General features: G+C 40.2%; 9 protein-coding genes across 18 annotated transcripts; 5 read left to right on the top strand and 4 right to left on the bottom strand.

Moving 5' to 3' along the window:
• The first annotated feature begins 4,508 nt into the window (after positions 1-4,508).
• chchd10 (coiled-coil-helix-coiled-coil-helix domain containing 10) lies at positions 4,509-7,128 on the top strand. Its single transcript, XM_088935302.1, has 4 exons — positions 4,509-4,666; positions 5,385-5,610; positions 6,054-6,201; positions 6,894-7,128. Exons 1-4 carry the CDS (start codon positions 4,626-4,628, stop codon positions 6,911-6,913), a joined length of 435 nt encoding a protein of 144 aa, XP_088791428.1. The 5' UTR covers positions 4,509-4,625; the 3' UTR covers positions 6,914-7,128.
• Positions 7,129-8,727: 1,599 nt separating this feature from the next.
• ddt (D-dopachrome tautomerase) lies at positions 8,728-10,787 on the top strand. Its single transcript, XM_088935303.1, has 3 exons — positions 8,728-8,951; positions 9,865-10,040; positions 10,523-10,787. Exons 1-3 carry the CDS (start codon positions 8,844-8,846, stop codon positions 10,593-10,595), a joined length of 357 nt encoding a protein of 118 aa, XP_088791429.1. The 5' UTR covers positions 8,728-8,843; the 3' UTR covers positions 10,596-10,787.
• A 3,707-nt stretch (positions 10,788-14,494) lies between these two features.
• cabin1 (calcineurin binding protein 1) lies at positions 14,495-126,061 on the top strand. The gene is made up of 40 exons (XM_088935792.1): positions 14,495-14,524; positions 15,187-15,234; positions 15,888-15,980; positions 16,876-16,989; positions 17,583-17,717; positions 18,473-18,653; positions 20,557-20,686; positions 21,234-21,383; positions 21,874-22,148; positions 22,508-22,676; positions 23,092-23,228; positions 23,643-23,860; positions 24,887-24,968; positions 25,300-25,487; positions 25,934-26,083; positions 26,922-27,116; positions 27,805-28,041; positions 28,360-28,513; positions 29,086-29,201; positions 30,435-30,596; positions 33,998-34,204; positions 36,491-36,636; positions 37,375-37,636; positions 39,771-39,941; positions 43,348-43,437; positions 44,078-44,229; positions 45,795-46,003; positions 59,508-59,573; positions 63,267-63,446; positions 63,689-64,092; positions 74,392-74,499; positions 76,319-76,432; positions 97,232-97,395; positions 97,794-97,890; positions 98,303-99,007; positions 105,705-105,779; positions 116,129-116,420; positions 121,927-122,103; positions 122,712-122,932; positions 123,669-126,061. The coding sequence occupies exons 2-40, from the start codon at positions 15,232-15,234 to the stop codon at positions 123,822-123,824; spliced, it is 6,885 nt and encodes a 2,294-aa protein (XP_088791918.1). The 5' UTR covers positions 14,495-14,524; positions 15,187-15,231; the 3' UTR covers positions 123,825-126,061.
• A 13,279-nt stretch (positions 126,062-139,340) lies between these two features.
• tbx16 (T-box transcription factor 16) lies at positions 139,341-144,223 on the top strand. 2 transcript variants are annotated; one of them, XM_088935939.1, is made up of 8 exons: positions 139,341-139,486; positions 140,266-140,368; positions 141,447-141,611; positions 141,972-142,118; positions 142,467-142,537; positions 142,831-142,919; positions 143,223-143,442; positions 143,764-144,223. In XM_088935939.1, the coding sequence occupies exons 1-8, from the start codon at positions 139,410-139,412 to the stop codon at positions 144,221-144,223; spliced, it is 1,332 nt and encodes a 443-aa protein (XP_088792065.1). In that variant the 5' UTR covers positions 139,341-139,409. The 2 variants fall into 2 exon arrangements, with proteins under 2 accessions (XP_088792065.1, XP_088792064.1); XM_088935938.1 differs by having other exon boundaries at positions 143,220-143,442.
• Positions 144,224-159,205: 14,982 nt separating this feature from the next.
• Positions 159,206-167,759, bottom strand: crkl (CRK like proto-oncogene, adaptor protein). Its single transcript, XM_088935645.1, has 3 exons — positions 166,479-167,759; positions 164,856-165,318; positions 159,206-161,575 (listed from the first exon to the last, which is right to left on the bottom strand). Exons 1-3 carry the CDS (start codon positions 166,787-166,789, stop codon positions 161,441-161,443), a joined length of 909 nt encoding a protein of 302 aa, XP_088791771.1. The 5' UTR covers positions 166,790-167,759; the 3' UTR covers positions 159,206-161,440.
• Positions 167,760-172,602: 4,843 nt separating this feature from the next.
• On the bottom strand, positions 172,603-185,995 carry klhl22 (kelch-like family member 22). Its single transcript, XM_088935733.1, has 8 exons — positions 185,784-185,995; positions 184,735-185,018; positions 183,472-183,637; positions 181,410-181,721; positions 180,636-181,042; positions 178,653-178,845; positions 175,707-175,940; positions 172,603-174,763 (listed from the first exon to the last, which is right to left on the bottom strand). The coding sequence occupies exons 2-8, from the start codon at positions 184,953-184,955 to the stop codon at positions 174,401-174,403; spliced, it is 1,896 nt and encodes a 631-aa protein (XP_088791859.1). The 5' UTR covers positions 184,956-185,018; positions 185,784-185,995; the 3' UTR covers positions 172,603-174,400.
• A 1,197-nt stretch (positions 185,996-187,192) lies between these two features.
• On the top strand, positions 187,193-205,614 carry med15 (mediator complex subunit 15). Of its 8 annotated transcripts, none has more exons than XM_088935283.1 (19): positions 187,193-187,549; positions 188,365-188,452; positions 189,537-189,588; positions 190,622-190,642; positions 191,274-191,432; positions 192,175-192,374; positions 193,106-193,171; positions 193,850-194,179; positions 194,801-194,995; positions 197,971-198,084; positions 198,910-199,034; positions 200,008-200,135; positions 201,086-201,220; positions 201,324-201,387; positions 201,605-201,671; positions 201,758-201,918; positions 202,438-202,604; positions 202,758-202,856; positions 203,372-205,614. In XM_088935283.1, exons 1-19 carry the CDS (start codon positions 187,482-187,484, stop codon positions 203,506-203,508), a joined length of 2,376 nt encoding a protein of 791 aa, XP_088791409.1. In that variant the 5' UTR covers positions 187,193-187,481; the 3' UTR covers positions 203,509-205,614. The 8 variants fall into 8 exon arrangements, with proteins under 8 accessions (XP_088791409.1, XP_088791407.1, XP_088791408.1 ...); XM_088935281.1 differs by having other exon boundaries at positions 194,798-194,995; XM_088935282.1 differs by having other exon boundaries at positions 193,847-194,179.
• On the bottom strand, positions 204,753-210,140 carry ccdc74a (coiled-coil domain containing 74A). The gene is made up of 8 exons (XM_088935290.1): positions 208,959-210,140; positions 208,070-208,114; positions 207,719-207,778; positions 207,315-207,444; positions 206,467-206,671; positions 205,957-206,060; positions 205,788-205,847; positions 204,753-204,905 (listed from the first exon to the last, which is right to left on the bottom strand). The coding sequence occupies exons 1-8, from the start codon at positions 209,224-209,226 to the stop codon at positions 204,770-204,772; spliced, it is 1,008 nt and encodes a 335-aa protein (XP_088791416.1). The 5' UTR covers positions 209,227-210,140; the 3' UTR covers positions 204,753-204,769.
• Positions 210,141-210,826: 686 nt separating this feature from the next.
• On the bottom strand, positions 210,827-226,326 carry smpd4 (sphingomyelin phosphodiesterase 4). 2 transcript variants are annotated; one of them, XM_088935897.1, is made up of 20 exons: positions 226,251-226,326; positions 225,455-225,521; positions 224,905-224,991; positions 224,131-224,267; positions 222,877-222,952; positions 222,207-222,315; positions 221,665-221,717; positions 220,846-220,997; positions 220,015-220,147; positions 219,518-219,589; positions 217,790-217,879; positions 215,939-216,087; positions 215,427-215,517; positions 215,186-215,286; positions 214,272-214,435; positions 213,171-213,376; positions 212,528-212,761; positions 212,051-212,182; positions 211,624-211,752; positions 210,827-211,266 (listed from the first exon to the last, which is right to left on the bottom strand). In XM_088935897.1, exons 2-20 carry the CDS (start codon positions 225,491-225,493, stop codon positions 210,943-210,945), a joined length of 2,478 nt encoding a protein of 825 aa, XP_088792023.1. In that variant the 5' UTR covers positions 225,494-225,521; positions 226,251-226,326; the 3' UTR covers positions 210,827-210,942. The 2 variants fall into 2 exon arrangements, with proteins under 2 accessions (XP_088792023.1, XP_088792024.1); XM_088935898.1 differs by lacking the exon at positions 217,790-217,879.
• Positions 226,327-243,793: the final 17,467 nt, after the last annotated feature.

Below are 243,793 nucleotides of genomic sequence, written 5' to 3'. Positions count from 1 at the left end.
CTCTGGGCAACAGAGCTGCTGTCTCTCAGTTCAAGGCAGACCAGTTCATGACAGAGAAGTCAGACTCACTCTCCATTGCTCACCAGAGCGAGACCAGGAGAATGCATGCAAGGGCCTTCAGTAGAATTAAAATTACTCTGGGTGAGGGCTCCTGTGTGGGGAACTCAGGATGCATATTTTGCACGCTTGGACTTTCATATAAACAGGACAATGTGGGAGAATGTTAAATGGATTATTTATCGAACATCTACAGATCACAGCACCCTCTTTTTGGGAAATGCAAGCTTATTACAAGCTCTGATTGTAATTTATTAAGACTCACGGGGATAACGTCATATCAAGGGCAGGCAGACAGTGCTTTTTTTTTTCCAACAGATGTAAATGTTCCTTTATTTCAGGAACATGCTTTCCTGTCATATTCTCTGTTTGCAGGCAAGTACAAAAGTAGCTGTACAGTTAAAGTTCAAGAAGACTAATTAATCTCATGTGAAGTACTTTTGTTAGAGATTGTGAGCATCATTCAGTTAGGAAGAGAATGTTTTAAGTCATTCCTCTTTATTTTCAGTGGTCTGTCTAATGTAGGAGTTTCGGGGTAATAGTTAACATTATAAATTAATAATTATTTTAAGTAATAAAGTAGTTATAAATGACAACTAACTGATTGAAGAATTCCTTCTGGGTTATTAACAGTATTTTAGTGTTTTTTTCATGCTTTACAGGGTATATTATATTAAATATGAACCCCTAAACTTATACTAAACTGTATATTTCAAGTGGAAGAACACTGACAATGAATAATGAACTTCTCTATGTGGAACATTTTCTTTATTGCAGCTCTGCAAGTCTCTGTGGTAGCCTCTAACTGATATAAAGGTGAGACAGTATAACAAAACAAACAGATGTCAAAGAAATATCACAAACAAGGCTGAACATGAAACAAAAAATAGAATGCAATATGTATTCATGGGTATTACAGTGGTTTAGCAGTTAGTGTCTCTGCCTCATAACATTTGGGTCCTGGGTTTGATTCCACCTTAAGATACCTTCTCTGTGGAGTCTGCATGTTTTCCTCTTGTTCGCATGTTCCTCCTGTTTCCAGGTTGCCATTGACCCTGGCCAGGAATATGCGATGTTTTGGTAATTGATCGGTGGGACTTTCATAACCTTTTGAAGCAAAACATGTTTTTATGTGTGTTTTGGATTTTTATGGTCTTGTCATCTCTGTCCCCAGAAACAAAACAGTGTGTGGGAGAAGGTTGAAAACCATTAACAACGAGGGCAATACCGCAAGAGAGCATGGTGCCCTTTTGTGCACAGCACCTCCTTTTAAAACTCCCAGCCTGCCTTCCTGAGAGTGGTTTACCTCAAATTGCATTCACAGACTGTGAGACAAGGAGGCAGAGTTTAGGCAGCTCTGCTGGCTCACTGCTCGCTTTGTGAGAAGTCCTTCAGGAATGCAGAGTGGTCACAGAAAGGGTTTGTGTGGTGTGTGAATGTGTGTCAGGGGGGTATCTCTCACCCTGGCCTCCTCCCCTGTCTTGCCCCTCAGAAGAATGGTTTAAGCCCTATTATTAATTAGTGTACCCACATGCATCATTGATGATTGACAGGAAATCCAAGTTGGCACACTGGAGCCCCTCAGTCTTGAATGGGGTATAGAACACATTTGGGAGTATTTTTAAACCTATTAAAGTCATTTTTGATTCAACAGAAGTATGTAAAAAAATGGCAGCAATTGTAAAAATGTAGGGCATCACATTTTCCTTTCCGGATTTACGTTGTACAGAATATGCTGTTTAGCGTCGGTACAGAGCGTTCTACAAGCACACCCAACAAACAAAGGTGATCTTTCAGCAGGCGCTTTTGAAGAACGGAAAACCTCCAAAGCAATTTGACCGCAAATGGAACAACAGAAAAAAGTTGCATCTTGCTTTTCCTGCCTATGGGCTATGTCTCTGGTTCCTTTGTCTGTTATCTGCAATAATTGCAGAGGCAGCAGAGGAGAGATTAGTGTGGTGGTCGCAGGTATTCCTGGAGACTTCCTGTGGAAGAGTCTGTGTTTTGGAACTACCTGCCTTTGGGCAAAGAGCAGAACAATGCGAGGCTGGAAAAAACAACAACAGAAACCTGATGAATTGGGTTTTCCATTATTCCTTAGAATAAAAGACGAGTATCTGAGGAAATCCCAGAGGCACTTTATAATTAATCTCCATATCGTGTTTCTGAGTAATGTTGGTTGTTGCAGTTGTTTTGGATTTACAAAAAATCTACAAAAATGGGTCCAAATCCCATCCAATATCATAATTTACCAGGTAAAGACTGACAAAGGCTGTTGAATCAAACTAAAATTAACAATGTTTTTGTAAGATTAGGAATCCATTGTGGAATCATGGCTGATTCTGTGTCAAATGGAGGAATGGAGTTTCCAAGGAAATCTGGTTATCTTATAAATCTTATTAAATCTGATATTATCTTACATAATAGCTTAAAATGTTTTGTAAAATATGTCACAAGTGAACTGATTTTATTAACAATAATAATAATAATAACTGAAGTAAAATGTTAAAGAAAGTATACACTTGGTATGTATGTTAAGCAAACTATGTGAAATAAAAAAACTGACTAGATTAAAAACACAAACACGTTGATTGATGGAAACTCCCAAGTTTTGGACACTTTGCTAAATAAGAAAATTCAAAACGCTTCAACAAGCGAATATAATGTCATGAGTTAGAAAAAAAAAGTTCAGTGATTTTGGATGTTGAAAGGGTCTCTGAGAATCAGCTTTACAATACAAACATGGTTATATCTGTTTCACAGTTTTTGTATCCACTTCTCTTGTTCTCTTGAAGTGCACGGCACTCTCTTATCCCCAATTAAATCACCTCTCTGGAGATCCCAGAGTGATGACCCTCCATGTCACACACATGTCAACAGTGAGATTTCATCCCAGGGATCATTGAACTGATTGTTTGGCCTGTTGCTGGCAATTCATTTTTATGTAGTCCTCATAAAACAGAGAAAGGATTGTTAGATTTATTTGCTTTGAGATGCAAGCAACCCCTTCTTTGTCTTGAGTGGACAGTACTGATGCTAGAGTTACAGTGCCACGATGTTTTCAATTGACCCTTAAACACTTAATTGGATCAACTATTCATGTTCATTTTGAACCATTTAAAAGTCCACATAAGGTTCTGGTGACTTAAAAGACCTGTCAGCTCCGTTAGGTTGTGACCCTGCAGAAGCAGAGATTTGCTGACAAACATGCCAGTGAAATGTCCTGGCTGAGAAAGTCAAATCAACAGCTGTTAGTCGGCCTCAACTCCAGAAATAGTTGTGTTTTTTTTTTGTCTATTATGTTTTTCCTTTTCAAGTAAACACTGCACATCTGCCAATCTAAAAAAAAAAAAAACATTTATTCACTATGACCTTCTTTTTATTTTTGACAGATAAGGAAGAAACTGTTTTGGCTTGGTTTCGTTTTTCAGGTCCACAGACATATCATGTCAGAGACAGGAGCACATCACAGGAGTTTCCTCACAAACGATGAATCATTCCATAGCTTGAACAGACCTATTTTGCGACAAGCGGTTAACTCTTTAAATCTTCTCAGGATTTCTTTGTTTGTTATCCTTTGCGTGTTTTCCAAAATTCTCTTTAGTTCCTACGGTGCTTTCCTTGTCTGTGGAAAGTTCGCAAAACATCTGGGGCGCTAAGTTTTTTATCACTACTTTTAGCTTCAGGTTTGCTGGATGAAAAATAAGCAGTTCCTGCGACTTTGGTGGTTTCTGAGCGCCACCATGTGGCGAAATAACATCAAGAGCTGAACACTACTTGAATTTAATTTCACCCCTATCTCCAGAACAAAATTGTAAAACCGTCAGTATGTATGTTAGGTGATGTTTACTGCCATGTTTGCAAAAAACAACAAAAGAAGGAAGAAAACGAAAAATTCTGTACAACTTCAGATATCAAAATTCCATTTTTAAATTGCTTTCATGTTCATTATACTTAAAATTTATGACACTGATTCTGATTAAAAATAATAGAAGACATGAGCTCTCTTGCACATTTGAAATTAAAATATAATTGTCCGCAAGCGTAATCTGCATATTTTTGCGTAACGCTTTAATTGCTATCCATGAATATCAGGGTTACTGGATTTGGTTTAAGCCGGACGCAGCCATGTGATTTTATTCTCGTTTCGCTAATCGTGTCATATGTCAGTCTTATCTCATTCATTTGGCAAGTGTTCAGGTTGGCCAAGCATTCTAGAAACTTCTGGAAAGGTTTGCAACAATCCCACAATAAAACCACATTTGCACACCCAGACCAAACTTGACTGATAAGCGGAGTCAGGTTCTGACTCAATAAAGGCCGACACGACTCGAATAATTGCAACAACAACAAAAAAAATCAAAATCAAAACCAGAAGGAGCATGCGAGGACTGTACTTCACAGCTGGGCTCATTTCGCGCCTGCGCAACAGAAGCGCCGACTTCACAAGGTCACGCACACACGTGTGGGCGCAGAAAGCCATTTAAACCAAGTGCATGTACAGCGCGGTGTGCTACTGACTCGGCTGCAGCTTTTACAGTGACGATCTGTAAAACAAACAGCTAAAAATGGCCAGAGGAAGCCGTAGCAGACCCTCGCCTGTAGCTAGGTAAAGTATTTTTTTGTAATTGCTACGTGCAAAATAGTTTAATATTGATAGAACAACACACGTACTGACTGTGACGCAGAACATACTGTAGATGTCAAACGAGGGGTAACATCCAGTATTAAGGGGAGTATTATTTGTCGATTAGTGCACCTTAAAGGTACTAATGTCTATAATGTCTTCTGGGTTCACCGAAAATTTGTGTATCTCCCATCTCCTTTTCACTAAACGTTATAACTAAACGAAGGTCACTGTGTGGATCATGACAAATTTACGCGTTACTTGCAGCTCCTGAGTCCTGTAACTTTCAGTCAAGGGCGTCCTGAGTTCAGTACTGTATGTTGCGTAACACAATTCCAATAAAGAACTGGGATATGTCTTGTTTTCATGATTTTGAACGTCTAGCCTACTTTTTCAAGATTGGGCCCCTCTAGATTTATTTACACCTGATGTTTCGCAACGCGGAAATTCGACGCAAACTGTGTTTGAACAGGTTATACCCGGCGTTTCAAGGAAGGGTATGTCAAATTCAGATCATCACCTCTTTATGCATGGGTGCACCTGCGTTTAATTGTTTTCGTGTGTAACACACGCATAAAGTTCTTGCTTATTTTCTGTTTTACTGCAGTTTGGTATTATGTTTAGCCAGGCTGTCGGGTTTGGCGGAGTTTTCCCGGTGTAGATAACCTGCCCTGTGCTGGGGCTGTTGGGTCTTTTGCAGCCACCCCGCTCCCTCTCATGCCTCGCCACCTATGGCGGCACCACCTGCAGCCCTGGCTACTGCCCCAGCCCAGCCGAAGCAGCCCGGTCTCATGGCGCAGATGGCCACGACCGCAGCCGGGGTGGCGGTGGGGTCGGCGGTGGGACACGTTGTCGGCAGTGCCCTGACTGGAGCGTTCAGCGGCAGCGGCGGCCCGGAGCCGGCGAAACCCGCCAGCGCCCATCAGGTGAGACAACCTGTCCGTCCCAGGTGGGGCAGCGGAACTGCGCAGAGCACATCCGTGTGCAGGCTAAAGGGGACAAACCACGCTGTTTCTGGGCAGAACTACTAATTGGCTTCCATGAAATTTACTGCACATGTCAAGAGGATGTCATGTTTTCAGACTCTATGTTTAGCCCATTTAAGAAGGCAGCACTGTAGCGTTCCGTTTGTTAGACAAAATAAGGTGAGGGTTTCTCCAGAGTCGCAGTATGGATGCTTATGTCTGGATTAGTCTGGATTCTAAACTCCTTCGTTTTATCCTATGTTAAGCGTTTCTGTGCTTTTACATTGATTTTGAATACCCTTGCTTGCGGACATACGTTAGTCTTTGATCTCCTTGAAGCTGGCCAGGAGCCCCCCAGATGGGTCGGAGGCTGGTAACCGTGTGGTTTCCTTGTCTCCCCCCAGGAGCCCCCGAGAAGCTCCTCCTCCTTGCAGCAGCCGGGCCCCTGCCACTTCGAGGTGAAGCAGTTCCTGGAGTGCGCCACCACACAGTCCGACCTCACGCTCTGCGAGGGCTTCAGCGAGGCCCTCAAGCAGTGCAAGTTTTCACACGGTGAGCGTCTCAGAAACTGAGTTCAACAGCCTCCTCGCCTATGACCGACCTGCGCCCCCTTCTTAACACAACAAGCCTGTGTTATCTTGGAGTTTAATGACATACTCGGCTTTTAAGAGTGGTGACATCTCCCCTCTTAACATGGGATTAGTATGAAATTGTGGTGTGTATGTGATGCAGAAGTAAATATTGGATTTTTTAATTTTTATTTTACATTAGATAACATTTCACAGCTGTGCCCCTGTTTTTTAGTCCTTTTTACTTTCAGTGAATGTAAAAAAAATGAGAGGAGTTGGCTCAGCTAGCTCCTTGGTTTTCTGGAGGGTGATCCAAGGATCTTATCTAGCCCCCATCTTAAAAAAAGGCCAGGTTATTGGCTTCAGTGGTGTGTCTGGGTAACTTGTTCCAGACACTCACAACTCTTTGTGTGAAGAAGACACTTTTTCTCAGTGTTACATATGCTTACTGGTTGGTTCTACTGGTTTTGCTGTTGAGGCAGACGTAGTCCACAGTTTTAGTTTTGTCAGTGGCTTTGAAGATTTCAGAATTCTTCATTGAAGTTTTCTTGTAATCTTCAGTGTTCTTTAACAATAACACCCTTGTTTGTGGAAGAAAGATTTGTGCAACTTGCTATTTATTGACAGCATAATTATGTTATAATGTAAATAATCATGGTCTTATTCTCATTGTAGGTGTATCATCACTGGTTTGACTGCAGGATTTTTGAAGCCATTCCTTGCAGAATTAAAATAAATGATAACATGTTCAGTCAATACTTCTGTGGTTGTACCTGACTCGCCATCAACACTATTTGTCACTAAAGGGGGGGATTATCTCATTACTGTAACAACCCCTTTCTTTGTTTTTCTTGTGCAAAATGTAAATTATCAGGATTTACGGTAAAATAAATAATTTTAACTTTTAAAATGTTTTGGAAACATGTCCATATCTTTTGCTGCCAGCGGTCAAATGTAATATTCTGAAATATTTGTTTTGAAAAAAGTAACTGTTGAAAGGCTTGAGTCTTTAAAGCAGAAACAAACAATGTATATAAGCCAAGATATTACTGTAAAACAGATCTAGCCCTAATTTGATGACAACAGAGAAACAACACATGATGTGACTCACTGTTAGCCAGTTTAATGGGTTATATCCTACACCTTGTTAAACACAACCCTAGGAATGTGTTGCGCGACCACAAGAAGTTGTTTTGGTAATCGCCACGCTTAAATTAATTGGGATGCAACACTGCCATACATTAAATGTGAACATTGTGTGATTAATAAGGAACCTGTTTTTCAAGTGCAGTATTTGGTTATTTTAATAGAGTTCTATATTGGATTGAATACCATGCATTTCCACTGTGATGACAGTACCGATCAATGTGTAAAAAAACACCCCTATCCTTTAAGTCATGCATATCTGGATCAGCGGGTTTCTTCTTTAAAGATCTACGTAATTTATACAGAACTTTCCAGAAGTTCCAGAAGGTTTGCAAGGCATTTTTCATAGACGAGAGGATGTGACCAACTTCACCCAGCTCTTGGGAGCAGCCCTCACCTGGGTGACACAAGGGGGGCAGCCAGTGCCACAGTCTACACTACACAGCAGATCAGGTGGGGAAGGGAACATTAACTCACAAATTGAAATGGGGGGGAATTGAGGAAAGCCCCATTGTGAAAACATAAAATGAAATGTGTGCAGGACAACTGGGTAAAAACCCCCAATGAATACTGCCATTTTTATAACCAAGCAGTCAGAATGTTGTTTTCTCAAACCTCAAAATGATTTGATTTTCTTGACAGATGTGTGATGATGATCACACGAATGCAGCAGGTTATTTCCCCAGCAAATATTCCTTAGTGCACTTTTCAAAACCATTAATCATCGGACGTCCAGTTTATGTTGAGATTTAATTAGCACGATTTTCTCACCATTCAGGAAAGAGTTTGGAGGAAAAAAGCACGGAGGAAAAAAAAAGATAAAAGCATAGTTTAGAAACAAAACATCGCACTTCCAACGCCCCTCATAAATTTTAGATAACCAAAAGGAAAAATGTCTTATTAATGTAAAAACGTGTATTTATAGCATGCAATTTCTGAGTAGAGCTCCAGCGACTGAAGCAAGCATGTCATGATTCGTGAGAGAAATCATGGAGTGTCAGGATTCCATAAAAGCACATCGCAGAATTTTGTCTATGCACACAAAAGGAAGATTTTTTTTTTCCCCAGTCCAGACAACCTTTTGTTATAAATGAGCTTCTGATAAAGAAAAGGTTACGTCCTGTGCACACACATTGTTCCTGAATAGACGATTAATTCTATCTCAGTGTGAACGGTGAACTTGTGTCATTGCCTTACTGTAGACAATTTTGTGAATACCATTAAACAGGTTCATCGCATTTGTTTTCTAGATTTTGTGATGCGGCGGCAGACATATTTAACCCAGACATATTTGCTTTCAAAACTGAAGGAGTTTTCCTTGCTCTCTGCGCCTTTAAGAACGCCACGGAACAGGCGTTGCGGACCCAGCCAATGAGCAGTGAAGTTGCACCGCTTTCCGGCTTGAGGTGTCCTTGTGTAGTCCCTTAGGTACTGTAACTTCTTTCGTCTGATTGATAACAAAGTTTGTGGAGAGACGCCATGCCGTTCATCGATCTGGAGAGCAACCTGCCTTCGAGCAAATTTCCCGACGAGTTTCTGAAAAAGATGTGCTCCAGCACGGCGGCGGTACTAGGGAAGCCGGAGGACGTGAGTGTGAGACTGAACTGCTTTCACGGCATATTGGATGCAGTTGAAGCAGTTCTGATTGTGCGTGAAGCGTCCTCGAACTTGGACGATACATTGTTTCAGATTGGGCACTTCCAAATCGAGTAGTTTGTATGCAAAATAAAGTTCATTTTAAAAGGAAGGAAATTGCATAGTGTTGATGATGGAAAGCTACGTTTTCCTACGTTTTCACTCATGTATCTGGCTGGCGCTTTAATCGAAACCGGTTTAGGTTTGCATGCATCCATTCATTCATACAGCTGGGAGATTTCGGGTGAAGTACCTTTGCTCAAGGGAAACACAGCAGTGACCCACCAGAGATTTGAACCCACAACCTTCCAATTAAGAGTCCAGAATCCTAACCACGGATTCACATTTTTTTTAATTAACAAGTAATAGGTTTATTCCATGCTGGAAAAAAAAGAAGAAAGAGAACACAACGTTTCGGCCGTGGAGCCTTCTTCAGGTGTCACACCTGAAGAAGGCTCCACGGCCGAAACGTTGTGTTCTCTTTCTTCTTTTTTTTCAGCATGGAATAAACCTATAACTCGTTCCTTTGCAGCCTACGCATGCTGACGCAGCTACCCACCTGAACTACTACTTTTTTTTTAATTATGCCACTGCCAGATTATCAGTGAATGTGTATTTGATGAATTGCACATACCCCCTAAAGTTTCTGTATGGCGAAATATTTTTTCATGATGTAGGGTCTGTTTTTTTTTTAATTGAAAAACAAAATTATGAAAATAAAAGCTGTGTTTTGTGACTTCAGTAATGCCTGGGGATGGTTATTATTTGGGTTTCGTAGAGGATTAATAGCAGCTGCTGACTAGCCAGGCTGGTGAGAACAGGTGTGTGTGCTTGACTCCTGCTGTTCTCGGCTTCTCCTCCACAGAGGATGAACTTGACTGTGAGGGCAGGTCTGTCCATGCTCATGGCTGGCTCCTCAGCTCCTTGTGTGCAGGTCACTGTCTCTGCCATTGGGGTGGTGGACAGTGCGGAGAAGAACAAGCAGCACAGCGCCAAGATCTTCCAGTTCCTCACCCAGGAGCTGGGGCTCAGCGAAGACAGGTCAGTGCACTGAAGAGCATCCTCAAGTACCCTCCAGCCCCTCCGCTGTCCGAGAGTGGCACTGGAGGCTGCGTGTCTTAGATAGATGCTGCACATTACACATATTACCACACAGTTATGGGGAAAAAATAAAACCACCACAGAGTTTTACACAATTTCACACAAAATTCGGCCAGCCATTTACTAACCACTTCTTCCAGTTCAGGGTCATAGGGGAGTCGGAGCCTGTCCTAGCAGGCTTAAGGTGGAGACGGAAAATTCAGATACTTTTTATTATTAAGAGCCTTGCTGTTAAATTAAAGAGCACCTTAGGAGTTTCTTTTACACAAAGGAAGGTATCATCCTCAGTTTAGAGACCTAATGTTAACGTATTTTAAGAATTTTGTAACAAAGTTGTCGAGTTTGGGGACACAATGATTGGGATTGGGCTGTGTGAATGGCTTACAGATGGGGCTCAAGATTTCTCATTTTCCTCCTAATAGGATTGTCCTCCGGTTCTGTCCTCTCGAACCCTGGCAAGTTGGGAAGAAAGGGACTGTGATGACTTTCCTATGAAGAACGAGGATACAAATGCCACACTATTGCTGCAGTGCACCGCCAGGAAAGAGAGTGGATTGTATCTTATACTTGACAGTTGTGTGCAGAATGAAGCACATTTTTCTGTTTAATAAATTCCTAGTGCTCCTTATATGTAACAGATATCAATTTGTGACACACTCAGAAATAAAAAAATATTATAAGAAGGAATGTTGTCTAGTCAAGGGATCCCTTTTCCAGATGTATTTCTTTATAAGGACGAACAACATGAAAGGATTGTTATAAATTCTTACTTATGGCTATGAGGCATTAAAAACAGAACAGAAGGTCAATATATCAGCAGCTTTTAGAGCACATTTGTCTGACTGGGTGTAAAAAAATCCCCTGTGAGATCTGGTGTGATGTATTGTCTGGTTCTGTTAGAATAGGAGGTTAAAAAGAGTGACCTGAGGATATTCATTAGTTTAGTTAGATGCTGGTGCCTGGAATTGAATAAATAATTGTAGGTATTGACTAATTGGAAAAAGAGATTCTGTATTTAAGTGAGCTGAGTTCCTGACATGGTGTTAATATTCGTTCTCTGTTGCCCTGAGTTTTCTCTTTCTTCCTTCATTGGTCTGCTCTACTGAACTGTCTAACTGTGAGTGTCTTCTGGTAACCCTGCATAATGCCTCACTCCCATTGAGGTATTACCACCTGAACCTGGTACTCCGAAAATCTTTAACATGGAATGTGTCTGCTTATAGCACATTGCTGATATTCTGATTGATTACTCTTATTTTTTAATTGCCACATTTGAAATTGAAGTCTTTATCTGTATATTTCAAGGTATAATCATCATGAAGAGAGACCTTAACGTGACTGTGTACGTTCACTTGTTCTATGATGTCCTCTTGTTCTCCGTTAGTGAAAATAAGCTCCGTGAAGTTGCCCCCCTCCCCCCCCCCCTACAGACAGCACAAACGATGAAACCCACCTCATTCGTTAGAGCTACGTTTGTGCCGTTGAAAGTAGCGTTTGTGCTGCTTTTGTTTCCGAGATATAGCGCCTTGTTTGATTTTGATCAGTTGACCCCAGACTATGCAGCCTTTACATGAATAAACAGTCTTACATTTAACCATGTTCTCGAAAATGTATTGCTCGTGTACTTTTAGGTATTGGTTTCAAGATCGAGATAATTTAACAATTAAAAACAGAATTGAAAGTACGAGCATAATAATATAACGATCATAGACTTTACATTTCTATTTATTTTTGAAGTACAAAGCAGAAGGGGTTTCCCCTACCTTAAATATACGATTAAAATTGTTCAAATACCATGTATTCATTACGGAAAGCAGCGGAGACAGTTATACTGCAAATAAATGTATTTATTTCGAAGGGTACGGGACATCGTGAATCAATAAAGACGTCAATAAAAACAACCCGATGTAGTTATTTTGCAAATAAGTAAAGCATTTTAAAAATAGATTCTCATTGACAGTGAACAAGCCGATCCACCTGGCGCTGCTGGCTTGAACAGCTCTCAGAGCCGTGATTGGCTAAACCCCCGAACAGCTCGGGCCGCGATTGGGTGAAGAGTGAGAATCGACACTCTGATTGGGTGAAGAGTGAGAATCGACACTCTGATTGGGTAAAGCGCCACAGCGGAAGTTCTGTGTGAACCGTGTGTGCTGTATGAGCACGCTGGATACACAGTAACAGTAACACATCCATTGGTTTCCAATTACTGATCAATCTAAGAGAAGTCGCACTGAGGTCAAAACAGAATAGCAGACAAAGAATGTCATGGCATCCACAACGCGTTCACGACTCCGATAGCATGTCACGATAGGAGTGCGCGCATTACGATCACATGGCGATACCCATTGCGACTGGCGCGACATTAAGTCCATATGTTGCGATATGACATACCCCGACAAAATGCCCCCGCCCCCGTGTCGCGACATGGAGCCCGCATATTGCGACATAGCATACCCCCAACAAAACGCCCACCCCCATGTCGCGACATGAAGCCCCGTATATCGCGATATGACACGTCCCGAAAAAATGCCCCGCCCCCATGTCGCGACATGAAAGACCCTATATCGCGATATGACAAAAACTGCCATGCCCATGTCGCGACATGAATTCCGTATATCGCGATATGACATACCCCCAAAAATGCCCCGCCCCCATGTCGCGACATGAAAGACCCTATATCGCGATATGACCAAAACTGCCACGCCCATGTCGCGACATGAATTTCGTATATCGCGATATGACATACCCCGAAAAATGCCCCGCCCCCATGTCGCGACATGAAAGACCCAATATCACGATATGACAAAACTGCCACGCTCATGTCGCGACATGAAGCCTGTATATCGCGATATGACATACCTCGACAAAATGTCCCGCCCCCATATCGCGACTTGGAGTCCATATATTGCGACACAAAGTCCATATATCGGGACACGTCCTATCTGGGTATATCATGTCCTGATATGAGACCTTTGTTGCGATAGCGGTGCCAGGGTGGAATGGAAGCAAGGCGCCAGTCGTGATGTACACTGCCGCGATATACATGCCTTATACATGGGGTCCCTATCGTGGCATGCTGCGGAGGTCTTGTCGCTATGGTATCCCAGAGTTACGCGTTTGGAAACAACATGTTACGGTAGGGAAAGAAAAAAAAAACGTGCCTGATAATAAAAACCGTTGATCTTACAATCACGGTGATTTTACATACATTACAACCACAGGTTTATATCATAGATGGTTAACTTGTTGGCATGCGTCATGTCTAAGTATTATTCACATCTAAGGAGGCTCATATGTTTATGGATATTGATTATCTTTAAAATGTTAAGGGTACGAGCTAAACTTTAACAGAGCGCTTGAACTCGGCAGACGGGGTCACTGGAGGTCAAAGTCGCCGTGCATGGTAATATGATCACAGGGAAAACAAGGGGCTATATGTCGGGAAGAAAAGCAGCACAAACGCTACTTTCAACAGCACAAACCGGCACAAACGTAGCACTAATGAATGAGGTGGGTTTCATCGTTTGTGCTGTCTGTAGGCGGGCCAACTTCACGGAGCTGTGAAAATGCTAACAAAAAATGTCACTTGTACCAAGAATGTCCTGGAAATGTGAGGATTTAGTTTTAAAGTGGGTCTCATCAGCATTAATGAGGCACCCAAGACCTGCCTTGGCTGAGGCACAAATAGTTAAAACCTATACATCTGATTAACAATGGGCGCTTTAATGATAATTAATTTAATGCATTGGTTTAATTTACATCTTCAGCTGTAATTACTTCTGTATGTAAACAAAACATTCACGTTATTTGCCACGGTGTCCATGAATAAACTTGAAAATTATCTTGTCATTGTCATTTTTTCCTTTGGAAATATGAACATTCCTTTTGTAGAACAAAAAAATAAATTGGTTTTATATAAAACATTTTTGTAACTTTCACCTTTTTATGTGAAATTTAATCGAAGTTTATTGCTTTATAATTCATACTATCCCCTTCATAGCTGCATGCAGAATAATATTGTCTTCCAATTGGAGTAAAATAAGACACTTTTACCCTTAAAAATACCGTTGACAGCAGAAATCGAATTACAGTATTATAAGGATAATATTTCAATTTGAGTCTTCTTCATGATACTATCATTGATTGTGTTAATCTTGTGTTGTCTTGGGCCAGGTTTAAATAGCAATTACTTGGCAATAGCAAAAGATGTTTAATCCGTTCTCTCATCAAACATTTTCCGATGTATATGGACAATAGTCCACAGAAGTTACTTTCCACAGAACCCAGTCGTGCTGTGCCTGGTTACCAGTATATGAGTTTGTGATTGGCTGAATTTCACCGGCCAGACTGAACCAGTAGGATAGGCTGTTGCTGGCAGATGCTTCACAACAGTCAAGCAAAGTGCAGTTTGCAAAGCAGCGCAGGTAAAGAATTAAAATACGTTTAACGCTATTTCATGCATCGTTATGCGCATCTCTGTGTTTTAATATTTTATATTTATTAAGTCAGCAGTTAGGTTTGTTTCTTTTATTTAAAACGAATATAACCTTGATTATTTGTAGTGTTGCAGAACACGCTTGTGTCAATAGGGAGCTGATTGAGTTATTGTATAGCTGCGATACGGTGAAGGAAACGCACCAATTGATTCCTGATTAGAGCTATAAAACTGAAAATGGTAGCGTTAAATGTTATAAATATATGAAATATACTGAAATATATCGGTACTAAAATGTGGTTTTAGTTTTACTCGGCAAACTTACATTTCAAACGTTTACCTTAGCATGTGGGATATTGGTGTGCAGTCATATATCAATTTAATGGTGCTGCGTGTAATTGAAAGTCATATTTTTTAATAACGTCTTAATAGTATTAATTAATACAGTCCAATATATATTTTCTTCCTGAACCCCCTTTCTTAGAATGATCCAGAGAAACATCAGAGAGCTTAAAATACTTTAACGCTTTGTTAGTATGTAACGATTGTGTTGATAAACAAATGCCTGCAGTTTGTATCAAAGAATAAAACAAAAACATCGCGATAGTTCGGTCATAAAGCATTTCATTGAAAAAGACTTATTTATTGCAGGTCTTCTCAACATGAAGTAAGAAGAATCTGGTGCTGAAGAAAACAATGGTACATTTTATATTCTCTCAAAGAGCAACGTGTGAAGAAAACCATATTGATTTCTTTTAATTTTTGTATTTTTATTAAGTTAATCAGTTAAATAATTACACAGACTGGCCTGCTGTTCTTCTGGGTTTAATACAAATTGTAATTGTTTTGATGTGCATCCCAAACTTCAAACATAGCAGTGATTTTGAATGAATAAAAAAAACGTTATTTTATGACTCAACAAAGGAGTCATTCTTTAGGGTCTAAAGTATTGCATTGCATATTCAGTTTAATGGCACTTTGTAATATAATTATAGTAATATAGGATTATATCGAGCATGATTATACATTCAAAGTTTCACTAATTTTTTGAAAACCTTTTCCAGCCTAAGGCACATGTTTTAACGGCATTCACTAAGCAGTGATATGGTCCTGGCCACAGCAGTTGCCAGCTGGCCTGGAAAAGCCGATATGTTTTGTCGGTTAATTATTTCCAGGTGGGACTGGTTCAGAGTTGGGCAGCGCACCGGTTGATGTCCGATGGCGTGCTCGTTGGGAAACGCTTCCCGACGTGACACCGTGGCCTCCCAGCCGGGCTTTCCCCGGAATTGAAATAGGTGTGGTCTAGGCTCATCGTTACCTCCTGCAGGCTTGACCCTGGCTTTTATTCCCAGATCCGAATCGCTGCACTGAATGCGGCCTCAGCGACTGGGGACGAACATGATGACCTGCAGAAAACCAGGAAGACGCAGACCAAGGAGGCCCAGGTGAGCTCCCTCTGGCTTAAACCCCACGTTACCTGCTCTCTTGGGCCGTACTGTTCATAGGGTTCAGGTATTTTATATCTAAAAAATACATTTTATTATGCAAAGGAACAAGTAATAGGTTTATTCCCTGCTGAAAAGAGAAGAAAGAAAACGCAACGTTTCGGCCCTGGAGCCTTCTTCAGGTGTGAGAAAGACAGGGCAGTAAGCAAAGGTGATGTAGCAGGAGAACAAGAGCTGGGAGAGAGGAGGGGCGGGAGCAGGGGACAGACAGAGTGGCCACTCCGGTAGTGTGGAGTCAGGATAGCTGAAGAGAGGTGTGAAATGAAACCTACAATGAACAGAGAGAATTTAGAAGAAAATTAGTTAAGACAAGGGGAAAGGTGTGATCCAAGCTGCAGGATCATTTTATTTTCTGTAGTCTTTCTGATGTGGGAGTTGGGAAAAACATTTTTCAGAACACAGATGGAGGGATTATATTTTATTATATAAATCAGTATGGAATGGTATGGAATATGTATGTGTGATGAGCGCATCTTCCTCTGCTCCTGCTGGGCTTTGATCCCGTTTGCCCCTGGGCTGCGTTCCGTCCAGTGACTCTTCCTAGACAGCAGATAACTCTGCCGCGCATGCCAACAGACCAGTCCTGCACTAAAGCTGAGTTTTACACTGCACTACACTTTCAGAAGAGGGTCGCGTCACTTCTGTAACAGGCTCAGGGCATTGCTCTTCAAGCAGATGTGACTGAGGTGCTGTTCTGTGACTTGTGCCCAGTTTACTCTTTAATGGGGGAAGCAGTAGTTTGGTAGGTGTTTGTGTATTTTGTGGTAGCCAGAAAGCTGAAGGTCTGAACAGTGTACAGACTGTTGCACAGTTTGAGTGCTCTTTCTCTGAGTAGGAGGCAGAGGCATTTGCTCTGTACCACAAAGCTCTGGACCTCCAGAAACATGACCGGTTTGAGGAGTCTGCAAAGGCCTATCACGAGCTCCTGGAGACCCCGCTGCTTAAAGAGGTGAGACAGTAATGTACACAATGGTGAATTGTCCCATCATCATACAACTTACAAAATACATCTTTGGTGTTGTGTGACTAGTGTTTACATAATTACAGATCAGGTCATTTTTCTTAGGATACAGGATAAATAGCAGATATTTCTAGGATCTTTAGGGTGATTGTTGGAAAGTAAACTTGGGATTCCTGTAGAAGTGGTGAGTAATGTTTTTGTTTGGGTTGATGTGTTTTGTGTTATATTTATTTTGAATATCTTGTTTATGTGTGCTGTTTCTATGTTTTATTTTTGTCTCTCTGTGGGTTGAACATAACTGCTTGGAGGCAAAACAGATTTCTGAGAAATCAGATAAAAATATTATTGTATCATATCGTCAGTAAAAATGTTGCCATCTTGCATTGGGGAAGTTGGTGAATATTTTCAAATGGATGCATTTTCATTTTTTCATCTGTCCATCTTTTTGTCGGCCTATCTATTGGTAAATAAGCAAAATGTAAATACACTAAAGAACCGTCGGAAATCTTTCTAAAAACCCGCTTTTCACAAAAGTATGCTTTCAAGTTCCATGACCTGGGCTCTCTCCCGGGATTTTCCAGGCGGTGCCTTCAGACGTTGAGAAGATGGGGCTCAAACACCCGGGGCTGATGCTGAAATACTCCACTTACAAGAACCTGGCCAGCCTGGCTGCACTGCGGGATGACCTGGAGACAGCCATGGACTTCTACCTGGAGGTAGATCAGATAAGATCACTTTATTAGCCACATGCAATTTCTTGCATTAGGAATTGGTCCTTTTTCGTACCCCAGCTTGCTCTCCCTGAGATACACAGGCACGCAGACGGGGAGAGAGAAGCTTGGGGTCAGAGGGCAGGGTCAGCCATTTATGCAGCACCCCTGGCGCAGCTGGGGTTAAGGGCCTTGCTCAGGGGCCCAGTGGAGTAGGATTCCTCTGCCGGCCGCGGGATTTGAACCGGCAACCTTCCAGCCACAAGCGCAGATCCTTAGCCACAGTACTACCGCTCCAAGTTAATACAGCTACTACAACTGAGAATAAATTTCCAGCTTCTGTAGTGGAATAACCCCTTTTAGTTTGTATAGGTCACATCATTGTTCTTTAGATAAGCTTCCTGAAGCTCTTATTGTTTAATGCAGTTAAATGGCAGCTGTAAATGGAGTAGGGGGATTGTTTTTTTTCAGTTTGTTTAGTACATGCTCATTTATTAGTGGACTTACTAACTAATTTCTGTTGAATATAGTGCTACAAACACATATCCCTAAACTGTGGCAGGCTGCAGTGCAAGTGTGTGGCCGAAGTAGACCTGAGATTATTAGGCTTTAGTCTAATAATAGAATAATAAGATTTTATCATTTGTGTTTAGTTTGGCAGGAAGGGGAACAGAAATAATTCTGAGAAAGAGTAGCATATTTTTATTTTGCATCTTTGTGCTATTTTGCCGGAGCTACAAGTTGTACGTGTCGTGCTGTAGGCCGTCCTCCTGGATGCCACCGATGTGAACATGTGGTACAAGATTGGCCAGGTGGCGCTGAGGCTGGTGAAGATCCCTCTGGCCAGACACGCCTTTGAGGAGGGACTGCGCTGCAACTCCGACCACTGGCCCTGCCTGGACAACCTCATCACTGTGCTCTACACACTCAGCGACTACAGCTGTGAGTACCCCCACCTGCAAGGTGGAGAGCTGTGGGCCAGTTAGAGGTGGATATAAGTGCTTTGTAAAATCTTTAAAAAGTTCTTAAAGAATAGAATAGTAACATGTGCCTCAGATTTTCTTTAGTAATAGGCCAACAGTGTTTTGTTGTAAAACTGCCTGCAGTTATGGAAGACACAAGATGGTGCATTAAACAGACATGGTATTGAGAAAGGGTTTGTAATGGGAAGAAAGGTACCCTTACATTCCAATGTATAGTTGATCAGAAGAATGTGGTGCTTGCCAGCGATGCTGAAAAAATTAACTGGCATTTTGAACCTTGGGCGACACAGTGGTGTAGTGGTTAGCACTGATTGGGGTGCCTCACAGAGCAGGGGCCCTGAGTACAATTCTGGCCCTGGAAATAGATCTGCATGGAATTTGTACGTTTTTCCTGTTTTTGTGTGGGTTTCCTGTAGGTGCTCCAGTTTCCTCCCACAGTCCAAAGACATACAAGTAGGTTAACTGGCTTCTGTGAAAATTGACCCTGGTGTGAGTGTGTGTGTGTGTTTGTATCTGTGTGAGCCCTACGACGGACTGGTGTCCCATCCGGGGTGTATCCTGCCTTGCGCCTGTCGCTTACCAGGATAAATTCCAGCTGCTCTGTGACTTTGTATTGGATAAAGTGGTTAGAAAACAAATGGATTTTAAACCTTTGCTTGGCCAGTGAAGATATGTTCGTATCTGAGTATTTTTTTCCTTTTTCCAAAATAAGACGGTCAAATGTAAAATGTTTCTTTTGGCTTAGTTTTAATGAAGCCATTTGTGGATTGAAAGAAGTTTTTGCAGTCTGCAAGGTTGCTGTCACCAAGTCTTTAACTCCACTAGGAGTTCAGGAGGGGGGGAAACTGTCTCTGATCAATTATACATCACACAGCCACAGGGCAGCCTTTTATCAGCTCTTAGCCACAGGATTTTCCCTCTAGACTTCGAAAAGCCAGACTGAAGACGTACAAATGATGACTGATCATTTTTATGTGCCTTGAAATTCATTGCTAAAATTACTTAAACGTATCAAATAAAGGCGAACCTTCCTGAAAGGTAAGCAACAGGATTGGTGCTCTATTTGTGTAAACCCTGTCGATAAATGCAGAGGGAACTCGAAATCATGCCGAGAGGTGAATTATCAGTAACGGCCAGATTAGTTCAATTTGGGTAGGTACTGTCTGTGTTTACATCATGATCTGTTGGTCATGTAGCCATTACATGTCAAATAATTCACAGGTGACACAAATGTTTGTGACAAATATGGTGTATTGCCTCGGAAGGTTTGATTTGCTGTAATGATGCATTAAAATACATCAGTGTATCTGTGATAGTGATGATGTTACTCTGCATCTTCAGAGGTGATTACTGAAGTTCTTGTTTCTGTTTATGTAAATTATGTAGGTGTTTTACGTTTGGAATGCTATTGAACAGAAATAATTTTCTGAACTTGAGCCTGCTTGTAACGTATAATGCTTAAGCTGTTCTAAAGGTATAATTGTAAATAAGAATTCTAAACTATTATAATTCATTTTTTTAGTACTCAGTTGATTAGCTTTGTTTTGTGATTCACTTTGGATCAACATTATTCTATCAGTTTTGTGGTTGAAAGCATGTGTTGGCTTCCTAAGTCTTATAAAATTTGTATTTTAAATGGCTCTTGAAGTTTGAAATTCATTCTGGGACTGTGTCATTTTGTCAAATGTATGATTGCTGAATCTTTTTACTGAGATGTTAATGGAGAAATATCTGTTGCTAATAGGATGTAATCAATGTGGTATAATGTTTTTGAGGTGAATTCTTTGTAAAGCACTTTAGATTAGAAATCTACAGTGTGTTTTAAGCAAGAATTCTTAACATCGCATTCTTGTCCTGGGCAGGCTGCCTGTATTTCATCTGCAAGGCCCTGGAAAAAGACTGTTGCTACACCAAAGGCCTGGTTCTGAAGGAGAGGATCTTTGAGGAGCAGCCCTGTCTAAGAAAGGACTCTTTTCGCATGTTCTGGAAATGGTGTGTGAGTCGTCTCGGAAGTTGTCCTCACAGAATGAAGACAGTGGAGATTTAGCTCTGCACTCTTGAGTTCTTTTTCCTTGACTCCGCTGTCCTTTCTGTCTGCGCAGTCACGTTGCTTTCTCCTAATGATTATTTAGAGTTACCAAAAATGCGGTTTTAATGCCTCTCTTCTCGCAGCATCTCTGCTCAACACTTCAGTCTGAATGAAATTGAGATTTTAGTAAAGTACGATGAAGCTTGACGAATGCAAATCAAACCTGGGCTGGGGTTTCGTTCTCAGATAGATTTTCTAATTTGTGTTTTGTTCGGCCTGCGAAAGAAAAATAGTGATGCTGTCTAAGAGTGGTGTATTTTTTGTTTGTTGAAAGCGCACAGTGACTTTTCACTGTTGCCCAAGTTAAAGGCGTTGGAACCGGATGTCAGACTCGCGGCGCACGCTTGCTTTAGCTGTGCGGCGTATTTTCTGGCCGCCTGTTTGCGGGACGAGCTGCCCCGCTCCTCGCAGCGGCCCGCGCTGTACTGAGTGTCCCTGTCTCCGCCACAGCGACATGTCCATCCACGAGGCCGAGGTGGACGAGGCCGAGGCTCGGGCCATCGTGGAGGAAGGCCTGGAGCTGCGCAGGCGACGGCAGGCCCTGTGTGCCCAGAATCCGCAGCCCGACCTCCAGCTTGTACAGCCCATTTCCAACTTCACGTACGGGTCTCATTAACTGTTCTTGTGGGCGCTTGAGTAGGTTCAGGGCTGAAGAGTGCAATCAGTGAGGCGGAACGAGGTAAAAAGGTCTGCTGTCAGACCTTGGGTTGGTAAGCATATCCATATCTTGTGTGTGCTACTGCCCCAGTATAGCACACTACTACAACAGCATTGCCCAACGTAGCATTCTTCATATGGAACGAGTGAGGAAGCATGTAACCTCATCTACTTCCTTGTCTGTTCAGCTGAAGTATTAACAGTGAGGGTTTGATTTTGAAATATGAAGAGTACACCCCAGAGATTTTTAAGATTTCCTCTCTGAAGCGAAGGATTTTGCTTGCTAAATTTACAGTGGCAGTTGTTTTATTTTTAAGAACCGAGGTTGTAAGCTTCAGCAGCCTTGAAACTCCGTTTCTGTGTTCTGTGTTCCCACGCGGTGCTGCGTGGGAAGAGATGTGACTGTCCGCTAACCCCCGCGCTCGCCCCCCAGGTGGAAGGGCCTCGGGGACAGCCTGCTGGCCATGTACAGGCACCAGACCACCTGCGAGCCCCCCCGGCCCAGCCTGGGCAGGCGGATCGACCTGTCCGAGTACAAGGAGCTCCAGGCCTTTTCCCAGGCCTTCGCCCCTGTCAGCGTGATCCAGACCGTCCCGGTCAGCGCCGGGGCCCCCCCCGCCGCTGCGGAGCTCGCCCCACTCTCGCAGCCCACGACCCTGGCCCAGATCGCGCAGAACCAGAACGTGGTGGAGGTCACCACTTCCGTAGGTCGGTAACGGCGGGCACGCCTCTTCATTACAGGACGGGGGGGTAATTAATTCTGCTTTATATAATTGTGCTTTTTTGCTTTGTATTGTAGGATAAGCCATCTCCATTGAGTAAAACTTAAACATAAAACTTTCTCAAAAAGTAGGGTAGATTCTGGAGCAGCGGGCTGTGGGGGGGACAGGTGTTTATTTTGTTTTGTTATGTACACAGAGGGGAATATAAATGCTGTAGAGTTTGTTGACTGGTGTCAGACAGCTGCGGCGGATTCTTTGTCGGAGTGGGAGAAGTGAAACGGGCCTGTGTTGGCAGCGACTCGGGAGTGACGAGCTGACAGGGCTCTCGCTTTCCTGTTCCTGCAGCGGCAGACGCCTGCCTCTCTGACAAGGCGAAGAAAGCCAAGAGGAAGCGCGTGACGGAGGAGAGCGGCGAGACTGCCAAGCGGCGTTCAGCTCGTGTCAGAAACACAAAGTGCAAGAAAGAGGAGAAGATTGACTTTCAGGAGCTGCTGTTCAAGTTTCTGCCCTCCAGGTATGCAGGGGAGAAAATAGATTTTAGGGAAAAAAAATGAGAGAATCTAGAAACCCTGGGCTTTCTTTTGGAAAACAAAAATCCCATCGTGATAAGTTTTTGCCTGTTTTTTTTCCTTACTAAAGGACAACGAAAAGAAGTCACGAAATGTCTCCTCAATCCTTCTGGGCTAACATCTCTTAAATTATTTTTGTCATCTGGAGCTTCCTTATCATTTCTGAACAAAAAGAAGCATGGTAGACAGTCCTTTATGAATATGCTGCCCAGGGTCTGGTATTATTTTCCAGCAATGCTAATTCTATAATTATGCTTTGAGAAAATAGTCACATTTAATTTGTTTCCTGCCCTGACATCTGTGAACTGGGAGGGTTCACACAGTGACGTGACGGTTTTGTTTCTGCCTGGATTGATGCAGATTAAAGAAGCTGGACCCTGAGGATGATGAAGAGAGCCTGAGTAACTATGAGATCCAATCAGAGGTCAAGCAAGACAGTCAGCTGCTCACTGGTTCCCATTCTATGTCATTTGACACCACAACATTTAGGGAATCAGGTAACAATCCATTCATTTGCAGGGAAGATATTGTTAGGGATGTCCATTCATCCACTTTCTTACTTTCGTTTAATTCAGGGTCACCAAGGGGCCGGAGCCTGAATATCAGTATTCAGGCTGAATTGAATACCTGGGTGAGCAGCGGGCACACGGCAGGGTGTTAGCGGTGTATCATTTGATTCTAAGTCTGTTTCTACCTCTTGCTCAGACGTTTATTTTAGAGGCATCAACCCATAAACCTTTGTGTAGAAGCAGTTCTGTATTACAAAGTTTTTTTTTAAATCAAGAATTTGCATAGCTAATTCCACGACCCAACCAGAAAAGGCAACGTTTAGTGTGTGCTGCTTTTGGAGAAACGAAATCAAACACACCCGGCCCTGGGAAGTGACTGAGTTTGCCGTCACTCTCGTCCAGAGAGGCAGGAGGTACATGCCTTCCTGCTGAGCAACATGGCCAACGGCGGGATCCTTGAGCTGCTGATGCGCTACCTGAAGGCCGTCGGGAAGAAGTTCCTGGAGGAGTGGCCGCCCACGCTGGCGTCCGTGGTGCTGGAGATCTACCAGAGCTGGAGGAAGCACAGCAGCGACCTGCCCAGCCCTCTGCTCCGAGACTGCAGCAACCAGCACATCAAGGTACCGCCCTGGTCGCAGATGTTTAGGACAGAAAACGATGATTCAAAAATGGATACCTTTTGGATTTAAGATTACAGTCCTTTTGGATAAAGCTTTCAATCTTTCTGATTTTTTTTGTTCCCGTCTGTCCTGTTTGCCCCAGATGTTGTAAAATGATATTTTGTTTCTTGTCGGGGAGGCATCCAAAAGTTATATGGTCAGGTAAACAATAAGATCAATATTGTAGACGGGAAGAGTATGTGAGATTGAGAGTTCAGTCAAGAGGGATAGTTCATATTTTGTGAAGATTGGAAGGAACCTTAACCAGGTCATGAGCATTTCAGCCTAATCATGTTGTACAGGAGGAGAAATCCTGGTGTGGGAATTCATTGATTTTCCTGTTCAAGATTAATCTGTTCAGACAGTACCTCGGAATGCTCAGACGAATCCTCGGCTCTTTGTGACATCCGGCAGTAACTTATCATGACGTATTCTACTAACATTTTTAATTCTAATGCAGGAAATCCTTGGCTTAATGGACTTTCCTTTAACAGACTTTGGATTTAACTGACAAAATCTGCTGAAGGAGAATTTTGTCAGTAAAATCAGGCTTTCCTTACAATAACGGCGCAATGCACAAGTAATGAAACGAGGTAAAAATAAATATTGAGCAGGTTTAAAATGAATATTGCATTAATTTAAAATTTGGGTAATATCAATGGTGACCTACAAGGATTTATCATTTGCTTACCGGGGGTGTTATTCGTGTTTCATGTGCTTTAGCAAATTTCTTACAGTATTATTTATGACACATGAAATAAAAAGCTTGTATATTTATGATAAAAAAAGGCACATGAACAATTTTCATTGACTAGTTTGAAAGCAATCATTAGAAAAATATGTGCAAAGATCAAGAAAGCATACAGTGTATATATATATTTCTCAAGTCTGGGAAATGAATGACAACATGAAGCTCACATGGGCCTGGAACAGCCGTCTGTGTTAATATCTCTCTGTATCTCAGCTGCTTCCCTCTCCCCTGTGTAGGAAATGATGGTGATGAGCCTCTCCTGCATGGAGCTGCAGCTGGAGCAGTGGTCACTGACCAAGGGCAAGGGCAACAGCACGGGTGAGCCATGAGCAGGATTGTGATCACTTCACTTGGCACTGAAATATTTAAGTCCCTGCTCTCAAACTGTTCTTTATCCTCAAGTAAGATTAATCTGAACGGCATGTGGTTTGTGTGATGATACTTGTCTGCAGGTTCTTGGTAACAGGAGTATGTTTTTGGCTTTGTAATAAAGAGCAATGGATTTGTATTACCTGTGACTGTAACCATTTTGTCATGAAGATTCTGCTCAGTGGCCCTGATCTTCCACACACAGATTAGATCCGTCTCCGCAGTATCCGGCAGACACTAGAATTCACCACAGATCCATTTGCATTGCCTGTTGTTGCAGTCTCTCCGAGGAAGTGCCAGTCAGGTCCCGGGGCAGATCAGTCCGGCACTGATTTTCCAGGCCAGTATTTCCAGGGGGACCTGCTGCAGCTGGCGTTTGCCGCCTCGCAGAAGGATCTGTTTGAGGAGGGCTGGCTTGCGTTCGTGGTACGAGTGTATTGGCTGAAGGCTCGCTTCCTGGCTCTGCAGGTGAGCCAGTAGAACATTTTCTTTTCCAGTTTCACTCTTGTGTTTTAAAACATTGGCATAAAAATGTATGCTACTGGAAATCATTATTGTCACAATAATAGTGTATTTGTAGAAATGAAATGATACCTAATACAGTATTATACTGTACACACTGCAAAGTCTTGGGTTGTCAGGCAAGTACCAAACCTATATGTAAGTGTAAGCAGTGATGCCACTGTATACTGTAGTTCCGCAGTAAATACCTGTTGCACATTATGGCTCCAGGAAGATTTACACGAAAAGAGTATAGAGATCAAATTTCCAGCTAATGAAGGCTACTCCCAACTTAATGTTTTACCCAATGCTGTATGTAAGACTGTGTAAGACGGTGAATTTGGTTGGGCCATAATCATGACAAGAAACATCTCGACCATGGTCCACCTGAAAACGTTTGCATCTGATTGCAGGGAGATATGGAGCAGGCTTTGGAGAGTTATGACATTTGCACTGGGATGCTTCAGAGTCAAGCAGCTGCACAGTCTGGGAGTGAAGAAGGGGAGAAGTACACAGTCCACCTGCCCAACCTGAGAGTTGATTCCACCATCTCTGTGGAGGAGGTCAGGCATCTGGTGGTGCCAGCAGTCACCCTGTCAGACTGCTGAGACAGTCGTCGTGAGAGTGTCCAGTTATATAGGTTTTGAGTTGTAATGCTAAATGGAAGTCTCATTTAAGGTCTGTTTGCATCTTCTCTGAGAGCCATGACCAGACTGTCATTGCTCTGATTGATGAGCTGCAGTCTTGTCTCCTAGTCTTCAGAACAACATGTTTTCACTTTCAAAGTGGTAGGAAGATGCTGAAGTGTTTACTGCAAAGCAGGATAGGCTCATAGCAATAGCTTGCATGTCTCTTATCATCTGCAATCAAAGAGTGCTGTTCTCTATGAACCAGCGTAATGTGGAAGCACTTAATACAGCCTGTACACTTCAGAGGCTCAATTTACAAGATGGTCAGTATTAATTATGATTTGGGGAAGTACTGTACTTACTGTAAATGTATGTATATTTTATTGAAATGTATACATGCAAATGTATGCATATCGATCATAAACTGATCCAGCCTTTCTGATATACTGTATTGATATTATTGCAAAAGTCTATACGCAGCCCAATAAGATGGACAGAATTTTTCTTTTGATCCGTCAATCTTTGCTTCTTTTTTTTGGGGGGGGCATTTGCTTGAAAGCCATAAAAACAGTTTTTTTCTGAAACAAAATGAAGGCCGAGTTGCTGTGGAAACAGGCTGTCTCATGCTGGAGTGGTACAGTACTGCTGCTGACACCAAGCAATGTTCAGCAGCGTGCAGGGAAAGCAGATGACAAGTTCGAAGCGGCTGCTTTCGTGCTGTGTGCGGCAGAGAACTGATGTGTCGAATTTCTTTCTGTGCCATCCCTGGAAGATTGACAAGAAGCTGAAGTCTCTGGAGCGCTGCCAGTCCCTGGAGGAGATCCAGCGGCTGTTTGAGGCAGGGGACTACGAGGCAGTCGTTCGGCTGCTGCGGCCCACCCTCAGCAATGGGGTTTCAGGCAGGGTCAAATCCCTGGAGTTCGTCGGCTCCATCCCTGAACGGCCCGCACAGCTGCTGCTGCTACAGGTACTCCTACTTGGGGCCCTGGGGCAATTCTTTTATATTTTCATTGTGTCTAATGTCAAACTCGGTGGGAGTGTCAGTATTTGTGGTCACTAGGCCTCAATTTAGCATCTGAAAAATTACCGTTGTTATTTTGCATCAGTGTGTATTCTTAATTTGAATACACAGATTTCCTTTCCAAAGATTTAAGCTTAAGTTGTTTAAACAGTTAAAGAATTGTGGCGTATCATGATTATCCCTTCATGATACCTACTTTGGGGCAGCCCTGTGGTTAGCACTGATGCTTCACAGAGCTGGGGCCTGTGGTACAATTCCAGACCTGGGGCGCTATCTGTGTGGAGTTTGTTCTTTCCATGATCATGTGGGTTTCCTCCAGGTGCTCTGGTTCTCTCCCACAATCTAAAATGGTACATAATTGGCTTTGGAGAAAATTTGCCCTGGTAGGAGTGTGTGGGTGTTTACCTCTGTGTATGCCCTGGGATGGACTGGCATCCTGTCCAGCCTCGTGCTTATTGCTTGCTGGGACAGGCTCCGGCTCCTCTGCGTCCCTGAATAGGAAAAAGTGGTTAGAAAATGAATAGATGGATTCCCAGTATGGTGCTGAACCACAGAAGGAATCGCTCCATCATGCCAATGGAGTGATTTCCCTTTTTCTTTCCCTCTCTTCCCCTCCTGCTCACGCTGCGTGCAGAACTCCCTGCTGCAGCAGCAGGATTTCCGGCAGTGTCTGGAGTGCTCCGAGGTGGCGCTTAATGAGGCCTTCCAGCAGCTGAGCAATGTCTCCATCCCCTCGGCCAAAGAGGAGTGGGCCACCACAGTGACGCAGCTGCTGGGGGGAATCGACCTATGCCTGTCCCGGGCCCCTGACATCCTGCAGACCGCCGCTCGCTCCGCCAGCATGGCCCGGCTCAGCAGCAACCTCATCCAGGTGCAGCCCGGTTATTCCGAGAGGGTTGTAGTGGTAGAGGGAAATCTTGCTCTTCCAGTTCTTTAAAAAATTTTTGGAATAACATAAAATGTGGAGGTTTAGTGACCGATATGCGAGAGATGACCAAACCCATTTGGGTTGTAGCAGTTACTGGAACAGAATTGAAAGTTCTAACAACTGAACTGTTTCCACAATCTGAGATTGGCTTTGTGGTGTCATTTTTTCAGTTTTAATATAAGGTCAGTACAGCGTTGTAACAAGACAATGCAAGCATTATTCAGCCAGTTAGCCTTCAGTTCTTTTCATTTCCTGCTCTAGCTGATAGACTGCAGCATGGCAGTCTCTGAGGACCTCAAGGAACCCTACATGTCATCGGTGCTGCCCTGGATCATACTGCACCGCATCATCAAACACGAGGAGGTCACCTTCGACTGCCTGCGCAAACAGCATCTGCAGGCTGAGGAGGAGGAGGGTGAGTCCTTGTCAGCATGGAGCCCTGGGTCTTCCCTGTTTTGGCACCCCGCGACTGGTGGGCCCTTTGTGCTAGATTGAAATGGATTCGCCTTCATCATTTAGTTTAATTTTTCAGATTCAGTTAAAATGTATCTATTTTAGGTTTTTCTCCATTTAGTTTTTGAATGGGAGAAGTGCTGTTTTTTTTACAGTTTTACAATGCACATTCATAGAATCTGCGTTTTGTTACTGTTCTTACAGAATTCACTCCCCTTAACATTGGGCATTGTACTCTGCGAAATCTAAATTAGGATGGCAGTATGTACCCGTGATTCTTTTATTTGGCTATTCTTCGAATTGAATGCATTCATCTTTGGGGAACGTGGTGACATGAAGAATGAAAGAGCTTCATTGAATGGGAACCTGGTTCAAGCCAGAAAGGAAATGATTAGTTTCTGTCTCGTTATAACCTATTGTACCTTAACAGTTGTTGGGTTTTTGGAGCTATTTGCCAGCCTATTTTATATAGATGGTGGCAGAGCAGCTTTCAGGCAGAATGAAGCCTTCAGCAGTCCCTGCGTTTCTCTTCAGATGACCCCGACACCCCCATGTTGCCATCTTCCCTGATGCTGCTCAACACTGCCCATGAGTATCTTGGCCGAAGGTCTTGGTGCTGCAACTCAGACGGTGCTCTTCTGAAGTTCTATGTAAGGGGCTTTTTTACAGAATTGCTGCAATACAAAAGTAGCTAATGCTCCTAATGTTGGTGGCTAATGTTTGGTTAGCCACCAGTCGAGACGTGAAAAACATGAGCGTCTATGGACCTTGCGACTGCACGCAGCTGGGGGAGAATGAGGACTTGCAGGCAGACTCCTCCAATACACCCAGCTGCAAGCCAACTGTCTTTTAACATGTCACAGGCAGCACAACCCATACTGCTGATTAAGTGCCAATTTGAAGTGGCATCCCTCAACCATAGCACATTTTTAAGGGTAAAATCATCATTTATTTTTCACAGTTTTTGGAATTGCCAGTTAGTCATCAACTTGCCTTGCATGAATATTGTAAACTTAAACCAAATCAGTTTTCACCCTCTAAGTAAAGTTGTTGCATGTGCAAACAATATCCTAATACCCTGTATTAGAATTCTTTTCCTTCTTAGTAGATGTTTTCTTCACTTTTTAGAACTTGTTTTTATTACTATGATAAAGGAAGCAGTGCTGTCCTGCAATAAAGTTTGCAGCACAGTCATAACAGACAAGAAAGTAAAATTGAATGTACTCACTCTCTTCCCACTCAACCAATCCACTCTCCCGCAATTTCTCTTTCTTCTTTAATTTCTTTTGTTTTCATAACTGGCTCACATAACTCACATTACTCTCATAAATGGTCTACACACAACGTACCTTTGATGTTTTTCTGATTGAAGCTGAATTACTAAAGCATGATCCACGATGCACTTCTGCATAAACATGTAACCAAGCAGAACAACCAGACATGTTAACTAAGCTGTGCCTTTACTTCAGAGAATTATGCAGGTCGGGTGAAGCACAGCAGATCCTTGAGATGAAGATGTGCAAGTGGGAGCCTGCAAGTGCAAACAAAACAGTCACTTGTAATTTTGTGCGGATAGGCAAAATTGCAAATATAAAACTCGAAAAAAGAGACTAGACTAACAGTCTTTACAGACAGAAGATTTTTTATGGTTATAAGGTATTCGACCTTCTGAGCAAGTCCAGTTGAGGAAAGGACAAGACATCTGTTTTACGATCTCGGTGACATGGCACAATTCTGTCTCGCGAGGTTTTGGTAATATTCCTCAGTCCTTTAGCTTGGCAAGGTTGGTTTTTTCGAGTTTGGTCTTCTGTTCCAGTTTGTGACTGAAGTTCTGAGCCTCTGCTGGTTCACTGGTTTTTAGACTGTGTGTGTGTGTGTGGCAGGTTCTAGTGTTACAGAAGGAGCTGACAGCCCCCAGCTCTGAGGACGCCCATCCTTACAAAGAGGAGTTGGAGACGGCCCTTGAACAGTGCTTCTACTGCCTTTACACCTACCCCAGCAAGAAGAGCAAGGCTCGGTACCTGGAGGAGCACTCTGCCCAGCAGGTGAGTCACAGTCACTTTGTGACGGTTTTGCCGACAAATACTACTTACTTGTTAACTCTGCAGATCATGTTGGAACATTTCTGTGGTGAAATGTCTGCTGTATAACCAGTTCTTATTCGCTTGTACATCGCATTGCATTAGTCATTACAGTGACTAGCGAGCAGGAAGGGCCACTTCATGTCACAATTCTTGCGAACCTTTGCTCTCACCTGTGTCGCAGCCAGAAATTTATGACAACATGACGCACGTACAGTACTTTCACAAAGTTAATGATTTTGTGCTTAAATTCAGAATGTATCAAATTATGCAATACCATCCATAAATTAATTTTATAACAAGACTATGTAACCCGTCTGAGAAATTGAGACTGCAGTTTTACTTAAAAGATATTTATACAGGAAAACAAAAGTATAGAAATCATGTGGTTGATTTACTAGTTTACCAGATTTTCAGATTTGATCAGATTTTCAGATATAAGCGTGTCATGAACAAACTATTTGTCATATTCATGTTATTTTAAATTATTTAATTTAATTAAAAAATGTACTGGTATAACATGTATGCATTATGATTTCAATTGGAAAAAAAATAACCCGAAGGCACCAAATTAGGAAATCTCCATTTTTTAGCTTTTAAATACCCCTTTACAATGTTAAATGTAAGTCATAGCCTTTTGTTTGGCTGTGTTCAGGCTTGTGATTGTAGTGAGATAGCAGTCCATTAGGGGGCAGGCAGCCTTGGATGTGCGTCTGTATGAACTGTGCATTTTACATCAGGCAGACCGTCAAGCATGAATGCTCTGTTTTAAAGAGGCCCAGTTATAAATCTATGAGGAAACAAGAGATGGCCTACTGTTAAATTAATACCAGCCCGCCAAGTCATGGTCTGCTAGTTAAAAACAGGCACTGAATTTATTATTGTTCCTTTAGGGACATTAGTTGTCAAAGTTACAGCCATGTTTGTGCTGATATCACACTTTAGGCAAAGCGTATTACTTATTATATACTTATAACTAGTTTACATGGACAGCTAAAAGAAAATGGATTGGCGTACCGACCTTTTAACGTCTGTTTTAATTCAAGCTCGGGGGCAAACCTTTTTATTGTTTTTATCAGTGTTGAATAATATATGAATTTGCGTTTGTTTGAAATTGTTTGACTTCATCTATCACGACTAGGCTCTTGAAAGATAACCTGTCATGTTGCAGTGTTGACTGTACTGACAGTCTTTAAAGGAGAACTTGTCAGGTGCATTGACTCTCCTTTTACTTTTGTTTTGCTACTAGTAACAAAAGTTAATACTAGTATGTGGAGAGCAGATTTCACAAACTTTGAGTCTTACCATTTTCAAATATTCTGGGAGGATGACTACATCAGTTTTAAATGTGTAGACCTGTGCTGCAGCCACATACTGGTTTATTTAATTTATACTGTATTAAAGATCACATTTTTGTGTGGCCTGAAAAGGTTTTCCCCAACATTTCATTTTGAATGCTAGCTCATTTGCATATGAGTATACAAAACCTATACAACCTTCTCTTAGTGCCGTGAGGTGGGGGGGTGTCCTTGTGTGTGTTCAAAGGAGGAGCTGCCAGCTCTTTACATAAACTCTCTCCTGAAAAGCTGGCAGAAGCAGGGAAATAATAAAATCTAGCAGGGATAAGATTTTGCTTGTGTGAGTCAGAGTCTTGGAGTCTGGTATATTTACAGTTCTATCACGGTTGTTATTGTACATGATTTGGCAGCAGATTCTGGCATTAGCAACACAATCCTGTTCATTTTAAGGGGGGGATTAATTTCTGGATTAATAAATTGCCCTGTCTTCAATTATTGAATGCTTGGTAGCTTGATATATGTTTTGCATTACCTGCTTACCCAGCTGGGTGTTGCTCATGTAGATATTTTATTCTTATTATTAAATCTTCAGAAATTGATTAATATAGCCCCTTGATTTTTACAGGAGAAATAGGAGCTTACCTCAAATTACATTTTGTTGATCGATGGCCAGGGAACACATTTTCACAAGTCAAAGTTACATATGCAAATTGTGAATTTCCTTATTGAAGTTTTAATCAGAATTTGTTGTATTAAGGACAATAGTATGTACTGTCAAAAACCTATTTTTTCAGGATTTCAGAATTACTCAGAATCTTGAAAGCAACTATGTTGAAGTATTTGTTTACTTGAATTCTATTTTGTCTGCTGCATGTGATTTAATCTGATGAAATCCGGGGAGTTTTCTTTTTTCCCTCTACTCCAGCATATGATTGTTAAAACCACTAGGGATATGATTAGCAGTGAAAATATGAAATCTCCCATAAGGATTGAAAGTGAATTCACAAGCAAAGAGAATGAAAGATTTGAGGAAATATTGACTGATCTGAGCATCTAAGGAACGTCTCTGCATGTAGACTGCCATTCACTTGAAGAACATATTGACTGCTTTCTGCGGCATGTGAAGTATTCCCATGCAAATGGTGCACAGAACTGAAAAAATTGACAAAGGCCATCTGCACAAATATCTTCACAGTGCTGTTGGGCAGAAGGGAACCTTTTTGCAGTGTCTAGTGGTCTATAGTCCAGCTTGTATTGAGAGGCGTTCTTTGTCAGGAGATGAGAAAGTGAAGCACCTGGGTGTATTTTGTATATCTTATCTCAAGGCTCAAGGCAACCTGGGCTGCTCATTCAGTTTGTTTTTCCACTGAGCACTAGAAGTCTTGAGGTGCATACTTAGAGAGATATTTAACCAGTCTTAATTTGGCTTTAATAAGAAGGTAGATGTACCGCATACTCTTAAGTATTTTTTTAAAGTAAATTATGCTACATAATTTGTCTCTTCCCATCTACATTTTTATTGAAGTTCGTTTTATTTTGCATTGTGTTTTTAGCTGTTTTAATTGTGTTTTTACCTGCTGCTGTGGTATTTGCTTGTACATGACTAAATTACATGAGTCATTTTAGAGACTAGTGAGCAGGAAGGGCCACAACGCATCCCAATTTGTGGGAACTTGAATGCAAGTTTGCAACAACATGGCGACTTCCAGTACTTTCACAAAGTTGACGAGTTTGTGCTTAATTTGAAATTTTTCTTTTTTTTTATAACATCAGTGAACTTAATTCATTACCGAGATTTAACAACCGCTCTAAGAAATTGGGACGGCAGTTTTCCTTTAATCCTCTGTCAAGGGTCTGGATATGTTCTGGATTCGTTTAAATAAATACACGTTGACAGACTTGGTGTTTAAACGGTATTAAAATACTTTGCTGTAGTTTCTGAAACTAGGCAAGAGTCCTGTGCTGTGGTACTCGTCTTTGCTTCCCCGGCGACTTTAAGGAAAGAGAACCTGGGATCTGGGGGGGCGGTTTGGCTGTTTACTCTGTTGCCATGTTGCTGTGCTGCAGGTGGAGCTGCTGTGGACCGACGCTCTCTTCATGTTCGAATACTTCAAGCCCAAGACTTTGCCCGAGTTCGACAGCTACAAGACCAGCACCGTGTCAGCCGATCTGGCCAACCTCCTGAAGCGGATCTCCTGCATCGTCCCTCGCAGTGACAAGCCCACTCTGACTGTGGAGGAGGTTTCGGCCTACATTGAGGGGGTTTCTCACAAGGTATGTGCCCCAGAACACATGGGTGTGTCCTAACTGGTGCAAAACCATTTAAGTGTGTTATAGCATTCTACTGCCACTGCCAGCACTCAGTCCAGTTTATTGGCAAGGTTTTAAGAAATAATATAATTTTTGGAGTTGGGGACTGATTAGTTTTTGTAGCTTGATGGACCCCCGATACTTTTTTTGTTCAGTTTGAGTCTTGGTACATGTGAGTGAAAAGCAGTGTAAACGTTAAAGTAAAGTATTTTAATGACATTTAAAGCAATTAGATGTATGTGGAATTGCACAAAAAAATCCTCTGGGGGAAAAAAAAATATCTGAAGGTTATACATTTATAAAAGTCCATTCGTGTATATTTACAGGATTGTAATTGTAATATACAGTAAACATAACTGTACATTTTAATGTTGGAAAATTAAGATTTGTCTGAAGTCCATTGGCAATCTTTCTGATGATGACATTCTGGAAATATCCTCTTTTTTGTATGTTTCCCACAGAGCATTTTCCAATTATCTGCCTGAAAGAATTATTGTTTCTTAGAAGGGATTTTGAAGGTACCAAATCACTCCTCGGAGCCTCACTTGGTGAGGTAGTGAGGTAGTACTTTTACTGGTGAGGTAGTAAATTTATGGGGGGAAAAAACAAAACCGTAATAAAAAATCAAAATGCTACTGTAAGCATAAGCAAAAAGTTAAGGCTCCCTGTGCAGCTTGACTGCATTTCATTATAGTCCTCTTTAGCAATAAACTGCACACCGAAAGACTGCAGTAAAATGTTTATTAACAGATATAACTGTAAATTTCTTGAATAATCAAGACTTTACTGTCTTGTGAATGAATCATAGCATGATATCTGTCCTAATCCAATATCTGTCACACTGTACGTTTCTTATGCACCGTAAGTTGTGTAATAATATTACACGCATCTGTTTGTCCCGGCTGTCTTCTGTATATTTTTATTTCTTCTTCTCACTGTGAGCATATGTGGCTGTCAGGCTCTCCTGGATTTTACACCGGTTCGTCCCTGTTTGTATATCTGTCTTTATAAATATTGATGGGGAAAAAAAAATGTTAGTAAAAACATAACAAGCTGTGCTGTTTGAGCTGGCAGCCACCCTCCAGTCAGTAATAATGGGAGGACTGTGCCTGGCATGTCTGAGTAAGTGTTCGCACCGCGGGGCCGTGGTCTCAGTGTGCGCTGAGCAAATAGAGGAGACCGTTGCTGCTGCCGGACCCCCTCGATGTCAGGACAGGGTCTCCAATGACTAAATCCCGAGCAGCAGAGGGGGGAAAGCACATTCAAGTTGGAAGCGCTTGTGTTGATTTTTTCATCTTACTGTTTTTACTCCCAGTCGCTGCTGGAAACGGATTGTGGCAAGCAGCTGTTTATATGCGCTTGTTTATGCGGGGGCCGCTCCAAAGATAACATGCCGAGCAAACTATGAGCATAACATACTGTAGCAGTTTTCTTTTTTCTTGCACTCTCCCTTTCCATTTCCACTGTTTTTCTCCATCCAGTTCTCCTGGCAGCTGCATTTTATATAGCTGTCGGCCATGGAGAAATTTGAGTCATTAATGTGTTTAGTCTTAAAAAGGTATCGGAGCAATACTGTTTTTTTTAATGCTAAAAGGTGGTATTTTAACTGCATCCTCCCTCTTTTATTTTCTCTTTTTGCTTTCCCTTTTTAAAGTGTATCTCCTCTTCTACTAAAAGCAGTTTCCCTTTGTTTTTCTGGCATGTTGCCTCTGTGTACAGTGCTGGCACATTCGGTGTAGTGCCACGAAAAGTCTCTCCGAGAGACAATAAATTGATGCAAGCTAAAAAATCTCATTAATCTCAAAATGTCGTTGGACAGAAACAAGGCTGTGGCTGCATCATGACAGGGAGTGTCTGTTTATCCATAAGTCAGGATGGTAAGAAAATGGAGCAGATTGAGTAATCACTGACCCATTTCAGTTAACCAGAAGAAATATGATGTGTATTTTGGTGGTCATGACTGTTTATATCAAGGATCTCTAACTGGAGAACCCCAACCAGGTCACTGTTAAATAGCCAGTTTCATATGGGACAGTTACATTGAGATCTGTTAGAAAGGTGATTTGGTAAAATAAGCAATTTAGGAATCATTAGGGACTCAAATCTCAGTACTCCTCTGCCCTCAAGAAACAGAGTTCTCCTAAATGAACAGAGTTCTCTGCCTGACTCATCAGTAGCTTTCCTTAGAGCCCAACAAAGTAACGCTCGCTTAACATCCCCCCCCCCACCCACCTCTGCCTTCTCGTCTAGGTGCCTTGTCTTCCTGAAGGGGCAGGTCCAGTGCCTCCTGTGGTGAATGAGCTGTATTACCTTCTTGCCGATTATCACTTCAAAAACAAAGAGCAGTCCAAGGCCATTAAATTCTACATGCATGATATCTGCCTGCATCCTGACAGGTCAGTCAGCTCTGGAGGCAGTATGCCATCCATCACGCTTGCCCACTATGTGACACGTGATGTTTGTTTTACAGATTTCCCACTTTGAAACGTTTTTCAGGCATAAGAGGGAGTTTCCGTTTGTATCTTTTGATTAGCATGACAATTTCAGCCATGTCGTTATTGTGTCAGATGATGAACCTGAAAAGTTATTTCAGATTTTATGTCCTGAACTTTCCTGAATGTGTTTCTACCGCAAAAAAATAAAGTACAAATCGGTGTCTGTGCTTATTTTTATTTTGAATACAAGTAAACTACTTGGAAAATAATTAAGGAAATATCATGCGCTTAATATACTGAATGCACTCAGTCTGTGTTATGACTGCGATTTGATTGTTTAGGATTTTTCTTCTCTTGCAGTATATGGTTAGAATTAAGTAGGTGACTTCAACGTAATGTATAAACTGGTAGATATCCACATTGTCCTTTTTAAATTGGCATGCTAGCCTTTTTCGAAATAATTAAAAGCTTGTAGTAAGCTCTCAAATCCTAGAGAAAATGTGGGTAATGTTTATCAGTTAGAATAAACATGCAGAAAAATCAGCCGGTTCAAAAGGTGAATCGTGAGTCCTGTTTTAGCTTGTTTTATTGACAGCAGACAGTGTATTTCCTGCTGGCCTGTGGGTTTTTGGCGTCGTTGGGCAGGAGGCTCTCGATGGGGCCCGACGTCATGGGCTGGTGCGCTTGTCTGCTTGGCAGGTTTGACTCCTGGGCTGGCATGGCTCTGGCCAGGGCCAGCCGGATCCAGGACAAGCTGAACTCCAACGAGCTGAAGAGCGACGGCCCCATCTGGAAGCACTCGATGTCGGTGCTCAACTGCTTCAAGCGCGCTCTGGAGATCGACTGCTCCAACCTGTCCCTGTGGATCGAGTACGGCACCATGTCCTACGCCCTGCACTCCTTCGCTTCGCGCCAGCTCAAGCAGTGGAGGGCGGAGCTGCCGCCAGAGGTGGTCAAGCAGGTGAGGCCCGCCGTGTGGAGAAGGAGAAAATTGAGATAGGATGAGCTCACTTTATTAGCCATATACAATTTCCTGCATTGGGAATTTGTGTTTTCGCATACCCCAGCTTGCTCTCCATGAGACACACAGACACACAGACAGGGAGAGAAGCTTGGGCTCAGAGCGCAGGCTCAGCCATTCATACGGCGCCCCTGGAGCAGTTGGGGTTAAGGGCCTTGCTCAGGGGCCCAGCGGAGTAGGATCCCTCTGCCGGCCGCAGGATTCGAACCGGCAACCTTCCAGCCACAGGCGCAGATCCTTAGCCACAGTACACGGTACATCCTTCACACACACTCCTAGAGATTCAAGATGAGCTGCCCAGTAGAGAAATCAGTACCAATGGCAAACATCAATCAGGTGCACACTCCCTCTACTGTAAAACAATTTATTAACACTTGTCAGTGTTTTGGCAAACACAAGCCTTTATCAATGCAAACATTTTTGTCTGGATGGCGATCTGATACACACTGGAATTCCCACATCGTTGGCATTTCACGTACAAAAGGAAGCTGACCTTTTCTTTAAAAAGACAGTCATGAGGTTAAAAAGGTCCATCTGGCCATAAATGCAATAGCAGTTAAGACCCATGTACAACATATGATATAGACATGTCAATATATTTTCAGAATTACAACTGTTAACAGAAATAGTTTCTTTTTCTAATTTATAATGTAAAACCTTTTAATATTCAGATCTGTTTTATTATAAATCAACTTTTTTTATAAAAAAGGTTTAAGATCTAATTCTGTGTTCAACCAATTAGGTGTTAAAGTATTAAACAGAACAGAGATTGGTTAGCAGGTTTCCAGAATAAGATTCTTTTGACAGAATAATAAATTGTATTTTTTTTTACCAAATGGGATTTTTCTGACTTATAAGGTTTTTGTATTTTTGTTGATGTCAGCCTTGCTCTTGTTAACATTACATTTTAATCTGGGGGCTTGGTGTTGTCTTTATCAGAGAACACCCTGTTTATTTAGCATTTTTCAGTGTACTTCTTAGTCAGAACAGCAAAGCATGTTCATTGAAAGAGTCTGTTCCCTCCAAAGCACAAACAATCACACTAAAAGAAGTCTCAGTGCTTTTTGAAAAGGAAACTTTTCAGTCAGGTGCAGAAAGTGATGCTGATTAGTGTCTGAGAGGTGAGTCAGCTACAGCGGCTGCCTCTGCCCTACGGATGACAGCTGTGAGGTGCTTTTCTTCGTACAGTGATTCCTGTTACTGTCCCTAGGAGGCAAGAGCCTAGACTTTCACTGTTGCATCTAGTTGTCAGATCACTTCTTATACCATATGTGTCAGCTACTTTTAACCTGCATTAAAAGGTTTGAAATGTGTGGCACCCACTCAGCGTGTCAGTGGGATGAATAAGCTAAAGGCAACATTAAGTGATTTTTGTAGCAGCCTGGGCAGGTCAGGTGAAGTCCCTCAAAAGCGTGGCTTTGTCTCATGTTTTCAGTAACACACTCCTCCCGGAACGGATGCTGTACTTTTGCTTGATAAAACTCAATTGGTCTGGCAATCTTAAGTTTTTTTGGCCCATCTAAGTCTCCCTGTGTACAACAGATATATACTATATCCTGTATTTCGAGAGAGAGTGGCCGTTCTTTTGGTGTGGTCTGAGGTTCGTTTTCAAAGCCTGAGGCAGGATCAGTTTGAAAGAAATGGACTCTATTGAGCGTAAACAGAAATGTGGCTGGTGTGAAGCATATCAGTGGATTGTGAAACTGATTACATTTATATGATAATATATATATAGTTTAGAACGTAGAGATTTAGTGAAGCTACAGAAGCTGTACTGTTCCTCTGACCTACAGTGGTTGCTGAGAGCTGGTTTGCATACAGTCCCAGTGCAACTATCCTATGACCCAGGTGCTGGGTCTGGGTGCACATACAGCCCAAGAACAGCTACAGTGTTCCCGTGAACCAGATTCTCAGAGCTGACGTACATACAGTCCCAGAGCTGCTCTAGTGTGACTAAGGTGCTGAGTGCTGGAATACATACAGTTCCAGAGCATCTAAACCCTGACCCAGTGCTGATGCATACAGCCCCAGAGCAGGTATAGTGTTCCTCTGACCTCTCCTCTGTGTGTTTCAGATGGAGGAGCGCAGAGACTCCATGCTAGAGACGGCCTCCCAGTGTTTCCAGGGAGCCACCCGCTGTGAGGGGGACGGGGACGAGGAGGAGTGGCTCATTCACTACATGCTGGGCAAGATCGCGGAGAAACGCAAGCAGCATCCCCAGGACTACCTGCTGCTCTACAAACAGGTCTGGGACGAAAGGCCCTTTGGGCCCATACGCAAGGAGAGGCAAATCAAGTACAGCAGCAGTCTGTCATGCTGTTTTCTTTTCTTTGGTGTTGATATGTTTCTTGTTTGTTCAGCATACGAAGATTCCCCCCCCCCCCCATCCATCCATCCATTTTCTATCGCTTCTTCCAATTCAGGGATGTGGGAAAGTATCCCAGCAAGCAGTGGGATAGCCTAGAAGGGAAGTCAGTCCTTTACAGAGCAGACAGAAACACACACTCACACCAGGGCCGGCTTTTCCAGAAGTAAGGGAACTTACCTGTATGTCTTTGGACTATGGGAGGAAACTGGAGCACTTCGGGGGAAAATAATTGGAGCACTGGTAGAACATTGTCTCCACGTAGACGGCACCCCAGGTCCGGATTTGAACCGGGGGCCCCAGTACTGCACGGCTAACCACTGTGCCTCCCCGTATGAAAATTATAATTAAAATTTAAAAATTATAAATGATAAAATTTTAAAATTAAATTTTAAAACTACTTCTGCCAGAAGAAAACAGTTGCTTCAGTAGCAAACTATTGTTGTCATCTGTTGTATGAGTTTCTGTGCAGTTTTTCCACTATCAGGCGTCGAAGAAGTGTGACATTTTAATTTGCCTCCCAGTCGTGCTCTTTCTGAGGGAGGTTTGAGGTGTCTTTTCAGAACCTGCATCACCTGGAGATGCCGAGCAGCAGGGCATATCCATGCCTACACTTAAGAAAAAGCATTCACTGTATGTGCAGGAATAATAGAGAATGGAAAACGGAAAATGCCACAACTTGATCAGATGATGTATGTAGAGACCTGAAAATGACACTGAACTGAATGTATAGTTAAATGTATTTTTGTTTGTATGTTTGTTTTTCTCACACCAGAAGTATGACAGCACTTGACTATGCTAACTGTAGATAAAATTCCTTCATTTCGAGTGAGGCTGAAGAGTAATCCAGTCTGAAAGCTTCTGAAGTCTGCGCGATATTCTGATGAATGCTCGTTTTCGTAGTGTTGTCGCCAAGAGCGTGTGAAAGGTGTCAGTTTGCATCATTTGCAATTCTAAGCAAGGGACTTGCTGGGAAGGTTCTGTAGTGGTAGTGATTATTCTTTGCAAGCCGACATGTACTATTTAGTGCAATTCTATTGCTGGGGGGAAAAAAAGACTCCAGATTCCAGAGCATTTTAATGCTTATCTATGTCTGTGTACAGTAGAAATGAATTTAATGTTATTTTTTTACTGGTTGTACTCCTGGGTTGCTTTCACAGAGAATTCCAAAATTCAGTTCCTGTTCCTGCTGGAATTCTGCACATTTTCATTTTTGCTTTAAATTAGACCTAGATTAATAATAGGTGAGAGCGATATGTATGGCTTATATATGATATACTGTATGAACATATACAGTATATCATTTCTGTATTGCGTTCTTGATACTTTCCATGTATGCAGAATTAATTGATGGACCTAAGCAAACATTTGCACTAAAGGTGTCCTATATTAAATTGATCAGTATTATAATGAATCTGTGAGAAAAATATGATCTGATAAGGTCAATACATAGGAACATAAAAGCTAATATAATAAAGGCTTATTAATACCTCCCATTTTTTACTGATTTTACAACAATTTCAAACAACAGGTTTGAGAATCTCCTTCCTGATCCGGGTTTAAAAAAACAATGCCAAATTCTGGCAAGTGTAAATGTATCTGCCTGGGGAACTACATTCAGCAACATCATAATGCGCAAGTCTGCATTCTCTAAGTGCCAGTCCGAAAGTTTCAAACGGGCACTCACTAAATGACAGTGCACTCCCCGAGCAGAAGTCAAGCTTTCTCTGTCTGCAGACAACGCACAGTAGCTGCATGTTTGTTTGGCTCTCCAGATTGAGGCAAAAGTGTATTGTGAATGATGTCGACAATAAAAGGCACATGGGTCCGTTATAATAAGTTCATATTAATCCTTTCGCTGTAGTTTACTAGCATGTCCTCTGAAATGGTCTCTGAATTTGTAATTGCTGTGAGGGAAATTTGGAAGGCAGGAGAGAGCAATTCCGTCTCATGACGGTACCAGAGAGAGTGGCCGTACCCCTGGCTCAGCTCAGCCTGTGAGGCAGCACACTGACATCCTCTCTAGTCTGTTCCGGCTGTGCGTTGTCAGGCTCTGAGGCAGACAGGCATGGAGCCACTGATGTGTTTGTGGCTTGGGCCCACGCATATTGCCTTGTGCTCAACATGTTTTCTGCCCACTCTTCCCACAAGTTCCTGCTGCTTCAGCACGGCCGCGGCTTGCCTGCAGTGTTAAGGTGGGAGCGCGGTGGGTCTGACCAGGTGCCGGCAGAGAGTCACACTCCCAGCACGCTGCTTCTGGAGGCACTCCAGAAAACGCAGACGTCAAAGTGCAACGCAAGCCTTGCTTTTCTCAGCTCTGAGGACGTTGAACAAGAGAAGCCATTTTGTGGAGGGAGTGGATGTTTTACCGTCTTGCTCCCATTTGTAACGAGGGAAATTTCAGTTTATGGGTTGTCCTAATCCTGCAGACAATTCACAGAAGAAAGATGACTAAACCTCTAATTAAGAAGTGCTAAATATCGAACTGTAATGGTGAAATAATGTTTCTTAATTGTTTATTCAGATTGGCTTTAAAAACTTGCTCTTTTATTTACAAGAAATGCAATAATTGAAGCTTAATTACAGGATAACTTTCAGTAATATATTTATTGACTGAAAGTTTTTTTCCTATTTTAAGGCTATTTTATGTTTAAAAAAAACACTTAAAATTAGTGGATAAAAAACCACTTTATTCTGTATAAGTATTTGCGTGTGTCAGGGTCAGAATCAGCCCAGTCTGTAAAGAATAGCCCCATGTTGCTTTGTGTTCAAGCTGGTTTTATGTGGTTTTACATTAAAACAAGGTATTTTGTATTCAATCAGGTGTCTATAGCAATCTCCCTATATGTAACGAGAGCATACAGAACTGCATATATGTAGGATGTCGACTGCTCTTAAAAATAAAAGCAAAAAAAACAACAGCAAGTCTTTTCAGTCTCCTGCTGCTCCGCTCGTGTTACACAGCAAGAGAGACCTCTTCTTTCTGGTTTGATCAGTTTCACAAGTCTTCTCTTCGGCTGCCCTCTTCGACCCAGCAGGACAGCCTCTCCTCCATGTAAAACTGTGCTATTTAAAATCTTCCAGCCGCTCATTGCTTTTTAACCCTTTAAGGTTTTCTTCATTAAAACCTGTGTGCCGTACCAAAAACAAATAAAAAAAAATATTAGGGATCAAACTCAAGCTGTTAGGACAATCTCATTGACTGGTCTGCCATCAAAAGGGTCAGAAGGAGGCAGAACTGGATCCTGAGTCCTGTTGGCTTCATTACCTTTGTCATGTCTTTCAGGCAGCTCATTACTTGCATGAAGAGGCAGCCCGATACCCCCGGAAAATCCACTACCATAACCCCCCTGAGCTGGCCATGGAAGCCCTGGAGGTGGGTCGGGTGTAGGGAAAGGGCCCTGCAGAATTCATGGTGAAAAGAGTGTTTCACAAGAATTGTCCCCTGTGCCCGATGAAGACATTTGCTGGAATTCTATCGAAGGAAATGGGTCCTGTGGAACAGCTCTGTAGAGAATCCATGGAACAACACATCAGAGACCGATATATTAAAAAAAAAATTCCACAGAATGAAAGTCTGGACAAAAAAAAACAAACATTTTAGCAACGGAATGAAGATGGATTGACTTTAATAAAAGCACTGTCTTTTACCAAATTAGTTCATAAGACTAAAGCTGAGCTTTGAGCTGGGGATTAATTATGCCAGCTGTCCAGTAATATCATCTTAGATATTAATAAAAAAAAGAACACGTTAGTGGTTTTTATTCATCCTTTGTGAAGGAGCTGAGTGGGAAGAAGCTTAAGCATATGTTTGTTTGTTTTTGACTGATCGTTAAGACCGGTGAAGAAGGCGGATTGTATCTGGCAAGTGGAGGCGCAGTTGATGTTCTGGGTCCTGCAGGGAGGCCGGGGGGGGGGGTGGTGGCTGCAGGATACCTTTGAGGGCTTTAGTGCAGCAGAACCCAGGGGAGGGCTTCTCCTTTGAGCGATGTGTCATATAGGCCTTTCCCATTCAGTTGTATTTCAGGCTCTGCGCCTCCATATTAAAGCTCCTGGAGGCTGGGGAGCAGGAGCTGGACCACGAGATGCTCTTCAATATCCTGAAGGAGGCGGCTGATGGCCCTTTCGCCAGAGGAGAAGAGAAGAGCATGCCTAAAGCCAGTGAGAAGTAGGCATCTCTAAAACTGTTTGTTTTTGTAAAAGCCAAAACTAATTTTCCTTTTTATAGACGATTAGCGTACTTTTCTGAAGGTGCATAATTGAAAAACACTTTTTAATTTTTTTTTCCCCCACACGGAGAAGCACTGTATACAGTGGGCGTTCCTTAATGCTAACTGCAGCATATCATCTCTCCTTGCAATGCCATTTCTAGACTTGCGGGTTTGGCTTCCCCAGATAAATTGTAGGTGTCCTGCAAAGGGCTTTAGTTTTCCCATTTCGTGATATACAGGCTGTTCCTGTCACAACACAAAAGCGCTATCAAGGTGAAACACAATCATTATTTTGTCTGTGTTGCTGACGGTAATGAGAAAGCACAGTATGATTGCATTTTTCCTAAAATCTGAGACCTACAACTTGAAACGCATGTTGGTTTTTTTTACCCTGTGACATATTTTGCTCTGTGTTATGACACAGTATTTGTTTGCTTCCTGGGGGAAAGTGGCTAAGCTATAGCAGTGGAATATAATCTTTCCCATAGGAAAGATCTTGTCCACATTCTATATGTATCTGAAACTAGTGCACAGTGCAGGAAAAAGTTACTTTAATTTGTCACCCACACTTTGGAGGTGGGTGACATCTTGTTCCTTGTGGTGCTTCTCCCATGTACGTATAGCATGTTTAGTGTAGGATATAGTAAATACCCTTTCAATGTAACAGTCAAAACATACGTAGAAATTGTGTTTTTCTCAAGCATATAAGTTTTAATGTTTGGGGGGAAAAAAAAGGAAATATTGAAATAGTGTCCCTAAAATATGGATTGCACCAATGCGCTGTGCAACTTTCCTGGAGCAATTAGAAGAAAACGATGTGATGGTATAAATTGGTATAACCCTCGGATGGCGGAGATGCACTGACGTTACTTGCTTTTGTAAGTTTCGCAAGCTGTCAAGCGACCGAATGAAAAATGTGTTTGTGAACAGGCATCCAAACATAAAAATACATATTCTGATTTGTACTGATTGAATTGTTGTAATTGTAAGGTTTTATGAGGCTTCACCCTTTTAGCACATTGAAACTGATGGCAACAAAAAGCAAAAAATGCATGTACACAGAGCAGCTATTAATAGACTCGGTGGTGCTGAGCGGGCTGTCCATTTACAAACAAAAAATTTTATGTAAACTGCACCAGAAGAGAGAAAATGATTACAGGTCATTGACCTCTTCTTAACAATCCTTTTAGCTTGTTTAAAAATCCTACAGACCATCAAAGTGTCTTCCTACTGTGTAGTTTTTGCCCATTTTCGCCACAGAAGTAAAGCTTCATAGATTCGATTCAGTCCAAACTCCAGTAATCATAGTTCTCCTGCTGCCCTTCCTTTATGTTCCCTTGGTTTGAAATTTGTGTGACACCAAACAAGGTATGGATCTTCGACGTGTTGAAGTAAAGTGAAAAGTAATTTTGCTCTCCTCTAATCCCACAACATGTTCCCTGTAATTGTAGAAGAGCATAGCCCCCCCTGGTGATGTGTTGTTGTCAGTCTGCTCAATTTCCTGTCCTGTCCCCGTCACCAGGGAGAAGCCTCTGTCTGTGAACGACGAGGATTCGCACTCCTCTGTGGGCACGGCGCAGGCGCCTGGGAACTCTCTCCCCTCCACCGGGCCAGGTCTGACATCTCCACCTTACACAGCCACACCGGTTGACCACGATTACGTGAAACGTAAAACCCTCCATCAGCAGCAGCAGGAGCAGCAGCAGGAGCAGGAGCAGGCCCTGGCTGATGGTACAGTCCCAGTTCTAGATACTGCCACTCCAGGGAGGTGCTCTCAAATCACTTGGGTGGGGCTGCTGGGAGAGGAAATATGCTGGGGAGAAACTGATCTGGTGATCACGATGATCCAGCCTGAGCAAGGCGAGAGGCAAGTGTTAAGATGGGCAATATGGCTGCTGGTTTGCCTCATGTGGTATCCTGTTGATAAGACTTTTTTCTTGGCATGCTTGCTTAAGCACACTTTGACACATACAGTCAGGACATCACGATTTGATCATCTGGGGCTAAACTGTATCAATAACTGTGCAGATGTGCTATTTTGTGTTTCCATTGCAGATACAGGACTTTATTACTTTTTCGGTCAACTATCTTTTATTTTATCGTATGGGTATATTATATGTGTGCACACATTTATAAGGGTAAGAGCTTGAGTGAAATTGTGATTCATCTGCCAAAAATGCTTCACAAGAGGAGAAGACTTAGTCTTCAACATAAAAACATAACACAAGGTGGTTCACAAATTCACTTTATTTATGATCTTGCCCTAATGCAAAATATACAGAAGGTATAGACCACAACGGGCCGTGGGGCTCCAGGGATCTGTACCTGGCTGCAGTGACGCTGATTAACCTCACACCTGGCTGTGGTTCATACCGTTTAAAGCGCAGCTACCTGTCACTTGGCCAATGAAATAGAATTAAAGCATAACCAGTTTTAGGCATTTGCATACACTGTGTTATACATCCTACTTTGGTTTTCCATTTAATATTTGCCTGCAAAAATCATATAAAAAGAAACCATTTCTTATGAAGATGTGCCTTGAAAGTGGCCTATCGGAAGCAGAGGCTGCAGTACAAGCTGATGATATGGCAAGCTGGGATAAAGCTGTGATCGAAGCAGAAGCCAGACTTTCAGGTGAGCTTGATGAAATTTGCATCCTCATTGCATGATGTGAGACACATGTTCAGGACCGTTTTCATCTTCATCTCCACTGATGTTTTCTTTAGTTGGAGGACATCCCTGCGTGCGAAATTAATTTGAAGGTCCAAGATGATCTGTGCACAATCCAGCAATGATATCTGGATCCAAGTTAGTACTTTGTTTTTACCACCTTTCTGAAAGTTTCAGGACTGACGTTGAGGACACAATGGCTGATATTTACTCTTTTTCAACCCAAATATTAAAAAGTATAGTACTAAAATATCTAGACATGATTTTGGTGTTACAGTATCCTGCACATTTATCTATATTTCTGATCAAATAGGAATAGTAAGCATCAAATAACATAATTGTGTAATGTCTTTTGCTTAAAAATTTAGAAAAGGGTATACTGTAATCTTAATAGAATTATACAAAGCAAATTCATATTTGTTGCATATGATTTATGTCCAGAAAACATAATGGTTACATCTGTTCCTGCTTGTAGTTAGTGTTTAGTAAATTCTCCTCTGGCAGGGATTACACTGGCAATGTCTTCTGTTGTGTTCTGGGACTTTAGAGGGGACATTTATGGACATTTTTCCATGTATAATTATAGACCCTTTGGTTTCCTTCCACAAGTGTTCGATTTCACAGATATTCAATTGGAGTGAAGTTTAGAAATTGAGATGGCAATATCATACATATTTTGTGTGCAATTAACCAGTCTTTTGTTGATTTGGACACATCATTATTATAGTGAAATGTCCTTTTTCAGCCAAGGCTTTTTTCAGTCATCTCCCAAGCCACTTATTTCACAATCCATGGTGGCAAGATACAATTGTGTCCTTTACCTGGTAGTGGCCACTATAACTGGTAACCTTAAATGTCTTAATAATGGATACCACAAAACAAGGTGGTTAATTCATCTTTTGGTGGATTATTTTATAAACATCCCTCAGTTTGTGGAGATCAGTGATCATTGGTCCGCGGTTGTTGAAGTGGTCTCTGTATTATTTCCTTCTCCATCCCAGGGAAACAGGAAAGCTTTGGAGGCTCCTGTATAGTTCCAGAAGCTTGCCTTTCAGTTTTAATTAGCAAAATCTTACTGTAGATTTGTTTTTTATTAAGATTAATTTAAAGAATCCAAAGAGGTGCAAATAAATTTGACCCTCTTTTTTTCTGAAGTTATTTATGACAAATGTGACTTTGCTCTGTGCAGTGCTATTGTGATTAGAGCATAACATTATTATAATTTTTTACTAAAACGTGTATAAAACTCGAGACAGAACACATCTCAGTAGTCCACGAAATTCCGATTTTTAAGCATTTATTTCAGTAGATCCACAGCCCCCATTTAAATTTGTTTCTTTGTTCCTCATTATATGTATTTCGCTTGGTCTTCGCCACCCAATGCAAAGTATCTACTTTTGACAGTTGTCCATGATTTTAACATCTATATTCTTTCTTTTAGGTGTACGATGGTCTTCACCTAAAAGAAAATGCTGGTGGTGTACCCGTTTTCTGGAGTTTCATCCCCTAATTAAAATAGTTTAAAAGTCAGCCATATTTGGCAGAGTTTGTGTATCTTATGGTTTCACTTGTTGATGGAAGTTAGAATGTTGTGCTGTGCAGTGATTTATATGTGTGATTAGTCTTAAACGCAGGCAGCGTGGTGGTGCAGTGGTTCCTCCCACAGTCCAACGGCATGCTGGTAGGTTATTTGGGCACTTTGTCTGTGCTTGCACTTTGATGGACTGGCGCCCCATCAAGGGTGTACCCCGCCTTGTGTCTGTTGCTTTCCAGGCTAGAAACCAGCTCCCCTGTGACCCTGTGCTGGATAGGCAACTTAGAAAATGGGTGGATAGATGGATTAACCACATTTTCATATTATCTGTAGTGTTCCCTACAAATATGCTCATATAAAGCTGGTCTTTATAGTTGAATCTTTGTCTGAAATCTGCCTGACTCAGGGACCTTACAGAGACAGGTGTTTATATTCTGAAATTATGTAAAGCACTATTACTGCACACAGTGGTTTTGTACACATGAATTGATATAGGTACACCATGGTAAAAGGGCTGAGTAATTATGCAATCAATGTATTTTTAGTTTTTGAGTTTTCTGTGCAGTTTTTATTAGGATTCAAATTCTTTTACCCATAACATTTTTAATTTGGGGTTTTCAAATTATGATTAAAAATATTTACGTAAAAATATCATTAAAAAAATGGGACATCATTCCAATGAAGTGAATACATTTGAAAAACGGTGTGTGTATCATCTGTACAGTGGGGTAACAAAGAATTTTGCACTAAAAAAAACAAAACTTTGTTCAGAAAGAAGTTTGTTCCCAAGGAGTTCTCTCTGAAGAACTGTTTTTGTTGTAAAAAGATTGCCCTTTAGTTCACAGCAGGTAATTTCTGTTAATTTGAGAACATCAGCTTCATCTCACTCTTTTGAAAAGCAGTTGAAACCCAGTATGGTGGGAAAACAGATTGTGCACATGGTACTAATTCTAGTTGACAGTGTTTTGTTGTCTGGGATACAGGGAAGAATCATGACTTTGAGGTTAATTTCCTTGGTAGAACCTTGAAAATGGACTATTCCGGAATATGATGGTTTTTAGATCTGTTTTAGTTCAGCAGTTGCAATGAAGAAACCAAAAAAATACTTTAAAAGTGATAAACCACTCAGTACACCCTTGGTGCTTGGAGTGAACCACAGAAATGTTACTAACTGAAATGGACATGACCATAATCAAAAACTAGTTCTCATATATGTTTATCCTCAATGATATCGGTGCAGCAGTCTAATTTGTACAGCTGTTCATTGGGTATAAACATGATTTTTGCCATTTTCCATCCATTTTCAAACCGCTTCACTCAGTTCAGGGTCATAGGGGAGCCGGAACCTATCCCAGCAAGCAGCCTGGACGGGGTGACGCCAGTCCATCACAAGTGAATTCATTTTCATTTTCATTAACACACATAGTGTTTTGTTATGCCACAGATCTATACTGCACAGTCAACAAACCTATGAGTTCAAGTCTCCTAAATTATTTTATCTGCCTCAAAATTACTGGCAGAGAGAGATATGCCCATGCACTGCTTGAGTAATGAAGACCGTCTTGTAGTTACTTGGAGAATGAGATGGTACAGTATGTTTCAGTTATTAGCAGACTAGTCCAGAGAAACAAGGTATTGCAGCTTTATGAGGGTCTGGCTACATCCTAGAACACCTGTCCTACGCCACCACCTTCACATTTATAGACTTGGAGGCTACAGCTTGAAACGTTTCAAGAGGACATAACCGCACATCAGTACGATTATAGCTTGGGGTTAAGGCATTGACCTCTGTGAGATAGACATCTTTTATGGGCCAGAGAACATATGACTGAGATGTTGACTGAGAGGGCAGTGGAGTGTTTTGTTCATCAATGATTCCTGATTTAACTTTGACAGACCACATGGAAGATGATGTTGAGGTGCTACAGTGAGCTTTTTGCTCATTTGCCTGTTCTTCAAATCAGTTATGGGTGGAAATGGAAATGTGATAATGTGGGAGGAATTTATACAAGACCTTTTTGGTGCAGATTTGAGGGCAACCAACTTGCTCAGTGTTACGTGGTGGAACACCTTGTTGGAATGTTTTTTCCATTCCTGCAAGCCAGTCTAGACGTTTTCCAGTAGGACAGTGCGAACTGTCCTGAACTGAGCCTACTAGAACATTTGTGCGAACATGCCAAGGCCATCAACCGCAGACAAATGTGACCAGCCCTCACTAGCTAGCTGCAGCTGCACAGGAGGAGTGATGGAACATCCCACAGCTGTCTGGTCTGATTATGTCTATGATCCAGTGCTTTTGGTTTGTTAATGCTCAGAGAGATTATATGTGATACGTGCTGAAGGAGTTCATGCAAATAGATCATGATCCTCCGATCTGTATTTTTGTTCATGTTTTTTTTTACTTGTGTAAGATAAGATCATTTTATTGGTCATATACAATTTCTTGCATTAAGAATTTGTCTTTTCACATACCCCAGCTTGCTCTCTATGAGACACACAGGCGGGACAAGAGAAGCTTTGGGTCAGAGCGCAGGGTCAGCTATTTATACGGCGCCCCTGGAGCATCTGGGGTTAAGGGCCTTGCTCAGGGCCCCAACGGAGTAGGATTCCTCTGCCGGCTGCGGGATTTGAACCAGCAACCTTCCAGCCACAGGCACAGATCCTTAGCCACAGAGCCACCACTCTGCCCTTATCATTTATCACATACCCTTATTGTGTATATATCTCTTTAAAAATAAAAACACCTGGTGACTTCATACGTATCATATTTTATGAAGAAGGCTTGCTTTCACCAGTACATGATTTTCAATATGTGATAAAGAAGCTATTGCCAGCAGTAGTACTTGTACAATTAAGTAAATAGAGTGTATTTCAGTAGAGAAATTAACAGACTTTATGGATTTGAGTATCTTGAAATGGCATGTTAAAACATGCATCATACCAAAGCTGATGTACTGGTTGATTAAGCAAAGAAAAACAGAATTTCTGGGTTTGAAACTTGTGGCAGTAGTGATATGATAGAGATGTCAGGAACTAGATCCTAATTTTAGTAAGATGACGTACTCTCCTTCTCATTACCCTTCCAAGGTTTCCTTGAAAACAAGTCTGCTGGAATGGTTCTGACAGACTTGTGTTTTTTGTTTGTTATGTGGGATTAGTACACAGAACAGCATGCACTGTTTCTAAGCAATGCAAGGCCTCTGGATCAACGAGTGTTACTTAGTACAAGCTGTTTTCCTGTCACCTGCGTTGCACACCGGTCCACTTTCCACAGCAACCATTAGGAGGATAAACTTTGAATAATTTTATGGCTACGTTAACGAGAAAAGAAAATTTACTACATTTTCCATTTTGCTGCTTAAATACATTAGGAAGGACATTCTTATAACCATGGCAAAACTGCATAGTTGGTTTTGATTTACTTTGTTTTACTTCAGATCATCAGTGATAAGAAAAAGGAAGCTTAATTGCTGTATGAGAAAGGCAACATGCATTTCAATAAGTATTTGTTGAGGGAAAGCTGATTCATGTCCCCAGGAAGAAACTCAGCAGTTTTTTTTTTAAATGATGACCAGGTTGTGAATTTAGTATTGATGTCATTTTGTAATGTTTTACAAAAAGGGAGAGCTGCTTCTGTCCTCTCTACATTGTTAAAGCTATCCTAACGCCCTTTAATGTCCCTCTTGTTCTCTTTTTTTGGCACTGCCTCCTTGGCAATCTTGACTAGAAGAGACACCCACATTGCTCTTCCACCTCTGCAACATGTCACAAGTGCACATCACCAGAAAAAGGTGTTGATGCAAATTGGGCTTGGGGAATATGATGCATTTTCAGGCTGTTCCAGATTTTTTTAAAAAAGAAATTAGGATCACCAATTATTTTTGTTATACCCACTAGAATAGCTGGTTGTGTTTTTCACGTCTAAGCTCAGGAATTCCATAGGAATAGGAATAGGAATTCCATTGTACCAGTACCGGTTACATATGGCAATAAAGTTCAAGTTCAAGTTCATAGTCCCCTTCTCTGATCCACCTGCATTTGAACCAATCAGCTTTCAACATGTCGCAGGCTCGACATCCTCCTGCACTGCGTGGAGCCCCAGCTGGAGGATAGGTGCATTCTTTAAGGGTAGCACTTGAAGCCCTTAAGTGCCTGAGCAGTTTGAGAGCCAAGAGAGCTCTAGCTGACTAATCCCACACTGTGCTGGGTGGAGCTCACAAAGTTTTGCACCACCTATTCTCAGTCTCGGTCACAGTCACAGTCAGCTAGTGCCATGACCCAGGCTTGAACCCATGATCTCATCTTAACAGGTTGAGCCACTTGAGAGGTCTCATTCTATGTCTTATTCCCTGTTTTCAAACATGCTGCCACGGCTTCCTCTTAGCTATTTCTCCTTTTCTTGGCTGCCTTGTATTTTTTATCTAAGTAGAATTGGCTTTCCTCTTGCTGTGACTGGGTTGTAGAATATGATCTGTTAGCAAAGTGGATACATTGTCTAGTTAGTTTATTTACAGCACAAGTAGATTCAAGGAGAGGATACATGAGAACATGGACAAAATAGCCATAGTGTATTTTTCATATTTTCAAACCCTGTAATGTTACCTTTTCCCACATCCTCCACTGCTTTAGAGCCTTGAAAGAATTAAGTCTTTTGATTTGGCAATAATTGTGTCTCGGAGTATGAATTAATGGGCAAGTATCTTACAAGGTCACTGTGCTGTCACTCCCTGGCCATATTTTTAGCAACCGCATGACAGTGACGGACTCTTTTGTGAGGGATTATGATGCAGAGTGACCGATCAGCACAGAAGGGTCTCTGCGGGGGTGTCAAACTAAAAATGAGCGAGAGTTTAAAATTAATTCTAACTTATCTGACTGTACCCTTAGTGTTGATTTCTTTTTAGGTAAAAGTGCATCAGTGTTGTGGTTGTGAGTAGTACTGAATGTTTATAACATTGATCATTAATCAGTTTTCTGTCTTCTTCTCTTTACTTAGCTTTTTACTTTAAGACTGGAAGCTTTCCACCACAATGCAGAACAGGTCAACAGAGAATGGGGAAAAAAACATCACGTTTTGTTAATGCAGTAACATAATGTATTTGCTAACAGAACACAGTCTAACAGTGCATCTTTTAACATCTTCCTTCAGCAAAGAAGATGAGATTTTTCTCTTTTAAAGTGATTAAATAGAAACAGGGAAAACAGAAAGACTAAGCAATGTGCTTCAAGTTATTTTTAAATAACTTTTTTCCATTAAAAAGCAAAGGTCAGATTAATGCTTAAAGCCATATTTAATTAAATATATAAAAAATGAAAAAAATTGTTGGAGAAAAATATTTTGATTGTAAAATATTGGCCTTGTCTTTGAAGGAACTCTGTTTTAAGAACTTATGCCATTTTTTTGATAAAGGATTTGAAATCTTTGCACTGCTCTTTTGTGTCTTTGCCTGTAATTAACCTCCAAGAGGCAAGATAAACTGGTCTAAAAGTCAGCATGAGCAGCTCCAGGTAAATCAACAAACAAATCAACAAAACAATTATTCTTATACAAAAGGTATAGACATAGGTGGTAATATGTAGTAGGAGGTCTGAACTAGGCAGCTCATTCTTATAACATCGCTAAAACATGAATCATTGCTGATTTTGATGAAAAGGACATTTGTCTGACCCATTTACAGTGTAACTCAGAGAGAGCTATGAAGGGCATGCTAAACTGGAATCCTAGATTAGAAAATAATAAAGGTTACAAACTTACAACAGGCTTTTGGGGATATCTGCCTTATTTCAGTGTCTAATAACTTCTAGGTCCAAGAATCTCAGCTGTTTATACCCTGAAGGATCTTGGGGAATCTGCATGAATGATGTCTCTGACTGGAGATAACAAGGATTAGTCAAGAAGACAGACATGAAACGTTAATGACGGAGCCCTTTATTGAAAGAGTAATCTTTTTGGATCTGACGTTGGTTGATTAGATGGACTTGTTGGAATCCTGGATGTGTGTCGATGTGGAGTAGTATGGATTCCCATGTGTTTTATGCACATTCACAACACCGTTACAGTTCCTTGCACAGGGTGCAATATCTATTTGAATGAATGGACTTGCTGATTTTGTAGGTTCCAGGAACTGTGTTGTCAGTGCAAGCCCACTGTCATTATCCACATTACCTTCGTTTCATGGCAATGAGGTGACTGCTTGATGCCTCATTAGTTTTATTTTGCCTTGGCAGGACGGTTCTAGGCTTGCTACTCAATGGAATGAAATCCCCATATTGTTTCACAGAAGGGATTTGAGTCTACGTGGTCAAGAGAATAGTCTAAATAAGAACTTGCGCATTTAAAAAAAATCACAATTCCTCAGTCATCAGAATGTTCATAGTTTTTAAAAACTGTTTAAGACTGGACACATATAAGAACAGTAAATCCTTGGTTTAATGGACTAATAGGGATGATTATTGTTATTGCCAAATATCTGTTAAATCATGGCTGATGTTTTTCAACCCCGAAACACAGTCAGTTAGGTCAATGAAAGTTGTTCCTGTGCCAAACCGAAGGTTTACTGTATATACTGTATACAGTAAATATCTGTATATATTACTGTATATATCTATAAGGAAGTAATAAGTATAGATAAAGAAGATAGTGGTCAATGAAGATATTGTAGCATAATAATTTGAATTATCATGTAGTCTAATATCATATTATAATAACACAGCACTATTCCAATATCCTCAATAAATCTTTTTTTGTGATTCTTCATAACTGTACCCGCAAAGCCCTTTTCTATGTGGCGCTCATTCCTCTTAATAAAAAAGGACTTCTTTTAATGTATGATTTGCTTTCCTGCATGGCTGAATGTTAAAAACTCACCTGCTTTGCCTGTTACTATTACAAAAATTAAATACTGTACATAGCTACTTTAATATTTTAATTTTGAGACAAGGACAGAAGTGAAGAAAAAAAAAACAACTAAAAGATGTCTGATTGTTGAAGTGCCGTGGCATAATTTGAAGCTTTGCTAATTAAATGAAATTCCAGGCCAGTGTTAATCGGCAGCCTGCTTTTTGTGATACTGGTGTTGAAGGAGCGAGTCGGTTTGCCACTTGGTCTGAGGGCACTTCACCCACAGGGTCACCCTGATTCTGAATCGTGGTCATGCCCACAAGACAGCGTCAGCATCATCCTGTAAAAAAACTAATGTCCACCAATATCAGCTATCAATACATAGCCTTTGTAGGTTGAGATGATCACAGCTGTACTTTACTTGTACTGTTTTAGCAGGGCAGACCATAGTTAGTAAAGCGTAACCCAGATTTGTATTTCAATGAAAAGACATTTCTATTAATAATCAATCTATCAGTTTCAATCTGATATGCGCCCTTGAAACAACCAAAAATGTTAAAAGAGACCCAGATGTCATACAATTTCCAAAGAGTCCACTTTAACAATTGCTTTTATAATATTAAAAGGCAAGAAAGATGATTGCTGAATTGTAATAAGTCCAGTAAATATTCCAGATAATCCACAACTCTTATGTGAAGAGAAGTATATTCAGTTGTCACTCCTAAATTAATCTGCTCTTAAACTTTTTTTTGGATACATGGGGAGCAGGTGAATTTAGGATTTGCTGCGCTTGATGTAGCCAAGATGTCGTAAAAACTGTATTTTGAATAATTGACGTGTATTCTCTTTGTTTTGAGTAAAACTCATTACTCACGAAAAAAATCCCTCATTAGAAATATATACATATTTCTGAAAAGTGGTTCCCAAAAGTTAGCCCTCTACATTCAATCGTTTGTTTTTTCAAATGAAATTGTGTATTTCCTGCAATATATCTAAGTGTTCATAACTTTTATTGCTGCCAGTACTGTACCTTAGACAAAACAGTGATGAATGGACATAAACACTTCAGTCCTTTACTCAAGTTTACTACTAACGTTTTGAAATGTCTACTATATACATGCGTACTACCTGCATGTAGTGCTTGTCAACACTGATACTCATTTTCCCTCCTGTTTGTCTGTCAGTTTATTATTCTGGTTCTTCGTAAACAAGCCTTCTGTTGAAAACTGTGCCCTCATTCAGCTGTGGTATATTGGAGTTGGGCGCTAGTGTACCCATTCAGTGAGCAATCTTCACTCTTCCGGTCTTTGCTGTCACTCAACTCTGAACTTAACAGTGCTTTAGTTACTCAATCCTCAATTGCTTAGTTTACCCAACTGCTGGAAATCACATCAGTAATAAAGAGTTAACTTGAAAGACTTGCAAAGACTTGCAATGGAATTGAATGGAAGAGAAAGGGTTACCTTGAATTTTGTTCATGTGGAAGATGAGACCTAGTTGTGTTGGTTTATAGATAAACTGAATTTCCATTATTAATTAAAACCTTAATTAAATTAGTTTAATGTTTATCACTTTTGTCTGCTAAAATGTATCAGATTAGAGGTATAAAATGTGATGCTTGATTTCAAACAGTAGATTAAAGAACTGCAGTCCATATAATAGTTCCAGGTAGTTAAAATATCTGTTCAGTAATGTGCTCAATTAAGAAATGGAGGATCAAGCAATTAAGCTGGATCAAAATCCGGCCGACACTGGGGTCATCAGGACACGATTAGGAAGCCTTGCTATAAGCCCTTTGATGACATTAAGCATCCATTACGTTTTGATAAATACCGATCACTAGATTACTGCGGACGTGCTGGACATTTTTCATTTCCAAGGTAACATTTTACATTTCACACTTTGCCCACCAATCAATTCAGTGAGCATCGGCAGAGTTCCTGAGTCCCTGCTGTGCAATCTCCACATCCCCACCTCCAGCAGCCGCTCTGCATGGGCTTTCCTGTTGCAGCATGACGTCCTTTTAGCATGTAACAACTAGGTAACACAGGTTGTGTGCACATAACCCCGGCACAGCTGTATTACATCAGCTCTGTGTTTTTCTTCTCTGCAGAGAGTGGAGGGTGGTAGAAACCTCCATTGCAGTGCATCAGGTTTGCCTGCAGTTTTTCTAAAGGCACATACAGTATTTCCAATCTGCAGCCTTTTGAAGCTGGCCTTTGCCCACTTGAAGCATCAGTTCTGCCTTGATGTACATTATTGCATTTTGTTACTTGTAAAACTTAGTAATTGATTTGTTTAAGTTCCTTCAATGAGCTGAGATGATCAAACATTTCAAGAGAGCCTGTTTTTTGTATTATTTATCCACAAAAGCCGTTAGATTGCACTGTTCATTGCTAAGCAGACATTCAGTTTTATAGACTTGTTCTTAGCATTATTGCTATATCACTGAGAGTGCAGTGGTGAAACATTGCTAATATTTTAAGAGCTAAAAGGTTGAAAATTCGATTTTTGCATACCAATTACCAATAGATTTCACAAGGAGCTGTGGGTGTCTTTGGGAGAGCTATGAAAACATTACATTTTGGTTCTATAGATTCTTTCAAGAGACAATTTTGAATTTCACTTCATGCCCTCTGATCCTTCTTTCATAGCCAGATAAAGTAAGTTTCAAAGATTGGAAACCATTGGGGAAAATAAAACTAAAACTTGTTCTTTAAGTGACTTTGAAAGTTTTTTTTAAACAATATCATTTCTCAGTCTATATAATACACATTTTCTAAAGCTACACTCTGCCAGAACTGTGCAGTAATCTAAGCCTGCTCTTCAACTTCACTTGCTAGAGATTCATTGAGAAAATGTTAGCAGTCTGTTCATGCCACTGTTGTTCTGGAAATGTTCTTCAGGAACATTATCCTTAAGGTTTTGTAGGACATGGATTTTAATTTTTTTCCAAATTGTGGTGTGGAGAGCATCCACTGAATAAGCTTTCAAAGTTCTTTTTAATAAAAGTGTAACATTCTGTTTGCTCAAATAAAAATTCAATGTAAATGCTAAGTGTGTAACAAAATGGAACCGGAGAAAAGTACCATGCTATTTTCTGAAAATGGTATGCTATCCTTAGTCCCCAATTTAAAAACAACAGGAATTTAATCACGGGTCTCTTGTTTTTTTCCTTCCTTTTTGTATTTCCTGTCCTGTAAAGCTTGAATGTCTTTATATTGCAGCCATATTGCCTATATTACACTTAGCCTTTCCAGATTCCTACCTACCTACCTGCCTGCCTGCTTACTCTCTGCTTGCTTGCTTCTGACACAACTTGCTTTATCATTTTGTATGCATGTGGGTCCCATGGCGGTGAATGCCAAGCAAACACATTCTGTGTCCTACAGTCCACTTTGTATTCTGTCATCTGTCTTTGTCTAAAGAGCTCAGGGATGGAAAATGGCCTAACTTTTGTGCTTGAAGTACCCTTTACACTGCTGATGCAAAAATCTTGCTCTTTGGTTCTCTAATTTAAAAGTCCCCAGATCTGTCAATTAATCATTTTATTATGTATAAATATACATGAGCTATATAGCTTGGATATTCCTTGGTGAACATCATCTTGTAGCCCTTTGCAAATTAACCAGGCTAGAACTGCAGAGATGCATGGTTTCTAGTTATGATAACTGTCGCACCAGACAGGCTGATGAGATTCAAATGTCACTGCTTAAGGATTAATACACCAATGTGTCTCATCAAAAAGCAGGTAAGGGCTGCTGGACAGAAAATAAAAACAGAACAACATTGTGTCTATGAGGTACGCTACGTGAAGACCAACATTACTGGTGATGGAATTATATTTAACTCTTTGTTTCCTGCTTTTTAATCACTGAAGTCCCAATGAAGGGAATGTTTAAAACCATTGCATACAAACAGGCTCAGGTGAGCGGGTAGGGCTTTTCAATTATAGCCTCCAAGGATGAAATTATAATAGAAAGCTGATGTTCTGAGTGGTGTCTTGTACATCTACTGTACTTATCTCTGCCATGCTTGTTTTACAGGTGAAAGCCTATTTCCTAGCAAGCAGAAATATAGTGCATTGTACTTCACCTGTCAGTTTTAAAGAAGTGATGTTCTTGTTATTGGAATGTTGTGATTGCTTCTTTTGATATTGTGCTAAAGCAGACTCCCAATATCATCTACAGCCATTCCAGCATTTGACCATGATTACTTCCTGACGAGCTTTTCAAAGTGGCCGACATCAGCGACTGGTACTGTTCCTTTGGATTACCACTTGAAAAGTTGGGAATACATTTGTGAAGCACAAACTGCCTCTATTTTAGATATTGGGATATTTTAAAATGTTAAAATTCAGTAGTTAAATTGCCTTTATTTCAGACAGCACTTTAAAAAAATCATATCTTGGGGCTCTTGTGATTTATAGTTATTTAGGGATTTAGTGCCCCTTACTAAAATGGTGGTAAAAATGGTAAAACATGGTAAAAAAAGGTCCCAAGTGCTAAGCCCAGTAAGGTGGTGTATGCAGTTCTGATTTAAGTAAGAGCAGCTTAAAGATCAGTATGATTGAAACTGTACCTATACAATGTTTTTTGTTTTAGCATTGCATTGTGATATGATCTTATCAGTTTACTTCATGTTAGGGAGTTATTCAGTTTTTAGCAGTCGTCTAAAAGTACTAAAAGTACAGCTTGCCCTTTTAACTGTGCAGCCGAATTCCTCTGCATTGGCAAATTGTTTCTCTCAAAAATAGACCATGTATCTTGCCGTAGAATTCTCCCTAACCGTTGGGTGCCAAGATTTTAGTAATTAGGTTTTTTTCTAGGAATTATTTCCCTTGTGTTCCTATTAAAGAAAAAAAAACTTGTTTTCCTGTCCTTGGTTTTGTGATTGTCTGCAGAACATTGTGTTACATGCTGAGGTTGCAGGTTTTTTAGAATGTTTTGCCTCTGCAAAGGAATCGTGATGCATTGTACTTCACTTGGTGGTTTGGATCAGTTCTGCAGATACATGGCTTATGTCAGCGGGTGCAGTTGGGGGGCTTTGGTCGAAGCGGGAATGTAGAACTGTATTCACTGTGAAGTGATCGCTATTTACCTTGGACCTCTGTTAGTCAATATCGAGAAACCAGATATTAAATTGCAAGATTTGTGTGTTTAATTGATTTAAATTCCAATTAATCTGATTTATCGAAATTGTTCTCTATTATTGCTCTCTATTACAAAATTGTTCTTACTATTAAGCCTATGAATACTATAAACGTTATTCATGTCCTAAAATCTATTATGTAATATGTATTGTTTTCACATAGATCAGATCATAGGTACATTTATCCAGTTCAGGTCACCAGATCTTCTCCTGGTGCACAATGAAGTGGTGTTCCCAGTCAACTTTCTCTTTGGCACAGGACAGGGACAAATCCCTGGAACCTGTCAGTATCATGTTATGCTTAAATCATCTACACCGAGCCAGACAGGACAATTGTTTCTGCATTTTATGTGACCTTTATTAAAATTAGCCTGCTAGATTAAGGTATCGACAATGCGTGTATTTTATATGCACAGTGTGTTCAGTTAAGCAACCCCAAAATTCTGTCTTCTTAGGAAATAAAGGTAGTATATCAGCATGAAAAAGTATTAAGTAATTAGTTGTATTTAGTATTCAAAAGTATTCACTGTTTTCACTTGTCCGAAAATTGAAGAAGTGTTGTGGTTTCCCTTTTTGTCTTTGTTAAAAATGAATAAGCTATTTCTAAAAGTGGAAGAGCTTATTGGAATAGCCTTAATTCCATTAATTAATCCTTAATTCCATTAACTAAGTGGTGACGGGTCCAGCGTAAATACAGTATGATGCTGAAGAAGAAATCTCTGGGTAAGAAGGTTTTTCACTGGATTGTGTTGTTTGATTTGCTCTCCTTGCTGCTTTAGTCATTTTTGTCCCCAAAGGAAACACTGTGCCTGAAACACGTTCCCATTCCTTCCCTGGCCTTGTACAGCTGATTTTCTGATTGGGAAATGCTTGCAACTGAATTAGTAATTAACCGTAGCCAGTGGCGAGGATACTTTGACTCTTTTATTCTGTTACAGAGCTCTGTCCCAGCTGATGCTTAATTACTGACCTTCAGTGTTTGATTAATGTTTTGAAAGCATCAAAGCTGTTTAATGACATTGATTGGAAAAGCCATGGGGGCCTGCTCCTGGCCTGGAGATTCCTGGTCCAGATCGTGGCTGTATGACACATCCACTGCGGTCCCAGTAGTTGCACATTTTTACTGGCACTGCTGAGAGGCGGCCAGCAACAGTCAGCGTTCTGTGCTTGCAGAGCTGAGAGTTTGCACTCAGAGGTGGGTTTGACCTCTGTTTGGCACTAAAGCGCTGTTTGCATATAAGCCTATGTAAACAGAATGAACACTGCCTGAATATTTTGTATGAGCAGTATTGCCCAGCTATGGTGGCAACCAGTCCTAACATTTATACAATGGTAGCCTGTTCCCCTACTGAATATGTCTGCAGTTGTGATGTGATTTAATGTATGGCGCTTAACATCGTCAGATTAGACTTAAACGTTTAACTATTCCATCACCAGTTAGTCAGTTTTTGTATGTGGTAGAGTTGTATTGAATGTGCACAGATTTTATTGCATGTGCAGAACATTTCAAAGTGGTTCACAACCTTCAAATCAATTTACAGAGTTTGTATGAATTAGAGCAGTAAACCAGAACATAGAACCGTAGAACAATGGAGTTTGAGAACTCATATGAGAAGAAGAGAGCGCTTAATACAATGAAGAAGATTTTCAAAAGAGGTAGGATATTAGGTTTTATTTAACCAGTAGTTTGGAAGTTTGGGTGAATTGCATATAGACTCGTGTTCTTTCTTGTAAAGTTACGGATTGAGCCGGTCCAGCAGCTGTTATTTCCCTTCTGGCACAGGCACAGTATACAGTAGCTGTTGTGGATGTGTTTTGTGTGAGCATGCAGGTGAGCATCAAATCAAACAACAAATGCTAACTTGTGATTGTAACTTCCAAGCCCTTTATAAGTTTTTTTGCCTTGAAACATGAAGTTGCAAAGCTTCTTTCTCTTCTGTCTTCTTCTTGGTGGCAATTTACACTCTTCTTCCCTCTGAGGTGTATTTCAGGTGCTGTATCTATCTACTAACTCTTTCTTTCCCCAAGCCTGGCTGGTACCTTGCACCAAGCCCAGGAGTCGTACCCAGACAATGCCTGATTATTGTAAAATCTACACACAATACAGTAAACACTGCCTTGCTTTGCTCACATCTTGCAACATGTTGCAATAACAAGGGGTGTGTCTATGTGATGTAAACCATGTACACCAATAACTGAAAATACGATTCGATGGTACCTAAACTAAAAATGTGGGTGGATAGGAAAGAGGTTCCTTAAGATTTTTTTAAGTCTGGTTTTAATTAATCAAATGTCTTAAAAACTCTGCTGTACCTTACATACTGTAGCTGAATATCCCCAGTGCAGCAGTAAGGTGAAGCTTCCTATCATGTAGCAGATCTGCTCATTTTAGTCCCCACTGTACAGAATTTGGCTATAAACTCTCAGGAAGGCTTACCAGGTTTTGGACTTCAAGTAATATCTCTTCAGGACAATCAGTGCTCTCCAGTCCTTGGATACTTGAGTGAGCCATCTGCGAGATAAAACCGAGAATGATATATCAAGGAAAGAAATCACGGTTGGCCACATTTAATGAAAACAATCTGTTGAATACTTCTGAAAAACTAATGTTGACAATTACAGAGCAGCCAGGCTTAACTTGTTGTTATCTCATAACTGAGTGTGGACTCAAAGCTGTATTGAATTGGGAGAAAGATGTTTCCAAAAGAAAGCAATGGTGCTTGCTGCTTTATATGTGCCATAGTCCGGTGTCCGCCAAGTGCTATATGACGTGCATTTGTGTGTCTTTGTCCTGTCAGAACGGAGCCAGGACAGCATGGTGGTGATGCTGTCCGACTCCAACTCCATCCACGACCCCTTCTCCGACCCTGCCAGCTCCCAGGACAGCAGCCGCAAGGTGCTGTCTGGGAAGGGGAGCGCCTCCTCGTCGGAAAACACCACGCCTCTGAAAGAAGGACAGGAAAGAGTGGAGGAAGCAGGTACCCGCCTTTTCCGTCTGGCATTGAAGGATTTTATTTGGAATGTGTAACAGCTTGAGTTAATGAGCTGTCGCCAGCTGGATGCCTTAGGATAAGACCAGTTATTTTTCTTTTTCTTTATAAATATTCTAGCAGCATAAATAATCAGATATGCTTAAGAAATGCTGGTAAGAAGTCTTGCTGTGCTGTAGTAAAGTGGGTAAGTGCAACATGGCTGATGCATGCTGTGAAACTCTTTCCAGGTGTGTTGGAAGAGAAAAGTGAGAGACCCACAGATGTCCTTCAGGACAACAGAAACATAATTGAGGTGCTGGACGACCTGTCCGTCTCATTGACAGAACTCAGAGGGCAAAAGGCTGCCTCTGATCCAGCGCTGTCCACAGTGCCAGCAAATCCTGCCAAGCCCTCCGCTGTCTTGACCCCGGTGACCCCAGTGACCCCAGCGAGCGAGGCCAGGAAGAAGGGGGAGGCGGCAGCGGAGGTGCCGGAGGCGCCGCAGAGCCTGCCCTTGGACCGGGCCGAGCAGCGGCGGGTTCTGGTGGACATGTGCGTCCGGGCCCTTTTCCTCTGCCTCAGCCGTTTCCCTCAGCACTACAAAAGCCTCTACCGTCTGGCCTTCCTCTACGCCAACAGCAAGACGCACCAGGTGAGCCAGGGTGCCCCCTGTTCTCCGACCCGGGCCCATTACTCCCAGCGTGTTGCACGTATCTCCCAACACGTTTATTTCTGCACCTTCATTGAAAAGAAAAGCCCAGAAAAGTGCACCCCCACCTCCTATTTCTATATATGTTACTATATCTTTTTTTGCATACTTTAAAATTTTTGAAAACGGTTCCCCATGCATTCAGAGTCTGAAGCAAAGGGCAGTGCTAGCAAAGGCTGTGTTTTTTTCAGCCCAAATTGCACAGGAAAGCTTGTGCCCAAATGTTAAAATATCCCAGTTCATACAGTTACGAGCTCCTGGTTGTTTTGTGTATTTCAGAAATGCGTAAGTCTGTGACTGTGCGTGCATGAAACTCTACTGGAAAGGCTCATGTTTTAGTCTTGATTTTTATCACATGCTGAGTGCAGAAAGCAAGGACACAGTTAACAGAACTTGCACATTTGTATTTTTCAGTAACAATTTATTTTGGTCCACTTTTGACTCATCATTCTTTAGAAACTCAGTTTGCTTTATAATAAGCTCGAATCTCTGGCAGCTGAATGCAATTTGGTGAAGTTGTGCCATCAACACATGTGTGGGAGTCTAATCTGCCTTTACATTACTCTCTCTGAGGTTGGCGCAAGGAAACTTCAACTGCATTGCTGAAGCCAGCACTTCTAATTTCACATAACGGACCTTGTTAAGACAGGATCGGGCTAGCGGTGCTCATTAGAAATCAGGTGGCTCCAATAATGCAGCAAGATTCGAGATGTAGTTCTGTGTGAATTCCTGTTGTTGCCCCATTGCTTATGATGGCTTATGATAGCAGTTATAAATCTGTTTTATCATGTTTCTCAGCTCCATATTGTTTTAAGGATACCGACCTTTTAAATCAAGATCCGCTGTTATGTATTAGTGGAAAATTAATGTGTATGATCATAGATAGCAGTTAGTTTCTTCAAAACTTCCTGCTTTAAGCACACATTCAGGTAATAGATGACTAAAGAAACATACCTGTGGACAGCCTGATTGAAAGGGTAAGCATGTTCTAAACTTATATGGTTTTAGTTTTATTTTCTACAGGTAGAAACCCTATACGTCTGTTATATATTGCTTTATTCAGGCATTTGTTCTATTCATATTCATCTCCTTTTGCAGTTTGATATGAAAATATCAGGTAATTGTTTGGATCCGGTACAAATTACCTTACTAATGGTAGCTAAAAAATATCGTTATAATAAGCAGGATCAGATAGCCTGTGACCTGAGTGAGGAACAGAGATTTTGTGCTTCCCTTTTACTCAGCAGTGAGTTGTGAACTAGCATATCTGTTGTTGCTTTTTATCCCCTTGGGCAGTTTAGTTCATAAATGATTAAACCTGTGATATTAATCAGGGCGCTTGTTCTCTCAGCTCTGGTGTTGTAAATGATTGTTTACTTGAGAAAGTGTTTTTTTTTCACTTAATATCACAACTTTAAAGTCTGTTGTTTCTGGGTAAAATGTTGAAGTGAAAGAAGTATAGAAATATCTTTGCATAAAGCGTTCTTTAGTGTACTTCAGTATGTTACATGCATTCCTTTGGGAAATTAATTTCTCTAACAGTAACCTGAGAGTTCCATATGTGTATTGCTCAACAGTTTTCTATTTGTGTTTCTGTGGAGAGTGCTAATTAAGTGGTTATTATTAAATTTGTTTTGGTTATAATAAGATGCAGAACAGGGAGGTAAACCAGATTTAAGGTGCATGTGTCCTCTGTTGTGTCAAGAGTATCACCATTTCATCTTTACTAAGCCACGATCCGCTTAGTTCTACCCATCCCTAAAAAGGCATTGCATTGTTAGTGGAATCTTGTGTGCAATTAGAATAGCACACAGTGATACTCTCCCTTCACAACCTATTGTTTGGTTGATTCTTCTATGTCTTTCTGAATTGATCCCACCTAAAATCTCTGTCTTTTAGTAAAGCTTGGGGATTCTCACACATGTGCTCTATCAAGATGTTGAGATCTGTGGAGCCCAGGGGTCCTTAGAGCTCCTTCATGCAAAAGGAATGAGGTAGCTCTAAAAAAAACAGTTGATGACCTTCCAGACGTGAAACTTCTGAGTAGTAAAGTACAGCTGTGGTACAGTGACGGACTGGCAAGACTTTGACCTGCGCAGAAGTGATTATTATTAAAAGTTATAACATTGCAGGGGATCAGTCATAAAGCTGTTAAACTCATTTTTAATGAAGTAGGAAGAGGAGCAAACAAACACAAACCTGCTTAGTGCTTGTGAGATGAGGAACGCACTTTGCAAAATGTGTTTCTTTTCACCTGGGGGATTTTTGTCTCCTCTGAAGTTCTTAATGCCTAATCTCTGTTTTGCATTGTTCCAGTTGAAGATGATGTGGCAATTTTCTATGCACGTATGCGTTTGTCTCTTGGACCCCTGAGGTGATTTTGGATCAAAAGTTGAAAATGTAATTGCAGAAATACACATGATTGGAGTTACAATCTACTAACTCAAAAAGGGTACTAATAAAAAAATGATTTGATAATATCTGTCAATCTTGAAAGTGTGTTACCATGATTTTCATAAGATAATATATGATTTGAAGGAGGTTGTTTTATGTATTCATAAAACATAGATTTTCTATTCTGAGGTATACTAAAATAAACCCACATATAGGGTTAAGAAAATTAATGTTTTTAGAGATGAAAAGTACTTCTGTAAATCTTTGTTCTGGGTCTTGTTCCAGCAGTGTACAAGTAAGCAGTGGTATTAGTAGAACCCTTTTTAAGCTTTTCTTAACAATAACTTCATGAAGTAATGTTATATGTAATCATTATGATAATTCTGAAAGTGATGGAAATGACAGTAATGAAAATATTTAATAATGGCAGTGCTCACAGGAAATCATCTCTCTTGGGCTTTGTTATTGCTAAAAGAATATCATTGTGTAGGAAATTGCCTTTATTCCATCAGACTCCCAGTATATTACAGTATCAATTACATTCTGTGACTGTGAGATTCAACAGTAAGGTGCTAATGCTGTACAAGTGTTAAGATCTGCAACAAAAATGAAAGAACACAATTTTGAAATTACAGGCTTATAACTAAATATAAATCACCTCGGACACATAATGTACATGCGTGTGGCAATTAAATTTTTCTATTACACTTCATTTTGAAATCCTTAATGATTTAAGCAGGTCTTTTTATCATGCTATGCATCTAAGAATTGTTAAGCAGTAGAGATGGCAGGAGAATAGAGTTATGAAACCCACAACAAGTTATGTTATGTGTTGGGAACCCTTGTGCTGAACCTGTTTATTGTGATTTTATATCCTTGGATCAGATCTCTTCTCATTCTCTTTTACTCTTGAGATTTAGTTCCCTTACCTTGTCTGTATGTGTGACTCCCTTGAGGTGCATTCTGAGGATCATTCTTGTCACTCTTTGAACTCCTTTATAGGGCTATTTGCTTATTGTGTTACAAACCTGAACACTAAGTGGTTTCAGTTTTTGAACATTAGTGCTGCAGTGCATTGTAATAGTGTAACATTGTCGCAATGCACTGTAAGCTGGCTTTTTTTATTGCTCTCCCCCCATTGCCTTGGGAAGAGCGTTGACTCGACACAAAATCTCAGATCGCTTCTTGCAGCTCAGAGTCACCCATGTGATCATATCGTATAGTTACTACTTCCCGTGTGGAATTTAATTTGCTAAACTTCTGCCCAATCCATGCGTCACTTTTAAGATTTTTCTATTTATTTTGCTGGTGTTCTTATTTGCTAGTTTCCCTGTATCAAATGTAGCCGATTTGTTAACTATACCAGAATCTAGATCATTGAGAATGAACCAGGAAGACCAAAAGGCCTAAAAAGGGTCCCTGCAGCACACCCTGGTTTACATATGTCCAATTCTGCCCCTTAGGGAGGACACATTGTTTCCTGTTCATTGATTAATTCTCAGTTTATATACATGCATTGCTTTGGATTCCCATAACATTTGACAGTAAATTTCAGATCAAAAGCTTACTGGAAATCTCAGTTCATCATGTCGTAAGTCATACATCATGTTTTTATTTAATAAAATTACTTTTTTGTATCTTATTTATTACTCCTGCTGGAATTCTATGCGTGCTTTTTTCAGTCTGGCTCCAACCTTCAGAAGACATGACGTTTGAGGTCATCTCTAAATTGACCAGAATAATGGGCAATAGCAAACATGGTAATTCCATCATTGACTATTTGCAGGTGTTCAATAAACTTGTAACAGCGAGAGACATAGATGATTGTCTCTCACACTTATAATTACTGAATATTTTTGGATTTGATGGAAGTTTGAAATACCAGTTCCGTCTCTGTCTGGAGCTGCAGAAATATGCCAAATTCTGGCAAGGTGTAATACATGTACATTACGTTTTGCTAATCTTGTGGATTGATTCCCCATTTTGATTTAGGCAGAAGAAAAATATTTTTCTCTTTACATTTCAGGAGGCATCTAAATAGACGAGGGGAAAAAATCTACCTGGAGACAAAAACAGTGTATTGATTATTTAGTGACATTTACTGCCAAATAATCAATTAATTCTTGATTTCCTGCTTTAAATAAGATGCCCTACTTTCACTTAACATTTAAATCTAATTTTGTGGTCTTTTGTCCATTTTTAAAATTAAATGGATTTATAAAGTAGTGCTGCAAAACCTTTATCACTGAGATTAGGTTACATTACATTCTAACACTAAATTATTGGAATCTTTTCCTTTTAGCTATAGATTTCATATTTCTTTTTGGAAGATAGCCAATGCTATTTGTTCTTCAGTTTTCTAAGCATTTCAATGTGTCCATTAGAATCTCACTAAAGGCTTAAAGTTCATTTTTCAATGGAAATAGTCGCAGTACATAGGGATATCTTACTAACCTTCTTGTCATGTTTCCCAAGAGGTATGACTGATCTGAAAGTATTATTCTGCAGGTTATTTTGACCTCAGCCTAGTGTTCTGAGGTGTGGGAAATTACATCAGCTGAGTCACTTCATTCCGGTTAACCAAGCCATTAGAATAGAGCTCAAGGAGTGCAGAACCTCAGAATCACCATTCCACTGCCACGGTGGAGTTTCTGTATGATGAAAGAACTCATCGTCTTCCAAAAAACAAACATATCTACAGTTTCCATTAATCTGCACTTTAAAGCAGTTTGGTTTTATTTTAGTCTGTCAAAATATGTTACTACAGATAATCATGAATATGACTTTTTTTTTTAATATGCCGGGTATTACATATAATTTATGGATGTGTACTTGTCTCTTGGTGAATTGTCCCAGTTTTGCCATCACAGAAACCTTAAAAATATTTTTTTTTTCTCAGCTGGAAAAGTTCAGGGTAAAACGGCCTAATTAAGCCTGTAGAGAGCACAGAACTGAACTTGATATTTTCTGTTTAAGGTGTTGGAAAAGCATTAAGATTTGGACTTCAAAATGGGTTTTATTATTTTTATGACTTAAGTTACAATTTCAAGGAATTAAAGGTTATCAAAGTCTTTGTGTGTATAATTTGTAAACATTTTTCTCAAGATACATTAGCAAAAATCGCAGTTCTGTCAACATGTCTGGCTCTAGTAAAATTACAAATACTTTAAAAGATGTTTTCTATTTGAGTAACGTGGACACAATAAACAGAACATTTCGAACACTTTCTTGGCACCTATCCTTCAAAAGAAGAAAATATGACAGGTCTTCTTTAGCACATGTATCAGATAATACCAAGAGCACTGGCAAGAAGCTGCAAAAGAACTTCGAATAGACAGAGGCCAAGTACAGAAGTGATCAAATATCTGCTGCTTTCAAGTAGAGAAAACATACACTGCAATATAAAACGTGTCTTGAAGAGGCTACAGATGAGAAGCACCTGGGTGTTTATTATGGCACATCATTTATGTTATGAAAACCATGGGGAATGTTGGGATATATAAGATTATTTAACATGCAAGTTAAGATCTCATTAGTATTGTATAACGTTTTGGCCACCATGAAAACAAAACAAAAAGATAAAGCTGGTCTGGAAGAAGTGGAGAAGAGAAGCACCAGATAATTTACTAAGCGTAAAGGAGGTGTTAACAGACACATAGAACTGAGTCTTTTTAGTTCTGAACAGAGAAGAGCACGAGGTGGGCTGACTCAAGTATTCACAAAGTATACAAAGTCAATCGAATAGACTTCTTGTGAATCATCACTGAAACACAAACCAGGGGACACAAGTAGAAACGACAGGGAGACAGATTTAAAACTGCAAAACATTCTTTACACAAATGGACCTGGGAGTCTGGAACAGTCTTTCAGGAGACAGCTTGTTGAGATTCTCAGATCATTTAGCTGTTAAATTCAAGAACCTAGATAGGAAAAATGTCCCCCTCTTGTTTGGAAGTGTTCTTATATAAACTATTGAAGATCACATGAAAATGTTGCTGGGCTTTTAGTTTCTTACATTTACTATTGTAGCTGTGCTACAGTAGTCTATAAAGAATCAGGCATTTATTAAAGGCAATTGCAGTGTTTCTCTTAGCTGCTTGAAAGCAGTCCCTGGGTCTTTTGGCAATGCCTTAAAAGCTGCACCTTAGTCAGACACTCTCTTATTCTTTCTTTCAGAATTTCAAGTGTGCCCACATTAGTGGCTATGAGGTAGGAGCACAACACAGTCATGGATAGAAAATGCATTGCTTGTTTTCTCACAGTGTATAAGATAGCATTGTTAGTTTGATAACTGTTAGCCTTTCCTTGATCATCAACTTATTGTTAACTTGGTTAACAGGGGTAGTGCTTTGCTTAAATGTTTAAAACTAAAAGGGTGCCAGATGGGGGAAATAATTAATCTTTCTAACCATAACTTATGTTTTTTGGCACCTCTGCATCCAGCTGGCTGGTTACCCTTCAACAAAACCTATGTGTTATGAGACTAGGGAGCTTGTGGTCAAAAGAAACATCAACATCAACTTTGTGGGACTTTGAAAATAGAGAAAACTATCTTACTTGGAGTTTTCACACAGACACTGTGATATAAAAAGTAAGCTTTCTTTTTTATATCAAAATTAAAAGTAGAATCGCAAAATTGCAGATTCGAAACTTGATAGGAAGCCAGTGCAAAGACTCCAGGACAGGAGTAATGTGATCGCTTGCATGTGACCTGGTCAGGATTCTGGCTGCCGAATTCTGAATGTATTGGAGTTTGTTCAGTATCGATTTAGATACCCCAGCAACTAGGGTGTTGCAGTAATAAATTCTAGGAAAAACAAATGTGTTGATTATCTTTTCTGTTAAAGTCAAAGAAAACATAGGATGTAGTCTGGTGATATTTCTGAGATGGCATAAAACATTTTTCGCATTGGGTTCAAAAGTCAAGCCAAGATTTAATATAGCCCCCAAATTCTTCAGTTTTGATTGAAATTAAAGCATAATGCCATCTTTCTGCACTGGTTTTATGTTGTTGATGGGAGGTGCCAAGAAGCATAACCTATAGAGTCCGTTACCTCGAACGAATCGACGTAGCTTTACACAGAACAAAGAAAGAAGCTTCCTTTTAAAAAGACTGTTTTGTTTGTCTCCTAGCAAAATTCCCTTCTGAGCAACAAACGTAAACCATTCTATCCTTGATAATACCAGCCTGCTGGTGTGGCGGTTCATACCAAGCACTGTGGATTAGGAAGTTGATTTTAGAGCTGTCGTGCAATGCTAGCCTGGGTTTGATCAAAAATTACAAGCCCGTTCCAGCCATGATGTTAAATGACTACAGAGGTCTGCTGCTTTGGCACTCTCGACCTTTTTATATTTTACATGAGTCTCTCTCGCATTAATCCAGAAATCTCAGGCATAACATTAAGCTCTCAGGGAATGGAGGAATGTGAATCGGTGAAAATGAAAAGGGTATGTAATCCTTAGACTGTGTTGTATGATATTTAGTGCAATGTGAGAAACCTGAATCTAGAAAGGAGATACTGTCTGCACTACAAGGATCCTCCTAAAGTTTACCTGGATACCAATTTCTTGATGTAAACTAACAAGGAAGTAGTGAACGTGCCTTTATCACCAAAAGGTGAAAGTTTTAATCACATCACAATTACAGATAGGAGAGATTCTTTGTTAGAGGGTGACCTTATTGCTTCTAGACTTGTTTTGATATTTATACAATCATAATTAGCTTATCCACTTCATAGTTATTTTTTTGCAGTACATTCCATCTTTTAAACCTATATGATATGGATCATAGCCATCTAAGGGTGATAGGATGAGTGAACTTTCATGCTGTGACATTTTTTAGACCAAAGATTGTTCACTGTACACCTCGGTTAAAAATTTACTTTTATAATCTGGCCCTTTTTGTTATTTTAGTTTTAATATTTCTGCAACACGAAATAGCCTTAAAATCTTGGTTTTAATGTATGTTTTGCTATGTAAGGTGCTCTGCTGTGAGTATTTGCTTTCTGTTGGTTTCATCCAATTTTCTGTAGATTAGAAAATGAATCAACATTCAGCAGGGCTGTGTTAGACAGGTCTTTGATGCAACATAGTCTGACAATAGTATTACTGCAAAGAAATGTTAAGCCTTCCAGCTACATGCGTCTTCCTGATGACATCAGTATGGCACCATGGGTTGAGTCTGGGGCTGTTCCAGGCCTCCCAACACACCTGCAGTGTCTGGAACCAAACAGTTTTCACTCCCGCCGAGCTTCAGCTCGCAAGCGAAGACGTTAACCACAATGCAACACTTTCAGCATTGTAAGTCTGCCGGAAACACACACACAAGCAGTTTTCAAAGTTGCCTTTTTTTGGCCAGAGGTTGGTGAAGAGAGAGAGAGAAAAGTTACGGAATTCCCCTCTCCAGTGCCACAGGTGTGCTCTCTGTCTTGTTGCACATTAAAGAGCAATCAGAATGAGAGCACTTCAAGAAGTGGCGCATTATAGCCATACAGGTTTCAGATGATCAAATCATGCATTAAAATTGTTGCACCTTTATGTGAAAGTGTGTGTGTATCTGTAGCCGTTTTTTGTACGAGCACATGGCAAGAATTGATACACAGGAGGCCAGAGGATCATGATATGCCGCTAGAGAATAAATGACATCCGATGGCACCGCATGTTGAAAGGTTTGTGAGGCTTGTGAGTAGCTTGAGCTACTGTAGCTATAGGAAAACATGGCGCATTTTATCTCATGACATCAGAAACAAACATTTAGATTGTTTTTTCATAAACTAAATATGTAAAAAAAACAACTGTTTTTTGTCTACTGCCTGGGCTGGGAAACCTGAACAAAAAATATTGGTACCCCAAATTATTAAACTACACTTTTTAGAGAATAACATTTTTCCAGTGAAGGGTGCTAGTGCTTTTGTCTGTGTCTTATGTATGGAAAGTATTTTACATGATCTAATAGTTTTAAGGGGCCACTGCTTTAACATTGTCCTAAAGGACTGTCCTGCTTAACAAAAGTTATACCATAAAATTTACAACTCTACTGTGCTGTGGTAAATTACCACATGGGGGCAAATAGTACTAAAATCTCAAGGGATCTTTCTGAATGAATAAACTGGTAAAGTCATTGATATTACTGGATGTGTCACTAAAGCCTGTGGCTGTGATTCCTCAAACAGCCACATGCAATTGGCTGATCACCACTGAGAATAAGGCAGGTTCAATCGGCCAGGGCTTTCGGTAGCATAGCGACCCCTGTGGTCTCCTGCGGGATTGCAGGCATGTGCTGCTGTAGGTGAGGAACGCACCTCTCCTCCGATAAGTGCTGCACCTCTGTCACGAGGCTGTGAGGGTTGAAAGCTGTGGCTTGAAGCCAGGTGGGTCAGAGGAGTCTGCCTCCTCTTCCTCATTCCCCGCTGCCTGTGGTCAAGGGTGTTGTACCTGCCACATAAACCACACTATTGACCATTCCTTGGCCATTCCCAATAACGCAACTAATTGTTGATTCTAAGTTTTTATAATGAAAATAAAAGGCATGTTTGTTTCTATCAATGATAAAGGCAGTTAAACCCTGGGTAAAATTTAAGTCATCATCTGTATAAAACCTACCTTCCAATAATATTTCAAAAGCATGCATTTTAAAAACACTAAATGTAATTGTCAAGGATCTATTGATTTGCCAGAATAAAGGTTCATCTGATGATGTATATTTATATTAGCATCCTTGTTAGGTATGTCTTAGAAATTTAAGTCAAAAGGCACACAAAATCAGAAGTTCCTAACATGAGTGGGCTTTGGTATCTGTTGTATTCTTTGTGAGATAAAGAGATATTTTTTATTTGCTTGTGTTTACAGAGTAGGTATTGCAGAGCTGCACCAGTCACTGCTCTGCTTTTACCTGGTGGTCGTGAGAACAGTACAAAAGAAACAGATGGGTCTGCATTTGATGTCCATCCAGTCTTGGTGAGCAAGAGGTTTCATTAGAACCTAAGAAAGTTTGCAAATTCAAGGAGGCCATTTGGCCTATCTGTCTCGTCTGGTTTCAAGTAGCTAAGTGAGTGTCCAGCTGTTTTTCTAAAGCAGTGGTAATTTCAGCTGGGTAGCTTGTTCTGCATGTCCTTTTTGTATCAAGAAGTGCCTCCCATTTTGTTTTAAATGCTCTTGCCCATAGCTGTGATTTGTGTCCTTTAGTTCATATTTCATAGATGGTTCTGAAGAAGTTCATTGGACAGTGCCTTTGAGGACTTTGAATACTTGAATCAAGTCTGTGTTCTGTGTTCCAGACTAAACCAATTTAGTTCCTTTACCGTGTCAGTGACCTGCAGTTGGGGAAAAAATATACACAGTGCTGTAAATGAGGTCTTACTAGTGCATTGTACAATCTAACATAGTGTTCCTTGACTTAAATTTTACATTTTTATCTGAACATCATTTTCCTTTTTTATTGCTTCCTCACATCCTTAGTGCTTCTGTGACTTTCGTCACCCTCAGGGTGAATGGTCACTCTTCTAAAAAAGAGAAGAATACAGAAACATTTTCATCAGCACGATTTATGATATTGCTCATCAGACATCAGGAGATATTCTGTCATGATACCTCCTAACAGCAGGTTATGTGAAGGAAATGCAGCATTGAATGCCATTAGACACCTACCTGAGATAGAAGGAAATAATTCAGTGCTAGTTTTAGAAATACAGCAATTTCACATCTACTGAATACAGTATTTTTTGTCTACAGAGCATTTTAACCTTTTTCATAAAGATTTTATTATCTGTGATTCACTCAAGGAAATATGCTATAGTCCAGTTACATAGTTACTATTGTGATTTTTTCCTGGATAATTGCACAGTCTAATGCTGCCTTTTTAAGAAAGCCACTGTTTTTTAACATTACCCAATATTAAGACCAGAAAAATGGCTGAAGTTCTTTCTGTAGAAATAGATTTAAGGAAAAACATTTCTGTTTATACAAATTAAATACCGTGGTGTGCATTTTATTTAGTGTTCAGACCTTTGAACAAGTTCCGTACTTTGGAGCAGAAAACTTTGTGGTTGGACATTAGTCTGGTTTGACAACCAATCAACCCCATCACCTGCAAAATTATAAATCCAGTACTTGATCTTAAATTTTTTGCCAGACGTGCCTTCAGACTGCTGAAATGAAATTTACGATCAAACATATACTCGTACGTTTTATTGGGCCTCGTGATGCTACTGATTTGATTGACTTGTTTGACTAGAAGGCGCTGTTTTTCTATAAAACCTTACTTACTGTACTTACTGTATATTTCACTGTCATTTGAAAGGCATTCAGCTTCCTTAAAACAAACGAAGCTTCTGCTTCTGTCTTCCTCAGGCCTGAGGGATTTACAGTGTCACGTTCTGTTTTCGTACCCTAATGATAAATTAATTCATGAACTGGTGAATGGAGATGAACGGCCTTTCTTGTGTGATACATTTTTGTCATTTTGTTGCACTGATACTAATATAGAGTCACCAAAATCACTTTCCCCTTCACCTTTTATTTTTTTGGTATAAACTGGCTTCTGAAAATATTTCAGTTGATCACTGTCCAGTGGTGGCAGCAGTTGTATTTCACCTGATGAGGCATCTCAGTCTTTGCGTTTTGTTGGCTGTGCACTCTTTGGCAGGTGAGATGTTGTTTTTCACTGCATGTTTCTACAGCTTTAACCAACCTCTGTCTTTGCAGGCGATAGGCAGCCCACCACCCCCACGGGTCTCTCTGCACACTCTCGCTCTGATTATATTTTGTGTTTCCACAGAACCTGCAGTGGGCCCGAGACGTGTTGCTAGGAAGCAGTGTCCCATGGCAACAACTGAAGCACATGCCAGCGCAAGGACTCTTCTGCGAGAGGAATAAGACTAATTTGTTCAATGTAAGTGAAGCTGTTAACCAAGCGTACACACCACTGTGGAGTGCTTTAGCTTGGTAGCTACCTGCTATCTGAATTGGCCTCGGTATTGTATCATGATTTTTAGACAGAAGTGAAGACAACTTCTCTGGGAAGTTTGTGGTATTGCTTGAATTTTCGAGGACAGAGACTTAAAACCGAGTTTAATAATATACATCCTGATAATTTTCAAAGGCTGACGTTACGGTTTTATGGGCAATATTTAGTTATGAATGAAGATAAGCTGTCTTTAGACTAACTGGTGGATGCTGCACATTAGTTCGGGTGGAGGGGAGTCCCCATTACCTGTAAAGCGCTTTGAGTAGAGTGTACAGAAAAGCGCCATATAAGTGTAAGCAATTATTTATTATTATTGTTATTATAACCGGACCTCAGGTCACATGTATCTCAGAGCCCCATAAGTCTTTCTGTAGTAGCTAAATTATTGGTTGGCCAATTTACTGTTATGGGTTGTGATTGTTTACCAAGTTGAGTTTAGTGAATAGGAGCAAAATTTGCAAATGTTGTTTGTGCTGTCATAGATAAGAACTGTGACTGTATGGATCACTTTGGTGAAAGTACTAAGATGACTCTTGTACGGTAGGCTTGTGTTTCTGTCAATTGTTGGCATTTATGAAGTTGAACTGGTGCATAAAGTGCATAAACATGGCTGTGAGGCAGTTTGACAAGAAGCCTCTAACAGACATGATGCCTCTAACAGATAGATGCAGTATTGCGATTGAGTGGTTTGTACGTTCTGGCCATGTGTTTTTTTTAGTTTAGCCCCTCCTGAACCCTGGCTGGAGTTCTTGCTTCTGGTGTGTCATCTACAGATTCTCTTGGGTCTATAGGATTATTTTCTTTTGAGCATAACATGCCTTGGTTCAGCCTTTCTGATTGAAATTAGGCAACTACTTTTAGAACGAAAATGATCCTCATTCTGCGGGACGTTTGTCTCATGGAGAACCTAGAAAGTCTGAAATACAATCATCCTCATTTCCCTATGTAGCAAGCAGGTGGGTTTCTGGCATTGCATTGCAACAGCCATCAAAACTGCAGGGCGTCGTGAGTCACATAAAGCTTCTGGTGCAACAAGAGTTTGGCTAAATTCAGTAGTCGCTTTGGACATACAGAGCTACCTGATCTACACACTGCTTCAAATAAGCATTAGCGCAAATATCACATTTGCAGGGTCACTGTCTTGTATGTAAGTATGCACTTTTTGATTTTTTTTAGGATAATGAATTCACCAAATGTCATCAAGTAAAATGTCAAAGATAACCTTTCTTTCCTGTTTTTAACCTCGTTATGTATTCCTTCTGTTACTATTATTCCAAAATAACTTGGTCTTCGAACTCGTGTGTTGGCTAAGTAGTGTCCATAGCATTATCACATTTAGAGGAAACAGATGGATGAGTCAGAGCTTGGAGGGGATGATCCATCAATGTCATTGGTGCCACCTTAGAAGGTAATTTTATGTTGCTAGATAATAGAAAGCTCTTTGTGCTTTGATTATAGGATAACAGAGCAAACCCTTCATAGAGGGAGCGTGTATTGTGAAACTCAGCTCATGCGTGAAAAAGAAACAGCTTCTGATAAGAGAAAGAAAGTGCAAATCAAAGCCTGTACAAGGTTTTGTTGGGCCTGTTTAAACAGTGGCTTGCTTGGCACCTGGTAGTTCCTGGTGTTATTTGTTACAAACCCTCATTGCCGCTATGTTATCATGTTATCATTTGCTCTTTGCATCTTTCACTGTTCCAAAAACAGTTTCAAGCCTTGAGTTTGAAGCACAAAGTTCAGGTTTGTCAACACTTGGAGTTCATTACCAAGAGAGCACAGGATCTACCTATACTTTCCCAATCAAGTGCAGTATGTCTGCCCAAAGGTGCTCAAATCTGTAAGACTGCTTGCATTTGTACATCACTTTTCATCTTTACAACTCTCAAAGAGCTTAACACATTGGAGGGATCCTCTAGGTCTACCCCTGAAGAGCAGTAACCTTGTCAGTGACATGTGGCAGACACTCTGCACCAGCAGTCTTACGTAAGTGCAAAGTTCCTTTAACAAATTCATGAATGGGGAAATGTAGTGTGTCCCAGTTGTGAAAGTCCAAAGTGTAATTTAGTAAGAGCCTCAGACCAACACTCAGACTCTTAAAAACAGTGTAGTGGGACCCTAAAGATCAAATAGTAGTCAAGTCCTTTACAGTAAATCAAGCAGGATGGTACCTTCTACAGCACAGTGTTCCCTCTGTGAAGGATTTGTTCGTGGCTCTTCTGTTGTGATCGCTAACAATTAGGTGAGTGCTCACCTGCAGTCGGGACGTTATCCTGCTTTCAAAAGTCATTCATTAAGGATATGAAAATCAAAAATGCAATTAATCACGTTACGTTATGTTGATCAGTTTCTGTTACATTAAAGGCTGACCAGGACATGCCTCTGAGTACTTTATACAATTGTTGTTTCTTTAGTTTAGATTTGCCAGTTATTTTTGCTACTGTATATACGGTTGTGCTGTGATCCGAAGACTACAGGGGTGGCTGTGTCTGTCGCTGAGCCCTGGCCAGCCCAGAGCTGCGCACTCTACCCTTGGCATTGCTCAGCCACTGGTGTGCCATAGGTGTGTAGCAAGACCCAGGCTCGAACCTGGGACTACAGGACTCAAACTGTGCTTGACCATCCACTTTTAACAGCTGAGAGGTGAGGGAGACCGCAAAACAGTAGTTTGTGTGTGCATTGTAGAAATGTGTAAGGCAATTAGATATAATATGTAGATATAATAAGGTCTTAGATATAGATGACTGTACAGATGCTGTTGCAAAGAAACTGAACTTAGTCAATATGTTTATCTGTAACACTGTGTCATTTAATTCTAATTTAATTGTGATTTTGTTTTTTATGATTTAAATATTTACTCAACTTCAAAGTTTTTTTTCTTGAAGTACACCCTCTGTGAGCCTTAAATTATGTTTGGCATAAAAGTTATCTGCGCTAAAGAAAAAAGAATTTCACAAATTGCTGAATTTCTAACTGTATCCAGGATATTATTTAGCAGATTACTAAACCTTTAATGTTTTTTTGTATAGCACTGATGCCTTGTAACATTATCCACCTTATTATCAGACATCACTATGAAAAGCAGGAACTGCTTGGCTGAAATCGAAATTGCATTAAAAAAAACAGATGTTTAAATACATTTAAATTTGGGAAAATATATCTTTATTGTCTAAAAGTAAGAACCTGAGAGTATAAATAGGCCAACACAATTAGGCCTGCTGCTTTAACATCTTTAAACTGAATATAGCAAGACTTGCTGCTCTGAGTGTAAAAATAAATTAAACTTCTGCATAAAGTTAGTGAAGTAAAACCTCTAGCCTTTGTGCACATACAGCTTGTTACCTGTTTGAAAAAGGAGCTGTTAAACATTACTGAAACATGGAATCTTATTGTTGTCACTTGTTATATGTAATTTGTTACTGCCCAAAACTGATGGGCACTCAGGCAGAAGTAATAGGCTACTTCCCCCAAAGGTCAGGCTCCTGTTCACTCGCAGTCCACTGGGAAAGACAACACACGTTTACAATCAGAGAGCTCACAGGAACACGGCTGCCGAGAAGGAAGTAACGCCCTAGAGTCTGTCAGTTTCAGGGTGTGTTTTCAGACAAACTTCCTGTGATGGGGTGTCCTATAAAACAGTCCTTTTGTTACCAGCTGCTGTCCCACTCCCTGTAAATATAGGCCGTTGAGCCTCACTTTCTTCTGGTGGTCCTGTTTGATTAGCTGGGAGTTTATAATTGCAGTGCCATATTGTACCAATGAAGGATGACCCAGTTTCAGCTTTTTTGCTATTGAAGCTTAGCACGTTCCAGTCAGGACAAAAACAAAAAAAAGTGTTGCATTATTTATTTTCTGCTTGTTGGTTTTTTTTTATTTTTATTTTTAACTCACCAGCTACGCTGGTGCTGGAAAATTCTAGGAACTAATTTTCCTTTTTCAGCAAAGTTAACAAATGTTGTGTCTGGTCATGAGTAATGTGGTATTGATACAGGCCTTTCTTTTACCCTCTTTTACCTGGTGTGAATGGCTTCAGTAAGGATACTTCTACCCTTGGATGTCAAGGCTAGTGATATCCTAAAGAAAACTGTATACAATATATTTCTTTTTTTTAGACTTACTGTACTTTTACTCATATGCCTACATTGGTTAGTTTGAATATCAGGAACTAAAATCTAGTTAGTTTAGTTTTTTCCCCTGCTTTTTTTTTCCTGACAAAAAGAAGCCTTTTGTTGTATCCTTTCTGATCCCCTTAGAGATAGCTGACCCTCTATCTTCATCTTGAAGAGTGGCAGCAGCACATTACCAGTCTGCACCAACTTCATTCATTCATAATTTAGATGGATTGTATTAAACAGGGACTCACAGCATCCCAATGTTACTTGTCTCTTGAAAAAGATGTCACTCTTGAGCAACTGATCATATTGTCATACAGTTTATTTAATCTTTTCCAGCTATAAAGCCTCTGTGTTATTAAATTGTTCAGGCTGCTATATTATGCTTAATACAAAGCCCCAAGATATTGCCGAGGGAAAAGTGATTTCACATACTGTATCTGTCCCTGCAAAGTGAACTTGTCTTAATTTCAACAGTGTGCATGGAAAATTTCTTTTTGTATTTTTTATTACAGAGATTAGCGCTGCATACAGTATGTGTCTTGTCTGTGGGATTTTACATTTGTAGCAGTAACGAACAAGAAAAATAGAGCGCACCCACGCGACAGTTCAAAATCCAGAATAGTTTTTAATTAAGTGCTTCTTAAGGTACACAGTTTCAAATCCTTTGCAGGTCACTTTCAAATCTTATACAGAAGATGAAAGGGAGATATTCTTGTCCAGAGTTTTCCAAATTGCCAGTTCTTCTCTCAGGTTAAAAAAATGCAATCACAACATCACAAAATCATGCTCAGACAATGTATTGCATACACAAAGGTCTTCCTCTCAAAGTTATATCTTTTTTTTGTAATTTTAACTTTAATGAATCGCACATGCAAATTGCTAAAAATTGGTAATGGAAAATTGAGGAAATTAGGAAAAAGTTTAATGTCAACTATACCAGCAAAAATATTAAATTTAAAGTAAAATATAGAGGTCCTTCATTTTATCTATTTTAGAATGACATTTTACTTGGCGTTGCTCTGTTGTAGTTGACATCCTGTATTGTTATTAATCTGTAAGTCAAATAAAGCATAATTATTATGTTTAATAGAGGGGAAAGAAAATAAAAGATCTAAATAGGGCACAGACCACTGAAAGCACAACACTGCAAATGATTTGGGCAATTACAGAAAGCACGACAAATCCAGTTCTTCATTTACACTAATACCAGTTATAGTGTTCAAATTATGAATGCATTCTACCATGTTTCGTAGCAGTACTTTTCCATGGTTACCACCTGTTATGATTTTATTAGTCTTTTCAATTGCCTGGAACTTGGTTTAAATTTAGTTATTTTCATTAAACTGAACAGCTAAAGGATATGAGGAATCGGATCTAACTTATTGCACTTTGATCTTCACTAATTCGTTGTATGTAAAGCAATTTTACTCTTGCATATAAACAACCGCAAAGTGTGGATGTTCAATAGCTTGTAATTACGCCTTTTCAGGCACGTGCAGTGTACGTTCTGCATTTAATGGTTTGATCGCTTTTAGGATTATGAAGGCATTTAGGTTTCTTTGGATGTGTTTTGCAAAAAGATCATCATGTGCTGATTGACCACTAAGAGCGGCAGACTTTTTTTTTTGCATAAACTAAGTGTTCAAGAAAGTCTGTAGTATTTTTGTTCTGCTTGAATGAAACTAGCAGTCTTTCTATAAATGGATCATGAAGTCCTGAAATACACTATTGTCTGAGTCAAACCTATTTTGCTAGCCAAAGGAAATTATTTAATACTACACACTAAACAATCAGATCGATTTAAATGGATTTCAGACTTTAAAAATAATATCCCAGTGAGAATTTAATGCTCTTCTGTAATTTCTTTGTATTGTTATTCGTGTGTAGCCACAATTTGAAGCCCCCTTTTTATATCCTTAGAATTTTCAGTTAAATCATTTTTATCAGAACACAAATGTAGATGAAATACGTCCTTCACTGCACTGGGGATATCCAGAGGCCCAAAGCAAAGCGTTATTATCTATTTTTTTCCAGTATTTTATGTGTTATCCTTTGGTATTGTTTGTATTTTTATTCAGGTGATCCAGAAACTGAAATCTTTAAACCCTTTACTCATGAGACAAACTAAGATGTTTGTTCTAGTTAATGAATCACTTATGGAGTTGTAGGGATATATTTTTCTTGCTATTAGTTATGCGAAAAAAATTAATAAGCTCTTTGAAAAGCACACAGTAGAGTATGCAAGAAGGTTTTTAAGGTTTGCGCTTTCTTAGCCTCAGAACTTCGTCTTGTGGGTTGTCTACATGGACCGTCTGTAGAGATCCTGATGTTACCTCACCTGCTTATGAATAAAATACTGTTTTTTTCAAGGCTGGTGTTATGGCTTTCGTGTGCAAGCGCAAAGCTGTGTGAGGACCTGAACATACATAAGCCTCCTCCCACACAAACATGCAGTTTTTCCTGTGAGCTGCACATGTTCTGTTGACAATGACGAAATGACAATTTAAACACATGTGTACTCATCTTAAGAGAATGGCAACAGTATTTTTCCTATGAACAGAAAAATGGAAGCGGACTTATTGACTTATTGCGATGCAGCAAAAATCAACCTTGGAGCCCTTCACTAAAAACGTCCACACCATGATCTGAGATTTTAAAAGTAGGAGCTCTTAGGCAAATGGGTATTGTTTTAAGGGAAGGAGAAATAATCTCAGTTCAGTTATCCTTTGGAAACCAAAATGGTGGGAAAACAGCATTGGAGTGTCGTGTTCTTATTAGCAGTGTAGAAAGTTAAGAGGAATTTAACAAGCACTATTTGTGTGTGTTTTTTTTGTTTTGACAAGTACAATGTTTTATTTCCTTCACTGTCAGGTTTAATTTCCTTTACTGGAGAGAAAAGATAACTTTCAGCTTTGGAAATGGTGTGTTTCTGGTTTAAATTGGTGGACTTGCATTTTAAAATCAGCCTTGTAACCAAGTTTCTATGGAACCTTCATCAGTTCTGTGCTCTTTTGTTCAAGATAAAGGCGAGATTACTGTCTTCAGGTCAGCTTGTAAGACAATCTGACAGGCTGTCTGAAATTCAAAAGATTGCATGCGATGCTGAACTTCTGCTGTCTTTTAATTGCATCAGTACCTTCTTTGAAAATGCAAGCCCAATAATCAATTCCTTAACATCTTGACAGGGTGGTATAAACACAAGCAAGAGAAGGGACATTTCAGCATTATTAGATGTTAGGCTTTTTTTGGGGGGGGTCTTTAAAGCGGTCTGCAGCTGGAAGAATTCCTTAGACTGACTGTGACCAGACGGGATAGAGATTAGTTTGAAGACTTTTATATGTATATGTATGTACCGGTTAGAGGCAGGTCCTGATACAAATACAGATGTAGAGATGTACAAAGGCAGATCCGAGAACGCAGCAAAGAAGTGAGGTCTAAATTGCTATTTTTTTGTATAGATTCAGCTCGAGGTTGTGATCATATGATTAGGCAGCATGTGAATTGCTCGTGTCTTTGGTCTTTGTGATTGGAGTAGGGCATTTAATCTATTCAGCGGTTCTCAGTGACTAAAACAACTATGGAAAATTCATTGTTTTAGTCCTGGAGTATTTTTGTAATCCGTGTCTAAATTGTAGCCAATGTGTTTCTCTTTGTTTTGACCAAGATACTGAAATTGATCTATAATTAGAAAATCAGAAATATTATTAGAAAATTTGTGATAGGCTGCCATGGTGAAGAACCATATGGATTCTAGGCTTGATATATTCTTCCTGTGTCTGGGTATTCATGGATGATCTATCTTGTCAGTTGTAGCTTAGATGCTTATGAATTATGAATGGCTGGAATTTGTCTCCATTCATAGCAGCAGGGTTATCAGCTCTCATTCCTGCAGACACCCGATCAGTTGTGGTCCAACAATTATCCTCCAGTAAATGAAAGAATCCACTGCTGGTTTTCAAACTAATCCTGATCGCAGTCAAGTCTGTCTTGGTTTACATGAGGCTGTCTTCATACATTCTGCATCAAGATCCATAAATGCAACTTTATGCCAGTTGCACTCTCTGTGCAACATGTTGCATAGCAAAGATTGCAGTTATCTTTGATGTTTAATTGTATTCAAAATCTCTGAAGGATATAGAAATAGCCTTTCAGAGTGACAAGCTGTGCATTCAACACCTGCGACACGTTGTCACCATCCCCCTTAATCAGGATGATGAGCAGCTTTTTTCTCGTTCTGAAAAATCTTTTTCGTCTTGTAAGTCTCAAGCTCTTCATCTTGAACGTATTGTAACCCATATTTTGTCTTTCTGGTCAATTGTATTTAACTCTTGTGGAACTGCAACACAGAGCTGAATTTAGACCATTCGTGTGCAGTAGCCGTATTTTTTAAATATAGATTTCTGTCCATTAATGTTCAGGGCTGCCCAAGCATTCCAAATGAATTCTCTATTTCTGAGTTTCTGAGTTTAATCCCATCTACCAGTGATGTCTAAATTGTCGTACTTCTCGTTTTATAAATGAACAGTGTCATGAACCTCACATGCAGCCTTTTGAATTGCATGTAAAATAAAATGGACATTCCCAAAATTGTTCAGTCCGGTTTTCCGTGACCAGATGAATGTTTTGTAAAATTCCTTGCTGATTGCTCATTCTGTTATTTTCCTTGTTCTGCTTCCTGTAAAAAATAAATTGATGGAATTCCACTATAAAAACAGGCACCAAAACTTTGTTTCTGAAACCATTTGACTCCCACGCTTCTAACAGTGGAAAGTACTGATGGGAGGTAAAAAACATCTTTAATGTGCTGCACTGTAATAATGGAGTAAAGACTGAACTGCGTCGTCTCCACTCTGGACTCGCTGCTCAACAGAATTGATTGCATTCAAGTGTTTCCAAGTTCTTCAGTTGAATTAGTGATCATATAGTAAAGTGCATCGCATCTTCTGGTTACAGTGCAGCAGCTGTTCCACACCAGAATGAACCACACAGTGCTTCAGCAGTGGGGGAAATACAGAAGGGGAACTGGGCAGGAAGCAGACCTTATCTGAGAAATAATAAGGTTGGGGCAGAGGTTTAGGCAGGTCTGATTGCATTTATCTGCATTGGATTTAGACACGAACCCATGCTTACGTTTTGTACAAATGCAATATTGTGTTCCACCGTTGTGGTCCTTTTCCCTTTGTATAATTTTCTTTAATTGATGCTGTTCTACGATAACACTTATAGTGTTGATTACAGATTACGCCCTTGAGCTATGATAGTGTGAATGACGCTTTGTTAGCCTTTCAGCAGGAAAGCTTTGCTATCAGAGAAAAAACAGCCCTTTTGCTGTTTGTCCTACTGTTCTTTTGGGTGAAGTCCTTTCCTCTTGTCTGTTGGATATGGGATCAATGAAAAGGCAGGCTGTTGTTGCTCCAGTGCTGCCCTGATGGAATATTACAGTCCTATAAATCGTTATGAGAAACAAGATGGATGGTTAGGTGTATTGCAAAAAAAGTCTCGCATTGTACCAACAAACACTTCACCCATAGCTTACCACTTAATCTACTTTTCAGATCTGTATTTCTAAATAAATGCTTCCTTCTTTGTCAGTGAATCCAAATGCATTATCATGCCCTGCATGTCATTTGTCATGAGCTGCGGATAGTCTCTTGAACCATCCCTAAGTGTGCTGGGTGAGCTCAAGGACCCCTGAAATTTAATTGCATAGAATAAAGGGGAACAGTCTTTTGCTAAAATTAAGATGCAGAAAGGAGCTTAAAGTTTTCTACAAAGGTGGAATCTGCATTTAACACAATCAGATTTGACGGATTTCATTGTGTGAAGAAAGGTTTCGAAAGCGTGGAGAATATGTCACCACAAAGTTTCATGCAAAATAGCGTGTGTAATGAGACTTTCACAAAGAGAAATTAAATGCATTTCAGACCCCTGTATTCACTGAGATTCTGCTTCACTGGACACTGAAGACGCCATAAAAAACATGCATTTTTATTCTTAATGAAGCCTTTATTAATAGTAAGAAATGATTAATTTTTGTATTAAGGTGTGACGTAGGGGGCAGATAAGTGTTTTTTTTTAATGTGAATACATTTTAAGAACACCCCCAGTAGTTCAGAAAAGTTGGCGCTGTACAGTAGGTAAAATTAAACTTGTGAAAGCAGTGGTACATCATGTGGGTGGAGTCTGAGTCAGGGAAAACGAGATGGTTTCTGTAGGGGAGTGGTTTCAGGCAAAGCTTTTTGTCATCTGGGTTTGGGAGCTGCAGGGGTCTTGTTTACGGCATAAACAAAAGTATTTTGTGCGTTTTCCAAATTGGTAAGTCAATGTCAGCAGTTTTTTTTTTTAAAGCATAACAGGAAATGGTAAAAAAAAAAGGTATGTTAGCGTGCATGCTTGTGGTGAGCAGGGCAGCCCAGGAGAAAATGAAAAAAAAAGTGCAGAGAGGAAGGAAGTGGAGATTTCGATATGGCTTAGCATAGTCTGTGGGTGTAGGTCTCTCTGCAGGCACGCTTGCTTCTCTCTTGCAGGAATCAGTTATTTTCTTTTCTCTCCCACAGACATGTACATTTATATATACACACACAAACTCTCTCTCTCTCCAGCCACCCCCCCAGCACCACACAAACACACACACCTCTCCTTTTTCAGTCTGTCGGCACGGCTCTGTATCGCTGCTTGCTGTAGAAGAGTCAGGTGGGTGAGTTCTCCTGCTCCTCTGTTTGTGTGTGTTTGTGTGGGGGTGTGCTGGTGGGCGGGCGGAACCGAGCTCCTGTCTGATTGGACGGCTGCAGTCTAGGGGGCTGTCGTTGAAGGTGTAAAAAAAAAAACCTAGCAGGCTGGGGTCAGGGGAGAGCGAAGAGAGTGCGTGGGTGTGCGATGGCAGGGTTTGAAAGAGAGGGAAGAGAAAGCCAGCTCTTCTGTCAGTGGCATGCTGCTTCCTTTAGCCCTGACTCCAGTGCCATTTCTGCTGCTACTGATTCCCATGCTTCTGGAACTGGTACTGCCACCACAGCTGTGCCCTCCTCTCCTGCTTTCATGCCATGCTTTCCTGCCCTAGGCAAGTACCTGCCCACTTCAGCCTGAATTCAGTTTGGAGTTTTGCCGTGACGGTGGTATGGCCAGTGGGAGATTCTCTGCAAGCATAATAAAAGCTTGAGTGGAGTTGCTCTCCTTTGGTGATGGTGAGTGTCTTGTTTGTCATTTTTTCGGTCCAGTGCAATACTTTTTGCTTGTTTGCTTGCAAAAGCAATTTGTATTTTAGAGGGTAAATAGGTTACTCAGTTGCTTGTGCTTTTTAAAAGCCTCCTGACGTTTGAAAGAAGGGCTCACCTCTCTACACTGTGCCACGCAGCCGATCAGCTCGTGCCTTGTGAGTAACTGCTTGTCGCAGAGGCTGGTGTCAGCGATGTTACGTGTGAACTCAGTGCTTTACAGAAGTGACAGTTTGTTCCTGTTGTTGATTTCCACACAGGTTGTTGAGCTCCTGCTAGGAGAGTTGTACACTTGTTCAAGCTCTGTGGTGACAATAACAATGAAGGGTCTAGAAATGTGACTGCTTCTGACATCTAGGTCAGTGTTAAGACTTATGGTGCTTTGTTATGGCAGTAGCATGGGACAGAGTGAGAAACTGGGTGGGCAGGAAACAAGGCATTACCTAAGGCAAAAGAGGCACTTTCCCTTTGCTAATTGCCTAGAAAAGGGAGAAAGAAGCTAAAAGCGCTAGAAAAGGTGAGCACATCTGCAGTACAAATAATCAAGCAGCACATGGAAAACATTGCTGTGTGTGGTAGTTTTAAAGCAGTCTGGGTCTAGAACAAAAAATGTATATATACATTTCGGCTATCCTGTCCCCATTTTCAAAACCTGCCTGTTTCAACCATTATTTTCATTTTCTGTTTTTGAAAACCTCTGGGATACCAAATTGTTTGTATCTATACAGTAAAGTTTGCATTTACGCAGTTCAGAATCATTTTTAATTTGTTCTTGTCTTGTTTACGATCCTGTGGAGTTTTTGTTATCGGTGCTATTGGATTATCTTGGCTTTAGCAATGTGTGTACATTGTGTCCATAACCTCACTGCAGTTATGCCCGATCCTGAAATCTTCCAAATAAACAAATTGTATCTTGTGTAGACTAATGGTAGGTAAAATCAAATGGAAAATCTCATATGAATGACTTAACTATTTTAGTTCAATTCACCTTTTGTACCTTTCATTTTCTTTGCTATTTTAATTTTTACATTGTGTGAATTAATGTTCTAGGAAAAGTGACTGTTGCTTTTCTTTGGGATTTATTCCATGAAGTTTTACCAGTCCAGCTGTGCAGCAGGTTGCCAGTTTTCTCTTTGCAGCCTTCAGAGGAGTGACCCTGTAAACTAGATAGCCTTGATTCCCTAGTATGTTTTCCTGCATCAATATTTAAAATAAGAATTAATATTTTATGCCATTAATTAATCAAAGTACTGTATGTGAAGGCTTCTTACTAAGAACTCCCAGCTTTGTGCAAAAGAGATTATAGATGTTTGGTGCACATGGCATGACTTCTTGGGCATGTTTTTTTATACCCCAAAACCACATTTAATTACTCAGCTCCAAACTGATTTGAAGATATCTGTAGGTGATAAGATAGAAGTCTGTTAGTTATTCTTTGTTTTTTTATGCTGTGCTTTCATTTCTTAATATAACTGTCGCACATTTAATAAAATAAAATCCTTCTTGAAGGCATAACTCTCCAAATAAGCTTCCTTTTGTCAACAAGAAAAAGTGGGCGTGTTGGCGGTCTGCTGTGTTTGCTGATTTGAAAAAAAAAATCCTATCTGGTGAACGTGAGGTTGTTGATGCAAAGACGGCTTCTTTAAGAGAGTTACAGCCATCAGCCGGGCTCCTGGGACTGTCCCTGTGAGTGGCCGTTGTCTCTCTGAATCTCAGTCACGTTTCTAATTAGCCACAGCTATGGTGGGGAATCCCTCTCTAGTGCTGGCTGGCTGGGCAGCCTTCTGCCTTCTGCTGCTCGCCGATGTTTTATTCATATCCAGGAGCCAACAGCAAGGAGAACTCTTCTCGCAAGGCGTGATCTGAAGGCAAATTATTTTAAGTCTGTCTGAATTATTAATTTAACTGTTGTTTGCTGCTGGTCTACAGCCTTGTTAATCTGTAAATTGCTTTTAATACTGTAGGGATGATGTGTATTCCTCTCCAGCACCACATCCATCAGAAGAAGCCTTGATATCTTATTTCCTGATAGACACAATCAGGCTGCTCTTTTGACGAGGCAGTGCCTGCAGTTGTGGGTCAGTCTGGAAAGGCTTCCCTTTTGAATTGTGTGGCACGCAGAGGGCGTTGTAAGGCTAGACACCTTATTTGGGGCTGCACTGAAGGCACATCAGTAAACCTTTCAGCTGCACCCCTTTGAATGTTAGTGAAGTGGATCTTAAGTGAATCTGCCTAAATTAAAATCTTTACTAGAGGTTTTTCTGTTTTTCATTTTTGCAGTCTTTGGTGCTGGTTCACTCAACTTTAAAATGTCATTCGGTTTTCTTAAAAGCATGAAAAATCTCCAAAGAACTGTTATCCCAGTTGTGTGGCTCTCCCTGTTGACTGCCAGTAAAGCAGAAGATTGATGTGTGAGGGTGCAGGCCCTCCGTGGTTTTCACTGCTACAGGTTCGGAAGTCCTGACTTGTCCTGAATATAATCTCTTCAACATAGACTAGATTTAAATGAATAGAATCTTTGTAAAATCTCTAAGATGGTTCTCTTGTTATGGATAGAGACTTGAAAGATATTGTATTGCAATCCATTGTGTGTTTATTGTAAATGTCTAATGTTTTATGTAATGGTTTTATGTGTGCTGTCTCTGTGGTAGATTTTGTGGACAGTATCCACATACTACATTTATTATTATTTTTATTATTATTATTAAAGCACCTTTCCAAACCCAAGGGGACTGTACATAGTGACCTAATAGAACTGCTGTGTGAAACAGTATTTTTTTTCCAACCGGGGGTCTTTATGAGACTGTTCAGAAACAAAACTACAAGGTTTTTCCCCTCATCCAGCAGTTACTGTACCTAAATTCACTCTGACAGTAGATCTGTTAACCTGCTGTTTACGCTTATTAACAGCATTATTAGAATTTCAATTGAGAATTTATTTTGACAAAGGTGTCCCTTAGCAAGAAAAGACAGAAAGAGCCTATGATATACAAATTACAATGCTTTAATATAATTATATTTGACTTTGGTAATTCCGAGTGTTATGTCTTTGTGTGGAGGTGTTGGGAACACAGAGTTCACGAATAGTGGGTCCCAGTAAGAAAACATGAATCTGAGGTTATCTGAAAGTAAATATGTACATTGAAACTTCACTGTGGCACTTTGTAATATACTGTTTAACCCCAGTATCAGAGCTAAATGTTGGCAAGCTATTTTTGTTACATGCTCTAAAAACTTTTAGATGATTTTCAGTGTCAGTAGGGAAGCAGGCTTTGTTCCAGGACATCGTGTATCACATGTGCCTCCTGTTAATATTACTGCCAGTGCTGATTGTTGCCTTTCTGTTGGATTGATGGATTTATTTATTCTTCATTTCTTCATTCTTCATTTCAGATTTTTTTTCAAAAGTTCTCATTCAGAACTGTGTTGGTTTACAGGTACAGGTATAGTGGTTGTGGTTATAAAAGTTTTGCTAACTCGTGTTGAGCGTGGAAGTTAATTTTCATGAGTTATTTGAAAATAACAAATAACCAGACAGGTGAAAAAATACAACATGTGGGCCATTGACTTATAGGCAGTGCTTGGCACTTTGTGCCCAATCTGATTGGGTTCAGGTTGTGCTTTGCACTGGGGAGTGACTGAACTAGACCAGAAATCATGTGGACTTCTAGGCTACTGCCTATTTCCTTCAACATGCTGCAGACTGATCTGTAGGAGCGTGATTCTGGAATAGACAGAAGGCAAGCTCACCTGCCAGAGTGCCTGAAGGATGATTCTCTTACATTAAACCTTCCTTCACCTTCCCACATGGCTTCAACAAGACAGAGGCACCATAATACAGCAATGACTCAGGCCTTCAGGAGTTCAGGTTGCACGTGGTACTCATTTGTAGATTTTGGTCTTGATTCAAGTAACTCTTGGCAAGGGATTGGATAGCCTTATTCTGATGTGTAGCTGCAGAAGTCTGGATTCACAACGTGTGATTTAATTCTACGGGTAGGTAGCAGTCTGCCTTTCTAACTGAGTCAAACAGGAGAGATGGGAAGGAGGGCCATCAGTACGCAGGCCATCACAATAACTTACAGTAACAGAGGGAGGAGCTATTTGGCTGGGACTGTTGAAGTCAGGGGTTGAAGGTTGAATTCGTTAACTCCCCTTCACAATATTAAAATCATTTCCAGATGAAAAGCAGGACACAATAATCTGATGGAGAGCTAAGGGAAAGGGAGAAATCGTCGAGCTCTAAGCCACTAATTAAACATTGCAAAATGGGACATCCAGATTTATACTATATTATTATTTTGCTTGCAAGGCCGTGCTTCCTAAAGGAAATACTGATCAGATTTAGAAAAAATTAATATCTAGTAAAGTTCCTCAAATCTGCTTATACCCTCTGGACCAGTGTAATCTGTGTAAAGCCATTTCTGCTGTGTCCCAAACAGCTAGAATCAGTGGAATCCCAACTAAAGATGGTCCTTCATCCATTAGTTCTGTTTGACGATGTTTATGCAGCCTGCTTCCACCCCTCACATTCCAATTTACAGCTGCTGGAAGATTTTTGTGATCTCTGTGGCTGAACATTAAAGTTGTCGATTTTCTCCTCCTGAAGCCACAGTTTGTGTGAAATAAAAAAAAAGATGTTTTTAAGTCTGTCCTACATTTTTTTTTATTACATCTTGTGTTCTGTTATTTTTCCCTTTTCAACAAATCTACTTAAAAAAACCCAAACACTAAAGTAATGGGAGATCTGGAATCAGCATTTCTGTCTGACATCTACAGTTATTTCAGATTTTGTAACACAGGGTATGTTAAAATCAGATACAGTGAAGTTAAAATACTGGTATCTTTCTCTGTCCCATTGGCAATGCAGCTAGAGATGTATCAGGCCTGCAAATTAATTGACCCTTGTTTACATCATGTTTATTGATCAATCATTTTATCTTTCAATAGCAATAAATGTTAATTGAGAAAGCCGAGTCATAAGAATCTGAAATCGTCACATCAAGTGGTATTTTATTTTTCAGCAACAAATCTGAAACCGGTATGACCATAGTAATTCTGTAATGAGAACGAAGAACCTTTATTTTATTAGATCATGGAAAACTATCCTTTTATGGTACAGCAGATTAGTATAGCATCAGAGTAGGTGCTATTGATTTTTGAGTTAAGCAAAAATATTATTGCTGCTTGAAATAAAGATAAATTACAGAAGAAATATAGCATGGTTTTGTGATTTGCTTAGAAATATTCAAGCATTAAACAAAACATTGAAGATTTTGGCAAAACCACAAGAGGAAAGCTTTAATAAACAGATGTGCTTTCAAAGAGAACATTAAACATCAATTTAGAATATTAGCTGCTTCTTCAAATATTTATAATTACTGTCTGAATGTGTTCATGTGATACATCTCTGCTGCCTTTGTGTTTTACCAGTGTTTTAAAAATGTCAATAGATCGAATCTTTGTTAATAGAATCATTAATGGGAATGGCTATTCAAATTAATACATGGGACTAATGTGTTTTATTTCATCAACAAATAATTGACTCTTCCTCTTCCTGTGATGCCCTAATGAGATCTGTAGCTAGTTGCCTTGGTTATTTTTAATTACTCAAACAATAACATGGCCTCTGCCCTCCCTTATCCAAATGTAGAATTGAAAAGCAAAATGGAGATTTTAAAAAAATCTTTAGAATATCCAAGCTTTGACTTTGAATGAAGAAGCCAAGTCAGTCCGTTACACAAGTCTTTCAGAAAGGGTACCCCCCCAGAAATTGTGAGATGTTCCACTTTTTCCCAATCAAGTTGTAGTCAGTGGAATTGGTCTCGGTCCTGAATTAACCTTGAGACTGAGCTTTCAGACATGGCTACAGTCACAATTTGTAGCGCCTCTGTCATGGCAGTACTCTAAAACAGGGTGTTTTATGGCTTGGATCTGTATCTGATCTACAGCAGAGACCATGTCAAAGATTAAAAATGAAGCTCTGCCATTTGATCCTTCTTTCTCCTTTGGCTGCTAGTATCATATCTGTATCATATACAGTATGGATCTCCTCTGGTCTTTTTCTCAAGACCCCAGGGGGAACCACTTCAACAGTATGGCTGGGTGGCTTTTTCCAGACCATCTCAACCCTTTCGTGTCAATGAATGCACATGCGCTTAATTTTAGCTGGCGTGTTTGGGTTCTGAGGAGGGATCGGACACTTTGAGTTGGACCTTCATAATGCTTTGTGCCTGCTTTTCCTCTGTGGTATGTTTTGTGTCAGCAAGGTTCTACAGGCTACTGCTACCCGACCCTGAAAGTTTTATCAAGCCTGTGAGGAGTTCTGTGCGGATCGGTCTGTTCTGCTCAGCCTACAAGCCCGGCTTCAGCTTTTTGCCCTATTTTTCTTAGAACTACTGTAAAAATCCACAAGCTCCACAATTTATTTATTAGTCTTTCTTCAAAAGAAAAAAAATTGTCTGTTGATTAGACCATTTCTCCTATTTAATTGTTTCCTGATGTCAGTGTACTAACAATACACAGTGCTTGAGGGACTTTGAGACTATAGCAATAGGAAACAGCTGTGCACATGTGAGACAAAAATAAACACTAGAAGCTGCTCAAATTAGCCAGTTGTCCTTTCCCTTTTACCACAAACAGAAATGTGAAAGGGGTGGGGGGAGACCTACCTCTCAATATTTCAATATAGTGTGTGGTTATCATGGACCTCATGGAGTGTTAAAATGTGACCGAGTTAACTCAAGCTTGTTTTTGTGTAATACCGAATATTTAAGCCTACAGTTCAAACTTCTCTATTGTAAGTGATCTTGAAACATTGTCAGAAACAATTGTATGAATTGTATGTGTCCAACAGCTTTTTTAGATAATATTTATATTATTCTGCTGTTATTGATGTTTTAACGGTTTCTAAAAAATGGATAACTGTCGCTTTATAGTATACAGATCATGCTAAAACAGGATTGCAAAATATAAGAGCATTTTTTTAGGTCTTTGGCCAGAATTGAGTTTTTTTTTTGCAAATTAATTGCATCAGAAAACAATCCGTCCAGGTCCTGTTCAGGCGCACTGTTGGCCTGATCCTTTCCCAGACTCAGTGGCATCTGGCATGGGAAACCCTGTTTCCATTCTCGTGCTAGAACGCACTTTGTCAAAAGCCACTGAAGCCAAAGAAAGGAAAGTTTCCTTGTTTAAGATGGTGTGATATCATTCCTAAATGTAAATTGGAAATTGGCTCCGAACAGACGCAGTTGGCAGACTGAAAGTTTGCGGCTACTTTCCAAGTCAGACCTGAGAGTGCCAACAGAACTAGTCTCTGGAGTGCAGTCTCGTCAAAACAGCAGCTTTACAAATGGCGAAACTCTGTAGAATCTGTATCTATCACCCTATAAACCTGCTTCATTTTATCTTGCTTTTTTAGAACCTTGAACACAGAAATGACAAGGATACAACTTCCTCTGGATTCTTCAGATACTTCTTTTACTGATTAAAATGACGATATCCAGTGTAATATGTATTTCATTATACCGTGTGATCTTATTGTATGTATTAAAACTGTTATTTATATCAGAATTACACATTGAGAAATGGACTTCATCAGTTTCAGCAACCCCTCTTGTTAAGGGGAAGAGACATATTGTGATGGTAGTGTGCTTCTGGCGTGAACAATGTTCCTGGTGCTCATGTCAAACTGGATATGGCTAAAACATCCTGTCCTGATGACAAGCTTCTGCAGTCTCTGTTCATAAAAACAGCAGGAAGCATCATTTACTCAAATCAGTAAAGATCAGGAAAGTGGTACAGTGAGGAATATGACAAGAATGGACACGTTTCGAGCAGCTTTATACCGAGTCTGAAATGGCCTTGACTTGTTCCTCAGTCCACCACATGACTTGCAGCCGAACAAGTGACACAGACTAAATGGTTTCCTCCTGCTTGTGGCTTTTCTCTTGTCTTTTATGTTCTTGAAGATACAGCGAGCCCCAGTAGCACTCCATCATCCGTCCTTTTATAAACTGTTTAGAAAACCAGTTGCCACAACACGGTGTTAATCTGTGATTGTTTGATAAATGACTGTGTTCCAGACTCTCTGAGGTTTCAGCTTGAGATTGGGCCAGTGGCATGTGGCAGGATGCGTGCGCCTTTGCGTGCCAAGACGAAGATGAAGTGTGCTGTGGACTAGTTCCTGTTGTCCCACTGCTTTGACTGTGGAGTCTGTCACTTCTGACATTTCCACGCCAGTCTTGGCCTGCTGTGTGCCCCAGTCTTTATTATCGGAACAGGTCGTTTGCTGCCTTTTTTAAACTTGCATCCTTGTAGTGTCTTCCCATTATGTGGAAAACAAGCATTGCTGTTCATCCTTAAAGCTAGTTCGTGGAATGAAACAGTCATCAAAACACGCTGGATTCTGTTTAATTGATCTGATATACACATAGTGGCTATATTGTACTCTCAAATACTGGATGTGATGTCCAGGTTTTTATGTTGTGTGTTTATTATTAGTGTTGTTTTATGATCAACTAAAATCTCTGTAAACTATTGGCAAAACTTCAATGTTACAGCTACATATTGGTAATGGTGTTCCAATTGAATTCCTCAGGAATAACAGATGAATATTAAATTTGCTTCCTGTTGTTGTTTGGAGGTATAACCTTATCTTCCCCAAGCATTTATGTGCTACGTAATACATAACAATACATATTATCATCTACAACACATTTCTTTTTTGGGGCAGTATCAGTAACAAACATATTACACATTTATGTCCATTGCTTTGCTTGACCATGATGAAATAGTTGCAGTCGATACTTGATATATACAGTACTGTTCAATACATGTGTTTTTTGAAAATATAATTACACTTTTAATTTACACTGAAGTGTTTTAACTTTATATCAGTGACGGAACTCCTTCATAGATATCTGGGAGGTACCGACCTGGTGATCTCTCTAGTGTTCATCAAAAGAAATAAAATAAACGTTTCAAATGAGAGGAGGCCATTTGGCCCAACTACACATTTGATTGTTAGTAGCCTAATGATCTGAGGATCTCATTCAGCCTTTTCCTAAAAGAGGCCAGGGTATCAGCTTCAACAACATGGCTGACTGTGTAAAACTAACTCTCTGAATCTCTCCCTTCTGTAGACCTATTAGGCAGGCATGGACCAAGTTAAGATGATCTTTCAAATTGTGAAGAGGACTTACTCCTACATTTTAGAGAGGTGGACCATTCTTACACTTTGTCCCAAAGAAAGATTCAGCCTGCCAGACATGTCTGACTTCTGTGTGTTATGGAATCCCTTCATTCTGTTACCTAGAACAAAGTGCTGCACTGACTCATTCTTTCTCTGTTCAAGGCAATGCTCTTTGGTTCACCTCTCTTTTGTGCGTTTTTTTTTTTAGGGAATCTGGCGTATTCCAGTGGATGAAATTGATCGCCCGGGCAGTTTTGCATCTCATATGAACCGCTCCATTGTTCTCTTACTGGAGGTGCTATACCAGTTGAAGGACCACGATACTCTGCTTAAAGTCTCTTTCATGCTTCAGAGGACTCCAGACCAGGGAAAGTAAGTTTCTCTCTTAGATTCTACAGCATGCATCTCATGAACTAACATTTTTACCGTGGTAATGATTGCTTGCGGACATGTGTGTGTGTGTGTTTGTGTGGTAGTCAACACGTAGAGTTTGATATTCCTGCAATGTGAGCTCTAATTTAAAAAATAATAAGAATGAGCTAGAGTGAATAAGACTGGTGTTTTCTCAAGCTAAAAATGCTTTTATTACTAACACTACGTGCTGCATATATTATAAAGGCCCTACAGACTGTGTATTACCAGAGTAGCCTGGTTTTGCTGGCATGCTTGCAACCTGTTGGAGGCGGAGAAAAAAGATAAGAGCTCCCTGAAGGTCTGACCACTGTAGCGGCGCTATGCAGTGATTTCTTGTTCTCTGTCTGTCGTTGTAGGAAATATTTACGGGATGTCGACCGCCAGGTCCTTGCCAAGAGAGCTTTTTTTCTTACTGTGAGAGTACTGGAGGAAACTCTGAACAAACTCGCTGGGGTAAAACATAATCCACCCGTGAAGCACCGCATTTTAACGTGGTCTGAACAGCAGATAAACAGTGTCGCTATGGAAAGCTGGTGAACAACGGCTTCAGAAGCTCATCTGTGATGTTTATGCCATATCTCCTTCGCTTGAAAGCTAGCTGATTTTCCTCTGCCATTCCTTCTGCCCAATTATGAGAACGTTGCTAACCAAAACGCCGACCAGACTCACTTTTGTTTCGGAGAAGCAAAAACAACAAAAAAAAAATTCAACAGGCAGGGTCATCTTAACTTACTTACTTAATCGACAGCTTTTGTCTCAAAGACCACCGTTCTAAAACCCAGCTTCAAAGATTTTGTCAGCTGTGCAGATCCTGGGGCAAAAAAAAACAGATTTATTTTGATTTTCTCACTTTGATTCTTTTAAGGTGTCAGAACAACCGACTTCCAAACCGCCCCCGGGGTTCATGGGGGAGATGACGACGGACGTTTCCAACAAGCCCGGCGCGGAGGACAGCAAACGACAGCTGCCCAAGAAGCCGGCGCTGACGGAGGGGGTCAGTGTGCAGAGCTCGGACAGCGGGCCGAGAGAGGGCCCCCGTGGGCAGTCCCCTCAGGCCATGGATACTGCCGATCAGCATGGTGATGACAAGCCTGGGAGGAAGGAGGCCGGAGGGGCGGAACCGGCCAAGCCTGGGGCTGATGAGCCCATGGAGCTGGACGCTGGGGCTGGACAGTGGGGAGGGGGCGGCAGGACAGATGCCGCCCCTAAATCCCTTGAAACGGACTTCGTAAAAGCCGGCCAGGTTTCTGAGGAGAAGACCCCAGGGACGAGCAGGGCTCCAGAGCTTTCCCTAGAGGAACTCAGCATCAGCTCCAAGCAGCAGCAGCAGCAGCAGCAGCAGCAGCAGCAGCAGGCCACCACAGCCAAGGGCCAGCTGACTGCCAGCGGGACAGAGCCCGGCATCGTCCGGAGACCCAGCAGGAAAAGGAAATTGTTAGAGGACGCAGAGTCCGGTAAAACGCTTCTGTTGGATGCCTACAGAGTGTGGCAGCAGGGGCAGAAAATCATGACCTACGACTTAGGCAGGATTGAGAAGATCATGTCCGAGACCTACATGTTAATTAAGCAGGTAATTCCACCCGTTTCTTTCATTGTGTATTTGCAGGAAACCGGACTGAACTCAATTGCTAGCTTCCAGTTCCAGTTCTAGGAAGGTTAAAAAAGGAATGATTTGGGAACTGGCTTGAAAGAGGGAATGGGGACAACAAAAAGTGAAATTGACACTAATAAGAAATAAGTAATTTCTCACATCTTTGGATCAGCCCCTTTAGTGCAGAAAGGGTGTGAACGCTGTCTTAATGTGGCAATATCCCTTTGTGTAGGGCACGCTCACAAGCCTTCCTGCAGCTCTTAATCCTAAGACACCTGACAAACTCATCCGTAAACAATTTATATCCATCCATCAACTTTCAAACTGCTTTATTCAATACAGGGTCTTGGGGGAGCTGGAGCCTTTCCTGGCAAGCAACAGGCATAAGACAGGATACACCCTGGACACCACACACATGCACATACAACAGGGCCAATTTTCCTAGAAGCTAATTAACCTACTAGTACCGGTCTACAGAAAGACAGTGTGTATATGCAGCCACTCATTACTACATAATAAACCTTGTGTCATTGATGTAGTGTGCTGTGATCTCTTTGGTGCTGTGTTGTTACATGTCTCCGGCTCATTTGAGGTGTGAAAGCACTCCCACTAACAGTGGGAAGTTACTGTCGTGGAAAATCTGGGGAAACCCCCAAACATATTATTTGCTAAAAGTCATTTTCTGTGGACAAACGGGCTTTCCGACAGACACATTACTTATTTATTGTCTCCTTAATCAGTATTTAAAAGCAATCATTGTCGGGGGAATAGATAGTTATACGTTTCAGCAGTGTGTATGCATTTAGAATTAAAGATAATAGATATAGAACGGAAGTGAAAATGACTCTTCCGCAACTTTCTGAAGTTTGTTTTAAGGGAAAACCCCTGTACTTTTGACAGTTGTATGATACATTTGACATCAGTTTATCTGTTTCCTCTGCTTTTTGATATGTCTGTATTTCCACCACGGCAGAAAATGAGGTCTACAAAAGCATCCTGAATTTTGAGTCTTTTGATGAAAATTAGTCTGTAGTATTTTTCATTATTGTTCTTTTTTAATCTAGCTTTGTTATAGGTGCTGAAAGCGAACTCTACAGGTCCAGATAATTAAAAAAACAAATGTATTACAAATAATGTTGGGAGTTTCTTTTTCGGTCATTTAAATTGCTGACATTTTCAGCACACGAAGTTGACTGATCAATGAATGTAGGAGGAAATGCTTTGAATTGGCTAACTGCACATGGCTTGTTCAATACTGCCACACAGATCTACAGCAGTTTCTGCAGCTCTAAAGGGCTTTTGGTTAAGGCCAGGGTGTCATATTCAGCCACTCATTTTTGATCTACCAGTTGACATGCTACCACACTAAACCCTAGGTGGCCAATTTATTTTAGCGGAGACAAAATTCATTAAAAACTTCCCCTGCTGTTGGGAAAACATTCACAGTCATAAGTGGGGAAAACGGGTCAAAAGTTTCATATTTTTGCATTCTGTACCTGAATGAGGTAAAATGGCTGGTGAGAATTTTCTAAGTATGTTGCTGGCTTTGAAGCTGCAGCTTATTTAGCTTCACCTAGTTTTCTCTCGTTGGGTTTATTTTTCACTTCCACTGGAGAGACCTGCTGTTGATTCAAGCTTTTGATTGTCTGCTTCTTGTTCTGCATGTCTTATTCCAGCCTTCTTGGTCACAGTGTGTTGTATGTGACAAGGAACCTGCTGCCCCTTCTTTATATCTTGAGTTAATTAGTACAGTAACTAATTAAACAACTGATTTACCTACATTACAATATGGATGCTATCTCCTTTCCTTTCTTTAGAAGCACTGTCAGTATTTTTTTATCTAATTTATCTGTCCAGGTGGGGCACCACCACTACATGAAGATTTGATTCAGTCAATGCAATCCATCCTGAAACTCATTCAGAAACACGCTTTCAAATTGATAATGTTCTATCCGAATCATGTTAAGTCAGATTTCAAGAACCTTGTGCTACATGGCTGTAATTCAGATTTGTGAAAGCTACTTGTCCCCTTTTCTGTACCAGTGGAAAAAAAAACAGTTGGAGACTGATTAAGAAATCTGTGATTTCCTTCAGACACTCATCTTGTAATGCTCACGAAGGCATGTTTCAGAATCAAGTTTTAAAGATGGCATCAAAAAAGATATGAGGTCAACAGTGTCTCTGAAGCCCTATGTCAAATCACGTGGGTTGAAAGATTATACACATCTCATGGTTTTACTTTCATGGATTAGTGTTTGCATGTTTTATGATTTCTCTTGGCTTAATCTCAAACTATTTGCCAGTATTTTACTGTATAAGCTAAAACCACAGATTTGCATGTTGTTTGTATTTGTACATTTATTTATCTGTAAAGGAAATAGATTATAAAGTCAATTATTTAACCACACGTCCTTCAGTAAGGTTCGTTTTCTGTAAGCTCACCAAGGGTCGGTTTGTTACCTTTTGTCCTATAAAGGGTTTCTGCTCCCAATGATTCGACTGTTTTTGATACTTTCATTTTTAAGCTTTTTATATGAGGTCAAATGAGATAAACTGAATAATTGACAGCTGGACAATTTTTTTCCAGCTTTTTTTAATACTTTGCATGAATTGAAGTATCCTGGGAAAGATGATCTACCTGGAACCGTTAATACTTCTATCGACATTACAAATATCCTCTCTGACCTGAAAGTATTCCAAAATGAGACATATCATATTGATTTGAAGGCAGTTTCACTTTTGATTCTGTATATTTAGAAATTCTTCAGCTGTTTGGCTACGTCAAAGTTTTCTGCATTTGTTAAAATCTGTGGTCAGCGGATAGACATAGAGGCTGTGAGTGGTTTGGCTTAATGCATAGTACGTATTTATGTTGCATGTAACAGATTTATTGTTATCTCCAGTGTGTGTGAGCACTGATGGGTGTTGCTTCTGTGCAACTATAACAGCAATCTAGCAATGTAGCATTGCATGTCCAGACAAGTATATGACAGAACAGAAATGAAAATTATTGTCAGGTTCTGGAACTAGGTGAATTTTTTCTTATGAACCGAATGTTTACATGCTTAGATTTTACTGTGTTGCAGTATACTTTTTAGTTTAGGATTGCGTTTTTTTTTTGCTGGTTTGATTGTGTCTATTGATTAAACTCTAGCTCCTGGCAAGAGAAGAGTTGGCTCAAAGAGGAGATTGAACAATTTTGTCATCACAGTACTTTGCCATCATAAATGGAGTGCAGATGGTGATGAAAAGTTAATTCAATCATGTTTCTGTGGAAGGAACAATTGGAGTTAGTGGATTGCATAAAAAAGCAGCCCACCTGTTTACAGAATTAATGAAAGTACAGCCCAGGAGTGAAAGAATGCATTATTTGTTATAGAACTCGCTGACAGATTCATGCTGATCACAACTCCTCTGCTTCTCAACCTCTTTCAGCTCTCACGTTATCTAGCATATGGAGGAGAACTGTAGATTGAATGTTCAGTGAAATTGTCTGTGGGCATTGAAGACTAAAAGCAGCACAACTGCTGAATAATAGGAAGCCAACATCTTGGAATAACTTTGCATTTGTTGCGTTGTTTGCGTAACACTTACTGTTAACTTTCAGTTAAATAAAAATACTTGATAGGAAAGAATCAGACGGACAGTTTTCTTTTTTAGCATTTCAGCACAATTTCAGAGTCTTGACTACACAGACTACTTGTATTATGCAAAATTAGGGTTGTGCCCTTTATTTAAACAGAACATAAATGCTTTAGAACAAACTGTATATTCAGACACATTATCTTTGCATTATATTGTCTTTAGAAAACACAGATGTTACACTGTTACATGTCATGCTCTACACCAAGTAGAAACCTGTGCATCACAGTTGAGCTCACTCTAAGCTTTTCAACCTCAGTAATGCCATGCTCCCTGAACAAGCACAGGTTTTGGGTCCCATTGTAGTTGTCACACATGGATGAGGGCACTGTGAGAATATGCTGTCATGTTGCTTTGTTGTTCCTTATCTGAATGCCTGAAGCAGCTGGAGGAACTGCTTCCTTGTGTCTGATGGGATTACTGGTATTACTGCACAATCCAGCTTTGTAAGTTCATAATTCTGTCTTTCACTGTATAGGTCTATGCATTGTTTTGTTTCTATATTCCTTCTACCTCCAGACGTTTACACAAATTAAATCCTTTTTTAGGCTTTTGACTGCTCAGTATTTTATGTAAACATCTATGTCAGGTTTGAGCTTTTGACAAAGTCACTGATCCAAAGGTTTATTCAATCGCCCTACGCTATAAAACCTAACGAGGATTGAAAATCAATGAAGGCCAACAATAAGGCTTTTAATAGAAAGCAGTTGAGTGATTGTGAAATAGTGACTTTGGATATGTATTCTCTGAGAATGGTATTTAATTAAATTTAATGGTTTGGGATAATAAGGTGATTTAAGCGTTTAATGTATTAGCCATGAGTCCTCAAATTCTCAGCTAAATCCTCTTCTAGGCCTGAAAATACTTACAGTACATACCGCAACATTACTGTAATCCAGGCTTCAGTTGGACTTGAATCAGAGAAACGTTTTCAAAATCCAAGATCTAATTAAAAACAGTGCAGCCATTATTGGGACAGGTTTAACAATACAAAATCAAGTTATTGGGTCCAGGCCTCCGGTGCTGGACAGTAAAAGTCCCTGAAGGGTAGGTAGGTTGTAATATGTTGATCTGGGGGTTGCAAACAAGGAACAGTCCTGAAAAGTGTGTAGCGCTGTGAATTTTGTGTTGTGCAGAAGAGGCAGCACAGATTTTTTAGATGAGTGTGCTGGCACCAGTTGAAACGAACTGGGTCCCAGAGGGAGGGAGGAGAGTGGACTGCTCAGCACTGCAGACTGCCAGAGAGCCACGCAGCCCCACTTCTTTAATTGGTGGGTGGAGGGGATTTTCTGTGAAAGAGGCAGAGTGGGAATGTGTGATCAGACATAATAGAGATGTCAACCAGAAACCGAGGCTGTTTTCTGTAGGAACTGCCAGCCGAAGGAAGCTGATCCGTAAATTGCCAGAAAAGATTATTCCATCTTTTAAATTGCGTTTACTTTGACGGGTTAAAAAACATTAATCAGAGAGAGATCTTCTGCTGATTTCCCTTCATGTTAGCCTAGTTGTCAGTTTTTTTGTAATTCACTCTCGTCAAAATTATTCAAATTCTAAAATGCCTTTAATCGGGCCTAGCAAGGAAGAAGATGTGAGTGTGTTTGAGAAACTCAGAAATCTTGCAGCAGTTCTTGAATTTTAAGCTTTAACCGCCTCCATTGGTGTCATTCCATCACCTTCCCACAAATTACAATCTGAATTATATAATTTTACAAGGCCTGTGAGTCTGTTATTCCCTGTTGAGTGGAGTGCTGTGATAAGGAATTCAGGGTGTTCCTTAAAATTCCTGTATCTCAGCTCCACATTTTTGGTGTCTATTGCCAGCAGAAGACAGGAAACTTTAGAACCACTAACATGAATCTGCCTGTTCAATTAACATTCCTCATGCTGTACAAACATGCACAGCAGCTCGTATAATTCAGTGTCATTGCTTATGTATGTGTGAGGTGGGAAGTGCCTGTTGAATGTGTTAAAAACACTGTGTTGTAGACTGCTCATGTGTTTTAATTACAGCTTTGCGAGTTTTCAGGTTTTCTTGCAAAGGGTCAGGCACAGTTTTTACCAGTGTCCAAGTTCAATTGGTCTTTTTTGTACAGTTTAATTCTGCACAACTTTAAGCTCTTGCATCCTTCACTCTGGGATGTCTTCTGCAATTCTGAAAGAATTCTAGTAGGTACCTCTGGTGTCTACTAGACTTGCCTTATAATCCTCTGCTTTATAGTCGTGTGTTTTGATGTTGCTTGTTGATGCAGTGTATAAATGGCTGTATTAGACTGCTTTTTTGATTGCTACATAATGAAATCCCATTGCAGGGAAGTTATTTTCAGGCTAAATAATTTGGTATCCATGTGACTTAATTTGTTTAATAAGTATGTTAGAAAAAAAGAAGAGACTGGGTAACTGTATGTTCCATTTTTTCCTAGGCCTGTCCTCTTTTTTTTGGTTCTCATTTTTTTTAAGTTAATGAATGTGTGGGATTTTGCCTGCTCACCCATGTTTACAGCTGTTGAAGTTCTTGCCCCTAATATTTAATACTTAATTCACTGGAGAGGAGAGGTGTGTCATAGCAGTACCAGTGACTGCTGCGTTGTTTGTGATCACAGTGACCACTGTCAAAAGGTACATGTATGTTTGATCCAGGCCATTTTGCTTGTTGTGCAGAATTTTTATTAGTAGTAAGTAGACATTGCAGTCTTGATTACAGCCCCACCCCTCCTTACTTCCAAACCAGTGATGATGGGCAAGTGCCCTCTTCCTAAGTATCTGAAATATGGTAGCATGGGTTAGATATCTGTTGCCTGCTTCATTGTTTACGAAAACCCTTAGTAAAGTTGAAGAATTTGAATACAGCTGTTTCTTGCACTACATGTGAGAGAGATGCCTGCCTCTGTCTTTAGATGTGTTTTTTTCTGCCTAATTAATATTCTAACGCACAGCTTGAGGATGGCTGGTGCATTAAAATACTGTGTATCACAAGGGTCCAAACATTAATATCAAAGGGCAGGGCTTTTAATCTTTTATTTATCTCCTCCGGCAGGTCGATGAAGATGCAGCCTTGGACCAAGCAGTGAAATTCTGCCAGATACAAATGGCTACAGCAACACAGAAACAGGTAGGATGACCTCTCTTGGCTGTACATATATTCTTCTTTATTGAATGAGCTGGGCACCATGCCCTTGCTTCACAGATCTCCTATTTAATTTCCCTTGGTATAAATAATATAACTCCTTCCCTTTATGATGGAAATACAGCACAGTACATAAGAACGGGGTATGATCATCATGCCATAATGATCTTCTGTCCATTTCCACTGTGAAAGCAGATGGAAAGTAGTTGGTATTCTTTAGCGAGTGTGAAGTGTAATTGTAAAAACACTCAACTTTCCAGAGAAATGGTTGAAATGATCAATTATTTCCTCAAAACATACAACTCATGTAAATGCCAGATTTGACTGGCAAGTGGTTCTGCCTGAGAACTGCATCAAAGACAGCACGTTTATAGTTGCAGCTTTTCTCAAGAAGTTGCACTGCTTTTATTGTTGTTATTAAAGATGACCTCCCATTTCACAAAATTCTTTCTGCGTTAGAATTTCTGTCCTGGTAGGAGTATTGTATGAGTTCTTGCGGATAAACTTGATGGAATGCAACTGGGGGCACGGTTAGATCCGAGGTGGCCCCTTCATTGATCCACCAGTGGTGGAAATGGATCATAAGGCAACGCCACAATTTTGGGGGGGCTTGAGGGGAGACGCAAGGAAGACTGAAAACAAGAAGCCATCCATCTTGTTGATTTTAACATTTTAAAAATCAAAGAATGTTATGTCCTGCACATCTCAAAGCGCCACCTGAGAGTCATCTTCAGCGTCATGGACGAATGCTTTTTTCCTATCACCCACAATGCTTTGTGTACAGCCGTGAGACACGCTGCTCCCTCTAGCCTACAAATGTCCACTAAGACGTACTAAAGCATTCAATGAGTAGGTAGACTAATTATCAGAACAGCATACGTCCCACTCTCGAATTGAGCAACACATTCACCACCTCCAGTCCTCCAGTCCGTACATTCCTAATTAGTGAGTGCATCTGTGTTTATGCTTACACACATGCACTGTGTAAATAAAGCGTAGCACAGAATTAGCACTAACTGGGCAAGTTCTTCTGCGCTGGGGGGCACAAGCGTCGGCTCTCTCCATCTCCCCTTGCCTACCGAGTCTCATTTGCCGCTATCACATCCCAATGCAACACACATTTCTTCCGTCACTTCCAAAGCAAGCCGTCAACGATTCTTAATCACAGCGGCTCCATTGCTTTCAACTGCTGAAGCGCGCACACAACAAAAGGAAGAAAAAAAAAGCAAAAACCAAAAAGAATTCCAGGTCCATCATGCAAAGCAGGAGTAAGAATCAAAAGCATAGAGCTGAAGTGAAGAGCCCTCGTTCTGGTGCCCCACCTGCAAAGAGGCAGGTGTCAGTGAGAGGTGTGGGAGCGTTTGTCCATTTTGTGAGCAGCAGCTGGGAGTCCAGCTGTTCATTTTACCCATTTCTAAAGTTTCTCTGTTCAAGAACTTTTCATCTGCGGCTCAGGCCGGTCTGAAGCATCTGCGTTGTTGCTGTTGTTATTAAAGCCATCAGGCCCCGAGATCTCATTTCAAACCAAATTACGTCCCATAATAAACTCTTGGTCTGAAACCATCCATATGATCAGAATACACATCAATATGGACCTCTGGGTTCTGGGGTTCAAATTCTGGGTGGGACTCTGCTGTTCTTCCTTTGAGGAAAGCACTTTACTCAGACTGCTCCAGTCTTACACCAGACAAACCACATGGGCAAGATGGGCTCTTCTCACCCGTTACCATTCCGAAGTTCACAGTATATTCCCTGCTGTATGAATGGTTCTCCAGTGTTTCTTTTTCATTCCTTTATACTACCAGATAAAGCATTTGAAAACAAATTCTCTTTTACAATGGATATTTGTATTTAATGATTTATCTTCCAAAGAACTGTCAGGTGATCTGAATGATATCTGGCTGAAAATTAACACAGATTTCTGGGCACATTAGGAGAAGTTTATAGGGTCTTCTTTTAGCTTTGTTTCAGTGAGGGAAGGCAGATATGATTAAAATAAAACATACATCTGAACATGAATACTTATAAACCATCTTCATAGAACATGTTGCTGGAGCTGCTAAAGGGCTCAAGCACCAGAGGTGCTTGTCTAACGTAGATTATATTTCATGATCAAGGGTTCGAATCTGTATCACAACACTAGACGACTGTGGCTGGGTGGTGCTGAATGTATGGATGAACGATGCTGAGGGCATGATGGGATTTAGCAGCCTGAGCTCTCTCTACTCCCAGTGATAGATTGTCACTGGTGGGTATAACAAGAATAATTGCAGATTTTAAATGTAAAAAAAATGTTTTCTGTCTGAAACAAAGATGATATACGTAGTGAACCTAAAGTAGGAGGAAGGGAATTAAATAGAATTGGTATCAAGTTCTTTAACCTAACAGCATTCCATGGCTGTTTTCACATCTTATTCAAGACACCATTTTATCATAACATGCAGCATTTATGTTGAGGAAAGATGAGTGACAGTTTAAATAATGGCAGTTTGTGGTTGCTTCATCTGCCTCTGCTCTGTATTGAAACTTAGCGACTGTTTGGGTTGAGGGGGAGGTCTCTTTTTAACAGTCGTGTTATTATCTAAGTGTTGAAATCATAAAAAAGGTGTCTTTTTTCCCTTCTGTTATCTGATTATTAATTTTTTTTTATCTTTAGTACAGTAAGCGTCACGGTACCACACAGTACACAGAAGGAGATCTGTGTTCACTACAGTGGTAAGCCATGGCCCTTTTGAAGTCTTTAGGAGCACGAACCTAGAGATGACTCAATCAGCCAGAGCTTTGCTCAGTGAACCCCCTTGTATGAAATTGCTCTTTGCCTTGCGAAGTGCTGCACTTCCTTCGAAACTTGTCATTTTTAAAACCGTGAAAGTAAATGCTGGTCAATTGATATACTACTTTTAACCGATCAGAAGGGTTTTTTTTTGTAGCATGTCTGTTACTATATCAGAGTGTATATATATGTAAAGGGCACATCTACTATAGTATATTATTCCCATAATATAATATAATATATAATATATAATATAATATATTATTCCCATAATTCCCATTACTCCCAAAAAAGGAGAATCAACTCCTAAAGACTTTTTTTTGGTGTTGCAAAAACAAAATCCGTATTTTTGTCTAGTCTACTCTACTGTGTATATGTATTATATAGTCTTCAACTATATATAAGTATTGTTGCACTTATTTTACATTGTGTACTGACTGTGTATTAAAATGTATTGAAGCTGAAGTAACACTCAAGTCTTGCGGGTTGAGCACTACCTTTTCAATAGTGACAGATGCTGTGCTGAAAGCTCGACACATCTCTTTGTGGTTCGAAGCCAAGATGTCATTTGGCAGCAGCACCTTTGTGCATTTCCTTCCTTATGTCTTCAGTGTTTGCTCTTCCTGTTGCCACGGCAATAAACTCAAGATCAGAAGTCCCATGCATTTTTATCTGTGCTATCTTTTTGGTTTGTACAGAACATAATTAGATGGACTACTGCTCTGCATTCTTTTGCTTGGGCTGGATGTCTTTGAGATATAAAACCCCAAGACATTTTGTGTTGCTGCTTTTAAACCATCTACTGCTTTCACAGCAAATTAACATGAACTGTGAAAACAACTGGAGAATCTTTTCTTTAAATAACTAACGGGATGCATGAGGACAAAATTACAATTGAAGTGCCCTGTAATTGCAACCATAAATTATATTCTCCTTAATGTACAGTAATCCTCAGCTTCGAAAAGGAAAGAAAACTGCATCACTTAACGAAGAAAACTGCATCACTTAACTGAGTGAATGAGCTCTGGGACTCATTTTTCTGGTTTTTAAATAAATACACTCTTTTCAGAAATGTATAATTGTGACCTTCCTGAACTGTAGAAGAGGGCAGTTTTTCTGTGGGTAAATGTATACATTTTAGAGTTAAACATCATTCACATTCAAATTTCAGATGTGTATTATATGGTAATAATTTGTACAGAATAGCATATTGTACCATTTCCAACATTTTCTTCCAAGTACATTAGCCATGTTAGACAAATTCCCAGGGGAGGATGGGAATTGAGTAATTATTTCAGCCTTAACTGTGGCTGACAGGAGGCATCTGCTCATGCAAACAGGGGACTGTGTGCCTGAGTCACTGTACATTGACATGGTTTTCAGTTTGAGTAGCACTGTCCTGAAACTGTATGCCAGTTTCTTAGCAGCCTAAAGTTGAATCATGTTCACAATAGCTTTTGGTTTTGGTATTTTGGTTTCTTGGTGTGGGGCTCGGGGTTGTAATGCTTTTTGCATGTTCTGTAATTTACTGGCAAGTATTAGCAGTAATATAGAAAGCTAGGTTCCAGCGAAACTTTGGGGGAGACTGGGCAGAGGCGGTTGTAGGAAGGAGTCGTTACGGCTGTGATCTCTTTGAGCATGCCCAAACCTAGGCACCTGGAGTTATTCTGTTGTCTTGGCCTTCACTCAGTTAACATTTCAAACAGTGTTTTGCTACTTTTATATTGTACAGTAGCTCATTTCTTTCAAAGCCAAAGTACCATGAGACATAGGCATCCAAAGCTCCATTGATTTTTTGTTCACTAATTATTGTGTACAGTAAACCCTTCATTTACAAAGATTCAGAAAGCATGTATATAGTATATACATACTGTATATATTTCTCACGTAATAGTGTGTATTTGGGCTGAACACTTTAATTCATAATTGAACAGACATTTGGTAAAACTGACACCCCTTCCCCTCTATCAGCAGGTTAAATTCCTGTCAACAGTCCTATCATGCAGATACTTTTTTATCCCATAAGAACAGTCATATGTACTGTATTGTGATGTATATTATTATAAACTAGGAATTACCTTTTCGTTCTTTCAATGGGTCTTCACAGTGAACACAGTGTAACATTGTTTTTTCTTGGTTGTGACACCAAGCAAGGCGTCTGCGTCAGGGTTATTGCCATGATTCATGGGTGGGGAAACAAAGAAGTGCCTATTATATGTAAAGAACTGATAAATTTAGTTCCTTGTTTTGAAAGGTGACACTTTGTTGCATTGTCATACAATGGCATAACTGGGACAAATCTGAAAATGAAGGGCTTGGAAGAAAGACTTTAAGCTGGATATCCCGAAGGTGTACATAGTGTTTTACAATGACATTTAGGATTGAATGAAAAAAATTTATCTTTTTTTCTTCTGCTCAGTATTCCGTGTGACAGTATTCCCATGTATCCTAGTGTGGTTATTTGAGAAAGGTTTGAATATTTTCTCATGTTCTTCCTGGGAACGGTTCCTGAAAGCATAAGGAAGTGAGCTGGACTGAAGTCTTGACAGCTTTGTCCAGAGTAATGGTTGATAGAATGATTAAGGTTTTGATTAATAAACCTTGAGAGCTAGAACAGTGTGTTGCATGTTGAAATATTGTGGTTGGAATTGTTTATCTTCCAGCTCCCAGTGGCATTGCTTAAAAATTCAGAAGGACTGTTTCTTTATTTTACAGTTGCCCTAACTGGCATCTTCTCAAAGATTTGGCACAATTTGGCAACAAGGAAGGAGGAAGAACTGCATCATATCAGCAGAACAGTAACACCATTAAAGTGCACTGCAGAGGCAAATGAGCAAAAATCTGGTGCTTCCTGTTGTGTGGTAACATTGCAGTCTTAAACTGATTAAGATGACACAGAGGGCCAGATCTGACATTGCATTCTTCTTTGTTATTGGAGCATTTCCATGCACATGGCTGCTGCTATCCCAGTGGAATAGCCAAGAACATCCAGGGAATTCTGTCTCACTCTACCTTGAGATCTGTAGATGTAGATGATCCGAGTCCCTGCTAAGAAAGCTATTCAAGTCAGGCCACCTCTGTACTTCATGTGCTAGGAACCCTGGTTTGTATCGCTGTGGATCAGCGAACAGTAATCCCTCCTCCACCACTCTTTGTTAATGCTTGTCATATGGTGATGCTTCTGAATTGGCAAATAAATAGGAGCGTCTGTGACTACACCAGACATCTCTCCTGTAAACTGTCATCATCACTTACTGTTACATGCAAAGTCATCATTCAGCAAGATAGTCATGAAATGAGACTCATTGTTTCCTTCACGTCGCTGCTTCGCATATAAAGAATAAAACACTGTTTGCTCTGCTTGCCTTATTCAGTTCTGAAACCAGGAAAAGACACCAGGCAACATTGCATATTATTAAAGTGTTAAATCTTTGTTTTGTATATTCTAATTTTGTGTGCATCACAAGCTTTAGGAACATTTGATTATTATTTTGATCATTTCTGTAGTTACAGGAGCGTAACTACAGAATGTTTTCCCACCAGTTCTGTAGTTGCTTTTTATATTGCTTATTATTCATATACTTTTAAATTATTTCCTCTTACTTTCCAGCTACGATTTTTAATATCATGTTAGAGAAGTCATGATTGTTTAAGGCAGGCCATTACAGTTGCATAAAATCCATCAACATTTTGGTTTACTGGAAATTGTCCATGCCCATGTTTAGACTGTACACTGATTTCCCTATGTACTATCAGGTTATTCCAATTATACAGTCAAGCAAAACTTACTGTTTAAATGGAAAAGGTTTGTGTTTGATTTGGGCCAACTGAAAGAAAATCTGAAAACGTGGGTGTATGTGAAACTTCTCATTTATTCCCTTGCCAGGTGAATCAGTTAATTTGTCTTCCCTACAAAGTGCTGATTAATCAGTGCAGCTGTTCAGATTTAAGCCTTCGCTGCTCCAGGCAGTGCTGTTCTGCACACTTCTGGAAAGAGACAGCCCAGATATATTGAATAATGCTGATGGACAGCTGTGTGCTGCTCACTCTTTTTTGAAAGGCCGCACTTGTGGGCCTGATGTGTCAGGGGGAGTAAAGCACCTGGGTGTGATCGGGTTACCTTACCCAGAGAACAGAGCGCTTGATTCCTCAGTTTCCGCCCTGAGCTCTCCGTCTTCTTCAGGAGATGTTTTCGTGTGGGTGTACAAACCAGGAGGAGCAGAAGACAGCAGGGCAACTTTAAAGTGATGTTAATCATATAGAGAAGATGAAACGAATCCAGTGCTTGTGGGGCTTGATGAATGGGTTTGCTTGGATGCTAATAAATCTTTAGGCTTCAAGTTTGCACAGACTGTCCTGGCTGATCTTAAACTGCAGTCTCTCGTGCTTCGCACTGATAAATGTTGCCCAGTGACAATGAAAAGATTTGGGTTTGTATTTTTTCATTATTGTTCAAGGCTCTAACACTAAAGTTGCATCAGTATGTGGATCTCAGGGTTCATATGGTGTTGGATAATATGAGAGCTGAAGTCTTTTAACTGCTACTGTTTTTCAAAAGAAGGGCTGTTACATCACAAGTAAAAGCCCATGTTGTGTGGATCTTTATTTTGTATACAGCTTTCAGTTTCCCATCAGGTTCTCATTGAATTATGTTCTCTCACATTGCTGCTTTCTGTAGATATCTGCGATGTTTCTTGCATCCTACACAACTCTTGACTCAATTCTTTTTGCCATCCTAATAAAAACTTTTTATTTATTTATAAATAAAATATTTATAATAAATAAATATTTATATGTATTTATTTTTATTTTTAAAAAGATTCATGCAAGTAAATCTTCCAACACTGAATGAAGAAAAATGCACATTTCCTCTTGGTCATACTGCACCCACTAAAAACTCAAAAAGCACTAATATTGTATCTTTTTTTTAAAAAAACATGAAAGCTCTTTACATATCCTTGTTTTCACCTCTCGAGTATGCTTCATGACAGTGCTATCTCTGACTGACCTATATGACCTCTGGGGCAGAGGTCGCAACATCTACAATAAGTGATGCAGAAAGTACTTTAGCACCTTCTTCTAAATAAGGATCAAAGGGTGTACTCTCTACCTGGTTTCCAGGGAGCTCTGTGGTATAAGAAATGTGATGTTGCCTTCTTACCATGAGAACTTAATGCTGTGTAGTTCATTATGTAGTTATGTAGTTCTTTAACATTAAAGCAATGCTGTAGATTGAGGATACAAAGCAGCTGTTTCAAACACTGCTTAAGAAACAACAGAAGGCTTATGTAACTTACCTTGGTCCTGTACCTTGAAGCCCTTTTGTCGACTTGAAAGGCTAGGAGATCCCAGGAGAGAAGCCTGGCTCAGACATCTCCATCCTCCGTTTCCCAATTTAAGATATAGAAATAAAGAGAAGCTTCCTGCCAGATTTTTATCACTGCCCCTTAATAAATGAACCTTCTAGGTTATTCTGGCAAACGTTAAAATTTATTTGGTTTCTCAATTGAGCCTCTTTACTTGGTAAACAAAAAAAAAGGGTGAGAGCACAGGCTGCAATGCTATTGATTTTACCCTGAAAGAACAGGAATCTAGAATTATGAGGGATGTCTTGCTGTAGCTCTAATACTCTTTAAAGCCTGAATTAATATTACTTTATTACTTGTTGTATATGCAACTGTATTCTTGATGATACTTTGTCCTCCATGAACTATGACATTTAGCCTACTTAGGCAGACTTTGAGAGTTAAGTAGCAAATTCATGGAGAGGAAGCAAATCAGTGTTCTGCTATGGTGTTTGTTTATGAAAAATGATGTTCTATTTCAATGGGAAATTGGGAGTTGCTGCAGTGACTTTGGCAGTGTAAAAGTAAGCAATTTAAAAAGGGGGGGATGAGGGGACATTACGGTCTCTTCCAGTACACCCTTACTATGCTTCTGTCTATTGCAAGAAAGCAATCAGTTTATACTTGGGTTATGCTGATACGAGAATAAAAACGGTCTGTTCTCTTTTTTTCTTCTTTTTCTAAGTGTCAGAGGGCTGCGGGGTTCAAATCACTTGGTTAATTCCAGATCCATTAAATCTGCAGGTGTTATTAACTTTTGCCACAGGAATGGCTTTGCTCTGCTGCGCGAGGGTCCAGATTTGATTTTTGAGTGAACTGACTGAGGTACTTTCTTCAAAGCTAATGATTTAGAAGTGGATTTGTCTTTAGATCAGTGTGGGGGTATTCGGTGTAATGAGTGGCTGTCTCCATCACTCTTCCATTGGGGGGGAAAAAACGAATTTGTTAAAACATTTTCTCAAATGTTTTTTTAAACAAACATCCTTAAATGTTTTGCCAGTTTAGACAGGAATTAAACAGGTACTGTCATTTTAGTGTTTACATTGCCAATGCACCGCTGAAATTGTGATAATTAAGGGATCAATTTTGCATATACGTGTGACTTTTAAAGCATATAAGGTGCCCTGTAAACTACAGGATTTTAAAACTTCAGCAAATATTAATTGGAAACCATACTTTCAATGTATATATGAAAGATAAGTGAAGATTGAAAATTTCATCACTTTTACCACTGGCTGATATTTTCTGCATCAGTTTCTTTTCATTTACAAAAGGCCATTTATTGAAAGAGGGACAATTACATATTTTTTTTCTGCTGAATTAATAGCACCAGCCAGCAATAACCTGCATAAAGAAGAATAAAAATCTACTTTTTGTTAACTCGGAGACTAGAGCCAGCGTGCATCCATTTTGTTTGCTGTTTTTGCATTTTCCTTGTTGCCATGGCACCCCATCTCTGAGCTCTTTGGTTGTTGTTACAGGTTGTCCACGTAGCCCTTAATTATGAGTAGTCCTTAAAAGAAATACAAAAAAGTGCCAGGAAAGGACAGATGAGTCCTTCTCTGTGTGCTTTCTGAGCCCTGACAAACCATAACTCTGGCTCTTCTCTCAAGAGCTGAAGGTGTTGCTTTTATAATATAAAAAGGACTAAGTGGGTAAGCTTTGTTTATCAGGCCAGGTCAAACAGCCTTATTTGTAAGACTTTTCGCGCTCTTGACAGATAGAGTGGCTGTTCTTTCCTCAAACTGTATAAAAGACATTTACTAGATTTTTGATTGCTTTATTCCTGAACAGCAGAGTGACATGTATGTATGTGGACATGGAGGGGTTGTTTTGTTTGACAAATGAATTGCAGTCTCTGATACATCTGGTAGGGGTGTCTGAAAATGAACAGTTATTTAAGTTGGATCCTATTTATTTCTTTTAGGAGAGATCACTGGTTTTACATGATCAAATACAACTGTTAGTCACACTACGCTCTTGAGAATCATGGGGTATTGTTTAACGCTTGGTAGTTGGAGATCTTATTTCATTAAGCCTACTTTTAAAGGGTGAACAAAGAGCATTTTTTGCAGTTTCTGTACTTTTTTAAGACCTTGGGAATGTTGACTCTCATCTTTACTCAGTTCAACAGACGTTCCAGTAACTTCAGCAAAGCATTCGTCTTCACTGCATCTGGCATTACATCTCTTCTCTTCCCCTGGTCTTGATTTCAGTCAGCAGGAGATACACCCACCACGCCCAAGCACCCCAAGGAGCACAGAGAGGTCTTCTTCCCAACCGCACTGACACCCCTGCTGTCCACTTCCACACAACCCCAGGGTGGGGTGCAGGAGCCCTCCCTGTCCCAGGACTGCGTGCCAAAGCCGAGCTCCGACCTACCGCCCAAACCACAGAAACAGCCGCCCGCCTCCTCCTACTGCCCTACCTCCGGCGCCCAGGAGCACCCCCAGATGAGACGACAGCACAGCCACCCCACCTCAGCCACAGCCTACCTCCCCCCAGCAGGTGAGTAGCTGCTGAAGGAGGCCAATGAGCCCAGCTGTGAGTGGCCCAGTCCCTTTCCCAGACACACCAGCCTGAGAGAGCAACTCTCGCTGGCAGCACTGCTCTGGTCTTTCTTTTTGGCGATTTGGTGAAAATGGAATATCTACAAAGTTTCTGACCATACCTGTAGTTGGAATTTGTCTCCTGGGATTCATCCACTGATATCATCAGTAGGTTTGCCTATCGCATTACTTATTGAAGGAAGAACGGGAATTAACTAATGCATCTAAGAAAAGTAATAAAATGTTGTATCCAAAAAATTGTAGTAAAGGTTAGGTGTGAGAGGAAGCCATTTGGTCCAAAGTCCGTGTTAGTTGACTAGCTTTTCATGTCAGAAAAGGCTTTTGGCTTTTGGCTCTGGGGGCAGAAAACTGCTTTAAAAAATAAATTGACAGGGGAAACATTCAGATTAGATGTCACCTGACCAAATAAAAAAGGCATTTTAGTGTTTCTGGCTCATGGATGTTGGTCCATTTTCTTGTTAACCATTACACTGATGATGTACTTCATACAGTAAAAATTTTGCATATTTAAAGTAGGGACGCTTTATTTCAAAAACCCAATGTGTCTACAGCATTGTGAGAGGAATAGAAATCTGTAAGTAAAAGGAATTTTGAGTGTTTTCTGTAATTGTTGACAACAACCTGTATGTAGGAAGGTCATTCTCAACTATCTGAGAAGCTGTAAGACTCGAAGACAATGTATAGAACAATATCCCAGCCCCATAATCTTAGTGATTCCTGATATTAGTTTCAAGTATCCTAGCAGCCACATGTAGAGTTGTAATTGGAAGAGAAAATGAGCCTAGAAATAAAACATTTGTACTGGTAGCTTTCCTCAGTATATCTGATCCGTGTTAATGACAAGGCTCTGTCTTCCTTGGTGTCCTTAATGAAGAGAAACAAACCAAAAAAACAAAAATCAAATAAACCTCAACAAGTGTGGATGATTAATGTTGACTTAGCGTGGGACTCCTGCTAAGGAAAGACCAGAAAAAAAGGTCCAGGCTTGTACACCTGAGGATATTTTTGTTCATTGCGTTTGCTCAAAGCAAACCATTAAACAATAGCTTTGAACATTAGAAAGGATGCCTGATCACAGGAAGAGACTGAGTGCAACACGGTCATGTTATGTATGTCTGTGACTTCGGATACGCAGGGGAACTTGAAGGATATGATTCTGTAGGGACCTGACCTGCTTGGTTCCAGTCCAAACCCTGTACTGCACCTCTTCTCTTGACTTCTTGCTTGATTTCTGCACAGCTGAAACCTTCCCTTCACTCCACTGCACTGTTCACTGTGCTTTTATTCTTCATAGCAAGAGTCTTTTGCACTTTGCTTTTCTGGGAAGGGACGGAGCATTAAGTAAATAAGTTCAGACTACAGAAGTTTAACATTGGTAGTTTTTTAACCTAATGCTTTTAAATAATTCCATGTTTAAAATTACACTTTAGATTCCTATTGGCTTATTATGTAAAAGGTTATTTATTAATCATTAGCAAAAATTGTTTTTAGAATTTGGAGCCCTCTTTGTCTCTTTTAGAGGATAGAGTAACTCTACTTACTAGCTGCACTATCAGAATGGGTTATCCCTACATCTGTGCTGTATCTTCACTTTCATCTGCAGGGAACGTGACCACAGTAATGCTCAATTTCTTAATAAGTGACCAAAAACACTTAACTGTTTTCAGATCATAGATGATCCCTTCAGTGTCTTGTACTTTCCAAATTGGATGTGTGTATCCCAATTAAGAATTTAAAGACTTCTAGCCTTCCACCGTGAATCAACATTTTATTCAAAAAGAAAGTTACTAAAGTACATTCTTTAAACAATGTTATTGCTGGGGAAAAAATAAAGTCTTGGATGTATCTAACCTCAGTTTGGGTGCTCCACCTGCTGGTAATAAGAGTTAACTCTTTTTGCTATGTATGCTTTGTTAAGGAGGCTAATTTCACCAAGTTCATAATTAGACATAATTTCACAGTACACTGCTCTAGACTGGTCTTCTTTAAAAAGTTATCAACAACAAATACAAACTGGAAACAAGATTTTTTTAACTTTAAATGGCTGTGTATGTTTTGAGTAGTTGAACAGTAGCAGAGCATCTTGTAAGTCTGAATTTCACAATAGAACAGATGTCTGGCCTTCAAGGTTGTTTATTGGCATGTTTACTGGCACGTTCTGAATCCTTGAACACTTGTGCCTTGACATGCAAAGCATGCACTCATTAAGCACATGAAGCATGAAGCACTCATGGTTCTGTTCTGTGCATCTACTAGAAGGCCACTGTACAAATCCCAAGCTTCCTGAAGGTAGATGAATTTGAATCCAGACTTTGATCACTGAAACAATGCTATAATGAAACAACACCACAGTTTTATATTCATTCTTGATTATCAACTTGACTTTGGTCATTTATCACAAATACAAACCATTCTATGCATATAACACCAAATTCCAGTACTAAAGTGATTGTCATTACCAATCAGAAACAATAAACTTTTGGGGGAAAATATTTTTTTACAAGGAGCTATAAGTTTGGTTTCTATTATTTTAGTGCAAGTTTCATTAAATCAAATTCCTCATATGACTCTGAAATATTAACAGCTTGGCATTTTCTTTTCCAAAGTAGAAGGGCCGAGATCTATTTTATCAAGCCAGTCCTTTGAGAAATTTGTTTGTCAGGGCTTTAGTTTTTGGCATTAATTTTCAGTAGCGTTAACCATCTAATGAAGGATATTAAGACATGATGTGTTCCTGTTTTATTCCCCATTTTGTGTTGGCTTCTACGCCTTTAAAAAAATAGTTCCTCAGAAGGCTTGTGCATCTTCTTAATGACGATGCCATTAGGCGCCAATTTCTCAGCACACTTACAATCTCCCATTAAACCTCATCCAACTAATTAGGTGACATATATAGGCTATTGTATGTGTTGGTTCCAACTGAAGTTTGCTGAAGGCAGGTGAGGAATTAACTAGCTGCAGCCATTTAAATGTATTAAAAGCAAGTAAGTAGGCAAGGATATTGATTTTGAGGACAGATTCTCTACCCCACACACAAACACACTCTCAGCTCTTCACACACACACACATGCAGTGATACTGAAGAGAACAGAGCTGAACATTTGGACACTTGCTACTGAAAGCTCCAAATAATGGTTACCCTGGCAACACGGAGACCGAGATCAGCAGTGAGTGGATTATTACATTTGCTATTAGTGCTGTACGAAAGCACGCAGAGGATGAGATTTTATGCTTATGCGAAAGCACAGCGAGGATGGGATTGTCGTGGGGCAGTATATGTTTTATTTAATTGGCTAAGCAGTTGTGTGGAGATTGTAAACTGGATGACCCATTGTCAGAGCTGGCTCTCGGTTGAGATAGCTCCTAAGCTGGCATGGGGGACCAGGTGCACTCCTTCAGAGGCAATTATAGAGTTACCTTTTTGTTTGGAGTTCTGACGGTTGCTTAACAGTGAGCAAGCCTGCACCCTCATGATTGATTACATCCTGAAGAAGTCAGGTCATCCTCTTTTTGTTTTGTTTTGTTTTTCTCATGTGCTGGCAACTGGGTACAGAGTGATGACGCTGGCATCAAAAAAGAGGGTCTCAACATTATGAAGTACTGAGTTCTCAACACCCCCATTAAGTGGTTTTTGAATACATTCCAAAAACTTTAAGTCTCTTGTATCATAATCATAGCACATTTAACTTTTGTGTTGGTGTTGCGTGGGTATTGAGATATTGCGAATGTACTTTGTTCTCTTTTAACATGTGCGTTTTTCTTTTAGCATATTTATGTAAAGTTGAGATGCAACTACATTGCTACAGTGCTACAGTTATATTGTAGAAAGTGAAGAAAACTGACAAACTTAGTCTTGACATTTTGCTCTTTTCATTTTCATAACCCCAAGACATAAAGCCTGCGCACACTAAGAAATAGCTGTCTTTTAGAGAGGAGAATGAATGCATCATTACTAAAGTGCTGTGAAGTGCTGCTTTTCTTCATAAATTGAGAATTCCTTTCCTTTCTTATCTCATTTTACGTTTTGGCATACTGGCACTTGATAAGTTTATTTGTGAGAAACATTGTAGTACTTCCAGAGATTATATTAAGAGTCCAAACTGTATTTTTTCCCTTTATTTCTATTTTGTTCCATTTAATATCTGCATACAATTATGAGTTAATGCTCAGTGTTCACAATTACACTACAACACTGTCTTCATTTCCAAGTAAATGTTTACTTGTTTTTTGTTTCCTTCAAACCAATAAATACTGATGCAGCACCCTGTTAGGACTGACTTAATTTCTTAATTTACTGTTTTTTTATTGTTAGTTGCCAGCAGGATTCATCATAAGAACATGACGTTCAAGACTTGGCAACCTTTTTGTATTACTACAGAAAGTAGATTTGGTCTGTGGATATGCAAAGTGAACATGAAGGGATTGAACAAGTGTATGATGAGAGTATACCTTGCCAATTTTATTTCACATTAGTCCTTTGAATTTAACTTAATTTATGCATTTCTAGTGCCATCTAATGGAGGTATATTGAACTGCTGGAAAAATGCCCATATTTTTTTTTACATTAATTATAAATATGAAATTCCATCAGGGTCTTACAATGTCACCAATATTCTTAATCTTTCCTGTGGTACTTTTCTTTTCACCTCATGACATTGCTTTGAGTTAATAGTCATGAATGTCAAGGGACTGTTGGGAGTTTCGATGAAGTCTCGCCCAGGAACCTCAGGGACTGGTGTCTTGCAGTATCGGTTACAAATGGCTTTTTACAAGGATGTATTTGGTTCAAGCTTTGACTCAGCTACTGTCTTGCTCCACGTGGAGTTCTGCACCTTTTAGACGAGATGTTATATTGAGGTCTGGCTGCAGTTGACTGTGAAGCCTCCACTGTTGATGCACATTGCAGTCCGTACCTGCTAAGTGACTCATTCATCCTCATTCAGTCCTGATTGTGCAGCCCTGCCCTGACAGAGATGCACAATACCATTTGATCCAGGGATGTCTCACACTAACCAGGCTGCTGCTCTGATGGCTTCCTGATGTGGACTGATATCCTCTTCAGGACCTCTGAGGCTATGACCCCTGAGCCTTGGCTTAAAAAAATACTGCCTTTTCCCCAGATAATCTTTTTTTTCTCTCTTCATTAGTTTCTATTAATTTTACTGCCCACTACAATCCATTTCTCCCACAGAGAGAGTTTACTCATTCTCCTTTTTATCATAAAGCAGAGGTTTGGTGTGAATCCTTATTGAATCCAGCAGCCTTGGAGTTCAGCATTTTGTGCTTAAAAGTAAACAGAAGAATTTGTTGAAATCCACCTTCATATTACAACACAGTGTTCAGAAACAGACCACAGAAACACCAGCGCTGATCATTCCCTGTGTGGTGTGGGAGCCTTATTGACTCTGACTGTGTTTCCGGTGGGTTGTCGTCATCTCTCTCAGGTGAATCAACGGAGGAGCCGCTGGAGGGACTGGGCTATCGGCAACAGGAATCCCACCTGTGTCAGCAGATGAAGATGGCCACCGTGTCGCCAGGGCAGGAGTCCCATGACTGGCACAAGGAGAGTTCCTTCACCCAACAGGAGGGTATGGGCGACCCCTCTCACTCTGCAGGGCAAGGTGAGCACAGGCCTGCCAGCCTGAAGAAATAAACCAGCTTCAGCTTTTGTAACAATACCAACAAGACCATCTGCTGCTGTGTTTAAGGGAATTTAAGGGAAAAAAACACTTGTGTATTTTTCAAGTATTTTTGTGAGTTAATATTGAATTCTAATGAATGGTTAAACAAAGAGGGACACTCATTACAGATGTTTGCATATTTATGTTTGCATAAGAAGCTTCTTCTTTCAAAAGTGAACAAAATAAGATATGAAAAGGCCCATGTATTAAAAAGTATTGTATTTTTCTGTGGCAATGAATGTGGTGATAACTGAATGTCAAGATTCTTACCTAGTTGCACTTTACAATTTACCAAATTTGAAGGATAGCAGTACCAAGAAAAATAATGTAATGTAATGCACTCCCTTTTGATTTTTTTAGTCTTTGTTATTTTTGCTTTTTGTGTTTTCAGTTTAGGGTGGTAAACATTGCTAGCTTAACGCAGCTTAACATCCCTTACCAGCCTAACCTGAACACTCAACACCACACGTAAAAGATTCTTGAACGACATACCTCCAACTCCAAACCAGACAACAGCATCCAGTGGCATCTGTCTTTTCTTTATAAAGCCACTGCAGAGCCCTCATCAGACCAGCTCTCACCTGGGGGTCAGCAGTCCAAACAGCTGGAGAGCAGTCGGATACGATCCCGAATTCCGCCCAACATGCCAAAGCTCTTCATCCCCTCCACCGTCACCAAATTCCCCCCGGAGATCACTGTCACCCCTCCCACGCCCACCCTGCTCTCCCCAAAAGGCAGCATCTCGGAGGAGACGAAGCAAAAACTGAAGGTATGCTCAGGTCACGTGTGAAGAAGGCTTAATGGCCCAGACGTTGCGTTTCTTCTTAATGTGTTTCAGGGTGTAATTAAACTTTACTAGTCCCCTTTCAGGCCACAGTAGTCAGTTAAAACAGAGAACTAAAAATATAGTAACCACTGTACCTCTGAACATCACTTTGCCACTGAGCTGTCTAGTGGCACAGTTTTAAAATGAACATTTCGCTCTACTGCTTAGATACCTATGTAAGCATTTACTGTAATTTTTACTACTTTCACAGAATCATTTGGATGTTATAAGCATAAAACCACTCTCAGGAAATGGATTGGTTCAGTGTTATCAGATCCACAAGGATTCTCTTACCTGTAGTCATTCTGTTCTAACCAGCACTTGTATTTGCATTGTTTTTAGTAGACTGGCATGTCTAACATTAAAATATTAAATATGGCGTGGTTTTCCATAGCAGTATAACACAGTGTAGATTAGATCAAAAACTGGGACTGGTTCACTGTTCAACTGGGAGACATTCCCTGTGAAACCAGCCTGTGTTTTTGTTGAATATTAACTCTGTACAATATCAAATATGCCTAATCGTTGACTTACAGCTCCCATGCCAGCTGGGCTAGTGATTTTTTTCCCCATTATAAGACCCGTTCGCACCCGAGTTCGACGCAGTGCCAGCTCCTCAAGGGGGAATGGTACGTGCACTGTAGCCCGGGTCCTCAACAAGTGCCGCTGTCCCCTGCAGAGCGCCATCCTGTCATCGCAGTCAGCCGCCAACGTGAAGAAAGAGACGCTGAGCCAGCCGGCGCTGGAGGTGCAGGAGACCTCGAGCCAGGAGTCCTCTCTGGAGAGCGACACGGACGAGGAGGAGGAGGAGGAGGACGACTACATGGACATCTGACCCACGTGCCCTCTCACCGTGGCAACAGAGCTCGCCGTGGTTGCAGCCGGGCCAGTTCCTGCTCCGCTCTGGAGGCGGCACACAGCTGCTGATCTGCAAAAAAAAAAGACTTCACAAAGACACAAGGAAAGGGGGGAAAAAAGCCTGTTCCTGATTTACCTGCAAAAACCAGCAGTCCAAGCATGCCTGTCTATGTCCTAATACCCCCAGTTTCCTCTCCTCTCACTTCTGACAGCAGTGTGACCCAGCAAAGTACAAAAACACCTGCGTAGACAAAGAAGTGGTTTCTGAAGACCGGTTTCTGTTCTTTCTTCATGTGTAGAGCTTTTGCATTCAAAAAAAGTTCTACCAGAGATCTGAATGTTACCGTTTTGGCTCTGTGTTTGTGTGAACAGCTCCTCCCCTTGAATGTTTGTTTTCAAGTCGTCTGGACAAGTAATGCCTGGGGTTTGAAGGCTTTTATTTCTGTGTGATCTTGTCTTTTCTCTTCTTTGTGGGAAAACATGTTGATATCATATTCCTGCTGTCAAATTTAATGCTTATTCTGAAAGGGCAGCTAAATAATGGCGTGTGAACTCACTTGTGGGAATATTCAAAGTGCCATTTCCAACAGTGCAACAGTAAAGACTTTGTTTAATGTTGGTGAGAACCACTTTTCTTAATGTAAAGCTGAAAAAGACCAAACAGCATGTCAAAACCATAATTCAAATACCTAAATGAGATGATAAAGCCCTAGACTTGTTTAAAGAACCACACTCCACTATGTCTCGCCTACATTTTGCTATGCAGACACAAATCCAATGAGACTGTACAACTGTACTGTAAGTAAAGAGGTACTGTTTGAGCGCTTTAATGTACTTCATTTAGATTTACAAACAAGAAGAGCCTTTTCGTAGTAAAAACAGAGCTTAAGGGTTTTTTTGTGGCATTTAGTAGGTTGCCCCTCAGGATATAATGTGAAGTATTACGAGACCATAAGAGGACAGCGGTGCTGAATTGGACTTAACCAATGGTGGCATGTGCAAAATACACTGTGGTTCTGATGTGGAGCTGAGGCATTAAAATGCAGAACCATTCTTAAGAAGTCTTTGTTGCTTGACCTGTTTTTCTAATAATTATGGCACTGTTATTTGAAAGTAACTATGGTAGCAATTGAAATCTGGAAACTTCAACTGATTGCAGGCTGTTTTGTGAGCACAGTATTCCTTGAGTGAACTTGTGTAAGATTTGGAAAATGGTGAAAGCTTAACAATTTACTTTTTCTCAAATCAACGTTCAGGACCTGCCACCATTTAAGAATTCTCAAATCAAGTGCCACTAGTATTTTCAACAAAATTGGGATGAATAGCTATGGATAGCAAGAGGTTTACATTTCTTTGTTCTTTGTGTGATCTGTAACTGAACAGCTGTTCCTTCAGTGTGTTGTCCTTAGATGTGCTGTTGTAAACCTTCTGTCATTTTAGGAACCTTAAGAGCTACTGGGAAAGCTGTACTGCACAGACCAGGGGTCTCCAGCTGAGTTCCGGCAGGGTCTTGTCTCGTCTGGTTTTTATTTTGACCTGAGTACTCAATTAATCAGTTAACCTACACAGCACATTCACTTCATTAAAAGGTACAGATAACAATAAATAACCTCAGAGACTGGTTTGAAGTATTAAAGTTATGCAGCTAATTAAATAATTAAACCTACCTTGTAAGTGAGATTGTGTGTGAAGCAAAAAAAAAGAGAGAAGATACTAAGCCCTCCAGGAAGTGAGTTAGAGACCACTGGAATAGGCCAATACAGACCACAGTTCCACCAGCAGTTAAAGCTATGTTACTGAAAAATAGAACAGGTTAAAATAACTGCAGTTTCAAGAATCACTAAAATAGTGCTCTAATTGCCTGTTCATAAGTGGCCTATCTTTTGGGTACAAAAATAACCATTTTGGAGTATTTTTGCAAGCGCCATATTGAAATATTTTCCTCTGGCTGTATGCGTTTGAATTTACTGGTTATATTTTGGGTTTTTGTTTTTTTCATTCCCTTGATTTTTCAATGTTTCTTGTGTAAATTATATGAAAAAAACCCATCTTTAATGGACTAAAACTTAATTGAAGACAAAGGAATGTTTTTATACAGATTGTTTTCTATATGAAGATGGCTATTTGCAGTATTTTATGGTAAATACTGGAAAACCGCGTTTTTTAAAAAAAGTCTTTGTAAAATAAATGTATGGGACATAAGCAAAAAAAAAACCTTGATAAAACTACCTGTAAATGTAAGTTTGTGCTTTTTGTGTAAAATACAGTTTTGTATTCTGCTAAGCTTCTCATGAAAATGTATACTGGCTGTGCATTAAAGAAAGGATTTAATGCATGTGGCTTAGGATGCATTGCAGTGTTGGGAAAGAGCAGTGGTGCTTTCTTTTAACAACAGGTGGCAATGTTGTGCTCTGAAAAACTAACTGCAGTATTAAGGACACAAAAATACATTTGATAGCACAGCTGCTTGGAGTCATGAGTGGCTATCGATTGTAAAATCATGGAGCGTGATGAAATAGATGTTTTACTTTATAGGCCATATGTTGCATACAAAGTAGGTACCCCTTTAGATGTGAATTACATTTTTCCACTTTTTATGAAAACATTACTCTAAACTCTTTTGAAAACACCCTCATAACAGATGCATTTCTAAATTCGTCCAAGTCTTTAGAAAATGAAGTGATTTGAGAATTATTGATAAAACGCACTAGATGGGGACTCTGCAGGAGCAGGGCTGGAGCCCACTACTGTAAGGATTACGTTTTCATGAATTAAGGTTCAAGAACAGAGATTCCACAGCTACCCCAGTGCTCATGTACTGTGACTATCACATTGATGAATGCTAACCCCTCACAGATCAAACCTACAGTGCCAGCACACAGCCCGATTGGTAGATGAATAACTTTTTACTATGTTATGTCACATTTATATAAACATCACATATTTAAGAAGATAAATTGTTCTTGAATAAATTTAATATTTAAGTAATAAATTAAATTACTAATATATTAGTTAAGAACTTACTAAATCACTGGGTTTCCTCTGGGTGCTCCAGTTTCCTCCCACAGTCCAAAGACATGCTGGTAGGTTGCTTGGCTTCAGGGAAAACTGGCCCTGCTGTGAGTGGGTCTGTCTGCCCCGGGATGGACTGGTGCCTCGTCCAGTGTGCATCTTGTGTGTGCATGTTAATTTCCAGGATGGGCTCCAGCTCCTATGGGATCCCAAACCGGAAGAAGCAGTTAGAAATTAGATGCATGGTTATTTGACTAAATGCTGAAAATGTAAAAAGTTTAAAGGCCAATATGTTAAATGTGTCAAACAGACGTGGATCCTGGATCTGCACCGAAATGCCTCTTATTTGATCAGTAACATCAATGCATACTTGATCCTAATCTTTAAAAAAGCAGGTGGCATGAAGTAAATCTGTTGTGTAAAAGCCTATAATCCACAATTCTACTTCATACTCTGCTTTCTCACTGCAAAGATCTTGCTTTCATCGTGAATTATTTATCGTTTATTCCAAGGGTATGTGGGTGAATTATCCATCCCTTTTCTAAACGTCCCAGGTTATACAGGGTCTCGGGGGAGCCGGAACCTATCCCAGCAAGCAACAGGCACAAACACACCCACACTCAGGGTTTTTTTGTCTTCATTATTTAAGAAAAAAACATGCTGAAAATTATCTTGTAGTAAACATCTTGCTTTATGTGAGTAAAGCAAAATTCAATTGTAGCAACAGGTCTCCAAAATCACACAGCCACAAGCCAGTCTGTCTTTTTTCCCCACTTTGACAACGAGCGAATGTTGATGAGTTGTCAAAATCAAGGAGACACAGCCAAGACACAGCTCTTCAACACAACGATTCAGCTGTGATACTGCCATCTAAATACAGGGATGTGGAGGACTCAGTGCGTATTCATTTTAGGATGAACTAAGGCCATCACCACAATATACTCAGCCAGTTTCTTGATTGACCTTAACAGAGGAAGCTATTTTTGGATGCCTCTACCAGAACTTATTTACGCCCGCAATTTCAAAGTCATGTCTGACACCCAAGCTCCTGGTTATTATTAGGTTAAGTTTGCTATTGCAGTACTAACTGGTGTAAATATAATTTAAACAGCAGAGGGCAACAGATATCCAAGAAAAACAATGCAGTCACCTACATACATTATACGTTCATTTACATTTTAATACCAAATGAAACACTGAATAGGTGACCTGACACTTTATATTTACTGTACTTTTAAACTGACTTCTATATGTTGGCCTCTTTACGGTCAATATTCTGCAGTAATGGCAACAAGCCCTATAAGAAACACATCAGATAAAGCTTTAGTTAAAAGGTCACAAACTCAAGGGATGCCTTTCTGCCTGTGTAGTTTTGTGTGGTAGCTGGAAGCTAATGGATTCCAAGAACCCTTTCTAGCCGTTTCTTGAAATAAACCAGTGTGTTATCTTCAACGTTATGACTAGGTAGCTTGTTCCATACTCCCACAACCATCTGGGTAAAGGCATGCCTCTGGTTCTCAGGTTTAAAAGCACTCCTACATAGTTTCAGCTTATGAGCTCTGCTTTGTCTCTCACAAGTAATGGTACACTAATCGAATCCATTATAATTGACAGACAGCTTGCTAATAGACATCAGAGCTCAATAACTTTCAGAAAGATAGCACAAATAAATATCTAAAGATTGATAAATAATACGTTTTTAAAGCGAACAAATTGCTTATATTTTATTTGCTGACAGTGCTTTTGTCTGCTGCTATATTTAAAAGTGACTGAATATAAACATGATTCATACATATCATACATACAGTAAGCATCACAGAAACAAAGAGAAGTCAGGCCTTAACATGACAGCCTTAAACGGCTTCAGTTTACAGCAGCAGTCTTGCAACATAGATGCTGTGAGTGTCTGCTCTACGTCCCTCTCTGAAACAGGGGTGCCACCTCCTTCGAGTCAGTTAAAGCGACCAATTAAGGCATCAAAAAGGCACAGTACATGGCTAATGTCAGTGAAAGGTGCTAAATCTCTCGTCTAAGCACTCCAGTCCACTTTACGAGCCCAAAGTAACCCGTCTGATCTTTGGCTGCGTATTGGCAGCTGTTAACTGGCAAGTATTCAGCACAAGGGCAGTTAAAGCAAATGGTCTGAGGTTGACACCTCTAAGATAGAGCATCGGTGGTAAAAAAGGGGGGATCAATACATAGATAAGGATCTGAGTCAGGATGCAGCTAATACGAACAAACTGAAGAAAGTCATGTCCCTTGCCACGCCACTGTACAAACAATACCAAATAAAATGTAGCATTTTATTTTCAGTAACGGGGGAAATGGAAGTAAATTCAGCATAAAAAGCATTATGTAAAAGTAGAGCTGGAACACCAAAAGACCTCCCACCATAGTCACGACACTCGAACGTGTGCAGCCCCACCCCACATGCTTTTATTTACCCTAGCATTAAATACAAGACTTCACAGCACCAAATATAGAATGATTGTGGGGAACCAGAGTTCGCATACATCGGTTTAAGTGGAAATGATGAGGAAAAACAGGGCTGTGGGAGTTCTGGAGCAAACTGCCTAGCAATATTGGTGAAAAACGTCCCTGGACCTTCCCCCCAAGAAACGGCCGAATAAGATTCTGGGCTGAATTTGGCTGAAGTAGCCAAAACATGAGCCGGGTGGCTGCGATTTACTTAGAACCTGTTCTTATCTTCTTAAGCCTGTGTTCTGCCTAAAATATTTAAGACTGGAAGCCTCCATTAAAGATAGAACAATACTGTTGCTTTCTGGCCCAAATAGGGGAATAACACCACCCCTTGCTACGGCACCACAATACCAAGCCAAAATGAGGCATGTCTGCTATCTAGGACACATTGTCATGTAGCTCGTTTCTTAGCTGGTAGCTGATTGATCCCAGGATCTCATGCAGCTATTTCTTGAAAGAAAACCTGTGTATTGGCTTCACCATTATGACTGGGTAGCTAGTTCCATACTCCCACAACCTTTTGGGTAAAGAAGTGCCTCTTGTTCTCAGGTTTTAAAAGGACTTCAACAAAGTTTCAACTTATGTCCTCTGGTTTGTCTCTCACAGGTAATGTCACGCTCTATCTGTCTGAACGCATTATAATTGACCTAGACAGTTGGCTAATAGAAATCGGCACTCAATATCTTTCAATGATATACCACAGATAAGTACAGTATGTAAAGTTTCATAAATAGGTTCAAGAGGGTAGCTGCGTCAGAATGAATAGACTGCATAGGAACAGGTAAAGGTTTATTCTGACTGCAGATTTACTGTGACATGCTGGGTCAGATTTTCCCTGAAAGAAAAACTGCACTGGTCTTACATCTAATCCCTCTATTATAAGATTGATGTGAGGCCCTATTTCATCAAAAAGATACCCCGTTTCTTCAAAAACTGTTATTAATCAAATTAAAGCACAGATTTTAAAATAAATATTCATCTATTAGGTTTGATTTCCATAAACAAGAATAAACTATTTACTTCAGTATTACATTGTAGCATTAACATTGGCAGTTGTCTGTGCATAGTGGAATTTGGTGTGCATTAACATTTGTTTCAAGTAATGAATATTTTAAATTACTTAAGCGTTAGGCTTAGAACATTACATGTCATCTTGACAATGTCGACATAAATCACAAGGGCATGCTTTCTTTCCACAAGCATCTCTTTTAACACATCTACACTGATAAGACTGACACCCTTCCCAAGAATAAAAAGAATTTTTAACATGCTGTTATTACAGGTATTGCAAATTGAATGTCACATTTTAACACTGCAATTAAATTCAATCGCACCTCTACCTAATTAATGCTCTTGACAAAATGCATCTCTATTTTAAGTGTGATTTTTCAAAAGGAAATATAGCAGGTTAGTAGTCTCTAGAAATTCAGCTTCAGATCTTTCTGTGATTAGGGCTTCTGGGTGAGGAAGTCAGTGTCTGACAGAACTCACTGTGTCCTAATTGTTACAAAAAAAATAACTGCAACTAAGGTTTATTGAAGGGTTTATATTAAAGAATAATAATTTCTTAGGAGACAATGGGAGGTCTTATAAGATCCTATCAAAGAGACAAAGTTGTCCTCTTGCCTTGAAATGGTCTTTACCACGAGTTCAGACTGACTGCTTTCACTTTGAAGGCTCAGTTCTGGTAATGAAGTGAACAGTACTGGAACTAAGGCTGCATATTAAAAGCTGGCTACATCTGATTTACATGTTACAGAGCTACAAAAAATGAATAGAAAAACTAATGGGAATCACATTAGAATCACTCTCAAGCCCTTTCCCTGTAATTAGGAGTGAAACAGCTCACCTTCACAGCCAGCAGCTGGTGATAAAAGCATGGATTCTGCAGCACTAAGTGACACTCAGCAAGTGACTCGATCACCTAAAACAGATACAGATAGTGCTAAAGTAGTAAGACTGTGATACAGATACAGTAGTGGGTCTCAAACGTCAAATTCCAGAGGCATGTGGACATACAAGGCCATTAAAAATTTGTTGACTCCAGTGTCATGTCTGTTTCACTTGGACAATCTGGCCTCCCTGACATCCGTCCACTATCTAACCACTTTCTCCAATAAATACAGGGTCAGGGGGAGCCAGAGCCTATCCCAGCATGATATAGCCACAAGGCGGGAACGCCAATCCATCGCAGGTACACCTCAGCACCAGGGCCAGTTCCCCCAGAAGCTAATTAACCTGCCCATATGTCTTTGGATTGTGGAAAGAAACTGGAGCACCCAGAGGAAACCCAGTAATTTCTAAATGTCATAAATTAGTTGGCAATTTAATTTAAATAATTTGTGTTCTTAAATATGAGATTTATTTATTAACATAGTAAAGAGTTATTCTTCCAGCAATCATGTTTTGATCTGTCAGGGGGTAGGATTCATCAATGTGATAGTCACAGTACATGTAAGTATTCCTTACAGTAGTGGGCTCCAGCCCTGCTCCTGGAGAGCCCCCGTCTAATGGGTTTGCTAACTGCGAAGTACTGCGCCACCGTGCCACCTCTACAACTCGTTCTGCTGTGCAGTGAGTGAGGACCTACTGTAGGTTGGTTCTCTCCTACAGTATAGGTAAAGTGCTTAGGGAGTCTTTGAGATGGACAGAGCAGCCCAAAAGCAAAGAATGATGTCCTAGTGTGACTGTGTCAGCACACAAGTTGCAAAGGATCAAGCAGAGGTTAATTCCACACTGAAAATAAAAATAAAACATCATGTTTCAGATGCAGAGCCTGCTTTAGGTATGGCAAATATCACACCTCAAAAAGCTTCATAGGAGAGACTATTTTTTTTTACTTTTCTGTAAGAAATTAATCTCTGCTTGTTCCTTAATATTTAATATTATCATACAATTCAGTGTACAGTACATTTTAATGCTTCTTTAAAAAACCCCAACAGTCTAAAGTCTTCTTTATTGCTATTTTTCACACTAAAGTTTTGTTGCACTATACACATATTTTGTACATACATTTCAAAATGTACAGATAAAAACAATGTTGCAAGCTATGTGCAAAACAGTGTTTTCCGTATATTAACGTATAATTATAATCAGTAATTTCTAAGACAATAATCCACTACAAAATGTAACACTTGAAGGATAGTGGGGTTTTAATGGATTACTGAAGAACTTCTTGAACGACCTGTTTTCTCAGGAAACAGCTTGTAATGATCCACTGCTCCACTGACTCCTGTTGTCTGTCTAGCTCAGGAGATGTGGTCACACAAAGCTTTTAAAACCTGTAAAATCTGACAGCAAATCTGAGCTATTTATTTTTCCACTTTGGAATTTGACATGTTGCGAAGTACTCCATCTCACCTTTCGGCCTCTCCTGTCACCTGTGCTCATGCTGCCTGTAACATGACAGGATGAAACCCTTTCCTCCGGCCGACTGTGTGTCAGTGGCTGGAGATGAGAGTAGTGATCCTCAACATGGACACGGTCATGCTGATGCCCTTCAGAGGAGCAGGAGGTCTCAGAAAAGATTGTCATTAGCAAAACTACAGATTATTATTATTATTATTAGAATAGTAGTATTCAACCTTCAACACTTCATTACGGCCATAACAACTAGCTGCATGGAACTCACCCATGTTCTTTTCTAACTGCATCATACAGTTCAGGGTCATGAGACTATTGCTGCTATTTAGGTATATTAAGCACTTAATGGTACTCTGATCTTGGAGGACTGTAAGGTATTCTGTGTCCCAAATTCTGTACGCCACTTCTCACCTATCAGATTTGAAACTATATTTAATAATCAGGCAGTAATCTTAGCATCCAGTTTGTAACCACTTCTTCCAGTCTGGGGCCCCAGGCACCTCTCCAAAGCATAAATCATCACCACTATTATTGTTAGTAGTAGTAATATTATGTACCAGACAGCACATTTGGAACCTTATTAATAAAATACAAAAATACAAAATATTATAACTTCAATTCAGTTTTAGTATGCCCTTTCAGAGAGTACTGTCTATGTCTGATAAAAATGCCAGACCATTCTCAGCAATAACACAGACCACAAAGGCACCACAACTGACCTAATGAAAATTCTGCTTTACATCCTCTTTAAAATCCCTCTTTTCATGAGGAAGAAAGCTAACTATGAAAGTAAAAAAAGCACCTCAGTAAAAATTAATTCCACATGCCTGTACTAACTTTTGTTGATCAAACCAAATATAATCTGAATCAAAGCTTGTGAAACCAAATACTGTATTTCCTTTGTGAAACCTAAAAACAAGCCTCAGGGTCCTGGTGTCCTGATTGCAGAGACAGTTCTCTGAAAAACCTGCACCTAATCTGCAGCAGAGTGATGTAAGGAGACTCAGGTCAATATCGGGAATGGAAAGCAGAGGTGTTAACATTGCAGCTATTGAGCCTTGGCAAACACCCCTATAGACTTTAACTTGGATTCCACTGACATGCAATAGGCCTGATCAATAATCTAACAGCCCAGGCTTTCAAGATCTCTGATCATAAACACATCCCCGGGACTTTTAAAATGGACCTAAATTAACCTTAACTTTTTAACAGTGTTTTTTTCCCCAAGAAATTAGGTGGAAAAAAATAAACTGGACTATCAATTTATCTGGCTTAGGCTCAGACAGCTACCTGATATCTTCGTTTCCATGACTCAGAAAGCCAGGAGCTAATGGCACACCATTACAAAACCAAGAGATTGGCTATAGTCCACTCCAGTTTGCAAAACACCTTTTGTTTCAAACATGTCACGAGTGAGAGCCCAAGTTCATAAAGCCATCTAACACTCTGATGAGTTTTCAAAAGCTAATACCCATGACAATAGGAACAGTGCTGACTGCTTTGGTTCCTTGACTTTCAAATGTAAAAAAGGTGCCAAACTGTTCACAAGGTTAAGTATACCTGCTGCCATGTTTCTATAAAATGCATTAGTACAATATGACAATTGCCTGCATTTATCTAGCACTTTCTTTCCCCAGAAACACTACACATGTAAGAGATCACCCACAAAATTCACCACTGACACGCAGTACCAGCCTGGGTGACAAGTGAGAAACAGCTTCATCATGTGTGCTAAGAGGGAAGTTTAAGTAGACCAGCATCATCCACATTCAGGAGGAAATTCAGCCAGAACAGAGGGGTTCACACCCCTACTCTTAAGAACAGTGCCATGGATTCCTTAGTGACCTGCAGTCAGTTTCAGAGCTCCCTTGTAGAGCAGGATGAGTCACTGGAAATATTTAACAGTCAGGGAGCCTGAATACAATACTTTTTATCTTATAATCCACTCAGTTTTTTTACCATCCTAGTAAAAAAAAATTAAAAAGTATCAAATTTAAAGAGCTTTACCCATTGTAGATTACTATTAGGTGATCATACTTGGCTTGCATGGTAAGGCTTGTAGGTATGTAGAGAGAATACCTTTTCCGATCTTATCGTATTAATGAGTGCTGCTTTGAGGAATTTGGATTAATGCATTAAGTTTATAAATAAATGCTTATTTAAAGAAAAAAAGACTGCACACTCCCATTATAATGAGAGGAGAAAGAGATCTTTAAATCCTGCAGATTTAGAAAATTATTGTTAAATTATTGTTAAATTGTTTACTTCAATCCATATGCAACATTCGCTTATTACAAAATGAGTTAGAACAGTCAGTGTAGGCACCTTCTACATCCAAAGTTACCTTTGAAGTAAGACATCCGTAAGCCTTTTAAATGGGAATCAGAGTGGGTGGTCATCAGTACAGATGTGAGTCTTCTTCCGAATGCAGAATTCATTGCATTGCTATTTGATTAAGACCAGATATTACTTTCATCAAACCACATAAATCATCTCTCATGTGCACACGGGACTGCGTGGTCACAAGTGTGGTCTTTCCACAAGTTATGGAATTGCATGAATTCAATACAGGCCGTTATCTGAAGAAGTTAAAGAACTGAAGAAGATGCTAACTGCCCTAGTTGTAATGGTCCAGTCAAAGACCTGAATCACGATGCGAAGATACATGCCCCCCGCCTGGTACAGGGGCACTGACAGGTCTGGAACCACTCTCCATACATTCTGCAGTTAGACTGGATCAGACTGGCCACTTTAACACCCCAGTTCAAACTTGTCACTAGGGGGCGCCAGCAACTGGGAAATCCTATACTGTGGGCAACCACAGCGAGCCATCTGGGGCCCAAGGATACAAGCAGCACTTCTTCACAGCCAGGCCTTTCGCGGTGTAAAGGACGACACGTGATTATTAGAGCTGGAGTTTTAGTCGCTGCTTCAGTTAGAATTAACACTGTGGATCAACAAGACTTTCCAGCAGGAGTAGCTCAGCAGAACCTGAACAAGAAGCCCGAGAAGTGGCAGGAAGGAAGAACTGCACATGACTGCTCGCTTGCACCTCCAACGGGAAGTAGTGGGTTTAACACAAATTCGGTCGTGTTTTTACAGTCACCAAAGCTTTCATTACAGTAAATAGCCAGCCATTCTGGGATTCAAAAACCGTCAAAGGCCTAAGGTATTTGTCAAGAGAGAAATAACAGTCCCACCCAGGATATGAACTCCTGCTGTCAGTCCTCCAATCCAACCGCTGTTCCACAACCAGACACCATCTCAGCTCCGATGTGCTTGCGGCACTGGGATGGATGACTTATTAGGATTAATTTATCACAAACCCATTGCCTGGAGGCAGGGGAGGACAACTCTATGGGCCCGGAACCCCCAAAGGTTTATTTTCTCCTGCTGAGAGTTTGTGTTTTTGTCTTTCCTGTGCCCACATGTACTATGTGTTGCCATACTGTTAAGTCTGTAAAGCGCTTTGTGGAAATTTAAGCTGTTTTATCAGATAAAACACAGGTCTCATGTGGGAAAATCGAGTTGCTTTGTGAACACCACTGTGACTTGCAAGTGTTGTGTTTCAATTCAGTTTAATATTTACCATGTTTATAGGGAGATGTCTGAACAAATATACAAGCTGTTGTAATTCCACACAGACAAGAAAAATAAAGAAGCAAACAGATTTCAGTTTTTCAGTCTTCTTTGGGTGTTCTAGGCATGAAGGCTCCACAAATGAAACATTGTGTTTTTCCTTCTTTTTTTAAAGTGGTTTTAAAACACTTTCAACTGGAAGTAACGGAAAGCAATTGACATTGAACATGAACTCAACCAAGCTTAGATTGTTTTTCAAATTACTTTTTGAATTAGTCTCCAATGCATGAAAAAAACTGTACAAGCAGAGGTTTAAGGCATGTTGAAAACTACAAAAAGGAGGAAAATATGAAACCTTTCTTTTTTACTGTAGAGCCCTTTTAAGTGTGTGAATTACTGAAAGAGACTGGTTTGGATTTTAAAGATGGCGCCTTCATACATGTGAAGTGAAGGTTATGCAAATGTGTGTGTTCACCATGCGCAGGAGGTTTGTTTTTTGCATCTGTATGGAGCAGTCACTGAATAAACGTTTCTACGAGCCGAGACAAGGCAAGACCATTAGCCAGCTTGTGGATTTGAACCTGGTATGGCCAGGGGGAGATCTACCATTGTCATGAACAGCAGGCAGAGAGGCAGGCTGACCGCAGTGGAGATTCTCCTAGATAGACCCAGACCTTGATAAGTGCTCAATTGAAGCCCAGGGCTCTTTCTCAGAGACAGGACCCTGCCCTCCAGCATTGAAATAACTGCTAAATGCTCTCTCTCTTCTCCCATTTCAAACACTCTCTCCACCCAGGGTACCATGAATGTTCCAAGGATTTACCCTTTCAGGGAGAAACAAGCATAATGGGATTAACAAACAGCCCATTCTCTTGTCTAGACACCCCAATATACAACCTTAGCTGAGCTTGCACTGCACACAATACCTAGCACTGAAAGAGGGGTAAAACTCACTTTATCACAGGCTCACTCAGAAAGGTACATCACATAATGGATTTATGTTCCATTATTTAAGAAAGGATAGGTGTATCATAGCGTGTGTGTGTGTGGGGGGGGGGGGGTGCTACGTCCATGAGTTCATTGTATTTTTATTATTAGTTATTTAATTAAAAACAGCTAATTATTTACACAGTATTTTAATCAAGCACTATCAAGAGTTCTAAAGCACAGTGCTGATAGATGTATCTCATCCATTTTAATTTGCAGTTCTTTTTTCCTTAGAGACTAAGTTATTATTCCACTTTGTAGATGCCAGACTCCTTTTAATTTAAAGTTTTTTTTATTCTGTCAATATTTGATAAAAGCATTTTTACCAGTTCTATTCACCACACCATTGGTTTAATATTCTGTAAAAGAAACTTTTTCCATTTTTAAGCCCTAATTGGACATAAACTTTAACAATTCTTTGAATCTCTAAATTCTTTTAATACATTTTCTTCATTGACACATAGTGAATGTAATGAAATACATTCATTCGTACAATAGCGCTACAACACACAGCCTGTACAAATCAATTGAATGAAGTATAAAGTACTCTACACAATCATGCAGACAGATTCAGGAGCCACGAGACAGATTTGTGACATGGCAAATACTTTATATGAAGTGGAAGAACAATAGTATTTCTATAGTTTTTAATATTTTAAGATTTTTTTTGACATTCTTATTAAAATAAACATTAGTATAAATATAATGGCTTTTGAAAGGCCACTATGATTTAATTTGTAAAATCTGTGTACTTGTGGAAGTGAATAGTATATTTAATTGCTTATGAACACTTATGTTAAGGGCTTGGTTGTTCTGAATCGTTTTGTGTGCATTTTTTAAATGATAATTTTCCAACTTTAAATCCAGACTTCCATGTTTTAAGCAAAGTCATCCTTTAAATGATAACTTGTAATAATAAAAGCACAATAATGCCAAGGAAAAAAAATGTTTGGCTTTGGTTGACCAATCAAGTCTTAAATAAAGCATATTTTCAACAGACTTGTTTACTTGAATACCAAATGCCCTATTTCCCACTTTGGCGTTCTCTCTGCTTACAGGAATTACCTGGATATTTACAGGGATTTTAGCACCGAAACCTGGTTCTTTCTCAAGAGGGAAGGCCTATCCGTATTTGTTTAAAAGTCTGTTAGCAGTTAATAAAGATGCATTTCCTCCAAGGTGCTTCCTGGGGGGACGGTATCAAGACGCTGCTAAGTTCCTTTGATTTGTCAATCGTCCAATCAGGAATGGGGACGGTCCTCTCACTGTGTCACTTCAAAGGAATGGAGAACAGTCATGGGCCAAGAGGCCACACCCACTCTGTTGCTCTCTTAAAAATGGAAGACACCCCCATTCAGAGCTTAGATCACTCACTCAAGCCCCTATATTTCTTGAGCTCACCTTGGATTAAGCATCAAGCATCAAGCATCGTTCTTCCTTGGACTTTTACAGAGGCAAGAGAACGGATGTACTGCAGACACTGTTCAAGGGCTACCAGAGGACACATCTTCAACTCAGTTTTCTGATCTCTATCCTATTCTGGATTCTAAACAGTAACAGCACATTCTCTGAAACTATGCAGCCTGCACGCGGTAAGTGTTAATTACTTGCATTTTCTAGTTATCGAAATTTTACTGTGTAAACTAATGTTGGTCTGTGTGGTGTCTGCCAAAATTGCAACATTTTCAGACAATTTACTGAATTATTTAACCAGTATGCACTAGACTAGATAATAACCCAGATGCTGTATCTGGCATCTTTGAAATACAGCTCTTGAAAAAATGTTATAGAGGCAAACAAGTCATGGCATTTCTGTGCTTTTATTCACATAATAACATTATTCCTGAAAAAGAGGTGGAGAAGGAGGACAACATGGTTTCATTTTAAAGTTTGCCAAAGCTAGTAAGCGTCTTACATGTACATCGCGCATTGGATACAACGGATGAAAGGTTTAACATGTATTGCTCTTCTTAAATAGCACCTTCAGAGGTGTAGCTAGCCTGCTCAATGCTCATGCCTGAATATTTCCAAGTCATGACCTGTTTCCATTTTCTTCCCTCCAGATCTGAAACCAAACTTCAGCATCCCAGTCCCTTCCACAGCTGCAGGGTCCGACTCCTATCTGCAGAGCAATGTCCGGATGAGTCTAGAAGACTCAGACCTCTGGAAGTCTTTCCATGAGCTGGGAACTGAGATGATCATCACTAAACCTGGCAGGTAAGATGCACACAAAGGTGTCCAGGTAAAATTTAATCTCCCTTGTTCTGCTAGAAAACAATGGCCCCTGTCTTACCTAATGGCTCCAGTGTTTTTTTTAAACTTTGCTTTGCCCAAACTGGGCTACAGTGTCATTATGTATATTGTTAACCCCACTTCCATCTTCACCCTTAAGTCTCGCCTGCCTTATCCTGAAAATATTGATCCCAGAACTTTCTGACAACCTTTTAATTTCACCTCACAAGAAAGAATGCCTTAATAAAACACTCATGCCCTGTATGTTGACCTGTAACGTTTCTTTAATGCTGCTCTTATATATATTCAATTCAAATCACTTTATTCATCCCCAGGGAGGGCAATTTAGGAAGAAAGCAGTGCAACATACATCTCATTCCTAATAAAACTGGTAAAAACATTGTATCACGTTGTATCCAAGAAAAAAATAGATAAAAATAACAAAAACAGCAAATGGCCCATAACAAGCCTATGAAAGTAACAGTGTGCACTGTAAGAACTCTGTCCTATACTAAAAATAAAGCAACAACAATAATAATAATAATGATTTAAAAATATATTTAAAGTACATGTACATTTGTACAGGGGGCTCTATAAAACATTAATCATAGTGATAGACCTTTATGCTCATTTTTGCTAGCCTGATGGCCCCTGGAAAAAAGCTATATTTTCTTCTGTAAAATATACACTGCATGTAACAAATAAATCTGTATGCACTCCCCCAGATGCATTGCTGATAAGCTTCTGCTTTTTGTCTCTTTCAGGAGAATGTTTCCTCACTGTAAAATCACCCTCTCGGGCCTATCACCCTATGCTAAGTACATTATACTGGTAGATATGGTGCCAGTAGATGGTTTCAGGTACAAGGTAAGATATTTATCTTCTTCCTCTTTTATCTGCATCCCCTCACAGAGACAGCTGATAGAACTGCAATTCCATCTTAACTCTGCATTGTGCTGTGCAGAATATAAATTCCTGGAGAATAGTTTTTTTTTCAGCTCCACTTTGCACCTGTGATTATACTTAGAATGTAAGGACATTTTTAATTTAAAATTTAAAACAATAGAACATTTCACTTGTTTGGCTGTTGGTTATTAACATACTGTTAGAATAACTGCACAGAAGCCTTCCTCAAAACATCTCAGAAAATATCAGTGTATTGGACAATGTAAACTGGCCTTGGTATGAGTATGGGTGTGTTTGTATCCGTGTGTGTCCTGCAATGGGATGGTGTCCTGTCCTGGGTGTTCCTTATGATCCTGTACTGGATAATGTACTAAGCTGAAGATGGATGAATAGATATAATCAGAGAAGGAGAAAGATATTATATTGGCCATTTCTTTCCTTCTCACCTGTATTGTACGTGAACACATTTTCAAGTGAAGAATCTCAAAAGAAAAAAGAAGAATGCAAACTCAACTGGTGAGATGCAAAAGTTGGCCATGTTGCAGATAATCTCTGGAGAGCTATTCAATTGTTCTTTAGAGTTGGGCTGTTGCATATTAATTTAGGCTCACATCAGCAACTCTCACGCCCAGATCACAGACCAGAGGTGCTGCCAGTCAGCCCTCTGGCATTGCGGAGATCAAAGTGTGTTATCACTTCCTGTTTCTCAATCCTTTGCTGGACAGCCACTGTCCTAGTCTGAGCTCCATGCGATCGCTTTCCCCTGGGTATTTCAATTAAGTACTGTTCAGAAAAGCTCAACACTGTAGTCACCGCTATCTGCAGAAGATCCGACCACTGTCCTGAATAGATATTGAAGATATCAAACACTAGTATAAGAAAAAGTGGAAAATGGAATTCTAAAGGTTTGTTCCTCTGTGTTTTTGCCCAGTAAATAAGCTCTGTGTCTGTTAAAACTACACACCTTCTTTTTATACCGTAACGGCAGTCAGCCTTAGTGCATTTTTAATGTGGACGCCCCTCCTTTTTGCTTTCCCAGTGGAACAAGGACCGGTGGGAAGTGGCTGGGAAGGCGGAGCCGCAGCCCCCGTGTCGGACGTACCTGCACCCTGACTCACCAGCCCCCGGCAGTCACTGGATGAAGCAGCCGGTTTCCTTTCTGAAGCTAAAACTGACCAACAACACTCTGGACCAACATGGCCACGTAAGGATGTCTTGTAATCACTGGCAGTACAGCCCTGTATTTCTGCTGCAGCCGGGTTTTGTTGACATAGTTGAAAGTTTTTTGTTATTATTTAGTTATTGTTTTTTTTCCCCATGTTATTACGTTCTTTTTGTTCTTTTCGGGATAGAGCGTTAAATACGAGAAACCTCCAGACGTATCCACAAATGACAGAATCAAGTAATTGGTCTAATTTAAAAAAAACTGCCTTGAAAAGATAAAACTGATCTGGGCTCTTCAAGGTAACAACCTGATAAGCCACTTTTGAGCAAATGCTGGGGGGGTTTCCAAGTGTATAACGGCTTCATGTACAGAGAATCACAACCTTTTCATTGTTTGCAGATAATTTTGCACTCCATGCATCGCTACCAGCCCCGTTTCCACATTGTGCAGGCTGATGACCTCTTCAGCGTGCGGTGGAGTGTCTTTCAGACTTTTACCTTCCCTGAGACCATTTTCACTGCGGTCACAGCGTACCAGAACGGAAAGGTGAGCCACGTCAAAGTCAAATGCATTCAGAAATTCTGCATCCGCCACCTTCTTAATCCCCGGCAAATTCCTTCCATGCGCGGAACACCCTAGGCAGGACAGACACTCACACAAGCGCCAGTTTCCCCAGAAGCCGATCAACCTACCAGTATTTCTTTCCTATATGTCCATGAACACAGGGAGGATATTCAAACTACACAGAGAAAATGCCCCTGGTCTAGAACTGAACTCAGACTCCAGAGCTCTGAGGCAGCAATGCTAACCGGTGCGCCCGCAGAAAATCACAACTGTCTTTTACAGAGCGTGAAGTAAAAAGGCAAACCAATTCTTATCTCCTTTTACTTTCAGATAACCAAACTGAAGATTGACCACAACCCCTTTGCTAAGGGCTTCAGGGAACAAGGAACCAACACAAAGAGGTAACCGAGTGGACGGCAAAAAACTCTACAAAAAAGTTTAGTGTAATTTGTCCTTTTTTTTAGAATTAATCTGATCAGCTGAATGCCTAGTGAGTGAAACTTTTCGCTCAATAACATAGTGAATTATTTAGACTATCCTTAAATATAAAACTATCACACATTAACAGACATCAAAATCTACACATTAAGGCCTTTATGTAAAGAGAAAGGGTTAATTAGGATTTTTGTTTACCATTTTCTGTGGCTGATCTAACTTTGATTGCCAGTCCTTAACAGCTTTTTTTTCCCCCCAGGCGTATGCTTAAAAATCAAATGTGCCCAGAAAAAGATGTGAAGAAAGCAAATACAGTCAAACAGGAAGACGAACAGGAAAATCTTCAAGGTAAGAACCTGAATCTAAATCCAACTGACAAGGCTGACACTGAATTAAAAGACTTGGGAGCATAATTGTACATTTTTAGCGAAACTACTTCAAAACATAGCAGGAAACACTTAACAGTGGTATCTGGGTACAAAAGAAAATGAAATCATGTGAAATTCACAAAACTGCAGCCTGCAATGTTCAAAGGTCACATGCCCTGAGGTTGGCAGTGGTGAATATGCTAGTTCTCAAGCTGGAGTAGCTGGAGTTGTGTTGTTTGTGTGGCGTTTAGTGATTGAACGGTCCTTTGTGTTTGTGAAGCAGAGTTCAGGGGGTCTTTCTACGAAAGCTACGAGGAGGACCACGCCAGTCTGCCCAAGCCCAAAGACGAAAAGTCCGTTAAAGAAGGGCGCTGTTCCCCTTGGGGGGCAGATCAAGATCCCTCTCGGAGCCTGCGGACAGACTCTCCCCTGGGTTCAGACACCAGGGAGATCTACAATACGGAGCAACTGGTCCCAGCGCCCGCCTCCTACCAGCTCTACAGGTAAATGGGCAGTCCACAGACAGTAGTTCCATTTAAGGCACTGTTCTGCAGTACTTTTACTTGGCTTTGTGCTTGTTTCCTCTCTTCCATGCTTTTACCCAGCTTTCACTATTGCACTACAGGAGTTTACTATGGTACCTATGCTTGCTTTCTAGGAAATAGTGCTAATGGGCAAGAAAGTGCTTTTATTATGATTTCTCCCACATAAACATTTTTGAAAGCTGCACATTTTATTGCTTCAATTTCAAAGAGGTGCTGAAGAAACGTATTACCGTAAAGCCCAGTTGGGATGACCTGACATCAAATCTCTTCCCTCCTCAGCAAGTTCCAGGATTTTGGAAAATCTCCTTCGTCCTCAACCAGTGCTGCAAGCAGCAGCCGCAGTGGGCGGCCCAGCTTTGAATCCAGAGCCTCAGACGTTGCCACGGTGCCAGACCAGGACACCAACAAGCCCTCTGCCCTGGAAATGCCCTCATCGTCCTGTCCTCCCTCTCTGCCCCCGGGCCCACCTGCACACCAGGACTATGCAGGAGTGCTTAATGTTGCCGTGGCATCACCTCAAACCAAGCCGGGAGTCATTGGCCACATTTATAACCCCTACACTACAGAGCAGGCTCTCGGGCAGTGGAATGGGCCTCCCCATGGCCAATATGGGTCCTCAGCTTACCCCAGCCACCACCTTCCCTCAGACTACAGTGCACAGAGCATGCACCATGGGTATCACCACGGCAACATGCCTGACTGGAGCCAGTACCCACTGTTCTCTTATTCCTGCTGGTAAACACGCCAAGCAGATTGAAGACTCAAGTGCTGCATCCACCATTTTTTACAATTATTGTAACAAAATCCCTTGAGATTCACTGGCTCAATGTCAGATGCCACCCATTCCCTGTTTTTATCACTAACAATAAGTCCTGTTCAATACCCTTCGTGTAGCATGGCATGTTAGAATCAAAAGAGTAGAGAATGGGTTGTACCATAAAGAGCATGTGTTGAAAACCAGACAGCTGAGGTAGTTTTATTTTTTTTTTGTACAAATAGCAGGCTCACACCAGAGATATTCATTTCAAGCTGATGCAGATAGAATTGACTGTTTTTTCTTAAACTCGGCATCAGCAATTTTTCAGTGCATCAATACGAATAAAAGGAATGATTTTCAACTTATCTCAGAAGGTTCTGGCATATTGAGTGTATTTTAAACTTGCCTGTTTTAACATGTTCCAATAACTTTCTAAAATTGACCAGGAGGCCTCATTGTCAACACATTTTATTTATTTAGAAGTTGCATTTCTCTTCCTTTATATATTATTATATTTTGTAAAAAGTTGAGTTTGTTTTCTTAAAGTCTTATAATTGTGTTGTAATAAGTAATGCATAATGAAAATAATAAAAAGAACAGAGCTAATTTAGCAATGCCGTCCTTATCGCATCCTTGCAACTATTAACAACAGAATAAAAAAGTTTATATGTATTGTAAATACAGATTCATTATATCTGAAAACCTATGTGTACAAAACGTCTCATCATAATCTTATGACTGAACACGTATAGAACTGTGTTTTTAAATGACATTTCTGTTGCTTTGCATGAAACCCAAAGCCTAATGTGTGAGGAACCAAAAATGCACAGAATCCCTCTTTCTACAAATCTAATAATCGCCTGTTTCACCCAGCTTTATTCTGGCTATGTTAGTTGTCCTCCAAATATAGGTCCTGGTTTCTTTCTCAAGAACCAATTGGCTGCAGGATACACTATTGGTAACTCTAAGAGGTGCTGACTTATTTGTCACTCCCCATAAGGTACACCGAAGGTGTAAAAGCACTAAAAAAGTAGATACCTACAGAAAATCAGAATGGTCATAAATCTAACATTCAAGAACATTCGCCATCAAAAGCATTGATTAATTTTACAAGATGGTGTTGTTCTATCCCAATCGCCACTTTTATCCAAAATTTAGTAATTCTGACCTTTCTTATTGCTGTACTTTGCATAAGTAATTTCTAATACTTATTTGTTTTTAGAAAGGGATCTTAGCAAGAGCTTTAGAGAGACTACAGTGCTTGATATATGGCCTGTCTGCAACACTACCCCACACACTCACACTGACCATTTGGGCACAGGAATGGAAATCCAGCATTTTTCACTGACTCAGAACTACTAAGGTGGGGAGTCTGACTTGCTAACCAGTCCAGTTGATAACAGTAATTAGGAAGCCAGTGTTAGATCCTAAATGAGGTCACTTCTTATTTCCTTCTCATGGATAATTGTGAATTTGTCATAATGATGGACGGAAGAGAGCCCCCCTCACCTGTCCTGACACACAGCTGCACTTTGAAGCCCACCATTGCAATGGTCTGACATTTAAAACTTGGAAACAAAGATAAGTGTAATTTCTCAACTTTCATCGATAACAATTTGTTGGTACGTACTGTATGTCTCTTGGTAAATACGAGCCTTGACACTTAAAAGGCTAGTTTTAGAAGTAGGCGCACGTCTTTATTTTGTTGATATATTTGTCATGTAAATATACGTGATTAAAAAGTGCTTTTAAAAAGGATCTCGCTGATTTCTTCTTGTTCTAAAAGGGAAATTACTTCTAGCACATTTAAGGTTCCACTCCAAACCAAATACACTGTATATAACCTTTAAACAAAACAATGACAATCTTAACAATCTTAACTGTGAAAACAATTTGGAAGCTTTCTAACCTAGTGCAGCCCTGCAATACAGTCTTTCCTGTCATGGAGAATGATGTAATATTTCAACAACAATAATAATAATAATAATTGGTATACTTATAGAGCGCTTTCCTGGACACTCCACTCAAAACGCTTTACAGGTAATGGGGACTCCCCTCCACCACCACTACCAATGTGCAGCCCGATCTGAATGATGTGACTGCAGTCATAGTGCACCCGTACGCTCCCCACACATCAGCTATTAGCGGGGAGGAGAACAGAGGTCAATGGTCAGTTTACAATAACATGCAGTTTTTAGCTCTCTAACATGACGTGATCTTCAAAAAAAAACTCAAACTTCCACACTTTCTTTTCCAATGTGAAATCTTTAAAGAAGCTTCAAGAAACAAATAAGAAAGATTCTAAGAACAATATCTAGTAACTAGCAGACAAAATAGCACAATGGATCAAACGGCCTCTCATTTGTAACCTTATGTTCTAATGGGCTGACAGTTCACAATATATTGTGACCACAAAACCTTTAGCCTCACCTTTACAAATCTCTTTTGGCCATAGCTACCAAAAAGGAACTCTTTAAAGAAAAAACCCTGACTTTGTCAGTTGAAATAAGTCTGTGTGTAAGGACTGTTTGTATTTTCCCACTAATTAACCCTGTACTCAAATATTCTCAGACACAGCAAGCACTTGGAAACCTTTACTTTGGTGTCTCCGTAGGAGAGAGAGGCTGGCATCTTTGTAATACCTGTGTAATAAAGCATGTCATGGCAATTCTTCTTTTCCTGAAAGGGTGTTAAAGACCATGAAAGTGGAGGATGCCATTGGCTTTTCATTGCTCTTAATGAAGAACAGTAAACAGTCAATGCTCAGTACCTTTCTCCACGGATCTCAGCAGCTAATTACTGGTGTAAAACACAGCTGAGAGGGCGGCTGTCTTCCTCAGGGGACAATGTACACTCTGGCTTTTATTTCAGCCAATTCATTATGTGCTTTTTAAAGACATTAGTGGATTTGTTTTTCCTCTCCCAGCACCATCTCTGCAGCACTAATTCTTCCGCAGTCTAGAGAGGCTGCAGCTTTTCCTTGGCCATTTGTTTGTGTGAGCTCACTAAAATGAGGCCCATTTCTGTACAGTAAGTGCTCAGTTTTGAAAGCACACTTTCATCCTTTTCTTTACATTTACACTTAATCCTCTACCACCTTCTTACTGATCTCATGTTTATACTGCCCCAAAAGAGCAACATTTTGTTATAAGAAATTAATGATCAAGCTGAGTATGCTGTATCCTTTCAGGATATGAATATTATAATATAGCACTTATATCAGATTATGTAGTTAATGAAATTATCTTACATACCCTCATGAAATTATAGTGATATGCATAAATATTCACAGATACATGAAGGATAATGCAAAGTTTTACTCTAAGACACCCATTCTTAAAACACAGTGAAAGGTAAAGAGGAGTAAGATTATTTTTTCATTCCTGAGTTGTTACTATTAATACTGAGATGATCCCACAGCAGGCTGCTCTTACAATCAATTCAAATGGAGCTGAGCACTTGATTTTGAGGCCACTTGTATAAGAGCCCGTTTGAAACAAGCATGCTGTCCCCCATCAGTCCTTTCCCGGGAGAGAGAATCCAGTGAATCAGAAGGGGTTTTTCATCTGAAGACTGATAACTGAAAACTTTATTTTCACAAGGTGCACACAGCAGGCACTTAGCATGTTGTGTGCAGAAACTGCACTGTTCCTCCTCACTATAAACCTCAGTCACTTCTTAGATATCACAGCTCTGGACAAAACAGAACCGGACCTAGATTTACTAATCACATACTGTAGCTCTCTGGGTAGCCTTTTCTAAGCCCCTGCAATGATGATCACAGAGTAATGGGGTCTTCAACCAAGAGGGGCTATTTCCATTCTCACCCACCCTCCCCATTTTAACGACAGTCTGTGGAGCAGCAGGAGGGCACTTCTGTGGGGAGTAGCTGGCTGCCTCACTGAGCACAATAAAGGGAGGAGGGAGACTTCAGAGGCTGGTTACCCTCCTGCCCATATCCTGTGTTTGTTCATTAAAGCCCCTTTCACAGGGCTCAGGCCCAGACAGGATAAACAGAGCCTCAAATCGCAACACACCTTTCACCTGGAACAGGCCTCTGAACTGTAGTCTGCTCTATACCTTAGCATTTCAATACCAAAGAACAACAGTAGAGAGCTCAAGGTTTGCTTTGCTGAAAGTACTGCCTTAACAGTGTCCTAGACCTAACTGTTGAGGCCTGTAGATCTCAATTTTGTCCAAGGCAATAATGTCCACATGCACATTGGTGAAAGACAATGGAATAGCAATTACATGAACAACGCAAAGCTTCCTACAAACACTTTCTTAAAAATCTACCCTCTGCTACACCTAGATTCTTTCTGATGAACTTTTTGAAGTTTGTGATGTTAGCAAGGGTGTTCTTGCAGATATCCAGATTTTTAAAGGTGTTGGATATGGTTCCTTTATGCTTCTCCCGTCAAGCCTGTCAGAAAGCATCATTATTCAAACGGACATTAAAATGCTTGGTTGCCTGGCTGTGGAAGAGCAACAATGGGATTCCTGTAGCCCATTATAAAATCAAGTTGGATGTATTTTGACATGAAAAAAAAACACTTACAAGAATATATCAGAAAACCCCATGGCTATGGTTACTGACAGAGAGGAGACAGACTGACATAGCCTTTACAAACAGCAGGACATGCTCCTTAATCTCATAAGGGACAACAGAAATCCCATTGGATTAACACATATTTTGAAACTCAACGGGTTTTGAAAATTCATTGCGCTGTCATACATGAATTCACGAAGAATCAGAAAGTTGGTCTTTTCTAATTTAGGCAATGGACATTCATTTGTCTTTTGTCATGATCAAAAAAGGCAAATCCATCCATCCATCCATCCATTTTCTAACCTCAGGGAGGAGCCAGAGCCTATCCCAGCAAGCATCGCGGTCAAGATGGGGCACACCCTGGTCGGGACGTCAATCATCACAAGGCACACACAGACACACACGCTCTCACCAGGGCCAATTTTCCCAGAAGCCAATCCTGAATTAATGTCAAAAAGGATGAGAAACTCAAATTGTTTGCGGAAATTCTCAAGAGGGTATCCTGAGGCTTTACGTGACGCTTTAGCAACTTCACTGCTGTTGTTTGTTAATGAGGACAATGAGTGTAAATCTAAAGGTGTGTTAAATAAATCTGAATACATTTGTCTCCTTACATGTCACATACATGTTACATATGTTATGAAGTAATCAGAGAGAAACCTCAAATCCCAAATTCAAATGCACACAATTTGCTTTGTATGCAGAACATTGCATAGCTAAAACAAAGGAGGACTTGACTTCAACATGACTGTTATTACTCCCACAGAGTTTTACCCAGTTTGCCTCAGATCAGGAGCAGAAGAAATCATCATGAACATCTTGCCAACTGCTCTGTTTTTTTTGCCTGCGCCTGTTCTTTATCTGTGTTCAAGTGATAAATTTAGTTAAGAAACTTTTTTATATTATATTCATAGGTATTTCGAACTCCATCTTAAAAGATAAAGTGATAAAACAAACCCCAGGGCATGTATCAAGAAAGTATTTCATCTCAACATCTCATACTTAGAACACAATATTTGCCAACAAGTTCTATCTGCGCTGGTACAGAATTACCAAAAAGGGACAGAATGATTGTTTGTTTTAAAACTAAACCTTTAAGATACTGATAAAGGCGACTCAGTGGACTTCTTCAAAATCAACAGTCAAACACAAACCAGAGTAAAAGTTCTTTTGAAACTGAGAACAGGAGTCACTTCTTTACACAAAATGTTGTGGGAGGCTTGAACAAGCAAGCTATCCATCTTGAAATCAATGCCATTCCTTCTTTAAAGAAACAGTTAGATGAGATCTTTGACTCAATTGGTTACTAGCAACCAAACGAGTGCAATGGGCCCAGAGCCCATTCTTTGTTGATGGGTCTAAAACACTTTAAATAATGTGAGGTTTAAAATCCTGATGTGTCAATAGGAAGTTGTGGTGATGTGACTATAGCTGAAAGGGCTTAGCCCAGTTCTCTGTCCAAACCACAGCCCTCTGAGACGAATTGGAATGGCTTGGCAGATACCCCCATGAATGCAGATAGTCCCCCCCAATCCCCCACCTTCTTATTGACTTTGAAGAAAGAATGGAGTTGCGAGGGAACTCTTTTCAAGTGCAGAACAGATCTCAGAGGGGGCCCCCAATGTTGCTTTCTCGCTAGTGCTCTAATAACTGTGTCTCGCAGACAGGCAGCGAGGTGTTGCTCTGTGTTAGCACAAGCAATATTAAACTGTTTTAACAACTGAAAATGAGAAAGCTGGAACACTCTCAAACTGGATTTAAATTACAATTTAGAAACTTGGTGCTGGATGGTTGATTTTTATTTGGAAGACACATGAACCCAGCATGAAGTGACTTCTGCCAATTTGCAGTTAGGGTGTGGGCTAAAGTTTTCAATTCAACTCAAGCTTTAGTGCCATTATATACTATTTGTCGAAGTGATTCTTTAGAGAAAGAATTATTGAGTCCATATCATAATAATATTGAAATGCCATGTCACAGAAACTTTAAATCTTGTTTGTAAATTGTGTTATGTAACAATAGAGTTCTGTTATTTTGTTAAGGGATCAATTTCTGTCGGAGGAAAAGAAGATCTATGAGACTTCATTGCTTACAGAAACAGGATGACTCCCTGCCAATTTAAGGGAACAAAACACTCAAGTCAGAAGGATCTGATTCGAACCATAAAGTTACTATATGCAATTCTACCAGGTCCATACCAGGATGGAGATATACTGTACAGTATGTTAGCCACAGAGCTGCACAAAGAGCCCAAAAATTCCAAATGGCAATATAGAGAAAACAATGTTAATGTAACTGCACCCAAGGCTCTTGTTACTGGTCATCCATTTCACACATACACATGTTGCCATCATTTAGATGGGGTGTCAGAAGACACCAATAGGCAAAATTGGTCTTAAAGTGCCCTAATAATGGACAGCAAAGAGCCCTGAATTGACCCGGATCTATAAAGCTGTGGTAGGATCAGACAGCACTAAGTAAAGCGTATTCATTTCAATTAGTCCCAGGGTGACCTGCAAAGTCTAAATGAATTGATCGTGCTGTTTAATGACGGTAATTTAACAAGGGGAGTCATGTTTAGGAAAAGCTTTTAACAAGCTGTAAGAGAGGAGAAACAAGGCTTGGGGACAGGATTTTATTGTATGGCGAATTGCACACACACACTGTTCTAGGGATTCCTATGACACTTTAAAGTCTCGATAGTGTCCTAATATTTTGCAGTATTGCCATCCTTTTTTTTTATCCAATGTCCATTTCATGTAGGACAGCGGTGGCTCAAGAGCCCAGAGTGCCAAGACGCATGTTCTGGGAGATGAAATTCAGTCAAATGCAGCAGCACGTCTCAGTCAAGCCGCTCTGCTGTGGCGCCGTGAAGAAATCATAAAGCAAAGCGTCCTCAGACTGCAACCTGGGGAAGCTCTTGCCAACTGAGGCAGCAGAAGCAGGCGACCCTCTGTGAAAAAGTGGTGGTGGTGGTGAAAATGGGGGGGGGGGGGGCAGGACTGGGGGAGAAGGGAGAAGGGAGAAGGGAGGTGCTGGCAGATGAAACGTAAAGAATAAAACAGCAGTCGGTCACGGTGGCCAAATGGAGAGGATCTGCCAGAGACCGAGCGGGGCAGAAGAGAACAGGAAACAGCCTTGATTCTGTTTCGTGACCCTTTGAACAAGAGCTCCCCCCCCCCACCCCACACACACACCTTACCCACGTTCCCAGCTCCACCATTTGCACTGTAATTCTCTGTGTTTAATACAGCCTTCTTGAGCAAGAACTGGGCTTCCTTGCAGGATGGGTTGTGCTTAGCATGTGTGCATGATAAAGGGCTGCAGGCAGGAGCTCACAGAGTGTTATAATAACTTACCAGTTCCATTGCACGATGGTGTGCAAGGCGGACATGAAGATGCAGCTCTTCTTAGCGATGCACATTCATGCTTGTGAAAAGGGATTTGATTTTTGTTGTTTTACTTACAACGGCAGATGTACCCAGCTGATTTCTCAGCTTGTGGAAAGCGGATCAGTTTAGGCCTAGCTCAGGAAACAACCCGTGACCCACCGTAAAAAAAACAAACCCTAGAGTTAATTAACAGAACAAATCAAGTGAAGACCACGTTCATCAACAACTCCGATGTGTGCCGGTGTTCTGAAACGGGGGCTGTAGAGGATTTGATTCATACACACAGAAATCTAAAAAAGGCAGATGTGCATCACTTTGTGTGGTCTAGGATGATAGCTGATCAAGGGACTGCAACAGCTGTTGCAGAACACAGTATGAAGAATCTGTCACTAACACAGACAGAGAGCAGGTAGTGGCTGCACTGTGTGGACCAGAGGTACACTACTTTCTCACAGGGAGCTTGACAGAGCTTCCCTTCAGTCTAACGACTGCTCCTGTTTGACAGAATCTCTTTCTGCAACTCCAACTGGACTCGTCTCTGCGATGTCTCGGTCATACATCTCTCTCATGTGTCTCTAGTACGGGTCTCATCTCCTCTGCGTCTTTCAAACTGGTCTCATCTCTCCCAAGTCTCTGTCATACCGGTCTCATATCTTTAATGTCTGTTTCAGAATTATTCAAATTCAAGCTCATGAGCCAAAAGTTGTAATTTAACTCCCTGAAATGTCATTGCTCACGTGTACTGTATTAACTAAAAAGATATACTAGGTGAAAAAAAAATGTTCATAGAGAGTAGAAACTACTAAGAAACTATTTTCCCCCAGAGAAGATCTACCAATAAACTGCTAGAGGACAGAATATTGCATTTTCGTGCACTGGTAGTCTGTTTCTCAAGCGACAAAGCCGGGTGTTTTTCAGTTTTATACAAACATGTAAGATTTTTACCCCCTGCGTGAAATGGTAGATAGCATCTGATGTATATCTGCATGCAGTGTACAGTTTTATACTAGGACGATAAAAATGCAAATGAAAATACCCTGAAATAACTTTAAAAATCTGCATAAGGGTGGAGTTAGTAGATGGTGTGTATTATTGTAAGAACCAGTTGTCTGCGACTTTGAAATTCATGAAGGTGGGCCAGCAGCTCCGTTATCGTTTAAGTACCGTACTTTAATTGCAAATGAGAACAACTGCGCCTGACATTCGCACGTTTTATCCAGGAAAGAAAAGATACATTTCCGTTTGCAAAAACCCTGCCAGCGTCAGACAACAATGTTATTTAGAAATCGTATTATAAAAAGTCTCGCATTTTTTAAATTAAACCGGAGTTTTTGAAACGGAATTTATTTTGTCACAGTTGTCGCTATTCCAATGTAGCGTGTAAAATCTTACCTGCAGTGCTGGGAAAGACAACACACGGCACACATTTTGCTTCTGACATCTAAGCAATCGCTGACAGAGGTTGAATGATGAGATTCAATGTTTTAATATTTGAAATCCATTAATTAATTAAACTACCGCCTTATTAACATCTGTAATCCATGTCAACACAACGAGCTCGAATCACTCATTAACAGCCATAGAAGAGAGGGCCCTCTTGTGGACAGATACGAAAATTACGCTGAGTATTTAAAACTTCAACCCACGGATAGCGTTCACCTGAACGTGATTAGACAATACATCCAGGATTTGTCTACTCATTCCCCAAAACACAAAGATGCAAACGTAATTACAAAAGTAATGCATGACACACACGCCCATAGTAGGCCTACTATTATTTAAATTTAAAAATATAATCAAAACGATTCCATTATTCTTCATTTAAAAAATGAATTGACGAAAATACTTTTTATTGGGATAAGAACATATTTGAAATATTCGGTTTTTTGTTTTAGAAAGTTACCTTTTTTATTCGGGATAAACTGGATCGTTGAAGGATACACTGGCATACTAGTCTCAGATTGGGTTTTTCAAAATTCAAAAAAGTGTAAAGTTTCTACCTTGAATTCGATCTGAGCCTGTAATACAACAGATCTTCCACGTCTGCCTATATGCTCAGCAATATCAAAACGATTTAAGTAAAGAAGAGATAAATTGACCCAGTTAAACTTTATTTTGAAATATAAATTAAGCTTTAAACTGTAATTCTTCCAGAAATCGGTTAAAGATATATCCAGGGTGAAGAGGAGCTTAGAAACTAAAGCATCGGTTCCAACTGTATATTTTAACTTTTTAAAATACATGTCAGGCTTTTAATCGTTTATTTAATTAATATACTGTAACTAACAGTTTTTCACATTTGGAAAGGCCACTGATGAAATAAATGCGATTGATACAGCCCAGTAGAAAACTAAGCGCTTTGCAAATGGGGAAACGTGTGAAATGACAGCAGTTTAAAAACGGCGACCCACGCTGGAAATGGGGAAAAGTGTACGCAGAGCATTGTGTTTTATAGTTGCAGTAACACGGCATCGGGAATGTTTCCGGTTATTTTAAGAAACATCGTGTGTCTGGTTACAAAACAACTTTTATTTAAGACAAAAAAAAAGAAGAACCCAAAGTAAAAATAGCAATAGTTAAAAATAAACACTCCCTGTCTGTACAAATGTGTCATTTCTTCGCAACGTCGTCGTCGCTCGGAGTTCAACAGACTTTGTAACTGCTGACATCTTGCGAGTACCGTATGCGCCTTTGAAAATAGAAACAGCCCATTCTCATACACTGTTAGGAGATGGGTGCCAGCTGCTGGCTTTGTTTTTTTTTAATGGTGTAGCTTTAAATAATGACAGATGGCTTAATCCTCTGAGCTGCATATTACTGAAAAGCTGATTGGGAGCTGAAAGCGCCTCTCTGGCAAAGCGAGTTTGCTGGTCTCCATGCGTGCCCGTCTGCAAACCGGCTCCCAGACCGAATGCGTGGCGCATGAATGTGTTCAGCTCGAAACGTTTAACAGCTGAAAAGCTCAACGCGACAGAAAGTTAAAACAAACACTGTACAGAGGAAATACAGACCGAAGACGCTGTAAGTGTGGTGGTGGGGAGGGAACTAATGACGGAAATTCGTAACACTAATAACTTGCAGCCTTGAGTACGTTACATCTCCAAGAAACCATGGTGTTTTTTGTAGTAGTTCACAAGAGATTATTGCAATTTACAGTAGCTCCCTTTGAAGCGGTGCTTGGTAAATGCGAATTTTACTGACTGCATTTTCCTATCGGAGAAATACCACAAACGCATGAAAAAAATAAGCAGTTACAAACACCACAGAGTAATGGCTTTCATTTGTCCGGAACACCGAGGGCAAAATATTCAGTCAGCATTATACTGTACCTGCGGGATAGTATTTAAGTTGAATGTTTGAGTTTGACTGTGTTTTAAAATATTAATTAAAGTCCAAATTCTATTTCGAAATGATCAATCTGTTATCAGACAGCTGCTTATTCATGCATGGTGTTTATTCACGGTGTCGTACACAAGTCGGCAGCACCTTGGAAAAGTAAACTCCCCACATGGGGCGGCAGTCCATCGCAGGACGCGCACAAAGGGTTAATGCAGGGACACGGGTTAGCCTAGTTAGGAATCAAGGTATTTGTAAGGAAACCGCAGCACACCGAGAAACCCACAGCGACCCAGGCAGAACATGCAGACGTCTTACAAAATGCACTCACTACCGGAAGTGAACATAGGTCTCGCAGCACCCTGCGGTAGAATCGGTAAGCATCCCATGATAAAAATATTATTCAAGAACAGAAATATCATTTCAACCACATGGTGGCATTTTAATCTGCATAATTCTATACACAACACAGTGCAAATTATTTGCACAGTTGTCAGTACATACTGGAACAGGCCGTGGGTAGACAATCACGCAGTTCAATGTTGTTGCTGCATTGGATGAATTAGCCCAGGTTAATTCCGTTGGGAGGGATAAGCAGTCCGAAAGCCAGAAGTATAGCATAATGGCTCTTAAGTGGGCAATCACATATCACATTTATATTCTAAAAAGGCTTAGAGGCTTCTAAAACCGGAGATATTGGCAATTGTTGGCTGTCATAGTCAATTGAACTACAGCTTGCAGTCTACACTTCAATCTTTTTATTCTACCGATTCAAGAAATGCATAACTCTGCCTCAGTTATTATAAACAGGCAGTTAATTTTTATATCAACTTGATTGTTTTGCTAGAAATAGTTAATAAAATCCTGATTGGTTTTACAGTATACTAGCAAACTGTAAAACATGCAATGCCTCCTGATGAAACTAGGTTTCTTTGAGCCTTGGGCCTAATATACAGTATAGATGTCACATCTACAAAAAATGTTCAACAATATTTGTTTTACAGAAGTATTTTCAACCTCACATTAGAATGCCAATTCTACAGTGTTTCTTTAAGTGGTTGCAGTGATGGATGCAGTTATGTTTACCCCTCCTTTCCACCTGTTCACACAAATCACGGTTCTCATCAGGCTCTGTATGCAAAGCCTGTCAAGGGGGTGGGAGAAGGTATGGATAGTTTAGCCCTTTTCAGTTGACTTAATTGCGTAGCCCATTTCAACATTCTCTGTTGTAACTCACATTTTCAGAAATTTGGATTATCATTCCACACCATATGGACATGGATTTTGAAAGTACACACACCCTTCTTTGAATCCCATGGAAATCAACACACACATCAATGGAGCTAAAATAACTCTCCATAAAACATACTTACATCGTTTCCAGACACCCGATCTTCTACCTGATAGAAAACATTTTCACTGTTGCATCAAGTTAAGATTTAATCCTGCATTCTCTTCAGGGAACAGATAATTTAAGAGATGGGGACAAATATAAACCAGATCCAATTTACATAAAGAAGTCATACAATATATTGTACCTATCTGTTTAAATTGAAATTACTTTCCAGTTTGTGACTTTACTGAAGTTCTGATTGATTATAGATACGACTCATTTCAAATGCAGGATCTTTAACCTTGAAAAACATCTCTGCATTTAAATTCATTACTGCCGTTTCTAAAGGGTATTTCCCACTCCAGAAATAGATGTTTTGGCACATTTGTCATAAAAGCCTCTTTACTTCTATTGAAGAAGACCCAGGCACCAGAAGAGAATGCAGCCCCAGTTATAAATTACTAGGAGGTGATTACAACACAATTTTATTTATGAGTGCTTTTCAAGATACTCAAAGCACTGTAAACATACCAAATACACAAATGAGTCTGAAAAAGTTTTGCACAGAGGTGTTGATCGTGGGATCTACAAGACTCAGCTTTTTATTGTATTTTGAAAGAACTACACACTGCATGTAGCCAGAACAATTATCACACAAGATAAATATTAGCAGAGAATTTTGTCATTTTAAAAATACTCCAATATTCTTTACAATCTATAGATATGTACATATAATATACATACATAATCCACATGTATGATGCAGCCCTTCAAAATGCTTTTCCCCTTAAAGGCTGACATTTTTCTTTGAAAACATATGGGACTTGCTTATGAAAATCTAAGTTCAGCCTTTTCTGCAAATTTCCCCTTTTTTGTTAGACACAGCAAAAAAGCAGCTTCTTCAGCCCGTTTCTTAAAAATGCATGCCAAAATGGAGACATGCCAGCAGAAAACACAAAGTCTGTTAGTACTTAGACATTACCTGGAGTAATTGAAGTGTTGGCTTTATGTGCTTGTAACAATCTGTCACACCAAGTAAATGCAATTAAAATGGCTAGTTACCACAATGCAGTGGCCTTCTGTTATGCTACATTAATGCGTATTTGAAAAATAGTCACAACTTACTGTCTATAGTGCAATGAGCTTCTAATGTAAAAGTGGGGTTACCAGTAAACTTACATACACAATTACTTGGTTATTAAAATGTAACAGGTGCAGTAACTGAAATAATGTTTTAAGAAATGCATTTTTAATCTTTGCATTTTACTGTAGACTTAATATTTAGGAAATTATTTCACATTATACACTTTGGAAAAAATAATTTTCAAGCAAATCCACTGGAGTCTTTTTCTAGTGACCCAATAGAAAGAATGATAGGCAAAATTAAATCATTCCTATACCGCTTTCGGGAAAACACAAAACTGTTGTGCCATCACAGTACATGTATTTGGTACTCTGCAAAAATCACAAATATAACAGATGTCTTGCAAGATGTTTTATGGGAAGCTCACAAAAGCTTTGTATTCTGTATGTGGAACAACCATTAACAGATGTCTATGAAAATGTTAAAATGAATCTGAGGCATAACGTGCTCCAAGGAACCAGTGATAAAGTTCCATGCTGAAGGTATAAAACGCCTCTCCTAACAAACTGCTCATTTTTACCACCTGATATCAGAACACATACAATTTCAGATGTGCTGTCTGAATTATAAATACTGGGCTTTGAGCAGCACGAATGGGAAGTATTGAGAGACTCTTGATTTTTAGTTAACATGGAAAACAACTGTTTGCTATCATGCTTGCTTTGTTCCAAAAAAAGGGCTTTTATCCAAGACAACAGGAAAGTCATCGATTGTTTGGAGAAAAAAAAATACTACAAAAACCAGCATAGGTGCATGTGGTTTTATAATGCCAACAATATAACTAACGGTCGCCTAGTTTACTTTCTTCAGTCCACTGCAGGCAGTATGCATTTAAGGAACAACTGAGAACATTGTAAGAATTCAACTGCTTCTCCTGAATTCCAACTGTTCCCATTTTTGAAGTCTTAACCCTTGGGTTTTAAAGATTTTCATGTGTTGAAGCTTTTTTTAGTGCTTCTACATGCAGTATGACAAGACCAGCCTTAAACCATTTCCCCCCAGAGCTCCTTCATTGATTCCTGTTATAGAACCTTATTAAAACGCACTAATTGCTTGCTTCTCTGGGACAAAGTGAAAACCACAGTAGAATGAGTATGGTTTCTCCTGATATTCAAATCTAAACCCAACCCTTTTTGCTCTTGTTTTGCATTTCACAATTTAGGATACCAGAATGTTTTAAAAATGCTCAAAAGAAACCTGGATAAATGAATACTAGAAGTTGAAGTAAATTTTATTTACTGTCACTGTACATAATGCTTCTTTTACCAACACTTGTGTTAACCATGTGACGTATTACATGTGTAAATGGCATAAGAAAATAAAAGGCACAATTTTTTTAATAAAATAGAAACACGGACACTCTGCTTCCTAAATATGAATAAAGTACTGTAATACTGTTAATGTCATAAAAATCAAACAGATGTTAAACCAACCTCCATTTTAATTAGAGCAAAATGTCTGCAAATTCAATGCCTTTAGAAAAATACTAAATATTGCTCAATCAAAGAGTTATAATGGAGGTCACACTGGTAACATTAGCATTACACAGGAAGAGATACGGCCATTCCAGAGATGCAATAAAAAATAGGTTAGAAGAAACATTAGGTAACAAAGCAGCATCTGACCTTCTCCTTAAATGAATGCAAGGTCAGGATATCATGCACAGAGGCCACCGACAGACATCTTCCCTTTTATATTTCTTTTTCAGTTTAGGTTTGCGCAAGAGTTTATTTCACCACAATTTGTAATGCATGGGTCAAAAGCGGATTTTTAAAAAGAAATCTTACAAGTCCGAGATCAAAAGTTCAACTCCATTAATCTCTGAACCTGGGTTTGGGATAAGACACTATTGAAAGGCAGCAGCAGCATGAACACTTTTTCTGTGCAGACAGCCTTTTATGCAGTATTCTAACAGCGTACAACAAAGCTAGAGAGATTCAAGAGCACAAAGCATTAAAAGGGGAAATATTCCTGACAAACACGTATTTTCAATACAGATTTATTTTAAATGTAGAAATAAGACCAGTAAGCCACCATGCTTTCTGATACTCCTAGAATTCTTTATTTTACATTTTCAGGTGCCATGGGGAAATTATTGGTGTTTTTCCAAGTGGTGTGATAGATCGATTAAACCTTGGTTTAAACGGATACAGCTATCCAAATTATGCCTTAAATGAAAAGGAGAGAAAAAACAAAATGTGTTGTTCAGCAGATGTGTAAAGTATGCCTTCTGCCCCTGTAGTATTCTGATAATTTGAACAACTTAGGTGGGAAACAATTGGGATCATGTAAGTGACAGGAATTAATGCCCACATTCTGAAGATGTCCAACGAAATTCTCAGGAAAAGCAGTAAGCTGACCGCTTAGCGTGCTTCCTGTCCTATACCCCTAGATGACTTGTAAGTAATGATACAGGGCTACGGCAAGAGAGCACTTACCCATAAAACCCGGAAACCTTTCCCTTTCAAATCTTGTCACAACAGTGCGCCTAATAAATACGTCTGTGTTTTTCAGTTCTATTGCACCTAAAACGTTTTTTCTAAACTGTGGCTATTATTTGAGCATGTCTATGGCAAAAACGGGCTAGAACTAATGTACAGTTGACCCCTAACAAAAGACAGCCTGTCAAACGTTCTCTGAAAAGGTCTCAACACCAGCTTCATTCTAAGAACTGAGGCCAAAGTGGTCTTTGTTAAAAAAAAAGACTAGAGAACACCTTGAAATAGGTCTCATGTTCTTGCCGCTGTTTCTGCTCTATACTTAGATGAATTAGTTTTTACTTTAAATGATTATTCTTTCTCCTTATCCTTTTAAGCTAAAGACATTTCAGGTCACACAGTTAAACACTCAAACTTCACATATTTCAATTATTCTAAAATAAAGGCAGCAACCTTCCACTATATTTAAGGTACAAATGTGAACAATTGGCTTTGACAGCACAGTAGCAACTTCCTTTCAGAATTTTCATAGCCTCTGTTCTCTTCTCCACCTGTGTTGCTAAAGTCTTCTTGAATTCAATTACCTCTTCCAGTCTTTTGACACAGAGCTGAAATAACACATTTGGCTTGCAAACAGTTAAAGCAGCTTTAAACTCCAAACATGAAAAGAAAAAAAAATCTAGTCATCATTTCAGAGTGACAGTATACATCTCACTTAATGGCTCAGTATTAGATAGCCTACAGTCCAAAGGGGTGGGGGGAGGTGATAAAAAAAGAAAGAGACATTAAAACAATTCCCGATAACAGGAGAGGGGTTAATGGCAGTTTACAGGCAGAGTTTAAAACAGTCAGAAGCAAACTCCAACAACTGCTGCGGATTAAATTATTTCTTCGTTGACTGCAACACGGTTTTGCAGATTAAGCTCATTGAAGCAGTGCACCAAACATGATGCCGATGATAGCAGGACGGACGAATGGAGGTGGCAAAAATGCAAAAACTGCACTCATCATTCGTTTTCTTCTGGGTTCTGGGGATCAATTATTTTGACGTGAGTGAAAGGAAACAGCCCTCTCCGACCATTCACCTCTCCTTCCCACTGGCCACTAATGTTCATCCTTGTCACTTTTACAATATCGCCGACCTGTCAGGGTAAAAAAACAACAACAAATTAAATAAACTGCATACCCATCGATTTACATCCATTCAGACCTCAGTGATTTGTCGTAAGTGTTCTAAAAAGTAATACTACATGAAACATTTCTAATTTCTGAAAATTTTCAATACCATTTCAGAGGGTTCAGCAGACTTTTCTCCAATGTACAGCGACAGTTTATCATGTTAAATATATCCTACCTACTTCTTATGTTATAAAAAGTATCAATGTTGTAAAACAAATGCAGATCTACATTTCTAGAGTGGGGCAAGTTTTATTAAGATTTCTTGTCAAACCAAACATTTTAGAAGTTGACAAACTAAATCTTATGCCCATGCAATTGAAATTGCAAGGGAAACCAAACCAAAATTCTAATTTAAGCACGTGCAACTTCCCAGTCATCCCGTCATTAAAAAACTCTGTAAAATAAACATTTCCAAAATGGCATTATCTTGCATCTAAGTTTAGCAACAAAACTTCAGCTGCCAAAAGTATTCAAGCTACCCAAGACCACACAAACTGGACTTTCATTATCCTCTGCGATTCACATTCAATTACACTTTCCCATACAAAAGGTTAACATGTTGAGATTATTTTTTTAAAAAAGTCCCTAATCGCCACCTATTATTTCTGAGATATGGCAAAAAGAAAAGCGATTGGAACTGGTTAAATCAAGACAAATACATAATCTGAGGGATCTGTGACTCTTGATATCTAACCTTATCTATTTTTTGTAATTAGGATCACAAAGATTGCCTACTTATAACTGGTTTAGAGAGACATGAAAATCACATTCAATCAAAGATAAATCAAAAGTTAATACAGCATACACTGATTTAAATAAAGTCTTCAAAATTAAACAAATACATGAGGTCTTCAAGCATTACAATATCTAGATCTAAAACATAGGAGTTATCCAAGAAAAGTCTTATTTCTCAACATTTATATTTCACCATCTGAATGTCTGTGGTCACGTTTTCATGAGACTTTATCTTGCAGCTAAGAAGAATTAATCAAAACTATCCATGTTTCAAAAACACTTTCATAACCTCAATAGTCCACCAACAACTAACCTATGCCCTCTGGGAATATTAGCACACAAACATCATAAATTACTTGATATACTCACTTTTACTTACTATAGTGTTCTTTATCTAGTGTTAGGACAGTAAAGCTCTACACTGCTATGCTAGAGGCTCTACCAGGCCTAGCTAGTCACAATGGCTGAGATTATGTAACCGAGTTTCAAACCTAAAAGAGCATTACCTTTCAAACTAAAATATACTGTATCAGTTCTCCGATGGAATTTAGACTTTTCTTGGTGATGCTGTCCCTAAGTATAGCCATCACATCGGATCACAAATATTCAATGCTAAATAGAATGTCATCATAAAAACCTACATATCAAAACACTTTTCCAGAGGATGCTGCTGCCCATTATTAAGAATTCATAACTAAATAAAGACACAAAGTAACTGTACCTCCAAGCAGGGATCAACCAATGAATAGAAAAGACTAAACAAACCTTCTAAGGGGTCATTACAGATATTTCAAACAGAATGCTCAACAAAATAATAATAGTTATAGATGGAGGAGTAAAATGTGAGTATGCACTATCGAAGCATTTGTTAAACAGTGTTTTTGGAAGCACTCAATCTTAGTAGAGCATTGAGGGGATTCGTATTTTTAACTGCTCCTCCATGAATGAACTCCATGCTGCCAAAACACTGATAAAATCCTGTTCCATCCTGAGCCTAACAGGAATCCCAAGATTAGAACAATCTATGCTAAAAAAATACAGCTCAGATAATTAAAATGTGAATAGGGAGGAGTATCATCGCAAGTAAGAAAAATGGCACCCCCCTTACATTATGTTGATATTTTGCCTACAATGACTGAATGTCTCCTGTATGACTCCGATACCGTCATTCTTAATAATGCTTACATTTTCAGCTGCTATTACAAAATAACACATTCTAAATACTCATTATCACCTTTAGTATCCAACTTCCCAAATACAAAAGTCTGCAAAACGGTTCTATCTTGTAATCAACAAGACAGTGTTTGGATCATCACCTATATTTAAGATTCCCTATATATCCACTGACTTTACAGCTCAAAAGCATGTGTATGGCACCACCAACTAATGTCCCTATAGACAGCTACTGGGTCTGTCTGAATACCTGTCAATAGAATGAGCAATTTCCACCATGCACGTTTGCTAAAAAAATTCATGTCCTCGGGGGAAACTAGCACAGATACAATATTGTGCTTTCTCAATCTGCTCCCCACACCCATTCTCTGGTGTTTCTCCAGGTGAAGCTATACCCTACAGATATTTTCTCCCTTGCTTGCCAAGTACAGCTTCTACTGAATGCTAAGGGCGAGGCTGTCTTAAAAAAAATCTCCTTAATCTCTTCTTTTGAAGAAGAGACATAAAAAGATCAAGAATTGTGCTGTTAGTATGTTTTGGAGATTTGATTAGAGTCGCACCATAAATGTGAAAAAAGATTGCGAAACTGTCTTAATCATCTAATTTAGCTCTTCAGGTTCTCTGTCATGTTAGACTAGAATTGTGCTGTGTCCAACATGGATGAATGAACAGCACAAGAAGACAGTAGTTTCTTAGAGTACAGTGTATTATAATCTGTTCACGAAGTGCACTGAAGAATGCTCAGATAAATGACTTTCCACTTACAAGACAGCTGCATCCATGCTAGCTATTTAATATATAAAGGTATATAATAATTTTAGACGTGCACACGAAGATCATTTATTTCCACCAAATTAGATACTCGAGTTTATCCCCTGAATAGCATGAGCAATGACGCGTCAGTCTTTTTGCACCCAATTACACCTTCTATTTCTGAGTGCATTTTCATTATCGTGAACAGCAACCTAATTTGCACATTCGCTCAGGGGAATGAACACAAATGAGCTAGTGAAAAGAAAAGAAAAAAAATCCAAACTAACACTCTAAATGGAACATGTTAAAGTTTTCCCTAATTAGACTTTGCTGTCATTTTAATAGTTGAAGCCTTAAAACTGTACGTAGTTTACAGCATGGCTGAAATCAGTGCAATCACAGTCCACACTCAAGCTTTATATCAAACATAAAATAGATGTTATATATAGAACAAAGCGGAAAAGGCAAAGATTCATCCAAAGTGGTGCAATTAGCAGCAAGAGCAATAACAAATTGTTATGGGTGAAAATAAGTTCATTAAGACGGGGTACATTATTAAGAACAGAGAAATGCACATCCTACCTCTAGTGCCAGGGCAGTCTTGTCATAAGCACAAGGCACACGTTTCTGGATGGCTTTAGCCATTACAGGTCCATTCTGTGTGGAGGGCAAGGGGTTGATGACTGCGCCTGGGGTGGTAGGGGGGAGAGGGGAGGGCGTCTGAGGCTGGGCGTAGGCGTGGGCAGGCTCAGGGATGCCATAGCTGTTTGAATTCCTGTTGCCATGGAACTGCTGCTGATGTGGCGATGGTCTAACCAGCTTCTCTACGTAAGGCACAGGGATCATTCCCACCCGTCCCTCCTTGTTCCTGGCGCTCCACCACTGCTCCTCGGGTTTCTCCAAGATAACCAAGATCTCCCCCTTCTTGAAGGGCAAGTCCTCGGCATCGCTCCCGGTGAAGTCATACAGAGTCCGAACATACTCCAGATTCTCCTCGGTTTGTCCCACAGGTGCGGGACTGGTTCCAACAGATGGATTTGGGTATCTGAAAAGAACAACGTACACATGACCCACTTCAACCAAAATCAACCGTCGAGAGCACAAAGCAACTCAATTAACGGTTTGTCTCTTCAATGGTACCATCGGAACAAAGATTTTACAAAATGGCAGAAAACTGCTCTATAAATTATTCCTGCGGTTTTGTTTAATATGAACCAAGGGGATTAAAAACCCCAGGGCATTCCTCGAAGAGTAGGGGTGTTAACCCTGGTGTTCTGGCACAATTTTCACCTGGTCTCTACCAATCATTTATTATTTCTTAAAATAGATCTATGCTTGTTTAATTGCTAAAGTGCATAAAATCTAAGAATCCAAAGTTAAAAGTCTCAAAATCAAGCCCCAAACTGAGGGGGCTTTATGCACACCAAGCAGACAATTTGAAAATGAAACCCCAACTGGTCATGTCACTTAAGGACTCTTCATAATTTTCTGCACTGCCTCTAACAGGTTATTTGAACTAAGACTGGCTTTGAACTACAGAGTAACAGGTTAAAGAAACAAGAGGAGCCCACAAAGTAATGCATCTCATGGGGTTTCTGTCTGCAACATGTAATACTAGTTGCTGTCACACCACCAGCTTCACGGATTTCCTGGTATCTTTTCCTTATTTACAGATATACAAGCTAAAAGTTCCCTACGGTTTCCGACAAAACCTAAACTCCCTCAAGCAAACCAAGCACTTCTCACTAAATTTGAGAGCTCGCGTTCAACGCAATATCACACTATTCTAGTGAGCGAAACAGTAGTTTTATTCTTGGGCCATCTCCTGCATATCTCCAAAACAATGCAATCAATGCAATCTTATTTCTTTTATTTCTGGGGGGAAAAAAAAAAAAAGAAGATCAAAGACCACATAACGAGCCCGTCCAGCAAACAAGCCTGAAAGGGCGGTAGTTCCTTCTCGCCTCTCGATTTAAAATAAAACGGAAGTTGAGCACCCGAGAACAAGTTAGGGGAAGAACTGACCAGAAAGGCTTCCAGGCAAAGCACTAGGTTTACACACACGCACACAAGAACCAACACTAAACCCCCTCAACAGATAATAAAAGAAAAACAGGAAATCGATTTTCACAGCCCGCACACCAATGCGTTCACCCCACCCCCTCCCCTCCCTGCAGCCGCAGATCCCAACCCGGCGGCACTCACCTCGGAGCCGGCTCGATCAGCGTCGTGGTGTCCAGGTAATGGATTTTGTAAAACTCCAGCAAGGCCGGCAGGTGCTCGAACTCCTGGTCGCCGATCTTGAACTTCTTGTTGGGCAGCGAGTTGATGATGTAGTGGGACACCTTGGAGTTCTCGGACACCGACAGCACGTAGTCCCCCGGGCACGTTGAGGAGTCCCGGACCAGGAACATGCCGTGCCGCTGCCCCTGCAGTCTGTTCTGCGCCTCCTGCCGCGACACCGGCCCGAAATACCAACTGGACCGGTCCGAGGGGTCGAACCGCGCGTTGGACATGGCTGGGCAGGCTCGAGACGGGATCCAAATGATTAAGAACAGAAATAAAAACGTCCGATTTGGGTGTTTTTTTTTTTCTGGGGGTGGGGGGGAAACGCCTAGTTTTGTTTAGAGATGTAGGGTTGAGTGTTCACCCCCCCCCAAACACGGCACGAAGTTTAAGACGACGGCAGCCCTGACCGGCAACACCGATTTCCTCCCCGACGTTTCACAAGAGAGCTCTAGCTACAAGGCAGACTTTGAAACATTATAATGCCGCCTTTTCCATTGCCCGGTATGTCAACGACCTAGAAAACGGCCCCAGCACCAGGAAGGTAATTCCGCTTTCTGGCAGCTCTTTAAGAAACGCTCAACAACCATCTGCCGAAACAATGTTCTTCAGCCCGTGTGCCAGTCCGTTGAACTAACGGGAAATATTATTGTAACGAACTGTCCCCCATCTCGCTCAACGGCGTTACGACTATGGCCCAACTCAATCCCGCAGATTTCCTGCTGGCAATAATCAGCTCCCGAGACGGAGGAAGGGTGCGAATAACAAGGCTTGGGGGGGTCTCTCTCTCACTCTCTCTCTCTCGACTCCGGTACAGACTTTCCAGAAGCAGGCTGACGAAAATGGCGGCCTTCGCGCACGTCTCGTCGAAAAGCAAAATGAATTGTGCTGCAAAACACCCCCCCCCTCTCCAGCCTCTCGAGTGTCGCCAATCCCGGCTCGGCAGCGGATCTCGAAGCTTTCGGGGTTTTTTTTTTTAAAAAACAAAAAAAAAAACACACACACAAACGAACGCGGGTAGGCCCTTACTCAGGTACGTTTTCGCGACTCCCCCACCTCACCCTGTTGATACAGGAATCCGCCTGCCTGCCTGCCTCACACAGCCCGACTCAGTAATGGCGGCGCGGAGGGCGGGTCCGCGCGCTCCCAGCTCTACCCCGCGCGCAGGTGACGCGGCCGAAGGCTGCGGCTTCACCCTCCTCGCGACTCAAAAGAGGAAGCAGAGAGGGGGCAGGCTCGAGCTGCCCGTGCGGAGCCGTCGTGATCGGTCGCGGGGTTGTTTTTTTTTTTTGTTTGTGTGTTGTTGCTTTTTAAGTCTACGGCGGGGTCCTTTCAAAAGCTGACATTATAAAAGGCACCTTCCTCGCTGGAAAAAAAAACAAAACAAACAACAACCCCAACAAGCTCGTCTCGCAGTTTGTATACCGAAGTCAGCCAAGCTAAACCACTTAAACCGGGCCCCCGACGTGTCTTGTCAGGGGGTACCTACGTTTAATCAGACAATTAAAAGACGCAATGTCGGTATCTTGAGACGTAAACGCACGTCGTCTCGCTTAGATTGGACAGGATTTATGAAATGGGCAGGCAGCGGTTCTGTACGACGCTGTACCTCTGGCCTGTGGGAGGTTTCTCACCCCTCCGGGGAACTACTCGACCCCCTGGCGCTCATCTGCGGGCATTATGCAATCGCACAATTCAGCATGCACGTTGGTGATAACCATCTCTTAAAATTTGTTCAAATAAGTGCTAACGCCAAAGACAGCTTTATGGTGGCAGTTTATACACGTTTACAGCGACAGCATGAAAAAAAACGTCAATTTTAATGCCCTTACCATTCATATTTTGGGGGTTGTGAAAATACAACCAGAAATGACCAGCACACTACTCACATGTAAATAATTCTCTTTTCCTGTAGCATATACATATAGGGACAGACTTTGAGATTTCCACTCCCTGTTTAAACCTGCCAGCCAGACCGCAGAAATCTACCACATCCTAAAGGTATTTTTAAAAGCAAAACATCCACTACCAACATTTCACACAGTTCAGAGCTCTATAAATATTAGATGTGAATTGTGTAAGACATTGTGTTTCTTGTGAAGAAATCTATGAAGATTTCTTTTGTGAAGATTTTGTTCCCTGCCTTGGAGACATTGGCAGAATGGTTATCCTGAGCACAGGTCTCCACAGTTGCAGTGTAAGCGTGTTCAGAAATGAGTGCATCAGTATTGGGATGCAGGAGACATACCGAAACCCCTCCTAAGTGCGTTGCTGATGAAGGAGATGGACAGAGAATGTCAGTTGTTTGTTGAGAGAGCTCCAGCATAACACTGTGGCTAAAAGCCAGAGGTCCCCATTTCCTCATCTGTGCTGGGAATTCAAAGAAGGGGTTGGAAGAATTCACTTTTCCTACGAGGCTGGAAAAACAGGCTTTGAGTGTCCGGGTTGCATAAAAAGCCACTGGAACGCAGCCTAGCTTTTCACAGAGACCCAGTTTGGACGAATATAATGGTTTTGCACCCACTGGTTCGTATTGGCGGACGTGTGCCAATTTCTCACATAACTCCCTGAGAGAGAGGACTAGTGAAAATTATCGATGTGCAAAAATGGAAATTAAATATTACCTACAATTTTGGAAGAGTGTACTTTAGCAATAATAAGCCACGCATTGCGTACGTAACATAAAGAGACGCTGTTTGCATTAATATACAAATTAGCTTACAGTTCAATCTTTCTAAAAGCATAATGTTTGAGTAAGAAAGATGTATTTTTAATTTAGATGAACATCGATTATAAAAGAGGATGTTGCAACATGACAAGCTATAAACAGAATGGCAGTGTTTGCTTTAAAATGTCAACGTGGATTGATTCTGTATGTATTTTAATCTTTTAATGCTCCAGGGTGAAAAGAATAAGCCTGCCTCTTTATGTAACAAAAGAGGGTGAATTTATACAGTACTAATCTCACATTAGTGTCTTCAGATCATCACTTTTTGTCAAGCCAGTGTATTACTTGATCCGCTTCAGACTTTAATATGGCTTTTAGATATTAAAGTACCTACTTATATTAACTCAGGTTTTCTTTCCAAAATGTACAGTATTTGAAATACATGCTTTCATTCACTATAGTGGAAATGCACTGAACTACACAACTGATTTTAATCACATAAGTTAATTTTATTTAAAAACATTTATAAAATGTCTTGAAAACTGAACTATATGTTTGTATTTGCAGTAAAAATATTAAATGTAAAATGACATGATAAAACATCAGAGTACACAAAACACTTTTATAAGAATCACACAAAATAATGAAGCTGCAGAAATACTGTTTTACATTTTTAAAATACCTAGCTTTAAAGACCTGTAAAGAAGCTATATCCCCTACAAACAGAAACCCATCACCAGTGCTCCTTGTATCATTAAGAGAGGTTTTTGTGGCTACACTCTTATTTTAAACCAAGTTTATCAAACACCCCTGTAAAGATAAGTAACACTTTACTGAACGATTGCAAATTCATGTGTGATTCATTACACAGTTGTAATCTGAAATAAACACCTTTAAAATTCTGTAACAATATTTTTTTAAATTCCATTAGAATTTTAACGTGTCAATGCCAATAATGTCAATAATGATACAATAGAGTGTACCTGCTGTTTCAAGAATCATTTGCAAGCACTGAAATAAAAAAAAGATTTTTTATACTTTTAATAGAATATTGAGGATGGGGACAGTTTGTTCCACTTAAATCCTTTTCACAAAACTGAAATGAGACTTTTTCATGATGCAGGTCTTGGCCGTGTTGATTCTTGTGACATGAGTGCCTGTAGGACTCTTCTTTAGATTGACTTGTAGGTTCTTAATTAAACCCTTAATAGTTTTCTACCCCTAACAATTAGCAGTTTTCAAGTTAGGTATGAGGAGTTATATATAGTATATATTACACTAGTTTTTAGTTTCACCTGATCATGGGGCAGAATTTGTAAAAAAGAAGGCCGTAACCTAGATTGTTTCCCTGTAGAAATCTGTGCTAATGCCATCCATGATAAGTGGGTGAGAGGCTCTGGAGATAAAATTAAAAAAATGTAGCACGCACATATAAACATAATACTTCTTCCTTCTTCCCACTGAGCAAGACAGAACTCCCTCATGCCTACATTTTTTTCTGTATTTCGACAGCAAAGAAGAAGTTCAAGGTGAAGTGTCTCAGGGATAAAAATGGGAAACACTTAGATAATTAAAGACAAAATGACTGATAAATTAATATTTCACTCAGGTTTCACCAAGGAAGAAATAGACAACATACCTCAGGATGAGAAGAGACAAAATCGCATACTAAACAGCATTAGCATAGAAATGCAGGCATGTTACAGCTACTAGAAACAATTAAGATACATCTTCAGTGTTCTACTACTCCTACTTAAGGAAACAAGAGATGCTATTCATAGTCCATTAACAAAGCTCTTACTGCAGTCTCTAGAGATGGGATGCAGCACTCATCCGTGAAAAAAGTGACAAAATCAAACCAAGGCCTCACAGACCAATGAATCTTAATTCTTACTACATGAAAGGTAATGAAAACAATAAGAACTACACCAGAGGGTCATCTGAATGGAAATGTAATTCTACAGTGCAGTCAACATTGAATTGGAAGCAGCAGGTTTTGTATAACCTGTTAGAATCCTTTTTGATAAAAAAATAATCATAATTTCTACAGATAGAGCATATGAATGGCAAAGTAATGTCCCACTCTGGCAGGATAAAAAGTGCTTTTTTGTCTTGAACAAAGAAACATGATTCGATGTCATTCTTCCATGGAGTCCACAGTGAAACATTAACCAGAGGACAAAAGTGGAAACTACAGGAAAAGGTTGTTCCAGACTCCCACAAGTGACCCAGCCATGTTTTTTTAAGATACAAAATAGCGGGATTAGATCCCTTCATCGCCTAGGGTACAACCACTATATAAGCAGGTATTGTATAAGGATATTAAAATAAGAAGTTTATTTTGTCATTTGCACACAACATGGATACACAACAGTTAGTCAAACCTCTCTGACAGCATAATTTGTTCTTATATCGCTTAACAATGGAACGCTCTCTTCAAGACTGTAGTGGAATGACTACTGCAGCTACACTAAAATCTATTTCATATTATAAAGAGTCTTAAAAAGGGTAAAAGTTTGACTATACTGGCACATGGTAAATGGAAAAGTGCAATAGTTCAGCTATTCCCGACTAAAGGCCACTCCATTTCATATCTCATCGCAAACTGAACTGGTTCACACATTTGGTAAAACACACTGTGACCAATCTCCACTTTTGAGAAACAGCATGTTTTGGAAAAGTTTTTTCCCCCCCAGTAAAATGAACTTTCTGGATAAGTATAAAGCAGTCAGGGAATAAAGTGATTCTGGGAGGAAAAAAAGTACAGAATGTCTTCTTGACTTGAACCCTAACATTAACAGCCCATAAAGCTCCTTGGTGCAGAGCCGAGTCCATTGTTGTGACAGTTCTAACCAATTATCACACAAATACATAATCCTCTTTACAGTTACTATTTGGCTCTAGCATTCAGAATCTGATTTTACCAGTGCAGTTCATTGCCGCTGCCAGTTACTGAGATTGTATCATCGTAAGCATTCTGCTGGGTAGAGGAAACTGGTTACATCATTTTACTGTATGGGAAGATTCTGTTTGGCAACAGGAAACAGGCAGTTTAAAAATCAATCTTAAGATTTTCCTGGTGAAACACAAAATCTATTTTAAGAATTCTCTGATGATGGCTGCATGTTGTTGTCAGCAATCTTGTTTAAATGTAACTTAAAACAACTAATGACTCAGACACTAAAGCAATTAACTATTGTTTCTGTGAACATTTAACATACAGCCACCTTTATCTGCCTCTGTAATACACTATAGCTACACAGCTCATCTAAAGATGTGCATGTAAGAATGAGTCATTAGTCACATACAGTACACACTGGAAATGTCAGATTATCCACAACAGAAATTTAGTCTACTACAAAAAATACACGTCCATTTTGGTTAAAGCTGTTGTACAGTATTTATTGACCCTCCACAGAAAGATAATGTGCATTTAAAAGGAAACAGCTTTTTTTTTTATTTTAAACCTTCCATGCGTGAACATATCTGAAACAGAAATCTGAAGAATCTTTGCAAAAAAACTGTCTTTCTACATAGAAAAATCAGTCACTTAAAAAGTGGAAAGAACAGAACGTTATATGAGATCACCACATAATCCTGGTAGGTTCTGAAATTTCAATGATATGAAATTAAGCCAGAACCTGAGACAAACATGGTTCATCTGATAATTTGTGGTAGACCCATACACAGTCCTCAGAAGACTCAATCAATTCAAATATGGAGTGTAAGTTATTCTAGTAGCGTTTTGTCCCATTCCATGTCAACGCACAAGGCACAAAGAGGTTAGTTTCACTGAAGCGACTCCAATGAAAACAGGCAGTCCTCTCTACTCGTTTAGAATGGAGTCTTTTTTTTAAATAGATTCACTTCTGTAATCATCCTTCAGCTAGCAGTCACCCTGGCCTGAGCCAGAATCCAGTGTCATCCGGGAATCACCTTTTGACAAGAGGGAAGCTGACTCAAAGGAGGAATTACAGAAGAGACTGTGAAGCGAAGGCCTACATTCTTTACATTAATATTTTAGTTTCTGCCCAATAATTTCACTAGGTAGAGATATGTGTAAAGATTTGTTACGAAAAGGTCTTTTTTACAAGCTTAAAAGGCTCCTTCACTTTTCCCATATTGCACATGAGTAGATACTGGGGTTCAAGTCCGAATTATAAAATGTTCTTGCATGCTCATTTAGATACTTGTAAATCATTAACCTGAACAACAAAGAAACAAAGAACAAAATAAGAAGACATGAAGTGTGTGACAAAATACATTTTTCCTGCTTTAGCAACAAGAGTCTATTTTGTAATAAGCCTCTTTCATGCATTTTATCATGTTACCCTTCAGACCTGTAAAGTTTACTTGTGTACAAAATTCCAATACAGTAGAACAATGACTCTGGCAACTAGATGATAACCCTGTACTTGAATGTAATTATAATGTCAATTCTACAATAGGCTTAAGAAAATCCATCTCCAACCTCTAGAAGATGTTATTTTGATACTTAATGCTGCAGACACTTTAATATAATTCATTATAATTTTAATATTAATTTTTAGATTGACATATAAAAGTACCAGTTTTATACCGGCCTGCTTTGCTGTGTTTTATGTACTGTAGATGCCAATATCTGGAGGAACAGTTCGAAGCCACGCTTAAACTCTCTTGACCATCAGTTGGTTGTCTCTCCTCATAAACAGCAAGAATTAAACAAAACACAAACAGGCATTAAGGACCACTTCCGTAGAACACCCGTATAAAAAGCAATTGAATATCTACTAAAAATTGCAACAGGAGCACAGCAAACATGATCATAGGGGCTGTAGCCTCCTGTTTCATGCATCCTCTAATTCCTAGAAAATACCTGACTGGACAAATTCATGAACCAGATGTAATCAACTTAACTTAGATCTTTAGCAATTGTTTGCTGAGCAGCTAGTTTGCAAGGTCTTCATAATCTGCACAAAACAGAAAGCTTGGCTCTTGGTTTATTACATTCATTTTCAGCTGGCTATTTTTTTTTTGTCGGCGCAATATTGATGAAGCTGATAGGTGGCTGATAAATGCAACCAAAACAAAGATTTTCACCGTGACATGCGAGAAAGAACGCCAAAGTGCTTCTATCAACCCTGGAAACCCCTTTCACCTCCGAGCGGCTTTCGAAAAGAAAGCACGGTTTGACTCAGTCCTCGCTGGAGTTGTCCGAAACCTCAAAGTCATCCAGACTCAGGACGTCCTCCCAGATGTTTTTCATCCTGCGATGCTCCGAGGGGCAGCTGTCCGTCTCCATGACGACGGAGCGGGGCAGCAGCAGGACGCAGGTCGCCAAGCCGGAGATTCGGTCCTCAAAGGGGGGCCCGGCCTCCCAGCGGTCGGTCTTGGGGTCATACACGTGGACATAATCCATGCGGCTGTTCTTGTTATGCGAGCGGCCGCCCACGACATATATCCGGCTGTCCAGCACCACAACGCCAGGCTCTCCGTGGCCAGAGGGCAGAGGACTCACTGTTGACCAGTTGTCAGTCTCAGGGTTGTAACAAGCCACCTGCAGCGAGAGTAGCGTTATAGCTTGTGCTTTCGCCAGACAGCGAAACCAGTCATACTCCACTCTCATTGCGGTTTTTAACTCTCAAGAGTACCCGCTCTGCTGAGCCCACACCATGGATATCTCACGCTTGCTCCTGTACTTGGAATAAACCTGTACACAGATAAGACAGGTCCATGAACAAGACAAGAATGCTCGCTTGCTTCACAAGACCATCTCAAGTTACTGTGCAGCAGAGACGCTCGTTGTTGCCCTGGAATTCACTTCAAGAACATGCGAACACAGAAAAGAATAACTTCCAAAGCTTCTCAATTCAAACTTTGCTTCAAAAATTCATTCAAAAAGTTATATTGAGCTGAGAGCTATATAGACCGGTATTGTGGCGCAATGGTTAGTACTGCTGCCTCACAGCACTGGGGCCCTGGGTTCAATTCGTGGGGTGCTGTCTGTGAGGAGTTTGTGTGTTCACCCCGTGTTCATTCGAGTCTCCTCTGGGTGCTCTGGTTTCCTCCCACTGTCCAAAGATACTGACAGGTTAACTGGCTTCTGTAACAAAACCGGCCCTGTTGTAGGTATGGATGTGTGTTTGTGTGCCCAGTGATGGACTGGCATCACATCCATGGTGTCTCCCACAACTCTGTACTAGATAAAGCAGGTGAAGAAATCGATGGATTATAATTACGTATATAATTTTTTCTATGTCTGCATTCTAGAATCTCGCTTCAGGGGAACTGAATCCTGCATAGCTTCAAAAACCACCAGGCACATGCATCTTAATTATCTTTACAATAAGCTAAGATTTTGCTCATTCTTCTCCCATTTCTCGCCACCACAAATGATCTTTTGTTCTCCGATATATTCACATATTTTCACGCATATCCGAGAGCAGGCTCGCGTCTGTGGAAGGCATTTCATACTGGACTCAAGGAAACAGCGCAGGCACCTTCAAGACGTCGCGGCGGTAGCCTCTGTCGTCGTTGCTGCCCCCGATGACGTACACCCTGCCGTTCGCCGCCGCCATGCCGTGCCAAGCCCGTCCCAAGGGGCTGTCTGCCCGGCTCTCCCACTGGTTGGCCCCAGGGTCATAGCACCAGGTCTCCTTCAGGTAGGCAGGTCCCCTTCGCCCACAGCCGATGTACATTTTCCCATCCAGCACTGCTCCAGCATGGGCATAAACCTGGACAAGCCACAGAACCCCAGTGCACCATCACGTCAAAGGTGCTGACAGACATGCACTGTACTTGACTCAAGACACAAGAGCACAAAATGGACCGGGCGGCACAGTGCAACATCTTGATGCTTGGGCTTATGAGTCATACGGTGCTCAAGGAAGACGCTTGTGTAGGTGGCCGATCTGTGCCCCAAGGACATGAAACTGTTGTGGGAAACCAAAACTATTCCAGTATGGCTGCATGCACTCGGTTCAATATGACCGAGCACTTGCAGCAGCGACAACTCCCAACCACATAAAACTGAAGTGTCACGCCCAGAAGCCGACAGATTGTAACCACATCAAAATCACAAATTTTGACAAGAATGTTGAGGACGTAAGGCAGCTTTACACCTTGTGTTGCATTCTTACCATAGTTGCATGATTAATAAAAAATCAACTTGTCATAACACTCGTGTAGACAAATCTAGAAATATTAGTTATTTGTTTTCAAATAAATAACATTTAAATGGGTCATATAAACCTATTATTAATCAACTTTCCCTACTTGTCAGGTTGCAAAGATGTTTTGTTCTGATAAATGTTAATACAGTCCTTTTTTTTCAATGAACAAACATACAGCAGAGGAAGACCTTGTGACTTCTGGTGCTGATAGAGCTAATCTAATTATGTAGCCGCTTAGAACATCTACATTCCCAATAAAGAAAACCAGCAATCACTGATTGGTACTTGTAACTAAATGAAATATTAATAATGAGTTTCTTGTTTTTCTGTTACTTGACTCCTGAATGGGTGGTCACATCTAAAAATGGATGCAGTCCATTCAGGAAGATCAAGCCTTTGAAATGACAGGAGTATGTTTATGTTCAGAAGAAATATTAAAGGGGAACTACAAAATTATTTTTATATTTTGCGGTTAGAAAGAATCAGCATTGATGAGCGCATTTCTAACCACAATAAAAATGTACACAGTGCCTTTTGAAATTTCCTGGTACGTGTAGCACCATATTCCGTGATTCAGAATGAAGCAACAAACCTTGCATTGGCATAAAGCGGCCCTATTACATTGTAAAGAGGCAGGTTTGCGAATAATTCTCTTTTAATCCAATAGAAACATTGCTCTCAACTTCAACACAGTTTTTCTGATACATGGAACTTACTTGATCTGCATGCAGATTACACTGGAAACTTTCTGTGGTGAAATATCTGCTGCACAAGCTGTACTTAATTTGCTCGTACATCGCATTAAATTAGTCATTATGGCTAGCAGGAAGGCCTGCATCATGTCACAGTTTGTGGGAACTCTCTCTCCCTCCTCTGGCGAGACCAGGTAATTGGGACAACATGGTGACTTAAAGTACTTTCACAAAGATCACGATTTTGTGCTTAATTTAAAATTTGTCATTTTTTTCTGTCTCCATCAATGAATTTATTTTGTTACCGAGATTTAATAACTAGTCTGAGAAATTGGTACTTAAGTTCCAATTTAATAGATTATATAAACCTTTTAAAGCTGCAATATATGTATATCAAATTCATTTATTCATTTTAAATGAACAATTATAACTCTTGGAAATTACCTTCTTAGTTTCTAAAAGCATCTTAATAACCCACACAGACATACAAAAAGACTACATATTTGAGTTATCCTTCTCTGGAGGGAGTCAGTAGTGCTAAAAAGTATTCTAATTTAGATGTGTAATAAATGTACTACTTATCGTTTATTATGACCTATACAGTAATTACCCTTTTAAAATTTAAGAAACTAAAAATTTTGAAAGAAAGGTGTAATAAAATAAGAACTACAAAGGTTAAAAGACAGAAGCTTGTATTTAATGGTGTACGATCCAAATATTTCCTGCAAAGGGATCCTTTCTAGAACTTTCTAAATTGTTAAACTTGTTTCAGGGTTGCAATGTCTCAGACATGACCAAAAACCTGGAAAGCTAAAGGAGATTTCTGTAACATCATCACCCTCTAGTGGATCTGCGTGTGACCAACTGAGGACATTTTCTTCAGTTTGTGCATTACGAAGTTGAGGATTACTAGCCCTTGCTGCCATTTCCTTGTGGATGTCTTTCCTCATATGTATTCTCAGCACAGAGAGACAAATGGTCAGTCACTTGGTCAGAAATTCATTCTTTCATTTAAAATAAGGTGAGCCATCCCAGACTAGCACTCTTTGGTTGTTCAAAGGTTACCCTCAAACTAACTAAAAGGAAGAACAATAAGTAGTGATGTTCGGTATGGTTGTAGCCAACAAATATTCTAAAAGAATGGAAATCTGTCACTGTCCCCTGTTCTGAGAGGCCATTTCCACAGTTACAATGGAAAGGGTTCATTTCCATAGGATCTGGAGTCCCTTTCTTGATTTTTTTAAAAAAGAGCCTTGTATACATCCTGGATTGCCAATCATTCTGTGATTACTTTTATCATAGATTTCGATTCTATTCTTACTGCAACAAGAAATCTGTCAAACGGTATCAGCAGGTTTTAGCTGTTTTTTCTTTGTCTGGCTGCTGCTGCTTTTTGTTTTTTCGGCGTTTTTATGAATTCTGTGTCATTTTTAGGTGTCTTATTTATTGTTAGGCTTGTTAAAATTTCCAAAATTCCTTAAATAAAACACTTGGGGGGAATAGAAAAGGCGAGCCCTGGCAACACACGACTCGCGACTCACACCCATATGGAAAAGGGCAGCTCAAGGATGTGTCAGGTCACCTCATGTCTCAGGGGGGCGACGTACTCCCAGGTGTTGCTGTGTGGGTCGTAGCGCTCCACGGCTTTGAGCTCGTCTCTGTAGTCCCTCCCCCCGATGGCGTACAGGTACCCGCCCACCACGCACACGCAGTGGTCAGCGTGCTGCTGCTGCAGGGGCTGGATACTCACCCAGCTGTCATGGCAGGGGTCATACCTGGGCGAGAGAGCGAGCCCAGGGTCACCGGGATACAACACACGCTCAGCGGAGAGCGCACACAACACACACACACATAAAAACAAATCCTAATCAGACACATTCCTGTAATACTTTTCTGGAGGCTGAGCCGTGCGGAATTAAAACTTAAACAGTATACCTTCCCCACCACAGCAAGTAATAGTAAGCTTGTGCTTACTGTCTTAGAATGCACACACTCTCATGTTTAACAAACCCAAACAGATCAGCAGCATCAGACAAAAACCTGCATTCTTAAAAAGAGTGGGCTCTACACTTAAAGCATTTGAGTTCAATACAGCCAATGGCTTACATAAAATCCTCAAGGTATATAATAAAAAAATAAATCACAAAGCTTATTTGGTTGATTTTATACGTTTCATTTCTAAACATATCAAGTCAAACATAAAATGATTCGAATCGTTTTCATTAATCTGATGGCTCATGTGGAGGTATATAGCCTCAGAAAAATAATACTAACAGCAAATGAGTTCAGTGTAGAGTCTAGTTTACAGCCTTGAAGAAGTCCTGCAGAGCAGGAACTGTTTCACAACACTCCTGACCATTATTTGAACAGCTGGCTCCCACATCTCGATTTCTTCCTGTCACTAGTGATGCCATGTCTGTAGCCTGCACACAGCAAGGTAAGTCATGGTCATTACAGCCAGGGTTGAGGAGTAAAAACATCACTCTAATAGACATCACAATCGCCAGACAAGAACAGCCCTGTAGATTCATTATAAACAAGGCAGTGTTATAAGCAGGAAGTGCTGTAACAAAGTTTGTAAGAGTCTCTCCTCTTGTGCGGAGTCCTTTCGTAACAAACGTTTTCATCGATTGATCAAGCACCAGTGTTGATTTCACTATGTACAACTGTCTAGGGTAGCTGAAATGTACTTCCTTTATCAACTGAGTGGTCATCGTAGGTCAACTACAAAAGACAAAAACAATACCCATTCAAAGGGTTGCCAAATCTAACTTACAAAAACGCGGGACACCAAACCCATTACACAAAAAAGCTGGTTATGGACCCAGTGTAATATTGTCTGCACTTACTGCAATAGTTGTTGCCAACATTTAGCCGATTTTCTGGCTGTAGCTTCAGATGACCTCTTTTCCTAAACAAGTAAAGGTCTGTGACTTGCGATTGTCTTAGTTCTTTTAATGCAATGCTATACTAACGCCTTATTTTTGTAATGGGAGACCAAACATCACATCATCACCTGTTAAGTCATCCATTTATCCATGCGTGTATGCCATCTAACAAATCCTTAGAATTTCACTCCACTACATCGCCCGATACTGTTCGGAACTGGGCAAGTGAATGTGCTTGCTTACTGTGATGTTGTCTGGCACATTTAATTGGCTCTGGCTGCAGTCTATAGTCAATCAATTGCAATATGGTAATAAATGCGAGCAGAGGAACCAATGAGCTTGCGAGACCTCATGGACAGCAGAACAACTCTCAATTCAGAAAGAGGGGAGAATGATGTGCATGAAACAAAGTTGTTGAGACATGTTAAACTCTGTATTGGGGATTCCACAAAAATACAGGACATTTAATGTCCTGAGAAGTAGAAGAGATCCCCCAGGACAGCCGCCTCAAAAGAGAATAATCATGTAGAACCTGGACAGGTGGTATCCCTCGTCATTCACCCTTTTTGTTTTTTTAAGCCTCATGACCCGAGTGGAAACGGAATAAAGAGGTCTTTCTTAGCAGGCATCAACACACTTTGGCAAAAAGGAGCCGCCACTCGCATTCGGTGTCTCACCTCCAGCACCGGGTCTCGGCGCGGAAGCCCCCGGTGTTGTTATCCCCTCCGATGAGATAGACAAAGTTGTTGAGGACGGCGATGCCCTGGTTGGACATGCGCGCGGACTGGGTGGTGGTCAGGTCCCTCCACTCCCCCGCGACGGGGTTCAGGAACTTGACCTCGTTGCTGAGCGTCTCCGAGTGCGAGGAGCGCATGCCCCCGAAGCCCACGATGCACCGGAAGTGGGAGCGCAGCTGCGTCAGGGAGCTCTGCATCACGGGCTGCCACACCTCCTGCTTGTGGTACTGCAGGGCGGTGGCCAGGGTGTCCCGCAGGGGGCAGCGCTTCAGCCGGTCGTGAAGCCGCTGCAGGATCTGCCGCTCCATCAGGCAGAAGCGCACCGCCTCCATCATCTTCAGGGGGTCCTGCGCACAGAAGAACGGCCATGTCACGGGCACCTCTTTTCAGCGATCCGCGAGCAAACCCACCCTGCCGGTTCACTTAAGGACCCCAGGGTTCCTAATAGACTGCCTGAGTCAATAATGGTCCTTTGGTGAAGAATGTGGCGAAAGAGAGGAGCCTCACCAAAAGCAGGTGTGAAGCAGCTAAAACGTTTCCAAAAGCCATGGCATCAGGCTGTGTCCCCCTATTCTTTATCTCACATCCTCGCCCCTAATGCCGTACTGTCCTGATATGCTTCTGCTTGCTCTAAATACCTGCAGCTCCAACGCATGTTAAATAGAAGCAGAAACAATCCAACACAGAAAAAACCCTCAAGACAAGATAGCTTACCTGCAGGCACACCTGATCCGTTTCCACTTGCTCAGGAGTGTAATGGTAGTGCAGTGCAGCCTCGTACACTTCGTTCTCAGAGTTGACCTCCAGATCATTGCTTGACAGAATGCTGAACACTTTTTCCTGTGGCAGCTGGCGATAGGCCGCGGTCCTGGAGAAGGTCTGGATGTTCTTTAAGATGTAGGCATCCACCTTCGCACTCAGTTGGCTCAGGCCAAAGAGGTCTGCCAGCTTGTATACCTCCAAGATGTTGTCTTTGTCCAACCAGGAGAAGAGGAAATCACAGCAGAAGCCAATCACGTCTTGCATCTAGCGCTCAGGCACAGGACAAAAACAGGATCACGAACAAGACATCAGGCACAAGACAAAAACAGGGACAGAGCTTTTTCTGTACATGGCCTCTGTTCAGCAAAATGCCAAATGCCCATGTGATTTTCATCAACAACATAAGCTAACAGCAGGGAGATACAGATTCATTAAACAACTAGGAATTAAAAAATTAAATTAAAAACATTGCATTCCTATTATATAAAACTATGATAAATATTGTTGTCCTGTAAAAAAGCCCAAGCAATCTTGCTTTCACAGTTTAAACCTTGACAAAACCATTACAGTTCCTCGCCTGTTAGCTGGATCTTTCAAAGCTGAGTGGCACATAATAAAGTTGTGGTTTAAACTGTCTGCGACACCAGCTCTGTGACAGATGGAGCTGCGAGTTTCTAAATGAACAGGAAATGGCAGAACTGCAGTAACAGATAGTTAGGATGCTTTGCTGCAGCTGCATCACAGTGTAAAAAACAGACTGGCTGCAAAGTCCTGTGACCAAACAGGTTCTGAAATGTGTGGAAAAGCTCCATAACCCTGAGGAGAATTAGAATACCAAAAATGTGAGTATATACAAGAATATACTGGCAAATTATGAACATATTAGCGTACAAATGTATACAAGTTGAGAGTTTGTATCAGCCCTATTATTTTGATACACTTGGTGTTATGCAAATCAATCATCTGACTGGATGCAAAAATGTCTCTTAAATAAGCCTTAACTGGAACAGAAGCACACACTGCAGCAATGGACTAGCACTTCAAAAACAGCTGTGTTCTAATTTGGGTACACATGCAAAATACATAATGTTGTATTTAGACAACAAAACATACAGTCCATCATATGGATCTATATTTCATACCGAGAGGCAATATGCCACACTTCACACCAAAACCATTCTTACAAGGATATCCAGCAAAAAGCATAGCAAATGAAGACCTCTGTCCAACCTAAATGATAACCTAAGACTTATTCTTATCATTTTCATATTTTGTTAGACACGTGACCAATTTTCATTTACATAGATGACCTGGAGATTCATACAGCCAAGAATTCAATGGAGCAGTTTGAGTGAAAGACTGTGGTCGAGGATAGAAGTGTTGCCTAATCTCATTTTAGCTTCCAGAATTATTTTATTATTTATCAAGCTAAAAGTTTAGTAAGAAGATCAAAGGTGACAGTAGGCATGAAGAGTGAAAGAAAAAACATTTTTTTTTTAAACAGGAGTCCACTTGGCTCAGCTAGCTCATATTGATTTCCTCACATCCCTATAAAATATCCATTTTGTTTCTCCCAAATTCCTTTGGGCAGCTACCTTTTTAGACAAGCATATGGGACCAGAGGTCCATCATCTGATTATTATCTATTGCATCATCCATTTTCGAACCACTTTTCCCAACTCAATGGCCCAGAGCCTATCTCAGTGAGCAAAAGGCACACGGCAGGGTACACCCTGAACGGGACGCCAGTCCATCGCAGGGCAGGCACACAGACCCAGAGATCCTCACATCAGGGCCAATGAGCCCAGAAGCCAATATACTTGCTGTACCTGTATGTCTTTGAACTGTGAGAGTACGTTGTTGGTCTATGGGCCCCACAGCTGCTAGGCAGCACCTAACCACTGTGCCACCCCCCACGTGATTATTATGAATCTGCTTATTTAAGAGTTGCTCAAGAGAGGAATGGCGCCGCAGCAGGCAGTGTCAGGTGACCCTGGGAGTCTGGGATTCTCACCTGTAGAAGACAAGCAGCAGACAGGACTTCCTGCACATTGTCCACGTCCAGCTCAAGCTCAGAGGTGTAGATGAAATCGAGAAGCTTGGACATAGCTGTGCAGGACACTCCATGGACCTGTATCTCCTTCTCATGCATCTCACGCAGCCCGCCAGCAAACATTCCCCTACAGGGCCAGCGGTGTCAAGAGTCAAGAATCGGACTGCATGGGCATTGCACTTTCAGAAACGTCTGTTATTACAGCTCGAGAGGTCAAACAATGGAAAACAATGAGTTCTGGTTTACTCAGCAGCAGAAAACTGAGCTTAGCAGGCCAGTGCGCACAAATGAACAAAGGGAATTTTCTGAGCAATTACTCTGGTTAATCGCAATCAAGTGAAAACATTCAACCACAGAGAGAGAAAGGAAGAGGAATAGAGAGCAAGAGAGGAAGAGGGGAGAGAAGAGGAACAGAGAGTGAGAAGGGAGGCATGAGGAGTGAGGACCTTGCTCTGATCATCCTTGTTTAAAGGAGCTTTCCTTCCTTTATTGTAGGAAAGTACGATTTCTTTATTTGTGGAAACCTCAGGCTAAAAATGATCTGTCCTAGTTGGTGATGCACTTTTGGAACACAAAGACAGATTTCCAATAACTCTGGGGCATTCAAATTTTAGGAAAGGGGTTTTAACACTGATGAGTATTAATTTAATTTAGGACAAAGGATATTTCTCTAATTGGTTTGTTTCAGCATTAAATAGGATTTTAGATTAATTAGCAGTCTGGATTTTCTGAACATAGGCCTCTGAGGCACCTCGATTTGTAAATAATGTAAATTGTTAAATAAGTATTAATTTCTTAATAATAAACATTTGATTTATTACTCTTTTGCCAGAGCACGTGCCAGAACTCACTTGCCTTGAATCACACCAACTCCTCGGGTATGTTTTTGACATTTGGGGTTGTTGATTATTTTATTACCCTGCTCTGTTTTCTTAACCCCTGATTTGTAACACTATTGTAGTGATCTACGTGGTCCCTCTACACAGACCACTACGTAACCAACAAGCTTCAGCCAAAATAAGAATGAAGAACCTGCTTCTACAAGAGTTTCAGGTAATTCACGACCGTTCTGAAGAAATAGGTTTCTGCTATCAGCAAGGTTGAGAAGGAAATGGTCAGAAGCTTTGGTTGCAGGACAACGGTCAAACGAATAAAAAAGGACGTCTGACTGTGAAAATGGGATGACTGAGGAAGAGGCACCAGGCTCACAAGAAGCGGTCTCACCTGAAGTAGTCACAGGACGCGGCCAAGAGGACACGGTGCGCTTGGAGAGGCGTGCCCTCCACCAGCAGGACCACGTCGAAGAGCACAGCCCCCTGCCGGAGTCCCACCAGCCCGTCCAGCAGGTTCTTGGAATGGGCACTGCTGTGGTAGGTCTTGCGGCTGCACTGCCCCTGAGACGGAGACGTCCTGCTGGCTTGAACCAGCTCCCCGTCTTCAGCCATGCCTGCCACCCTCTCTGTTCTGCTCACATCATCTCACACCAGCCGGCCCAGCAACACGAGTGCCTGCGGGCGAAGGCACAAGGGGGAACAAGCGCTGGGCATCTCCGTGTAGCCATAGCTTTATGTACTGGATCTGTGACGCCCAAAGAGTAACTGGTAGGGGATTCTGAACACAGAGTTTTCTTTTACTGCTTCCTGGAGAAGAAGGGAAACTCCAGAATCAAGCCGAGAGACTGCAACAAGTATTGTGGATTACCAGGACTCTCCTTCAAGTCACACGCTTATCAGCGCACCGTAGTCCTCGAAGGGTGAAACTTTATAAGGTATTTTTTTAATGCTAAAGCATATACATTGATTAACCCTTCGCCAGGAAAATCGGCTTTGATCTGTAATAGGGATCTTTTTTCAAAACCACAACGTTATATATAACGTTATTAAAACAACTTACCCCCCCCCCCCCCCACCCTTGGGGATAATACTCTCTATATATTTTTAAATAGTGACCGCAAGCTTCTAAATAAAGATTTGAAACAAGGAATAAACCGCTCCATTATTACACTGTTTAGTGCAGATACTCGTAAACCAAACAGTACATAATACACAGCCTAAACTAATTAATACATGATCATAAATAATATTCAAATAATTTCCAATGTGGCGGACCTACTTAACCCTACTTCCGAGAAATCATAACCTATTAAAAAAGTAACATATAATACAGGAAACGTATAAGTAGTTGTTATTTTTCTACCGCTTTTCCACTTCCAAAACACGGAGACAGTTCCCAAAAAAAAAAGACAGTATCACGTGACTCGCAGAGCAACTCACCAGAATTGCGAAATTATTTAATGTGGAAACGAAAAAAATAAAAACGACAGCAACCCGCTTTTCATCTTCAACGTCAGTGCTTCCGATTCGGTTAAAACTGCAGCGATCGGCGGATACATAAGAAGTGTTTTTACTTTCGCTTGCTTTTCCTCCTCGCTGTGCCTCGACTCCCTGCGCAGCCAGCAGCTCCGCGCAGAAGCGGCTTCACAACAACCGAAGAGCCGCCCACTGGCAAAGACAAGCGTCTGGGCCCGGAGATAACCCTCCCCGCGCCTGCTAGCGCCCCCTCTGGCAGGAGCTGGGAAACGCCTGCGAACTGCCGTGAACTGAGCATTGCTGGGAAACGCATACATAGCCCACAAAAAACAAAACAAAACCGTATGGGTTGTTAGAGCTGTAAATTATGTTTCTGACCCCCCCCCCCCCCCAAAAAAAAATCTGGCCCCAAAATCTACTTACAATACTATACTTTCTGAAGAGAGAGCTATGCTGCCACATTAATTGCTACAATGACTGCTTTGTAATTCTGAGCAAGTGTAATCTAGAATCTGGAACTGCCACGACTGCTTATAAGTCCTTTTACTTGATATTATTTTTTTTCTTTTTATGTCCTGTGACATGTTCAATTAAGGCTTATTTAATTGTTCTCTTTACTATGCGGATTTTGCTATGCTACTTTCAGAAGCATTGGAGGGCAATGCAACAGCACCAACGAAAGGTGTGTTTTTCATCAATAAAGTTGTGGGGATATATTATTGTATATAGGCTAACAAACTGTATATCATGCCTTATAATTATAAGAAGTAAATGCCAATTAAATGGGCAGTATATAATGATTGAAATGCTGTTATTATGATGGGAACGTCATCATTGTGACAAGGGTGTATTGTAATGTAATAAGGAATTCCTTAAGCACACAGTATCAAGGCATGTTTTCAGCTTTTGAAGTTAATAATTTTAGTTATCTTTCTATCAGCTTGTTGTTGAACAATATTTTCCAGTCCCAGGCCTGGGCTACCTCTTCCAAGGGCAGGGGGAAAGGTCAGCATCAGCACCAGCACCAGCACCAGCTTGTTTCCAGTGTCAGAAATATTTGATTGTGCCTCTGATCCCAGAAAAATCCCAGAACCAGCAAATGCACCATACAGTTGCAGCTGCGCAGACTTAGTCCCCCCCCCCCAAAAAAAAAAACAACCCAACTTTTATTGAACACCAAGTCATACAGAGGAGAAAAGTTATCAAAACAAAAGTACACACAGCAAATCACTGCCAGAGGTCATTACAAATCAGAACACAATACGATAGGCTGACATTTTTACATGCATCAATGGTGTTATTTTGTCTTATTTTCCCCCCGTTTTTCGCGAAATTTAATATTGCATTTCCATCTTACAAGCACGACGGGAGAAAGTAACATTACACAATTTTGTCTTGTGAGAGAGCTGTGAGAGGGATACCCACCCGCCATTACTAACAGATGATTTATCAGAAACAAATGTTCTCCCCCCCCGTCCAGCCCCTCCCTGTGGTACATCTTGCGAAGTGTGATGTGATGTGTGCGCTGACTCAGGGCTGCAGCCAGGCTCGCCGGGGCAGAAGCGTGGCGAGCGCAGCCCTTCGCAATAACCGGCCACTCCAGGGCCGCTCGGGTCCCACAGTGCATTGCGCCCTGTTGGTCTCACACAGGCGAGGCGGATCATGGAGGTGCCGGGGCCGGATAGCGACTGGAGGAGCCTCGCCTTCCGACAGAAAGTAGTCGGACAGATGTAAGATTTGTTTTCCCGTCTGGGCAGCGCGTAGTCGAAGTCAGAAATGGGGGCACTGGCTGTGACAGACTGGGCTCCGAGTTCAAGGAGAGAGGGGGGGGGGAGTCGCACGCCAAGGCCGTAAATGCAGCCTCGGTCCTGCGTAGCGTCGTGCCGGCTGGAGGCGGGGAGACGCGGTGGATGGCTCTGCGTTCAGCGGTGCGAGCTGTGATTTGGCCGGGGATGGCACTCGGCTTTAACGGGTCGTTGGATCAATGCAGCTGTGTACGTACTTAGCAACATAGCTTATTAGTTTTGGTTTGTGTTAAACGTACGATAAAGGGGGGAAACCAGCATGTTGAAGGCACGGAAGAGTTAAAAAAGACGTCAGACACAAAGCCCCGATTTATGCTACAGGAGTTGATTTGCCTCAGTAGAGGTTTTCTGGTTTACGTTAACTACGATTTCCCGTTAAAAGTGGCCAGTAAAAACTACATTTTTCGCACTCGGGTCCGTTGAATGATAAGATAGCCACGGTAGTTTTATGTATCTGAATGTTGTGTGGCTGCTCTGAAAAAAAAAACACGAAAAACCTCATAACGGAACGAAAGGATAGTTTGTAACAGGACAGGCTTACTTTGTGCTCTTAACCAAAATTTCATATAACGCGTTCGTTATATGCGATAATGGGTCTTATTCTTGTAATGGTTGTGAGCCACAGACGTTTACCTGTCGCCAAGTTTCTTAAAATATTTTAATCGTTGTGCATAAACAAATTCAGAAATATACATGACAATGCTTAGATTGGAAGTTTCTGAAGCATCATTCTGTTGCAGTGAAGATGCGATGAGGAAGGCGGGCACCGCTCATGCCAAGACCAGCAACGACATGGAAAATCATGTCTTTATGAAGGCGAAGTCGCGGGTGAGTAAGACTGCGGACTTAAGACGCTCGCTGTTTAACCTCACTGCTGCACAGAAACGGGTTTTCATCCTCCTCTGTATCTTTTCAAGGGGAAAGTGTGGTTAAAACATCAGCATATTGAACTCGAAGGCACTTGTGGAAGCGATTTTGGCATTTGCGCTGAGATTTTCCCTCGTCTAGGCAATATAGGGAAGCAATAAAAAAAGCGAGCGATGTGTAGATATATATATACAGCTTGCATTAATCAATTGCACCGAATCAAAAAGTAAGGGATGTCATGTTAAAATTGAATATTGCATGAAATACATTTAGTATATTGTGTCAGGGTAGTACAAAACAAAATGGGCATTGCTGGAATTGGTTGAAAACGTATGACATTAGTAGTCTTAAGAAGAGAAGTCGACAAAGTTCAGTTATTTTGTCATATGCACAAGTGCAATGAAATGCTAATAAAAAATATCTTGATCCAAGGTCCACAAATGATCATAAATAATTGCTGAAAAGAGAGACTGGATACAAAAAGCCCACAACAGGAAACAGACAAAGACATACAGACGAGGAGCAAGTTGCCAATCTCTGGCGCAATATTGACCATCCAAAGGGACCTTGATTCAAGTATTTAGAAATCCCCAAAGTTATGGACAAAGTCAGCCCAGTGGACTTCTTCAAAATTGGCACTGTGACACAGATGCAAGCTAAGGGGAAATAGTTTGAGTCTAAGAACCAGGGGCATTTCTTTATACAAATGTTTGTGGATGTGTGGGGAAAAAGCTACCCAGAGCACCTGATTACTGCTAGTAAGGAAATAAGTTAGAAAAATGAGAGGAAGGTGTTAGGCCTGTAAACCTGATGTTCATGTATTCATTAGTACAGTCATATACTATAGGTATTTCAGAGCCAAACAAATTGCTAGTGGGGAAGGTCTGTTTTCATGACACTCATTTTTCTCAGGTTAGTTGGACTAGAATTTTGTATTTATTTTATATGGTTTTTATTAGGATGTGTGCATTTTTTTCCTGTATTGAATCTTAAAAATATTTTGCAAGAAACTGTAATAACTGATCATCAAAATTCTTTCCAATAGGATGAATACCTGTCCCTAGTAGCTAGGCTGATTATTCACTTCCGAGACATTCGTAAGTACATCACATTCTTTTTAACTTTGTTTAGCGATTAAGATCGAACTGTTGGTTCTGTGATTTCTTTTCTTGTAACTACGATAAATAACTTGAATGGATTTGGTAACTAGTATTTGAAAGAACACTGTTTATTTTAGCAAAGCAGTAGTGTAAGCAAAAACACAGAAGATATTGTATAATGTCTTGTTTGCATCACTGAATCTGGGCATAAAAGGAGGTGTGAGAGTGACCTGACTTTAGCTTTGGACCTGGTGTTCTGTAGTGTTAGATTCACCTGTCTCAATTGATTTTTTTGAATCCACACTAACTTTCAAAATGGTTTTCTCCTCTTCTTGGTGTGTTAGATAGGTAAAATCCCTACATCATGAAGGAATCGTTCGACTGAGCTCTTATCTTGCTATATGACAATACGTTTGTATTTATATTTTATTTTTTTCCTTTTAAAAACTCAGTAGGAAGTGTACTATTACGTACGTTTTACGGGTCTAGAATGTCGCGTTCACACTGGTGAGAGGCGAATAGGAAGAGCAGCTCCCCTCCCGACCTCTAGAGGGCGCCTTGGTGACAGGCGTTCACGGAACAGGCTGGCGGACGTCCAGCTACTGCTTCTTTAAGAGACACTTTCGATTTGTTTTGGCTTTCCTGTTGTGCTACCTGCTCCCAGACTAAACCAAACTATACCGACTCCCACATACAAACGCAATAACACCCATTTCAAAGTATATACAAGTTTTCTTTGATTCATTTCACCGCCTCAACAGTGGAAGTCTTCTGACCTCATGTAAGTGTACTATTAGAATTACAGAGTTGAATGTTCTGCGCAGGCCGAGAGAGGTACAGCCGCGGTAAAGTTTGGCGCAGGGCGTGTGAGGGTACAACGTCACAAAAAAGAATGGGGCAGACGGAGCATAAAGTGGACGGATATGCCTTAAAACTAAAATAAGTGTCTATGCCTCCTTAAACTCCTGCTTTTGTTTGGGGGGGAAACTAAGGTCTATAAACTTAATGCCCCTTTAATTTTGTTTTCCAGATAAGAAGGCACAAGGACCTGGTAAGTTTAAGATGCACTGTGCATGAGAATAAATATTTCACTATTTCTGTGGGTAGGCTTTTATTAAAATAAATGTTGTATTTTGGAAGTTGTTTTATCATTTTTTGTTTAGAGACTCATGAACTTGTCCAAGTTTCCAGCTATGGCGTGTTACTAGCCTGTGATTATGGCAGAAGAACTCGATTGATTAAACCTGTTGACGTCAGATTTTAATTAGCTTACTTTACCTAAACCGTGTGTGATCAGCAAAATGTGTACACACTTCATAAACTTTTTTTCCCCCAATAATTTTGCGGATTTGTCGCAGTTATAAAGTGGTAAGATTTCATTTTTTAGTGTAGATAAGAAAATAAATATTTTATTTACTAGACTGCGGGGGAGCACAGTGATGTGACTGCGTGTTGAGGTCTAATAGTACAATGGTCCAGGTTTGTCTGATCCATGGTGGATCTGAAGCAGAAGGCTAGTGGTCAGGCAGTAGGCTTCTTCACTAATTAATTCAATTGATGCCTTCAGTATCATCCATTGCACTTCACTGTTCTAAAGGTACCTGCAGCTTTTTAGTGGCTGGGATTTGTTTTTGTTTGGAGAGATTCAGGGGAACGTTTATGCACCTGCTCTTTTCTTGCAGACCCCATGAATGCCCTCCAGAACCTGACTGGTGGCAATCAAGGGGGGGCAGCCAGCATGGGCTTGGGAGCACATCCTCAAGGAATGGCAGCCCTGGGCCAGATGCTGCCTGGGCAGCCACAGCCGGGGTCATCAGGAATGACCCCTCATGGCATACAAGGTGTTGTCTTTTTCTATAAGCACACATGCTCCTATTCATGGAGATACAGAATATCCAAAGTGATTTATTTCTGTTTCTCTTGTTTCAAAAAGAGTATCGGTAGTTTATCCAGGGTGCTAAGATGATCCTGTTTCAAAGGTAGGAGTGACATGGGGTGGTACAGTGCGAGGTTGTGTACATAAAGCATATGACTCATATGTACAAGGTACAATATCAAAACAATCTGGGTTTCAGACAATGTAATTAAAACCTAATAATACTGCAGCTAAAGACTGCTTTTGAGATTTAGTTTTTAATATAATCACAACATTCGTGTTCTATATACCTGATTTGGAATAGTCAATTATGTGCAACAGCTTTGAACCCTGTGACTGCACATGGGAAACAGAGTGCAATCAGACTCCTCTAACCTGCCCACCTTTGAGTCACTTGTCTTTTTAATGTCACGTGCCTGCAAGTATCCAGGAGGCCACAACAGTGGCTGAGATCATTCTTGTTTTGTGTTTGGACTGGATTTTGCTCATTGTAAGAGAATTAAAAAAATCCTGAAGAAGAGCAGCCATTTGACCAACACAGATGTGCTGTTAGTGGTTAACAAGGTGCTTGAGCCACTCTTTGAAACTGTCCTAGACTAAACTATTCTAAACTAGATAGCACTTTCATTTTTGATTAACTTTTGTATATACAATTTTTTTGTTTGCACATGTGGTTGCCATGTCATTCACCCTCTGTGTTGTTGCAGGCCCAACCCAGATCCATATGCAGCAGATGCAGCAGCAGCAGTTCCATCAATATCAAACCCAGCAGCTCCACCAGCAACAGCAGCTCCACCAGCAGCAGCAACAAATGATCAAGATACAGCAGATGCAACAGCAGCAGTTGCAACAGCAACAACTTCAGCAGCAGAACCAGCAGCAGCAACAACAAAACCAATCACAACAGGTAACCGGGATTACCTACTTACATTACTGATTCAATCCTGTTGCACTGAGTGTACTTTTCTTTTCTTTTTTTTTATTCAGCTTTACTCCTTGTTTGAAGTACAGCTGATTGAATACATTGGATAGTGTCTTCAAGCATGATCACGATTGTCATAGCACTGGTATAATACAATTCACCCTTTGCCATAGGAGTTAGGCTGATCTGGGTATTCTGCATTTGTATTGCCCCATTTGCTGGTAACTAAAGGGACTGTTTTGCTGTGGTGTTTTTCTGTGAGCTGGTGTGGTGTAGTGGATGGTTCAACAGTGCACATATGAGACAACTAGATGGTCTTTGTTTCTGGAAAGGAGACTGAAGGGCTGAGTGAGCTAACAGTCAGTGCTTTCAAACTGGGATGGGCTACATAAAACATTGACATAAAACATGACACACCTGAAGCAGGCTCCACAGCTGAAACGTTATTTCTTTTCTTCTCTTTTCAGCATGGAATAAACCTTTACTTGTTCCTTTATGTAAAACATTGACACTTTGCTTCACCTCACTGTTTAGTCATTGTTACACGTGTCATGACTACGGCTATCGACAACTTAGATTAACCATTTTGGCGACTCTTAATGCACATTTGGTAAGCTTTGGGGAAAAAAACTTTATACAGAAAGGTAAAGTTATTTATTGTTTATAAATGTACATAATGTGAAGCACTTTGCCTTTTCTGCAATCTCTCCTTGTAGATGCTTCAGTCCAGAATGCAACAGCAGCCGCAGCAGATAGCACAGTTGCAGCTCCAACAACAGCAGGTAGTCCGGGCCTGGGACGTGACTTGGGATAGTTGTCTCCCTTCTTAGGGATGGGCACTACATTAGCTATTCTCCAGTATGTACGTTGACCTGAGAGACTGTTGGAAGACTTGTTTTTAAATAACATGTCTTGTTTACTTGAGTACAATTGGTAAGATGCCCTCAGGCCCTCGAGATGCATCTTGAGTTCTAATACCTCAAACGTGTTTCCTTTTCTATGCTATTACTGTTAATTATTATTATTGTTTAATAAAGTCCTTATTCTGCCAGGGGCCTATCTACTTCCTAAATGAACAGCAGAGTGAAGTACTCATTTAGTCATCTGCAATATTTGTCATCTTTGTGTTGGATACGTTTTACTTCCTTAAAGCTTCCTTTTGCTGTTGTCTTAAATTTCAATATTCCTTTCTTTCTCTCTTGGCCTGTCCGGTATCCTATTTAATCTGTGCTTTGCAGGTCATTGCCTTTTTTTTAACTGCATCCTGTATTTTATTTTTTTTCCATAATGTTTTTCATTAATGATTTGTTGATCTGTTTGGTACACTGCTTTCTACTTTTTAATTTGCTGACTCTTGGGATAAAAGTGCATTGAACAGAATCTGTTTAAATTGTTGCCTTACACTGATGCCATGTCTATTCTACCTTCTTCTGCTTCTCTTCAACTTACTCCCACAGCAGGCGGCGGCGCAGCAGCAGCAGGCTCAGCAACAGGTGCAGCAGTCCATGCACCAGGCCCAGCACCAGCCCCAGGCTCCATCCTTACAACAGCAGATGCAACAAATGGTGCAGCAACAACAACAGCAGCAGCAGCAGCAGCAACAGCAACAACAACAACAGCAGCAGCAGCAACAACAGCAAGCTGCTCAGCAGCAGCCCAATCAGATGCCATCTCAGTCCCAGCCACAGGCCGTGGTTCCCCAGCCATCTCTGACGGGGCAGATACAAGCGCAGCAGGTCCCTCTGAGTTCCCTAAATCAGCAGCATCACCTAAAGCTTCAGGCCATGCAGGTAAAGCTTAGAGCATTTAATGTTAAGCTATTTTTTAAGATGTTTTCTGAATTAGGCGGTCAAGCATTCTCCAGTCCTCAACTGACAAATCTCTAAGAAGACCAGCTGGTTTTATAAATCCAGATGAAGGCTTGAAAGTAAACAGAACTACAGCCTTAAGCATAGACATTGTTGGAAAAATGTTAGTTCCCCTCTTACCTTTCACCTAGCAAATCAGGCTTCCTCTAGAATGCTACCTGTAGGGTAATGCACTCAATATAAACATGGTATTTGGACCCAAAGGCCAGAATTCAAGTCCTGAGATGCTTTAAGAAATATATAGTCTGTGCTTCCTTGATGCACCAAACTAAACTCTCTATCTGTAGCCATGACTGTGGAAGGTATTGCTGGGTTAGGGCTGAGTAATGCTGCATTGACCAATGCCCCTAGTAGAAGTCAGAGTTCCTTTTCCTGTGTCCTCGGTGGGTTGCATGGGGATTTATTTCAAGGCAGCTACATGTGATCTGTTGACAAGTTCCCTACAGATTTTTTTTAAACCCAGCTTTTCAGGGTTATGAATAACCTTTTGCATTGACACTTCCCCCCCCCCACCCCGATTTCTGCACTCGTGTTCTGCAGCAGGCTTTAGCCCTGGCCCACAAGCAGCAGCAGCAGCAGCAGCAACAGCAACAACAACAACAACAACAACAGCAGCAACAACAACAACAGCAGCAACAGGCGGTGGCAGCACAACAGGCAGCTCAGCAGCAGGCAGCACAGCAGCAGGCAGCCCAGCAGGTGGTGCAGGCCCAGCTGACAGCAGGAGCTCCTGGGCAGGTAAGATGGGCATCCAGGGAGACATGGGACTGGACTGGTGAAGGCCTTGGGTGAATGCATGATCGTTTATTGGCATGGTTTAATTGGGTTACTGTTGGCTTTAATTTTGTTACACATGGATTTGTTAGCAAAATAAACTTAACTGTTTTTTTAGATTTCTTTTTCTCTCTGTGAATGCAGTTTAAAGCTTTTCTTTGTGATGATGCGTTTGTACCCATCACTGCAAGCAGCAAGAGGAATACAGCGTTGTAGTTCTTGAGTTGTCTTCTTTGAAATCGTGTCCCTCCCTCTTCTCACATGAGGAATTTTATATTTGTATTAGTTTGTGTTGGTAGTCATGAGTGTCTGATACAGTGATGGACAAAGGTATGCCAAACAATGGAAATTTTTTAGAGGTTCTTTAAGAAGAGTAATGCTTAGTTTTCATAGCTCGAAATGAAATATTATGGTTGACATGATGACTATGGTGCAGTCTTATCATTTTCTAAAGTAGTATTAAAAAACTTTTTACGTTTGAGGTAGCATCTAACTTTCCACCTTTCTAGAAAATATTTGTCCTCTAAATTCTTTTGGGAAATCCTTCATGTAACCAGAGATGAAAATATACAGGTTACTTACTTTTTCAGTTTTGCAATTCAAACAATATTTTGGTTATGACTTTCTGTAATATTTTAGTCTCCCTTCAGAATCCTGAAACTAATACAGCATTTGAACTTCTAGATTTTAAAGTATTTAGTTCTTCACCCCCTTTAAAACTGAAATCTAATACTCCTATCTATAACAGTTTTTTTCCATTTCTGCACAGTTTTTCTTGTTGATGCCATGACATTTTTGCTTACTTTGGCATACAAAATCTCAAACTATTATTAAAGGAAACTGCTCATGGTTACAAGATTATCTGTAGGATTCCCAAGCTGAAATGGAATGTTTAAGAATCTTATAAGAGCCCTGGAAGCTCGATCACGCTGGTTTGAATACATTGCCACTCTCATTTGAAAGCGTGTATATTTCTGCTTTCATGATGTATAGTCAATGTAAATTCTGCAGTTATGTTCTAGTGTTGGCAACTGTGAGCACGTGCTGTACTACTGTAAATTAAAGGAGGAGATGATTTCAGTTTTTTTCTGTAAGGATGAAAGTATCATTCTTTAAAGCATTGTCAGAATAGCTCTGTTTCAACGATGGACAGACCCATCTGTTTAAGCCTACACCCTGAAGTGTGTATTGTGATTACCTGCAGTGTCCTCTTGTATGTATTGCTTCAGTGCTTCTTTTATTGGGGGGTTGGTAAGTCTGAATAAACAAATGATTCATTTTCCATGTGTTTTGTAGTTGGGTTGGAGTCTTAGGAAGGGAGGTTTGTGGAAACGAAAAGACTGAGCAAAATTCCTGGTAGCCAAGCAGTGCTTAAAATATACCACCCCCTTTTTCAGTGTTCTAAAAAATGTCATCTGTTGTCCGGGTAAATCTGAAAGGAATTTTGGGATGTTGTGGGATGTGGAGCACATAAAAGAAAGATGATGGCAGTTCCGCTTTGAAGTATATTAATTGGAATGTAAGGGGTTTGTTTTCTTGCTGAAATCCAGCTCACGTGTATTGATCTCCACCTTGTATTCCCATGAACTGAGCTCACAAGAATGGGAAGTTCTCTCCGTTTCACACTGATCACTATAAGGCGGGGCAGCCTCTCTTCGGGAGTCGAATCTCAGCTTTTCATGCTGGTGACTGAACCGATACTGTGATCTGAGAGAAGTGAGACCCTGCAAAGTTGTCTCTTCATCCTGTGATCCCGGTTTCCTTCATCCAATTTAGTTTTTCCTGCTGCACCCCTGAAAATGACAAATTTACCACTAGATCTAGGTGAGGATTTACAGTGGCTCACCTTGTGTGGTGCAGGCATGAATGCTCCTGTGAAGGGGTTGCAGTAGTGTACCAATTCAAGTGATTCAGCTTACCCTTGAAGCCTGTGCAGGGGTTTTTGGTCTAAGGTATTTTGTCAGCAGTGTCTCTCGGGCCTTAAAACCGTTGCATTTCCCACTTGAGGAACATGGAAAGTGGAGATCCTTTGGATCATACGAGGAGCGAGTGGATTTCTCCTGCCACGCTTCATGGCATTTCTGCTTCATGTGAATCTTTCTCATTTTTTGTGTGTATAACAATGCCTGATGCTGCTGCTGCATGCCTGCCTGTGTTTAAACGCCTCTTTTCAGTGCCAGGAGTTTGCAAAAGATCACTGCATTTTGTGTTGCTAATATAAACTAATTCCGATGTAGGCCTGTCTTTTTGTTTTTTTTTTAGTTGTTGCTCTTTTTTAACTAAAAGTACATGCATACGTTTTTTTAAAAAAGGTAATCGTATCATTCTGATCATTTAAGCTTTATTAGTCATTCACAGAACAGGTGACTTAGTTGCATAATGTAACGTTATAAAATTTTTGGTTTCACAACAAATCTGAATGAAGGTAAATTAATTTTTTCAAAGATAATGTGGAATTTTTAATGAGTATTCAAGTTTTAAAAGTTAACAGTATAGTATCTAAATGTTTACTTGTAATAACTTTAGTTGTCTGAGGAAATGGATGTCACATCTTTGAGACATTTACAGTTTGTTGTTAAATACTTTTCCCCAGATTTATGAGAAATCTCTAAATATAAAAGCTTTAGGAGAATGCTCAGGTTTAGTACAATGCATCCCTGTGCATTTAACTGCATGAAATCTCATGTGCAGGGAATCCATAGTTTGTCATGACCAAAAAAGCTGCCATTTTTCCAGGAGCTACAACAAGCATCACTTCATATTCACTAACTAATCAAATCCCTCTCAGACCTGTGCATACAGTATGAACGTGCCTACTTTTTTTTGTGTGTGTGATGTAAAGGACATACCGATGCATGCATGTGCTTTCTTCCATTCCTGCTGATGCACTGCGTTTCTTGTTTTGCTATTACATGTCTGTTGTCCCTCTGTCCTCCAAGATGATGTCCGCTACTATGGTCCGTGGTGGGATACAGCCCCGGTTACCCCGCGTCACCCCAGCCTCCACACTGCCTCCAAACTCTACTGGTCTCGGAGGACAGCAAATGCCACAGGTATTTAAACCAGAGTCCACTGCAGCATCCAGACATCTGTGTGAGGACCCATGGATGCCATGAAGTCTTTTAGGTTTCCCGGCTCTGGCAGAGCACTTCTCGGAGTAAAGGTTTTCTTTGCTACTTTCCTACAGTGCTTTCCCCAGTCCAAGGAGTGAGTGTTTGAGTTGGATTGATTTCTTACAGTTTGAAAATTGGACTTGGGTGTGAGAGAGCTCCTTTGCCTTCAGTTCAGTTAAAGCTATTGCACGGTGCTCTGGAGTCAGGTCTGTTTTTTGGGTGGTCCATATGATTGGCCTGTCACTGCTGATTGAACTTCAGTTTTAGGATTGTGCTGAGTTTTGTAATAAAAATGCATAGTGGTTAAAGACTGTTGATGAAGGTGACTTTTTGAGTATTTGTTTGTAACAGAACTTGTGCCTATCTCTGTGGATCACTTTTTCTCCCATTTAAGGTTGCGTTAAGGACTGAAACATTTTCGTCTCAAGACTGTCTGAATGAAATTAACATGTAAATTGGAGGGTGGTGTGTGTATATATTTAGCTGACTTTCTTGAAAACGAGGTATGGTTTTTGTTTTCTTCCTCAAAGAAGCTCTGTTGTGTCCGCTTTGTCCAGCGAAACGGCTCAAGCTGCAAAGCATGCTGCTGACCCGAGAGCTCTCGAAGCCCTTTTCCTCCTCGCTTGGTTTAAACCACGGCCTTCTCCTGCAAAGCTTTGCCGGTTTCCTGTCCCCTGGTGTGGCTGGACTCTGCTCTTCCTCGGACAATGCTGTGGCCTGTGCTGCCCAGTGACTCCTCCTGTGTTTTGTTTTCGTGCCACCCAGAGCGGAATGACCATGATGTCGTCGCCTTCTCCGGTCCAGCAGGTGCAAACCCCCCAGTCGATGCCTCCTCCCCCACAGCCACAGCCGTCTCCACAGCCCCCCTCGTCTCAGCCCAACTCCGTCAGGTACGCACAGGCACCATGGCTTTTGCCAGCTTGCCGAACTGATGTTGATGACAGTGGTGCAGGGGCTTTACTGCCAAACGGAGTTTCGAAAAGAGGAATGAGACGGATCTGGAATATTTTCTTTAAGTCAAGATCACTTGTATGTTTTTTTCCTCTTGTCCTGTCTTGGACTCATTTATGGATTATGGATATTCTGTATGTACAGGCTAATAACATGGACACAGTCAATTATACATGATATCTGTTTTATGAGAACAGGATTTTGAATGTTTTGAGTCCAAAAGGTTTGGTTTTCATAGAATTGGTAAAAATGAAATGTTTGGGATGCCATGTTGTTTTAAGTGATGCATTGGACAGGGAATTCCCATCCCTGCTCCTGGGTATTCCCATACCTGCAATTTTTCATTCCAGCCAAGCTCTGTATTGATTTAAATTGTAATTCATAAGTTGCTTGACTGGAATCTGTCAAGGTTTTTCCTTAAAAAGTAAATTTAATTAACAAGCAACATCTGAAACTGAGGAACTGGGACAATTCCTATTACTCCGTCACTGGGGAGTTCATTTAGGTAACCGAGCTTAGCTGGAATTAAAACCAGCAGGTTTAAATGTTTTAGGATCTATTTGTTAATTTAGCTTTACAGTGTTTTGTACATAAGGTACAAGTGCACTTGAAATTCCACATTATACCTCATCAGATTCAGAGATGGTTTCTTCCCACATGCTGTCAGATTACTGAACTGTACCCCTACCACTGGCTCACACTGATGTTTTAAGTTGTACGTTATTTAACATTGTTGTTGCTGCTGCTGCTGCTGTTCTGTGATTTTGGTGATTCTTTTAATGTCTTTGGTATTGGAGCATGCATGCAAGTAAGCATTTCATTACACTTGTGCATATGACAAATAAAGTGAACTGATGGGATTTTGTCTGTGCTGACAGAAGCATATGGTCTTTTTTTGGGCTTGTGTTCTAGTTCTGGTCCAGCTCCATCACCAGGGGGGTTCCTGCCCAGCCCCTCTCCCCAGCCTTCACAGAGCCCTGTCACAGCGCGCACTCCACAGAACTTTGGCGTTCCCTCACCTGGCCCCCTGAACACGCCAGGTATAGCTGCTTCCCAGGGGAGTGCCGTTACAAAATGGTGCCTTCCTACCCTGAAATTGATAGACAGACAAGGATTTTAACAAAAACAATCTTGAAATGTTTTACGAAAAGGCTCCATGATCCAGGTGTCAAGTGTTTCAGCATGGGTAATGTCTGTAATGTGCACAGGATTTGTTAGCGGTAAAATTAAGATCGGTCAACCCAGGGCTCTCTTGGGTCAAAACTCCTGCTTTCTTCCCTGGCACCTGCAGGCCTGTAGTACTGATATAATTAAAGACAAACCTGTCTGTGGTGTTCCACTCTGTGTTGTGCTCTGTGGTCTGTTTTTGATTAAACTGGCTACTCATGCTGTAGGTTGAAATTTGCAGTCAGCTGATCTTCCGTTACTTGTCTGTTTTTGTCTTGCACTTTGAATTTATGCATAAAGATCATCTTGGAGTATGTGCTTCTGCCCACTGTTGTCCTTTGCTGTTGTGGTCGTTTCCTCAAAGTTGCATGCTGGCATCATGTTACACACTGTTGCTCATGAAACATCAGCAGGCTAAGCTGTCTTGGTCACTGAAGCTCCTAATACCACACCAATCACCTCTCTTTCAAAGTTGCTGAGGTCTCCTCTTAGTGCCATGCTGGCCACAATTACAAGCTACTAGGGCTGTCCAGTATTTTTATATTTGACCCTAAGCATGCTGGGATATTACTTGCTTAATATTTATTTCACACCTGTAGGGAAGCCTTTTCTTTCAATAAACTTGGTGTCCCTCATTTACCTCATTTTATTTTTTTTTTGTCCATTATCTGTATTCCCTATAACATTATAACTATTAGCTATGTTAAAAATGACATTTTGTATGAAAGGGCTGTATGAAAATCTTGACCTTGCCAGTTCTAGCATTCAAAACATATTTATGTGGTTGAACTCATTGAACTAATTTTTTTGTCTCCATCGGAAGGTAATCCCAATTCAGTTATGAGTCCTGCCAGCTCATCTCAGACAGAGGAACAGCAGTACCTTGAGAAACTCAAACAGCTCTCCAAATATATTGAGCCTCTGAGGAGAATGATAAATAAAATAGACAAAAATGAAGGTAAGAGAATTTCAGTTTTCAGAAATTTAAAATGTTAGACTGTCTCTAAATATTTTGTATGGAGTTCTGCATCTACAGAATCTCAATCTTCTGTTTTCTGCAGATAGGAAGAAAGATCTCAGTAAGATGAAGAGTTTGTTAGATATCTTGACTGACCCTTCTAAGCGGTATGTATTAAGAATATTGTTTTTTCTGTCTATAGTGTCTTTAGGCAGTGAGCTGAATATAATCAATAACCCTTTATAATACTTACGATTACATGTTCCATTAAAAGCTTGAGCAGCCACAATACTCAAGCTTTTCAACATTTTGTGTTAATATTTTGGGTGATGTTTTTTGCTATACCTTTAGGAGAGCTCCTTAATTTCTTAACATCTTTTGCAGTTGTCCACTGAAAACCCTACAGAAGTGTGAAATCGCTCTGGAGAAACTGAAAAATGACATGGCTGTGGTAGGTGTCAGTGCTGGTCTTGTGCAAACCTTTCGGTGTAATGTGGCAGATTTGTAACGGTTTTTTTTCTTTGTTTCATGATCCAGCCCACGCCGCCGCCCCCGCCGGTGCCCAGCACGAAACAGCAGTACCTGTGCCAGCCCCTGCTGGATGTTGTCATGGCCAACATTCGCTCTCCAGTCTTCAACCACTCATTGTACCGTACATTTGCCCCCGCCATGACTGCTATTCACGGGCCTCCCATCATGTGAGAATCTCTGTGGTGTTCTCTTCAGAAGACTCTTGTTTTCCTTCCTTTTTGCACACACTTTTAAATTCTGGTGCTCGTTATTTTTCTCACTTGCTTTGGCATTGTCATTGCAGCACTGTTATTGACTGAAATCAGCTTGCAACAGATGAGATTCCAGTATAAATGGCATTTGTTAATATTTAATTTTGAAGAGAACTGAAATTGTGGCTTTCATTTAATCTTGTTTCTTAACTCCATTGAATGAATTAATGACATGCTAAGGTCATGTTTTTTTGAGATGCTTATAAAGCCCGTGACTCTGAAAGAATAAGGAGTTGCTGTATGACAGATTCTACTAGAGAATGTGCTTTGCTTGTCTGAATCCACCAGTAAGCTTTTAAAAACAGCATGAAGGGAATTTCCTTATTTTTTTTTAATTTTACTGTATCTGTAGGCATTTGTAGTATTAACATGGGTAATCTTTGTTTCCAGACCTTTTAGTCTGCAAATCTGATCTGAACCTTGTCGTGCAAACAGGGGCCCAATGATTGCAACTCGCAAGAGGAAATACGAGGACGATGAGAAGCAGACGATCCCTAATATCCTGCAAGGGGAAGTGGCGCGCTTAAATTCCAAATTCCTGGTCAATCTGGACCCCTCCCATTGCAGCAATAATGGGACGGTTCATCTAATCTGTAAATTGGGTAAGGAAAATTGACATTTCATATTCTTGATGAGTTTAAGAATATTTTTTAAATAGAAACATTTTTTATATTTAATTTGTGTGTGCAGAATTGTAGGTGTTGCTTACAGTGCGCTTCTTAAAATTTGTAAAGCTTTTTTTTTCTTGTACCCAGATGATAAACATCTTCCCAGTGTGCCGCCTCTACAGCTAAGCATTCCAGCCGACTACCCTGAGCAGAGCCCACAGTGGGCAGATGATGCACAGCAATACGGTAAAGGAAGTTTTCCCCATTGCTACTGTTCGGCAGGACATATACAGTAGATAATCCCAGTCATGCAGTACTACAGTCCTGGAGGTTTTGTTGGTCTTGGTTTAGTGGCTAAAAAACGTGGAAAAGAATGCGATTTTAACCAGTTGAGTGAAGGATAAATTAACATCTTAGTTGAACTGGGTGGGGAAAACAAAGATCTTTGTCACTCTGGAATGATCTTGTATCATCACAGCTTGGTGGCTTCTCAAAGCGCTTTACAGAATGAAATTTACTTGCATTATAATAAAAAGAGATATTATGAAACTTTTCCCTATACCAGTTTCACTGTGACTTTGTAGGTGACGTGTTCTTGATGAAAATAAGGTTTCATATGTGATCAATAACTGCTTGGCCTTGATCCTCATAATTTAATGTAATTGGATTATGAAGTTTGTTTTCATAGCACTGTTCCTGTTATTACCTTGTAATACTAATGTTGCAGTGTGGGTTGCGTTTAATACCGTTTCTCTTTGCAGATGCAAACCCCTTCCTGCAAACTGTTCACAGAAACATGACCTCCAAGCTGCTCCAGCTTCCTGACAAGCACTCCGTCACTGCGCTTCTGAACACATGGGCCCAGAGCGTGAAGCAGGCATGCCTGTCTGCGGCCTAGTTTTGTATAGCCAGACCTTCCACAAACCAAACCAGCTCATAAAGACCAGTAGGATTTATTGACCAGGGCTGGGAAAGTGCGTACCAGTCAGCTCGTTGGTGAATGTAGGTGAGCCATTGTAGTGACTAGAGAAATTACTCCTTGTAGAAGAAGCAATTGGAAATGTAGTGCTTTACAGTTTGCTGTGTGTATTCAGATTTTTATATAAACCTTTTTGTCAGTTATTTACTTAACTTAAATACCTATTCCTAAGTGCAGGGGTGCGATTGTTTTTGTGTACCTATCTCTTAATATATGAGACGGTGTATTTTAAGAGGAATGTTTTTACATCTCTACATGAAATGGGAAAAGGACCTTTTTTGTGGAGTTGAGTAACGGTTGTGCTGTACTGCTGATGTGTCATCCTAGCTGAATAGACTCTCCCACGCAGCTTTTTCTGCTGGCTACTATGGAATAGTGACTAAGCAACACTATGTTAAAAAGCATTAAATCAATAGCTAGTCCGTAGAAAAGACAGTTAGAATTCATCAGAGTATTCAGCTGTTAATGACTTCTTTTGTACACTTCTTCCAGGGCCAGAACATTTTACTTTGGTTTTTATTTACTCTTAAGATTTAAGTTGCTTAAACACATTTCACTTTAGAGCAGTTTCTGCTTTCATTTTTAAAAACAATTTTCATCTGTAGAATGGCTTCTTTCCATATTTCAGTCATACTCTTCATTGTCTTCATCACTGTTTTTTTTCTCTGTGGAATGGGATTTGTGTTTGAACTAGTTCCTATAAACTACTTTTTACATTCACTAAAACAGCTCTTTGGCCAGGACTGAAAACAGTGTTCCTGTTCATTATTATTGACTTCCAATGTGTGACATTATTGGTAGTAATTACAGTAATTCAAAGCAATTGGAGAAGATTAATGCAATTGGTGAAATAGATGGCAAATTTCTAAAGTGCTAAGTATAATTCCCTTATCAGTTTATAACACAAAATACTACAGGAACTCGATTAGTTTTAACCATTTGTTCTCTCAAACATTTCAGTTTCAAATTAATTTCTTTTTATGAGGGAGTTTGCTGATTATATGCATAATTATACTGTAGACAACAGACAATAATTCATGTATCCCTGAAGCTGAGAGTTAGACTGTTAATCAAGCAGATTATATCTTTTTATCAATTCCGATTTTAAATGCTCTGTACAAGTATATTCTGCCGCTAAAAAAACATAAAGACCATTAAGCATGTTTTGTTCAGCTGTCTTTTAGTTTACAACTTTTCGTAAGCGGTTCTTCTGCATGGCTTGTGTTCTTTTCTGCCTCTCGGCAAAGCTGGTTCCCAGAGACTGTTTCAGGGCTGGCAGCATCACCCTCTCTGCTGCAGAAGGCTGGGCGTCAGGCCTTGCACAGTAAAAGGAAAAGCATTTACTACCCTCAATCTGGACTGAACACACTTTAAATGAATGCATGCCTCTTTTAAAACAATCTGTAGCTAGAAGAATCTAAAGCTTGTATTCCAATACATACCGAGTTTCAGAGAGGAAATGCTTCATTCACCAAGTTTAATTTTAGTTATAAAGCCATTTTTTGTTACTTGGTCTAGCAGTTCTCATTAGCCAACTATTTCTCTCTGCAGTGGCATATGCAGCTGTAATGCAATTACTAGACTTGGTACTCTGGTGTTTATTTTTGCTGCAAACACAATACGTATAAAAAACACTCACTTTAATCTTAATGGATCTAAGCTGACTTTGACACAGGATAATTGCTTTCTTAGTCTAATCAGAGGTTGCAGGGTTTCTCCATTTAAAGTGGTAAATGTTAACTAGCTGGTCTTTTTATGTATGTGTGCCTATGAATTAATCAAAATTAAGGAGCCAATGGTTATTTAAAAAATGTGCTTTACTATATAAAACATGTTTTGGTAAGTTAAACAGGTTAAAATAAGCAATTATCTCCTTAAGAGTAAAAGGTGAGTGTTTCAGTACAGTATGCAACATGATGAACAGTATCAAGTCTAGTTATAATTAATTGACACAGAGGTTTTGAGAATGTCTCAAGTTTTTGGCCAAATAAGGCAAACAAAATAAAAGTACAAAGTCATTTTTTCTTTCTTGTGATGACAAATTCCTTGCTTTACATTTGGGGCTTCCCCAGTTGTAACACTGAAAGGTATGCAAATAAGCACTGCTTGTCTTTGATAGTGTGGATCTGCTCATATCAGGTGAAAATGTAGCAGGGAAAACATTTGTAAAATCTGAGATACCCAGTTATTCCACTTACATTTTCTTTGGCAGTGTTTTAAGTGACAGTTTTGGAAATCTTCCCGTTTCTCCAGTCCTACTGGAGGAAAATAAGGAAAATAGTGCATAATTAGCAGAAAATGTGCAAGTAGAAGTTAATTTTCTTGAACTGGGAAATTTTAACTGGGCTGTTCGTCTTTGTGATTTACCTGGAAGTACCTGTCAAGTAAGCCTTGGTAAGAATGTAAGTTTCAGGAGTAATTTTGTTGTTGTTCAGTATAATATCCTTCAGGACAGACTTCAAATGTAACAACTGAAAGAAAGCAGAAATCATAAGTGGTAGTGTTGCAGAGCATTGAGCATTTTTACAAGCTATTGCAAAACAATTTTAAATTCAAAATGAGCCCTTTAATTTTTTCCACTGTTTTCCAATCAGCAGGACCCTAATGACCTTATCTGTACTTTACTCCAGCAGCACCAATTTTTTTATTGCCGTTTAGGAAATCCTGGCCATAGTAAACAAATGACATGTACTAGATTCAAACTGATGGTAGAGCCTGTGTTCTAAACGGATTGTCAAATTCCTGCTCCAGAATAAGTTGGAGTGTTCACTGTAGGAAAGCTGTCTTTGACTAGTTATAAGTTGATGTTTTAGAAACGGGCTTTTGCAGTTTTCTCCTGCTCTTGTTAGACAGGAAGAGGAGTTGTGTGTTGCCCACCTCCTGAGACTGGAGGCTGTTGGCGTTGTAAAGCTGACGGATGATGACCTCGCACTCCTGCAGGGTGGGGGCCCGAGGTGGTTGCAAGGGACTGCTGAGAATTCTCAGAGGCTGCAGCGATGTAATGAGACCCCCTTTCAAGTCTTGTTCCGGGCATGCTGCGGCATCACATGCAACCTCATTGTCACCACCACTTCCTGTGCCGCTGTCAGTATAGAGAAAGAGTTTAAGATACTAACCTACTATTTGCAGAGTAAATACCCAGAGTGCTATTTGTAAACATTTTTCACTGTTACAGTGTTGAACAGAGAATATTATAAAAGTATGCAAAGCTTAAAGATGCTATAACAGGTGCTGTATAGAAATCTATATACACGTCTGCTTTTCTTCAAGCATTTTTTAACCTAATTTTAATTTTTTTCTTTTTTTCCCCATTTGCAAGCCCATCCACAAAAACAAGTTAAAGATGTTTAACAATTAAAACATTTTGACCATTCTAAAACCATGATTTGATTAATGGTTCCCAATTAAAAGAACAAATATCCTGGTTACAGTAATAGTGCAATTTTAATTGTGAGTGGTAGGTACTGTAAGGTTGTTTAAGTTTAATCTGGGCTTTTATGTGTTGTAGAAAATGACTGTTCCTCTCTGTCAGGAATGGACAACGCCAGATTTTTAAAGGCTTGGTAGCAGGTTTCACTATTTTTAAAATAGAATCCGATCGAGGACTAAGACGATCTGGATCTTGCCTATCCAAAATTGGAGTTGCCCATCTTAGCTCCGTGTGTCTGTTGTACAAAATGTGGAAATTGGCAAGGTTATAGGTTACATCTGCTGGTTATAGTTACCTGTGCAAGGTGTCCTCTGAAAGAGTATTGTGTAACTGCAACTTGTGCACAGCCTGCTCTATAAACATGCCTTTCTTCTCTTGGCAATCTGCTTGCTGCTGCCCATTTCCTCTCCTAGAGGAACCTGAGGCTATAACCGTAGAGAAGTCATCAAAAGAGAAAACGGCAGTCTTGGATTAACACACACTATATTGCAGTCCCTTTAAAAACATCTGAGGGGCTGGATTCTGACAAGTATTGGGAGGAAGCACATCAGATATCCAAAATCATCTTAACTATTCAGAATGAAATAGTGCATAGGCACTACATAGGCATTTTTGTTCCAGAGCCACAGCTAATTTTTTACAATAAAACAGGGTGCCACCAATGGGGTTCTAGAAGAGGAGTTTTGAAATCCCACTCACCTGATGGCTGCTGACTGATGCGGTGTCCACTTTGACTGGCACTGGAGGTTGTGCTGCTCCCTGCAAGGGTATTGATATTCTGAAGCACAGTAAAACTAGTAAAACTTATCTATGTTTGAATTTAACCAGGTACAGAGAGGAAAAGCTGATTGCAGAAAAGGTGTCAGCCTTTTTTATGATTAAAGTTCATTACCCCCATCTTTAAAATCGGTTATTTCCCTGCATCCCATACTTAGAAATGTATGCTTTATGGAAATTGAAATATCAAAAGAATTGCACCATTTGTAGAATATTTATAGAAATATTTGCTTCCAGAAGATCTTAGAAAATTAGAATGATTTGCAGTTTTACCTTTTCTGCTCTGTTTTGGCTCCATTATCAACTTGTACTGTAGATCTGTAACCACAAAACAGGAGAGAACATTCTTACTGTGAATGATGGATCTGTAGAAGTGTGGGCAAATTTTAAAATAGTTTAAAAATTAGGCAGCCTCGGTAGATCAAAAGTGTATTATTTGTGAAAACTAAGTATCACAGTCCACCTCAAAAGCATCATCTATATGTGATATATTGAAATACCTTAATATAGCAAATACAGTTCTGCACGGTATAGGAAACTCTAGGTGGGGTAAGAGTCATTGATGAGAGGAAACTAGAAGGGACTGTAAATCAATACCCTTTGCACTCCACTCAAAACAATGTCCTTTCATTTTCTGAATCCTAACCTGGCGTTTCCATGCGACCCGTTTCTAGGATATCACGTCTGTCAGCAAATTGTCGCTTCATCACTTTGCGACTGCTGTTAATAAAGCGAAATCCATTTACCTTACGGTTGGGAAAACTAATTTAATGGCTACCTATTTGACAGATTTTGTGTTCTTAAAAAAAAATTAAAAAGCAAAAGTACCATATTTTCTTAATGTAGGAAAAGTTAGGACTACTGCCCTACGATCACATTCCATACAACCCTTTACGCGTAAAGATCTCGAGTCCTAGACAAGTATAAAAACAACTTTAGACTTTAACCATAAAATTCTGATCGACTCTTATATAAAGATAGATGATGATTATGTTTTTTTTGGAGACTTTTAAATGGCGAAAACATAACATTTAAAACTAAAATATGAATTCCTTATTTGACAAAAAAAAAAATTAAGGACTGATACTAAGTATACAGTGTGGCTTTTACCGGAGTATTTTTTTTTTGTGTGTTAGACAAAACGACACCAGCCTGTCCTCACCTTTATTTTCCCGTCTCAGCTGTTCAATCTCCGCATGCAGTTTCCCCAGGGTTTCTGTGTGCTGCTGCTGCAGGAACTGCAGGTCCCGCTCCAGCGCGGAGACGCGCCGGGGCCCGGACTCCATGCCGCCGGGCGAGGAGGGAGGGAGACTGGGCTGCAGCTCCAAACAGTCGCGGGGGAAAGAGCGTGGGTAGCGAGCTTTATCGAGGCTCACGACGCGGGACCAGTGGGGGAGGTTCCCCAGAGGAGGCAGACTGCTACTCGACATTACTGCTTACAAGGATGCGCCGAAAGCTTCGAGAGGTCCACGGAGCGAAACTATAGTCCGAAAAAGCGACATGGACTAACTAGTACCGAAATCGGAGCTGGCGCATGGCTGGGGTAGCACAGGAGGTTTGGAACAAAGATTGTCAAACTGCCTAACAAGACTTCACATTAATTATTTTACAGTTAAACATCTCGAACATTTAAAAGGCCTAATATAGTAAGGTCTTAGCAAGAAAGATTTAACAACCGGGAGTGGATCGCAGAACGACAGACTGACGAGTTTTCTGCAGCCACGGCCGATCTCCCTAACCTCACTTTAAACAGCATATTTCACGTCGCGCTGTTAGATTTAAACTTGAGATAAATATACATATATATCAGCGTCGGCTACATTTACTTAAACGTGTACTCCCATATAAAAAAAACGCAATTACGGATATCATTAAAGCATTTTTTTGTGATTTTCAAAGGATTCAAACACTCGGTATGCCTTGAACCTTGAAACAAATTACATTGCGTCAAAAATGGACCGGCAAGTCTATTTACAGGTTACTGCGGTGAATAAGAGTGACCTGCAAATCCGGATTTAGTGCATCATCGTTGTGCTGGCGCACAGCGCATTTCGAAAGATGCTCGACCGCTCGAAAATTAAATTACAAAGCAAAAACCCAGTGCAAACATCGTCGCCGAGCAAAAACAAGCAGAGCTACGGGTCGATTTCCGCTCGTTTCAAAGCCGCAGTTCAGCAGGCACAGGACGTGAAGGAGAGAGTTTGAAGAATCAGACCCGACGCGCTCTTGCCGTTACCCGCTGGATCCGCTCTGAAATAAACAACAAGCCCAGCTGCCAGATCCATTTGTTTCTAACACAAATGTTTGCGATAGAATCGGCAATACTGAACGTCCATCTTACATTGAACGTTGTGGGTTTTTTTTAATGAAACCTACGTCCTGCGCTCCCGTCCCTGTGTTCAGTTCCTGGTCCTTTTGTGTAAACGTTGCTATGGCAACAGGGCGGCTGCACTTCAAACGGCCGAGTGTCTTGAGGTTTCTCGCCGTGCTACTGCAACACATCGCAACACTGGGCTTTTAACCCCCCCACGGACAAAACCCTGCGAGTTCATTCTCGACTGACGCACACCACACATCCAGAGGAAGAGAAAAAGGGCATACATCGTCCAGTGTGCATGGTGTCGTCTACTCCGTGCGTTTGCACAGCCCCAAGCGTAGCGCAGGTGCTACTGTCTATTTATTACCGGGATTATATAGAAAACCGAAGACAAAGGCTGTACTTTAAACAAAAACGATATTCAGTTTCGTTGTAACAAATATTATCATGCATCGGACTTCTTTAAATATCAAAACGAAAATGCGTGTTATAATTTTGAGGCTTGAAAAGCGTTAAACCAACTTTCTTCAAACTAGATTTTGTTACCGTATGTATATAAATGTAGGAATTGTCAGCTGCCTTTCTCTAGAGATGAAAGCAATCCACAGAAAAAGGCGAGTTCAGATGTACAATATTCCAACTGAGGAGCTGGAGGTTCTCTTTACAGCATGACCGTGTCGTGTGAAATCATGAGAGCACAAAGCTCGAAAGGTGATTTTTATCATGTTTTATTTACAATTTAAAAAAAAAAGTAATCGGCAAAATAATAAAAAAAAGCCCTTTGGAGAACGCTAAGACACGGAAATTTATACAAGTGGTAAAACCGCTGCTACTGGGTTTTCATCTTGTCAGCAAGCAGAGTCATGAAAACGCCGTACAGGCAACAGGCCAGTAAAACGCAGAAGGCGAACGACAGCGGCCCCATGGAGCAGACGACCGAGGCGAGCAGGTAGAGCAGGAGCAGGGCGAAGAGGGTGCGGTAGCTGCCGAGGCCCCGCAGGCTGAGCCGAGGCCGGGTCTGCCGCTCCAGGCTGTGGCGCGTCGCCGGACTTCGGGTCGTCTTCCCCGGGGCGGGAGGGCGAGTCAGGTAGTAGCGGCTCAGCCGGCCCAGGAAGTCCCGCCTGGAGCACAGCGAGTCCATCTCTCCTGCAAACTGCACCGGTTCTCCGTTACAGCACCTCACGCCCAGACCTCCCCCGCCTGCCACCCAGTCCTGCGGAAGGCCTTCTCGGGCAACCCCAGCATGAACTCGCCCCTCTTCACGACTGCTACCACAGACGTGCACTGACTTGTTTTTAATACAGTGCCGAGGAATACCGCAGAAAGCGTCAATTTTAAAAAGCTACAAAGATGTTAAGAAAAGTACCTGCTTATCAAAGTACAGTATGTAGTACAAATGAGAATACTTGTAAAAAAGGCTTAGTTTTATTTCTTACTTTAAATGCTTATTCACAAAAAATACTGCCAATCTTACAATTTCCAAGTATCAAATGGCAGCTTCAACACTTACCCGCTCATTAATTAGAGAGGAAAGCCTGAACAGCAGACGAACTAAAACTGCGCTTTCATAACTTCTTATAGGCTGCAGCTCTGGGTCCCCCTGGTAGTCGATCTCAAACCTGCGCAGCCCATTAATAATCTGGAAAAACACAGAGCAGTTTTGCGCTCAAGACAAAACTCCACGGTTTATGAAGGTGTGCCATTCTGGACCCTTTCTAGATTCAATCATGTTCATAAGTGAAGATGCTCCAGGGCATGACCATGTAAACAGAAATACAGAAATATTTAAAAGAATCAGTTCAGTTTTACATTGGTACTTTATAAAAATAAACTCGAGAAGTTTACTATTATGACCCATGAAACTCTAGTGTAAGTTCTGTATTTTTTACACTTGCACTCTTCACTCTGTGCTGAAAATGAGAAGAATCCTTCCCTACCTGCATCCTTCCCAGATCTGTGAGGATCAGCCCATTCTCTCCCCGTATACAGTCAGGAAGCTGCTTGGATCCAAAATCGTCTTGTGTCGATACATAGTTCACCATCATCTGCGACAGCTGTCCTGTATTCAGCTATGTGGGGGCAGGAATTTATTACACTCTCAAATCAAATAGCTAGTTTTGATACCATACCAAGACTCAAAGGCAGTTACAGTATCTTATTTTCCCATGGATGTATTATTGAACCAGCTGCAGCTTAGCAACTTCATGATGGGGCTCATGTTGGTACAAGAGGAAGCTCTTTAGGACAAGGAAGATAACTGGTACCAACAAGCTCCACATCGGTGCATCCTGACCATGTGGTTAGTGTCCATGTTTGAATATGTGAAGAAGACATGCTGAATTTCAATCTCAACAACATCTAAATGGGGACGGACACTTTTATTTTTACTGCACATGAGCCGTTCGGAAACCCACCCGGAATATCTGACGGAGGTACTCCAGCACTCTGTCCAAGTACTCGTCTGTCTTCTTTATGCTTTCCAGTCCCATATCATCCACATCACTGCCTGTATAGGACGTGTTGGGGTCTGAGGAGCCAAACCCCAGCCAGGAGAGAAATGACTGATTGGCTGCTGCTTCTGCTGTGTGAGCCGATATGGATTTTGCCGTTTGCCTGGCTTGTGCTATTAGCTGGACCAGTTTTAACACCTGAACAGGTTTAAAACACAAGTACAAGCGTTATCTTTATTGGGAAAAATAACACATAAAGTAATAAAAGATTGCACTTATGTATCTGTTCTGCTGAACAGTCTAATATCAGAATTTGAAAATGAAGCACAAGAGAAAACTACTGTATTTATAACCTATCAGTTTATATACTACACATACATTCCAGTCTTTCAGATTTTTCCCCTAAAATAATTTGTGGAAGACATATAATCTTAAAATATGCTGTATTCTTCCTGTGTGAATCAGCACTGAATACTTTTTGCTTGATTTAGAAACAATCTGATGTGACAGATCGAATACAAGTGAAACAATTCTGAAAAGACCAAATGTACTTTATGTTTTGTTCTCAAGCCGGCACAAGTCAGGATCCCTTCGGTTTGTGACTCACCGCATTTCGCACTTCGGCTCCAAACATCTGCTTGTACTGGCAGTCCTGCCCCTCCAGGCTGTACACGTGGCTCTTGACCTTGAAGACGGAGTCTGTGATGACCGGCTGCCGCGAGGACAGGAAGCTGCCGCCGTGGCTGGGGGACATGAAGAGGCGGTGTTGGCGATGGTGGAGGACGTGCTCCGGCTCCAGGAACAGCTGCTCCCCTGAACAAATAAAAAAGGGACACCCCTCTTTATGTGCCGATTGCACTTAAGTGCCAAACTGGAATAAAAACCTGCAGACACACTGACCAGGGCCAGAATTTCCCTGGCATCCACTAGGGTGATGTGTGGCCACAATAATACATCAGCAGCCCCACTACAAAGCAGATCAGGTAGAGAAGTCTGAGAATTTACAACACCAGCTTAATTAAGGAGGCTACATTGAGCAATACCAAGTGTAACTCAGCCAGGAGTTATGAACAGTGCAATGGGATCATTAATGACCAAGCAGTCAAAAACATAGGTTACAGTCTCATCCAAAGGACAGTAACTCCTGTAAACACACTCGCACTTTGGAACCGATGTGGAAATTCTGATCCACAGGGAGGAGTGTTACCTACTGCTCCACCAATGCCACATTTGCCCTTATGATTCCCCTGGCTTTGCTAACAAATCCATCGGTTAACCAAACATTTTGCTGAAGGCATCAAACACCAATCAACATGCAAAGGAAGACCAATCAAATTTCAGAGGTGGCAGATTAAAGAATATACAACAAACAAAATGTTGTTTTATTTAAATTTAGAAAATAAGGTAGGTGCTACCACCTTGGTAAGGAGAAAAAACTAATTAAACATGGCTGGGAAGAAACTCTAATCATATTTGTAGCACTATTCTGTCCCTTTTAGTTATCACTGGCAGAAGAGCAGTAACAATTAAAGAAGTGTATTCCATGGTTCTCATGTGAACCATGTTTCGTCGTACTGCCTAAACCATTCCTGTCATATCATAACCTAATACCTTTAGTCACGAAAATTACAGTATGCTTTAATTTCTGTTATAACCTTTCTGAACAAAGTGTTGACAAAAAAACACCCATCTATTTTTTTTGCCTTACCTTTCTGAATCATTTCTGACAGGTTAGGTTGTGCAAAGACTTTTGCAACCCTGAAGAGCATCAGAGCATTTTTGGCATTAACCAGATCAGTACGCACTGCTCGGTTTAGAAAACCCTGGAACAGTTTGGTGTACATTAACAAATTCTCCTGCACAAATGAGGCCCTGGTAACAGAAACAAGGAAAACAAGAAAGCAAAGGAAACCAGGTTAGAAATTCCGTAAGGGATAAATTATACAGTACAACACAATGTGCATCATTTGAAGTACAAACACATTACATTCTCATAGGGGACAACTTAAATTTTTACATATAAAATACAATGAAAATACGATGAAATAAAACTTATGGTTTCCTGTAACTGTTTGTTTTTATTTGTGGAACTCCCAAAATATCCACTGACAGATCTGTCAATTTAGCAACTGGTACAAAAAACAACTAATCGATCATTCTCAGGGTGAATAGGATGAACAATTGGTATAAAAGACATTGCTTTAAGTCAGGGGTGTCAAATTCTGTTTGTGTGGAACTGCAGTGTCTTCTGACTTTTTGTGCAGCCAAAATCTCAGCTAATTAATTGATCTAATTAACAAAGTAAATGGATAAATATAACACAACCCTAAAGGCTCTGTGGTTACTGTATCTTGAAGGCTCAACAGTATTGTTTTAAATATAAACTATACAAAATGTTCTCCAAAAATAAATTTAATTAGATGAGGTCTGCTGGAATGGAAACCAGCAGACACCACAGTCCTCCACTAATGGAGTCTCCGACACCCCTGCTTTAGGGAAATAAAAGAGAAAAGGTACACTTAATATTTCAAGAATAAGGCTATGGCGTTTTTCAAACTAATCAAAAAGGAGAAAATGATTTTCTTCAACATATAAATATCAGTCAGATAGAAAGGACCGTACCATCTGTCAGGTACACTTCGGTTCTGATTGTCCGCCTGTGGACTCTGCTTGTCAGGAGTGTACCTCCATGGCTGTATATAGCTTAACCACGTTTCCAGTACCTTTGGAGAAAATGAAAGCACTCGAGATGAGAAAGAGTATATATGTCACATCTTACAAAGTCCAAAATCATCTTCTTATCACCCATGTTCACTGCATAATCACATAATTACTTCAGAACTCATAATAAAAAAATACATACTGCTCTAAAGGAAGCATCAAGGGGCCAGTGACCAAAGCAGTGCTGCAGGAAAACGTACAACTTCTGTTGCACAAACCGAGGGATCACCACCCTGGAGACAGATAAAACCACTTTCAGTTATTCAGGGAGGTGCAGCTGTATTGCTTACAAGAAGTGGCAAAGTTACAAATGAAAACTGAACGTACAGTACATCAGAACGGCTACAGGTTAAAGGGGGCCATTCTGGCTCATCATACTCATTTAGTTGCGTTTTAGTTGCATAAACCATTAATCGAACAAAACCCACAGAAAGGCGTAGTGTACATAATCCAACCGGGCCTGCATGTGTTTGGGTAGTGCAGAGCATATACTGTACACTGCATAGTCACCTGTGCCTGGGGCCACATGGCTGGTATCTAACTGGCCAACACTGCTGGATTTCCCATCTGTTCCCCCATGCTGAACCTGCGGGTCAGATCCCAGCAGTGTGGTTGGGAATTCTTGGATGAACCTACCCAAAGACGAATACCCACCTCTTGAACTCCTCGAGAGGGCTGGTGTGAGAGTGCGTTGAGGGCGAGGAAGATATCTGCTCTGGCTTCAGACTGTTGGAGAAGGCATGGAGGTGTTTCACTAGGAGTCTCACCACCAAGACGTGCTCCTCTGTAGGGCTGAAGGGCTCCTAAAATTCCACAATTCCACCCCCAGGAGAAAATCGGTTACATGTTGTTCTCTATATACACAGGAATTCCTCTTGTAACAAAGCAAATCACAACAGGTCACATGATGGAGGGGAAAAATTGCAATTAATTTAATACTAAGCATGACATGTAAGTTGTCTCCTAGTGTATTCTTAACTGAATTAATTAAATATCTGCTAATATTATCTGCAATTGTATCAAAAGATGTTAATTGCACAAATACTGTTAAAAGTAAAATGGTTTTGTTTCTCAAAGCTTTTGATAAAAATGAGAACACTCTGTGGATTGCTTCATTCTCAAAAGGATCACAAACAAATGTGCCCTCCAAATGTATTCATACCCTTTATGAAACAGGAACAATAAACATCAAATAAGATATACAGATTGGATTATTTCTTGCTTACATTCTGCATAAAAGTCATATTCTCCATAAATAATTACTTGAATTCCACGAAACATGGGAGCTAGATTTATTCACACCCCGCTGTGGTTAGTATTTTGTAAATTCTCTTCAGGAAGGGACTGCACAGACTAGACACCTCCTGTAGTTTGCTATGCAGTTCTGGCACTTCAGAAGGAAAATTGCCTCAGTGATGAAAAACAGAAGTCCTTTGCTTTCCATTAGTGAACTGTCATCTTCAGGTAGAATCACAAAATGTTCAATTGGATTGCGATTTGGAAATTGAGGATGGACAGTCGTAACATTTATTTTGTGTGCAGTTAAACATTCCTTTGTCACTTTGGATGTACGATTTGGATCACTGTCATGCTAGAACACAGAAGGAACCTGGTGAAAAAATGTGACACTCATTTTCCTGGAATTCAATTATTTAAGACAAATATTACTTTTCTTTGTTTAGTGCCATTATGATTACAGTCAACACAACAAGACTTGAAGTGGGAGATATCCAGTCTGTAACTCATTCTACTATATTACATTTTCTGTTCGTATTTCAATAAGGGTATTAATAAAAGTGTAAGATGCTGTATATTATATTTGCAAAAAAATAACTTCAGCATCCTATGGGATTCCCCGAGAATGTTTTTAAAAAGCTCATTAAGAGTTTTGTCTAGAATTCAGAATTAGTTAATATAATCCCATTTTCTATTCTGAAGTGACAGCATCAATCATTAACTGCTCTTAAAATAAAATATTAGAGCAAAATCACCCTAAATGTGCAAGGAATAGTAAAACAAATTTAAGAAAAGATCCAAAACTAAAGAGAAGCATTAAAAACAATTTACATGTAATACAACAGATTAAAGCAGATTTTAAAGCAAAGTAGTACATACTTTGATTAGAGCAATAAAGACCACTTAACCATATTTTAAACTCTTTCTTTGAAGCTCTTTGTAGTTAAAACTCGAAAAGGTAACTTCCTTTCTATCAAAATACCTATGAAGATCTACTTTTGGGCAGTTCTGTTGTGCTGTGGTAGTGAATGTTATTGAGACAGACGGTGAAATGGGGGAAAATAAATATGGCCAACATTAACAGGTAAAAAACATATAAAAAGAATGACATTACTGTGTATAAACACAAGGCATGCATTGGAAGAGAAAATCAAACGATGCTTAATGCCACCCACAACCCCATCTTTGATTCGTTTTTGTTTTTTCCCCCCTAAGTTGCCTTAGACTAGCTCATCAACCCACAACAATACAATGAAAAGATAAAAGTACTTGGTACGTGTGGAGGGTCCCATAGCCGGGCGGGGTGGGAGTGCTGCAGTGCAAACTGGAAATACCGAGACGGTACTGGAGCACCTCCAGCTGAGAGGAACGGCACAAAGAAAAAAAACAACACCGGAGTGGGGGGGAGGAAAGAGAGAGAGAGAGGGAAGGAAGAGAAGAGAGGAGGAGGAGGAGGGTGAGAACGAGAGAAAAGAGAGGAAGGTAGAAGGCAATTGAAAGAGATCAAAAGGAAACAAAAAAGGGGGGTTGGGGGTTGGGGTAGGAGAAAAAAAACATTGACAAAACAAATAGTATGCCATGACATCGGAGACGCAGTCGCCGCTTTCCCGTCTCTTACAGCGCTGGCCTGCGCTAATGACTGGTCACTTATTATGGACACTGTCAACTGGGGGCTTATCTGTTTATTGCATTCTAGAATTCTAACATGGAATACGTTTCAGAAATGGGAGAAGTGCTAACTAGCATGAATAAACGAGTCAACTGAGAAGAAAGCCGCACGGCATGTCTCTTAGTGGCAGGAACTGTGGTACAGTATGTTCTTAAACTCACTCACTGTGTGCATGGTGGAGGCCAGTGTAAGATGAGAAACAGCCTTCATCTGAGAGTGCGACACACTGCAGCACGTTCAGAATGGAAAAGTCAGCTGAAACCAGTCATTGTTAATCTACACTTTCTCTTCACCTCTGAGACTTCAGAAGTAGTGGTTCACTTTGCTCGCTCTATACTGGTCATAAGGGCACAAAGGTTGTACTCCAGTTGAACTGTCTTTTTCCTCTCAATAGCTGACCTGCATGAATGTGTACACATTATATCTTTAAAAGACATGCTGAATGGGAGAAGGGCCCTTATTTATTCAAGAGTTAATGCACTGTTGTGCTGCAATAGTTCTGATATGCAGTGTATCAGCTGAAAGGACATGGTTGGGAACAGCGACTTTATTAATTAGGGTCTTTTAATGACTAATGGAGCATGGAGTCAGCTTCAAACAATAAACAGCCAACATGAGTAAGAAGACATAACATGACAACAGAAGAAAGAGCAACTGATAGGGACACCATGCAATGGAAATCAATTTGAAGCACCAGCACTTCTGCCAGGCTCTCATGCTGGAATTCAATATCACCACTGTTGCCCATAAATCTAAAGACTAATATTTACACAGATTCACAGTACCTGTTTCATCAAACATTCTGACTTGTCATCAGTTTACCGCCTACACAGATCAACATAGCTCAGCACACTAAAGTGACAGAAATTGCCCTCCTTTTTGATAGTCTTAATTTTATTAATAATTAATAATTGTTGGATTTGTAAAAGATGAGAAATAAAGAATATAAGAATTAATAAGTGATAACTCTGTAAGATTAAAGAGATTTTTATCTTAATGATACACTGATGACAGACTCTAGTAGAAGAGAAATGCTTAAAAAAAGAACAGCAATTGATGGACTGAGGCATGCTTGACATGTGAATGAAAAACAAAAATCCCAACAGATGTACTTCTTGAAGAATTCAAAATCAGAATGGCTTTTTAGTGATCTGAATAAAAAACGAGTTAAGGGAGAAAAGAAGAGGCTGAAGCCAACTGCTCTTTCCTATTCAAAAAGATGCATGCAAGCTTCACTCATTACTGAGCTTCACGTGCTTGAAGAGTGAAAGGCAAAAACCCACAGCACTGCGTGACGAGGCAAAGAAGCAGGCTTCCTGTGCTCTTACCTTCACCTGCGGGGACTGCATCTTCTGGTACATCTCCAGGGAGTAATGATGAAGCCACATTTCCACAAACACCTGGCAGGGAAGACATTCAGAACACCTGAGCATCAGTATCTCACTGCCCTATGACATGTTTTTAGCTTTCGACTGGGTATAGTATTGGCTGCTTTTGATTCAACATGGGCAATAGTTCAAACTCCCAAATTATAAAGTCAATAAAGAGAATTCTTACTTTTAACATGCTTTTATGAAGGAGTGAAACTACTATCAAGGTAATGTACTTGCTCAGCCCATCTTAATCGCTTTTTTTATAATACGTTGGGAAGTTCTCTGCTGACGGTGGAAACATACTGCTCTCAAAGCCCCTAAAAAGTAAACTAATGAGCAGAAATAATCTAAAATCCTTTGGAATGAAACAAACGGACTTAAAAGACCCCTCACGTATAAATCACTATATATTTGTAAAAGGTCAAGAAATTCACACTGCAGCGCAGACGCACCTGAAGAAGAGTCTCAGACCTCCAGATCTCCTGTGCTGCTGGATCTGCATTTACAGAGGGCTGGTGCGAAATGTGACGTTTCAGGAGGCTGCTGTTGTGGACGCCATAGCCTGCAAATGGCACTGTGGGGGACCTGACAAACAACAGCATCCAGTCACAAGTGCAGAGTCAAAAGAAACTAACAAACATACATACGAGCGGCAGTGTGGAGCAGTGGTTAGGATTCTGGACTCATAACTGGAAGGTTGTGGGTTCAAATTCCAGGGGAGGCACTGCTGTTATACCTGTGAGCATAGTAATCCACCTGAATTGTTCCAGTAAACACCCAGCTGTACAAATGTAAGTTGCTTTGGATAACAGCATCGGCTAAAAAGATTAGTAGCTGATGTGGAACATTTCATCCTGGTCAATAAAAAGCAATGTCTGGGACAAAAAGAGAGTGCGAACTGCAGGAATGGAAGAATTAGAGCACATATTGGAGCAAACGTATACTGCAAGGGATTGCACTGAACAATAAACAGCCAAACAAAAGACCTTGTTTACCATGACAAGGTGATATCAAAAATGTGATGAGCACACTACATAGAGGCATGTACAGATTAAAACAGGCTGTGAATTTTCTTAAAGACTTGACAGGTGAATGAAAAACATGTTATTTCCGTTTAATAATCTACTCACAATTACAACCAGATAAAGTAAACACAATCACAAACACAATCAGTTTATTGACATGAATCCTGTAAAAGATTCATTTCAGATTAAGAAGACAACCATGTCCATTGATTTTTTTAAATCTAAATTAATGGAAGCACAATTTAAATTTTGTATTACCTGGGAGCAGGAGGTGACACCGTGCCTCTGACATCTGAGAATGGGGACGGTGGCACATTTCCCTCTGTAGGCAAAAAGTACTTCAGGTAGTTGTCAACCAAGACAAAATAAGCACTGTCCGAAGCGTTGACATGCTGCCCCACTGGATAATTCTGGAAGGAAGCAGGAAGAAAGTCATGCTACCAGCATCGGAAAAACATGATCAGAAACGTACATGGTTCAATGGAGTGATGACAGGACTATAATGGATCAAACACTATACTTATAAATATGTGCACAACTGTTACTACAGCATAGCCAGCCGACTTATTTCTGGAGAAATGAAGAGCTCCAACTTTTAAAAAAGATTAAACTGTAATGGCAGCAGCATAGTGGTAGGTAGCATATGGCTCAGGTTTTTAGACCTGGGTTTGATGGTAGCCCGGGGCACTTTCTGTGGGGAGACTGCATGTTTTCCCTGGGATTGTGTGGGTTTTTGCCCCAGGGTGTCTTTCCTGGCACAGTCCGAAGACATGCTGACTAGGCATCTCTGAACCGTCACTGTCTGCTTGTGTGCACACATGCACTTTGATGGACTGGCATTCCACCCAGGGTGGAGTCCCGCCTTGTGCCCTGTGCTCCCGGGATAGATTCTGGACTTCCTTGGGAAATTCCCAGAATTAAGGGGCTTGCTGTTAACAGATGGCTGGAAATAAAATTCAGTTTAAATGAGGATTTTGACTCATTTGATTCATTATCCCCTCCAGCCATCATTCTGCATCTTATGTGTATTGACAGAAATTACTACATTAATATAAAATTATACAAAGTTGCTCTTACCCTTGGAGTAATAAGGCTTGAAGCAAAATAAAACATATAGTATTCAAATGGATCTGACAGTTATTAAGGAATAAGACACCAAAACACAATTCTCCTTCCATGGTCTCTAGTTCTATTATTTTCATTATCAATCAGCCAAGATGTTTGCATTTCTAAAAAAGTAGCATTAAAAAAATGACTCAGTAAAGCCCTTAAAATTTCACTGTTAAGCCAAATAAAACTCTCGGTTTCTGGTTTTTCTGGTAAATTAGTACTCTGAAAAACAATAATTATTATTACATTTTGTGGACACCCTATCTTAAATAAGAATTAAACCTTGAGAAGTATATATTAGGACATGTATACAATAGAATTTTCAAAATTAATATTATTCCCAAATACACAGTAAAGAAGTAGGTATATTTATGGAAAAAATATATGTAAGGACAGGAAAAAATGTTCCTTCTCTAAATTTATTCAAATCTCAAAAACCATGGGTGAAACATCTTGACGAGCACCCTATAAACAGCAGAAGCAGGCGATGCATTTTCTGGAAAGGATACTGAGGGACAGGCTGAGGCTCAGGAGGCCGGACAGAGGGGACTGCAGCTTGTTGTGGAACAGCGGGCAATCTGGGAGGACCCCTCCCTGGATGGAGGCTCTCACTGGACCCTGGGCGAGAAAAGAGAGCCCGTCACCCATCAGCCTTCTTAGCGATAACCACTCCTCCTGTTCCTCTGTTATTCAGTTATCTCTCTTCCTGTTCACACTCACATGCCCACCTACAGTCTTGAGTGCTGTCTCTTGTGGGCCCAGCCCCCAGTTGTAAGGCGCCACCTCTTAAGCGACAGTCAGTGCGTCAGGGGTGTTTATGTTTTTAGACCCTGGCCAGCCTTGCCAGCCCACCAATAAGGACCGCTAAGACCCCAGAGGGGTTCAGAGCACTTCTTTTCTGTACTTTACTAACCCCTACTTCCACCCATGAATACTAACCACAGCACTCCAATACTAACCTCATGTATTGTGCAATAAAATCAAAATCAGCACAATCTCTTGATGTGCATTATTAACATAAGAAGGAAATGTTAACAGTGGTATTGTCAGCTCTAAAAATGGAATACAAGTAACAATAAGATTAATATCTACTGATGTTTTTATTTAATGGGATAGGTTAGATTGGTTTACATAGTTTTACATCATGGCACGGTCATGATAGAGTTTATAAGAACTTACAGGAAGATAACTGACTGAAAACTCATATTTATACTCCTCAGCTTGCAGCTTGTACACCAGCTTCATCATTGGACCACTGTAAAATAGATAAGTTCAAACTCACAATAAAGACAAAACCAAAATGTTAAATAAAATTTAAAACTGTCTTATTCTCACAATATATACTGATGGAAAAAAGAAACGCAACACCTCCTCCTCCACACTCTGGGCCTCCTGTCTGCGTGGGACAGGCTGAAGAGTGACTCGTCCGTGAAGAGGACCTGATGCCACTGCTGACGAGTCCATCGCAGCCTCTGTCTGGCCCAAGCCAGTCAGGCGTGAGTCTAGGAGGTGTGAGCAGAGGGTCTCTGACAGGTCGTCTTGCTCTAAGGCCAGCAGCATGGAGCCTCACTGTCCTGTCACTGATGCGGGCGTTGTGTCTGCCAGCAGTTTCAGCAGCAGTACGGGCGGCAGATCTGAAACGATCTCTCAGATGGACAAGTCTGATGTGTGGTCTGGTGTGGTCATTAGAGGGTGACCGGATCTTGGACGGTCTGTCCTGCCGGTCTGCTGAAACCTTCTCTGCAGTCGGGACACAGTGGAGAGGCTTACTCCATAGCGTCTTGCAAAGCTGGCACATGACATGCCTGCCTGCGGCATGCCAATGGCCCTCTCCCTGGCTTCTGGTGACATCCGAGGCATTATGGAATGCACAGAAAACTAAGTGTGGCTTTTTTCTTGCAGTGCCCTAAGCATTGAATTAAGGCCTTTTTAAAGGTGACCTGATCAGGCATTGTTCTACCTGGACCTTGTTGGATAAAAGTGCACCTTACGGGCTTTCGTGTGATTGGCAAGTTGCAATGCCTCACTGCACAAGCTGTATTGCTGGTCACAGGGCTTAAAACAAATGTACAACTTTTTGTGAAAGTACATAAGCTATAACTATAGTATTCTCATTCCAGAAAGTGTTGTGTTTCTCTTTTCCATCAGTATATATAGAGCCCCGAGTGGCAAAGTCCAGTATTGCATGATTTTGCAGGATTACAAGCCAGTGCCCTGCTATAGGTTCTTTCTCGTTTTCATTCTGTGGGAATATGAATATTAATCTTCAGAAGTGAGATGAACAATATGCATTATTAAATCATAGAATATCAAATAAAGACATGAGACACTAGCTAACGACTGAAATACAAGGCAATTTAAAGGCTTTCAATAAGAATAAAAAAAGCACTTTTATAGCTGTGGGAGCTATAAAGATTTGCGCTAAAGGCTTACCTTGGATTAAGGAACTCCAACACTATATTGTATTCATTTACTTTGGCCTGGAGGTATCGCAGATTCCAGCCCACAAGGACGCCATCCAAGCTTCCAAAGACAGTCTCCACCAGCCAAGGAAAAATCAAGTGCAGCTCCTGTGGAACCCAGATACAACAGATCATTAGACAAACTCCCCATCAACTGCACCTGTGACACACATACCTACAGAATGTGTGTCTGTCTCCCTAGAAGCCTCCTCAACAACAAGAGAGGTTAAAAACCACTGGTTAAACTTAAACATAATTTGTTTTATTAGTAATGTACATCTATTCTAAATGAAACGCCACCACTGTTGATTTTAAACTCAACTTTTAACTCTCATCAGAAAAATGTCTGTTTTATTTTATAGTCAAGAGAAACAAAAGTAACAATAACGCAACAGCTGTTCAGATTATAGTACAGTTAGTGACTGGGTTTTCAACTGCTGCATGCTGTGCTTCATGCTACTATTTTAGAGGCATATGGAGCTCTGCACCTGTTTTTCTAAACCCTACCCAGTAAACTGTAGTGACATTTTTAGAGTAATATGGAACAGCTGTCTGACCCATTCTTTGTTAACAGAGAGAAGGCTTCATGCCATAATAAAGACTTCATAAAGGAACAGACAGAGGCCAAACTGCAGAAAGGAACACTTTAATTATCCAAATGCTTCCCCTGTACTTGAAGCCATCACTAATTACACACATTCATTTTATGCAAGTTATCCATAAAAGGGTTTAGTGAATACTCAACCTTGGCAGGATACTCATCAATTATCTTCACCAGTTCTTGGCATTGCTGGAGAAGAGACTTGTTCATGCAATCGGCCTTCAGATTCGCCTGCAGAAAAAAATATATTTTAGCTTCTCAGCTACCTCTGAAAATCACATAGATGTTTCAGGTTGAAGACAGTGCACTGCTCTACACCACCTCTGAAACCTGAATGCAGATTTACAGCTGAAGGTGCTTCAGTTAAACCCGAAAGTGAATCATCTTTGTTTTCTTTCCCTGGCTTTACCACAGTACACACTCTTAAAAAAATGCACACACCTTGTAGCAAACAAGGAACAAACAAAAGACAGAACTTAACTTCACCCAGTGTTAAGATGCAGGATTTTTTTTTAATCATATACAGTTACATGTTTCTAACATGTTTCTCTACCCTGTGTCCACTTTGCAGATTCAATCATAACATTAAAACACAACAGACAGCTGCAAGCACACATACATTACTGACTGTCGGAAACATGTGTAGAGTTACCTACAACTGCAAAGGAAGCAAAACTCAGCGACTCATACTAACCAGTAAGAAACTGGGCTGCTGTAATTGAGGAACAGCCATGGAAACAGGGTTGCTGGAGTTCTTTTTGCTGGAATATACAGAGAAGTTGATATTTACCACACACCATTACCACACTACAATGTAAGTGAAACATATTATCAGTTTAATATAAGAAATGTCTTCAAGTCTATACAGCCAGAGTTGCAATACATTATATACAGTACTGTTCTTGGGAGGACAAACTGAAATGGGTGATATGCAGTCCTGAGGACGACGAACTGTAATATCTGACACAAAGTTCAGCTAGATGAATTTGAATAAAAGAAATGTAATCAATGTCGTTGTTTAGGTCCTGTACAATAAAGGGAAAGCATATCGAATTACTGTGTATCCATACGTAATTTAAACGTTAGTAATACAAAGGAATACAAACATTAATTTTCTTTCATTCGTAGGCTCTTTCCTCAGCGTAATGTCAGTGCACTGTGAAATACCACGACAAAAGCCAAGATTATAACAAAACATTTAAACGTAACCATTATTATACAAGCAAACAATTTAATAGACGTGTTTTAAAACATTGTTATAAAAACAAAATGAAAATGAAAAACTTAACTGCATTATATATTTTAAGACACTTATTGGCGCAGAGCAAAGCAACATGACCTTATAAACTTGTGTTCAGGTTGTCACTGCCACTTCACAAGCACAAATATCGGTTTCAGTTGCGTTTACAGCTCAACGTTTAGAGTCGACAAAATAAACAAACAACACTTTCTCTCTTTATTTGCACTATTAAATTTTTTTAACCTCTTACGTTTGTTTAAGAAGCCTCCAGCTTTGATACTGTAACTCTCAGTTCCAAACTACCGCGTTGCCGTGCAAAATGTGCGACGGGCTTTGATGTCGTCATCTCTCAGTGACGGAGGCGTTCGCAAACATGAATTACGTGCTCAGCCCCTCTCCAGTGTAAGTGCGCCGCCTGGCAATGGTAGTTTGTATCTAACCTCTAAACAAACTTCAACTGTTTGTTTTCGGTTGTTGTAAGAACGGTTTTATATACAAACCATATGCTCTCATAGATCATGCTGTAATGGTGTCAAGTAGATCATATATCACGTTTTAATGGATTGAGTATGTGTTCTTGCACATACCAGAGAGGATTGTGTGTCTGCAGAAAATGAGACGTTGTGTTAGCTTTAAATATAAATGAATTTCACATTTTCAGGTTAATTTTAAAATATGTAAACATGCAGAATTGGTTTGGTGTAGAGCAATGAATGCAAGCACACATCCTTATGGAAATACGGGATTCTGAGTACTGGAACTGAAAACAGTTTTTTAAGTTTTTATATCTATATTTTATATCTAATATTTATAGCAGTATAAATGCTTAGTTTTTGTGTATGAGCACGAAGAGATTGAAAGCTGTCAAGCTTTAGGCTGAAAGCAATAAAGTGGTCCCAATTTACCTGTAAAGGAATCCGTATACAGTTGGTCAACATGCATGTAGTTGCCCTTTCATTATTTTTTTACTTTTGTGCGACACTTGTTTTGCACTTTCAGTGTTGTTGTGCTAGCCATATTGTAATTTTACTAATTTATTTGATTATTTGCACTTACTGTAAACTTACTGTAAATATTAATGATGATTATGAAGGTAGACGTGTAGGCGGATACACATGTGAGTTGTAATGTTAAAAAGTGTAAATATAATGTTGTGAAAACATTTGTAACTAAACAACGGCCTTTATAGTGACTTTTAATTCCTTAAAAAAGCATCACAAGAGTAATCCTGATACCTTTTAAATTCTTTTTACAAGGAAACAGAATATGAACAATTGATTCCAGTTAACATTTGTGGTTGTTCTCCCATTTCCAAATCATTGTCACAGCAGTAAAGTACAATTTGACTCCTAGTATGGCCAGGTCAACGTGCAGATTCCCGTTTCCCTGGATACAGGGTCCTTGTCCTCACCTGTCCCTCTTTCTTCTTGTCCTCACCTGGCCTCTCTGCTTCTCTGTTTCTGACCACATGTTTGGTCCTGCTCAGCTGTTCTGTCTTTTCTCTCCCTGAGCACCTTGGTGATGGAAGAGTCAGTAGTGCCTGATTTTTATTACACAGTGTCGACTCCTAAATATTTTGTGATCTGAAGCAAAGGAAATTTGCACTCGCGAAATAATGTAAAATGGCTTTTATAAACTCAAGTGTGCATGAGCAAAAGCAATCATAACATTGTTTTTTTTTGTGTGTGTTTTTGCTTTGTTTTTCATATGTGGTACTAGATAGGCCAAATTTGGCTTTTGTGCTAGACACTGTCTACTTTCTAGTCTCTTCTGTTATTTGTAGTACAAAGGAAATAGCATTAACTGAAGCTTTTTGGTTGTGTCTTAGCAACAAGAAAGAACTTTTAAGGTCAAGAATAAGCTTTATGCCATATGTGGGATGTTTGCTTTTCAATGTAATTTACATGATGTCATCAGTCCTTATATATATACTGTATAAACAGAAAACTGCTTGTTTTTTTACTATCCTTTCTGCTCCTCAAAAAGAACCTTTTTTTTACCCAAGCCTTCACAACTCTCCATGAAAGTTGTGTGCTTTGTTGATTTTGTATGGCTCAACATTTTTCTCTAACAGGTCATTTATGAGCTTTCCTCATATATGTGGCTTATTTGTTTTTGATACTCATATTTTATCTAATTGTGTACAATGAAGGATTTTTCTGTTTCCTTTGTTGTAAAATACTGGGCCATGTCTCCTCACGGCTCTGGGGCTCCTGGGGTGCTGTCTGTGTGGAGTTTGCATGTTCGTGTGGGTTTCCGTTTTCCTCCCACACTCCAAAGACATACAGTACAGGTAGATTAATGGGCTTCTGGGAAAATGTGCCCTGGCGTGAGTGTGTGTGCGCATCTGTGTTTGTGTCATTGTGTGTCTTGCACCTGTGGTGCCTCCTCTGACCCTGTACTGGATAAGGGGATTAGAAATGGTTGGATGGATATTTTACTTTTCTGAGATTTGGGCTATATGGAAAAATGTGCACACCTTCTCCTTGATCCATGCTGTATTGTTTGGGTAGGTGGCAGCAGAGTACAGTCAATCTCAGAGCAGGCAGTGAAATGAAAGGGTAAGGGAATGTTTCTACACAAGCAGCAGGGACACACTAATGGCCTTGTGTAGATTTATGTATTAGTCTCCTGCTGGTTGTGAAAAAATGAATTAATTGCATCTCCGGACCATTGAACAAAAGCCACTTGCTTAATAATACATTCAGCAATAACAATTCCCCACGTTTTAGACATTTCATGAATAAAATTGTTTAGATATAGTGTAGCAAAATTTACCCATTTTTTCCTTCTAGTTAAAAGTACCATAATGATGTGAGTAGAGGTTTTGTTTGGGAGAAAGCATTACATGAAGGAGTTTGTTATACCATGTTTCATTCTCTACCTACAGTAGTTTGTTCGAATTGCATTAAGAAATGGAGAGCATTTATGGTAGGCTGTATTGAGATGTATACTTAGGAAGATTTATTAGAAAAGAACAGTATCAGTGATATCATCCCTAATAGTAGTTGAGAAGATTCAATGTGACAATATTGTACAATTATTGTCTATTTACATTCAAGAAAATAAAATATACACCGATAGGGACATTTCAGTATAAAACTCTGGAGGGCAATAGTTGGCAGCCCTTTGACTGACTTTATCAGTGGTGATGTTTGATGTGATGTTGTTTCCTGGCTGATGCGTGGATTTCCCAGACCTTGTCCAGAAAAAGCTTTGGAATGCAGAAGGAATAGAGGAAGGAATTTGCAGCTGTGTGCTGTGCTGTGCAGATGCAAACCGTGGTGAGGATGTGAAATGTTATGTAAATCAGGGTCACAGTAACACTTCAGTTGCAGACAAGATTGATGTACAAGAACATTGACAGAGCTCCTTAGCTCCAGCCTAGTTTAGCCTACTTTGAGAGAAGTGCAGACTATAATGGGCTACTTTGTGTAACAACTGGTGGATTTTAAGATTGGGGTTTTAAATTACGAGCCCAAAAAGCAAAAATGAGATCATACCCCGTGGAGAAAGTGGTAATACAAAACTCAGTTGAACTTAAAAAATAGCTGTAGCTAATGCAGGAAGTGGTTGCCATCTTTTCAAGGAGGGGAATGGATTTTGACATGTAATCGTTTTTGATGCAAAGCTTCAATCATGAAGTCAATAGAGTGACAAATCTCTTGAGCTGGGTATCCTGACATTTAGGCATCTGTGTTTTCCATGCTTTGGTGGAAGTTGAAATAAAGAAAAAAAACTTCAGGACATCTTGTGCTAGTTTCCAGTAGGAACCAAGCTTTTAAAAGTCTGAAATTATGTGATGAACAATTTCAGTAACTCCCTTTGGATGCTATCCCCAATATACATAATGTGTTGTCAGCTCCTTCACATAACTGTCAAGCCATCATTTAGTGCAATAAAATAAAAGCAGTAACTTCCATTTCTGTCACTCAGAGCTGTACTTGGATTTCAGGTTTAGAAAAGACAATAAACTTTTTATCCATCAGTATGTGAAAGTTAAGTATTTTTTTAATAAAGCATTAGAGCGCAATAAAGTTCTTTGCAGAATACAACTGAATGCTAGTTTGTACCCTATTTAAAATTCTGCTATATTTGCTTAATCTGGTCTGTAAAAGCTTTGTAATTAAATGAGGCGTTAGTGTGGCTCAGTGTTCCCTACCTTTGGATCGTCTGTGTTAGTTTAATCATGGCACTCTACTCTGTTCCAGGATGGAGAGCAGCTGGTAAATGCAATGGTAAAATCCCTAAGCTGCACTCTTGTGGTGCATCATGAAACATTTTAGCAGTGTGCTTTTATTTAAAAGTGCATTCATACAACACAAGTGTACCCACTAAAGTCTGTAGAGCGCATCTCTGAGGTAATGAGGCTGTGCGTTTTAATTAATGGTTGATTAATAATTCTAATTTCATCACTCTCAGGCAGAGCATTATTGTAATCACATTCCGCCCTGGTGTTCAATAACCTATTGTTCTCTGTGGGGATTGATAGATGTGTTAAATCCTTTTGATGTAGATGCAATCTCATGGCACTCATATCACCACAGTCATTTGCAGGCTGCATTTATGCCAAGTGTTCATGATTGATTGGTTTTTTTTGCTGTTTTTATTTTTCAGAGACAGTCCTTTTTTTTCTTTTACACCTGTCTGAGGCCTCCAAGTGCATCAGATCCCAGCTTTCAATTAATCTATTGCTGAAGCTATATCAGGCAGGCGGGGGCATGTGACTGCTTGTCAGACAAATTTAATAATAGGCAGTGTGACACATGCTGTGCTTGATCCCTGTGAAAACACACTCTTGTCTCTGCAGTCTCCAAGCTTCTTGTGCCAAAACAGCAACACCAGTGTCTAACTGATTATTACCAGAAGCTGTCAGCACTAAAATTTGAGTGCATTGTTATTGTAAATTGCACTCCAGTATCATTTTTAAAATGGGATTTGTGATGCTATAGTGCTAAATGTATCTGTGTAACAAATTGCAACAAGTGTTTTAAATGGAAAGGGACTAATATGTTTTCATTTGATTAAATTTACCCTGAACTTAATCAATTGATGAATTAGAGCAAGTTCAAATGTATTTTACTTGTTTGGGATTTCTCTGCCTAAGAATGTTGCCTTATTATAAGTGGTGTAAATGAAAAGTAGGTAATGCTTTTAAATCTCATAACCTTGGCTAATATCCTCTTAATGTCTGACAACCTGATTTTTTTACAGAGGAGTTCTGTAAGAAAAATTGTGGGTGGCAGTGTAAAATAATATGTATCCCTCTCCCAAAAGAGGCAGTTACAGTCAGGCAGATTGTATGAAACTAAAGTAGTCGCATTAAAACAAATGATCCTCTTCATTGGGGAACAACTTCTTGTGGTTTTACATCTTTCTCAGTGGTATCTATCTTGGGGAACCTCAAAGGCACTAAATATAAATGACTTAAAAAAAGTCACAGTGCATACATATCATAAATTGGGATCCAAATTAGTGTGGAATTAAATCCCTCTGGAATAACGCAGGTAGAAAAGATGAAAAATCAGAACCCAGAGAACTGCAGGCTACGTGGAGTACAGAGCTATAGCTAAGGGTGGGATAAAAAAGTTTTTAACATGAAGTAGTTTAAGGCAGACGGTCATGAAAGTGTGGAAGTTATCATTACGGTTGATAATAGAAAAATGCAAAAAGTATGCAGGGACCTTAGTTTCTGCCTTTTTAAGAGGATGCTATAGAAAAGCTAAGCACCGTAAAAGCAATGGAAAAATTAGCATCAGACCCTGGTCTGTGGTCATCTAGCAGTTAACCAAAGAGAAATGGAGAAGCATGAAATTTTGTGTCTGTAACTTCACTTGGCAGCTCCAGTCATGGTGCTGTTGTGACTGAGCTAAAGGAGCCACTTGTGAGAACAGATAAGGAGATGTCTACAGAGCAGACCTCTCCCATCCAGCAATGTCAGGCTTTGCAGTAAATAAATATGAAGCCTGTCAGGTCACTACAATGGGGATCTGAGCAAGGAAAAGGAGGGAGGGGTTGGATGGGAATACATCACAAATTCTAAAGCGTTACACATGTATGACAAGAACCACCATCTGCTTGCTGGTTTGGGCAATTACCATGCTGGCTGTAAGGATAATCAGAATAATAACACCTCACACAGCACAACTCATGTGCCAGAGCCCTCAGTCCCCTACATTGTGCAGTGTTGAAGCTTTATAATGCAAAAGGTGTTCAAAGCATAGAAAGAAGGTAGGTCTGCTTATAACGTCTGTGACACAAGACAAAAAGAATAACATTTTTGCTTCAGCACCCTGGGTAAAGAGAATTGGACCCCAAATAGCATAGTATGTTTTCAGTGCGAAATGCTTTTAATCCTTGGGATGCTGCAGAAGGTAAAAAGGTTTTGTCTGCACAGAAATAATCCTGTTACGACATATTGCAGAGATGTAGAATCTGTTGGATTGCCTTAGCAGCAAGTTGCTTAATTGCTTAAATGATTTTTTTTTAAATCACAACAATTAGAATTCACAGTATCGATAAGCACCTACTGATGTTCATTAGCTGACTTAAAAGTCCCTTTAGGACAGGATGTTGATAGGCCATGTCATACATATTTTACCTTTTTTATTGTGCTTAAGCATTACCGGTCCAGTGGAGTTTCCCAGTCCTGTTAGTGGTGTAAATGTCTTCAGTTTAAATTCCAACTGTGCTCTTATTTAATTAATAATTAAATTCAGGTGGTCAATTATTGAATCTTTAATAATTTTAGTTGATGTTCAGCTGTTTTCTCTGCCCAGGACTTTATGCCTCAAATAAACTGCTGTTTGATATACTGTTTTTCAAAGAAACAAAGCAAACAGATCTCTGTTTTAACATGGTTTAAAATGATTCTTCCCATAAAAAGCATTCATAGTGCTGTATTGACCCATTGGTTAAATCCAGTGATACCCCAGGACCAGAATTGGGGTACTCCTTAGCAATCCCCAGTAACCCAGTAATATATTTCCCTGTATCCTGTATTATACTGTACATCCATCTGTACATGTTACACCTTCTGTTTCAACTTAAATCAACTCAGATGATAAACAATTATGGCATGCAGTGTTCTTCTACAAAATGCTACTTACCCCTGTTACTGGTACTGTGTTTGAACAAGAATGGTCATTGTTTAAGAAGTGGGAAGTCAAGACCAGTCTTCTTACATGATTCCCTCTTGAGAGCTTCCCATACATTGAGAAGTGCAGCTGAAGGGTTTTTAATCAAAGAGCAGGCAGCGATCTTTAATAAGCACTAATGTAATCAATAAGCACTAATGGCTTGTGTTCACTTTTAGCTTTAGTGTGCTTTTAATTGCTGATGTCTTTATGAAAAAACAATACTTAATTCTCTTTGCCAATTCACAACTGGCACAGGACAAGTCTGGATGATTAATTTTTCTTGCAAAATCACTTTGAAATCCGATTTTGTGACAAAATGGGGAAACAGGTAATTATTACTCTTTAAAGACAGCCTTGGAAAAACTGCATTGCACTGCATAATAAATGAAAAATTTTAAATATTGACTGGAAAAAGTAATTAAACTTTGAAAGGATGACATACAGTACCATAACAGACAATTAAGGAGATGTATTTGGAGACTACAGTAAGTGTTTATGCCTTGTGTATCCTACAAAACAATATTATAGTGGAATATATAATTACAATATTATCTGTGGATTCAATTTGTGTTTTCCATATACTTCCCATTTAGAATGTTCAGTGTAATAATTTAATAATCTGTTTCATACAAAATGCTTTGTGTTCTTTGGAGTTTAATTCTGTTCTTTATTAAATCCTTATAGAGTTTCCAAAAAATATTAAGCTCCACTTTTTACATTTCCTCATTTTTCCTCCTTGTTTAACATTTATGTAACTGGAAGATGCTTGAGGGTTATACTTTATTATTCTATTAATCTGTCATGCATTGGGCAAGCTATCCTACAGCTTCCACCTGAAAGCTGCATATACTTACCATAGGATGGTGCTAGAAACACAGTTTGTTTCATGAAAATGTGATTCTTTTAATTTCATCCACCATGCAAATTATACATGATTTATGAGTTTGAAGTGACACTACCTTGAAAGCTTCATTTATGTAGATAAAAGGACTTAAGAAGTCATTTCTAAAGTTATCTAATGTGGAAAAACAAGATTTATTCAAGGCAGCCTTTTGCTTACATAAAGGACAATGGCAAGACTTGTTGCCTTGTCCTCACTAGACCTCCTTCACTTGTAGAATTGTCCTTATCTTAGTTATATTAAAAAAACAAGCTTAGAAGTAAGGTTATTAAATAGACCAGCACCGCAGTTTTTTTTGTTATTTATTAAAAATAAAGCTTTGATGTACTGTAATGCAAATTGATGTACTGTGATGCAAAACAAAGTGAAAAAAGTGTTGCTCAGTAAATTATGGGTACATTATGGGTCATTTGGTCAAAAATTTGGTCAAAAATGCTTTTCAGTATGAGCATCTTTCAAGAGGTTAATCTCTTATTAAAAACAATCAAAAGCCGAATTTGCCTTTAATCAGTAGGCAGGCACACATCTAATAACATGCAAATAAAGAGAATAAGACAAAAAAAAGTCCTTTATCCTGCTTAGTGTGGTCTTTTGCTAGGTTAAATATGGGATTCAGCACTTATGTAAGGTTTTTGTTATAGCTACTCTAATCCATACTAAACCAAACTAAACCTACATTTTTTATGTTAAGGTGTTTAATACTGGCCATCAGCCAGTCAAATGAATTAGTGTATAACTGGTTGTTTTGGATTTGTATCTATGGTTTAACACTGCATGCTTGGATTGCTCTACAGTAATGTCAAATTAGCTGTTTCGTTTGTGTTTTTAATCTTTGTCTTTTTAACGTTTTAATTATGCTGTGTGTGCTCTGGTTGATGTGTGTCAAAGTATATCACTCATTAAAGCTTTAAGCTACATTTTAAACCACAAAAATAAAGCAAAAGTGTGAAATAATATCTTGCATGTGCCTGTGTATCTGTTGGATAAAACTGAAGAGGGCAGGGCTTGTTTAATTTGAGACTTTAACTCTATTACCTAGAAGTAAAAAGAATGATAAAGCTTAAAAGTGAAGAACAGTTGATCCCTATCAGCAGTCACTTCCCGGGATCATAACGGGGAGCTATGGTAATTGAAATCAGATGAAGTTTTACCTGGAAAAAATGGAGCACAGAAACAATAGATGTAACCGAAAATCACATTGCTTTATACATTTAAAGAACTTGTTCTTATTCATAACTTAATCATTCATAACTATAACCATTTGAGAAATTGCCTGTTCTCATGGCTTCCTAGCCTTATTATAATCATTTTCATGTTTATACTTAGATGAATATGCTGCCAATTCTTGACTAGTAATTACTTTCTCTTTATATTGTATCTCAGAAGTTTTCTTTGAAATCTTTTCTTAGAAGGTTTCTTTAAACTACAAAGACTTCCTGCAAAGACCATAAGCTAAGTGCTTTGAATTGTGACTTCTGTCAGTCACTTGTTACTTTCCTGTAATTCATTCAGTTTTGACTGAATACAATACTTGATTGGACTTCCTGTATATCTTTTCTAGTGTATTTTTAAAGTGCCCTTTTGTGACAACTCATTGTGGAGCTGGCTCTCAGTCTGAGATGGAGTTCACTGCACAAAGTGAACACAATAAAAGAGGCTTGACGGTTGACTCATACGTGCACAGATGTGTGAGCTGAGGTGAGGGTGATGTGTTGAAAATCCCTTTCCCCCATCATGATGAATAGGGAAATGATAAACTAACTGAGGAAGAGCAGAGGCGCTGTGTGAAGAAGGTATGTGTGTGGTTGGGGAAGGGAGGTGAGAGGTAACTGGGAAAATGGATGGAGATGAGTCTTGTGAAATTGATCCTCCACTGAATGTTTTTCTTTTAGCCTTGCAGGTACCTTGTGAAGACTCTTGAGGATCTCCTTGTTATGCTTGTTTTATCAGTTCTCTCGGGCAACACATTTTATATAACACTTTAGGATGACGTTTTACAGCATCGGCTAATTAATTTGAGTGTGCTCATAAGGTTTGACCATATTTTACAGTTTGCAAAGTGATTTCATGCTTTGTGTGTGTTGCCTTCATTTTATATGATTGTTCTGTCACATGTTTTAGATTAAACATTCTGTATGCTGGTCCTGAGGGGCTAGTGTCCTTCAGATTTCTCTTTATTGAAACCTTAAGTGTGATATCTTGAGCTGCCTAGGAAGGCAAAGCAGTCCAATGTTTAGAGAAAGGAATCATTACCAGACAATTCCCTTCTGGTGAGTTCCTACACAGTTCGTGTAACTCAGAACAACTCTGTGTTTTGTTCTTTGGATGAGATGTAAAACTGAAGTCCTATTTTAAATGACTCAGCATCAGACGTTGTTTGATGGAGCTCACAACAATAGTTAAAATCTGAATGCGTTTAAAAAAAGGAATGGGCTAAATAAGCAACGGGTTCATCATCTAGCCATTATCAGATTGTCTCTTGTTCCAGGTGAGAGCTGTGGCACCCTGGCCTCTATCCCAGCAGCCTAGGCAGGACTACACCCAACAGAGAGGCACACATGGGGGACAATTAAGATATTCCAATTAACTATGAGAGTGTGTCTTCGGATTGTGTGTGGAAACCAGAGCTCCTGACAAAGACCCACACAAACGGGGGGAGAGCATGCAAACTCCATACAGATGGGTCCCAAGCCCAAACCCAAGACTTAAGAGCTATTAGGTAACAGCACAGGCTATTGCTGTTTTGCCACCCTAAGGGAATTTTTGCTTTCTTTAAATGTTCAATTCAAATGGAAGCCCAGGCGAGTTAAAAAAACCTGTGCCTAAGAATGTTTCTTCTCTGTTCTTCAGTATGTCTTAAATATTTGCTGAATAGGTTGATTGATGTGAAAAGAAGTGATTAGGAAAAGATGCACAACAATCCTTTCTGGTTCATGTATTTACAGGAAGCAGATATTTTAAGTGGGCATTTGAATTTCTTAAATAAATGAGCTGTTACACTGCACTAGGTATTCCAAATGTAATCATAGGAAGGAGAAATTTTAAAATTCAAGTTGAGCAGTTTATTGATTTTGTTTTGGGGGGTGGGGTTTGCCTCCTCTGTGGTTTGGTTTGTGGACATTTCATCAAAAAGACATGAGGACACCTTGGCTCCATTTGTTAATTTTTTTTCTCCTTTCAACTTTCATAAGACTCAACATGCCACTGCACAATAAGATGACGTATTCAAAACTACCTGTCCACTTCTACTAGGAATATAGTTTTTCAGTCTCAAGGGTTATAATATTATTGATAAATGTAGAGCTGCTGGTTGAAATTGAAAAGGATGCCAAGCAGGTAAGTTGACGTCCTTGCTGTACTAACATGCCCTTGAGCTGGGGAACTAATTGAATTTCGCAGCAAAAGTAATTGTGAAGAGACAGACTGTAGCCTTTTGTGAAATAAGTTTTATTGTGCCCTGTAATTGAAAACATTATTTAAATAGAGTTTTGTACCTACCCAGTATACTGTACCGGAAACTCTATAAACCCTGCTTGTGAATGAGGTTTTTAGCTGAGAATTGCTAAGAGAATCAAAAAAGAAGATTTGATATTTCCAAGACTATGAACGAAACAAAAGAGAACATGCACTGAAATTTAATGTGTGTACCTTTTCTTTGTATTATATTTGTTTAAATAATACAATTTTCTTAAGATGTTTCTTATTAATCCTGTTTGTACTATACTTTATGTATTCACAGCTATCGATATTATTACTTTTATCATCTAATAACTGTCTAATATTTTACTTCTCTTGTTTTGAAAGTCCTTACATTTTAGATCACTGTTGTACAACATTATGAAACCGCATTTATGTCTCTGAATGCATTAATAAAAATAAAAATCTGTTATGTTTGTGTCCTTAAATAAGCTAAAAGACTGTAGTGACTTTAGTACTGATAAGAAACCAAACCTCCGACAATTTTTAAATTCTTCCGTATGGTTCAGTTTATCTTTGCATTCCTCACTGAAGTGTGTACAGATGAAAACAGAAAGAAAAGGACGACAATCACATTCTAACATACCCCCGTTGGTAAATGGGGCTTTTATTAAATTTCGACTCCATCTATCAATACAGATGTCGAGATTGCTCCATCGCCAGAAAAACAGAGCCACCAGCTCTTTTTCACAAGGTAGAAGGAAGCCAGATGCATGAATACTTTTATTTGTTCTTTCAGTGACAGATGTGGCCTCCCGAACTTCTGAATGCCAGATTACTAGAAGAAAAGCTGGAATCCATTAGACAATCATTTACTTTCATAGAAGCTTCTCCAGTGTTCGCTTTTCCCGTTACATAGCAATACCAGGAAGATCGTGAGCAAAGTTTAAGTCATTAAAATTTACTTAATTTTAAGAGGAAAATGCCTCTGTGATTGGCTTTGTGTTCAAGGTTGGATTTTGGCTATGATTTTGTTTTAGTTATTAGGTTTAGAAATGTTAATTTCACCTGCTGGGAACACTGGAATATGTTTCAAAACAATATTGGTGCCAATGCTCAATAAATGCTTGGATAAAATATATAAAAAAAAATGTTTTTCATGTGAATTGCAATGGTATAAACCCATTTAAATACGCTGGTATTTAAAGCAGGCAACATGATATACTATACGTACCATCACTTTGTGAACAGAAAAGATCCCATTGCCAGAGCAGTGTTCACACTGGCCAAAATCAAAAACGGGCTAAGGACCGTGGCCAAACTGCAATTGGGTAACAATTCTGCTACCATGTCCACTTCTGTCTGCCAGGTCTCTTAACGCTTTATGTCCATAAGACCTTCTGGTTAAATAAAAGTGCAATTGAAAATTTAGCAAGTAGAACAATCAGACAGAAAGTTGCTATCTTTTATATAGTACACATATCAACAGTGAACTGGTCTTGAGAACTTAAAACCTTATATGCTCAATTATGATTCCAGAATGTGACTCATGGGGCTCATCAAGACAAAAACATGTAGTTCACTCTTCTCTTCCAAGCCAGGAATATTAATCCAAATTCAGTACACTTTCATCTTAAAAGTAACACTAACAAGCTTGTACAGTATTCTGGTGAACAATAATCAGACTGCTGTGTCCTTGGCGCAGTGAAGGTGATCACAATAAAAATGCAATCAAATGAGGACCTGCTGTATATCTGAGGTTTTACCACTTCCTATTGATTGTAAGTAGTAGGTCTTATCAGCTTGGCATGGTGGAGAAAATTTTCTCGCTAACCGCATATTAAAAAAAAAGAAAAACTCTGCGGTCACATTATTAACAGGAAAAAAAAAGGTCAGAAAAAGTTAAAAGCGCCCCTAGCAGGTCACGACTCGCACATCCCGATAAGAAAGACAGTCAACGAAAAAAGCAAAAAATCATCCGTTTCCATTCTCACTATCAGAATGACTGAACCGCCAATCAAAATATCTGAAAAATAGCTGACTATTTCTTCTCCAGTGGGAGATATTTTGGAGGCATTTAGTGGAAGGTATTATCAGAACTCCAAGCCCATAGCAAAGACTGTGATGAAAAAGTCAATGTATCTCAAGCATTAGTTGCTGTTGCTTTTCATAAAAACACGTCTTTTTAATAATATGTAATATGAGGTGTCTATTTTGCAGTCACTGTCTCAAAATCTGGCATATCTCAGCAGGAGTGTCCATAATCATAATGGTAGTAGTGTGCAGAACCCACTATAAAGTAGTTCGTTTACAGTATTAAATGTTCTCAAACAGGCTTTATTGCCTTTTTTGGGATCCATTCATTCTGTCTGTGAAGACGATGATGGTGATGTTCAGAGAGCAGTTCAGTTATAGATACTGCAAGTGCCGCCATCACGCTCACTGCCCCCCTCATAAAGGGAACTCTCGTACTGTTTTCAACACTACAGCAAAGATTACAGCTGCCGAAATACATGATCTACAAGCCCTTGAAGGATGGAACATATACCATCTTGGAATATTAAAAAAATAATATTTTCTTTTACTTTTTTTCTTCCCAAACGGAACGCGAGCGTAGCGAGAACCGTATTTACAATGTTGCTCTAATCTAAGAGAGCAAGGCAATGAAAGACAACGCTATACATCATCTTTTTTTATTATTTTAACTTAGTGCTGTAATGGGTTCAGCTGACACTCAGAATGAATTACAGTCCATATTCCATTTGATGGAGGCCGGTAGATTCCAGAACAATGTGCTGGTGGCGTTTTCTTTGAAGGAGCATTCACTGATCCGTAGCTATGAGCTATGAAAAGCCAAGCGACATGTCCCGATAAATGAAACGGGTGATGGCGGTTACAGGATTAAGCACAAGAAAGGTTACAAACGAGATAGAGGCCTCGGATAGCTTGGATAGCTCATTTGGGTATTAGTCACCAGTTGATCTAAGGGTCGCATCCAGCCTTTCTTAAAAAAAAAACCCAAACAAGCGGTATCAGCTTGCTCTAGTACAACACGTTGCGTAAAAAAATCTGTGCGCCGCAGTTTTGCGATATTCTCCCTGTAGTTTACACTGAGCTCCTTGAAGTTGGCCCCCCTACAGACAGAACAAACGATGAAACCCACCTCATTGATTAGTGCTACGTTTGTGCCGGTTTGTGCCGTTTCTGCCCCGTCTGCCGAGTTCAAGCGCCTGTTACAGTTTAGCTCGTACCCTTAACATTTTAAAGACAATATCCATAAACATATGAGTCTCCTTAGATGTGAGTAATACTTAGACATGACGCATGCCAACAAGTTATCCATCTATGACATAAACCGGTGGTTGTAATGTATGTAAAATCACCGTGATTGTAAGATCTATGGTTTTTATTTTCTAAGGCACGTTTTCCTTTCTTTCCCTACCGTGACACGCTGTTGCCAAACGCGTAACTGCGGGATACTATCGCGACAAGACCTCCGCAGCATGTCATGATAGGGACCCCATGTATAAGGCATGTATATCGCGGCAGTGTATATCACGAGTGGCGCCTTGCTTCCATGCCACCCTGGCACCGCTGTCGCAACAAAGGTCTCATATCAAGACATGATATACCCAGACAGGACGTGTCCCGATATATGGATTTTGTGTCGTAGGGTCATAGGGTCAGCATATCCTGTCAGGGTATGTCCTATCGCAACATATGGACATGTCGCGACATGGGGGTGGCAGTTTTTGTCATATCGCGATATAGGGTCTTTCATGTCGCGATATGGGGCGGGGCATTTTTGTCGGGGGTATGTCATATCGCGATATACGGGCTTCATGTCGCGACATGGGCGTGACAGTTTCTGTCATATCGCGATATAGGGTCTTTCATGTCGCGACATGGGGGCGGGGCACTTTTGCCGGGGTATGTCATATCGCGATATACGGGCTTCATGTCGCGACATGGGCGTGACAGTTTCTGTCATATCGCGATATAGGGTCTTTCATGTCGCGACATGGGGGCGGGGCACTTTTGCCGGGGTATGTCATATCGCGATATGCGGGCTCCATGTCGCGACATGGGGGCGGGGGCGTTTTGTCGGGGTATGTCATATCGCAATATATGGACTTAATGTCGCGCCAGTCGCAATGGCTATCGCCATGTGATCGTGATGCGCGCACTCCTATCGTGACATGCTATCGGAGTCGTGAACTGGCTGTGGATGCCATGACATTTTTTGTCTGCTATTCTGTTTTAACCTCAGTGCGACTTCTCTTAGATTGATCAGTAATTGGAAAGCAATGGATGTGTTACTGTTACTGTGTATCCAGCATGCTCATACAGCACACACGGTTCACACAGAACTTCCGCTGTGGCGCTTTAACCAATCAGATGGTCGATTCTCACTCTTCACCCAATCAGAGTGTCGATTCTCACTCTTCACCCAATCGCGGCCCGAGCTGTTCGGGGGTTTAGCCAATCACGGGTCCGAGAGCTGTTCAAGCCAGCAGCGCCAGGTGGATCGGCTTCTTCACTGTCAATGAGAATCTATTTTTAAAATGCTTTACTTATTTGCAAAATAACTGCTTCTGCTTGTATTTTTAAAATGCTTTGCTTATTTGCAAAATAACTGCTTCTGCTTGTATTTTAACGTCTTTATTGATTCACAATATCCCGTACTCTTCGAAATAATACATTTTTTAATTTGCAATATAACTGTCTCCGCTGCTTTCTGTAATGAATACGTGGTATTTAAACAATTTTAATCGTATATTTAAGGTAGGGGAAACACCTTCTGTTTTGTACTTTGTAATGCTTTGTACTGAATGCAGCTTTGTACTAGAAATGTAAAGTCTGTGATCATTATATTATTATGCTCGTGCTTCCAATTTTGTTTTTTTTTATTGTTAAATTATATCGATCTTGAAACCAATACCTAAAAATGTGAACATGGGCTCTCGTGTTGTACCAGCGGTAATTTGGAAACTGGTGTCTCTTCACCAATGAAACTTAGAAGTACACATGTACACAGTACATTTTCGAGAACATGTTTAAAAATTAAAAGAAAACACCTAACCCAATGAACTAACATAACTCCTCCCTAAATGTAAGACTGTGTATTCGTGTAAAGGCTGCAAAGTCTGGGGTCAACTGATCAAAAGATCACAACTGAAAGATCTGGTGGTCTTGACTTTGCTGTTTTGTACGTCGCAGAGTACAAAAATATTGAAATATATTGAAACATCCACCTCACCCGAGCAGACAGACTTGGAAAACAAATTGCCCCCATTAAATATATTCAAATATTTAAGAGAACAAAAGCTTTGACAAATGGACATTTCTGTTCACCTCCTTTTACAAGAGAGAGTTTTTATCCTTTTATGAATTTCATTAAAAAAAGTAAGAGAGTAAGAGTAAGAGAGTAAGACAGAAAAATCACTGAGAGAGAATATTTTTGTAAGTACTCTTTATGCCTAAAGTTCAATTTGAGGAAAAGAAAAGCATGCAAATTCATATTTATGAATACACTATATTCATTACTTAACTATTCTTTCTCTCTTGAGTGGGGCCCAAGTACATGCTGTGGTCTGATTTGATTGGCCAGCATCCAAAAATTATAACTGGTGCATCTTGTTATGTGCGACATTACTATTTTTAATTTATATATAAAGCTAATTGAATTCATTTTTAACCGAATCCATCACTCTCTGATTTTATAACACGAAAATCGCAAAAGTTAGAATGAGAAGTTAGTCGTAAGATATAATTGGTTCTATTAATGATAATTTCAAAACTATGTAGAATGACAATACATTCATACATACAGACGTGTTGATATTAATCCTAACTCTAAATTAGCCTCATCTCTCCTGAGTATTAGTGGTTGCTTTAATAAACACCAATTAAACCTATATTAAGTTAGAGAAATGCTATACTATTACTATAATAACACATGATCTTAACCCTACAGAGACAGCTATCCATCTCAAAAGACATTACTGAGAACACAATGGGTGCATTTTCCATAACAAAAACACCCAACAAGTTTTTAAGTAAAATCTCTGCATGCATGGAATTTATTCTTATTGTAAATATTTAAACATTTGACTGCCAGTTGAATAAAAATGCATACAGTCTATCTAATGTGTGGTGTGTCATGGTGATCACTGCTGTTGCCCGACAGCAGCAGGATTTTGGGTTAGATTCTGGGTCGGGACTCCTGTCTGTGTGGAGTTAGAATATTCTCTACCATGTCTTCAGGGGTCTCCTCTGTCTTCCCTAAACATGGATGTAAAGTGTGATTGGCTCTCTAAACTGTCCCTCTGGGGT

This window comes from Atractosteus spatula, chromosome 17, assembly GCF_055471065.1.
Source record: "Atractosteus spatula isolate fAtrSpa1 chromosome 17, fAtrSpa1.hap1, whole genome shotgun sequence".
Taxonomy (NCBI): Eukaryota; Metazoa; Chordata; class Actinopteri; order Semionotiformes; family Lepisosteidae; genus Atractosteus; species Atractosteus spatula.
The sequence above is the reverse complement of the archived record's forward strand: the minus strand, read 5'-3'. Positions and strand labels throughout refer to the sequence as shown.

What these genes read in the sequence shown, in the direction of transcription:
- med15 (XM_088935280.1), top strand. Translation starts at nt 187,482, where the DNA reads ATGGAGGTGCCGGGGCCGGATAGCGACTGGAGGAGCCTCGCCTTCCGA. An exon ending in TGCAGCTCCAACAACAGCAG is followed by an intron (nt 193,172 to 193,846) that starts GTAGTCCGGGCC and finishes TTACTCCCACAG; the next exon opens with CAGGCGGCGGCGCAGCAGCA. An exon ending in TAAAGCTTCAGGCCATGCAG is followed by an intron (nt 194,180 to 194,797) that starts GTAAAGCTTAGA and finishes CGTGTTCTGCAG; the next exon opens with CAGGCTTTAGCCCTGGCCCA.
- ccdc74a (XM_088935290.1), bottom strand. Translation starts at nt 209,226, where the DNA reads ATGTCGAGTAGCAGTCTGCCTCCTCTGGGGAACCTCCCCCACTGGTCC. An exon ending in ACAGCCTCCAGTCTCAGGAG is followed by an intron (nt 206,061 to 206,466) that starts GTGGGCAACACA and finishes GCTTTCTTTCAG; the next exon opens with TTGTTACATTTGAAGTCTGT. An exon ending in TACTTGACAGGTACTTCCAG is followed by an intron (nt 205,848 to 205,956) that starts GTAAATCACAAA and finishes ATTTTCCTCCAG; the next exon opens with TAGGACTGGAGAAACGGGAA.
- crkl (XM_088935645.1), bottom strand. Translation starts at nt 166,789, where the DNA reads ATGTCCAACGCGCGGTTCGACCCCTCGGACCGGTCCAGTTGGTATTTC. An exon ending in CTGATCGAGCCGGCTCCGAG is followed by an intron (nt 165,319 to 166,478) that starts GTGAGTGCCGCC and finishes TGTTCTTTTCAG; the next exon opens with ATACCCAAATCCATCTGTTG. An exon ending in AGACTGCCCTGGCACTAGAG is followed by an intron (nt 161,576 to 164,855) that starts GTAGGATGTGCA and finishes TTACCCTGACAG; the next exon opens with GTCGGCGATATTGTAAAAGT.
- smpd4 (XM_088935897.1), bottom strand. Translation starts at nt 225,493, where the DNA reads ATGGCTGTTCCTCAATTACAGCAGCCCAGTTTCTTACTG. An exon ending in TTGGAGTTCCTTAATCCAAG is followed by an intron (nt 222,953 to 224,130) that starts GTAAGCCTTTAG and finishes TCTATTTTACAG; the next exon opens with TGGTCCAATGATGAAGCTGG. An exon ending in TTGATGCTTCCTTTAGAGCA is followed by an intron (nt 215,287 to 215,426) that starts GTATGTATTTTT and finishes TTTTCTCCAAAG; the next exon opens with GTACTGGAAACGTGGTTAAG.
- klhl22 (XM_088935733.1), bottom strand. Translation starts at nt 184,955, where the DNA reads ATGGCTGAAGACGGGGAGCTGGTTCAAGCCAGCAGGACGTCTCCGTCT. An exon ending in TCGCCCCCCTGAGACATGAG is followed by an intron (nt 175,941 to 178,652) that starts GTGACCTGACAC and finishes TGGCTTGTCCAG; the next exon opens with GTTTATGCCCATGCTGGAGC. An exon ending in ACCGCCGCGACGTCTTGAAG is followed by an intron (nt 174,764 to 175,706) that starts GTGCCTGCGCTG and finishes CTCTCGCTGCAG; the next exon opens with GTGGCTTGTTACAACCCTGA.
- ddt (XM_088935303.1), top strand. Translation starts at nt 8,844, where the DNA reads ATGCCGTTCATCGATCTGGAGAGCAACCTGCCTTCGAGCAAATTTCCC. An exon ending in TACTAGGGAAGCCGGAGGAC is followed by an intron (nt 8,952 to 9,864) that starts GTGAGTGTGAGA and finishes TCTCCTCCACAG; the next exon opens with AGGATGAACTTGACTGTGAG. An exon ending in CTGGGGCTCAGCGAAGACAG is followed by an intron (nt 10,041 to 10,522) that starts GTCAGTGCACTG and finishes TCCTCCTAATAG; the next exon opens with GATTGTCCTCCGGTTCTGTC.
- cabin1 (XM_088935792.1), top strand. An exon ending in CTCGCTTCCTGGCTCTGCAG is followed by an intron (nt 25,488 to 25,933) that starts GTGAGCCAGTAG and finishes ATCTGATTGCAG; the next exon opens with GGAGATATGGAGCAGGCTTT. An exon ending in GTGCTCTTCTGAAGTTCTAT is followed by an intron (nt 29,202 to 30,434) that starts GTAAGGGGCTTT and finishes TGTGTGTGGCAG; the next exon opens with GTTCTAGTGTTACAGAAGGA.
- chchd10 (XM_088935302.1), top strand. Translation starts at nt 4,626, where the DNA reads ATGGCCAGAGGAAGCCGTAGCAGACCCTCGCCTGTAGCTAG. An exon ending in AACCCGCCAGCGCCCATCAG is followed by an intron (nt 5,611 to 6,053) that starts GTGAGACAACCT and finishes GTCTCCCCCCAG; the next exon opens with GAGCCCCCGAGAAGCTCCTC. An exon ending in GCAGTGCAAGTTTTCACACG is followed by an intron (nt 6,202 to 6,893) that starts GTGAGCGTCTCA and finishes TTCTCATTGTAG; the next exon opens with GTGTATCATCACTGGTTTGA.
- tbx16 (XM_088935938.1), top strand. Translation starts at nt 139,410, where the DNA reads ATGAGTCTAGAAGACTCAGACCTCTGGAAGTCTTTCCATGAGCTGGGA. An exon ending in TAGATGGTTTCAGGTACAAG is followed by an intron (nt 140,369 to 141,446) that starts GTAAGATATTTA and finishes TTGCTTTCCCAG; the next exon opens with TGGAACAAGGACCGGTGGGA. An exon ending in CGAACAGGAAAATCTTCAAG is followed by an intron (nt 142,920 to 143,219) that starts GTAAGAACCTGA and finishes GTGTTTGTGAAG; the next exon opens with CAGAGTTCAGGGGGTCTTTC.